At 41.0% G+C, this 216,279-nt stretch overlaps 5 protein-coding genes and 1 long non-coding RNA gene across 15 annotated transcripts; 3 read left to right on the forward strand and 3 right to left on the reverse strand.

Annotated features, from left to right (window-relative positions):
• Window positions 1-16,754: 16,754 nt before the first annotated feature.
• Window positions 16,755-164,234, reverse strand: vti1a (vesicle transport through interaction with t-SNAREs 1A). Of its 4 annotated transcripts, none has more exons than XM_049563073.1 (9): window positions 164,036-164,234; window positions 157,830-157,888; window positions 156,818-156,928; window positions 138,494-138,571; window positions 133,042-133,062; window positions 124,079-124,163; window positions 75,741-75,811; window positions 70,672-70,744; window positions 16,755-18,452 (listed from the first exon to the last, which is right to left on the reverse strand). In XM_049563073.1, exons 1-8 carry the CDS (start codon window positions 164,127-164,129, stop codon window positions 70,679-70,681), a joined length of 585 nt encoding a protein of 194 aa, XP_049419030.1. In that variant the 5' UTR covers window positions 164,130-164,234; the 3' UTR covers window positions 16,755-18,452; window positions 70,672-70,678. The 4 variants fall into 4 exon arrangements, with proteins under 4 accessions (XP_049419030.1, XP_049419028.1, XP_049419031.1 ...); XM_049563071.1 differs by having other exon boundaries at window positions 70,683-70,744; window positions 164,036-164,233; XM_049563074.1 differs by lacking the exon at window positions 133,042-133,062 and having other exon boundaries at window positions 164,036-164,233.
• A 57-nt stretch (window positions 164,235-164,291) lies between these two features.
• On the forward strand, window positions 164,292-171,573 carry zdhhc6 (zinc finger DHHC-type palmitoyltransferase 6). Of its 3 annotated transcripts, none has more exons than XM_049563070.1 (11): window positions 164,292-164,491; window positions 166,160-166,709; window positions 166,883-166,974; window positions 167,528-167,687; window positions 167,805-167,963; window positions 168,402-168,455; window positions 168,778-168,945; window positions 169,171-169,212; window positions 170,491-170,636; window positions 170,769-170,815; window positions 170,910-171,573. In XM_049563070.1, exons 2-11 carry the CDS (start codon window positions 166,443-166,445, stop codon window positions 171,008-171,010), a joined length of 1,236 nt encoding a protein of 411 aa, XP_049419027.1. In that variant the 5' UTR covers window positions 164,292-164,491; window positions 166,160-166,442; the 3' UTR covers window positions 171,011-171,573. The 3 variants fall into 3 exon arrangements, with proteins under 3 accessions (XP_049419027.1, XP_049419024.1, XP_049419025.1); XM_049563067.1 differs by having other exon boundaries at window positions 164,293-164,491; window positions 170,488-170,636; XM_049563068.1 differs by lacking the exon at window positions 164,292-164,491 and adding an exon at window positions 164,500-164,938 and having other exon boundaries at window positions 170,488-170,636.
• Window positions 169,659-174,534, reverse strand: LOC125880519 (uncharacterized). The gene is made up of 3 exons (XR_007448077.1): window positions 174,463-174,534; window positions 172,671-172,738; window positions 169,659-169,668 (listed from the first exon to the last, which is right to left on the reverse strand). It is a non-coding gene; the product is annotated as an uncharacterized LOC125880519 (long non-coding RNA).
• Window positions 174,535-174,647: 113 nt separating this feature from the next.
• coasy (CoA synthase) lies at window positions 174,648-183,996 on the forward strand. Its single transcript, XM_049563592.1, has 10 exons — window positions 174,648-174,828; window positions 176,765-177,523; window positions 177,647-177,861; window positions 179,024-179,155; window positions 180,098-180,287; window positions 180,888-180,952; window positions 181,055-181,139; window positions 181,389-181,486; window positions 182,530-182,676; window positions 182,769-183,996. Exons 2-10 carry the CDS (start codon window positions 176,839-176,841, stop codon window positions 182,853-182,855), a joined length of 1,704 nt encoding a protein of 567 aa, XP_049419549.1. The 5' UTR covers window positions 174,648-174,828; window positions 176,765-176,838; the 3' UTR covers window positions 182,856-183,996.
• Window positions 183,997-184,899: 903 nt separating this feature from the next.
• On the reverse strand, window positions 184,900-204,008 carry LOC125881046 (myosin light chain kinase, smooth muscle-like). Of its 4 annotated transcripts, XM_049563957.1 has the most exons (19): window positions 203,875-203,976; window positions 199,580-199,665; window positions 198,996-199,163; window positions 195,807-195,953; window positions 195,513-195,665; window positions 195,273-195,416; window positions 194,807-194,860; window positions 194,591-194,721; window positions 194,342-194,498; window positions 193,916-194,227; window positions 193,724-193,823; window positions 193,419-193,622; window positions 192,204-192,421; window positions 191,411-191,534; window positions 190,325-190,477; window positions 189,163-189,292; window positions 188,908-188,989; window positions 188,591-188,731; window positions 184,900-185,551 (listed from the first exon to the last, which is right to left on the reverse strand). In XM_049563957.1, the coding sequence occupies exons 3-19, from the start codon at window positions 199,159-199,161 to the stop codon at window positions 185,346-185,348; spliced, it is 2,622 nt and encodes an 873-aa protein (XP_049419914.1). In that variant the 5' UTR covers window positions 199,162-199,163; window positions 199,580-199,665; window positions 203,875-203,976; the 3' UTR covers window positions 184,900-185,345. The 4 variants fall into 4 exon arrangements, with proteins under 4 accessions (XP_049419914.1, XP_049419916.1, XP_049419913.1 ...); XM_049563959.1 differs by lacking the exon at window positions 199,580-199,665 and having other exon boundaries at window positions 203,875-204,008; XM_049563956.1 differs by lacking the exon at window positions 203,875-203,976 and having other exon boundaries at window positions 199,580-199,720.
• A 5,042-nt stretch (window positions 204,009-209,050) lies between these two features.
• LOC125880577 (CD63 antigen-like) lies at window positions 209,051-212,678 on the forward strand. 2 transcript variants are annotated; one of them, XM_049563161.1, is made up of 7 exons: window positions 209,055-209,236; window positions 210,397-210,585; window positions 210,820-210,894; window positions 211,316-211,426; window positions 211,676-211,813; window positions 211,906-211,989; window positions 212,275-212,678. In XM_049563161.1, the coding sequence occupies exons 1-7, from the start codon at window positions 209,180-209,182 to the stop codon at window positions 212,344-212,346; spliced, it is 726 nt and encodes a 241-aa protein (XP_049419118.1). In that variant the 5' UTR covers window positions 209,055-209,179; the 3' UTR covers window positions 212,347-212,678. The 2 variants fall into 2 exon arrangements, with proteins under 2 accessions (XP_049419119.1, XP_049419118.1); XM_049563162.1 differs by lacking the exon at window positions 210,820-210,894 and having other exon boundaries at window positions 209,051-209,236.
• Window positions 212,679-216,279: the final 3,601 nt, after the last annotated feature.

Raw genomic sequence — 216,279 nt, forward strand, 5'->3', positions numbered from 1 at the left:
TTTTGTCTAGATTTTCTTCAAGCCGAGTGTCATTGGAGAGTAAACTATGTGTATGCTTTCAGTCCTTTGTATTTTTTTCCCCTCCGCCTCCCTTTTCTCTCTTGCCGGATGTGTGCGAGAGCCAGTGCGCACTTTGTGTGTGTGTGTGTGTGTGTGTGTGTGTGTGTGTGTGTGTGTGTTTGCAAACGAACGTGTGCAGGCTTTGTTTTTCTTTTGAACATCCCTTTGATGTTGCTGTTTATTTATTTATTTCTCTTCCTGCGAAGGCCCTTTCTCGGCGGTTAGGGCTACAGCGGATTGGGCGCGCGTTGCTCTGAGTGCCATCCATCAGCGAGGAGCCTCTCTGACGGATGAACCAGTGACCTCGGCTGCCTATAGCACATCAGCTTGAAGCTGGAGCTGCGCTGGGGGATTTTTTGTTTTTAAGGAGACGTAGTGTAACCAGGAGGGCCTCTGCTTCATCACCACCCTGTCTGGCAGGGTATCAGTGTGCGTCACATGTAAAACAACTATTTCATCTCTGGCCAGGAGGTATTGCTTTACTTTGGTCTCCCAATGATAATGGAGCTCTTGTAGTTGTGGGTGTACTTTTTGTGGCTGATTTGATACCTGTGCCTTCTCTGCTTAGTTTGTGGGCTTTAATATGGCAGTGTTATGGCTGAGGCCAGTCTGATGAATGTTTGTACTCATTCTTAAAGCCAAGTGGGGGAGTGACCATAACGCTTCATCATAAAGTTCAAAGGTCCACCAGACAGGTGGAATTAGAGCAGAAGGGGCCTTTTGGACATAAAGAAAGTTTCTTCTCCAGTTCCCCTCTATGAATGTTGCTGAATCTGTCCATGGTGCTGAAACAACCTGGGTAGTGTCAAATGGGGCTACATATCCCAAAATCCAATGGATGGATAGGCAGACAACTGCGCCATAATTAAATACAGAGTCTTTTATTAAACTGACCTGCCTATTTTTGCCATTCTACCATCTAATGGTACTTAACACAAGATTTACTTATTTATTTTTAAAGGACTGTTCAATTTTTGATTTAAAGGGACAGGTTACCCCAAAATCAAATAAATATATATTTCCTCTTACCTGTAGCGCTGTTCATCACTCTAGATTGTTTTGGTGTGAGTTGCTGAGTGTTGGAGATATCAGCTGTCGAGATGTCTGCCTTCTCTCGAATATGGATTTATATGGTACTCGGCTTTTGGTGCTCAAAACGCAAAAAACAAAAAAAAATACACAACAGTAATGTCTCTTCAGAAATCATGACCTGGTTACTCAAGATAATCCACACAGTTTATACTGAGCAGTTTCATGGAGAAAACAATGGACACGTTTCTATCAAACTACACCTGCCCACTGTATCTCCATGCAGAAGGAAGAGTGCATCTACTCATGGATGAATGGACTTTGGCTCATGACAAAACAATGGGTTTGAACTGTACCTTTAAGGGACTTTAATTGTTGTGCTGATGACTTTATTATCTTGTATAAATCTGATTTATCCAGCCAGTAAGATGAATCATGGCATAAGCTCAAGCTATTTTTTAATTTGCACATTCATACATTAACTACAAGTCAGCTATACTACAACTACACTTCAAGGACTTTTATAAAGTATATGTATCAAAAGTTGACCTTATTTCTCCTCCAAGTTCAGATCCGTCTTTCCCTCTATGTTGATTCCTTGTTCCTTGAAGCAAATCTCTCAGACCATGGCTTCCAGGTTCATGTTCTGCTTGTCTTTGACCATGTGTCTGGCATTCCTTGGATGGTGTCTTCTCTGGTGGATAGCCATCATCCATCAGTCTGTATGTCTTAACCTGTAGAGTTAAACCTCTGACAGACATCTACTGAGACACCCTGACAGCTGAAATAAACCGGGGCCCTTGTGTCCTTTTGTCTCTGCTTACTCACAGAAGTGTGTCGACTGCGGTGCATCAGTCATTATTTAAGAACACTCTACCTGTACATCTCCATTTTCATTTAGCTCTACCTTTACTTCTCAGCTTATTTATTATCCTGCTAATGTAAGAGTATTTTAAAACTATCTGAGTGTACGAGTAGCTATCAAGGCAATAAATGCACACTTGAAAAGTCCTTCACAGGCACAGCTCTGTCTACTCAGTCCTGGAATTTAAAGCCATTCAGCGCTATACTCAACAGGTAAGGATACATACATAGCAAGCTACTTATCATTAGATCCCTGAAACTTGAACTCACTTGAATTCCTGCTTGTGCATTATCAGTGGCTGCTACCATTTCGATGCTGTCTAAGCTTTCCCTTCTCTGAATTCCAGTGGCCCCTCGTAGCTGGCAGACGGAGGACAGACCTATGATTCTGTATGTTTCCTTAGTGCTGCTGCCTTCAGATGCTGTTAGAATAAAACATCATGTTGAGTTCACACACGTTTCGGAAAAAAGGTTAATTTTCTATGATACCTAAGTCAGTTCTTTTGGTAAATTTTGAGGGAACATACACAGTATTGTTTTATAGCTCGGCTACAGCAGGAAGGAATGGCAGCTGATTAGATGTTAAAGACCCTATAAATGAAAACTTGAACTTCCTGAGCAGTGAATCATTCATGACATCATCAACAGTTCATCTCCTTAAAGGGTAACTTTGGTATTTTTCAACCTGGACCTGGCCATTTTCAAAAAATGTTGTTCCCATTAGTCACTTAGTCATAAAAACATGGTATAATAGGGTCCAGGTTGAAAAAAAGTTACCGTTTACCCTTAGAACCACACTGAAAAGCATTTCTTCACTGTCCTCTGATTAAAAGTTCAAATCTTGTTTAACTTCAGGAGCAATCGAGTTCTTGTTCAAGGACATTTAGATGTGAGCAGGAGGAGCTGGGAGTCAAATCACCTGCTATGCTATGAGCGGATGAGCAGCTCTATCTGCTGAGCCACAGCTGCCCTTGAACCTCTCTGATAGGAGACATGTTTGAAACAAAGAAGAAGAAGAAAAATTACACAAGCTGTACATAGATGTACATAGAACAGCAGACACCTTCGAGTGTACCCGTGTACTTTCAACTATGCTCAGCCTAGAGAAACATGATTCACAAAGTTAATTAGTGACATTTTGGAACACACAAAAAAAGTTAGATAATCAAACAATTTTAACAAAATCACAGTTTAGACAAACTTGGAATGGAAAAGAAATCAAAGGCAAGAAAATAAAATCATTACCAAAACTGTCCTTAGTAAAGATCCATCACTTTTTACAGGCCAAACCAACAGGTCTGTGTTAACCTTTTGTACTATGTTGTAAGTGGTTTAGATAATCTGACCAAACTTCTGCTTGTTAACCTGTCTGACTGCCATGTTTCTGTCTGACTTTGTTTTGGTGATGTTGCCTTGTTCGCAGATTTCAGCAAATTTGTGCAAATACAGTGGAAATAAGAATAATAACCAAAGTTACAAAAGTAAGACCCACGTTGTTATAAACTGGAGCAAAGGCCAACTGTTAAGTCGCCTCCTGTCACTTGTGCCTCAGTCAAAAAGTTGCACCTGAACACACCCCAAAGACCACAGCCAACTGGGACGCAAGTTCTACACCTGTGTAAGAAGAATTAACTCTCCATAGCAGCAGGTAACAGTAGTCTGTATTCGTCATTTAGAAAGAGAAACCAGAACACCTACAGGATGGATTCAAGATGCTAGTGAGCTAGTTAGCACATTAACAACACAACCTGATGCTGAAAGAACAATTTACCATGTGCTAGCAAGCAATAACACAAACAATTGCAAAACATTTCTGTTTAAGACCTCAGTAACTTAAAAAAAAAAATCTTACCTAATATAACAAGTTTGTTTCGGTCTCATGCCCTCTTGACTTTAGCCATTTGTTTACTTTCCTCACTTTTGTTTCTCTGCTGAATGAGCTAAAAAAAAAAAAAATCCAACAAGGACGAACTAGTGCGAACATTGTGGAACACATCGCAAAAACTAGGGCAACAGGTGCTCACCGACAGCACAACATTGACAAACTGCCGACTATGGACTTGGTGTGTCAGGGTCCTTAGATTTTTATTTTGTGATACAGCTCCAAATGGTTACATCTAATATCAACAAAACGTCTTTCAACTGCAACCTTTGTGAGAAATAGCCAGATGGCATCACAATGATGTCTGGATCGACTAAATAATCTCTTCAATGACAACAGCAAAGCAACTTCATAACACAACTTCATCTTCACCAAGAAAAAGCGGGTTCCTGCTTGAATCTCAGTTGCAGACATATTGTTATGTGCAAATAAAAGTTATCCTCGTGACAATGCCTCAACTCCACTAAATGACAACATCCATCATTGTTGGAGGTTTCACTTTGTTAAACTCCGCTGACAACAAAGGCTGATGCTTACCTGACAGACTGTAGAGAGAAATACGGAGTGAGGTTGACCTGATCGTAGGTTCAACATAATAAACACAATGATGCAGATGTCCACTTTACACCAATAGGAACCCAAGGCCACAATCACACAGCACTACACGCCAACAGAGAGGAGTGCTCCAGTTACTGACCTCCCTGCATTCTTTATGGAGTGACAGGTACTCACAATAAAAACTTCTTAGTTACACCGCTTTTACTTACTCTTCCATCCCATTGTCCCATATCGTAGAAAGACCACCAAATGAGAACATGTCTTCATTTCAATGAGCACTATCAGTGTCCATTGAAAGGGAGTGTGTGCAACTGTAAGATCATTGACTCTCTGAAAGAGCTGTCCTTCAACCACTGCCATCAGCTCAGCATACAAGATCATATTTGATTTCAATGGGTGAAAACAGTTGCTTGGTTGAATAAGCAGCTTGAGTTATAAAACTCATGAAAGAGATTTTTTGTCCATTGACATCATTTCAATGGGCTGTGCATTTCAAAAACACTGGAGAACTTTTGCATTGACCTGTTGGGTCCACATAAGGGCAAATACCCTCTGTCACCTGTGTCTCCTTCCTCAGTCATTGATAAAACCTCCAGCCTGATTCAAGGCTAAAGATTTATAAGCTATAAAGAATGCAAACAGTTGTTATTTGTATGGACTTGGAAATGGGGACAGAAACAGTACATTTTCCTGCAGCAACTCAACCAAATTAGAAATCAACAGGCAAAAACAGTCAGCTATTCAGCCACAATGTATACATGAAAAAATCTTTTGCTCAAGAGACAAAGAAAAGGGTGTTTTTGTCTGCTGTTTAACTTGGTTTGAATTGCTTTTGTTCTCGTGGTGGTGCCGTCTGATTTCACAATATCATTATACAAACAAAGAAACAAAAGGCAAATCCTAAATAAATCCATGTGGTTTTAAAGTCTGGTTAAATATTTGATCGAGCTTTCATTCTTAAAAGGAATGTATGACAAACAAGGACGTCTACCACCAATAGTCATCACTTAAAATAACTTGATGATGTTGTTATTTTTTTATGCAGGTCACTCATCTGAACATGTAGGAGATGCACATCTATTTATTTCACTGCACCTGGCTTTGAAACCAATTTTCTTAGTAGCCAAACAGTGGAATTACAGCTTCCAAGTCCGTCACATACAGCCATGTAGCTCCATAAGACTTTTCCCATAGAGTTAAATTGTGTAAGAGACGTCTGTAAATCATTGTACACAGTTTTTGAGCATTACATTCCCAACAAAATGAGTCATTTTGCTCAGGGGATTTGATGCATTCAGTCTGATAACATCTTAAAAGTCTGGAGGGGCCACACAGTTAAATCAGTTTATCGCCATTAGAGTGCTAAACAGGAAGTTAGCCACTTGGCTTGCCAAAGTCTGTAGTGTGCCAGGTAAGATCTGGGTAACTTCATACTCAGGAATTTCAGGTCTTTGGCACCATGTGCCACTGAGTAACTTTTCATTGGAATGAACAGGGCACCACCTTGAACGCTGTATCCAGTTCTGACTGATGCTCAAACTCATATGGCTGAATATTTTTGATGTTTTGTCTACAGCTAACACTAGCCATCTTGAGGCACACTACTCTTTTGCCGGTTGACCTAGTGCAAGCAGTGGTGGGTGGGGTGGAGGCCTGATCTCATGGATTTTTTTTACTATTCATATAGGAAACTATGTTACACAAAATATTAATCATAGCAGAGCATTTCTACTTTAAAACATGTCTACTGTAAATAAGTCAGTGGCTTAACACAATGCGATAGAAAGTAAGAGAGTTTAAGGTGTTGAACAGGAAAATACATTGTGGTTTAAACATAAGTGCCCTGGCCTCATGCTAGAAAGCTCTTGCCCAAGTCTCAGATTTTGAAAAATCCTGACTAAAACCCTCCTGAATGTGTTACATCACTTTTTTAAGGTGACATATATTTATATCAGCGCTGTGCACAGAACTTGTACTTGCATACCAGTCTGTGAAGGTGTAACTGCAGAAAGCTGACTGCTGTCAATCTTTTGTACCTCCAAATGTCCATAAAAAAAGGCAGTTTGATCAGTTTAGTTGTGTTTACCTTAAATTACCTCACTATGCTTCATTGGGAAGTAGTCGGTTCTCTCCCACACAAACAAGGAAGTGTTCACATTCTACCTTTATCTCTGTAAACACACTTCACTATGGTTTCAGGAAGGTAAATGCTCATTTACATTTGTTTCAGCTACAATGAACAAGTCTAGCATGCTTTGCTGTTGTTTTGTACCAACTCAGACACAACAGAATGAAGGTGATTGCATTATTTGGTTGCCAAAGACAAAGCACAAAGTCCCGAGGACCAGACTGCTGGGTGGTGTGCAGAATCTGCCCGGCAAAGGTCTTTGGACATTTTTTTCTCTCCCCCTCTCTCTCTGGAGGGGAGTGTGTGAATTCAGCATTTTGATCCCAGAGTGTAATCGAGCGTCTCCTTGTCTGGAGAACCGCTGAGGGATTGAAGCGCGATCAATCACCCCTCTCTGGACTGTCCGGCCGTTTTACATGTGGCTGAGTCCAAGCTGCTCGCTGGTGGGAACAATGAAGAAAGAAGGCGTGAAAAGTTTTCAGAACCCTTGTGACAATGCTTGTGTATGAGCCAAGTTGATGGTTTTCTGATCACACCAATGTAGCATGACGTTCCCTTTCACTTAAAGGAATATTTATTTTGTGTACCTTCAATAAAAGAAAAAAAAAGTATTGTATATATTAAAGGAGCTGTTTTTGTTGGCTTTGCACCGGCAGTTTATGCTAGAAATAACACTATAATAAAAAATGACCTAAAATCTGATAATCTAAAGCAGTATTGTCCCATGAAAGGTCGTCCATTGGGTCAATCCTTGTGTTTCACTTTAACAAGCATGCCAACAGAATAATTAATGTGTTTTGACCCCCTCCTACGTCGGTCAAAGGAAGGCCTATAGGCCAAAAGTGTTGTTGGCCTGTTTAGCATAAAATGAGTGCATTAATACCTGGAGACTCAATTATTTTGCAAATAGTTTGGTTGACACTACAGGTTACGAGAAGCTGCCAACTTTGAAGACCTCTAGCAAGACACATGCTGGCATTGGCACTAATTATAGATAACAGTAGGGATGAATTACTTGAAATTATGTGTATAATTCAAAATATCTGTGTGATAATATAAAGAACATAAAACGTATGGTGTATGCAAATTTATTAAACATGTATTTTGTGTCTGGATATTTTTAATATGATGATAAGTAATTCTAAGTCTTGTTGTAAGTGGATTTTGTGTGTCTGGGGGATTGTGTTGTATTGCCTTGATTTAGCTTGTTTGCAATCACATGATTATTATGAAAAACAAAGTTCAGATGGAGGGCGGGAAGTGATAAATCCATACACTGCGTGAATTGGAAATGGAGGCATGTTATTGCATAAAAGGGTTGGATGAATCTGCAGGCAGCAGGTACCATGAAAAAAATGAAACTCATGTTGGATGTGTTCCATACAAAACAAAGAAAAGTGATTTTTCCCACAATTTGAATGGTTTGCCCAGTGTGAACATGATCATAGTTACAAATCACCTCGTCTTCCAGACCTTTTAACAATACTAACGTTACACTACGAGCCGATAAAAACATAGAACAAGAGTCTGGTGTACTATGACTTTTTTCTGTGCAGTTGAAGTCACAGTTGAAACGACTACTGTCTTGTTTTTTGTCAGGAAAGTAAATGTGCTTGAGTAAAACTGTGTTTTACATTTCAACTCTGTAGCTACCATTTTCTGCCTACTACTGAACAGTTAATGTCACATGGATTTACTGCTGTCAGGCTAACATTACTGGCTAACGATAGGTACTATTATTTTCCTACTAGTGTAACATTACATGGATTTACTGCTGTCAGGCTAACGTTACAAGTTAACGTTAGACACTATTATTTACACTAGTATAACAATAACTGTTACACGGATTTACTGCTGTCAGGCTAACATTAGGTACCAATATTTACCTATAGTATAAGGTTACATGGATTTACTGCTGTCTGGCTAATGTTACAAGTCAACGTTAGACACTATTATTTACACTAGTATAACAGTACACGGATTTACTGCTGTCAGGCTAACATTACTGGCTAACATTAGGTACCAATATTTACATATAGTATAAGGTTACATGCTGTCTGGCTAATGTTACAAGCTAACGTTAGACACTATTATTTACACTAGTATAACATTACACCGATTTACTGCTGTCAGGCTAATACTAGCTATCATTAGGTACTGGTATTTAGCTACTAGTATAAGATTACAAGGATTTACTGCTGTCAGTCTAACCTTATAAGCTAACGTTAGACACTATTATTTACACTAGTATAACGTTAACTTACATGATTTACTGCTGTCAGGCTAATGTTACTAGCTAATGTTAGGTACTATTTTCTAACTACTACCGTACAGTTAATGTTCCATGGATTTACTGCTGTTGGGCTAACATTACTAGCTAATGTTAAGTACTTTTTTCTACCTACTACTGTACAGATAATTTTACACTGATGTACTGCTGTCATGCTAACATTACTAGCTAACATTAGATAATTATTTACCTACTAGTATAAGGTTACATGGATTTACTGCTGTCAGGCTAACGTTACAAGCTAACGTTAGACTATTATTTACACTAGTATAACATTACATGGATTTACTGCTGTCAGGCTAATGTTACTAGCTAATGTTAGGTACTATTTTACCGTACAGTTAATGTTACATGGATTTACTGTCAGGCTAATGTTACTGGCTAACATTAGGTACTGTTACTTACCTCCTAGTGTATGGTTACATGGATTTTCTCATGTCAGACTGATATTAGCTAACCTTAGCTATTATTTTCTAACTACTGCTGTACAGTTTATGTAAAATGGATTTACTGCTGACAGGTTAACATTACCAGCTAATGGTAGGTTCTATTATTTACCTAACGTTACCAGTGTAACATTGCATGGATTTACTCCTGTCAGGCTACAGGCAACATTACTGGCTAACGTTAGGTACTACTATTTACCTACAAGTATAACATTACCTGGATTTACTGCCATCAGGCTAACATTACTAGCTAACGATAAGTACTTTTTTCTTCCTACTACTGTACAGATAATGTTACATGGATTTACTTGTGTCAGGGTAACATTTCTAGCTAATGTTAGGTACTATTTTTTACCTACTAGGTGAACCGTTCCCAGAGATCTGGTGAAACGTTCTTCAAAATCTCATGGCTAAAAACACAGAGGACAGCACATTGTAATGGCATCCAACTTGAAGCATGTTACGTAAACATTTTTAACATTTGACATTAGTTGACTCTGCTCCTCCAGACTGAAGACAGAGGTTTTTGATCCACATCTGCAGCTGTTTCTCAGTGAATTTTTATTTTACTAATTTTTTTGGACTTAGTAGCCTTTGTTTTTCTCCAATGTGATTGTTTTGAACAGCCATAAACAGTGCAAATCATAGCCATTTGTGCAGTGTTGGTAGTCTATGCCTGCAGTTGCCTGCCCTCCATCTTGACAGCACACCAATGTATGATGTCATATGCAAAGACGCTGTTGAAGTTTTAAAGTTAAAGTGAAATTAGAGTCATAATACAGCTCACATGTCTCAAAAACTTTCCATCCTACTACTGTGATATGATTGCTATGATACGGGCTCAATCCCACCTCTATGTCAGCTCATCACTCTTGGCCGGTAGATCCAGACGATTCTCTTTACCCATAATCCCCCTGCTGACTCCTTCCCCTTTCTCTCACCTGATTAGAATTTCTGCCGTGGCCTCTGGGATTGGACGATTTCAACATATTTTATTTAACTGCTTTTGTAAGCCCTAATATTCAGCAGCTGTGATCTATGGCTGAATTACAATTTTCAGGGTCAAGGAGGGACTTGGCTGTGGAAAAGGGGTGGCTACAATGCTGTGCTGGTGGGGGAGTGTGTGTGTGTGTTGGGGGTTGTGGTGGTGGTGTTGGTGGAGAGGTGATGGAAAAAGGAAAAAACAGAGAGAAAAAGGGAAGGAAGAATCTCACGAGTTGTCTTTAAAAATGAATGAGAAAATGGGTAATCCCAGAGTCACAGCATGAAAAGAGGGAAAATCAATATGGCCTCTCAGTTCACTGGGGCCCTCACAAGTCCTTGAGATGAACAAAAAGTTGTGCATTTTGTTGCCACATCCATATGTCTCAATAGAGAGGTGTGTGTTTAGTGTGTGTAAGCCTAAGTGAGTGTGTGTGTACAGTAAACCTCTCTGTTTTAGGAGGCATGTGTGCAAGGCTATGTGCAGGGAAGAGGCTGCGTGCAAGGTATTCCAGGGAAAGTTTGGTTCATAATTTGGAGCTTGAGTGAATTATGTGAGTAAATGGGACTCGTGTAGACTAAACCGAGCTTGTTCCAACTTCTTAACTGGTCAAAAGGTTCTGAGAAAACATCCACCTTATAATGTGAAACAGACAGATAAGAACAAACCAGGATTCTTTCATGCGTCACTATTTTTCCGAGAGGCGGAGGGATATGAGAGGACATCATACAGGTTCCGTAACCTTTGGACTCCCGAGTCAATTGACCCCATGCACCAGGCTGAAACAGACCCCCTCATAAGAATCCAATTCCACTTCCTGGCCTACGTGGAGAAAACTGGCCGCCAAGCTCTGGGATTGGACGCCCTCACATGAATAATTAATTGCCACCAACCATCTGAGGCGGAGGTTTCGTAGAGGGGGGGAGTAGGTAACAGGCTGCTGGGGGTACTGGAGGGGTGCCCTTTTTTTCCCAGACAGTGCAAACACACATTCCTGTCTCCCTCTTCTCCAGCCACCCTTCCATCCACCTCAAAGTCTCAGAGCGAACAAGCACACCTCCATCCATCCATCTGTCCATCCATCCATCCCCCAACCCTTCTCCTCTGTGCTGTCATGCTAAGCGATGCCCCCACCTCCCTCCCCTCCCCAGTTGATTAGCGAGCTCTTCAGTAGCCTGTCATGGCGGATGTGCTCCATCAAAGCTGATCGACTCCCCGTTTTTCCAGAAAGATGTCGTGGGTTATCAGCGCGCGCTCAGATCTCCGGCTACGGGAGGAGCGTGACTGGCAGGCCGTCTTTTGAAGACAGTGATTCCTCCACTGATGCCTCCCAGTTGGAAATTTAGAATCGTGTCTGCTAAGACACCATATGCAAAGTAAATTACTGTACAGGGGCGAGCCCGACTAAACCCTCCTCTCTCTGAACGTCCAGGCCACTGAGTGCCTCCCAGGCAACCTCACCTCCTTTGCGCTCACCCTTACTTTTTCTTCTCACTTGTCTCCAACTATCATTTGTCCACTATTACAGCAACACAGGAAAAACTACACTGGTTTGAAATTAGCATTGCCAACGAAGGTGAAAGCCAACTCCAAATTCACGTTCCTTTGCTGTATTTGCCATTTTTCGGCGCTGCCTATGATTTTCATAGCTTTCTCTTGAATGTTTATGGTAAGACACCTGAGGCCTGCGCTACAAAGCCAGTTTAACTTACCCAGGATTTATCTGGTTATCTGGTTTGACTAACCCTAACATTGGCCGTCTGGATAACCAGTACTACAAAGCTGGTTATCAACCAGTTCAGTCAACTCTGGGGTTTCCTGTCCAGCTATGAGTGCATTCATGTGATAGAGGCGGGGGTGTTAATTACGATTGACATCATCAGAACCATGAATGAAGTAGACAACTTTATGTGAGATGAAACAGTACCATAAGTGTTTGCCTCAACGAGATGAGAAAATGTTGATGGTGTGGGATGTTAACGATACTCTGTAATCTTATAACGTAAATGTAGAAATATTGAAAATACTGTCTAAAAAGTAAAAGTCAGCTGAGTCTGTCCGTAGGCTATGGGCCTACGTGACTTTAATATAGAGTGTTTTTTTTGTTATTTAGTTGGAAGATGATGAAACTACTCTGAAAATGTGACATAAAACACGAATTTAATGCTCAACTGTTTCTGCTACTGAAGTAAAGGGTAGAAGAGTAGCCTCATTAATGACTGATGACATCTATATAACCACAATGTTTCATTTATAACAATGGGAACCAATTATTTGACTGATAAAATATTAGCTTTTTTCTTAGTTCTCACGACACAGGTGTCTCACGTTATTTTGAGCTGCAGCGGTGGAATCAGAGTGTAAAAGTAGCATCACTGTCAGAAATCAATGCTGACTAAAATAAACTTAGCATGAGTTAAAATTCTGCTAAAATCATGTGTTTAGTAGTTTTTAGTAGTTTAGAAGCTCTGTTTTAAAACAGTAGAAATAGAGCCCTGAAACAATGAAATGATTCTGCTGACCTGTAACAATATATAGGTTACTCTTTTTTACCTGAGTCGCCAGACTTTCGTCCATGGATACGTTTTTCTGCAGTGATCTGATTGGTCAGAGGTCGTGTCATGTTGACAGGCTGTGATCCCATATCCTGTAGTCAACTGCTCAAGAGCAGGTTAGCTGTTCAGCATAAGTTGCCACAGTGAATTCCCGATAATGTCCCGACCACAAAGAGACCAAAGAAGAAGAAAATAAGAAAATACAGGCAGAGAGCAGAGTCTCTGTAAATAAATACACCACCACACACCTCTAGTGGGTTGTAAGAGATGCCTGAGAGGGATCACTTCTGTAGGAGGCTATGGATTTTTTTGGGATCATTCTGCATAGTATGCCCTTAACATCTACTTGGCTGCATTGTGCATTAATTTACACACAGTAAGAATTTAATTCAAAGGGCAAAGGGCACACAAATACTTAAATAAATAAATACATGGAAGCAAAAGCTCCTGCCAATGTAAAACAGCTCCATTTTCTCCAACTCCCCATTATCATGCAAATGACATTGCTGGTTACAACTGTATGTCTTTGTAGTGGTAAAGTGTTAATTTCAGTTCAAAGGCTGTGGCAGTATTCTACAGGGAGAGAGATGGAGGGTAAGATGGAGATGGAGGGGGAGAGGAGGGGAGAGGAGAGGAGAGGAGGGGATACTGAGTGGTTTAGCCTGGCTCAGCCTAGCTCTGACCCGGCTCTTTGTGTTTCTATTGTCTCCCTGGCAAAACAGAATTAGAGAGTCGTCTTGCACAAGGCTAGGTGTGCCCTTAAAATCAAAAAGCAGGCTGACAGTGCTGCTATAGGTTTGAAAATGTCAGCTCCTGGCTTTACCTCCTTACTTGTTCCTGAGGAGTCAGTCGAGTGTTTTTTTTTTTTTTTTTTGTCTGTTCAGTGACAGCACACGGCGGCTAGAGGAAGGAAGTGTGAGTTATGACACAGCGTCTTGGTTACTGAGATTCAGAACTGCTTTAATGACAAGATGTTAAACAACACCGACACTGACAAAAATCACCAAAGTCATCTTTATAGTTTTAGGAGCAGCTCTGAGAGTCGGAGGGGAACAAGATAAACTCAAGATCCTGGTCAACGGGAGAAATGAGTCACACGGACATTTACAGACAGACACAAACAGATATTCGTGCGGACGGACACTTCAACATAACCTTTTTCACACCAAGCCCTCCAGCTCTGTCTCAACCACAGGGGGACACATCCTGCACGACACATGCACACGAACACATCCGTGTATGTATGGCTGCAGCCCCTGTGACTTCCACAAATAAAGGGGGGCATTGTCATTTCTTTGTGAGCACAAACACCATTAAAACGGTCGACAGCACTGATGGGGGCGAAAGAAAAAGCAGATAAAGAGCCGAGGAGAGAAAGAAAGCCATTCTGCTAGGACTGGTGCCGTGTACAAACGGAGAACATGGCTCCTCTTCTAACAGCCGTACACTGGAGCGTGTGTGTGTCTTTTTATCGAGGGGGGCGTCCACCATACGTGCAGCAGCGCGCTTTTTCTGTGTGCGCTGAATCAAACAGTAGAAGATTCATTGTAGTTCTCAAACAGTGCCATTGTGGGTTTTTCTTGGGTAGCTGTTGTTGCAGAGGCCTCCTTTAATACGTGTGTGTTTGTGTGTGGTGGGGGTGGGGGTGGGGGGGGAGCATCACGGACACTCCTGGAGATGAAGCGCCCACCCTCCCGTCGTGATCCCACCGCTGGAGCTGTTTATCCCGTTTAAGGCCCGCCCTTCGCCAGGGGACAGACAGCTCAAACGACGCTTGTCACAATCCCTTGTCGTCTTAAATGGCTGACAAACATCAGGCTTTTTGTAATGGTGGTGCTTCACAGAGGTTCCTTGTTGAGGAACCTGCTTTTTTTTTTTTTACTTTTATGTAAAGCTACTAGAAAGGACCAGGGGAGGAATGGGGTATAAGGGACGTTAGCGAGACAGACTGATGCAACATGGAGGTGTAAAAGATAATTCCTCTGGAAAATCATTTCCGCTGATGAAATAAGAGACCATTGCTATATGATCATTCGTGTTATCATTACCGTATCAAGCGAGGCACAGCAGAGCGAAGATCTGAATGTGATTTGAGTGGTAATGTTTGAGCTCTCGCAGGACGGCCATGCCGAGGACGTGGTTGGTGTAGAGAATGATTAGGGACACCCAAAGACTCGATCCTCTCCCTGGCAAACAGGAGAAGGCAGGGAGAGCTTCAAAATCACTTTTCAGACATCAAATAATTAATTTCTCTCCCCTCCCGCTCCCCCCCAACCTCGTTTCTCTCCTGGTGTCTGTATGGAAGACACAGCTCCAGTCACTTAAGGAGGGTTAACACCCGTCTAAATTAAATATTAAAAGGTGTCTGTACCTGCTGCTATTGTTGCCCCTTGGAATAAGATATAACCTATTTTTGACAAGTTTTCATCCTCAGCCTTCTGCGGTGAGACGCTTGTCGAAAACCAAATCAGCGGACAGGGGGGAGTGGTAGCGGGGCGTGGGGGGCATTGATGAATAATCTAGTTCATATTCCAACGACACCCGCCGCTCAGAGGGAGAGAAAGAAAGGGATGAAGAGAGGGAGAGAGAGAGAGACGGGCAGGTGGAGAAAGAGATAGATGGATGGACGGAGGAGGGGAAGATAAAAGCTGAGGGGGGAAAGCGAGGGATGAGCAGAGAGGAAAAAAGGAGGAAAAGAGGGGAAAAAAGGGAGGAGTGGCAGATGATAGCCGACGTCTGCCAAGGTATCACATGACAGTGCTCCTGTTTAAATAATAAAACAGGACGGGGGCTCTAAACAAATCGTTATCTTCCCACCTCCATACATCCTGCCTTCCCTCTGCCCCTCCCTCCATTTCCCCGCTTTTAAAAACTTGTTTTAATGCCATTTCTTAATGAACATAATAGCTCGGCGCTAATAATGAAAAGAAAATAAAAACATCTAAAAACGCGGAGGGGCCCCCGAGTTGTCGCCGGCGCTCAATTATTTCCTTGTCAAGTGGGTCTGTTTTTAATGAGGCCCTGTGGGACTGACGTCTGTCAGTCAGCCCTGACTTTTTGACACCATTACAACTTCAAATAGAAGCCGCCGCCACGCTGCCTTCCACCGCTCACTCGCTAGCTACTGCTCCGCTCATCTGACAGGCTGGGAGGGAGGGAGGGAGAGAGGGGAGGGAGGGGAGGACAGGGGGGAGGAGAAAAGGTGGCAGGAGAGGTAGAGAGAAGTGGGGGGAGCAGGAGGGATGAGGAGGGAGAGAGAGACAGAGATAGAAGGAGAGAGGAGGAGAAGAGAGCACATCGGCACGTAGGTAGGCTGCACACACACACACACACGCACGCACACACACACACACACACACTGAGCACTGGGTGAAAAAACAATCACTGAGGGTCATTACCAGATGAGGTTTGTCAAACTGCTAGGGATTCCACCCCCACCCTCACCCCCTACCTCCATGCTTCCTTGTTCACTTCCTTCCTTCTCCCTCCTCTCTGCCTCCTTCCTTTTTTCATTATTCCTTCACTTTAATGATAAGTCTTGGTGGGTCGGCCCCGCATGGGACGGTCAGAGGCACACTATTTTGTTGGCCATTAATTTGAGGCTTTGAAGCAGACGGCGGCGCTGCAGCTAGTGAGGGCCTGTGAAATGGTGGCTGGTAGGAGGGGGCGTTGGGGGGGCTCAGCACCCCGACACCCCCGCATCGTCGAAAATGAAGACCGTGGCCCTGAAACAGAATAGCAAATGTCCTCGCCAGGAACCACCACACCGACCACAGGAGACACAAGCACACTGCAACACTCCCGTGTGTGTGTATGTGTGTGTGTTTGTGGCTTGCACAGCGTTACCTTCATGCATCTCAACTTCTGAAAATTCTCCAAATGTGCTCTTAAATTTAGATTTCTCCGAGACCCCCTGAAGAATGGCTTTCCCCTGAAGAATTAAACAGCAGTAAACTCACGCACATGTTTCTCTTTTTCTTTTTTTCAAACACCTGCAAATGTATCACAACATAAGTCAGCGTACAGATAAACACAGAAACAAGGACTGTGTCACAGTCTTCAGAACTTGACAAGAAAAAAAATATAGAACAAAAAAGTGCCAGTTCTAAAACAACTTAGATCCATTTATAAGAACAGAAGAAGAAGAAAAAACATTTTTAAGACACGAAACTTGAAATCCACACATTTCAGTTGGTCCTGGTGTGCACTCTGCGTTTTATAGACTAATCACCGAACACTCAAAAAATCAAGATAAGATGCTGTTAATGTTAATTCTGAATACTTTTTTATAAAATATACAGTCCTAACACGGTTAATTGAAAACTCATCTGCATTTATAAATAAATAGTAATAACAGAATCACTTGTATTGAGAGCAAAACACTATACATGATGTAGATTTAAATGTTAGTACATACAGTATGACGCCTAGAAGTTCCCACAATGACAGATGCATTAAAAAGTCTGCGGAAATGAGTTGTGAAAACTGTGTTTGGGAGGTGCGGGGGGGATTGTACCACTATTAAAGCTGGGGATAATGCGTGAAGAACCCTTTCTCTGCAGTGTAGTTATGTATTGTATGCTCAAAGGTTGGGGCCAGCTCCCTTTTTGGAGTAAAACATATTAAAATAGTTGCTTTAATTCATTTTTAGAATCTCAAACTTTCTTGAAATGTACATGTATACTTTACGGATTGCTGTAATTGAAAACAAACAAACCTTTTCACCTTGATTGACTGAACTGAAGCTGAACTGACCTCAACCTGTTTTTTTTTTGTGATGTGCATCCTCTCTTTTCAAGGCAGCGCCACTTGTCTATTTTTGGGTTCTGCTGAGCTTTTTAAAGGAGGAGTGTGAACAGCATATCTTATCTGAAGGCACTGTCCTCTGTGCTTTGTCGGGGCTACATGAAGAACAGCTGAATCATTTAGTTACAGAAGCTCATACATACTACAGCGTGTGTGTGTCTACGGTTGGTGTTAATAACAAACACAGTTGTTCCCCCAAATCCATGACTGTCACTCATGCACATGCGAACATACCTATGTGTGCACTCTTTTTACTTTCTCTCCGTCTCTCATGCACACACATCCTGGATAACACTTGACCCCACCTCCGTCACAAGGAAAAAAAAAAAATCTACATATCTGAATCTGCTTTGAGTTACAAAAAAAACTCCCAGGCCTTGTTCACCTGGGGACAGGATGGGCTGCAGAACCACGCCGACGACGACACCATGAAAAATATTAACTATCATAAAAACATCTCCCCCCCTTGCTCTTGTCCCTGGAGATGTATGAGAGAGCCTGACAGCGAGAGGAGAAAAGAAAGAAGAAGAAAGGGAAGAGCAAAGAAGGTAGAGAGGGACAGAAAAGAGGAAAAGGAGAAAGAGATGGAAAAAAAAAGCTCCCTGTCAGGCTTTGGAAACAGTGATTCATGGGGACCATTTGTCCTAATTACAGCAGAACAACGCTTTTGTCGCTATTAATCACGCGTGTGTGTGTTTGTATTTGTGTCAGGGGAGGAGTGAGGGTTCGTGTGCGCGTGTATGTGTGCAGAGGGGAGATCAGTGGCCCCTCAGATTGAAATAGATGGCCAGGATGATGGTGAGAAGGATGATGGCTCCAAGGATGAAGACCAGGACGCGATTCTGGATGATCCTGCAGAGAGAGAGGTGGAGAAAGACACAGAGGGAGAAAGGGATCAGGCAGAGTTCACAGAAGTCATATTGTGTCTACAGAGAACACGTAAAACAGTCACATGTTTATGTGCAAACTAAATGACCGGCCATCAACTGGAGGCTTATCATGTTTAATAGCTACCATGAGGTCTGCATACAGGGTATTTACTGGTATACAAGCACTGGCATGGGAGTGTAACACACACACACACACACACACACACACACACACACACACACACACACACACACACACACACACGTTATGCTTCCAAAACTGCAACACTTTTGTGTCTAAAACGTCTGACAAATTATTTCTGACTGGCACACACACTCGTAGCCTCTTTAAAAATCTCACGCTGACGTGTGTACACACTCGTGCGAACATACAAAAACACTCACAAACAAGCACGACACACAAACACACACACAGGCCCTAAAACTTTATTTGCACAATAAAGTGGAAAAAGTGGCTCAGTAGTCTCCTGGAGGTAATAAAATCACTGAATTACTGATGGAATTCGCCATAAAACGACTCACTCTTTTACACATTTAAATTCTCCCACTGTGACCTAAGTAAACTTGACAAGAGGGGGCTTTGAACCAAAAAAACACAAAGCTGGGAAAAGAAGGTCTGCAGAGAGAGAGGGAAAGAGACGGAGGAGTGGGTGCTGGTGTGCAGGGATCAACTCGTCTCACGTGCATGTTCCCCAAAAATTCTCCAGAGTTTGCATCACCACACATGCACGGACAAACACACACACAAAGTCCGAACCCTCCGCTGCTCCTGACAAATGAGAGAATTATCACATTTGCTGACATGTGGAGGGGGTGGAGGAGAGGCTGAGGAGGTGTGTGTGTGGGGGGGCACTGTCCACTTCTCTAAGCAGGAGATGAATAGCCCATGCTGTGGCCATTTATCACCGGGAAGGGAGGGGGGGCTGGCTGGGTTGCTCAGTCACCCTGCTACCCTCTAAAGCCCAAGTCTGAGCTCAGCACACCGGTCGAGCTCACACAGCCTCCCCTCGGCCCACCGGCTCGGACCTGCAGCAGCCTCTACACTTAGTTTCAAACCCACAGCTGTGGAAGAAAGCACGACAAAAAATGTATCACAGCGGTGCTTTTATGCTTAAGTCTTTCCTTTGTGTGCGCCCTTAGCAGAGAAGTGTCCACTCCTCTGCACAAAGGACTCTCCAGCCACATCCAAAAATCCTATCACCAATCACTTGTAACACACCATGAGCGTCTTTTCAGGGGCAAGACACTATGCCTTCTCGCGCTCTCACTGGATAACACCAGAGAGCTCGTTGCAACTACTGTTTGTAAGTAGCACTGCTTTATAAGTAGACAGTTTATCCTTGAATAAATGCATACATTATCATGAAAGTGTCACGCTGTATACAGTAAAGCATGTCTTTGTGCACCACAAGTAACAGTTATGGTATATTTTTATATCACGCTCCTGTCTTAAATCACACTGAGCTTGCACACGACACAAAAAACAAGGAAATAGTACTAAAACATCAAACTGCATATGTCATGTGCCCACATGTCTATGTTGTGTTAAGAGTTGGGGATGCTATTATGAAGTGGAGATGATTGGCTGAAGCCAGCTGGGGAGGAGATCCCACTGAAACCCTAATCAGAGCATGCTTAGCAAGGCCACGTCTCCCCCTATTAATTGACATTCATTATTTACAATGATTATTTATCCAAGCCAAATACCCAGAGGAGGTGCTTGTGTGTGAGTGTGTGCGAGTGTGTTGGGAGAATCCAGATCGCTCTGTGTTGTTTGTTACTTTTTCAGCTGGGGAAAAGAGGGGAGGGTGACTCGAGGCCTGGGGGTGGAAAAATGAACAGGAAGTTGGTTTTAGCCTCGTGGATGAGGAGAGAAAGGGGGGGTTCAATTATGTAAAAAGAAAGAAAGAAAGAAATTGCATTCATTAAAAGGAGTCTGATTTGGTGGCAAACAACGCTGAAGAACTTCAAACACTCAGGCGTTCAAAGCGGTGAGAAATATGACAGAGCTGTGATTTAAGAACTTTTTCTCAGGGGACAGATATTCTAAAAAATACTTTGTTTGACCTAAACTGATTCTCTGTACAGCAATCTAACAAAACGCGTCTTGAAGTCTAATGTAAAGTAGCTGATCTTATTTGCAGCGACTCAAACCCTTAAACAGAAGCTTGATGCAAATGTAGCGCTGCCCAATCAAAAAACTTTTAAGGTTAAATTCAAGTATGGCTTTCACTTTTCTAGCTGTGCGTTTGAATCCGCTGTGAGCGACGAAACGCCAAGGCTAAAGCAGTAATCATATCCTCACACATCGCTCCTCTAATGTTTGTAATCAATCAAGTGAAACTACAAGATCTTGTGAAGGTTATTAGGGCGGCCCTGAGAGCTCAACGCACTTCAGACTAATGAAACACATGCAAATAGACACGAGCAAATTAAGAGACGACTTCAACAACTTGACGACACATGAAAATGTCAATTTGACTATACATGCACAGAATTTAGAAAAACTCCTGCAAGAAGCTCACAACACCTTGGAAACTGTTTCCAGCGGACAGTTAAACATGTCCTGCCATACTGTTCTGTGACTGGCCTGTGCTAGGGTCAGTTTTTGATAGCCAAACATCCATTAACAGTACAATACAAGAGGCCTTTCCTTTTAGTCTGGCTCTCTATGACTCAGTATTTTGAAGCGCTATCCATTTAGAGGCCTTGATATTTTAACTTTTCATGAGGTAAATGTCCTGCTTTATATTTTATCTTATGTTTGCTTTGCTTTGACAGCTGGCTAGTGGAGTTAACGTGCCAAAACATGGAGCCCACACTCCGAACCACTGGTTAACTAGCCTCCGTCGCTGTTCTGCACCACGCACCACCTGGGACAGACAGAAGCTAGCTAAGGGCAGTAGCTAGCTAATAACACTGCTTATTTGGCCAGTATCATTTGTAGCGCTGTCCTGACCCACGGTGGCAGGATGGCACTGCTGCAGAAACATGGTGCCCGTCCCCTGGTTTATGCTGGTTTTCGCCATTAGTGAGTAACTTAATTTTGAGCTGCAAAAATACCTTCAGCATTGTTAGCTATGTTAACACCCTCACCGTGCTGACACCGCTAATGGTGCTAACAAGCTAACACTGCATAACCTGTCAAAAATATTCTCGCAGGTTAAATGATTAACGGTTAACAGTTGACATACCTAACAAGTACCAGTGTTGGGCTTGTTACTCAAAAAATGGAATATATTACTCATTATTCGTTACTCAAAAGTAATGACGTTACTTTTCTTACTACTCCCTGCCAACAATACTTAGTTACCCTACTCGTTATATTACTTTTCTGTTACACCACATAAAATTGGTATTTGCGTATCTCCCAAAAGTTCAGATGTGTGCCTCTATGTGAGTGTCAGGGTAATCACCGTTAAGTGTAGCTAATGTCAGTTAGCTTCTATTTACCTGGTGGTTTCTGTAGTCTGTGACCAGTTTTCCCAGGGCTCTGACTAAAGGACGGAGAGTCACTTAACTTAACAACATATCATCACATCTTTGTAGCCTGCGGCGGGACACGAGTAAATCCAGTTTTGGTTGCTTAGCCAGTGTAGCTCTACAGCTGACCTTCGCGGCAGAGGAGGGCTCACCTTTGGTGGGGTGTATTTCCTGGAGCTTCACATTTTTGTGCTATTGGTTGCAGTAGCTCAGGTGTTTCAGACCGGAGGTTTGTGGACGTGTTCTTCGCAGTGGGAAAACTTTTAGTCCGACTACCTGCAGCAACAGTGTTCTTGTCATCTTTCCTCCCGACAAAATCAAAGAGATGGGAATATTTCCAGCCGCTAAGGTTAGCGTTTCCAAATATTTTTGTGGCATGCCTGTGCAGCGCAACGAATACTAAAACAAGTCAGCTGATTTGATTGTCGTATATCAAGTCAGTAATGACGTGATAGTCAAAGTAACGTTGTAACAAGTTGTTTGGTTTTGGAGTAACTGTAAAAATATTACTGAAATTTTATGAGCAATTAGTTACACTACTCATTACTGAAAAGTAATATTATTACTGTAACACTGGCTAGTACTAATCCTAACCATGACCTCTTTGCCCCAACACTAACCGCATTCACCCTCATGGTGTTGAAGTGAGGCAAAACACACTCAGGAAAAAAAAACTGTGTGGCTCATGCGGTTCTTGTTGTTGTTTGTAGATTATGAAGTTAGTGAAGTCAGCTCCAGCCCGACAGACTGGGAGGAGTCACATGAAGCAGGGGAGGGCCCATATCATAATTCACCTGAAAATCTATCTAAGAAATAGTGTGTGTGACACTGCAGTCTTTTCCTCTGACAGCCTGTGGAGCGAGGATATTAATGTCATCACTCTTCTTTAACCACCTGTGTGGTGGTGAGAACACTGGAAAGTCACTACTTATGTTACATTTCTACCAGGGCAGGAAATTGCTCTTTTTCTATTAAAATCACACAAAGTGAATCAATACTTGGTGTACGACAGAAAAACAAAGTTATGTCGCTCGTCGCACATTTAATCTTTTTCCATTTGGTCACTCGTAACAACTGGTGTCTATGAAAAGAAGAAAGGAATTCCCAGGGGACAGATCATTTTCCTAATCCTCTGGACAACTCATCTGCATGCTGTCACTTGTAGATCTAATCTACAGATTTATGTTCTGTATCCAGCAAAGCACTTTACGATGAGCTCACTCATCAAATGAGCTTCTATGGTAAGACTACTCATTTATATTTCCGTTTCACTTCTTCAAGCAACAGAAGCAGTTCGAGTAAAACATACACCACAAATACAAAAAAAATAAAAACCTGCCCCCCCCCCTTCAAAACGCCCCAAAAATGAAATAAAATCCCCAAAAATTGGGAGGTAGGAGAGTGAAGAACATGGTTTTCCTCTGCTGTATGGTTGATCCCATTCTGACACGTGGCCAGACAGAACAGAACTTATCAAACCGGATCCATCCTCCAGCTTTGACACTTGACATAGAGGTGTGGGGGGGGTGAAGTGTGTGTGTGGAGGGGGAAGGTTTGGGGATGTGTGAGCGATGCACACAGCGTACAATGGTGCATGCTGAAACACACATATACACACTCCTACACACCCAACTTTGAGATGGCTTACCTTTACCCCGCTCCCTACTATGATACTATGATCCCAGAGTATTTTCTCTGTCTCTGCCGCCCCCTCCCCCTCCCCTCCACCCACCCAACTCATATGTAGACAGACCAACAGTAACTGTAACTGAGACACCAGCCAATAACAGCACATGATACTGGTCCTTCTATTGGCTCTGGATGTTCCTTCATCGCAGGCAGCCAGTCAGCGCACACCTTATTCGGGAAACACACAGATATACGGCACTAATGTTGGAGAGAGGGAGAGAGTCGAGATGATGAGTGCAAAGAAGAGCAAAAAATAAAGCAAGCAGGAAGGACGGAAATGGACAATAAAGCAGCTGAGAGTGAAAAACAAGAGAGGGAAAGAGTGGAGAGACAGAAATAGAGAGGTGGAGTGAGGAGAAGAAGACAGAGAGAGAGAGAGAGAGAGAGAGAGAGAGAGAGAGAGAGAGAGAGAGAGAGAGAGAGAGAAGTCCGTTTACCCGGGGAGGCAGAGCTAGAGGAGAGGCTCCTCGGAGACAGATGAAAATAATGAGGACTTTTCTGTCAGGAAAGATTTACAAAATCGTACCAGTGTTATTAAAATTTAAAATCTCCCGTTTTTTTTTTCTTTTTCTCCCTTCCCACCCTCTTCCTCCCTCCCTCTCTTCCTTTCCCTGTTTTTTTCCCTCCTCTTCCAGCAGCACAGCCTTATTACCAGCTCTAATGAGCACCGGGATACACCTCAGCTGTGTGTGTGTATGGGGGTACGGGTGTGTGTGTGTGTGTGTGTGTGTGTGTTGGGGTCCAGGTCCCTTGTGCCAACTCCATCAGCGCCCCAGATTCCCCAGTCCCTTCAATGACACACACATGTGCGCCCAAACAAAACACACAAAGGTGGGCACACAGATACACGCCGAGACACATGCGCACACACACACAGAGCTTTTGATGGCTCTCAGAGGTGGCTGGACATGCACACACATATACACACCTCTCAGACAGACAAACAGACAGACAGACAGACAGACAGACAGACAGACAGACAGATAACACCCCCCACCCCCACCCCCACCCCAAAACAAAAACAGTCAGACAGACATAAGCAGATAGGCCCAGCCCACCGTTAAACACACACACATAAACACACACCGTCTCCACTAAGAAGAAACTTAGCTGTGGAGTTGCATCTCTCAGGCCCTCCCCTATCCCTCCTCTTTCCACTAGTAGACCAATAAAATAAAAATCAATGGCTGTCTGAGCCATTCTGGCTCTCCTCCCTCCAAACCCTGGGAATATACAGCATGGGAGAGGAGAGGGGGGAGGAGGGGAGGTGAAGGGAGGGAGGAGGGAGGGAAGGATCAATGTGTTCACAAATGGTTTGAGTGATGGACATGGAGGTGGAACACTGGTGGGGGTAAGTCCTAACTAATGCATCGCCTTGTTATCACAAACTAATACAAATAAATGTTTCATTGTCAGAGCACACGTGCGCACACATACACAGAAACCTGCCACATGACAAAAAAAAAAAAACACAAAAGGTAGGCCCTCTATCTTTCCAGTTTGAGTGAAGAAAGGTGAGAAACGTGCGACGCTTCGATCAAGTGAATGAAACAAGGAGGCAGAACGATCCAGAACAATCAGATGGGGTTCATGTTGCTCTGTGCAGATAATGACTTGACCTGTTTGTTGGAGAGATCTGATCCCCGCCACGTATGTTCTGCCTATTGTCCCCAAGGGGGTGTTCAAGATAAATGATGATTTTCAACACACACACACACACACACACACACACACACACACACACACACACACACACACGCGTGCACACAGCTGGAGTAGGTCTTTAATTAAAAGCTGTTTAGTGTAATTATTTAGAGTCCCCAACATCATGTAATTCCCTGAAGACAAACAGTATTTAAGAAGAGGCCCACACCTTCACACTCACACGCTCACACTGTACAGTGAAGACACATAGTCCCTTAGTTACCATATACAGTGATGTAATACTGTATAGATAATAACAAAATGACACTATTCAGGTTTTCCCTTCATGTCAAGGACACAGGCTGTGATGTGGATGTTCGGGAAAAAGGTCAACCTATGGCTGGAGAGCAAAACACGAGACTGGAACCTTCCGTCACTTCAGCAACTGACTGACAGACACAAAAAACCCACTGTAATTATAGCGTTATTGATGTTTTTTATTGTTATTGGGTTTGTTTACATCAGTTATGTTTGTAACACTGTAATGTCTGATGTGATTTGTGCCATTGTATTTATGTGTTGCTTTGTATTTTTGTATTTATATGAAACAGATGACGTCCTGGAACGCAAGACAAATTTTTTTTCTTTTTCTTTCTGACAACAAATTGAAATCTTCTCTTCATCACATTAATGATTTGTGGACTGCAACTAATTATTTTCATTATCGATTAATATGCTCATGAATCGTCTGGTCAACAAAATATCAAAGAACAGTGTGAAATGCCCATCGCAGGTTGCTACAGCAGCAGGAGATGTCTTCAAATATCTTGTTTTACCCGACCAACCATCCAAAACTGAAAGATATTTAGTTTAAAATGATATAAAACACAGAAAAGCTGCAAATTCTCATATTTGCAAACTTCAAACAGTCAAATATCTGTCAATTTTTTACTGCAAAAATAACTTCCTTGACTTATTTTTGCAGCTCTAGTGCACACAATTAAATGTTTTTATTAAAATCATTCATTTATTTTGTGTAAATTAAACTCAAATCTATTTATTTTGTTTCATTTTACTATGAAATGTGCTGTATTCTATATCAGGGGTTTCATGATATACTGGTATTGATGATAACTATGAGACTTAAAAATGAAATACTGATATCATATTAAAACACGTTACAAGCGTTAATATCTGTAAATACCGTAATGTAGTGTAATCCTTTGGCTCCCTCCGCCAACTCTACCTGGTTGCCTTTTCATTATCCGTTAAGTGTAACTGCTCTTTCTGTACGATTTTATGTTTACAGACTCTACACTCTTATTTGAGAGTAATTAATTCACCCAAAAATGACACAAAGCAAACAATAAACAAAGTTAAAGATGATTTTCACTACTATTATTTTCAAATTTTATATGAACAGAGCAATAATATTGTTATTATGAACTCTTTTGACCACGTTAATCGTGTAGTGAGAATCCGATATCTATTTTCCAACAAATAAAACAAGAAAAAGAGAAACTGTTTCACAAACATTTGAAAAAAAAATCAAAATTAAAAGATTTTTATTTATTTATTTAGTAATCTAACCATTTCTAAAATATTTTTGTTGGGATTATTGATCCCTAAATAAGCCATGGACCTTTTTCTGACCTTTATTGACAAAAAATATTTTTTCACAACTAAAAAAAAACCCGACATAAAAGATGGACAGGTTTTTATTTGGAGGACGCGGTCTGAGCACGGTATTTCATGTCAGCCTGATTCTCTCCCTCTCTGTCTCCCACTTTACTCCCCCTCTTTCCACCAACTTGATGCAGGAGAACAGCACCGGGGCTCTACAAGTTCATCCATTTTTTATTTGGCAGCTAACAATCCTGGCCAGCAGCAGCAGCCTAGACTGGGACCCAGTTCTCTCCCAGAAAAGTGTTGTGAGGAGGAAGAGGGGGAGGGCAGGAGAAGTAGACTGAAGGAAAGAGGAGGGATGGAGGGAGAGGGAGAGAGAGAGAGGGGGAGGTAAAAAAGAAGGAGGAAATTCAGCGTGGGAGGAGAGCGTGTATATGCAAGAGTATGTGAGAGATGAAAACAGAGAGAGAGAGAGAGAGAGAGAAAAGGAGATGGAGAGGGAAACAGAAAAGAGACAGAGTGGGTGAAGGAGAAAGAGAGAATACATTGCAACTGTGTCTGGAATTTTTAAGAACTTTTTTTGCCGGCAGCAATTTCTGTAGCTGCTGCAGCTTCTCCACATCCCGGTGTGATGTACAGGTGGCTTTCTGAGCTCCATACATACACAGATCATTCCCCTGCCTGGTTACCTGCCTGAACCCTCGCCCTCCTCTGTCTTACCCATCTATCTCTATCCTCATCTGTGTCCTCTTTTCGTCCCCTATCTCGGACATTCGGTCCATCCATTCTGATGAGTGATATTGCTTATTTTCCTCTCACCTTTTCTACCTTTTCTCGACTCTTGTTTCTACTTCTCTCGCTCTTGCTGGAGGGGTGTAGTGATAGGAAGCGGTGTTTTTTTTTTTACTATGTTTACCCTATGTCCTCATCACGTCACTGGTTTATAGTCTACAGGAGCACGTCAGCAGCCCATATTTACTGTATAAGGTGTCAACTGATATACATTTACTTGTCCAGGTTTTAATGCTTTGGAGCTCACAATGACAAAAAGACGGTCCAGAAAATTTGATATCATTTTAAATATTTGGAGGGAATAAGGAAGAATAAGGAATAATAGCACTAATTATTAGCTGGTTGTGACTGTAATATGTTAGCAAACTTGGTAACTGTACCAAGTCCAAAAACAAGAGTGGATTTTGGCTTTTATATTGTGCTAAAAATGCAAGGTGATTGAGCATGGGACAAATAATTACCAAAAGTTGGGGATGGGGCGATACGATTTTATCACAGATCTGTATAAAAAACACTCAAGATAAGTAGGTATTGGTGAATTTACATTTTTCAGCAGCACCCAAAGAGACTGCTGAGCAACCAACAATAAAAGAGACTAAGCAAAAAAGGCTACATCTGTACCAACCTCAAAAAAACAACAACAAAAAAAACAATCTGATTGTGGGGTGGTTTAATCATTGGTATATTTTATATCAAAAGATATGATGGCATTTAAAATAGTTGAAAAAACTGGCTTTTTAAAATGATTTGTTTTTAACTTTACAGGATATTTGCTTGAAGAAAAGATGTGTGCGCCCTATCTGTGATGCAATAACAATGTTTGTTTCATAACTAAATGTAAGATAAAGTGATTCTAGTATGTGTTAGTGCCATTTTAAAAGGTTTAAGCAAATTTTTATGATCATTTCATTTCACATTTTCATATTATTCCATGACTACCAATAATGCTACTGGCTGGATAATATTGTAGTTCTAAAGGTGCAGTGATATTAGACAGTGGTGTATCTTCCTAAAGGGGACGTTGGCAACCCAGAGGGGGCACCAAAATGCACCCCCTACTTTTTTTTACTTTTACAAGAATCAAACATAACCGAAAATGATCCAAAGACCTAATGCTAGCGTTCGGTTTGTAGTAGGGGTACCACCTCTAGTCCTGGCAACACAGTTCACCTTAATGCAAGGGTGTCAAACATATGGCCCTGGGGGCCAGTACCAGCCTGCCAAAGGGTCTAATCCAGCCAAATGGATGACCTTGCACCTTACAGTGATGCACTTGTAGAGGCTAAGAGGTGCCAGGTTTCAGGAGCAAGTTAAACATTAGGCGGGTTTCCATCCACCTATTTTTATTCGCATTTTCAACAATTGTGAAAAAAAAAACTTGAATGGAAACGCCAGAAATTTGAAAAAAGGCCGAAATATCGCAAAAAAGTTTTTACGCTTGGAGGGGGTGGAAAAGTCAGCGTATCGATATTAGGAAAATGCAACTTTTGGCAATGGAAACAGATTTAGTGAATAAACAATGACTTAAGCTACCGAATCCTACTTCTACTTCACACACAAACCTGTGTGAACTTAGAGAGAGTAGGCTTAGGCTTAGGCTAATCACTCCAGTGTCAGGTGAGTGTATTTCACAACTTACCTGAATAGACGTGTTGAATACCGCCACCTTCAGCTCGACCTGTTGACTCACATTACTCGCAAAACAATAATGAATGGAAACAAAATTCGCTTAAAATTTGCGATACATTTGGATGGAAACCCAGCTATTGAGTAGCTTTCTTTATGTAAAATGCTACTCCAGAGCCTTTTCCACCCCAACCAGAATACAGTTCTTTTCTTTAATTTTAGTTTGGCGTGGTGATGTCAGGATTACTACACAGTAATGAAAATTTATAGAAAAATGCACATAATGACAGTGAGTAGTAGGCTGTGGACAAACTGAGAAATGTTGTTGAAACTGCATTTATTCTTCTGGAGACATCAGAGGCTATTTATCATCTGTTTTGTAAATGGATTAGCATTTTATATGTGTTCATTTCTCACCACTTCACCACTTATTTTTTTGTTTGTAATATCTGATTTGATTTATTTATTTCAAACATTTAAAAAAATAAAAATAAAATAGAATATATTGTAGGAAAAAAAAACCTACAAAACAGAGACAAACGATAAATCATGCAGACTTAATATGAGAAACATAAATTAACATTTCATGTCCGAAAAGGAGCAGGAAGAAGCAACCCCCATTCCCAAACTACAGTAATCCATCACTCATCAGCCAGACATTTACACCACTGCACTTCTGAATACCTGATAACCAATATTACCCCGTTTATAAAACAAAAAATAAATACAATAAATATAATGATGACTATAAGGAAATATTTTAGGGGGTGGAGGCACCACAGGAAGCCTGCCCAGGGTACCACATGTGCTAGGTCTGCCACTGATAGTAGAATAAATATTCTGCTCATCAGGGAGGAAAGCCTTGCACTTAATGTTATATGAGCCAAACTATAGTGGAAGTTCCTGTCGCAACTCCATCATAGTCACTGTCAAGTTTGCCTGGGATGGAAAGGAAATCCAGATCCATTACTTGTGTGAACAAACCAATTTGTGCTCAGTGTTTGCTGCTTGGTTTGCTGACTCCTCACAGTATACGTCCAGACTCTAATTGTAAAGAAATAAACCTATAACTGACGCTTTCTTTATTCAACTCAACTTGGGGATTACAGAACACGTAGATTCAATATTCCTAAACCCTGATAACATGACATTCCTCACCATTTCTCCTCGCGGCTGAGAATTCCCAAAACACAAAATCCCCCTTGTATACATTCTGCAAAGGCCGAGGGCCAGCTGCAGATCCGATTACTGGCCCCGCTGAAAAAGGGCGTAACATTAGCCATTAGAGCTGTAGGCCTCCAAAACTATGATGTCCATAAATTTTTATTGTTTGTTCAGTATTGAAATCTCATTAAAGCACATAAATCATCCGTGTGCAGTGCTGCTCACTTTCAGTAAAGAAAGAAAAGGAAACGAGGGAGGAAAAAAAAGACAGGCGAAGCAGAGTTGGGATGCTCAGGGAGTGTAGGACACCTGAGGCAATGGTTAATGGCATCTGCATTGTTTGTTACTGGTACAACATAGTGACACAGATTGGGAGGAAAGAGACTGCTTATGCATCACACGGTGTTTTTTAATCTAATTATTGCACAGCTTTTTCCTTCACATAACTTTTCAAAGTGAATGTTTTTGTTGTTTCTACTTTTGACTGAAAGATACTAAGATGTTTTTTTTTCTGTTAGCGTTCGTGTCGGGGAAGCAGGGAGTAACACATCCACAGTCTGACACCCAACACCAGCTCTATTGTTGTGAAATTTGACCTGACTTCTTCAAGAAAACTGATGAAATGTTTGGACTCACGACGTAAAAAAAAAAAAAAAAAAAAGCTTGCATGAAGTTTTGGTTGTGTGTTTAAACATAATTTAAAGATGTGATAATTGGGGGAAAGACGGGACATCTATTTCCTTATCGTGCCTCGTCCCTCAGTTTTAAACAAGTTGAATCAAAGCACTTATCTTCACAAGGACTTGTCACGACAGTTTCATTTCGTGAGGTGCCTCAAACTGGTTTCCGCTCATAACAAAACCATTCATCAGATAAATGCTTTAAACTCTTTGGGCCTAAAGAGACGTCTGTTTAGGATTCCACGACAAAGAAGCGACAAGGATATTAGTGTTTATGTCTGAGTCCTTTTTATGAACTGGTAAGGAAGCTCCTCCGCGTGGTGTTTGTTTGCCATTTTAAATCAACCCTCCAAATATTTGCTTCAAGTCCCGTGTGGTTTTTAGCTCTGCATCCTGTGTGTCTCCAGATACAGATGATGTTGCAATATTGCCCACCAGCATGCACACAAACACATCCACGTACAAAGAACACACAAGTACACACACACACACCCACACACGCTGACCCTCTTCTTATACAAATGTACAAAGAGCTTGCACTGGCCAAGTCAAAAACCATGTTTTGCCTGCAAACATTCCTTCACATGAGTTAAAAAAAAAAAAAAACTAAAGAAAAAAAAAAAAAAACACCAAAAAAATTTTCTATGACAAAGTTTGTTCACATCACGAGTCTTTCTCGAAAGTGTGCATCTCTGCCTGCATCAGTTTTCAATGCAAGAAGGAAAAAATATGGGTTTACAGATCCCTAACACATGAGCAGACTGTTTATATGCTTATACACAAAACTCTGCATTAGTGGCCTCCATAAAGTGACTTTAAAAGACTGTAGTAAACTGTATGTATTGTAAGATGCTTTTTTCTTGGACGTTAAATCCTTCCATGAAGAAGAAACATAATGCCTGCCTTTGTTTTTTAATAGGAACATGCATGCTGATGCATTTGACAAACAACTCAATGCTCTGTTGGGTCAGAATGAGGTCACTTAAAGGGGACCTATTGTGCTCAAGTTCAGGTTCCTAACTTGTATTTTGGGTTTCAACGAGAACATTTAATGTCCAAAAAACACTTGATTTGCCTCATACTGTCTGAGTTGGAGCATCTGTAATCACCATCTGTCTGAAACATTGCATTTTAGCACTCTGTCTCTTTAAACCCCCCTCCAGAAAAATCTTAGTCTGCTCTGATTGGTCAATGTTTCCGGGTCTTCTGCAACTTGGTGTCTCTGCACCATCATTGCAGCCAGAGAATGACTGCATAGCAGCATTTCATACCGTTTAAAAACACTACGAAAAGTTTCTTAACCACAGATGTTAGTGATTAACTTTTTAACTCTTATCAAACGATAAGGACTGTGACTGATAAACACTTCCACTTAAACAGCTAAGTGGCAGAGAAGATGAAACAGCAGAGTCTGCTGCTACCCAGACTAGAGTCGTACTCTGCTGCCGAGGCAATGCCATGATGTTGCCAAGGGAGATGAGCACATTTTAACAAGCAGAGGCAGAGGGGGCACCTATATCAGAGTGGTCAATGCAACATCTGCCCAGTTAGCACAAGCTAACACAGCAGCAGCGGCTAACATCTAACACCAAGCCGTAAAATGATCCAAACAAACTCATATCGACAACAGCGCGACTGTTGTTAAAGCTGTTGGGTAACGTTAGTTGTGTGATAACAGTAAGCACAGTCACTGTGTGCGTGGGGGGCGGTCAGACTCTCAATATCTATAATAGGTGCAGAGCTCATACAGTTTTAGCATCATGATAGACAGAGAGCGCGAGAGTGGGGCAAAGACGGTACTGGGCAAAGCAATACACTAAGTGCAGCTCAACAATAAAATCATCTCACGTTAATTAGGGAAAAAAAGACTTCATGTTCAACCCCTGCTGAATTAGCATCCCTATTCTAAACACAGCCAGACACATTCCAGCAGGAATATGATCCACAGTCAGGGAGAAATTAACAACATCAACAACCAAGATTACACGTTTACCTGATGTTAGCATGTAGCTACATGTAGCAGTGTAGGCTACGTAATGTAAACACTTGCTGTAGCGTGCCTGGAGCAAACAACCATATTAGGGACCATACACATGCCGCATCTTTAACCACCTGGAAAACACGAGGTCAGGCGCTGGGTGCTACTTTTGTGCCTTTTTTGAGCCAGCTTTCAAGAACAGGGCGTCAGTTTGCGTCTTAGGTTGCTAAGCAACCTTAACAAGCATCATATAGCCTATTTACCTGAAATCCTGAGTGCAGAGCTGATCTTCTTCCAGGCACTGTTTCTAAGCGTGAAAAGCTCTGGCAGCCCTCTATCACAGACTGATATTCATGGAAGAAGGGAAAGATATCTGTCGGCTGTGATTGGTTGTTCCTCGTCACATGACATGCAGTGTGCGCTGCTACGTTCCAAAAGTTGAGCTCCGTTTATCTCAGGGCACAGCTGTCTTGCCCTGAAAAATAGGCGCTTGGGAATGCGTGTGCACCGCGTTGGCATCACTCTGGCGTTTGAGCACGCCTGCCGTGCCTATTCACTGAAAACAATGAAGGTGAGTAAGGCCCTTAATTTGTTATGAGCTGATGTCAGCTTATCGCAAAAGTTGAAATAACATTGGAAACAAGAGTATTCAGAACGGTAGGAAACCTGAGGTTTTTGCTCAAAGGGATTACTTTCACATATGTTCACCTCATTATTTGAAGTTTGGCCATGTTTATTGGGAACATCCGACACTGTGACATTATATGTGACAAAAAACAAGGAAAAGCAACAGGTCACCTTTAAAACACTTTTGAGAACACATAAAAATGACCATATAGTCCATATAGTGCAGGTGCCTCTCTGTCTTTATAACAGACATTTTCTTTGAGGGTATAGTGAAGGGACTACATTAATCTAATAACTAGGTATTGCCATGACAGCAAATGACCAAAATAAGTGAAATTCTAAATAAAATAGAGGGCTGACCTCTCTTCATGTTAAGTTGGTAATTTGATTTCAGTCTGCAAGAGATCAGAAACAGGATAGCACAAAAACCTGCCAGTGAAGAAAGCCACTAAGTCAGTTTCCTCTGCTGGTACTCAGAGGTCAAAGGTCACGTTTGTGTGTCAGTGTGGACAGAATGCCGACTAACCAAGCTAGGATTTCACAGCAGGGCCACGAGCGAGCAAGAGAGGCCATTCCTTGAACTTGACCCCGAGACCGTCGCGCCACTTTTGCCACTTGCTCTGTCCTGCAGGTATGAAAGGACCGAGCCAGCCAAAGGTCACAGTGTCAGACTCTATACATGCATGTGTGCGAGAGTAATTTTGCACGTGTGTGTCTGCATCGAGAGGGTATTGAGTGAAATGTGTGAAAACTACAGGAGCACGTCTGGCAATGGGGTGTGAAATAAAACAGTACAATTAAGGATTATGTGAACCATCAGGTTGGTCTTGTTTGGACATGCAGGAACAGATCGGTTTATCCAGCAGGTAAGCAGAGCAGAAACAGAGACGGAGGAGGAGGAGACTGGGAGAGACAGAGAGAGAATGTAGGGGTATAATGTCATCCCACAACCCCCCATTTGACACTACAAGGGAGGCTTTAGTCAGTCTAAATAATCCATGCTGTTCCATTAAATTTGCAGACTAGCTTCCCTAGTCCCTGTGTCTAAGCTGAGAGAGCCTGAGAGAGGGGAAAGAGGGGAGGGGTCGAGCTGGGGGAGATGAGAAGGGGAAGTTGGATAATGGTTCAGAATAAACTCAAGCAAGAGTTTTGTACATGGAGGAAATCACCAGTTAACCAACGCTAAAGCCAGAATTAGACGTCCAGAATGGAAAGAAAGAGGTTTATAAGACAGATAGGAAGACAAAAAGAGTACCAGGCCCTTTGAGTGACACTGATTTGCTCATGATTGCCTCCCTCACAGCTAAATCTCTCCATGAACAATAAGCAGTTGGAGTGTGTGTGTGGGGGGAAGCCACCAGTGTGACGGGGATTGTTGCAGTAACGGCATTATTGACTTGTTGCTCCAGCTACATTTGCTTAGTGCTCTGGAGGCCCGATCAATAGGCTCTGCGCTCTGAAGCCCTGCTAATCAGGGCCCGCAGCCATGCAAGGTCAGCCTTCTGCAAAAAAGTCAGAAAAAGAAGAGGGGAGTTGAAAAAAAAGAAAAAGACTAAGTGAAGAAGCAAGGAAATGGGAAAAGATAGGGGGCAACAGAAGGAGACGGAGAAGAACTTTGAGGGCCGGCGATGACAGCCTGTGTTAATCGACCAAGAATTCTGCTTCAGTTCATTTTCTTTCCTTCCACCACTGGAGGTAAACTCATGTGGCATTTTCGCTCTCTTTCTCAGCAGCAGTGTGGGCGTGAGGCACCACGAGAGATGCAGATTGCTGCTTCACCTCTGCTTTCCTGTGAACTGTGGTTCAAAAGTCAAAGGGGCAGTTGGGCTGCTTTGGGACTTTTGGAAAATGCAAGAGCCAATCCATATTTGCAGAATCCAGTTGTGAGATCTCCAGAGGACTGCATCGTGCTTAACATAGATATAGAGGCAGAGAGTTAACCTAAAGCGTGTTAACATAATTATTCAGGAGGGAATCTGAATGCAGGCCTTTTTAGAAAACCGTGTCAAAAGCATATACGCTTAATGACACTACGAGATGCCGAACATCGAAAGACGAGATCTGACTTTGTGACATTTGCAAGGCCTACAAACAAACAAACACGGCACATGTGGACACAAATCATCTCCATCTGTAGCCCCGTGTTCTGCACATCACAGGCCCACTATGGAATGCTATGGGAAATTCATGGGGGAACTGTCCATCAAATATTAATGATCGAGTCGAGCGAAGTGGGTTTTCTTGGTGTGTTTTTCCCCTGGTATCTATGGTCACTGCCGTTCTCAGAGACTTCCCACAAGAAACGAACCAAAGAGAAAAAGAGAGGATAGAGAGAGAAAAAAGGGCAAAGAAGGGTAAAGAAAAAGGCGAGAAGGGTGTATGGGTGTTCAATATTTTTCTTTTGAGGGGGCCAGAGCCTGGTTAGCTTCAGCGCAAGCAGGGTCTTGATACACAGGTCCCAAGGTGTAAACACAAACTTGTACACTGTTTGTGTCATTGTTTATTTTTTTTTTGTTTTGTTTTCCTCAACACTTCTTTCTGTTGTGTTGTCAGCTGGCGACGTGGGATTCTTGTGCCCGGTGACACAGATGTAAAGGCAAGGTGGTTTTCACTGACACTGAGCTTTTCGGTTAACTTCTTCCAGGCTTTGTGACAAACTCTAAGGCCAAGAACTTCACTGTAGGATTGAATTAGAGTAACACTGTGTAAGATTAAGGGGGATTAGTTGCATCTAGTGATGAGGACTGCAGACTGCCCCAGCTGAAACTTGTCCCCATTAGATTTCCTTCAGTGTCTCCTCCTCTCCAAAACAAATGGACCAGGTTATTAAACCCGGGAAAAACCCTGAACAAAGTTTCTCTGATGCTGTTTGGCATGTTGCAGGAGGTCCGCTAGCCCAGCACCTGCAATTGTGACCTCACCTCACCTTTTTTCTGATCCAGACTTTCAGGAGGTTTCTAACGTGAGCTGAATTATCCACAGAGGTCTCCTCCAGGTTATTAAAAACCCTGAATAGAGCAGTTTCAAATCAGTGTTTCTCTGATGCTGGTTAGCATGCCGGAGACCAGCCGCTAGCCCAGCACCTGCTAATGTGTGCTCAACTTTTTTTTCTAATGACTTATGATCCAGATGTTCAGGAGGTTTTTACCAGGAGTTTTATTATGCACAGAGGTCTCTTCCTGTCCAAAACAAACAGACCAAGTGATTTAAACCAGTATAAACACAAAATAATGCAGTTTTACGTTAAAAAAAATCCATGTTTTTCAAATGCTCTTGTCGCAGATGGCCTTCTAACTACAGTGGTCAACGCAAAAAATACAGCTAGTGTTCAGTTTGTCCATGCAAGGCTACTGTAGAAACATGGCGGGGCAACATGGTGACCTCTGTAGATGAGAACCCGTTCCCTATGTAGATATCAATGGCTCATTCTAAGGTAATAAAAACACAAAGAATCTTATTTTAAGGTGATTAAACACCAAAGAATACTACATTTCAGATTATATATCATATATTTCTGCCAATATATCCCCCTAAATCCAACACACTGAACATTTAATGGCTAAATGTCAAAGAAAATAGCTAATTTTTCGTGCAAAATATTAACAAAACTTTTCTCTGGTTATAAAAAAGCCCTTGTGGCTAATGGCTGTGGTGAGAGGTTCATTTCAGAGGATGCAAATCAGATAGCAGGACAAACAATGAAAAAGGGAAACCACAGAACAAGGACTGAAACAGACTTTCATGCAAATATTCAAACAATCATAAAAAGAAAATACACTGTGATGGAAATATTGAAACTGCTCATCAATGGAGCCCTGTTCTCTGTCTTTGCCACAACCCTCGCAACACCCCCCTGGAATACCAACACCCACCATCCCAGCATAAGTGGAAGTGCAGGGTCAGCAGCGTCCCCTCTGGCCTTGCTGACCAACAGATATTCTAATAATCACCTTCCTTCTGTACTGTCAGGCCTGCAACCAATGGATCCCTCGTCCTGCCTTCGCCCTCCATCTCCACTTATACTGGGGGCTTTACGGAGCGGCGCTGCTTCGATACATTAAAACTGCTGCCCCATGATCAAACGAGCAAATACCTCCCGGGTCAGCAAAGGGCTACCCCACGTCAGTTAACAATGCAGCATTTAAACATCAGTCGTATGCAAAGCGGCTGGTACACAGGGGAGGAGATGGGCGGCAGGAGAAAGCACAGAAGCAAGGCCTGGACTGGAGAGATAATGAGCGCAGGAGCACACAGGAGAACATCAGCAGCTATTTAGCGCGCTACCGTGTCAGCTCCTACACAGCTTTATGATGAAAATATAAGATGTGAGGCTCCATCAGCATCATAACAAGGATGAGCTAACGGCTGAGCGCATATTTATCTCGGTCAAAATGCAGACTCAATATTATTAGATGGCGAGTTACACTCAAACATTTCCATTTGCTCGGTAAATCACAACATCCACCAATTCTGACAAAAATACTTCAGAAAGTTTGCAATAAATGCTGCCACAGGATATAAACATTTTACCTTCATCACAGACACTGAGGCTGTTTAAATAAAGCAGCCTCTATTATCTAATTATTTCAGGCAGGCAGCTGAGCTCAAAGTTCAGTTCACACAGATTATATTTAACTAGTTCACTTGTATAGTTCACAATTTAAATGTTATACTAAGTAAAATCTCATGATCATCATTCACTCACTAGTCGGATGCTTCAACTCGATGTGTTGTTTCAGGACCCATCAACACGTGTATAGATAGTTTTGAAAACGTATATTATCCTCTACGTTTTGACCTCATGTCCATACGCAAACAGAGTTTAGGTCATTCAAATGGAGATTTTTTTTTAAAACACCTCTCAAGGTGCAGATTTTTCAAAACTCTGGACATATAAAACAGTGTGTGTGTGAAACAATAACATCATCTCCTCAATTTGCTCATGTCAGTTGCTGCTTTCGTAATGAGCATGCGACAGAAACAATAACAGCAGCAGACTAACAGTTTATTTATTGGTGGTCTAATGACTACACTTAAACTTCATATTGCTGCACCACTCAGGCCTGTTTGAACCAGCACATGATGGGACAATGTCTCCAGTGGGATTGTTGTCAGTGAGGAGCAGAAGAAAACCTTTGCATGAGCAGAGCATAGCTTGTGACTTGGAGTGAGCTCCTTCATTCTTATATCAAATGAGAATCAATGGTAATGTGCACACAACATCCATCGCACGTCTGTCTGTCCTGGAAGAGGGATCCCCCCTCAGTTGCTATTCCTGAGGTTTCTACCTTTTTTTTTCCCCGTTAAAGGTTTTTTTGGGGGAGCTTTTCCTTATCCGCTGTGAGGTTTCAAAGGACAGAGGGATATCGTAAACTGTAAAGCCCTCTGAGGCAACTGAATTGATGAAATCACCAGTTGTCGTTTTAAAAATAGTTAATGGTAGCTTGTTTACTTTACTGTCAACGACAGGAGACTGCAGAAGACCGGAGATATTTGCAAACTGATGGTGGACTGAATTGTTTTTTTTAAAACAGAGGAGGACAATATCTGCTTTTAAAAATATCTGTATACATGTAGACGGGGCCACAATTTCGTTGTTGATGTGGCAGACTTCTTTTTTTCAGACCCAGTGGGCACAACTTACATATAAATTATCGAATTTTTAATTTGGAATCCGTAACTTACTAATTTGTTAATAAAAGTCCTGAATAATCATAATAATAAGAATATCCATATGAAGTGGCTTCAGCAGTATCAGTATCAGTAGCTGCTTTGTCTGTTGCGTTGGCATGTCGGGTGCCAAAATATGAGCATTGTTAATTGTCGCAACGCTCTGATGTGTTCAGTTCACGCTTCGTCAAAAATATGAGCACATTCATTGAAATGCTCTTTTATTTTAAAACTGTAGGTAAGAACACTGAGAATATTATCCGTCATAGCAGATGATTAGTTTACATATTTAAGACATGCATTTGTCAGCACCGGATGTCCTAGCAGATGTAGGCAAACACATAAAACATACACACAAGCATAGATCATATTTACTAATGTATTCTGTGCACACACTGAGACTATGACTGTGTTTGTGCAGCCAGCATACAGTCGTCCCAAAGAGAGCCAATGATGTAACGTGTTCTATAAAAAAAACAACCAACTGAAACTGTGTATTTTTAATTTTTTAACAAACAGGAGTGTGCATCTTTTTTTAGCGCAAAAAACCCTTTAATGAAGCTTAAGGGTGAAGAGGCGAAGAGGAGTTTTTTTCTGGCTTATCCCTCTCTCCCTCTGCCTACTGCTTGGTTAACCGACTGACCTGCTGTCAAAGGAGCCTTTGTGAGTGCGCTTTGGCGGAAGGCCAATCAGATCCTCGGGCTTGTCTGTCTCAGAGAGGAAAATGGCGCCCCTGGTATGCCATCAGCGGCAGAAATGTGCAGACAGTCTGACTGCTGAGGCAGGCTTGGCTTGCTGTGGCCCTTCGAAAACTATGCCGGAGGAATTACCTGTTTGGCCCGTGGCCAGAGGGACTCCTTCTACAAGGGCTGGTGGTTATTTATCTGTTTATTCACTTAAACCTCATGCACGCGGGCACTTTAAAAAACATTTCAACTCCTTCACATCCACTTCCACGGGTTCTGACAACAGTCTCCTTTGAACTACACAGGTAGTTTCAAGGGGTTTGAGTTAGGAACAAACAGTTAAGTGTCAAAGGGTTTCTATTCCAAAACAAAGCTGCATGAAAACGTACTGGAAGAATGACTACTGGGTTAAATCATATTACTCACTCTGTCTTTTATTTGCTATAGTATAGAAAGCTTTACCTCCACACCCATATTCATCTCCCAGTGTTGCTTCACCTGACAACACTTCCTGTATGTCTGTATTTTGGCAACAATGTGAATGACACTGCCAGATGACTCATTTAAATGTCCTTTATTATAAAAAGTCAGATTCCCATTGCGTTTTTAAAATAAAGGTGCTAAATGAATACTGTGAAAATATCAAAACACTCAGTCCACAGGGAAATGCACAGAAGCTGTGCCTTTAAACGAGCTGTCAGCAATCCATGAAGGTGTGATGTCACAACTACACAGACTGTTTCATACAGTGCCATTACAAGTCATTCCCCCGGCTGTAATGACGGTGCAGAGAGAGCGTGGATGTGGAAGGCCCGGAAACTCTGGCCAATCAAAGCAAACTGGCCTTAAAGAAACAGGCACTAAAACGTAGACAGTATGAGAAAAATGTGTTTTTTAAAGGTTAAAGCAGGTTACACGTTATAGTCGAATCCCAAAAGACAAGTATAAACCTGAAAATGGGCAGAATAACAAACTTTTTTTGTGCTTCTGAATTAACTAAAATGACTGCGATGACTACTAAGGTGCATTTGGATCAATATATGTTTATAAAAATTACAAATATGCAGAAGATTCCTGGTCATGGTACACATGACCTGAAACTAAATAATAGGTAATATTACATGCCAGTGGTATAGTGTCTGGGTGCGACTGTGGGAACTCCCAAACCCAAAAACAAATCAAACACTGAAACGAACACAAACACTACACAACGTGAAAACAAGTTCTGACAAAGCCCTGGTTTACACTAAACAGAGATCACAACTTGCTCACTGCACAACCCCGTTCATTTCCGCCATGTAAAAACCTGCCAGAGACGAATACAACTGCTCAACAAAGTGCCACTTGTGACACATCATCCGAGGAAGCAAGTGTTTAGGCTCCTGCTTCAGAAACAAACTTCTGACAGCAGGAGATGATGAAAAGGAGCGGATCCAAAATTATTCTCGCGCTCCTCAGAACCTGCTAAACCTGCTGCAGCCTGGAGCGTGCCCCCCACCCTCCCCCAGAGAGACAGAGAGAACGAAAGTAAGGAAAGGGCCAGAGCAACTAGTTAAAGAAGCTATAAAAGGATTGCAGGGTGATGTGGGAATGCTACTTTAATATTAATTAGAATTGTAAATTTCCACAGAGCAAACGCGAGGCCCTTAGATTGTTTACCCGTGGATGTAAATGCAGTGCCAGCAGTACAGTACGAACGCACAAACAAGAAGTTGATCTTTGTTGTTTGTGCTTAAGAAAAATCATAAACACATGCTTGAATGTACACACACAAACATTTGACACACTGTATGACCGCGTTCCCAATGACACACTCAGCAGATCATAAACCTCCACATGTTTAGACCCAAACAGAAACACCATTCTTGGCTGCGCTCACGTGTGCCTGCGAGCTCCCGGGGTGGGGTGAGGAGGATAGTCGAGACTTGCTCATTTCACACTGCGAGGTGAGCCAGGGAGCAGTAACAGAATCTAGCCATAAAACATGGTGGAAAAACAGTGGAGGGAGGGAGGGTGACTATGGCCCATGGTATAGTACATGTCCAACTGCCACCTCTTCCAGACACTGTCCCTCCAAGCTTTTCTCACAGTTATCCATTATCATAACCCCTGTCTCTGTGGGCACGTCTCACACACAGGCACCCTATTTGCGTGGTGGCTCTCACCTCGACGGCCTCTTGATGACGTAAACAAAGCAGGTGGGAATGTGGTTCGATTTGGAAATGCTGAAAAACCATTACAGAATTCTTTGTGATATTAAGCCTCTTGTGGTGAATAAATACTGTGATTTTTTCCAATAATAAAAAATTGGAAAAATAATATTCTTTAAGTTATTCTGCTGCAGTCATACACAAAGATAATTAATATTTAAAGGAGACCTATTATACTTTAACTTATTTTCTTTCATATATATATAATATTTCAGTGTCGAAAGTTCATAAAAACATGGCCGAAGTCTCAAATACTGACGTAAATGTATATAAAAATAATCCATGTGAGCACAAACCTCAGGCTTCAGGCTGTTCTAAAGACAGATTATGTAAGAATATGAATTATGTATTATGGTTTTATGGTTTTTATGTCTTCCTTCTGTTTCGACAATGCCCTTTTATTTATATATTTTTCTCAAGGCATATATATCCTTTGCTTTTATTTTCGTTCTATGTATTTATTACGTCTGTGGCGTACCACTCCACTCTACTGTTTCAAGTTGACTGCAGCAGGGTATAGCACTATTGCCCAAGCAAAATGCATCTTTATCTTATTTTACTCTGATTCCAAGTTTTCTACTTTTGCGACAAGCGCTACGAGCTTTGTAAGGTCTGTTCCAGGCACGCAAATGTTTACATTATGCACACTGTCTACTCCATGTAGCTACATGCTAACGTCCGGGAAACATGTCATTTAGTTTCCCTTTGATTACAGATCATATTCCTGTTGGAAAATGTCCGGTTGTGAAGATTTTGGCTTTTATTGACGATTTTTCACAGTAGAAAGTGCCGCTATACTCCATTAGTGTCATTCCTCGACTACAATGATGGGTCTTTTTTGGGAGGGCGGTTTAAAGGCCAGTTCAGACCAGAGATTTGTGACAAGACGAGTTTACACATGCAACTACTTGCAACATTCTAAAAACCTGCCGGTTCACGCCAATGCAACTAGATGAGATGGTGTATCATCGCTATGCAACAACTCTCTGTACTTCTGTTCTGATTTCCAGCTCTTCAGGCTTATTTTGTGGCTGAATACAATTTGTAGCTTCTTAAAATCTGAATGAGAATAGTGATAGTGAGATACTGACTACAGGTGCATTTGTTGTAGTGATGAAACAGAGAAAAAAATAAAATGAGCATCACATGGACTGTATTCATAAGAAATACACCTTAATAATATAAGTAAGCAGCACCTACTAGTTAGTCAGTGAGAATGTCTGTGTGTGTGAGAGGACATTAGCACATACAGCGACCAGTGGACTTCACTTCAAGCCGATTGGCTGTAGAAACAAGTGATGAGCTTTACGTTCTAAAACCAGCCGCGGGCAATTTGACCCACTGAGTTGCAGGTGACACTGTCGGCCAACAGCCAATTCACACCACTGCAACTTTTCTCTGTAACGTTCTAAAATGGTTTCGTCTCGTCGCAAATCACTGGTCTCATCTGTGCTTGAAGAGACAGGCACTAAAATGGAGCTTTCAGATAGAGGGTGAACACGTTCTAGCAGAAACCCAAAATACAAGACTGAACCTGAAAATAAACCAACACTGTTACAGTCACTTCAATAAATCATTAGATGATTTTTCTTGGTCAGCTGGTCAAAGGCTACTTGCAACTTGGAAGTAGAAAATAAAACTAAAACTGAAAATGCTCACATTTACTAGAAATGGCTTGTTGGTTTAAACCTGGCAGCATAGATCTCTTCATATTTCTCTTTTAGGAGTCGAGACTTTTTCTGAATTTAACCATTTCAGCTCTGCAGCATTATCAAAGTCTCAGGTTCTCTGGAGGGGGTCCACACCTCAAACAGTGCCACTGTCGACAGAAATAACTCTTATCTGCCATCTTCTCCTTCATTTGGGTTAAGTGCATCAGCTCACATAGGCCTACGCAAGGAGAGGCAATTCGACAGAGGGGAAAAATAGAGGAGAGTGGGAGGGAAGAGAGGTGGATTTGACATGTAAGTTCAAGAGCGAGAGGACGGGGTAAAAGTTTTTAATAGCTGGACAAAATCTACATAAGTTAGGCAGTTTCACAACACATCTAAGGTAAGGTACAATATGTAAAACTTTCAGATCTTTTTTTCTGACGGAGATGGGGTCATCAGATAGATCCAAAGGGCAGTCAGTTGTCAAGTGTTCCAGTGACTGTGCCATTCTGAATCTGAAGCGGATTTCACGGGTTATTCTATTCTCGTCTGCAGGCCACAGTGGTGTGTAAAATGAGAGGGAATGCAATGTTTTGGGAAATCTAATTTGAGGCCCGTGTTTGTTTTCCTGGCCTTATTTTGCAACCAGGAGGCTGGCTCCAAAGCAGAGCGAGTCTCTTTTTTTTCCCCCTAGTTTCACAACAACAATGTCCAACACCAACATCCAACCAAAAAACCCCTCATATTCAATTGAGACGAGGACATTAAGCCGCGCCGCTCCTCTCCTGGGTGTCTCGCAGTTACACCACCGAATTAAGCAGACAGTTAATTGGGAGGTTATCCACCATGTCACAGGAACATATGCACACTTACGTACATATAGAGGTATTAAAAAAGCACAAATATTAGCAGCCATCTTTTGGCAGCTAATTGCGACGTGCTCCCTGTGGGAGGAGAGAGGGGTCCTCGGTCGATAATTAATCTGCGTTTGGAAAAGTAAATGACATTCATTAGCGGGGAATCGAGCCAAGTGCCATTATTTACATGGCAATAATCTGGAGCGTGCTGGTGGCACTCTTTTAATGTTACAGAAATAACTCTGGGACAGGGGACGAGTACAGTTGCTTTCCTCCCTTTTTTTCCCGTTTCTTCGCACCCAGGAACAATTAGGCCCAGGCGAACAGATGGGGACGCCTCTGAGTGAGAAAGCTCCTCTGAACGACTCTTCATCTCCTTCTTATCTCACTCCCTCATTCACATGCACACGGGCATGTGCGCACACACAGCACAAATAAAGACAAATACACAAATCCGGGCACGCACACGCAAACACGCTTCAGAAATACACACGCACACATTCGGGCACACAAGAGAGCATACCAAGTATCGAGCGAGCTAACTTTTAACATTAACTGTAGAAAGACGAGAGTCTTACAAGAGGCTAAACAAGAACTTTGAAAATGTGGGCACACTGAAAACACTGAGCTGTGATGGTGAAACACAAAAGCTGCAGATATTCATGGAGGAGAAAAACACTTGCTTTCACTATTGATGAAAAGCAAGGTACTACATGGCAAAAGTCAGCTCCTTTCTACTGAGATATCTATGTTTATCTTAGCATATTTATTTATGAGTGAAATGGATATTTTGTAGTTATAATTGCGAAAACTTCCAAGTCTTTGGTTACCACTGTAAGTTCATAGACAGTGCATGCTTTGTACACACTCGCCGCACCAAACACAATAGATACATATATGTGTTAACACTGCTGAGGCTGGTATAATGATAAAAAATGTTACACAATGGGGCCAATTGTTGCACAACCCTGAGGTTCTCCACAATGGTGCTAGCCTCTGCACAATGTACTGTTAGGATGTACACATGAATGGAAAGCAATGAATGTAAAGACAAAGCAGACCTGTCGTCAATACCGCTCACAAAAGCGCAACAACTGTATGGTTGTGTTTTAAAATGAGAAAAGAAGTAATGAAAAGATGCACAGAGGAGAAAAGTGGCAGTCAGCGAAACTATTTTACTCTATATATTACATAATCAGCTTTTGCTAATGTATTAATTACTATGTTTTCATTAGTTTATAATCACCTGAAAATACTGTAGGAACTGTTCAGACCAAAGATTTGCAGTGACACAAGTTGAAACAGGCGGCTACTTGCAATGTGCCGTTCTGCAACGTTCCTTAAGGGACCCCTTTACTCCCATTGAGTAATCTGACAACCTAGTGACATATTTTATGGATATTTTATATTAGATTCAAAGCATAACAATCACAGCTTGAAACAACTGATAAACTGTTCAAAGAAGGAAGGAAACAAGTAATTTGGATTAACTTTTAGACGATTCTCTGTCTGTATTATTATTCTTTTATAATAATCTAAACTTTAAAAATAACAATTTAATTTAGTTTTCTTACCAGATATCAGAATGCTTAGATATAGGGCATCTGTATATATATATTTTTTAAAACATTTTCTTACACCTCTTAAAATCAAGAAAGCCTTGGGATCCCCTGAAAAGCTTTGGCGACCCATGAAGAGTCCCCAGGTTGGGAACCAGTGCGCTAGACCTTGAAGGAATTTTTGACATTTTCTTCTTTTTTTTTAAATTATCAAAAATGCAGCTCTCCAGTACACACAGTATTATTTACTGCATGTAGTGCAACATAACTTTTTTTTTCATTTTTGCTGTTGCCTTTTTCAATTGTTCCAAATGAGGAGAGAGCATATGTGGCAGCATGCGGCTGCCTTGAGAAAAGTGCTCTGAGCGCTTTTATTTGAAAAATTCTGAACTTTTCAGAAAGGCGCCGGTGTCGATACTGCCGCTACTTTACCTCAGCTATTGTCCAGCTGTCACAACAAAAACATAAAATTGTTTCTATGGTAGCAGAATGGCTGGCGGACACTGCATGTTGCTGGTGAGCGTTCTGCTTTTATCACTGTATGCCTTGTGTAGTCATCCCTCTGTTAACATAGCAGTATCGTTAGCTACCTAGCTAACAGTAATGTCAAGATACTGTTGTCATAGAACAAAACACAGCTTCTCATTTATCAAAGAGCTGGGAGCAATTTTTTTTTATCAAGCGACCTGCTACCGCTTGTCCGCCAAAGATAATGTTGGACACAGAGTCTTAAGATGTAATTACAGAGTTTACAGTATAATTAGAGAGTATACTTTTAATACAAACCCCAGGAAGAGTAGTTGTTGCCAACAGTGCTTGTTGACAAGGCAACTAATAGGGGTCCAAATAAACAATAAAGAGTGCTCTAATTTCATACAGTCAAATCCAAAATGTGATTAAAATACACTCTTTCAAACACAATGGTTCAAACTGTAATAAAATATGTTTTTGTGTAATTACTGATATGCACTGGATGAACATGCTTTGTTGCTCTCTTTCATGTCCTCACCTGAAATTGTCTGTGTTTGTAACTGTAAATCACTTTGAGCTACATTTCTTGTACAAAAGATGCTACATAGAGAAATATTTGTTTGAATACTTGAGTGGTGGACTCTGAGGAAAATTTGGGTGTCAGAGTTGAGTCTGTGTCACCTTACAGCACATCACCCCCTCACTTAATCTCTTTTCAGGATCGTTGTCCCTGCTGAACTGAATCCTGCTGGGTTTCTCATTCTGTCCGATATCAGGCAGCAGGTCACAGCCATGAAAACTAACACACCTGTTATTGTGCGACCTGTTACCAATCTTTGTCCCGCTAAGTACAATGATTAAGGTATCAGTCCCTGGGGAACCAGATGACAAAAACAGAGGAGACAGAACTGAGCGTATACATCACACAACCTCACAGTCTCAGCGTGCCCTTAGCCTCTGCGGACATGGGGGGCAGTCCCGGCCCCCTCTAGTCACGCTGCGAGACAGGGAGTGTTCCATCAGACAGTCTCACCCCCTCCTTTTACCCAGAAGATTAGGTAACATCGTCTTGTGTTTGCTGACACCAAGGAAGCAGCCCCGAGCCCCGTAGGGCCTCTTTCTCCATCATATTTTGTTACGTCTCCCAAACAATGGGCCCTGTCAAAGAGACAAACACTAAATATCTTTTCATCCCTCCTTTCTCACTGCTATATCTAAATCCATCCCTAAACTAGAAAACTAACATGTGAGGTTACAAAAACACCCAAACAAGGCCATTGGGCATGGGCATTTTGGAACTTTTTTTGCTCTTTCAGCAACTATTGAATTAATGAATGCATAATGATGTCCATTCTGTAAATGTAATGGTTGCCTCCAATTTGTGACCAAACTTAAAATTAAACCTACTTGCCCTCACTCGCCCGGATGCCAGACTGTAATTTTAGCTATGGGGAGGACTGAGGCCTGGCGTGACCTTTCCTGAGCCGAAGGGAAACTTCCTCGAGAAATCCGATAAAATCCAGGGTGCGGGCCTCGCTAATTCGTCCGTCCGGCTCGCCACACTTCCGCGACCTCTTTTCCTTCAGCCACCCCCCACCAACCCCCAATCGATCTGCTTATCTCCCGAGATCAAAGGCTCGCACCGCCGTTGTACATTTAGCCCGGGCTGGTTCCTCCCACATCATGTCTAAATATTAATGATAATAAAGTCTCACACCCATCCCTGTGTCAGGCAATTACAGCCAACATTGATCCTCAGCTCTCTGCTCCAATTAGAACTCACCGCTCGTAATGCGTCCTAGCACATCAAAGGATAACAGCCATTGATCCACTCCTGGATCTTAACGTTTACCGTTAGGAGAGAGGGAGGGGGATGTGGCGTGGCGGTGAAGGGAAGCAATATTCTGACTGGAGAAGAAGAGGGGAGAAAAGAAATCATTTTATCCAGCCAGTCAGGTAAAGGAAGTGCTGAAACTCAGAGGGTAAGGCATGGCAGAGAGGGCTCAATAATAACGGACATTCTGACAGTTCAGAAGGCAACCAGCAATCCGGAAAGACTCCTTCACAACAGCATGAGCACACTGAACACTGAGAGCACTTCTTTTATTTTAACATAGCTCGTATTGCTTGAAACCATGAAGTGCACGTGAAAAAAAGCCACGTTTAGTAAGCAAAAGTTTCCACAGATGCTTTGTGTCTGCCCGTCATAACTGCAGACACGAGATCACTGAGAAGCAATTGAAAAGACCATTTGTAAGTTCAGCTCAGGGACAATAAATCCTACACTCCCACTGCCTGACTTTCAGGATTATGCCTACTTCTAAATATCGATGACTGAACTACGACCAAACTTAATAAACAAGGAGCAAAAAAACTCTGGGAATTTCTTATCAGGCTCATACAATACAGGTCTCAGTGGGAGGCAAGAAACGCTTCAGTGAGACATGAGTTATCATGTCACCTCCCACATCTATGTCTTTAGGCCAACTATCCTTGACAACTGACCTTTCTGACATCTTAAAGTTTGAGGAAAGGGAAATATTTCAAATCACCGTACAGCATACACTACAATATACCATTCGACAGCAAAACACGCTCAGAGAAAGACATGGAATCAACAACGGGGTAAAATCCGACCCATTGAGTCAATAGACAGCGACATGTCACCATTAAACCAGGGACATTCCTTGCACAAATGAAGCTAAACAATCCCAGTGTTGACACCATTATTTGACAGGGCTTGTTGTTATGCTCTTTCTCTGCCGGACTGATAGCTCTGATAGTCCTGGCCTCGGGCACGACCTCACAGCCGCCTTTGTCACAGAGCTGGAGGAAGGCTTAACCATCGCTCTGGGCTACAATGATACTCTTCATGGCACCATAATACACTGAAACACTGTGCAACTGGAATGCAACCCAATGGTTTGTATACCTTCAATTAATTGACTGGCCATGGCTGGCCTCTTGACACTGAGCTGAAATATGTTGAGCAATGAGGTAACAGTGAAAAAGAAATGAAAGACGGGCACAAAATAACTACACTGCTTTAATAAGTAACAATGCTGTAACAGTGCTGGCATCAGTGGTGAATCCTGCCATACAAACTGAATGACAATTAATACCTGATTAGGAAATGCGGACTGTTGCCACGACGTGGTGAGGTTCATTCAAAGGTCATGGCAGAGGATATGTGTTATACTTCCATGTTTATAGTAATATGTAGTTTCTTATGCACAGTTAAGTGAATGAACAGTAACTTAAGATCACAGAAACAGAACGAGAGTGGAACGGACACTTCTATAAACTTATGTATAAACAAACCAACTTGTGAAAAGTCTTGAACTCGCCAAGGTGAGTTTTTGCAGTAAAGATCAAATGAACAGTGGAGGAGTACCTTTTTAAAGCTCTAGTGTGTAGGATTTGGGGGGATATCTTGGCAGAAATTGAATGTAATATAAAAGGTATGATTTCTTTGGTGTGTAACAACCTGAGAATAGGAATCGTTGTGTTTTCATTAGCTTACAAGGAGCCAATTATATATACATAAGGAGCTGGTCCTTATCGTAGGAGACTGCCATGTTGAACTGCCATGTTGTTGCAATGGAGGCAAACCAAACACTGGCTCTAGACAAGGCCATTTATGTTTTCGCATCCGCAACCGTAGTTTGCAGCCTTTCTGAGAGGAAAGCGTCAGAAAAAAATTGATGTTTAATTTTCATTTTTTGTTACGTAAAACTGTTGTTTTTCACTGCTTTACTGGTTTAAATCACAAGGTCTGTTTGTTTCGGACAGGAGGAGACCTCTGCAGATAATTCGGCTGAAACACTGATTTGTAACATTTAACTGCTTTATGCTGTATTTTTACCGGTTTAATTTACTGGGTCTGTTTGTTCTGGAGTGGAGGAGACCTTTACACACAATTCAGCTCACGGTAAAAACCTCCTGAACGTCTAGATGAGGAATAAGGTGAGCACACATCAAGTTATCAGAGAAAATAGCACATATTAGCAGGTGGTGTGATAGTGGCCTGCCAGACAGCCTGGGAGAAACACTTGAAACTTGAACGTGAAACTGCTCTATTAAGTGTTTCTACCAGTTTTAATCACCTGGTCCATTTATTTTTGAATAATTTGGCTCCTGGTAAAAACCTGAACAATGAACACTGAAGGAATTCTAACTGGGAGAAGCTTCAACTGGTTGCAATCTGCAATCTTCACCACTTGATGCCACCAAATCCCTCTATGTCTTACACTGTGTTCCTTTAAAAAGCACCATTTAATTTTCACTTTTACCGTTACTTTTAAAATATTACTGTGACTGTCTTTTTTTGCCATTAATTGCATGTTTATTGAAACACGGTGTACAGTAGCTGCCTCCAAAGAACGAGTGAGGGCTGCTGCTCAGTGGACAGCTGGGAGGCAAAAAGAGAGACAGCGGGGATAAACAGCCTGCAGATCAGCATATTTTCACATCTAACTCTGTGAATTAAGGATAAATTTCCACCAAACAAGAGCTGGTGATTGGTAGAACAGTGGACTAACTAAGTACATGACTAACAAGACTAACTAAGACAGCTCTGATGAATATCAGTTTGTGGTTTCTGTTGAGTTTGAATAGAGCAAGATTTACAATGAGGCAATTAAGCTCATGTTAGTCTTAGTTTGATGAAAGAAAGCAACTTGGGTTTGTGTATGGTTGTATTTTTCTGTTTAATAAGGAAAATAGGTGTAAGAAAAGGACAAAATGGAGTTCTCAAACTAGTGAGCGACACGTTATGACTTGTCACCACAACAACAACAATCCCTATTTTCTTTTGTACCAGTCAGACGACCTTGGCAAACAGTTCAATGTATTTTTTATTCATTTTATTTCTATGCTTAAGATAATCTTAAAATGACGACAGATTTCTCAGTTACTAACTTTCCACTACTATCATCACAAACCTGACGCTCACAAATCAGTTATAAAATGTTAAAAGTCAACCCAGCCATCTTTCAGGCCACAAGCAATTCATCAAAATCATTTTAAAAAGTCTGTGAACCTTTAACACCTTAAGCTTTCTCTCAGCATTTGTTTGTGTACGATATTTTTCTCTCTTCTCGACCCACTGTCCTCTGGCTGTGGTATCCCTCACTATTATACGCTTTGCTAACATGGTGCTTTGCTTTAACCCTGTACCTCGGCCTCTACCAAACGATGTAATTAAAGATTGGTGAAATGAAACCAGTGTTTAGAAATGGTTTATGTCAAGTCTGCTCTGAAATGCTATACCACAGGGAAACTTTTAGATGGGATGGGTGTGCGTCGACGTCTTGTTAAATAAAATAGAGTCTTGGCCTGAGGAGTCAGGCGAAAACATCTAACCGACAGAGCCCCAGTGTGAGCCAGGTCAAAAAGACTAGGGCTGCGTACAACAGTAGTGCAATGGTAACGGTAGGAAAACATTTGTTGTTGGCTGAGATATCAGGCTCCTAACATGTGTGTGATACTCAGTGATGCATTCAGGTCAGCTGAGGAGAATGAGGAGATTGGCGGGCTCCACAAACAGGCTGGGAAAGTGACACTGGGATGCTAGGCCAAGACATCAATGTCCTCACAACTTCCCTTTAACACTGAAGCAATGTTAGCCCTGGCGCCATCAGAATATGGGTTGGGGTTTAAAGTTTACACGATGGCTGACAGGATGTCCATGTGACCTAGCAAACACTCCAAAAATAAACAAAGTGGCTCTAAATTTTGAGAGGCATTGGTTTTCAGTGCTTTAAGTGATGGTTTAGAAAGAACTGGATATTTGTGTAAGGGTTATCTTTGTGGCCTCCAGGCTAAGATATGGGCCATGTACAGTAGTTGTGATGCTTGCTGCTCAAATCAGATGTATGTTGTACTAAACTAGGGTAACTTACAGTATCTCGCATAATGAAAGTTACCTCTGGTGAGAGTTCATGGCCTTTTGTTGAACCCAACTGCATACATAATCAAATAAAATAATCATCACAAGATTTTTTCATGACTTTGAGCTAATTTTATTTAGATAAATGTAGTTGGTGTTTATGGATTTTGTAAATTATGATAAGCATTTATTTTTTGCTGTTGCCAGCAGCATAGGAGCTAATCCTGAAAATAACACTCAAAAGAGTGAAGGGAATGACTTGATAGGTCAGCATTTTTCATTTTCACATCCCTGCAAGAACTTTGGCAAATGCAATATGGGCAACTGAACTTTTGGACTGTGGAAAAGTGTATGTACGTGTGTGCAAAAAACAATATTTGTGTTGCAATACACTACAGGGGGAGAAAAAAAATCAAAATATATATTTGCAAAGTTTTCAGTGCTGTTCTCTGAGCAAGGTTGTTCAAGCTGAGACAGATCACGATGGGATGATGTTGACCCTTGAGGTGCAAACTAAGATCCCTGTCGCCACAGAGACGTGAAGATCGTGGTGTGAGCAGGGAAGTCTTCTCTCTAGTTGGCAGCAGGCCTGGCCTAGCACCAGGGTGCTCAGCCAACAGCTCCTCTCCTCTGTCAGACCCCCCCCAACCCCACCATCCCTCCACCTCTTCCTCCATAGCCTCCTGGATGCCAGTCTGCCTGGCTGGTGTGGGCCAAACAAGCCCCAGCCATCGGGCCAAAGGGGCAACGGAACTGATGCCAGCTGGGCCAGCACTTCACGGCCGAGCACCACTCTCCAAACAAACAGTGCAGTGGGCCACAAGCCACGGGCAACATGGAACCTGTCATTACCAGCCGTGCATGGCTGGTTCACTCCCCAAAACCCAAGCCAGGCCAAGGGCTTGAACGTGTACTGCACTTGACTCGAATTTCTCAGCCAGGGTATGTCATGAGAGAATCCCTTCTCAGAATTATACGAGATTATCAGCATATTAAGATATATGTGTCTATATACTGTCCAAAAATAATGTTGACTGTAACTGTCAAAACGTTTCTGAAGCAATAAGAAGAATACATTTGAAGCCATGGCTGACAAGTTCAAGACGACTACATACAAGTAAAAAACTTAAGAGTGGAAAGACAGCGTCTGCCAAACAGTCCCTTAGGATTAACTGCATACCGTCTAATTATACAACATCTACAAAACTTCCTATGGTCCCTGGGCTAAAAATGGACTCTATGGGCATTGGTCCTCACTGGGGTTTTCTCCACTGATCACGGTTCTACAGGCTTTTGTGGCATAACTCTGCTTTGTCCTTACGATCTTGGCTACAACAGATGATGGTTTGAGGCATCCATCACGGAAAAAGGCCTTTTCAACATCACTAAATATGAATCAGTCAGAGGGAGGACCGTTATGATTCGATGTCCAACCGTGCTTTCACTGGAATGCACCACTGGGACAAAAGCATCTGGGCAGTGACTTGGAGTAACAAACAAAACAACCTGTGTCTCAAATTAACTCAGAGGAATAGTGTTTCAGTGAGTTCAGTGATAATTCAATCGTCTGCATCCACACAAAAGCATTTAACACATCTCAGCGGTCATGCCCGAGTCATTGTCAGAGCCTGCTAATTCAAATAACTATGGATGTGGCTCTGTCTGTTTTATTTGTCACATGCAGTATCTCAAACATCCCTGACATTCTGGTGCAGCACTTCATGTTTCCAATAACACTGATGCCAGACAACAAAGACAGGTAGCAGCCAGCATAAGATAAATGTTAGTACAGCCTAAGCAGGTTGAACACTGGGCCCTAAAACCTCTCCAGGTGACGTCATATTTGGCCCACAGCAACCTACAAAGCAAGCTCTGACTAGAATTCCCTCCTTGAGATTATACGCCTCTGCCAACCAGTGAAATTGCAGTTCAAATCCATGTCTGCCCAGACTAATGTAGCTGTGACAGTAGACAATGATTCAAATACGAATGTTGCTGGACAGAAGCTACAAATTCTAAAACACGGACCCTTCACACATATCTTCAACCCTGCAAGCTCAGAAGATTTATACAGTCTGCACAGTTTAAAGATTAGTGTCACCAATTCAGTATTTGACCAAATGTCTCCCCTTCGGTTACTGAGTTATGACGTGAAGTAATTGCCAGAAAATTGTTTTGGCAGAATATAAATATAAAATGTTATCACCGTACCATCCAAACAGGCCCCTCAGGTCTGCTAATCTGGGCCTTCGAACTGTTCCAGATTCCAGGTTGAAGACAAAGTGTGATCGAGCATTTTCAGTTCTTGCTCCTTGGCTTTGGAACAGCCTCCCCCTGAGCATCAGACCAGCTGACTCTGTTCACATCTTTAGATCTCGTCTGAAAACTTACTACAGATCGGTCTTTCCTGACAGTTGATAGACTTATTGTGTGTATGGGAGTGTACGTATTTGCAGCCATGTGTCTATGTATGCACGCTTATAGGTATATACATGTTTAAGTGTCTTATGTTTTATTAGTATCACTTTTGTTTTGTATTGTCTTCACCCTGGAAAACACTTTGTGCTTTCAGCTCGAAAAGTTCTCTACAAATAAAAGTTATTATTATTATTAATAATATTATTATTATTATCTTATTCTATTACAAATGTGTGTGAAATTTTGTCATAATTAGTGAATGAATTCTTCAGTTATGGCCAAAAACATGTTTGGTGAGGTCATAGTGACCTCGACATCTAAACCCCAAATTCTTATCAGTTCACCCCTCAAGGCATTCTTGAGATATCATGTTCATGAGAATGGGATGGATGGACTAAAAACCTGAAAACATAATCTGGCCACAGCTGTCACCAGTACTGAGGCATCAAAACCCCCACAAGTAGTGGTCTTAGAGTGCCAATAACATTTGTTTTTAGTTTTTACATGTTTGATTAGTGTAAACTGTTCTAATTATATTTTATGACATTACATATGGAGGATTATCCTGCAGAAATAGCATAAATCCTAATGAGTGTTGTTGTTGCTTAATGTCAGAATTATTATCTTACACATATGTTATAACCCAACACTAACCAGCTCTCCTGAATCTAGTTACAGGAAATACGTAAGTGAGGCTATGGATAACAAACAGCAGCACTTTTACTCCAATTTAAAGGCCTCTGATGGCTAGCGTTGCAAGGCTAGACATTAAGTCTATAGGCTGCAGCAGTGGCAGTTTAAAATGATGGTCTCTTTGTATGAACATCAGTCATTTTCTAAAGGGTCAATGACCAAGCTGAATTGGGTCAACAATGCCCAACAACAGTTTGAAGTGATTTACTTCGGTTATACTACCATGACGAAACTGATGATACTGGACCACTTAAAGATTCTTTGAGACGAAGAGTCTAAATCTCATCCGTGGTATTATTAACTGACAAAACACTACAGAATTATGAGGGATTATTGGGTATTTTGGCAGTACAATGCATTGAAGTATAAAGCTTCAAAAATGAAGTTTATTATTAATGCTATTGGTTGATGAATCTATTGAACTGTATTTCAATTACTAAAATATTTTTACTTTGCACTCTGTCATCTGTCCTTTTGTTGTATTCCGTCTTGTCTGAGATGCGTATATCCAAGAACTTTGATATGACAATAGAAGGAATTCAAAAATGATTGAGATTTCAATTTTGTGTAATAGTAAACTGCATTGTGAGATTAGATTTGGCAAATAAAATATTTTCAAAGCCCTGTTTTCTTCAGTTCTTGTCAAAACTCTTGTGTGTTACACATCATGGAATGCCCTTCACAGCAAAACCAAAGTAAAGGATGGGTGGGGTGGCGGGGTCTGTCCTTTTGCCTTCCAGCCTTTGGAATAGAAAACAAATTCTATTTTTGTGTTTAGTATGAAAGCACTCAAGGTTAGGCATTTGCTTAGACAACAGACCAATGTGCTGTTTAAGTATTTTGACAGGAGTTCCCGTTGAATCCTGATGTCAATAAACGCCTTGCCTTACAACCTTCTCACTTCCTTGGGGAAAAAAAAAACAAAAAAACGTAGTCCTCTTTTTATTGTTTTGCCCATTGTGATAAAGGGGATCTTTTATGCCATCAACAACATGGCAACAATGTTCTGCCTTTGTTTCATTGCACCATCCTGGGGGTCTGTTAGGATGAGATACAGACATACAGAGGCGCAGTAAATGATTGATGGGTTAGAAGAAAATATTAAAAAGAAAAAAGAAAACAAGTCAAAATTTCAGCATTTGTAAATATTTCAAGCTCTTGCACCCTGCCAAAGAGAGATCTGAGGGGCAACAACAATAACAGCAAAACTATACTTAACCATCCATCTTGATGCAAACACAACTTAGACAGCTGACTTATTTTGTTGAGACTATCACTGCTCTCAAAAACTACTTAGATATCTTTGCTGGGAATAAAACTACCCACAGTAGCAGTCTAGAACCTTGAGTCCCATTGAACATGCTTTTCTATCAACTATAATAATCTAAATTAATGTAGTTCAAGCGCACATAGGGCTGTGGTCCTCCCTGTACGCCACTGTATGTCTTCAGCCAACAAAATGGACTATGCAAAGATGGTGAGAGAAAGAATTAAATGAGAACTGACTGAAAGTGCAGGGAAGGTATGTACAGTGCAAGTGTTTGGGCAGGAGCCACTTGATCCTGGCAAGCAAAGCAGCCCAAGAGCAACTTATCACGGCAAAGGGATCCCATGTCCTGGCATGGCTCAAGATGGAATAGTGCCTGACATGCGCATATGGGTGTAGAGTCTATTGCAAAGATATAGATAAAATAGCCCGTTTTTCGCCTTGACACAAATACTGGCATCCAGTAATGCTGTGGCATTCCACAATATCTCAGGCAGCTGTTGCATGGTATGCCTAGAAGTATGCACAATGGCTTGCTGGGAGGGAACAACAGTCAAATAAGAGACAATGTGATAGGTTCTAATTGCTTCAAAATGTCCCGAAGAAGGCCCCCTATTATCTATTTAAATCGGCTGATAATGGGAGGCTAGGAGGAGGAGGAGATGGAGAAGGGGAGGAGGAGTAGGAGGGGGCGACCTAGGCAGAGGGAGAAAGCTATCCTCTGCGCTGCTGTCGCCTCATTATTTTCCGTCTTGACGGACGCCCGCGCTCAACCCCTGGATGAATGGCCCTGTGCTGAATAAGTTATCGCCAGACACACAAAGGGAAGAGTGCCACAAACAACACAGCAGTACTGCAAAGCATGAATCTCTTTTTCCTCTCCTTCTCAGTCTTTCCTCCCCCCCTCAAACCTCCTCCCCACCCCACCCTTCCCCCTGCTCCCTCTAGACGAAAGGCAGGCCCTGCCACAGACTGAGATCTCACCTGTAATTTCTACAGAAGCTCACAGTAGGTGGGAGAAAAAAAATGTAACGGATATAAGAAAATGAAAGGGAGGAAGGATACAGGCATCTATGTTTGCTGAAAAGATATATACCTCCAATCCTCCATTTTGTTTCATCTGCCCCTTTTGTTTGTGCAGCTCCTCAGTGAAGACAGGGACCTCCTTTGGACAGCATCTGAAGATGTTTGAGAGGATGTTTTTTTGTTCTTCTTAAGACAAGGCCCACAGCATGATCAGTGAAAATGGTTTGGTTTCATCTGATGTTTATTTTGTTTCCTTCTCTGTTGTTTGGACCACTGGGGCCTGGCATATCAAATCAAGATCACCTCTATACAATGCTCCCATGAGGGTGTGTGTAAGAGGGTTCCCTATAGCTGCTAAATGGGAGCTAGGAAATAATGACAGCAGGAAACGGTCCATTCCCAAACGGTTACGGCTGCAGCTTTGCTCCACAGCCGCCAATCCCTCTCCCTCGCTGTCACTCAAAAGTAGCGGTGGAACTTTTGGACAGGAGAGCCTCTTTCCCCTCTGACCGGGAAATCAGAGGGTGCCGTGGCCCGACAGGCGCTCGACGGCAGATCAAACGGGGCGGGTACCCTTGGAGTGACACCTGGAGCCACTTCAAGGGATGAGAGCGCCACTGATCTCCAGTCATCTCGTCAGAACGACAGTCTGTCAGGGTTAAAGGAGGGGGAAAAAAGAAGCTCTATCAGCTAGGATGGTACGAGCGAGGTCGAACGAAGTATTGCCTCAATGTCGTGAATAGCTGACCCTCGAGCATTTGGAGAAGTGATGGTGCAAAGGGTGTTTTTTTGTTGTTGTTGGGATGCTTAAGTTCAGTCTTGATGCACAGTTCAGGGACTAGCTGATTGCTAATTGTGCTGATAAAGCAATTTCACTCAAGATATGATTGACTGTTTCACTTTGATCACAAATACCTCCTGCCTTATTAGAAAGCATTCAGTATTTACCATCTTTAAAGCTAACTGTCTCCAACTCCTTTTGATGATTTTAGTTTTAAAAAAGAATTTCTTCACCACCACATTTGGAATAATTGCAATTCAACTTTGTCCTGACCTATCAAAAAACAGAAGCCAGCTATGGGCTAGATAATAGAGAGAGGGAGATATGTAGGGAGAAAAAGGGGGCTTTGGCAGCCAGTTAAGCGAGTCAATCCTCAACAGACAAATGCATCCCTTATATAAAACAACAACACGTCTTTGCCCTTGTCAACAATCCCTTCTTCTACAGCCCAGCCTTGTGTGTGTGTGTGTGTATCTTTTCCTTTCTGCAAAAAACGTCCCATCAGCACTCTCTAATGGGCGAGGTGGAGGAAGAGAGAAAAAGACAGATATAAAGCAGGAGGGAGAGCGGCAGAGAAGGGGAGAGAGAGGTGGCAGTGGTGCTTGTTTGGCTCAGGAGCAGTGAGTAATGAGGCTGAGGCGCACCCTGTCATTGTCCCAGCAGCAGCCTGTAGCCACAGACACACACACACAGACACACGGAAACATTAAAAAGTAGCTCCTATCTCAAAACAAGACACTTATCTGACATTCAAAACCAAAAAGTAAAGTAACTTGATAAAAATAAAACAGCAGTTTAATATCACAACATATTTATCATTACTTTCTCTATAAAGAGTCCTGTCAGTATAAGATAACCTGTTGGATGCATTCATAGGCGTTACGTACACCTTAAAACTCCAATACTCAACACGGTGTGAAATCTCATATGTCAAATAGTCATCTGATCTCTGTCTCTGTATGATTCTGAATGGTGTGGTATCCCTTCTACAAAGCATTGATAGAGAGTGAAAGCTGGAAATATAATTGCTTTTAACTCCACGGTTACACACGCATGATGGCTGCCTCACATATCCTGTATCCATTTAGTTTGTTATTTGCACACATTCTCAGAAATTGACACGGAGACATATGTAAGATGCAATATGCACATTAACGTTAGAGGCAGTGTAACATATTTACCCGCCACTATCGCGACAAGCTTGCTTTAGGGACCCTTAATATTACCTTAACATTTGCGATTGAGCTGCTGTCGCTCTTTCTGCCCTGATCTCAGAATAAGCAATGTAGGAACTTCTTTGAGTATCACCACGTTTTTTACGCAAGTTCTATATGGCCTGATTTCCTAGGTGTGCTCTCTAGTGGAATCCTCCAGTAACACGACTAGTACACAAGCAAGTATGTGAACCTTTACGTTCATGACGCAGCCCGTTGTCTACGCGAATAGGTGTTCAGAAAGCAAGTATATCTGTGGCCTAATGCGTGGTTTATACTCGTTTTAGTGTCCCTGGCATGAGCTTTGGGTGCAAGCAAATGATGTAATCACTTCCTGTGTGTAGAGCATGAAGGCTCTTTGTCACGCACCTCTCAGTGTTTGTAATTAGGTGCCTACTGCGTGTGTTGCACTTTTTTGTTCAACTGGGACGCCTTCGAGGGAAGACTGGCCAAGCAGGTTCACCATTTTAGGCATCTTTAATGATCTGTAATAAGGACTGTTTATTTAGCGACCACAGGGAGAGTCAAATGGCCTTAAATTATTGGAAAGATATAGCCCACTACACTGGAGAAAGAAGAGGCTTTGCTGCAGGGCCGGGAAGAACATGAGAGATCACTGCAAACGGGGGGAGACATAGCGGTGGGATATAATTTCGACTATGAGGTAAGCAACAGTACAAAAATGCAATGTTTGGCGGTACACTGGCTCTTACTACTGTTGATAGGCAGTCAACTTTTCCGATACTGTTTTTCCAGTAGCACTCAAGGACTTCTTGCTTATCTACAGAATATTTTGTTTGTACGCGCTCTGGCATTTCGGAGCATATTGTAAAGGACAATGCTAAAATTGCCTGACATGTTCCATCATGTCCACGTCCACAGACAAAAGATGTGCATATGGTTCTGTCCGAGTCAGTGGTCAGCGCTTGTGACGGCATCTGCGTGGTCAGAATTTGAGTGGTTAGCCCGCACAGATGTCTGTGTGGACACGAGCAGCTGACGAAATTTGTTTGATCACATGGACCCTCACGGCTACATGGATGTGCAAAGTATATGTTCGCCTTTATAAATCTCTTTTTTTTTTGCCTTCTTTCCTAAAGCAAATGGGCCTCAAAGACCAGCAAGGACCTCCAGCGCTACTTACTTGTCTGCCAACAGTAACAACCACCGCTATCAACACCAAATACCTTAACAGGCTAACATGCTGTCCTTAATCCACTGAATATAGCCATAATGTGCATACATGCACATACACACAACAGCTGCGCTCATCTTGACACGTATAAAGTTTAGCTAGGGGTTGCAGTGAGGCCAGATACGATTCATGCTTTGGCACTTTGCTCCTATGCCAGAATAAAAACAGACTGGACATAAAAAGCACAGAATGCTTCCCTGGAGGGGGCAGAAAAGGCCAGGGATAGGACTGACCCAGAGGGATGCAGCAATATGAGGGTAGGGGGCGGGGGGGTTGAGCGGGGTGGTAATGATGCCAGGCTGAACAAATTGCAAAGCAAAGGGAATGTGTTTAAATGTAGTACATGGAATTATCGTGGCAGCAACATGGAGAGGAGATCAGAGAGAGTAGGATCCACTGGGAGCGATCTGCCACTCTCGGGACAGAAAACACGAAGCTCGGCTATGGCTACTGTGATGAGTTCAGCTGTAATACAAAGTAAAATAGAATACAAAATAGGGCAAGCTTGTCTTACACAGTGCCACAGACATCACGTATGGTCCAATATTTTGATAAAACACAGGCTAAGAGGAAATCTAGAAGTGTGTAGGATTGTAAATGCATGTGATGCCTTCCACTGGCTGACTCTCTTTTGACCCCTCCACACTGCAGTGACGTGTTCACCCTAAAACAGGGCAACACAAATAAATAAATGGAAAGAAAACAGTTAAAGGGGAGGAAGAAAAACATCTGAACTGCAATCTGCCCCATCTTTCAGCTTCAATTAAAAAAAATCTAATCTTTTTGTTCAACTTCATAACAAGACTTCAAGAGGGCCCCAAGACTCCGATCCCACCACAGCTCACTGATAGAGTTGAATTCTATTAATTATGTGACCTACATATCCCAGTAGTTAATATTCCAGACAGACGGATAAAGAGGGAGAGAGTTTACATTTGCCAATAATACAGGGAAGAGGCAAAATTTACAGATCTTAGGGAATCAAAAGTTCCCTTCTCCAGATGCTTTTCTGGGACCATGCACTTTGGTCTCTTGGCTCACGACATTGTTCGCATGCGGGGTTACTGGGCCAACAACACAAGGAAAAAAATCCTGGTTTCCTGTAATTAACATGAGCAGGAAACTTTTGATTTTCATATGGCAAAAATGAGTTCTTCTTCTGCCAATTAGTCATATGAAAAGGTCTATTTCCATTTCTGTAAATGATATATAAACAGTATAACAGGACTCAGAGGGTTGTTCTTAGTTAGATGAACTATATTTGTCACATGTAACTACTGTGTTAAATCAGAGAGATGAACTTGGACACGCATTAAGACAGCTTGTCAAGACACGTCTCAAGAAAGGAAGTTGGTGTCTTGGTAACAGTGGGGCCGCATCAGCCTGTGAGCCACTGCATCTTCCTCACCCCGGCTCATGGGCTGATCTCTTAATCAGTGTCCAGAGTGTGCATGAGTCCTCTTCTGAAGGCTGAGGCTCTGTCCGTCCAGCCTGCCCGTCGCTACTGCCAGTCCGAGCCATGAATATGGAGCTGTTCTGTGGCTGGGAGCTTGCTTATGTTTTCTGTCTGATATCTAGGCCCCATTCCCATTTCAAAGGGAGGTCCACCCGGGGCCTTGACTTTTTGATCTGCCTGGCGACTGAGTCGACCACCTGCATGTGGGATCAGCTGCCAGCGAGAGCAGACAACCCCTCTGCTTCAAAATATACATCCCCTCCCTCCTCCCCCCCCACCTCCCTTCGTCCTCCCAGCTTCATCGCCCTTCACTGTGCCCCCTCCTTCCGTGAAGCTGCCAGGAGCCCCAGTGGTCCTAACTGGGTCTGGAGCCGCATCCCATTCCCAACTGATCTGACCGTGGAGGGTGAGATACTTGAGATGCTACAGTCACAGGGCCATTTTGTATTTACAAGAAGCCATAGTGTCAATTTGCCATGGAAACAACAGACGCCTTATCAAAAGGTCGCTGGTTTCTCTAATCAGGGATAGTGATCCACACTGGGAGTTGTAACCCTTCCCAATGCAAACTGTACCAGACCCATGCATCTATCAAACTTGATCAACTTGGTGCGTAATGAAGTCCAATTAGTTAAAAGGAAAATCCACTAAACTAAGTTTACATATACAAATCCTTTGACATGACTTCAGATGATATCTGTGAGCCTGATCAAATCTCTAAAAAAAAAAGTAATTTAGCCTGTGGGGATTAAAGTTTGTGGTCTTAGATGTTCTTTATTTTAGAGAACTAGCTACTTAAAGCCTTGAATGATAAAAGACATCTGTGCCCCTTGTCTTATTTTACAATTTGGGTAAATTCAAAACAAAACAAATTTGTGTTTTGTTTACTGTCAGAGGAGAAATCTTAAGCTGTTTTCTTGTATGAAACTGGGACAAGATCTGGGGAATCTGGTGCGGACATTGTTCGGAGTTTCCTTTTCACACATGTAGAACACAACAGGAGATTGTCTGTGTCAGAAGCATTCTCACCTACTGGAACATTTGGTTTAAGCATGGGGTGGTGCCCCAGTAGTGTTCAGAAGGCAGGGTATGACATGGATTAAGCCATGGTCCTGTAACTGTCTCGTAATTTGGTCATAAGCAACAGGGTCTCTTGCTGTTCCTTGAATTTGTCTGATGATTTTGTTGTCAGCCTTTTCCAACAGAAGTTCCTGAATCCTGTCGTCTCTCCAATTAGACTTTTTTGTTGTTGTCTTTGTGTAAACAATCCTTCTCCTTCACTCGCAAACTTCTGTTTCCTTTCAGTTTTCCGTGACCCACACAAAAGAATCAACATGCCCGTTCACTTGCGATGAATTCAATCGGACTTTGCATTAGGGAGCTGGCAGAGTAAAGTCTCTTTAATGTCCGATTCAACTATTTCGGACATTTGAGTTCTCACATGCAGCTCCTCCGGGGAATGTCTTGATCAGTGGTTCCCAACTGTTATGTCACGGTCCAAAAGTGGGTCGGGGTCCATTCTGAATGGACCGCAAGCGACTCACGAATGTGTCAAGTTTGTAAAAAATAACTTTATTTTCAAGTACAGTGAATTTCTGGCACAGAGCTTTCATTTTGAAGTGCTGTTTCCTGCTGTAGTGTAAGTGAATAAAGGACAGCTACTTAAAAGAGACAGCAAACTAGCTCGCTGACATGGCCAAACACAGGTATGATGCTGTTAACTGTGTGGACCTTGAACTAATGACTAAGGAGAAATCTGGACCTGTGGCTAGACCAGTTGGGAACCACTGGTCTAGATAATATCAGGATTGCAGAGCATACTTTTGATTGACGAGTTTCTATTTTAACATGCTGATGAGTACCTTCTTCTGGGATTAAGGTGCTGTTAGGTTAGAGGTAAATATTTTACATTACATTTATGTATTCTATAATATTAAGACATCTACACTTAAAATCTACATCTTTTACGAAGGAATGCAACCACCAATCAATGCTGCCAATAAGGCAATGCTGTGGCCAAAACATTTACTATGTGGTACAAAGGGACTGTGGTGGTGCTAAACAGGAACTAAATGAGATTATAATAGATCATTTGATGATCACAGATATTAATATAATATCAGGATTGCCTTTCTGCCTCACTGGGATCACCGTGCCTGTCACGATATAATTAAAACCCAGAGGATTTCAGAAAATTGAATTAAAAATTAACTAAGAGTGGATGCCCTGGATGCCCATCACTAGACCACTGACATCCACTGAGTAAATGAGGACAGCTGACATGAGACACAGGCTATGTTTGTGAGACTAGTTATCATCCTGGCACAGCCAATCGACAGCACCTATACATAGTGTTTACGACTAATTACCCTCATTGGCAGTGATGAGTTTCACAGTCAGAAATTTGCAAAGATTCATTTTCAAACAAAGCAACAGCTATTTGAGATGTGTGTGTCTCTGAATGTTTCTAACAATAAGTGATATTCGCAGAGTCTTTAAGTTAATTGGCTTTCTTGAACTCTGACAGCTGTCTTAATGAGTGTCTAATTGTTTCTCAGCTGGGGTGAAACCCCGGACCATAAAGACACTTCAAGAAGAGGTGTGAATTTAAAAGAAATTACACCAACAATGGAAAAAGGACACCATTTGTCCTGCAGATCACAATAAATCCCTTCATTTACACACTGGAGTCTACTTATCTGAGCACGTTAACGTTTCACAATCAACTTGAAGTTGCTGTAGTATTTATGTATCTGCTCACGACCACAGCTCAATATCCTACACTGCATCTCTGTATTTAGTCTCTTTCACACATCATTTTAGGTAAATTACTGGGATAGCCTTTCAGGCACAGCTAGAGATTTCCACCATTCACACATACACTACATTAAGGAACATTTTCGTCTTGTGCCTTTTCACACATGTCATGGCAATGCCAGAATAGACTGGGCAAGGGACAGTCCAGCAAATTGCAGTAATGAAACACTTACAAATGCCATCCACCATAAAGCTAAATAGAACAAACAGATGGGAGCAAGTCCTAATGTACGTGTACAGGGTGGAAGACTCTCTAGATCTCTCATTACTTTCAGGAACATGGTGGGTGAGGAGCTGTTTTTGTTCAGTGCCAATGTTCTTGTAATGTAATTGTAAGTATAATGTGTTTAAAGGTGTATTATGCAAGATTATCAGTTACTGTTTTAAAGAGAGTGTAAGGAAAAGCCAACCCCAGACTAACTCTCGATTAGCATTTTGCCATGCTACATTTGTGTTTTTTCAGCACAGTGTCTCTTGAATGGCTGGATTACATGTGAAAAAATGTCCTGAACACAGAAAATCTAAAGAAAATAAGACAATACAGGTAAAGGACAGAGTCTGTGCAGAAAATTACACTGCCATGCACGTCTAGTGGGTAATAAGTGATGTGTGAGAGGGATAAATTCTGTATGAGTCTACACATTGTTTTATGGGAAAATCCTGCATAGTATATCTTTAATATTCAACAAGTTTGCGAGACAAGTAATGTTGGCATAAATGCTATACTGCAAAAAAGTTGCGAATTCAAATATTTCATCTATTAAGCAGCATTTTGAGTTTGGTTTGCTCGCTCCATGTGAAAGTGTCTTTCATCAGACGGACGTAACTCTTTATGTGCTTGTCCCTGCAGTGTCAGGGCTGTGTTGTCTATCACAGTAGAACAGATACCATAAAGTTCAATCACCGTTTTCAACCATTTTCCCTAGATAAGATCTTATAAAAATCCAGGGTCCATCACCACCATGGTCATATTCAAAAAGAGTTGAAGCTGCCCGTTCCATTGATAATAGATTCAGAAAGTCTTTTAACCAATTATCTATGTTGAAGCAATTTGGTTTGTGTGATTTCCAATTCATCAGAATTATACGCTTAACTGACATAAAAGCTAGAGCAATAATATGGTGTGTAAGCTTTGATTGTCAGCCCTATTGTTATTTTTATTTTGAAATTTTACTTTGGTCCGTAAAGATACCCCTGAATATTGATCCCTGCTGCCATTTACACATGACCCCATGCGGGAATGTTCCTTAACAGTTCAGGGATAGACTGCATGTGTGAAAGAGGCTGTATTAATATAAAACTATTGCTCAAATCAAACAAAAATGCGATATTGGCTGTAGTGGACATTTCAATATACCAGTCCCTTGGCCACTTAGTTTGTGAGGTGTCTCGGTTTTGACTCGTGTTTCTGTTCCTTTTCTGGAGATCCATAGTACTCACGTGAGGCAGGGAAAAGTTGAACAAGGTTTATTGAGAATACCAAACAAGACAGGACAAGTTTTTCCTTTCTTGTACGATCCACTACCGAGTCAATGTCCTATTTCTGTATATTCTCATCGTATTCCTGTTATTATACTTAAACACTGCATGACACGGTCAAAAACTTGTTGCAGTCCAAATCAAGATAAATTTCACGGCGTCTTTTATGCACCACGTTGTCCACCCTCTCCTACTGTCATGCGCACCTAACTGCCTTATGGCACCATACCTGGTGTAAATAACTTGTGCCTGTAATCTAACACATAAATAAAATGAATATATACATATAAAATTAGTATAGTCCACGACCATACACTATTCAAAATATACAGAAACTGTTGCGTAAACCTAAATATCGTTAGAAACTATCTGTTATGTCATATCAACACAGAAATTCTTACCAAAGATTAATACATGCTTAAGTGGCTTTTACATTGGCTTTCAAATTTAGATAATTACTGCATTACAAAAAAAGGAAATCTAAAAATGATTAAACAAACAATCAGGTTAGTGTCGTAAGAGCACAGGTTATAATAACACCAAAGAAGTCCCTTGCATACTCCTGGTAGACCTAAAGCATACACTACTTCCACAGCTGAGACAAACAAGTGGAGAATGACAAAGCAACCACCCCCCCAACCCCAACAACAGTGTAAAGAAACTACAATTGCTTTGACATCGCACACAAATACACAATTAATCAAAAAGGCAGAAACCGCAGGAGCAAATAATGAAATGAATGGGGAAATGAGGACGAATTGCCTAAAAGGGGGTGGGGGGTGATATATCATTGAACCATCCTGAACTTACTTTTCGCTCTCAGTTCTCTATCTCTGGTTATAAATGACTTCAGATTTGACGTTTCCAGCCCGCAACCTTACAACAAAACACACTCTCTTTTATTCAAACAGCGAAGAAACGAAAAGAGAAAAAAAAAAGACTTTTTGTTAAGGAATGACGGGGGGTTGTATGTTGTGCTGCTCCCATCAAGCAGAAAGGCGGGCGGTAGTCGAAGGGGCTCGCAGCCGGGCCCCACTTTGGAAGGCCCTCATAAATCCTGATTTGAGCGGGGCGCTAACCAGAGGAGGAAAGGCACGTCAAGAGAGGAGGCTGGAGAGTGGGAAAGGGGGGGATGGTGGCAGCTTGCCTCTTAAAATGCTACGTCTGATTAAGTCTTCCCATTAGGTGACAGCTGAACTTTAACATTAATATGATAATATTGAAATAAGTGTGTTATTTACTTCAGCACCGGAGGGGGGTGGAGGGAAGAAAAGAGGGAAGGAGGAGGGAATGATGAATGATTTCTGGACAGCTTTGGGTGACATGCCAGGCGAGCTGACCCCCCCGCGATCCTCCTCCTCTTCCCATAATCAGACTTGACAAAATGGAGACATATGCAGAAATATTGGTTACAGTCGGCGTCACAGCCCTTCTCAGGCCTTCCCTCTCTAGTAACTGCCGGCCGCCCTGTGAGCCGCCCTCCAAATTGTCTACGGGCACTGAAGCATCTATTTCAATTGGCACTTCCTTCCTGGCCCCAGGATTTTACATTTAGTCGGTGTCATTTACATATTACTCTTAATCAAAATCCACAGTGGGCGACAGGGAGAAAAAAAAAACAAGAAAGAGAGAGCGAGAAACAAAACCGTGGCGTCACGGTTCAGGGGTAGGCACACAGGCACTTTATAAAATGGAGATGTGACAAGACATTACGGTGTGTGTGTGTGTATGTGCATGTGTGTGTGTATGTGTCTGTGTGAGACTGTGCGCATGTGTGAGTGTGTTAGGTGGCGGGTGCATAAGATAATGCAAGGACTATTGAAATATTTGCGTGTGAATGCTTGTGTTTGTGTGATTGTTGGGGGCTGCCTTGTGCATGAACTAGCAGGCGAGAGAGACAAAGACAGCGAGTTGGATACGGGTTGTAAGTGCATTTTCTGAAAAACAAAGGCAAAGGGAAGAAAAGAATGGAGACGTGTACAGTGCGCACTTGTCTTTTCCAGCCTTTTTCTGCAAGATGCTATGCTGGGCTACTGTTTCTCTTAGTCTACCCAGCCACTTAACAACAATACCTTCGTATAAAACAGTACGGGCATTCACACTGTTTGTTAGTTTAGTTCGTTCAGACATACAGTAAGTGTCATATTGATGGAATATACAACTAATCAGGACCTTTAGAAATCAGTCAAAACTCAGTACTCATTTTTTTGCAGTATCGTAGGTACTTGGGATACAATTCTTCCACACCTGATGGAGCAGCATATTGTCTGTGGTAGTGCTAATCTGCTGTTAAATGCCAAAGGAAGAAGAATGTCTACTGGCCTACCTGAAGCCACCTTATTTTGCTAATTCTTTGCAACAGGAGCACCACATATTTACTCTGTGCTACAGACACCAGCAACTTGACAAAACGATAAGTGTTCTGCACTGAGCGCTGCACATTTAGCTTTTTCTGGTAGCTAAAAGCTGAAAATTGTTCAATTTTTTGTAAAGCTGCACTCATCACTGTCACTTTTTACCCTGTCATCCAATCACAGTGGAGGAGGGGCAGTACAAATAGCCTACCACAAAGGCCAACTGTCACATCATACATATGCAAGTGCTGAACAGCAACAACGATAGAGGGGAAACATGTTAATATACTGTAGACCAGTGGTTCCCAAACGGTGGGTGCTGGTCCAAAAGTGGTTCGCGAGTCCATTCTGAATGGGAACATGTCAAGTTCGTAAAAAACATGATTTATATTGAAGTACAGTAAATTTCCAGCACAGAGCTTTAATTTTGAAGTATTGTTTCTTGCTGCAGAGTGAGTGACCAACTGACAGCTGTTTAACAGAGGCAGCAAACTAGCTCAACGACATTGCCAAACACAAGTATGATGCTGAATATATTAAACTGTGTGGACCTTGAACTAATGACTGAGGAGAACTCTGGACCACCACTCGCCCACAAAGTCGAACCGACATAGACGAGTACTTTGCTTTTGAGGCCCTGATCATCAGGGATTAATAACATTTAAATTACATTAAATTTAAATGCTTTTATAAAGGCATTACTACATGCGATTTATTTTTTGTTTTTGTTTTTACCATATTGAGAATTGTGCAAATTTATCAGTATTGTTATCAACTACTAAATGCCTAATAATAATTATATGTCACAGCTGCACCTTGTTGAGAAGTTATTTGATAAATTTCATCCAAATAAAATTCCACTTCAGTGGACAAAATCACAACCTAACTAGTAACTACTATTGATAGATAGACATTATCAATTGGGATATTTGCCTTAACATGTAAATGTTCTGGACACATTCATCCATCTATGTGTATTTGCTTGTTTATCCATCCCTACCAGAGTTCTCTGGAAAACCACTTCAATGCAAAAAAGGTGGCCAACAGTGACACAGACTTATCACAAATGGAAAGATGGAGCATTTTGATCTAATTATAAACATAATTAGATGGTGATGACTTGTAGCAAGCTCACAGAACAGGTACATACAGAGAGGTGCAGAAACAAGGTCCGTACCTGCCTCTTACCTTCTCAGCATGCCGGTGAGGATTCGAGAACTCTTGCCCAGGTTGGCGTCCGTTTCTCTCAGCTGAGGGGGACAGAAGTGATGACAAGTTTTAGTTTGCATTCTGATCCAGAAAGAAACTACAAGAGTAAAAATTAAAGAAAATAAAAATGTCTCCAGCTATTAAAACCTTTCAACAACTGACCATCTCATTGTGCAATTAAAAACAGAGGAAGAACAAAGGTTATTTCTTGTAATGTAACTGAGAAAACTGCCAATGAGCACACTATATCTTATGTCAGCAACAGCTTGATGGATTAAAGTGAGAGGACCTTAAATATACACACACACACACATTTCTTTCCAAAACCCTTTAATTGCTGTAAAAGGGTTAAAGTCCTCACAGTTACTACAGTAGTGCTGTAAGCTTGTGCAGGGCTACACAGCTGCACAGCCTTGTACTACTGGCCTGAAGGCAAAGTACCTTGCTCAAGGGCAATTTGAGAAGGCACCTCTAAAGTTTGACACTTTATTCTTCCACCTAAAGTTGTTGGTTGCAAGCTAGAGAGATGAATCAGACACCCTTTGATAAGAAGATTGCTTTTTTTTACCTTTAGGTTACTGGTTCACCTGTCTGGAGACAACCCCCCTTTAAAGATACTTTTAGATCCTGTTTAAAAAGCTGCAAAATTTACCCAAACATAATCATAAGTCTAGAAGCATGAGCCTTTGTTAGCGCTTTTGTATAAGTAAAATCTCTGTAACTTTAAACAAGTGCTCAACAGCAGATTCCCACTTTGGAGGACATGTCATTCTGATAGCCTCCTGCTCATCTTGCTGCAAAGCAAACATGAGAATGGTGTAGGTAAATGAGTGAGAAGGGCCCTACTGTTGATGTACATGGCAAGCACAGGGAGTCCTTGAAGGCACACTTCAAATAATGAACATGGCTATTCAGGGCTAATTGCCTTGGATATTTTCCTTTCTCTCGCTCCATCTTCTCTCTTTTCTTTCTCTCTGCCTTTTTTCCCTTGTGGGTCACAGAGATGTTTTCATTCTATCCTCTTTATCAGGTGTAGGGACTTTCACTGGGAAAAGGAACTGGCAGAGATGTTGCCAACAAGGTGCGAGTGTGACAAAAAAAAAAAAAAAAAAGTGCTGACACCGCACTGAGTGAGCTGCCACCAACGTCTACCTGTAGTCGCATTTCTAGAGGATGATGAGGGAGTGTGGGGAAGAATTTTTGCAGAGAGGTTCTCTCTGGAGTCAGCAGGGAGTCATTCATCTTCATCTCTCTCTCTCTGAGATAATAACTGCTTTCCCAATAAAGCCGCTCTCACTCAGTGTGTTTTCATCAGTGTATTATACTGGATTCTATTCTATTTTTAATTCCTCACTTTCACATCTCTCCTTCCAACCATCTTCTTCTCTACAGTGGTTCCAGCATCACTCTTTTTCCCGTTTGTTCTGGCTCATCTTGCAGTCATCTCTCTCGCCTGCAATTCGCCCTCTCTTCCCACCCCTTCTTTACTGCTACTTTTTTCCTTTTCTTCCATCCATCCTTCCTACCCTCTGGCAGCCTGGGTTGGTGCGATGCAGGTTGCGAGAGCCAAGGATACATGTGGTACAGGGTAGGAGGTGGGGGACCTGGGGTATGGGCCCTCTGGCAAAGACAACAAGTCCTGCAGTTGCCTGATGTCTGACTCTACCCACAGATCTGTCCCCTAGATACTTCACACTTTCTCCCAAAATACATCTCTCTCTGAATCATTCCTTCTTTCCATTCCTCTCTCCCTCTCTCTTTCTCCACAGCCTCTCACCAAATCTCATGCTTTCCTCTTTAACCTGAAATGGAAACCGACTGAAATTTTAGTGCAGTTTGAGTGTCTAAAATTAACTATATGGAAACAAGGAGAGGATGGTGTTTTCATTTTTAATGAACAGCTCCGCAACAGAACATTCTCAAAAGACACCCTGGGTCCAGGATTGAAATATATACATATCCTTTACTATTATTATTATAAAATACAGCAAGCTTGTGCATAAAATTTAAAAGTAGTCTCTGATCCATATCGTTTCAATCTATAGTGACAAAAGAGGGCTTTTGTAAAAAAAACAGGGTAAAAATTCCACCATTGATATAATGGTGTTGTTATAAAATGTATGATGTGTTTGTATAAAAAGTGTAGTCGTATACATACAGAGACATGCTGTCAGTGGTGCGATCAGGTCTTGTTGGGATTGTAATGAATGCAGGAGGGTGGACGTGGCGATGGCGCCGCAGGAGGAAGGAAACATTTACACTTTTTTGACACCTGTTATGGACTGTGAATGGACACTTAACTTGTATGGCTGGACCCTGACAAGATGACTCACATGTCATGTTAATACTTGACTTACTTCAGTTAATTGTTTCATCTATATTCTAACTATTAGTATAAGTCAATCCGTACCTAATTAATTTTGTTTTTTTCCATCTGTGTGGGTGTTTCTGTTGCGGTGGTTGGTGTTGTTAAATTTTGTTTCTTAAGTCATAAAAAATAATATGAGCTCTCAAATGACTAATCCTTCCCTAAAAATACATATTTCATTCCCTTGAATTGTTATCTCAGTTATTCTAACTATTGACACTACAGTTATAGCTCATTGCGGCCAATCTGGACATTCAGGGAAAGAGGCTAAGTGGCTATTAGAAAGGCTTTATTGCTGAGAAGGGTTTTACATACAAGGAATTCGACTTGGTAATCTGATGCAACAATACACAGAGTGCAAAGTATAAAGGCATACTATAAAATAATAAAATGTACAACAGAGTATGGACAAATATTAGAAAAAGTAAAAATATATCTGTTACTTAAGTGTCTTTTTTAAGGTGTACAGTTGTGGAGAAATGTGCAAACTGTTGTCCAGGAGATGTAAAAATTCATAGTCTAAGTACAAAAATATGTGCAAGAGGGGAGATAGTAGGGATGGGTGTTAATGCACAACGCCAGGAGTGGATCAGGACAAGAGTCCATGCCAGTGGGGTCCTGGGCCTTGTTGATGAGGCCAGCTGCAGTTGTGTAAAAACTGTTTTTGTGCAGTAGACTTTGTTCCTGATGGACTGTAGCCTTCTGCAGGAAGTGGTTAAAGTAGTGTCGAAGTGCCCTGAAATTATTTAATTTATGGTGCCTAATTTGTAGCTACAGATAGATGCACAAACAAAGCAAAGATTACAGGCTATGGGGGGAAGATGTGTGATCACCAGGGAAGGGAGAGGACAAATGCAGTAACCTGACAGTATGAGTTTGTAATTTTAAGGCAAGAATTATTCATTTGAGGGAACAAATGAATGATTTGTCCACACAAATTGCTCATTTTGTTCCCTAAATTTAGTCATTCATTATTGATTTAAGGATATTAATAATAATCTAAGGGAATTAATATTGAAACAGCCTTTCCCTGCTACCTGTTGGCCTCTGTATGAGCTCACCTGGAGAATTGTTAGATCACATTCTTCAATCCACTGAGTACTGCTTTGCCCCAGTGTTGAAACCCTCCATTGACTTCTATTTGTACCATAAAAGCAAAACAAAAGGCCACACCCCCCGCTGAGCATAGGGCTTTGTGCATGTGTGTGTGCGCTTGTATGTGTACATTTGTGTGTGTCTGTTTGATTGTTCATATGTTGTTGTTTGGGGTAAAACTATAGTGCCTTCACCTTCTTTTTAATGCAAAAGAGCTGTTAACCAGCCCTTCCATCCTGTGTCTTTACATCTTGATTTCCTTTTACTTTACTTTTGCCCCACAAACTACCTTTAAAGCCCTCTGAATGCGTGCATGTGTGTGTACATATGGTTGGGGGGGTTGAGCAAAGAAGACTCATGGGATGGACGAAGAGAGAAAGCAAAAGACAGAGAGAGCAGGTACTCTCAGTAGACACCATGGACTGTTTTTGAAAGGAGATGTTTGATTTCCTTTGAAATCGCCTGTGCAAGGCCCGCTGCCATGTTGTGGTCTTTAAGCATTCTGTGTTGAGGGTGCCGTCAGGGCTGGGCCCCCTTCCTGTGTTTGGTCTTTTCTGTCTCTGCCTACCTGTCTGTTTAGCCGGCTGGATGCAAGGAGGGGCAGTGGTAAGGATTGAGGAGAGGGGGGCTCTCTGAGGGAAAGGGGAATAGGGGGAAATTGCAGAAAGGTGCTGAGAGGTAAAGGAGGGGAAGTGAGGAAGGATGGCAGCTGGCAAAGTTAAGCCCGTTCAGGTGAGAGGAAGAAGAGCAGGAAAAGCCTGCAATATATCGCCACAAGTATTGCCTACATGTGATTTGGATTCTGAATGTTATCCTCAACAATTTACCTCTAATTAAACTAAAGAAAAACAAATCCTACTTGAATGCAATACAGTGATATCAAAAAATAAGCACATTAACTAACTTGTCAATACAATTCTGCTGTGTAAGCATCCCATAACCCAATTGCCAGAATAAATCTTGTCGTTGTACATTTCTGCAAACTACAGATATGTAACATTTGTACATTATTATGTTGCATTTTATTGAAACTTTACATTTCTTAACAGTTCAACAGCACTGCGGTGAACTTGTGGTTATATTTAAGCACAAAAACATTTGGTTATGATGAGGAAAAGATCCTGATTTGGCTTAATATACCTGCTTGTGGTCAGTCGTCGCTGGACATGCCACCGTTGTCTCACTTAAAAAACATTTGTTTGTCTCAAATAGTGGTCTGCAGCTTGACAGCCATCTCACCTAGGTGTCACGCCATCCACCATCCCCTCCACCTACCCATGACAAAGTCAGCTCACATACCATGTCAACTTCAGAAACCTTGGTATGATAAGTACGAAACAAACAAATGCAACATATCTGTGGTGTGCAGAAATGTATTGCACCAGCATCTTCTCCTGGCTACTGGGTTGATACCCGAGACAGTTTGTCTTCCATGGTTGTGTGTGTTTACTTGTCAAACCGTGCAGAGCGTGGTGAGTGTTGTCAATGTTGCTAACCAGCTGTAACACAGCCTCACAAACACTTGTTAGAATAGACAGATGAGTGTGTGTGCAGGTGGGCATGTGCGTACTCACCCTTTCTCTGGCTCTTTGGATCTTCTCACGGTCACTGTGCAGGTTGGAAAGAATCTCCTGACCCACTTGTTCTGTAAGGGAAGCAGGAAAATGGCTTCATAAAAATGTTGTATCCATATTCTTGGACTACCTGAAATATTAGGAATGGTCTTCAATGATCTGTACTCCCCTTTGGAGTGTAAAACACTTTCTTCTGTCTTTCAACTATGTCTCAAGATCATGAATAAAGTGGGAATAATGTGATATGATTATGGGATAAGATCAGCATGCAATCATTGTGCAAAATTGTGAGTGTACAGAGACAATGCTGTCTAGAGGGAGTGTCAGGCGGGCAGGTAGTAGAACATTGTAGCAATAGGAAGTGTTTTTTAAACCTTCTTAAAATGCTGAAGTAAATAGACAACAAGTTCTAGACAACAATACCCCAGCATCCAGCCTGCCAGTGGGGTCCACTCAGCCAATGCAATATTCATTAAGCCACTCTTTTTTAAATGCCTCTTTGTCAGTTGCAGATGTAAACACATTAACGCACAGTTATAAAACATCCCCGACAAGGCACCTGACAAGCTTGTCAGTGGTCACTGTCATTTTCCTGTCCCTTGGGTTGAGGACGAGAAAAGAAAAGCAAAAAAAAAAAGATAAACCAAATAAGCTGCCCCCCCCACCCCACCAACAAAAAAAACCCCACCGCTGCCATCAATGTAACCATACTGCTACAGCATTAGCGTTTAAAAATGAGGGAGGCTGAGGATGAATCAGGAAAAAAAAGGAAAAGAAGTGAAGAATCTTTGCATGGATCAAAGACAGGCTTTCAAGCGCACCAAACAAATCCGGAATAAACAACGCAGTTGCTGACTGTATTACACTACACAGGTGCCGCACACCAAAGGGCCCACGTGCTGAGCGCCTGTTTGGGGGGGAGCAGTGCAAAAATGGGCTACATCTGGCAGCTAAACAAGAGAAGAGAGAGAGAGAGAGAGGGAAATAGAGGGAGAGATAGAGAGAGGGGATCAGGGAAAAGTAGAAAAAAGAAAGAGCACTGTCAAATGAACGACGCTCGTCTCCCATTCATCCCGTCCCTTTTACCCCCCCTACACTGTAAGTGACTCAAATGTGTCTCTTCCTGCCTTCATTAATTTCTAATCTGGGACGAGACAGATTGAAGGATACACAGATTAAACAGTGCAGTCAGACAGTCACATGTGACAAATAGGGCAGATTAAAAGCCTGAGTGCAGGTATTAATAACCATAAAAATACAAGCCCTCCCCCGTCCCCATTGCAGAAGAACAAGGGATAAACAGGAAAGGAGCTGTTGCAGAAATCTTCTGTTAAAGAGACAAATAAGCACATCTATCCATCTCTGTCACGGCTGTGGCTTTTTTTTTTTTTTTTTTAATAAATGAGTGTGACAAGGACTGCAGCAGCGGAGTTTTTTTGTTTTTGATGGCAAGTGCATTATTGGAGAGGTTTGTAAAAAGATGGATGAGGTGGCAGGAGAAAAGGCCTCCGATGATAGCTTAGCCTGAGCACTGAGCGATCATTACTCTCATTCTGCTAAGGGATGTTTTAAAAGAGAATTGTGGCTAAGTGAACATTTCGGTAACAAAAAAAAAAATTATATTAAAACAAAAAAAAGGAAGGGAAATGACAAACAGCCTTGATGAAAAGATACTTTCAGTGGACAGAGATGTAACCACTGTGGATTCAGGTTTCTGTGTATTGAGAGCAGAGTGCTGGTGCTATCTAAAGAACGATATGAAGCCAGGATTTTCAGTAGTGCTGTACACTGTTAAGCTGTACAGACCATCCTCACGTGAATGGCTGCCCTTGACAAATGTAACAGCTGCTACAGAAAAGTTAGGACACTATAGTGTAATAATTTCTCAACACTAACAGTAGGTTTTTTGTTAAGATCCAATCGTTTTTTTTAGCCTTGCTACAGCAACACTAGTGTCAGTGAATTATAGGTAATTAAAATTACATGTTAATGGGAGGAAAAGCTAATTGTATGACATTGGAAACACCACATCTGCTCAAGAGTGGCACTTTCAATAGAGTTCCAGAGTAAAGGTTGTGTGAAATCAAAAAAGTTTCATCATAGCTTGTTAAGATAAACATTTTTCTTGGCTGTGCGGCCATTAAGGTCTCTCCCAATTCCTCCAAAAATCTCTCATCATTCCCAGAATGCAATGATGAGAGATCCCCCACACTCCCACACCCACCACCACACTGAGCCATTAGGGGTATACGCCACACCTCCCGAGAGACTGTGTGGTGTTTACTGTCTTTATCATGTATCTTCTCTTGCATTACTCACGCTCTGGCATGTATCTACATTTCCATTCATCTTATTTAAGCCATGCTGTGCAGTGGTCTGTGTAAAACTTCATTAGTTACTGGTAAGAAGAAGTTGTAGGGCAATGACGAAGAATAATCGAAGAAAGAGACTATTCGCATAGAGTGATGTATCATTTCATCATCATCATCATCATCATCATCATACACTAGATGTAGACAAGGCCTCCACCCCAAAACTGTCAACACCTGTGCAAAAAATACAGTTAAATGGTCTCTCCAGTAATAATATCTTAGCTCATGTTGATGTGGGAATTTTTTTGGTAGTCGCTGACCTTAAAATAATACTTCAACCGCAAAATGACCATTTGATTATCAATTACTCACGAAAACGCTTGTCTCTCTCATGCCTCTACAGTGAACGAAGAATCCAAAAAAGGCGTATGCTCAGTATTTCTCAAACACATGCATGTTCACTAAAACATTACAATTCAAAACACGTCAATACAATTACATTTTCAGAGTTTGAAAACAGATGTTTTGATATAGTTTTGCTGTTGTTAAATGCGGCCGCCCCCTTTACTTAAATATGTGAAGAATGTTCAGTCTTTTTGCATTCTTCGTTCACTGTGGAGACATGCAAGAAAAACAACAGTTAAACTCACAAATTCAAGGTTATACACTGAGTAATTGACATACAAAAGGTCATATGAAGGATTTCCTAAAGCTGCATTTTGCAAATGTTAACATATATAGAAAACACATATAGAAGTTTATACACTACATTAAATTGCACAAAATCAAAATAAACATAGAATTCACAACGACAAAAATGTGGGGTATTAAAAAAAATGTACAGTTCATAAAAACAAAGCAGGAGAAGAGAAATAATTTAGTGTTAATGCCCCTGACTTGTTGCTCGTTAGTGTTTAAAATATTCCCCTCCTGTTTAAACGTCTATTAACAATTTAAATAACCCTGGCCCAGAGGCCTTGCTCTGACTCACTTGTTAGAGATCCCCATCCCCAAAGGTCCATTTAACAAGCCCATTATTCCATTACATTACATTCACACCAGGACCAGTGAGCCTTAATTCAACTCATTCCTCTAATGTAACTGTAGGAAAAAATTAGTATAGAAAAAGTTGAAGGCACAAATTAGATTGAGGGGGATGTAAAGGCTGGATCAGGAATCAGACACACTGCATTGAACAGTCCAGCTCTGTTTTATCTCGGCTCAAAACCTCACCGTTTTGTTAATAATGATATGGTAGAAAGAAAATATATTTACCAGGCAATTAATTTTACTAGTGCAGAGCAAGCACCATAAAATGGGCTAAACACAGTTGGAGAGAATTACTTCTGTCTTCTCTGACTCCTCGATAAAGCTAAACCAAAAAATAATAAGCAATTCTTTGATAATTGTTTATTGCAAAACTTTCCCCAGTCCCAGCTCACCTACAGTAACGGTGTGCTGCTTTTCTTAGTCTTACGTGATAAACTGTATATCTTTGGATTGTGGAACGTTGTTGAGACAACATAAGCAATATGATGACATCATCTTAATCTAGCTGATTGTCGCTGGCTCTATGGTTGGCGCTCAAACTACAGAATGCATTTCAGCATTTTGTATACCCACCACCATGAATACAAAGAGTAGAAGCAGAATGAGGGCGAGACCCACACTCTCTCAATTCAATTTAATTCAATTCAGTTCAATTCAAATCAATGAGCTTTATTGGCATGACATTGCTCTCTCTCAAATGTAGACCAAACTCAGATCAAATGCACTAGGCAGTGTTTATCAAATACAAACCAATTTCTGTTTCTGTATTGCTCTCCTCACCTAAAAGGTCATCAGAGACATATTTTAGTGGACAGTTTGGCTGTAATAAGAGAAGCTATGAACAGGAAGTGGGCGCCATACTGTTTCTTGTAGTGTAAAAACAGAGGCTAAGCAGTGCCGAACAAATATAAACCAAGATTCTGTTACTGAGTTGCCTATTTCCTCGCATCAAATGTTTTCATAAACATGTTTTAGCTCACTGTTTAACTGTGACACGACATTGTTTGTTACTAGCCAGCCGCCATATTGTTTCCTGTGGAAAAACGGCCGAGCTTGCATCAACAGAAGCATTTATTGGTCCTGTTAGTTGTAGGGTTTCCACCTCTTGAGCAAAAGTGAATGCCATAGCCTTTTTCCTGTTTTAAATTTCCAAGGTATTTATGTGCTTCTATCGCATAAACAGCCCAGTTGTATGAGAAAAAAAAAATCATTCCAGCAGTGAAATACTTTTTTAAACTTCAGGAAACTGTGTCAGGAATTTTTTACTACTTTCTGACATTTTACTGGCCAAAACTTTCAGCAGATTAATCAATAAAGACACCAATCATTAACGGCAGCCTTATTCCGACATACTTCCAAAGACATAAAGGTTCGCATATTTTCGCTTGTTGTCAGATGCTGTAAAGAAAAGGCTCAACTAACCATTTATAATTCTGTGTAAAAGGTAAATATCATAAACTCCCCACGTCCCAGGTGAGGCTGGCTCAGGACGACACAGCTGAGAAAGCCAACAACTGGGGTACCATCCAAACCTCCACAGCCTTCAACTTTCTCCAGTCTGTGGGCACATTTAATTGGAGGCATCATCTATTTTACAGGAGCTGTTTCAGAGCAGTTACACACTGTCTAAGGGCTCTGTCTCTCTTTCTGTGTTGCCTTTTTTAACTTGCTCCCCTCCGTCCCCAGAGCTGAAAGGGTACAAGACCTGACAGTGGTGTGCTCTGAGGCTCAGCACAGCTCCTTTTCATTAAGCAGTTGAGACCACTTTTTGAAGGTTACCACACACACTTGTATCCGGACACAAGCCACACACTCCAACAAACGGGGTATGGAAACCCACGGGAGGGTTGAGGGGAAGTGAGGAGGAGCCTGATAAATGTTAGACCATACATTTTTTCCCTCCCTCGCTCAAGCTCGCTCTATCACTCGCACACACAGATACATCCACACACACAGTGCAGCAGTCAACTTATATGCCTGTGACTCCCAGGTGAATAAAGTTACCTGTCTTTGTACACTTCCAGAGAAGCTTTTTTTTAAGGACTTCTCAAGTCTACAACTGCCTGGTGACATACTTTCATCACCTCCATCAAAGTTGTACCCACACTGGGATGTATTTGTAATGCTGAGCCCACAGGCCATGAGGCTAGCGCCTTCGCACTAAGCTATAGCTCAAAATAAAGAGGTGCCAAGTCCTAGGTCACAGGGGGGGCATGTAGCATCTGGGGGCTCAGCAATGTTATGACAGGGTTCTTATAATAATAACAAACTCTATCGCATGTTCATCGGGAACTGTTACTTCGCAGGACAGGTGATAAAGCATTTAATGAGAGTCAAATAGACTCCTAAAATAGGTCATCTCTTATTTTTACCCCTGCCCTCATTTTCAAGTGTCCCTTTGCCCCTTGGACCAGAGTTAGAAGAGGTAAAGGTTGAAATCTTCCCCTATGAAATGGGATGGCAATTGTGATATCATCACAATGACATTTGCCATTTATCCGGTGCAGAATGATAAGCATGGACACTCGCGTTTAGTTCAACCTAAGTTTAACGCTATCAATCGATCAAGCAAGTCATCAAATAAAAAAGAACACTGCTTCATTACCAGGCCACTAGCAGTGCTCTGTCGGCTAACATTCGCAACCCATGCTCCTACCATGTCAATCTGCACTGATATTAGAGCAGCAGTGTGAAGTGCAGCAACTTTGCAATTCCAGGCATCATCAATGGGGACTAATTCCACATGGAAATATGTGAGAATGTGGAACTGTAACTTAGCTAACTAGCTAGTTAGCTACCAAGGCTACAGTATACTACTAGCGATATTTGCTGTTAAGCTTGTTGTAAAGCAAATGACCATAATACATTAAAATGCCAATAAACTAAGACAGTGCTATGGTGATCATAATTTTCAAATCTTTATTGAGACAGAAAATACATTTTTTTTGGTTTCTTCTGTTGTTTTTTTAGCCATCTTGCCAATGATTTCTCATCACACTTGGTTTGGAGTGCTCCTCTGAAAACCTTCTGTTTAGAAGGCCATGTAGCCCAAACACTTTGCCCAACCTCTCTAGAGGCTTCCCACACATTTTTACCAATTAACTTTCAAAACTTTTCTGTAACTTTTCCATAACATGTCACCCCATTTCTATGATTTTATGTAAGTAGTTTAAAATGGGTAGACCTATGAGCATGCACTCCCCTTGCATTTGCGGCTAAGAAAGCTGCTAGCTCTTGCTAACTTTACTTGCTCAGCAGATATTCCAGCCACCAACTAGGTGCATATGGCCGGCACATACAGAAACTTCACAAAACATCAAGGCCCCGCCCCTTTTTGGGGATAGAAAACCAAAGATCCTGTAGCTGTCAATGCAAATTGATGCACGTTTGGATCATAATTTTGACAGGTTTGTATGCAAGGACTTTTAACAAACAATTGTTTCCCAGTCAAGCTAATGTTAGCAATCTATCAGTATTAACTGTCATCAGCATCATGAAGCGATCTACAAAACTGATAATGAATATACACATATCATATGTGCTTCAAATTTCAGTATCAAAGCCTTGGTTAACCTGCCACACAACAACTTGTCACCATTTTCATGTTTCTCTCCTGATGAGCGTAATATTTCCCCCAAAAGGGGGCATGGCCGAACCCTGTCTCTATCCCAACAAGAATCGGGACACCCTATCCTTATACGTACATGAATGCCCAAAACAGAGGGGTATGGGCTAAATGGTAGGGGCAAGAGGTGTAATGAGATTGAGCCTTGTGATTTATGAGAAGAAGTGCATTATCCTTAATTTTTTTTCCACCCTGTGTGTTTGACATGCATTCCTCTTAAACACCACACTGTTGGGGAACTTTTATGAAGGTGAGGCACTGGCTTGTTCTTGCAAGAGTCTACGCACTTAAAAGGCCCAAAACAAGTAATATTCTGGGCAGGGAGAAGCAGAGCCAGTCCATCCTGACTTAGCCCATGCATTGGCCCTTCCCCTTGCATGTGCATGAGTGGTGGTGGGCAGTCAGGGTGGATTTCTGGGGTCTTTCTTCACTCCGCCAGGCTCTGTTTTATTCATCGCCTGCGCCCTGACCCCGCAGAGCTCCTGTTCTGACAAATCACTTCTGATTAAGACAGATCTCAGTTAGTCAGCCACTCAACTTGGCCTATTCATCATTCCATAGAAAATATCCCTCTCTCCTCCCCCGTCCCTCCTCCTCCTCCCAGCTCGTTTGCCTGTCCGTCAGACCGGAGCAAGGTGCAAAAGAAATTTCCGCTGCTGTTTTAAATGGCTGATTATAGACAATTGGTGGATGGAGAGACGTAAGAGCGTCTTATGGGTGATAAGACGTAGGTTTAATGGGTATAAATGACCAGGCCTGTAGGAGAGCAGCTGGTAATAGAACCATTTGTTTAAAGCTGAACTGGGGTGGAGAGAACTGAAAGCTGTATTTTGCCTTCTATTTGAGCTCCCCCTCCTCTTTTCCCTTCACCTCAGCCTCAAATTCTCAGATCACTGGATTTACATTTTTTTTTTTTAAACAGCAAAGTCCCCTTCACCGTCTTCAATGAGAATTGATGAGGCTTGGAAAGGAATAGCTTGTTTCACATTTATGAAATCACCTACATGTCCCTGTGGACACTACTACAGATACTCTGACACATGGGTTAGTAACAATGTAAACAGAATATTTATTGTTAGTGTAAATACCAATACAGTCAGATGTCCAAGAGCATTTATATGCAAAGATATGCCATAATAAACTACATCAAACTCCTTACGCCACGCCGAGGCATCTAGACAGCCGCAAAGCTATTGTGTTAAAATTTCTAACAAACCAGATTAAATTAACCTGAACGACAACCCTGCTGGTGGCAGCGGGCTGAGAAGCAGGCGGGGTGAGTGCAGAACGAGGGTTCCTACAAGCAAATTGCCTGGACTTAATCAACCAGTCTTACTGAACCATCCAAATGAAAACTAATGGACTTGGGTGCTTGCTGTGATTGCCCCACATGCAACAATGTGCGGGCAGGAGCGTTGCTTTCTGAGGTCTTCAATTAAAAAAAAACAGGGAATTTCTACAGACGGCTGGTCAGCCCTGTACACCTATTCTCCGTGTATCCCGATTGGTCAATTGTGAAGCTCAAACAGAGCAGACTTATTAATTCTATTTCCAGTGCTGGGAAAATGATTTTTTTATGTGTTGATTAAACTTGGTCAAAATTGTAAAAAATGTATGAAGTGTAGAATTAAAAGTCATTTCCGAATGAGCTAATTTGTGTATGCATTATTCATAGTGGTGACATTTGTGTCACACAATTGCGCCGGACACATTGCAACTGAAATATAAAAAAATAAATAGTACATGAATTAAAAAAACAGCAAAAAAAACATGAGTACGTCAAACTTTATTCAACCACAGTCAGCCTTCATAATAAAAAAACAGACTTTAAGTGCTTTGGTCTGCAACTTAAATAATGTTATTATCAGCTGAGTGGCTATATAAAGGATGGTGCCACAGCATATATTGTAATAACATAATGACCATATCTAAGCTGAAGGTCAAAGTTATGTAAGAATACAAAAGACCTTAGCAAATGAGAAATTAAGAAGAAGAAGAAGAAGAAGAAGAAGAAGAAGAAGCACATACTGTTGGATTTGTGCTCCAAGAGCTCCAAGACTAGAGACTAAAATGTAGGAGAAAACAACATGTCAGTTGGTCCTAATCAAACACAACATCTGATTTAGCAACCGTTGGTGGAACTGACGGAGGAGAAAAGTTTGCCAGTTTGTCGGAAACGGACTCTGGGAGAGATATACAGAGGAGGAGGGAAGAAGAAAGAGAAAACTTGACGTTCCTCCGGTTCATTTTCAACAGTTTAGGAGCGTTAATCATCGCATTACTGTTGATTAAAGGCTTTTACGTCTCTAATCAGGAAGTTGACAGGCAGATCAAAGAGCGAAACACAAATTTCTTGCCTTTTAATTATCTGTACAACACCACACCTCGGGCAGCTCTTCCCTGCCTATCTCCTCAAACTCAGCGAAAGACTGCGAAAGGAGATCTAACACTCTACAACAGTTCATTATCCAATAAAATGGGAGATGGGGGAGAGAAAAAACACACACACACACGCACACAATTACACACACCCACACACAAAGCTTTAAGGCTTTATGATTAGTGAAGACCTGGGGGAGGCCTGCAGTCTTCTTTATTAACATGTCCCGAATTGGAACACCTTAATTATGTTTGTCAAAATCGGACTTGGCGTCAAGCTCATTTGCATGTTTTGACAAGGCCTGTTGGGAGCCTCCTTCTATTTTCCTTCAGAGTGCTACGAGTGCTAGGAGTATTTAGCACTTTTCAACACCTACTGACAATAGATTCTTGTTGCTAAATGAATGAAATAACTTGTTAAATGTGCTTTGTTGGACTGGCCCACCCAGCGCCACAGTTTGAGTTGAAAGTTAGAACTGACGCAAACGCCGAGTGAAGTACACACAAAGGAGCCTCTAGACTGTCTTGATCAATGCTTGATCGCCACTCCTGTTCAAACTGACGAGGATGTGACTGTTCCTGCCCAGCTGTTCCCTGTCAAGTGGTTTGGACATGAAAAATCGGTGCTACTTTTAGAAAAGATTTGGCATCACTTTGGAGGTTCTCAAAAGTCCTGCGTGTTCCTTAGCACATTCAGCATTACAACAGATTGCTACCTGACTCACGATCACATCCTATTTGAATATAAGAAAGCAACGGACCACTCCCTCCCCTCCCCCCCATTAACAGCTCACTAAATGAATCCTCGTTACGTCGATGATATGTAAAACAAGCATGGTCGAAAACAAACAAACAATCTGTGGGGACACATGGACTGTCGGCAGCAATTTAGCAAAGGAGAAAAAGGAGGGCATGAAAGCGAGACATCAAACATTAGCCTGAATGGAAGGCGCGGGCCATTAGAAGTGGTTGCACTGACAGGATCTGACAGTTGGAAACACTTAAAGATTATTTTCCTCAAACTTTGAATTCATTAATACTCATGAGCTGAGGAAGAGCTCCCAAAACACGGAGGAAAAAAATGAGAGAGCTGGGCTAAGTGTTGAAGCTGGATGTAGAGTGATAGGTTGCACCACCGACACCAGTTAACCACTGTGAATGGACTAAGGTTGGGCGAATGAATGGATTGTCTATCATCTATTGACAGAGTACGTCTCCAGATGTTTTTTTTGTTTTTGTTTTGTCATCTTATTTTGCGAATTAAATTATCTGTCTCCGAAGAACAAGAGAGAGACGCTGCACAGAGGGCAGCTGGCACAGTGTAAAAACAAAGCGTGCAGGTCTGGCTATGCAAGACTATTCAGTGAGAAACTCTTGTCAGAAAGCTAACACTTAGCACAAAGAGGCCAGTGACAGCAGAAAGAGACAGAAGGAAAACAGCATGTAGAGCCAATATATTTTAACATCTAACTGTGAATTACGGGCTTATTTTGACCAAACAGGAGTTGGTGATTTTTGGAACAATGGAGAGATTTTCTGATATTCTTAGTACAAACAAATTTATTGGTTATATGTGCTTCATCTATTCTCGATGAAATTTGATTATGGAGTACAAAACCTAGTGTCTTAACATTGTTCAGGGCTCAAAATACTAGCTCACATCTCAACCTTGGTCTGATGATTCCAATGAGTATTTTGTAGAGTCTTGAGAATGGTGGTTTTCCCAGTAGGAGAACTGATCAGAGATTCTGATGGGACCAAATTTGGTGATATTACACATCAGAGTCAAGGACTAATGACAGCTAACAACATATTTATCTTTTCTAGTTGGCTTTAAATACATGTTAAAATAAGTGTTTCAAAGAATAACGTGTGTAAAACTTTTCCGATCACTCAGCTTACATTGTTTCTGCATCCTCAGATGTCAGGAATTAAGTTGTTAAGTAACCACAACTGTTAGGAATGACGGCCAAAACTACACATTAAAGACCAATATTGTAAAAACCATCACTCTCCTAAAGGAAGAAAAGCTTGTTCAACTTTCTTGGTGACAAGGGTATGAAAATAAAATACTCGTCCTCTATTTGTCGTGTATGAGAGCGCTGAATATAAAATGCTCCTTTCTTGTATTACAGCATCACTTCAACTTTTTATGTGTGTGGCATGCATTAAATTCTTTTAACAATTCACTGCCACAGGCATAGTTGCCCTCTTATGCGCAGATGATACATCAAATTCTCTTTGGCAAATCTAAGGTGCTCTGACAATTTCGTTTGAGCGAACAACAGTGGAGCCTGTTATCAGAACACTGCGTCATTGTGTCTGCTGTGACAGACGGCACAAACAGAAGTTTGTATTTTACTTTAGGGTAATACCATCGCACTTCCCTGGTCTGGTAAAGGGAAAATAATACTGCCATTATAGGGGGAACACGAAGCACAGAGGGAACTCACAAAAGAGAGACACATCATGCGCCTCATTTAACAATGACCGGGGCCACAGAGTTGAAGGCAGATTATTGTCAGCTTGCACTGTGAATACACACAACATGGCACGACATGTGAGGGCACGTCAAAGCTCTTGGGTACAGTGTACATTGTTTGTGCTTACTTAACATTGTTCCTTTAGAACATGCAGTCATTTTCGAAGAAATTTGACGGTTTACGCATTCTCATTGAAAGCCTAATATTGGAAAGTTGGACATTCTGTAAAGTACAAGGTTTTACATACAATATATGAATCACATACAATAAATATGACTTCAGTGACTCCCAGTGAGGATGACATTGTGACACCGTGAAGTGCTAAAAAGAACGATCTGTCACTATAACGTACCCTTTAGTCGTGGTACCTAGACCCTAACGTTTCAACTGCAAACCGTATGTAGCCCTGAGCGACCGTTCTCTATTGACCAATCAATGAACTGCAGTGTTCACAGCTCCACCTTTTAGCACAAGATCTATGTGCTAGGTACCCAAACCTAAGGGATACCAAAAATGGGAATGGTACAGAACAGGTCCATCCACAACTTTTCGCAATGGAAACGGAAAAATAGTGTACTGAACTGAACTGAACCATACCATACTGCTAGGTGGAAATGGGGCTTTAGGGTGACAAGGCCATTATCAGGCCATGTATCGGTTTGAGTCCCATGGGAAACCAATAATTATCCCCAACCATGATCTATTGCTAAACCTAACCAAGTGGTTTTGGCACCTAAACCTAAGAGAAGTAAAAGTGAAACGTAACAAACTGGTATTGGCCATTGAATCCACTGATAACAGCCTTCTGAAACCTACCAGCAGATTTAGCAGGCCCCTACTAACCCATATCTATGAGGCTAATAACCACAGATAACGACCATTTAATGGGCTGATAACATCTCAATCAGAGTTCTTTGACAGTTTCGGCTAAAGGCAGCTTTCAGCAGTCAAACTGATATACGACAAAAACATAGGCCAGCATATTGTGTTACTTGAATTCCAGAAACTTAAACACGAAAAGGACTACAGTTCATCCAGAATATCCTGAGCAACAACAAATTCCTGAGTTTGTCTGTTCACACAAACGTAATATAACACTGTGCATCACTGCTGGGGTGATAAGGTGTCTCCTGTTCCTCATCATTAGCTAAAACAGGCTTAAGTGAATACTCAACACGTCTGCCACCATCTTCCACACTAATGAAGCATATCTAAGTTTTAAGACATGGCAGAACTAATTTAATCTACCTTCTGAGGGGCCTTAGCGCCATCAAATTAATTATTCATAAAGGACATGATATTATAACTCAATTGTCAACTCAGTAGCTGGCCCTTTTTTTTAACCTCCCCCTGCCTGTCGCTTTTGTCTACGGCTCTCTTTTTTTTTAAAGCAAGTCCTTTGCTTTTAATCTATAACTGAGCAATACACATTGTCATCGTAGCTGCAGAGCAAAATTATTTCCTTTTTTTGTTTTTTGAAGTTTTCAGATGAAGGTGACAATAGGGTAAGGTAGGAGAGTTTCTACGATTGGTGTGGCTCCCTGTGGGTTTTGCAGTATGCTGATGGGGCCAGCTTCACTATAGAGAAAAAAGAAAGACGCACAGAGAGAGTCATCAAGTCTGTAATAACACAACCTTAGATACATTTATTTTCCCCTTATGAATAATGTATGCCATCTGGCAAAGCTAATCTTGCCATAATGTTGCTTAGACAGGTTGGCCACGAGGAGGTGGGACCGGATTTCTTTTACACACTGTGGTTCTTTTAGCTAGGTGTCATTTTCTCTTCAGGGGTAGCATGATGGCATGCAACCCTGTCATGACTGACAGGAACAGCAGCAGCCAGGCACGACTACAACACCCTATAGTGAGAAACTAATACTAATATGCTGATTCCTCATATAAGTATGTGGGTCCTCTGTGTAAACCAGCATGTGGTCCACACAGCCAGGCAGCCAAAACAAAAAAATAACCACTAACAACTCTAATGCTTTCAATATTTCTACTGTGACAAAGTATCCATGTGCAAACTCTGCACACAAGATCAATTCATGCCACAAAACACTTGTATATACATACTGTATTTGCACCCCATAAATAAACATTCAAACACATGTACACACCACATGAGTGTATAACAGCTCTGCAGCTGGTCAGAAGAAAAGACATTTTTTAAGAATATTAGGCTGGAGGGGCTACAACCAAGCAGTCTCACAAACACAGCCATAGAGGAGCCATCGTAGGCTGCTGACATTGATGGCAACATTTTTGGATCCAGCAGGTGGCTGTAAACATACTTAGCAACAACCCAAACAGTTTTTCTGTCTCTTGACTCCGTAAGTATTTATTGTTAGAAAGGTACAACTGACAGCCAAGGCCTATGATACCTGTTGGCATGACTCGTACACATACGTGAACTTGTGTCATATGAGAGCACTTTAAAAATGCAGACTGATAGAATTTCCATTGACTTTCAACACTACTTCGGTTGCTGTTGTAAACACGTCCTCAACATCATGAAACAGTCACTGTTCAACTCCAAAACTACCTCACTGGTTTAGTCACGAAGACTACATGGTTAGGTTTAGAAACACTTAATGCATTGGCATTAAATAAAATAAAATAAATCAGGAGCACTTAAGTCAAAGACAACTTAATTTCCATTTGCAGTATTATGTTTGGCAGTATGTTTTTTGGGGCCTCTCTGCCTTTCCTCAGGCCTGCACAGAAAGCCTCTTCCATGTGAGTACAACTCTCTGCCCTTCCACGTGCAAAGGAAAACCTTAGGCAGAGAGAGCAAACCTCCCTGCCCTTCCATGGGCCTACACAGAAAACCTTAGGCAGAGAGAGCAAACCTCCCTGCCCTTCCATGGGCCTACACAGAAAGCCTTAGGCAGAGAGAGCACACCTCCCCGCCCTTCCATGCGCCTACATGGAAAGCAGGGATGCACTGAATATTTGGTAACCGAATATATTCGGCCGAATATTGCAAAAAAACACACATTCAGTATTCGGTGGAATGAGTGAAAAGCAAGGCCGAATAATAGCGGCGTAGTGTTTTGATAACGCAATCAAACAGCGTGCAGTGACGGACGGAGTAAAATGTCGACAGTGTGGCGATATTTTACTCCGTCCGTCACCGCACTTGCGACTAAAAATAGTTTTGTGCGGGCAAAATAAATAATTCAGCATGCTGTTAGTACAGATTTCAACCAGCAGCAGAAACGAAACGACGAATCCTGCCGGTTGTGGGTTGAACGGGGGTCACAGACACGGACAGGAATACGTATTCCTGTCAAATATGGCGGCGCATGATAACGGCTTACCAGCGACGGAGAAGTCCGGCTCTAGGTGAATAACTTGTTGTCATGACTGCCCACAAGTACCTGAACAGCCGAGCCATGGAGGCATACAGTATGTGGTGTATCAGAGGAGAAACGAGCCGTTCACATTTCTCTCTTTGTGGCAGGTAACGGCCCACAAACCTCACCGCACTTTAGGGACTGTTGTTTACTTATGAAGGGACTTGTCAGGGGAGGAGGGTGGCTGGTTGATTTTTATTTTATTTATTTATTTTATTTTGATCCCCCCTATGTTAATCACTTACTGATGCTGTTTCTGAAGTATGAATAAGTCAATAAGTAATTTATTTCATTGAAATATTATTGATGTATTATAGAAAAGTGATTTATCTTTTTATAAATGACAAAAGGCACATCTGCCTAATTCTTCCTGTGGTATCGTGATACTACTCAGAACCGTGATACTTTCACTGGTATCGTACCGTGGGTCCCAATTTTGGTACCGTGACAACACTAATCTGGAGTGGGTTCATCTGCAAAAACTAATGAAAAAAAAAACAAAACAGGATTTGGCATTCGGTACTCGGTATTCGGCCAAGCATTTAATATTATTCCGCTTCGGCCACAAATTTTCATTTCGGTGCATCCCTAATGGAAAGCCTAAGGCAGAGAGAGCACACCTCCCTGCCTTTCCATTCACATACATGGAAAGCCTAAGGCAGAAAGAGCAGCAGCAAAGACCCCCCAGGAACAGAACAGAGCAGCATCAATGACAAAAAAATGACATTAATAAGTCAGACACAGCATAAAAAGGAGGAGCTGGGGTGGAGACAAGTTGTAAAGCGGCTTGCAGAGGAAGGGCACCCCTATTGAAATTCACCGACTGGTATACAACACGTCACACATGTCACTAGTGTAGCAGCAACAATGAGGTAAATACAAGCTAAGAGCAAACCCTTCCACACACAGTCATCGGATTTAATGTTAATGAAAAAGTATCATTGATTGCAGGCTTAAGGCCCAAACATCCTCGGGTGGAACGTACGCGGAACGGACTCCGCGAGGAATGTCCGCAGTCATTCGGGCTTTCATAGTCGAGCGCACTTCCACGTTGTAGTTTCCTGTAAAAATGTTTGTGAAAAATCCCCACGATGTGAAAAATAGATGCTGAGCAGTCACTGGTATGCGGAGCAGAGTCCGCGCGGTCGTAAAATCTGAGTTTTGCGTGCACAGAGCTTGCAGACGTCCGCTTTGAATCCGCACGGACCTCCGCGGAGTCCGTTCCGCGTATGTTCCGCCCGAGTATGTTTGGGCCTTTAGAGAGACCTTTAACCTGAGGAGTTTTCGACCCCTAACAACACTATGTAGTGATGTTTTTATGAGGTTTTAGACGGCCCTAATTAAAGTTTCATCTCAAGGTTTCCTGCGGAAGTAGACATCATCTAACAAAAGAACTCTTCTTTAACTTGAGCAAGAGCAAACTAATTTATAAAATTAAACAGGATATGACAATTCAAGTAAATTAAATGTGCGCCATTTGACTGAATAAATATTTTCCAAGGTTCCAAAGTGTTGTCAATGACCAGCAGTCGTAAGGTTAAGTGAAAAAGAAATACTGTAGTTATGAAAAGCAATGCGGAACACAAACTGGGTATGTTAAAAGTGAGCAGCATTTTTGAAATAAGTAGCTTTTCTCAGGGTTTCTACAGCATGTGGCAAGTTAGATTTGAGACTTTTAAACTGCAATCAATACACAGAGCCTTATATGTATTGCCTTGTACCAGTTTCAGCCATGCCACAATGAACATTTTCATTTTGGGTAATCTAGGGCACAGGGACAGCTCGCTAACATGTCTTGGCATTTTTAAGACTCTTGAAATATTTATTTCAAAACATTTTAATAACCATTCAGGTCTTATTTCTAAATTAATGAATTCAATGTCCTAGTTCCAGTTCTAGCCATTGCTGTATTTTGCACAATAAAACACCATAGCAACATGTCCACAGATAGAAGCTGTATGTGTGACTGTTTTAAGAAGACCCAAATAAGACAGAAGTGCTAATAAAAAGCATATTACCACAGCTGTCACTTCTGTTGATGTGTGGAGCAGCCATTTTGGATTTTGAGGTCGGGGTTGGTGAGGTTCCTCCAACTTTCTGAGTTGGAAATTTAATCTTAGGGGGTCTTCTCCTTAAAATCTGTGACTAGGAATGCTGAAATTCTTGCCAGTGCAAATGGAACGCACCATTAGATGCATATATAAGGTTGTATAGGTTTGTCAATGTTGGAATATCTGCAAAAGAGAAATTCCACTGGCAGTACATCTCCAGCAAACATCATCTGCATGGGAGGTAGGATATGATTCAGCACAGCTATTACATCTGCAATATGAGCCGTGACAGTGGGCAGCCTTAGCATGCTCCATCCCCTGATTGTAATTGAGGCCGACGCGTGACAGCCCCCTGTGTGCCCTCACTGCAGTGGCCTGGGGCATAGGGCGTGCTGACAGAGGAGGCACCGGAGACAGTGGCACAGGGTCCTGGCCTGGCACGGCCATGGCACGATACCCTTAGGGGCGCTGACCCTCCCCCTCTCAACCCACCGCAACTTTCGCTGCCTCACCTTTGTCACCAGGCATCTCGGAGGCTAACGAGAGGGCAGCCGAGACTGCTTAACAATTCCACCACATCCGTTGGCTAGATATGCAAGCAGCTCTTTTTTTTTCCTCTCTTCCCTCAGTGTTCCTCCCCCCTCCCCGCTCTGAGACCTTTGGTGAAATAAGTGTCAGCCTGAGGAGACAGGCACTCATCAACACTTTATACCTGGGAGGTATATTAATGCTGTGATGGTTTCCTGGAAGAGGGAAGAGAGAAAAAAAAGCTTTGTCCTCGTAGAGAGAGATAAAGGACAAAGCCTTGGACAACTTTTGAGGATGTTAACTTTGGCAGTGTTTATGTGGATATAATGTGAAAGGTATAACAGCACAAGGAGGAAGCAGAGGGTGAAAATGATCCTATACGTATAGAAGTATCTCCAAAAACACTGGGAAGACTAATACTTTGTCATGTGTTTTTAAGAAGACGCGATATTTATATAAAGTTTCTCTTGATCAATGAGTAACCGAGAACGATAGGAATAACATGATGTCTGGGAGAGAGCAAGGGAGTTTCATGGAGAGAACAAGCATGAACGTTTCTCTGTACAGATCCTCCCCACCAGGATCTGAGTTACAAATGAAACTTCACTTCCACAACAAGTGGAGCTGGAAGCCTACAGGGGCCTTCTGGTATCCAGTCGGAGATACATAATTAAAGGAACACGGAGAGGGAGCATGTTATTACCAATGTTTTCATTAGGCCAAGTTAACACATTGGTCTCCCCTAAGACCCACAGACAACAGGCAAGGAAGTGGATGGAATAGGATGCTGCCTATCGGGGTCTAAAACTCTGTTCAAGAACTGCTCACATTAGTGCTGGTTCTGCATCTTCCCATTCTGGCCGCGGCGCTACAGCTCTATAAAAACATTTAATTTTGACATCAGAAATATAAAAAGCGAGCACGGGCCTACTTTTTTTTCATGATATTTTCACTCTTTTCCCCAACATCCAGGCTTAAATTAGCCAGGATTTTTAAGATCAGGGACTGTTTTTTAGGCTATGAAAAATGGATTAAATGAAGAGGAAGTCTGGCCTAATGAGCTCCCTGGGCTATGGAGCAGCAGGGACCACGAGGGGAAAGAAGGGAGACGAGGCAAGCCTTTGAGGAAGAAGGGGCCGCAGCCATGCCCAAAGTGTGCCAGCTTCTCCTCGCTTTAGCGCCAATGGCACAGACGGCACCTGGGCAAAGCCTGGCCACCCTTGTCCTGTGCCAAAGGAGAAGAGAGGCAGAGCAGCAAGTTTGTGTTGAACCTGAAAAGTTCTTTTGGCCGTCTTGTTTTTCTTTGAGGTACTTTTATATTTGTATTTTTCGTCTCTTTTTTTTTTTTTTTGCTGATGGTTCAGTCCTTCAGTGGGGAAATGAAAAATGTGTTCTTTACTATCTGTCAGCCTATATATTTCCTTTCATTATCAACACTGTAACACAGAAGCAGAACATTTTAAAAAGAAGACATGGGATCTTCAAAATAAAAAATATCTCCTATAGCACTCACTTAAAAAATGGCTAAACAGAGTGAGAAGTCAAATGGGTCAAACACAAGATGAACCCATTTATAATAAAGCAGTACAGAGGACAGACCCTCACAGTGCAGAATCAAGCTGTACCTTAAGTTACTTTTACAAGTTTTCACCATTATCTTTTTGTTAGATTTTTCAAATATTCTCTTTCAAGTCTGATTTTTAGTGAACTGATGTCTCGTCTCTGATTAGCCACACGACATGGAATTTAGGTTACACTCCAGCTGTAAGTCATCCACCGCCTGGACACAGCACTGCTGGAATTTTATAAATTAACTGCAGCCAAAATATGTCTTGAGATGAGGTATATTTTAAAACAATCACCACACTGAAGCACCCATTAATGGTAATAGCAACTAGAGTGACTTAATTTGCATTGTTTGAATGCAACCCTGGCTTTGGTTCCCTTGTTTCACTCTATGATAGCATACCATATACAGAGAATAATTTGGGGTACTTACTTTGCTTACACTGATGCTATATTGATGAGTAGTAGGATTAACATAGACTGCAGTGTTTCATTGTTTTAATTTTTCTACACTTTCCTCAGTTTTTATTTTCAGTTTAACTTTTGACAGTTTCTCATTTGGTCTTTTTAAACAATGTTCTACAAGTTAGGCATTATTTTTTTGTTAATATAATGCACTCCAATAAAATATCCCAAACTACAATGTCAAAGATTACCATGGAGTTAAATCTGAAAAGATTCCAAATAGATTTGAGAAAAATTTCGTATGTATTGTAGAGCTGTACTGATTGCATTGTTTTGCGCAGCACTATCTGTTTTCAGATACTTTATATGTATGCAACATCTATTGGTAAATAAAAAAAAAAACGTTGTTTCTTGAAATTAATTGACATATTACATTATATCATCGTGTCATTATAGTGACGCTACACAAAAGCAGTAGGCAACAATAGATGACTATATAACTTAACACTAATCTAAACTGAGAACATTTTCCTCAAAGTTATGTACTTGTGACCAGTGTTGTGGAGTAGTGAACTACATACAATTCAATTAATAGTTAACAGCGTTTTGCAGTAGCCTACTGGTACTGTAAAACTTAAATGAAAAGCCTAGTCCCAGTTAAATGTCCAGTGCCTTTTTACTAGCCCGCTGTGGCTACACATTTTGACAAAAAAGGCCTGTCTCGATAAGAGGCCTGGTCTGGTTGCCAAGCAGTTCATTTTTCTATAGGAGTTCTTCGAATGTATAAAGCTGGGTTATTGGCTACCTCAAATTATGTGTCCATTCCTCGATTACCCTCCAAGTTATTCATATTCCTTTAGTCTGTAAGGGTCCTCAGATCATCATCATTTTTGGTGTTATGTGTGACCTGTAAAGTAGTGGGCACTTCTCTAATAAACTACACTGAGTGGCACTATTTCAAATTGCATGTACAATTTTAATTTGATCATTTTTTTCCAAAGTGGTTTAAATTTATTTTTCTAAGTAGCGTTAGTTAGCTCCTGAGGGTACTCTGCTAGAGATCACCTTCTTCCGGTGTGAAGTACTTGGTAGTTTGCAAAGCCATGCTTTTAATTTAGCTTCCCCCACACTGCTTGTGACATAATCTTGCATGCTATAGAGTGTGCTATGCTGGGACTTTCATTTTGAGCAATAGTGATCATGAGGACCGCAGCAAATCTTTGTTGGAGTCTTTTTCTTTCTTTGGCATTATAGGACCACATGACAAGTCTGCCATGGGAATTGTGTCAACAATCAAAATCAAGACAAAAAGATATATAGCTTCCTCAGTCAAATATTCATGTTTCATTTATCACATATCACCCAACTTGGCAAAGACACTAAACCAGGCAGGTTGCCAATGACCACGGGACACACCAGGACATGCCGAGTCTTTATGCCCAAGGAATGTCAACAACTGTCCGCAGCAGTGGAAAAGAGGAGGTGGGGTCGATGGGGGGGACAGAGAGGAAGGGGGAGGAAAGAGGAAGGAATTACACTGGCAGGTAGTGGCTCCTGGATGCCAGCCAAAGTAAAGAAAGAGGGAATTAGAAAACAAAATAGAGGGAGACAAAGATCCTTCATTCACCTTTAAGAGGTACAAGTTGAAAGAAACAGAAAGAGAGAGACAGCAGAGAACAACAGCTATGGGAGAGGACAGGAAGGGGAGGGGGTGTAGCTGGCACATTCTTCAGCTACTTTTCCTGACAGCGATTAGAACCTGTCAGAGCCTCTCAACCTGCCACTCCTCTGCGCTCATAGGAGGCCTGTCATTACAAATAGCCCAGATTAAAATACCACAGTCCTGGGGCACAGGCCTTGACCTCCACCTACCCTGCATTGCCACATGTCTACCCACATGGTCACCCACCCTGTCAAGAGGGAGGGAGGGGAGAAAGAGTGGGGAAGGCTGGCAGGGGAGAGATGTTAAAAGACAGCAATGGATAAAGACTAATGGGACTTTTGGTGAGGAATACATAAGATGATCTAAAGAGGACATAAGGAGGAAGGGCAAAAACAAACCAGAGAAAACAGCGATAAAATAAATACTACCAGCTGAAGTATGACACGAACTCTAGGTCTGAAAACCTGGGATCAAATTCTACATATGCTTCCTCTTCTGGGACCCTCTGTGCATTTATCCTTTCCACTCGTCTCCCACACTGCCTGTAACAAACAGTGTTGTGTGCAGGGTATACATTTTTGGATTTCTGTCAAATTTCTGCGTTAGTTAGACTCCATAAAACAGCAGCACGGAAGAAAAAAAATCAAGAACATAATGATTTGTGTGAAGTGCTGGATAGTTCTGTCACACTTGGACCACACTTGAGATGCACGGCAATGCAGTTTGATTAGGCTAATGGCAACAAAGCACTGAGAAGTGCTATAGGTTTTCAGCTCAAGCCTCCTGTACACGTCGACTTGTATTTCTGTGCGAAGCAGACATATGCAAACACAGAATAATGAGTCAGACGTGTCCCGGATCTATCTGGTGCCAACGTGAATCGTCTGTCCTGACACTGAAAAATGACCTATCTCAGCAAGATTTGGAGTGGGGGGGGCGGGGGTGGGGGTTTGTGTGACAGTCACCAGCACCGTGCTGACAGCCCAATAGAGGAGAGGAGGAAAGGCATCATTAGGATCACACACACAAATGTACAAAAACACACAACATCAACGCACAAATATTCATGTACAGAATACCCGCATACACTCCATCAGACATGGGGAAAATGTGTGCATGCCTGCTTGCACAGAAAGAAAACATCTCGACTGATATTTTTCTACCTCAAACAGAGCATGAAGTTGTGGCCGCTGTCATGTCACAGTGGCAAAGCACACTGTGGCAGAGCCAGACGAGGCTAAACACAACCAAAACAGACAGGAAACCGATTATGTGACATCTTAGTTATACACAGCCTTAATATAAACACATGACTGAGCGCAACTCCACGGGGCGTGACATAATATAATACACACATCACTGCCAGAACATTTTATTAAAATAGATTAGCCTGAAATTACCTGACAGTCTTGCAAGCTAACATATCAATGTCCATATGGTGTCACAAAGAGAAGCACCTGCAGCGGGTTAGAAACCAATTCAAATCAGTGTGAATGCCTTTGGTGGCTCTAACAAAAGAGAGAAATGAAAAATTAACCCACAGGGAGTGATGCCAAATACATCAAATCAGATCTTGGCCTAAAACTCATCTTTTTATTTTTTTCCCTACTCTAAATAGCAGAAAATAATCTTTGATACATGGACAGCATGTGAGAGAGACTGGCCTGACAACAGCATTAGCTCACCATGATGAATTTAAATGAGCAAACTTGGGGAGTTGACAGACGAGTTTTGCTCACGAGAGCCCGTCTCCTGAGAGGAGATGACAACTGAATGATGAGCAATTAGGCCCATCACTGGTTTAATTGTCCAAACAAGGGCTGAAGGAGACAAACAACAGGGATAAAAGCGAAACTACAAGGAAAGTTTTTACATAAATGCTTCTACAAAGTCAGTGCTAAGCAAAAATTTACTGCAAGACCGACCAGGAAATCTACAGGATGGCTTAAAGCTCAAGAGCCAAACCTTTTCTGAGCCACACTGACCTGACAAGCACCAGGAATATTCTAATGTCTAAAATTAATTTTTGTGAGGCTACAGTCTATGTTTTTGCCAGAAACTGTGAGAAACTTGGATTTGTGTATATGCTTTTTTTGAGAGATAACTTGGGTTCCCTATCCGGTTGGCGTGTTCTGCATTCCTCATTACAGAACAGGAAGCAAGGGGGCGAAGGAGGGATACAAGGAGGTGACAGGAAAAGACAGAGATCTCCTGTGACATGTTGAGACATAAACAGCTGATAGTTATCTGTGCACCAAGCCCAGGTTATGTTGCTGCGAGTTAGGCTTACAGCAATGATGTCTGAGATGGGAAAAACAAAATCCGAAGACATTTTATGACAGACAACCGTCACTCTGCTGCAGAGTTGTCAAGTGGCCACAGCCAAGGAATGGGTCGTTTTGATTGCTGACTTTGAGCTACATTAGGCAGAAAACTTAAAGTGGAAAAAGAAAAGTTTTTTGCTTTAACTTTTTACTATGAAGTAAATGTTGACGGCACAATGCAATGACTACATAATTATGACACCATTGATGTTTAGATTGGTTTCCTATAAGCCTCACTTTTACTATGCAATTCTGTCTGCCACCGGATAGTGCTTTTGTTTTCCATGGTAGCTCTTGGTAGCTATCCAAGTCGCCCAAGAGCATCAGCGTAAGTTCTTCGGAGTTACTATGTCCAGGAGCGGAAATGGTGGATGCTGGAACAACCAGTGTCTGTGGAAACTACCTGGGAAAAGAAAAAGAGCCTCCTTGCTAGGCTATGGGGAAAACAGTAAGCGATACGGTAATCTTTGCAACAGTGGCTGGAGTTGGGACCAATCTGACCAAAAATCGATGTCCAATACTACCGTAATTCACTCATCAGATATCGGGGGGACATCACGGATCCACGTACCAGCCCAGATTTCATACACATAGAACGCCTGGCCTTCATTCGCAGAGCGCTTGTCTGCCTGACCAGTCACATGAGGAGCACAGTGAATCCCCACGGATCCAAGTGGGTATGCAGGCTGAGTGTTGCCTAGTGTCTGAGAACACCTTTATGACATCTCACCCAACTCAAATGGACAATGGCTCATCTATTCCTATCTAAACGCAATTTAAACATGTGTGGAGAATGTCCATCCGAATATGTTGGGACAGCCGCAAAGACACTAGTTAGCTAAATTAGCACCTTTAGCATGGAGGACAAGTGGTTGCTCCCAGCCAAGAACACATTGGGTCAAGGAGAGTCTGACTTTAGAGCCCATAAACAACACATTACTACCTTTCATCGTGACAGTGACAGGAAGATGTGGCCTGCTGTTTGTTTTATCACAGTGACAGTCTTTTGGCTCTACAAACAGACAGCGAGAGTCACTTGTCAATGCCGATTCAACCATAGCAACTGGTCAACACTTGTTTTTAACTTATTTGATAGGGTTTTCTAAGTGGATATATCAATTTCTCTACAAGAGGAAAATTCAATAAAGTAGTTGTCAATTTGCCATTGCACTCTTTAAAATTATTTTCTTACTTTTGAACACAGGTATAGAAATCTAAAACCCAGATTCTAAAAAAGTTGGGTAAAAAAACAGAAACAGTATGCGATGGTTTGCATATCCTTTCCCTATCAAATGTTTCAACTAGTAAGCCTCATAGTTTTTTGTGAATGTGCACTCATTCTGAATTTGATGCCTGTAGCATGTTCCAAAAAAATAAGGAAAGGGGCATATTTACCAATGTCTTATCTCACCTTTTTTTAAACGACACTTAGAAAGCGTTTAGAAGCTGAGGACACTAGTTGTTGAAGTTTTAAAAGTGACATTTCTGTACAAGGACTCACAAGTAGGGCCCCCAAAATCTTCTTTTGTTTCAGTTTCTTCATACAGGAAACATATTTTTTATGGATTGAAATGTTATAATTTCTTTATCAGTGTAGTTTTAATATGTTTATACCAGTGTCTGGTCTAAATTTTATATAGTATACGAGATATGTTTAATGCAAAAAATTTTGAATGTTAAATATTCATTTCCCCCACTGACTGTCATGAAGGATTTGCAAATCATTGAATTCTGTTTTTATGTATGTTTAACAACTTTTTGGGAATGGTGTTGTACTTACTATCAATCAATCAATTTTATTTATAAAGCCCAATATCACAAATCACAATTTGCCTCACAGGGCTTTACAGTATACGACATCCCTCTGTCCTTAGGACCCTCACAGCGGATAAGGAAAAACTCCCCCAAAAAAAACCCTTGAACTAGTAGTTAATCAAGCATTCCTGTGCATTTGACCTGTTTGAGTTTAAAGGGTTTGCCATAGAAATTTTTACTTCTACACCTGTTCGTTTGTTTGTTAAGCCAACTTTGCCTACAGTTCAAATGAATTGCTTTGGAATACATTTAAATTCAATGCAAAAAGAGCTCTGATACTGGTATCAGTATCAGCGGATTTAAAATTTCTGGTATCATAATCGGATTGTAACTCAGCAAAAGTGGATCCCGGATCTCTAACAGCAGCACGAACAATGTTACAACTTGCTAGGGGGGAGTTAAAAAGTTGACTGTTTCCACTTAAATTCTACGGATATGTTACATAGAGCGAATATTGAGTGATGCTTATGCCTTGACAAGACTGCCTAAATTGCTCAAAGCATTTGTTGAGAGTTGTTTTACCACTGTGAAACTGACACTGTTCCAAAAATACCAAAATACTGGAGTTTCTAAATCCAGAAGTGGCATGACCTGAACAGAGGCGTGTCTCCGTTTGCAAGTCAGATTACCTCAAGACAGCAAATTGAATTTCCACCTAGAGGTAGGAACACCGCAACACATCCTACACCCTCTTTTCTCCACTCAGGTCGTGCTCTCCAAAAAAAAAAAAAAGTACTGAAAAAGCCCCTCACCTAATTAAAATAACAAACAAAACCCCCTGACTGCCAGCTGCACAGTATTCATACAGTATATCATACCTAGACTGTACAAGCATATAATGTATAATGTATAGCCCACTCGCCCACCACACGTGAAAAATATGTACATATTCCAAAACAATGAGGCGGTACACAAGTGCAAGTGGCAAGAGGGAGAGGGAAGGAGTGTGTATGCGTGTGTTTGTGTGTGTGTGTGAGTGTGTGTGCAGACAAACTCCTGATAGTGACCCCGTACCTCATCTCCAGGGCATAAATAAACATGTGTGTGTGAGCGCGCCTGTGGATTATAATCAGAGAGAAAAGGGAATCAAATTTATTCTGCAGCTGTCATTAATATTTCAGGGCTGTTACTGTAGCCCATGTGAAAGAGCATGAATGATTAATTTAGACATCACCTCTGTCACAATCCCTTACCAGGCCTGGCCCATGATCCACCTTTGAGAATAGTAAACAAAAGGTGGGTTCTCCCTCGTTTTTGTTGTGGTCTGGTTTGGGCTGTTCCTGTCTGGCGAGTAGGAGGGGAGGCAAGGTGCTGTGTTGTGCTGTTGGACAAGTTGGCTGTCTTTGTGGTTTGCCTGTGACATTCAGGTGTTACGTGAACAGTTGTTGCTGGGTATGGGGGGACAGATCCACAACTGGAAGCTAAAGTTATTGTAGGATCATGAGTGAGTAAGGAATTTATGTACATAGTGGTGAATGTGTGTGTCTGGTTGCAGAGGATGGTTTTAGCCACTGATCCAAACAAGTTCAACTGAGTTAAAAAATAGCACCCACTAAAGGTAGAGTTGTTGTCAAGTTATCGTGTTTTTTGTCCGACAGGATGTTTTACAAACTATCTTTATCAGCAAAAACTTGCTTCCGATAGTGGTCGATGGCTACGCAGCGTTCACAAGTCACGCAGGGACAATCATCACAGGATGATTGGAGGAGAGTCAAATGGAGCAAAAACGAGCTTATCAGCGGTTACAGCTCCAGAGAAAGCAGGTCCCTTCTGTTGTTTGACTTAGTCGAAGTGTATTATTCAACACTTGAACATGTATTTTTGCTGGACACCAAACACAGGTTCAGCACTATAGCGCTGAGAGGACCACTTCCTGTTTCAAATTTAAAGCCCTCTAGCTCTTCTTACAAGATTTAGACTTACACTAGATTCTGACCTACTTTTTTATGTTTTTTGAATTATTAAAAAAATATTAAGAGGTTTTTAAATATACAAAAGTACTCCATTCTCAAGTACCTAATTTCAAATTACATTACTTTTCAGCCCCGTCAAATATCAATTATAAAGTACTCAAAATTAATTAAAACACAAATTTTGAGTACAAGTAAAAGAAATACTGCCCATTTCTAATCACAGTTTCGAATGGAAGCTCCTTACACAAAGTCAAGGTCATATCATGCCCAGCAACATTTTTTATGCTCAGTTCCAGATTTATCTATTAATTACTTTGAGTTTGATGTTCAGTTTCAGATTTATATAATTAATTATTAATTACTTTGATTGAAATGGTATTCAAGTTTCTAGTAAAGTCAAATATTGTTCATTTACAACACTGTTGATTTTTTTCTCCACAGGGGCAGGGGGGGGTGTAATAACAGACGATTAAACTTTTTCCTGTTCCAAACTACCGCTCAAATAATTGCTATTATATCAGCCTTTAATCTCACGTAGCATACTGGGACAGATGCTACAGAAGTCCAGCCATTCCAAAACCACTATTAACGCTCCGTCTGTGTTTCTCACTGACAACAAAGCTCAAGATAAACCAAACACAACCGCTCAACCCATTAGTCTGCAAACCAGATACATCAATAGCCCAAACACTCTGACAGGCACCCTCATTCCAAGTCAATGGGTGAGCATCTTAGCTGTTGATGGATGGGGAGGCATCCGCGAGGTCCTATCAAACTGACATGTGCCCCATACCTGTGTTTTTGATTTGTGTTTGGGCTTTGTGTGACACTTGTCTGACAAGTGGAGATCACAAGGAGACAGGATCCATCTATCAGACCGCTGATGCCACTGCTGCCGTCTCCAGGGCCTGAGGGCGTGGTGCATACGTCTGTGTGTGCGTGTGTGTGTGTGTGTGTATGAGTAAGTAAGTTTGCGTAGAGTCTATATTTGTCTATCAGAAAACTATTGACTCTGTATTTTTCAGTGTGTCTCTGCAAAAAAGCAAATTTATAAGGTTTATGTATGTTTTATAATATGATATCCGTAAGTGTTAATGTGTGTGTGTGTGTGTGTGTGTGTGTGTGTGTGTGTGTGTGTGCATGTGTGGCTACCTGCTGAGCAGCGAGCCCACAGGGGCAAAGCGAGGAAGGATGACACTGATGCGATGTGTTGGCATGTGCCCTCGGGTGGTTTTGGTGTGGTTGTCATTTTGTTGTTTCCGTACAGCTCCCCCTTCGTCATACCCCGCATTATTCAAATAACGCGCTTTAAAGTTCCATAAATAAATAATGATTTCACAACTAGATGGATTGATGAACAGTGATGGAGAAGTATTTGTGTGTTGTTGGTTTTTTTTTTTGTTTTTCCACAGATTTCTCATTGTTTGGACAAAGTCTTTGACAGGCATTCGTCTCTTGGGAGATTGAGCTTATCGGAAAAAGAAGTGCTGGGTTAGAAGGATGCTGTCTCGCTGAGCTGTGTATGTGTGTGCGCGCACGCGCGTGTGTGTGTGTGTGTGTGTCTATTCTAATTCAAACCATGGCTTAGCTTTTTTAAAAATAAAGAAGTTCCACTCTCTAAAATAGTTATCTGGATAAACTGGCTGTGTCGGTCAATAACTTGAAAGAAACAACCAAGTGTGTCAAGAGGTCAAACTCAACAACAGGAGCAGAGAGATATATTATACATAACACACAATACGATGGAGCATAAAAACACACACTTTCTCTGTCTTTCTCTCAAACACACACTCACAAAAATACACAGACACACAGCGGAAATTAACATGATAGAAGATAACATATGGGATCATACACTCCTGAACTTTTTTCTCACACATATACATGTTACAACACCCCACCCCTTTCTCTAAACAAATCTCCATAGCTTATGGGACCTAAGGAGGTCAATATGCGTCTGAAACTTCCTTGTCTTTCCCCAGAAAAAAAATGTGTGGGACTTGAAAGCAGCGGCAACTCGCTGACTCTCTTCTCTATAGTTCCTAAAGCCAATGCAGATCAATACGCAGCCATACATACCACAACTGGAACAACTCCTGTCAAAGGTTACTCCTTTTTCTCTGTGTTTTCCCTCTTCATTTTAGCAGGGCGGAGGAGGATGAGGAGACAGGAGAAGGAAGGAATGAGAGGGGGAGAGAGAGGAGATGGCTGCGGAGCAGTAAGAGGAGAGCAAGAAAGATAAACCTAAAATGATCCCTCTCTATAGTTGCGGAACTCTGTGCTAATGGGTTTTGACACATCGCCAGCAGGCCAAAGAGAGCGGGGGCTGGGGGTGAGTCGATAGTGGTGCACGGCGGTGGCCAGAGGCTAGCAGCAGCGGCTAGGCCAAACCCCTGGTACTAGCATGGGCTGGGGGCCTGACCACTAATCATTAGAAAGTCAATGAGTCCTCTAGCGCTTGCAGCTACGCTAGCCTTCCCAGGGAGCCACACCACCTAGTGAGGGCCCTATTGTGAACATTCATGTACACACAGACACACACTATAGTACTTTATATGCTGCGTGTATGCCAGTCATTGATATAAAGGTGTTTTGCACACGTAACTACTGTAGGTATAAACTGGACACACATGCATGGAGAGAAAAAACAACTCAATGGAAACTTGCATAGAAACACAGAGCACTTATCAAAAAAAAAAAAAAAAAAACTTGACACACACACACACTTAAAAAACACATACACGCACAGGTTTCATGATGTACGCCATGTCAGCCAGCAGCAGTCTACAGCCCCTTTGATGCCGTGGCTCTATTATTAAGCACGGTCCCTTCTCCTGCCCTACACTGGACACAGCCTCTCCTGAGACGCCACACAAACTGCTCCCAGGTCACACGGGGGCTCGGGCACCTCACCTGGACCCCATGCATTTTTAAATGCCTCAAACTGATCCTGACATGCAGCTTCAGACTAGACTACTAAATGAGGCAGAGTTTCTCTAATTGGCAATGACTTAATTTAAAGAAAAGTTATGTGAACGTTAACAAAAAAAAAAGATGTCAAAGGTGTTTATGAAATGATATCTGAGATTGCATGTGTGTATTTGTGTTTTAATGTATATATAATTACGTGTGTGTAGGGTTACACTTAATGAAATTCTGTTCTTGAGGGAAACGATGTTTAAGTAAGTGACAAAAACCTCTGTGTCTGCATCTGTGTGCATACAACCACATTCTATCCAAACATGTAGACAAATGAAATGAGCTAAAACTGTGCAAATCTCAGCAACAACAAAAAAAAAAATCAATAGCCTTACAGCTTCTTAGCCTCTCTCTGATCAATATGCATACAATCAAACTTTTTGCCAGCATTACCTCCACCACTACGCCCATCGATTTAGTCCATTGATCTTGACGCTCAACCTCCTTTTAGGAGCGGAAGGTATGGATATTTAGCATTAGACACCCCATCTGGCCATCTCTGTCAACTCTGACCTCTGTGTTAATCCCAAAACAAAAGGTAGAACTTATTGGAACCTATACAGTCTGACCTGGATATCGTCTCAGGGGGTCAGACTCAAGCAGCGGGGTGCCAAAACACACTCTACAGCTCAAAACAATGCCTCCGTCTGGGGTTTGGGCTCAAAAATCGAGGCTATTTGTGTGATTTAGAAACAAGGAGATTGTGTTTAACATGTAACTTTGGTGTAAGTTTGCCTCGACAGAGTCAATTGAAACACTGGTTGAACGTGACAGTTAAGATCAAGAGCAAAAGACATGAAGACAGAGCAGGACGGGGAGAAAGGGAGAGTGACGGAGGGTCAATGAGGGTGGGGCAGCCAGAATCAGGGTCTAGCGGGGGGATTGGCGTTCACTGAGGCTTCTCACTGATGTGCCGCCAGGCCCTTTGAAGGGATTATTAACACATTTTGATTACTCTGGTCCAGTTGTCACAGAAAATATAACCTCCATCAGGACTATAAAATGGACGGCCCTTTTCTTCTCTAGCCTCCCTCGTGTTGTTGCTCCCTTCGCTTCCCGCAGTCCCTCCCCTCGCCCTGGGCTGGCCCAACTCAAAGCAATCCACTAATTACAGTCTCAGACATCTTGAAGAATGGACTAACACACTATTAGTCTGATAGAGAGAAGACAGCCTCTTCAACACACACATATTAGTGGACTCACACTGCCCTGTATTGGCACTGTGCCCGGCATTTTAGAACACAGAGTGGGTTTTGAAAAACTTTCTTCATCTCTGTTATCTGTACCAACATCTATTACAGGTAACATTAATATGACAGTAACTGATCGATGACCTCTACGTACCTTTACCAATACAGTCAAATAATTTTTAACATTTGGATCCAGGTTTCAACCTCTACGACTGTAAGAGCCAAAAACAGACCGGTGGCTCAATTACTGCGATGCTGCAGTGTGAAGGGGCAACTTTCCATTGACACCACTAAATCTGAGACATCCACCGTGTCCCATTAATTGCCAGGTTTCCCATGCCACTAGTTACAATGGTGAGCCACATCCTGCTTCGCCTATTAAGACCAGTTTGGATCAATTAGGTGTTAGTGTTGACCACTGACGACACCAAGCCGGTTTTAACCTTCCAGTAGGAAACCAAGGCAACAAGTGCTTTAAACTTGAGGTGACTTCATCGAGGGTGTGTTCCCCTCACAGTGTGACGATGGTGGTGATGCATAGCCTTGGTGGGTACAGACGGCCAAAAGTAAAAGGTTTCGCACATGGGAAATGCTTAAATGAGTGCAGCCATAGCTAAAAACTGAGTAGTATTATTTCAACACCTCACCCCAAGAGAATAAAAACAACAACAAAAAAATGTATCCAAGTTTCATTAAAGCCTGGTATCACTTATGCCTTCATGCCACAGAACTGCATTTTACAAAACTATTACACAAGATAATCATTCCTTTAGATTACATACTGAATTATTATGGTCAATAAAGGATAAGCGTGGCTTTTATTCAATTTATGCTCACCTGTATTTGTAATAAAAACCTCCCAAACAGGAAGTATATTCCAAAAAGCAAAATATGATTCAGATGAAACAATCAAGCCAATAACTTTCGCGGTTCAAGACTACATTTCACAAGATATAAAGTACCATCTATTCATCTTTTTGGATCAAAGTACTGACATGCACACACTCACAGCACTCACTCCATCTGAACCAACGTGGACTCTGACCGCTTCTCTGTGGCTAATCTCTGAGATCCTGTGAAATCTGCTACGATACATTCATATCATGTGGCAACACTCTCTGATACAAAGCCAAACTGACCAGAGAAATAAGAATCCTGTTGATTTTGAGTTGATTTTACCTTCAGAAATAAAGCAGCCAACTTGGTGTCTTGTTAGTGTTTGTGCTTTTGACTTCTGAGATGCACACGCCTACCCAGCTTCACACCCTGTCACTTCAAGACTAAATGAAAAAGATGCTAACAGACAAGCAAACACACATTTCCTCCCTGAATAAAGCCTCTTTTCCAGGAACTGAGTTGGGAGATTCGTAGGGGAAAAAAACATCAACAACAAAGGGAAACAAACTCAGCAGTGACTCAAAAAGAAATGAGAGAATCAAGTAAACGGAAGAGTGGGTTTCACTGCGAACCTTAGCATCATTTACTGTGATAAGCACAGCTAATACATAAGAGAGAACGCTTCTCTTTGTAGACCATTAACTACATATCCTGTTTGTGAAATGTATATTCATAAACAGACTGAGGATTGAGCAAAGGGGCCATTTCCAAACATACACATGATCTGTGGAAAGGGCCAACATAGTCGACATCAAAGGGTCCAGAGTGGGAGAGGTAAAAGTAGGCCAGGCCATGGCCTGGGAGAGAAGTGGAGAGGATACAGAGGGTAGTGAAAGAAAGAGAGAGGAGAGGCAGTATGGATGGAGAGAGTGATAGAGAGAGCGGTTGGTCCCAGGCTGGGAGGAGCTCAGGTGTGAGTTGTGAGGAGGCACCTTCTGTTCGTGGCTCTGAGGCCCCATTGCCCAGACAGACACGGGCCCCTCTTGTTTGGCCCAAATAAATCCAGGTGGCTCAAGACGCATGCCCTTGTCACTCAACACGACTTCACCCCCCACCCCACACACACACACACACACACACGAGGGCATGTGTGATGGCATGTACACACTAAAAGACGCTCGTGCACGTGCAGTTCACTGAAATGTGATCATTTTAAAGGGTGTCAGGAGCGTGACTGAAAGGGAAACAATATCTGTTTCGCTGGAGATTAAAAGCCTGTCAGAGAATTTAAGATGAATCAGCTTTCATTTAATCAAACAATATTCATTAATTCAACTGATTTGTTTTTTCAGTTAACGCCACTTAAAAATAGCAGATTTTCAGCCTAAACTATTATCTGACTGTTGTTATTTTTTCCACTATAAACCAGTTCAAAGGGACATTTCACCCCAAAATCAAGATCACATAATTTTCGTCTTAACTGTAGTGCTGTTTATCAATCTAGGATGTTTTGGTGTGAGTTGCAGAGTGTTGGAGATAACAGCCATAGAGATGTCACGAGCCTCTTGTTCATGAGTAGATGCACTCTTCCTTCTCTTCTGCACATTGATTCAGTTGGTGGGTGTAGTTTGGGAGAAAGAAAGTAGTTCCTACATGAAACTGCTCACAACAAGGTCTGTGAATTATTTTGAGCAACCAGGTCATGATTTCTGGAAAGAGACATTGTTGCTGAAATTCTAAAATGTATTTTTTTGTCATGTTGAGCAACACAAACCAAGTGCCATGTAGTTCTATTATATTGGAGAGAAGGCAGACATCTCTATGGCCGATCACTCCAACTCTCTGCAACTCACGCAAAAACAATCTATGTTGATAAATAGCACTATAGGTAAAAGGAAATACATGTATTTTTGACTTGAGGTGAACTGTCGCTTTAATGCACTTCTATTGTTTTTGTATATTGCACTGATGTGCTCATTTCCTGCTGTGAAGTTTTTCCTCACGTTTCTTTTTTCAAATATATAAAACAGATGCAACATCCAAGCTTAAGGTGTTGCAGAGGCAGGAAAAGCATCAAAGACAAGAACAAACAATAGATACGTTGTACACTTGAATCTCATCAACAAAAATGGCCTCATTTACGCTAAAGCCCAGCCCACGAAAGGTCCAACATATACGTGAAATGCAAGACATGCTTGTACAGCGAGTACCTTCCGAACAGTTTTATATCAGAGGGCTCTTTGATTTCTTCTCTGCTGTTGACATTTATGATCACTGTACAAGCAGGCTTGGGCAGATGGATTGTGCTACTGTGCTGCTGCTCTGCTCCAGTTTAGAGACCTGAGCACACTGTGTCCACACATGCCCATCCTGATGAGCTTTCTGAAGGGGCCATACTGTCGCTGACACACAGAGGCAGAGGAAGCATGTTTTTCCTGATGGACATTCAAGCACACACAACACATTGCAGATTATGTGAAATATGATAAAAGATAATGACTTTTTTTTTAGTTTAAAATGTGACAGAAATGACCTGCATCCCTCTGAAGATCATCTTGACACATCTACCAAAAAATTTCAACTTCTCTGCAAGAACGTTGCTCAAACCACTCAAATCAGTTACATCAAAGATGGAGCTCACATATCGAGACTTGTTAAGTTAACTGTAGTCGTATTGCAAAGGTAGGGTGCCGGAGCCATTGCTGTCACTTGACGACGCTTGCGTCTAAATTGGGAGTGAAGGCCTCCCCAGGAGAGATGGGTGAACCTGTCACAGAAGACTGAGGGAGCAGGAGCGTTAAAAAAAAAAACGCAGCAGCCGCACACACATACACACAAACACTAAACCAACACAGTATCTCCATATGCTTAAGATCTTAATCATCATCACCATCATCTGTTCTGTCCTTTCAGTGTGTGTGGTTGTGTGTGTATGTGCACGCGTCTGTGCGTGAGGCTCACATAAAAGAAGGACATCTGGAATACAATTATTCCAAGACACCCTCACACACCCTCACACACACACACACACACACACACACACACACTTTCCCTTTGCTCTGAATTTGCATGAATTCCATACATCTGGCCTTTAAGAGGCAATAACAATTATTCACTGAGCTGGTTGTTACAGCCCAAATGCAACCGGCCACTAGTCTAAACAGCTCATTAAAATAACACAATAGCTCACTTCAAGCACGCAGGAAAATTGGCATGCGAGTCTATCGCTGCAATATCGTATAGTTCTGAATGTCCATTCCGGATAATATAATGAATTCTGAGTAGCTTTGTGGAGAAAGTGAATGCACGGTATGTTTCTTTTTGATTCTCTGGCACTGTTTTCTTGCACTGCTCTCTTTGTCTGCTCCCTCCTTCTATAGTGTCTGAAATTTAGGCTTTGGATTTTGCAAGTTAGCTTTGTTCGGTATGAGGTAAATTTGGCAGAAACATTCGGTCAAGGCATTGTTGGCCTAAGATTTTGCATGTTTGTTTTCCTAAACAGACAACTAGCTTTTGTTATGGTGCTGAAGAAAAGTGTGTGACTGTTATGAGGTAACAAAAAGTGGAATATGTCATACTTGCATCTAGAGCTGCAACGATTAATTGATTAAGCAATATTTTAGATTGATAAGACAGTAACTTGATAATGAGTGATTTTTTTAAAGAAAGAAATGTCAAAATTCTCAGATTCCAGCTTCTCAAATGTGAATATTTACCATTGCTTTACATCTCTATGGCTTTGACTGAACATCTTTGAGTTGTGGACAAAACAAGACATTTGAGGAAGTCATCTTGGGCTTTTGGAAACAATAAACGACATTTTTCACTGTTTTTTGACATCTTATAGACCAAACAACTAATCAATTAATCGAATAAATAATTGATAGGTTAATCAGCAGTTAGTTGCAGTCCTACTTGTATCTAATGCTGCTTTTGATAGACATTTATTTAAATTATTCACTATGTAGCAAGAAAATAAAACATCTAAATGTGAATGTCAGACATTGTGGTTTTTTATTTTCTCTTCCTTTTTATTTTCTAAATGTCTCACTGAAATTAAATTTTGTTTTTCAGGAGTGACCTGGCCAAGAGGGCAGTGCCAAAACTGTTACACAATAAATAAAAACAGACACTTACAACTGCTACACTCTACAAACGTCTGAACACAATATCCAGTTAATACACAAGGTCAAGGACAAAAAAAATTAGGCAGTTGAAGGTTGAAAAGGACCAGAATTAAAGGAGGAAAAGGTCACGCAAATTACTGAAAAATGTTTGCCAAAAATACTGAAAAATTCTAATAAAAAAATACTAATAAAAATCACAGTCTTACTATCAGGTGGCCTTCACCAAACATTAAAAAAAAAGTCTACATCAATGCGTCGACTCTGCTCTGTGTGTAGTCATAACTACGCACATATTCACATCAAACCTGAGACGGGCCAGACCAAGGAAAGTGTCCCTTAGGCCATCTTAGCCAGTCCTTCACAACTGAACTTTAAAAGATGGGCGACAGTACAGTACGCTGCAGTTGGCCTTGATTGATGATTGAGTAACCCAAGATCATAGATGTGCTCAGGGAGGACTTGCCGGTGCAGAGCTGTGCATACATCAGCCCTTCAGGACTACCACCACTACAGTACATACATCATGCGGTGAGACTGACTGATGTGAGCGCGGGGACTATGTAGACCACTTAAGGGAAGCTTTCTACATGGCAGTCAACAGTCAAAGTTGACTAAAAATGATTACAGCACAGGAAAGGGATGACTTTGTTGTTATGAATCGCATTTTTATCGGAGCCTGAAACAACTGAGGTGCAAAGCACGTGCAACATCCACATATTACTAGGAGACACACACACATCCAGATGCACACACACAAAAGCACACATATTAACTTGTGCTGATATCCTTGACAGGCACAACTACAAAAGCATAACTCAGTGGTAAATAAATAAGTTCATGCTGTCTGCGTGCATTTTCTTTTTAGGAACTCTTGGGCTCACATAGACCCGTCCAAAGGATTATGTGCGTGCATTCGTGCATGCACAGAGGCCCCCTTTCAGCACCTTCTTACAGAGCAAGAACAAGCGGCTCCTCCCTCCTAAAGCAGCTCAAGGGCGCGGCCTATCTACCGAACGATAGAATGCACGAGTGGAGCTGTGCTTCGTTTCAACCAGCCGGCCAGCCTCCATCCACTCAGTGCCTTGGTTCATTTATATGGAAGTCAAACTGTTTGTACTGTCAAGGTTATGTTATTTAACAGGGGAACGGGGAAAAGGATAGAGACAAGTTCCATGCCATTTAAAATTCTGATGAGTGCTCCACCAACTGTGTATCCATAAGAAGCGAGCAGATCTGAAATGAGACCAATTAACTTCAATCCAGCCGAGGACAATTCTTTGAGACCTACACATTTTTATTCCCTTGAAATCTCTGCCATTCAAAACTGTTTGTGATAAACACAGCAGTTATTTCACCCTGATCTGACAACAGAGAGCCCAAATTTAAATTTTGGTCATTTTGGCCCAAATGTGACAGTCCTGTAAGTGCACACAAGTTGCACATAAATTAAAAGGACGATGTCAGCATGTTGTTTGTGGCTGGCTTTGCTCGAAAAACTGTGATGCGGAGTCTCCTGTCCCAAAGCAACACGCACACTATGCGCGCGCACAAACACAGAGCACTCCTAAGGTTACCCCCCAGGACAAAAGCTTTACCATCCCACTGACTGGCAGATGGGGCAACCAGCTGACATCTCGGCCCGGCTCTGTTTCATGTTCCCTGGGTGTCTTAAACGGGCGGGCACCCTGTCTGATGGGCACAGGACAGCCAAGGAGGAAGCTCCTTTGACAGGGGAGGGGGGGTGTGCTCCTTGGGGCTACCATTGAGGAAAAGAGGAGCAAGGACAGACGGAGATGGCTAATGTGCTTCAGTGTGTTTGTACAGTATAATTGTGTGTCTTGCAGGGTGGGAGGCTTGGGGAACGTCTACAGAAGATGCAGATTAATATAGAGCTAATGACCGCATTTAGCCCTATATGCTTTTCTAACACAGGATCAAATATTTTTCCTCAAGGCTAGAGCCAACACTTACTGTCGCAGAGATCATGAGCAGTTCTACTTTTCTTTTTCTTTGCTGTTTTTTTTAAGATTTAGACCAAGTAATTTAAATCTAAGAGTACAAGCCTTGCTTATTGTAACACAAAAGGTGCCACAGAGCAGTTTGCAGACGTAAGGCTACAGGGTCTCTATCTGTGCTGCTGAAAAACATCTGTGTTACTATACGAGAACTGACACGCGGTGCAGCCACTAAAAGACTCTGACAACAAAGCAACAGCTACACCATCTTAAGCTAAAAAGGAGTCATTGTTGTTGTTGGGTTGTTCCCTCGCAGACCTTTGGATGCGGTCCCCAGCTGGGAAAGTTACATTCAATATAATCTACTAATAACTTGCTTAAAACTATAATAAGCATTTAAACGCTCCAGATTACTCAAGAGCAGAAATCATATCACCTAACACATACTGGCACTTCTATCAAAAACATATTAACAGATGTGATGTGACTATTGTTACTGCTATCATCTAGTGCAGTAACCAACCATATGTCCACAGGTGTAAAACTTTTATCTGCAATTCAAACAAAATGCATCATGTCAAAGTGGTATAAGTATTAAAAATAGTTTTCCGGGAATCTTTTATAATAAATTATTTTATTACAATATATCATTCATATCTCTCCAGTGTGCATTTCAAATACTGGTTTGAGTGATGGGAACATGAGAGACACAAAGTGAGGGCACATACCTTTTCCTAAAATAAATAAATAATACTTTGTTAACACTGGTACAACAATGAATATTGTTTTCTGTGTAATTGTTGCAAATGCAAAAGCCTGTGATTACTTTTTAAGAGCATAAAATAAACATAAAAGCAAAATTTGAAGACGGTGTATAAACTAGAAGTTAGGAACATGAACAGAAAGATTATTTAAGATTGTGAATTTACAGTGAGGGAAATGGTACAGGGCAAAAGAGGATGGCTATTTAAAAACTATTTATTCTACATTTTGGTGAACACAGTATTTAAATTTAGATTTTTTTTCTGTTTTAAATTTTCACGTATTTAGCTTTTTTAATTTTATAGTTACAGTAAAGCACAGGCCTAAAAATACACTTTGCAAACTCTAACATTTATGAATGATGGCAAACTACTTACATTAAAATGGCATCAGCAGTCAGCTCAATGGCAAGCTGCTATTAATGACTTTGTCTGCTTACTACTGCTACATCTGACACACTATTTCATCTGTACTGTCAATGTGATTAAGTTTTGTTTGTTTGTTTGTTTGCAATGTATATAATGTTTGAAAACTAGACTTCATTAAAGTCAGTATAAAGTTATAGTTATAGGTTATTCCTTTATGAAAAAGTTCACATTGGCTGACAGTTATAGATGAATTACAATCTGTGGTAAATTAATTTTCATTTGTAATTAGGTAATTTAAAAAAAAGTCAATAATTACACATAATTAACAGAGGTATAATATTTAAAATATACGCACAGATAAAAATGCATTACTATTGATGCCACGACGCATCACAGGTACGTGGCAATAATTTGTAGTTGTTAAATTACTGTTTTACATAACTGGGAGCAAAGCTGTGATAGTGCTTCTTTCCTCTTACCAATTTTCTTCCTTAAAACTCTGAATCTGCATTAAAAAATTGCCCATTTATGTCTGCCAGCCTGACAGAAGACTCACTGTGAAGACACACTGTTAATGGTGGTTTGACTCAGTTGTCATTACTCGAGTGCTTTGTAGTAGCTTGCCTCCCTTTTTTTAAATAAAGACGCTTGTCACTTTACTACAGTGTAAATGAGAACACATGTAAGGGAGGTCGCTGGTCAAATAAAAGCCAGGGGATTTTTTTTTCTAAATTGTAAATAAGAACAAAAATGTCATTTCATGTGAATATAGTCATCTCCTTCAATAACTTCATCTCTTGCCCCTATACGGCAGCATACTCACACTCACTCTGATAAATGTCTCCTCATTTTATTGCTCCTTTTAGGGTTTTTAACTGACATCAATCCTCTTGTCATCCAGTGCGTCATTCTCATCACCGAATTAATATTTCTGATACGCGTCCTCGGGTGACAAGGTGGCACAATTCTCTCTCACTGCCACTCCTTTACTTTATTTCACTATTTCAATTTTTTTTTTTTTTGGTTCTCCCTTTCCGTTTTTAATATTTCAGCGCTTCAGATGTAGCGGCTCTTTAAAGCGCCCACGGGGGCTCCAAGTCCTCGCTTTTGTCTCCCATTTCCTTCTGAAACAGTTTTTCTTTAACCCTATGCGGCTCTTCACAGTTGTTGTCTTAGCTCTCTCCTCTCTGTCGCGCTTTCTGCTGCTTTCCCCCCCTCCCTCCCTCAGCTCTCTCTGTGTCAGCCAGAGGTCAACGCTACACTTTTTTCTCCTGCATGCAAGAAGGCAGGGGGTATCTTTTTTAGTTATTGTAGCCTAAAAATAGAAAAAAAAAAATCAGATTGAAGGTTGGGACGAAGGTGTCTTTTAAGATATAGTGGCATACCGCTATCGAGCAATTGGAGGGTGTTTCGTATGTCGAGATAAGGATTAGATTATATCAATAAATGATTTGGATGAGGTTTGATCGAGAATATAGACCAATTGACAAAGTGTTATGAAATGACTTAATTTTCAAGTTTATTACTGAGTGACACTGTGCATTACTTTAAGGTGAAATTAGATTTTTTCTTCATTACTTAATATATTATTATTATATTTATTTGTAAAGTGGTAGAGGGTGATGAAGCACGAAAAAGCTGCATGTACCATAGTTGGGGACGTTCTTTATGGTCCGCTATTGGGAAATACTGATCACGTTTTTGGGTTGCCTGTGCTCAATATTTCAGTGAATAATATATTTAGGTTAATGTTATATTTTCTCCAAGGGCGTAAGTTTCATTTTATCATCTGGGGGGAGACACATAAGAAACGAGGGGTTTGGGGGTCCTAACACTTAAGCTGCTGCATTCTGGTGATTTTTCTATATTTTTTTTTTTGGTGTAAATTATGGTGTAAATGTCTGTAATTTTGTCATAATAAAAGTCTTCTGCTACTTTAATTTTTATCTGAGTGTATTCTAGATATTGAGAGGGACGTGTTCCCTGCGTCCCCCCCAAATCTACACCTTTGGATCACTGCATACCACTCACAATGATGTTTAAATATCTAAATGTTTTATTAATTATTCTAGGTTCTTGCTGGAATTTAAAATCAACATCACAAAGTTTAAATTTTAACAATGTAAGCATAATTTTAAAATTGGAAACCAAAGTTTCTCTCAGCAATGTTGCTTCATGTTTCACTGAGCCTGAAAGCCTCCAATGAGCTCTCTAGTCAGATCATTACTTCCAAGAGTCTCATTATGTTGAGAGCCTTGTTGAAGCTAATAACTGACTAAAGGTCTAATTATTAGATTTCCTCCTAATTTTATTAATGCTAGCTAACACTTTGTGCTGACCCAACAGAGGGACACAGGGAGGTAAGTAGGTGCTTTTATAGTTGGTGGACCCAATGGAAGCCTTATTATTTAGTCAGGGAATTTTAATAGACGTCAGTCTTTGCTGTGAGGTTCATTTAATTTTCCACAAACATGCTAGTTATTGTTGTCTTCCTAGCGCCACTTATCTTAAGCTAATATTTGGATGTTTGTGACAACACCTGTCGATGCAGAGGGAAATCCAGACTGGCCCACTCACACACAGGCAAAACAGGCACACACACACACTTGAGTCTGTTGGTTCAGCTCTTCCATTGAGGGTACGTATGCTAGCTGGCCATTGTGCGCGTCAGGCCTTTTGTCTGTGCAGCCTGAAACTGGTGATTGCACCTTAGCTACCGCAGTTCAAGCGTAAACAGTGTTTTCATGCCCTACGATATACACTGTTGCCAGTGGACCCCTAAATCCCTGGAACAGCTGAGTCCTAGGGTGTCAAAGATAATGGCGATTTATTGCAGCGCGAGGCTTTCTCATTGCCCCTCCCGCCCCCCTTTCCAATCGTCCCCCCCACCCCACCCCACCCCTCCCCCTTCCTCAAACAGATTAAAATTAAGCCTTAAACATGTGAGGATGGAATTAACACATTTAGCGAGTCTCCTCTTCCCACATCCCATTTTCGCTCCAGAGCGGCTGATCCCCGCTGCCGAACGCGGGTGCAATTTTAATGACTCGCAACGTTTTTGAAGTCCACATGAAAAAAGCGTCGCTCGCCGTTTGTGGCGGCGCTAGATATGGCTGGGCCACGGCCGGCCATGATTGGGGGGGACACACGCCGCCGACTCGGACTCCAGGCTCTTCGATAGGATCGGTGTCATTTTCCTCTCCACGATAAGACGCCTTGCTGACAAGGTCCGATTAGGAGAGAAAAAATCATTATTGCTATGCCTTTCATCCACCGGGGGTTTACCGATAAACAGCTCACCCGCGGCTAGATTTTGTGAGAGCGAGATGTTATGCGTTGAAGCATATATATTTAGGAAATATGGTTTCAAGCGAAATTTTGGGGGTCTTTTTTAAGAATTATTTTCTTCTTTTAAATAACTATAGAAAAACATACTTCTCCTTTAAAACAGATTTTACAAAAGGCCTCCTTTTCTCCTCAGCTGAAAAGTCAAGCTGTGAAATATTTAAGTCATAGCTCTCGGCTGTGTTAATCAAACAATTATCAAATAACTTCATATTCTTTTTGAACACAATGCAACATGCTGATTGTATCAGCCAGCAAAAAAAGTGATTTATTATGCTATACCTAAAGGAAATCCACTTTAGCAAACTGATCCTTCAAATATTCAAACTACATCGTAGAACAGAGAGAATAAACTAAAAATAGAAGCGAGGGAAGATTCAGCTACATGTGGAAAGGAAAAAGATTTACATTGCATATATACTGGGTGTAATCCCACAAATCAGTCATGTAGTGAATAAAGAAAAAAAGTGTCAAATTGTTGTGTTAAAACTTCAAATTAAAAATATAAACTTAATTTAAAATTGATCTGTTTATCAAAAGTGTGTGAATTAACAAAAAGAATCAGCACTTTGCTTTAAAAACAAATAAATAATAGCAATTATATTTATTATTTCCAAAAATGCACATTTCTAAATTAAAAAACACTTTTTATTAAGTAGGATTTTAATTTGTAAAATTATATTTAATTGATAAATATGTTTGATTAAGTCATAAATAAGGGTTTTATATTGTTCTATATTAACCAAATATTGTAAATATCAAAAGAATGAAATAAAAACTACTAAGCAGAAGCTAATAATAGCCTCTGCTTAAAATATCACCAGCGCTTCATAAATGTAACTGATTATGTCATTTGCTAAGTGTTTGCTTATGGATTTGAGAAGCGAGCACCACTTTGGTGGCCCAGCACCAAAAGAATCATCCAGTCTGATCTTTAGAGGGAACAGGGAGAAATAAAGCGAGTGGGAGAGAAACAGAGAACGAGACGAAGATGGAGGGGGAGAGATAGAGAGTCGGGACAAACGTGCGCTGTGTTACTGGGCCACTCCAGCGCCCGTGGACTCTCAGCAAGACTCAAAGCCGCACTCTGCTTCAAAAGGGAGCCATGAAGATTTTTTTTTTTTATGTTTACAAAAACATATTTATTTATTTCCCGTCACTCTGTCATTTATCTATTTATTTCTTGCTGTCCCGGCACCCCTTGCTCTGCCACTGGAATCATGTTGGATGACGCCGACACGCTCGCCCTCCCCTCTTTCCCCCCCCCTCTCTTTTAATACCACTGCAGTTGAAAATCAAACTGCTCTAAAACAAATTGATGTACTCTTTAATATAGTCGTCACATCATCACAGGGTCCCCACGCGTCTGCCTTGGTGACAACTGCAGGGCTGCTTAGCTTAGCCCAGCGATGGCTGCCACTTTGTTGGTCGCTTCAATGATTTATCACAAAAAAGAGAGGGAGATTGTGAGAGTGGGAAGAGAGAGAAAAGGGGAGAGACAGAAAGAAAAGACCCCTGGATCATGATTGAGTCACTGGCACCTTTGATTGACAAGGTCTAATCAGCTTATCTCCATCCTAATAAAGTTGATAGCCTGCGGTGCTGCTCTCTACCTGGCATGGCGTGAACTTTGGGCTCGGCTGGGGCCCCTGGGGGCCGGGCCCTGGCCCTCTCTGCTTATCTAAACGGGACTGAAATCAATCCCTAATGAGCTGTTTTCATTTTGCAGGATTGATTACAGGCCCCTAAACACCAAGAACACTCGCCTAAGAAGTGTTCTCAGCCTCTTGCTGGCCACCTTTAAAATGCAGAGTAGCAACGCTTTTGTCTGCATCTGTCTTTGTTTCGGCGGCTCATTTTGCTGGCATTGCTAAGTTATTTGTGTCAACTGAGCAAGTATAAAGGGGGATAATTTTTCAAAGTGAATCCACATTTGCTGGTTGATTTATTGAGTCATAGGATTTCTAAATGTTGCCTCCGAGATGCATTCATTCCTTCATAATTGTAAAAATTAAAAGCCTTTACATGTGATGTTAAAATCAAATTCAGAAATTTAGAATTGGATTAAACCTGCATAAGTCATGACAAAAGCTTCAAGCACACGTAACACCACTGCTGCTACAAAGCTGAAAGTTTACCTTTGTTTACAGTCACTATTAACGTCCTAAAACGACTGCACATTTACAGCACCATCAGCAAAGGCTGCCCCAATTCAGTTACTACACTACCAGTAAACAAAGCGGTGGATTTTTATTACCATAAGCAGAGTTTTTTTCCGCCATGTCTTGTATGAACTGTCGATCAGTATGTAACTCTCTCCCCTTCAATGAATAATAATCAAAAAGGTGGAACAGCTAATCATTGCAACTTAGATGTCTTATCTGACATGCTATCTATTTCTAAACAAGCAATCATAAATCATTCAAACTCTTTTCAACTGTGGAGGGAAGGACTAAAAATCTGGCATGTCTTTGATTTAACATCAGTCAAGCCTCCACATTTGGGCATTTCAAATGCCCCTGACTCAAATGTCTTTAAATTGGCTAACTGCATGCCCTCCCTCTTTATTTAGGGCCCTCTTTAACTGGGCTAGCCCCCATGTCTGCTTGTTGCTATGCCTGGGCTTTTAAGTCAGTGCTCTTCACTAATGAAGTTCTATACTTTATTTATGAGACAAACAGAGGACCGTGGTTCTTGAGGGTGCGTGTGGTAAATAGCTCTGCATGTCCAAAGAGTCTCCTCTATATCCCTCTGAGGACTCTCACTGCTTTTGGCAGGCCTTTGTTTTCGCTAAATACACTGGAGACATTGAGAATGGTAGGGGAAAAAAAATGCTGAAATCTGATAAAATGGTACTGTGTGAAGATTTATCTTTTCTTAGAACTAAGAGTCCTCTTTTTTCCCTTAAATGTGACCTAGAAGCATCCTGGCTTTTTTGTTCCTGGTCATTAAGAGATATATTGTCGACGCTGAAGAGAGAAAAGGGGGCAAAGCTGAGTTTCTACGCCATTTCTTTGTTCAGGATCTATCTCTTTGAAATAAAATGTCTTTTAGTTCCACTTCCCCCATTGGTCAATTACAGTTCTTAAGGGCTACTGTGTCATTGTGGATGGAGAATGCAACTTTGAATTACTGCAAAATAACGATGCTAAACTGCTCTTCTTTGAGGGGAAAAAAGAGTGCGGCTTAGATGTCTGAGGAGAGTTTGTGGCAAGAAAAGTATTTACAATGACTGTCTGATTGGAGAAACACTTAACGCTCTAATTATTTGTGTTTAACGTCTATGGATGCCACACCTCTGTGTTTTAAAACTCAAAGCTTATTCCTCAACAACTGCAAATGCCATTTTCATAAGGTGCATGAATAAAGCCTGGTGCACTTTTATTTTATTATTTTGTGTTTGTTGATGTGAAAGAGAAGGAACTACAATAAATGGAGCTTTTGTTGGACTATAAAAATAAGCAGTTTGCAAAGAGACAAATCCCAGTGCTTAATGTACTGTGTCTCAAGAACTGTGGCAGGACTGTGATCTAAATAGTGCAGGATTTCATGAAGATGTCTGGGAAGTGTTGTGACTTGCCGCACAAGAGTTACCACAAGAGTAAATATATAGTTTGAGATGGGTGAACAACACCAAATTAAAGAGCAAACTGAATTCGGGATCAGATGGCCAGCCCTGTCAAATCTTATAAACCAGTGGATAAATATGGCTACCTGATGTTTGTGCCCAGTGGTGTTTGTTGAATTTGAGAGCTTGGCACATATAGTAATTAGTCTGGTGGCGGAGTGCATATTCCCTGTGTATCTCTACTCTTTGTGCAGATGTATTCCCTGTTTGACCCAGAGACATCGCCATTTCAGGTTGTGCATCTGAGCGGAGGGTTGGTATCGACAGCGGAGTAAAGGAAGGGGTCATGGATTAAAGACGCAGGGGCGAAGCTTCCCCACCAAACCACAAACACACCCCCAGCTGGTGTGGACCAAGCCAAGTGTGTGGGACCAAGGCGGAATAAACGAGCATTGTTCTTAGCTAGCCGCACACACGGTGGATGAGAGAGCCACTGGTGACTCAGGGTCAAGGGGCAGGTGGCCGACTACGGCAGGAGAAAACCGCCGGGCCTAGGAGGTACTGAACACTGTTAAGCCATGGCCCACTTCTTTGACACCAACCAAGCTGAGAGGCTCAAAAAAAAAAAACAAAAAAAAAAAAACACAACACAACACAACACAAAAAAACAATAGCCACTTTAGTGAAAGACACAACTGGGTAGAATTAAGAATCTGTCGGCTGTCGCAGAATTTAACACAGTCAAGAAACTCACATCATCTGAGGCGTTTGAATCAACATTTTTAAGCAGAGAATGCAGATTGTATTTGTGAATTTGTGAATGCAAGTTACAGAGAAGATCAAAAGCCGGTGGTCTGCGTGCGAATCTTCCTTGACTTGAATTATTAAATCTGTCGATGTCGCACACGCCAGCCACCCCGCGATTATAGTGTAAATTGACAAACTTTTTCAAAACTACAACGGAAGCCACAGAAAGCCGGTTGATACTTCAAGAATGAGCTTTGATACATCTCTGAGGAATACACTGTGCCTCAATAATGTGGTGACTGTCAGGAAGGAAGACAGGAAGAAAGAAAATATGCTAACTGGTTAAATCTATTTAAGATCCCAATGAGCTTTTTTCCTATTTTAAGATAAAAACCATCCTTGATAATGAGGAAAAAAAGGAGTTTGTGTTGTTTTGTTTTTTTAGGATGGTTTATTTAGAAAGTGATATTATGTTTTTTTTTCCTCCCTTCTGCACTGCTGAATTAAGAACTTCAGGAGGAACGCTGACGTTGTTTATTTTCATAGACCCCCTGTCTGTTTGTGTAAAAAAAAAAAAAAAAAAAAAAAACATCATCCAACCAACACACACGCATGCACACAACACACACAGACACACACAGCCGTAGCGATGCACGAATTTTCTTCGGGAGCAGAGCAAGGAGAAGCGGCGCTCGATCTGTTGCCTGTACACCTCTCTCTCCCTCCCTGGCTCGCCTTTGATGTGCTCCCGAAAATGTCATCAGGCGTCAAGGAAAGAGGTTTTTTTCCCCGACCCCCCCCCCCCCACACACACACACACACCCCACCAAACACACACACAAACACACATATCCACCCACCTCGCATATGAGCAAGACAATTTGCTGTCGCTCACTCATCCTCACCACTATCTTGAACGCCCCCCCTCCACCCTCCCGACACCACCCCACTCCTTCCTAACCCAATCCAAAACAGAATGCGTACCAGTTTCTACTGCTATCTGGTAGCCGGCCTCCAGTCTCCGTGATGACCTTTCCAGCTTCTCTGTGTTGTCCAACAGATGCGCTCTCTGCAACAAATAGGGAGAGAGGGAGAGAGAGAAAAAAATAAAGCCAGAGAAACAAACACACACACACACAAAATTGATTGAGAGGGCTGGGACCCATTTCAAAGAAACACATCAACACTGTCACCTAAACAGACAGACCACATCCACAGCGACAACATAATACAGCCAGGTTGGCAATAACCTTCATGGATGACAATGTGTTATATGCTGATGGAATATCAAGCATATGCATGTTGAGGCTGACAATGTAAGAGGTGCTGCTGCCTCATCTTGGACATAAAAACAAGAACTACTTTGAGGTTTGTTGCCTCCTGGTATTGTTTCACAGCGCAGCCTTCTGCTGCACATGCGGGAAAGTTAAGGCAGGGAGGTGGAGCGAATTAAGATACAATAAAAATCTAATTTGAAGCCGTCTAGGTGACAGCTTCAAACTGATGGAGAAATTTAAGACAGTCAACATTTACATCTTCAATTGTAGAGACTGATACAACATATACAGTGTAAGATTTCTTGAACAATAACAATAATACTCCACTAGTGTCAGTAACATAAATAAAAAGATCAATATACAGGTGTGAGATTTAATATCAATCCTAAACAAAACAATTAAATGTCTTTTCTGCTTCTTGTTTATCTACATTAGTGGACCAAAACAGTAATCCATGATGTATGAGTTACTGCATCCCCCCCCCCGGTTTACGCACAGCTATCAACAATTGACAAGGCTGCCCATTGAAGGTATGGAGCTAAGAGAGCATATCAAGAGAGAGAAAAAAAAAAACGTGTTCCATCAATAATTAAATAAGCAATTTGATCATTTTTTTCAAAGTGGATGCTTGTGAGCATTAAGGTGTGCAGCTCGGGCTCTAATATTGTGTGTAAACATATCAATTGATAGCAGTTCCTTAGATACCAGGAGAACCAGTGGTTTTGGTTTCTTCTCCACAGCTGAACAATTCATGTCTGACAAGCAAGGCGAGAAAAGATCTGATCTGCCGACAGATGGCCTTGAGTTCCAGCTTACAGTAGGGGCTCTCGAACGTAGGAATCTACCATTATGTTGACATTTCATTATGTTCACGTATCCAATCCCTACACCATGTATTAATGGATGTAAAAGGAACATGCAGTTCTATGGAAATGGGGAAAGGCTAATGATTTTTTATTTGATCAGGTTTTTCAACGTTTTGAATCAGTCGGTTCTTATATTCAGATAAAAGGAGTCAATGCTACATTTACGTATATCGATCTACACCTGACAGTTATTAACATTCCGTACAGTGTGTGTTTTATTTTCCTGAATTGTGTCAATTCTGAATGTTGCCTGTACAAAGAGCTTCCAGGATGGACTGTAGTGAGTGATTAGTTGAGGTTAATAACGTCTTGAATGCTTTCATATTTGGTTTAAACATAATTCCCTCCACTACCACCATCTAAACTGACAGCTACAGTTAGTCAACTTGTCCTTGAGTGCTGGAAGCCATTTTTTAAAAAAGTAAAAAATCTCTAGTTGGGAATGCCTCATAGGGCTGCATGATATGAAGAAAATAAATGATATGCGATAACGATAAATATTGCGATAATGATATTACATGCAATATATTAGGATATATAAATGCCATTCACCTTCTTTCAGTATACGATGGATAAATTAAATTGATAGATGTTGATGTCTTAGTCCTTTATTAGCTCATCATGTACCTTGCGGCAATCATTAGGATAGGACAACTATAATACCACTGGCAACAGCACCAAAAGCAAGCATTAACAGAGCACCTTGCCATACACTGCTAGAGTTCGATGAATTGTTTGTTGAATTAAAAAAAGAATGAAAGGAAATTATTTCTAACATTCTTTTATTGAACAGTGAACTGAAAACAAAAGGCACTAACTTAAAAAAAAGAATGACAGTTGCATCTAAAAGCGCAGTTTTCTATTGATACTCTCTTCTATGTCATAAAATCCTAATATGATGCAATATCGCAGTTATTTGCAGTGCGCTTATTGCACAAGTTGACATCGCAATGACGATTAAAAAAAGACGATATACGCCCGGCAATAGCTACATTGATCTTTTCAACATTACATTGTTTAAAGCCATACAATGCAAGGTTTTCTTAAAAAAAACAATGTATAGACTCATACAAAAGTAATCCCCCTCAATCATCACTTACTGCCAGTAAGTAAAGTCGGGACTTTATATAAACATAGCAACCAGATGCCAGACCATAAGTGGTAGACATTCCAAGAGGAAGCTACGAACACCACAGAAACAGCGCTTCAAAATGGACGTATAGCGAACAAGAGTGAATCTAGAATCATTTTGCTGGCGATACTGTTTACAAACAGTCACCAAAAATTCCTGCACAGTATACCTTTAATTTATTGTACAAAAGAGGCTCCCTTACTATGACTGCTGCTTCAGTTGTGGTTGCAATAAACTATTTAAAAATGCCAAAATTCCACTTCACACACTTGTGTCTACGTTTTGGATGGTCATGTAAGGTGTTCTCCAAAAAGGATGGTGTTTAAGGTTGTTGCCAAAATGTTCGCATTAAGTTTGAGTCTGTGCTTCTGACCTTTTTATGTTTTAAACACGATTCCAAAGATCTAATAAACTACGTCTCCCATTAAAAGATTCTGGTGTACTGTATCACAAGGGGGTTAATCATGAAAGCATCTGTTTGATCTTTCTTTGTTTCAGATAATGCCCGGATATTATATTGAAGTCGTTCTTTCAATGCAATTATTCTATTTCATCGTCGTGGTTGCTTCAAGGAGATTTTAAATAGTGACCAAATTGTTATTCTGCTGATTACAGCTAAGTTCCATTTGCCTATCACTTAGGTGGATTTAGACTACGTAGAGTTCCACATGTTGTATAAAACACTTATAAGACAGTCAATACCATCATGCAATCTATTTATTAGGTAGAGGTGTGGTGTAATCTCAGTAAGGTCTGTTGTTAATCTGTGGTTGTTCAGAGCAAAGTTTCAACCCCCTGTATAACATACAAACACAGCTTCATACAACATATACAGCTTCATATTGTCCAGTGTAGCGCCCTAGCTTTCATTAAATCCAAACTGAATTCAGAAGAGAGGATCTTAAAGAGCACACACACAGAAGGCTTAAATGTTTACTCGAATGTTGTTGGTTTTGATGGCCTTTCTAATATGCTATGTTAAGAAACTGATCAGATGCAACATATCTGACACTCAAAAACAACCCGACGAATGACATCCGCCTCTCTGACAAGGGTTTATGCCCATCACATGAGCGAAGGGGACGGGGGGGAGAGAGTGAAATCTCTAGTTTTGGTTAGGCTGTCAAAATGTGTACCAGCTAATCACTCAGAGGAAATGAAAAACGTGGAAGAGAAAAAAAAAAAAAAAGTCAACGACACACTTTTCAAAGTTTGACAATAAGAGGGATGGGAAAAGAGCAGGGAGGAGAAAACTCCCTCTGAACTCTTTTCTTTCCCTCGCTTCCTTTTTCTTCGCGCCGCTGACAGATGTCATTTAAAATTGCAGAGATACTTTTCAATAGTTAAAGGGAGGGCAGGGGGAGGATGGAGGGATAGGAGAACGGGTGGGTGGATGGGTGGTAAAATGGGCTGACGGTGGGAGGAAAGCGACAAAGAGACGGTGTGTGGGACGGGATGCAAGGTGTGGTGTGCTTTTTGGTGAAGGGTGTGGTAGATGGGGGTGGGGGGTGGGGGGGGTGGGGGGTTCGGGGAGGGGTTACATGGGTGTGGAAGTGGAAGTGGTAGTGGCACCAGCGGAGATGGTGGCAGTGTGCTCGTGGGAGAAAATGGATACCAAGCTTGGGCTATAATGAGCCCCTATGGATCAGAGGGGACGTATTGACATGCAATGCTTAAGCTTATACACCTAGACCATGGCTGCAGTGCCTGTGTGTGCCTGGGAGCATGAGGCAGCCAGGGATACTGACAGAGTAGCGCACTCCCCGGGTTCTTCAAAGAGCTCAAGTGATTAGTATGTTATCATTACCATTCGAAACGTGATTTTCCTATTCCCTCTCGGCAAAGGTGACACGTCTCGGGGAGACGGCCGGCAGACTCACTGCGATGGAAAGCCACTTCAAAGCTTTCTCCTCCTGAATTTCTCTCTCTCTCTCTCTCTTCTCTCCCTCATTCTGTCTTCTTTTAGGGCCGGGGGGAGGGGAGGGGAGGGTGAGTGTGGGTGGGTGTGAGAGGTGGGGGGGTGCTGGGGGGGGTGTAGTGGTGGCAGTGGCGGTGTATATGTGTGTGTGATCATTAGAATAATGCGCCCCGAGTTTGACGGTGACAGAACCTGAAGGAAAGGGTGAGAGTTCAGCCACTAAGAATCCAGTAATGGCACACAGTGATGGCCCTAATAATGAAACAGCCCAGCGATGGACGCAAGATGATACTGCGGAAAATAATGAAAAGGAACGTGTACAATGAAAACTAAACATCCTACACGAGTACGTAGTCACAGTCGAGGCTGATATAGAGATTACGTCTACAAACTTCATCGAAAATGAGGTGACTATTGCTCTCCAGAAAAGCAATTTTGTTCCAATATACAAATATCACACCACAAAAATGTGAATCGCAGTGCTCGACTGTGTTTTTATTCTGCAGTTAGCAAGCAAAAGCCAAGACATCCTTGTCAGCATTTTTGTCGAAGGAAATGCAAAGTGGCTGCCAGCCCCTACTGTGCTACAACGTCATGTATCAAGGCTTGACCCCTGTGGTTCTGATATAACCATCATGATATACTCAGAATGAGACACACATACACTAACACCTACTCCAGCTCATATACAGGCTCGCAATTAAAATTTGCTGTTAATCAACTTAAGAAAAGGAGTTCGTCAAATCATATCTGATCATCTCATGGAGCCTTCAAGCAAAGGATTTAAATGCAATATATGGTGATAAACATTGTGCATCTTTGAGTGCACAGGTGCACCCCACCACCACCACCACCATTTCTGCCTATGCATGTATGCCTTTTCATCTGACACCTACATTTTGAACAAAGATCTTCTTAGGAACCACGAAAAATGGTGTTTTTTTGTTGTGCTTTTTTGCGTCAAGAAACACTCTTCAGTTGTAAGTTATTAACAGGGAGCCCCAGAACAATGCAGCTGTAGCTCAAAAGAAATCTCTCCCCTCTTCTTTCGCTCTCCTGCCTTTTTTCAATATCAAACACAGGCGGTTACTATCACCATTTTCCAAAGTTCAGATGATTTCCTTATTATTTCAATAAGGGTGGGGGAGAGTCAAAGTGAATAATGATGACAGCTGTGATTCAGACTGACTGTGTGATCTTCTGTGCCGTTTGTTTGGGACTTGTAAGACGAGGAATTACAAGTGTCAAACAGCTGTGAATATGGGTGCTAAATATTTAAACATGTTTTTCAGCTGAAGAAAAAAAAAAGTATAGTTTTTTTTAAAAGCAAGGCTTAAGTGTGTATAAGCTGTGCCAGCCTTTGATTCAAATGCAGGAGGAGCAGAAGGGTAAAAGACTGCGATGGAGGAGTGCAATGGCGAAGAGGGCGCAGAATCAAGCCCGATTACACAGATCGGGCCATTCCAGGAGGGGTAGACAGGTGAGGTAACTCGAGGTGTCTTCTGACCCTCAGGCTAGGAGGAAATGCACAAAAAGGTGGGAAGAAGATGGGGAAACAAAAGTAGAGCTAAATAAAAGAAAAAAGTGTGATAACATGGCATCTGGGCCAGGTTGGCGCTCTAAATTATGGATAGGTGTGAATGGTGAGCCTTTGATAGGAACTGAATTACTCTGCCTCAGCAGAGACCCTTTTGAACACAGTCTCACTCAAAGGCACATTTAACAACATACTGTAAGTACACCTGTAAATACAAGTCCAGTCATGCTTCAAAGGACAAGCAATATAGTGTAACCTATAGAAACGGCAAACAACTAAATCGACTTATTGGAAATACACCTCCTCTAAAACATGATCTTTATGAGTATCTATTGAAATATGTATAGTGTGTAAACTCTAAATATTAAGACTGTAAAGAGCATATATGCTACATTGGACAAATATGACTAATATTGCTGGACAGCGCAGGAACAAAAACTTTAAAATCTAAAAGGCTGCACTTCTGCAATGTTACAGTTTACATGCTTTTAAACACCACCATCTAACTTAATAAACCACCTATTCTGACAACTAAATCAACACTCAGGCCTTTTCCCACTGCTTATTTGAATTATCATGCTTGCCACATCACTTATCTGAATGATGTCTGGTGTAGAAGTTTTAAAAGAAGCACAACAAATAGACGAGTTGTCAGAGCAGTCCGATATTACATTTGTTACTATTAGCTTTTCTAACTGAAAGATTAAGTCAATTTAAAGTTAATCTGTATTTAATTATGAGCGAGGAAGCTCAATTAGAGGCTCTGTAGTAGACTTACAGCTAATACAGATACTGCAATGACATAAAAGTTCAAGGAACCATGATTTTATTCCAACATCAGTGCCTTTGGTTTAATACCTCAAAGAGAGAAAACTGCCAACTGTTGCTAAGGGAACTGGATACAGGAAACTTTATCAAAAAGTTATATGAATAGTAGAATAATTGTTAATGCAAATCAGGTTTCCCCTGATAGGTGAGTAGGTTCCCTTTTGGAGCTTGTTTTTAGTTGGTGGTCCTTGTTTGCATATTTTTCGTTGTAAATAAACCTCCTTTTACCCGGCTATTTGTTTGGCTGCCTTTTCCCTCTTTAACTTACAAAACCTTGCGATTTGATCTGCTCAGCTACACAACAAGCTAACTAACTACTTGTTTCTGCTGGCTGGGATTTGTCGCTAACTTTATCTGCTAAACCAAAATAATATTTTAGGTGTTGCATGTCCATATGATGAGAATGTTAGCGATTTAAAGTCTCTAGACATAGAAATAGAGTGAAAGTAAAATAGACACTCCCATTCAAATCAATGTAGCAGTATGGTCAAGCGGCTTTCATTCTTATATGTACTGTTACCTTCGCAACCCTAATAGGTTTTGCGGTAATGATGAAGCAAGCAGTGGAGGGATACCTTTTCAAATAAGTAGTCTGACATTTTTAAAATGATACTGTCACTCTTATTTCCAGGTTTCTTTTGCTGCCTTTAATTGCATGTCAGTTGAAACATGTTGCTGCTTTGGAAGAACAAGTGAGAGCTGCTGCTCAATTGACGTCTGAGAGGCAGAAATCGCATGAATAAACAGCGTTCAGATCAGCATCTTTTCACATCTAACTCTGAGAATTAAGGTTTTATTTCGACCAAAACAGAGTTGGTAATTGTTGGGACAGTGGACTCACTAACTAGATGACAACCCTTACTAATATGGTACTGGTACGTTTCATTTTGTTCCTGTAAAGTCTGAATGAAGTGTGTTTCTCAATGAGTTAACAAGGCAGTTAAGCTAACGTTAGTCTTATGATGTGTCTCAAATCACATACTTCCGTTAGTACACTTCTAGTATACTATGTGCACTATGTACTCACTAGGGTAGTACGCGAATTTGAAAAGGGTAATCGTGTTGTCTCAAACCAAACACGGCCGTTGTGCACTCACTGGAAATGATGACCACAAATTAGCTAGTTAGCAAACTAGCATTAGCATTTGCGTTATCATTCGCGGTAGCAAATCATTACAGACTGCTAAATTAAGCCAGTAAACATACTGCTGGCTTATACCCGACAACATTATAGTGGAGCTGAGTGCAAAAAACATGTATTTGTACAATGCAGCGATGTTCACGGTCGCACAGTCCTTGGCCGCAATTTCCAGTTTGAAAAGTGGCTTCCACTACGTAGCCAAGATGGTGACCATTGAGGGCGAGAAGTGTCCATAGTTCCACACTCAACTTCTTGACTGTTTTGAGAGCACCATCCGGGTATTCATAGTGCAGTGCATTTTTCCCATACTTCTCAGTGTGAACGCATTTATGCACTCAAAAGTGTTAGTACAGAAGTATGCAATTTGAGACATAGCATAAGTTCATGAAAGAGAGAAACTTGGATCAGTGTGCAGTGTATTTTTCTGTTTAACAGGTAAAATAAGTGAAGGAAAAGGCCAACACAGAGTTCTCAAACTAGAGTGTAACACACTTTATAGCTCCACTGGCTTGTTTTGTCACCATAATAGCTAACAACAGTTTTCTTTTGTACGAGTCAAAAGACGACAACAAACAGTTCAATGTCCTTTATAGTCATTCTCTTTGTATGGTTGCTGAGCACCAACACTTGAGTTAAAGACTTAAACATTTTCATTACATTGCACACTGTGTATGGTCCCTTACATTTCACATTATGGAATATGAACAATGAAAAACATGTAACGAATAAATAGGCATGCATGGAGTTCGGTAACCTTTGGTGATGGTGGTGTTGGTAATGCAGTGGTGAATGACAAAACAACGACAAGTCTTTTAACACATATCATATCATTAATGGTAACCTCAATCCAATTTATCACCAAAGGCAGAGAGCAACTGATGTGGCCCAACCCAGGAAAGTTGAGGGACATTAAAACAAGCTGTAAATCCCTTTAGGAACTGAGATGTTGAACAGTGTTTGGCCCAATAATCTACTCGAAGCCTTTACTGCCTAATGTTTGTCTTCAAAAAGGAGTATGAGAAATAATATTGTTTCTTTATGATATTTAAGGTAACTGGAGAGACTGGCTTTTGGTGAATTCATTATCTTGGCTTGGCTTGCAAGCTGTTTAACAAGACATGCAAAAAAAAAAAAAAAAAAAAAAGTGTCCAAATGAGCTGATTTTAATTTTCTACAGGAGAGAGGAGGGCAAATTGAAATTTCAATGGGAAAGCGGAATTGAAACTGTTGGAGCAGAGAAGCACTTACCTCTTCACGTAACTTTATCAACTGCATCGTGAGAGCAAAAAAGGGAGAAGAGAGAAAAGATAGAGAGAGTGAAGGAGAGATAAAAAAGCAAGCAGAAAACATGGCAGGAGGAAGATCAGTCATGTAGCTCGGTACAGAATTAACCTTGACGATTTATCTGCGTGCATGTTTAGCATTTGGAAATCACGAGACAAACACATTAAACGGAGCTAAACACGCCGCTCTGGCTGACTTTTTTTGAACAAACAAAGATCAAGTCCTGGCGCTGTCACATTAAACAAAGAGAGGGAATGGATCGCTCCACTCGCAATATCAACTAACATTATCAAGGAAGTCACATCACAGAAGTCGATATAGCAAGAGAAAAGGGGAAAAATGTGAGTAAAATATAGTCTGTGGTTTAAAATGTGGAGGAAACATATTTTGTATCTGTCATTTTGCTGAATTATCCAGAAAAGGATAAAAAGAGATGTGTGCCCTTTGGAGCCGAGTCGGAGAAATGCTGAGCCACGCCATTTGTAGCGCTGTTTATCAATGCTGATATGCTGTCAATATTTCATGTATCTTATGAATCTCTAGTAAAAGGTGCATGCTGTTTAGATTATGTAGGGGGGAAAGCCATGTGAGGCTACCAGCGCATATACATACAGTGCAGCTTATTATTGGGACAGCCACAGATCATGAAAAATGAATCTTAGCATAGCTATACATTTTTGATGAAAGAGAATGGCAAAGTTATAGTGAAGTAAATAAGAAATGCTATTCCTATTCCCTGTCCTGGAAAACCTTGCATCTCTGATAATGAATCAGACATTTGAGGGAGGGAAATAATCCCATTTGCCATTAATTATGCCTAATCACAATTTAAAAGGTTGCTTCCCTGGTCTGTTCTTAAGTGAGGGGCTGTGGAGAAGGAAAGAGAAGGCTGGGGCTTATCGTGGGAATGCAACACGGTTGGCAGGAAAAAAAGGCGGGGGGGAGGAGGACAAATTTCTAGATTTGCAAACCTTTTAGAGGTGATTTTTTTTTTCTTTTTAAATTCACATTTCTTGGCCAACATTAAAGGTTACTAGATCTAACGGGGAGGCTCAGGGCCACTTTTACTTGTGCTGCTTATTCTGAATTTTGTGAGCCTGGAATAATTTTGCACCATATAAAAGCAGAGTTTTTAGATCCTGAATTACAAACTTGATTGCTAACTTTAAGGTGAAAAGAAAAAGCAAAGTAGAAGGTCAGAAAACTGCACCTTTTGTTGAAGTAATTCAAAACAAAGTGAAGCATCAGCTCACTGTACCAGCTCCTATGACCAGAATAAATCAAAGAAAATACGCTTAACATTTGCACCTATTATACTGAAATCCTAAAATACTGTACTGCACACATCTGTCTCCTCTATTTTTATTACACCACTAGTAAACACACTCGAAGAAATGCGTTGTGTGGTAACGTATACTATATAAAACACAAACAAAAATATCAACCACTTCACACATTACAATCTTTGTCACAGCACTCCCCCTGTAATTTTAGAAGCACCTCAAAAATAGTCCTTGCATCATTTTTGTTTTTTCCACCAATCAAAAAATACCTTTCACTACAATATTATAACTATAAAAAAATATTGTCGATATGTGTAATGTGGGAGGTAAACAAGTATAATTGCATGTTTTTCTAAAGAGCTCCTTCCCTTGAAAACGTCGGCGGCAACAAGACGCACTTAAGAGTGGAAACTGTCTTTTCTAACTCGAGCAACAACTCCCCACTAAGAATGCATTATTGAAGAGGCCAAAGTTTAAAACTACACTGTGGATGTGCTTATTTGGGGGCTTGAAAAAACCCCAGCAGATCCTGCGATCCCTCACCCCAGCTCAGCCATCAGTCAATGGGTACCAAACAAAACTTGTTCTAGCTCATTTGTGCTGCCTGACTGATTGCAAGTCCTCGTGGAGGATTTGTTAAAACTATACGAGGGGCATGTTGAGCTATGTTTCTTCCTGTTTAGCTTTATTTTTCTTTGGCATCCGTTCTTTAGTACGGCCAACGACGCTCACGTTGCTCAAGAGATATAGAGCAGTAAATACGGAATATTGTAAATGTTATAATTACTCCTGCATGAGCGCCTTGCCTTGTGTTTTTGTGATGCCAGCCAGTATTCAAAATTGCACTGCTGCAATTTTTCTGTTATGATAATCAGCAATTTTTTTTTTTTTTTCAAACAAAAGATTTTTTTTTATCCAATACGGAATTCGATACAAGTGGTAATCTGCTTCCTTTGTAGCCTGTAAAATCTGGTCCATGCCGGCTCAAACCAGCACAATCTCTTGTGGCCAAGCCTTCTGCTGTGACTGAAATCGAAACTATTCCGTATAGTGTTCGTGTGTGAAAAATGTGTGTGCATTTGCTGCTTTGTGTGTGGCGTCTCTGCGTGTGTGTGTGGTGTCGGTGTGTGTGTGTGTGTGTGTGTGTGTGTGTGTGTGTATGTGTGTGTGTGTGCGCGTGTGTGTGTGTGTGCGCGCACCAACATTTGTGCGTGTGTTGCATGCAGAGGAAACAGAAAGAAGAAATGTGCAATGGTAGCCTACCACATTATTAAAAAAAAAAAAAAAAACGAGTGATAGTGCCAATTCAGTCTCTGTCCGCATACAGATAACGAATAAATGCCGAACTCTATTAAATCGTCCTTTAGCCATTATCGCAGGGCCAATACGCCATTTTCAGAACTTATGACGGTTCCCTATTTACTTAGCTATAAATCCTTGCCATGTTACCAACAGATTTGTGACTGGTAATGATCTGCTCAGCCAGGGCTATATGAAATGATCCTGACCTCTTTCAGATCGTCAGGAATTAAATTGACCGACTTGCCCCGGCCCCCACCATCTTTTCCCCTCTCCTATCGCCGCCGTCTCGTTAGATAAAAAACCCTGAAGTTCCGAGTACTCCACTCACAGCAAGACCAAGACAAGTATTATCTCCACAAGTTTTAAAATGAAAATGAGGTAAATACGGCACCTGGGAGGAAAAAGGGAAAATGTATATCATGTATTTACTTTGCTTTTGCCCCCAGTCTGAACTCTCTCTGAGGCATTGTGTGTGTGTGTTTTACATATACTGTATAATTACAATTATTAAAGTTTCACTTCAGACATTATTATTGCTAATAATTACTGTGTTTTTTCCTATTTAATAATTGATGGTGTATGTTTTAAACATATTAAGGTTTTGAGTCCTTGATATCTTTTTGCACAAAAAAATAAACTGGGAAATCAAAATAAAAGGAAGACAATAGCTTACAATAGCTTATATTTTAAGGGCATTATGTTTGGCCTAAATTCCCCAAAATGATTATGTTTCAGTGTTGATATATGTTAAACATTTTCACATTCATTTCATTTAATTATTATTATTTTGCATTTAACAATTTGCATTATTATATTGATGTGTGAAGTGAGGATCGTAAGAATGAAGCTGTGGACATGTCCATAGATTTAAATGTCACATTCTGCTTCCTCTAAATTTCCTGACAAGTCTGCATGCATGGATCACAAAAACATTTTATATTTCTTATTTATATTGAAATTTTTATAATTTAGCAATACAGTAATTTGATATAAAACAATATACAATTAATTTGATAATTATTATCAAGAATTATAATGTTTTCAATAAAACAGTGATTCCCCAAATTTTAAGTATAGATTCAACATCATTTTTACATACTATTGATTCTATACTGATATATTTTTTTCAATAATTTTCTACAAATTCTACATTAATAAATATTTCTTTTAAATATTTTCGGATACATTTTTAATGAAAGGGAAATAAGATTTGATGTGAAATGTGATTTTTTTTCCCTCTCCAGCTTTTCCTTGACACGATTTTGATAGAACTCCTCAGTGTCTCAAATGTGACATTTCTGACAGCAAATCTCCTTCCAACTTCTGCAGAAAATGTCAGAGTCACTTTTGTGTCTCGCTAATTTGCCGAGAATATGCATTTCAATTACACATCTTGGTTCTTGATACATATGTTTCTAAGATGTGTGGTTCATGGGTCATCATTGAAATGGTAATAGGGAAACGTTCAAAAAAAAAAAAAAAAAAAAAAAAGCAGACAACTTTATTTAGCTTTGCTTAGCTGTGAATCGTCTAAATATACTCATATAAAGCACTGAGGGACTAAATGTGCAAATATGCATTTGAGTATTCATCTTTGTCTTTTTTGTCTTTTTTTTTTTTATTGTGCAAATGCAAAGTATTTATTTGCATGCGAGCGAGCGTGTGTAATTGTGTGTGCCTTGAGACGCAGTAACCCCTGCAAGTTGACAGCCGATTGTAAAGGTAATATATAATTAGTCAAAAGACGTTTGGTCATAGTTGAGAGTTGCTGCGCATGAGTGGCAGCTGTGCAGGTGAGCAATAGGTAAGTGCGTCTTAAATGTTAAAACGCTGCTCGCTGAATCCGTTGATGTATCACTGTTTTTGATGCAGCTCTACATTTATTCAAAACAACTTAAGTTTAAAAGAACATGTGGCATATTTTGGGCAATTAAGATCACAATTCAAGATAATTGTTTTTCTTCTACGTTGCCACTTTCACAACTGCTGTGAATGGATCTTTTGTAGACATTGCAGACAATGAATGAGAATTGCTCATGTGGTCTTTATGTGTTGTTTATATCCCCCGAATTCAACAGGCTGAACTGATATTCAAACAAAACGTCAGTCATCATCCTTTAATAAACAATAAACCAATTGTGAATATGTTGATAGATAATAGATCAAAACCATAAAGAAGTCAAATAGAATTTGAGAGTTTTGATTAAGAGCTGATATTAAATTATAAATAAAAACATTTAAAGGGCTAAAGGATAATTTGTATTGAGTGCTGCACCAAAATATTTCAATGATTTTTTCTAATATCAGTTGTCAACAAAATGAGAAGCTGCTTTCATATTAATTTTGAGTATCTGCATTGTGCAGGTTCACCACCCTTAGAGTTTAAAGAAAGACCACAAACCAAGATTTGGCAGTTCTGCGTGTGCATGTATGTCTGCGTATGTGTGCGGACCTCAGTGGAGGATGGAGGATCTATTATTGGCCTAAGTCCACACCCGGCTGGAGAACAGCTGTGGGACGGTTGGAGTGGGGAGGCCGGGTTTTTGGATTGAAATGTGTGTTGGGTTGTGTGTCTGTGTTTAGGTGCGTGTGTGTGTGTGTGTGTGTGTTGTGTCGATCACAATCTGGCTTTGGCCAGACACTGGTCCCATGCCCTGAGCCCACTCACTGGCAGCCCAGCTTTGCATTAAACAGTGTTCCTTCCGCATGACTTGGTGACAATACCGCGGTTTCAGCTCTCGATGGCCCCTACGAGGGGCCCACCTCCTCACCCTTGGGGCCAGTCAGCCACCCACACTGGTGTCGCTCGGGCCCCCTGATTAGCACCTCACCTGGTTCTCCGAGGAGCTGGCGTCATCCCCCAGGAGCTCGTTGCGCACCTCATCACTGTAGGCAATACGTGACCTTTTCTGCAGGGGGAGGAGGATGAGGAAGAAGGACAAAAAGAAGAAGAGAAGGGGGAAACAGGGGAGAGCAAAAAGAGAAAACAAGTGGGGAAATATGGCTTAGTACTGTTGTTGATGCAAAAACACAACAGGCATTCCTTAAGCACGAGAGCCCCCTAATGGAACTTGGTGACAAACTGAGTCATACACATGCAGGTTGTGTGAACAAGTGTGAGTCTGAGTGTGTACCCCCTACAACACATGTACTGAAAACAAGCACGTCTGGGTTTGTGCCCATGCCTCTCTTCCAAGGTGATCTACTGTACCTAGTGCACTTGTGCCAAAGAAATGATGGCAAAGAGCCCCCCACCTTGCCCACTTAAACAAATATAAGTTGAGGGATAAAAAACCTCATCTTGTGTGCATGGAGAGATTGTGGAACAGGGGGACAGGGGAGAGGGCCAGGGAGATGTATTATGAGGAAGTATCACTTGTCAGCGCTAAATCTTTTCTGGGGGCTGTCACCGCTGTCATCCCAGTGCAGTGGCAGGCTCTGTGATAACACCAATGCTGAGACTCAGACAGGGAATAATTCATCACCCATTGGCGGCCCATCGGATTTGGGGTTGCCTCTCTCTAACACGCACACACACACAAACCCTCTCTCACTCTCTCTCTTTCTCTGTCTCCAGATAGAGCTAGAATAAGAGGGAATGCCATGTCCAAAAAAAAAAAAAAAAAAGAAAGAAACCCAAAAAGACAAACACTCAGACACACACATTTCATACACACTTCAGAGTGTGCCACCTCCGATTGTCGAGGAGTGGGCTGCCGTTGTACCGCTTGTTTACAGACGCCCGACCCATGGAAAAACAGCCTCTTGGCATGCCCTCTAAACTAAATACACACCAGCAGCAGACACAGAAAGTGTTTACTAAGCCTCCTTCGCTTTCTCTCCCTGCCTTGACAGGGTTTCTAGGTGGGCTGCAGGAGGTGGGCAAAATCAAAGACAAACACCAGCATAGGAATGAAAATATCACTTTTTCTCAACACGAATTCTTTCTATTGTCTATATTTACTTAGTTCTCAGCTCTAAATAAATAAAACAAAGTAAGGGAATCAGTGAGGGAACACCAATTACCTGGTGGGGACATTTTTTGTTCCTCAAATACAGTATCCTTTCCCCACTATCTTTCTATTATCAGTAAAAGTTTGAAGAAGCTATTGCACAAAGTACTTTGATGCTACCCTCCGTAAGAGAAGCACAAATCAAACTTGAAAAAGCCAATTCTAACCTCATGAGTGATGATATCAAGTTCCTTGATTGAAATAACTTTGGAACCAATCACAATCCAGCTAGTTTATTTTTTTTTTTGTTATTTGTCTCTCCTCATAATCTGGAGCACTGAGTGGAAAGTCATGGCTGATGTGATTTGGCTGTTATTATCGTGATGGTGAGGGCCACGGTTCTCTGGAGTAATTACTGACTAGACTGAGGGCCTGATTGACCCGGACCACAAAACCCATTAGATAAAGAGCGCACCCAAACAATACTCAACCACGGGGACCTAAGCTAACCACAGAACGCCCACTGTGGGGAAAAGAGAAGATCGGCAGCACGGACTCAAATAAAACACAACATTGCCCCCACCTACCCTTCCAAACACACATTACACAGGAGCACTGTGTCAAAATGTGTTTTAAGATGTTTTGCTATGGCTTTGCGATTGTGCCATAAAACACTTAAAGTTCAATTATTAACTCTTAAGTTTGGGATAATTGTTGCAACACTCAATCACGGCAAATTTCAAAAGATCTAGAAAAAGTAGGCCAATTAACAGACATGCAATCCATGAATTTATCATACTTGATTTTTTTTTAATCAAGTCAATTTGCTTCCTCAACACTTTTGACTTAAATCAATAACATGAATATGACACTTTGGCAAATAAAGATGACGTAAACATGTGTATTGTTTCTCCTGAAACATCCTCTTTGTTCAAATGTCTGTAGAAAATGTATATTTACATATAAAGTGGTCATATTTTGTCTCTTTAAAATTAGATAATCTAAAAATGTGTGTCTACAGGTATCAGAAACTTTAATGCCTTTTACGGGCTTTTGTAAGATAATTTTTACACCAAATTTATTTAAGCACTTATTTAAGCACTGCAGGTGAGTATAAAGGTAAGAAGTACATATGTAGTCTCATGCAGAGGCAGGTTTTATGTAAGGATATGGTTATTAGAGTGACGCAGGTTAATCTAAATTTTGCCAACAACTAAGTGCAAGTGTACAGTAAAAAGACAGTGTTAGCTTCAGTGGTGGGTGTAAAGATTTGAACATCAGAAATGTGAACTTTCACCAGAAAAGCTGGACTCATGTTGACAAAAAAAAAAAACATTAAACTATGGATAAATCAAATTAGATATGATAATTAAGACTATTTAATGACTATTAAGGCTGAATTTAAGACTTTTTATAACCCTCAGACGCCCTAAATGTAACTTACTTTTATGCTTATATTAATTTCAAGTCTACTGTCAGTATTTTTAAGCCCCATCCTCCATGCAGGGATAAATAAGTGGTCACTGTGTTGCTGTCAGGGCATGAGAAAGACTCAGATTTGAGTGAAACCAGAAAGACAATAAGCATCAATTTGAAAACAGCAATGTACACTCATACACAAGGCACACACACACACATATTTGTTGCCAGGAAAAAACACCCACATATTCCATTTAAGTCGAGTTTCATCTTAAAGAGCTGCAGTGCAACTTAGGGGGAAAGACGACTTCACCAGTAATTGAGACGAGGAAGCCTGGGAGAAGCATTGATTTGAATGTTAAGGCTTACGTTGCCTTCAAACCATATGCAGGGATTTTTTGGTATTTCTAAATAGCTGTCTGTTACAGATGAATGTATGAAGCGTTTCTGCAATGAGAACAGTGTAGATAACAAAGGGAAGTATAAAGAATGGAAAATGTCATTGAAATGAAAGTGTGCCGCTACTTCCCCTGTACCTACAGTATACACTCCGGTTTTTGGATTCCCCCTCAGGAAAACAACAGATTCCTGAGTGATTACTGCCTTCCCATTTGATGTGAAACAGCTGTGCAATATTGACTGCTTAATACAGGAGCAGATTTTGATTATAAGTTGGGGGTGTTAAGGAAAAAAAAAATTGCTAAGTGACAACAGGATGACTCTGAGGTCAGGAAAGCAGATATCAGATACCTGGCATAAAGAATCTTCTATTCTATAAGGAAAATGCATTGAAACTCTCTCATTCTAGCTACAGTATGTAAAGACTGAGCTCCACATCTTAAGACGAAACCAGCTAATCAGGCTTTGTAATCTAAAAAAGAATGAGCGCTTTTAGAAGATACCTTATTGCTCAGAAAAGAGAAAAAAAGGAGCTTTTTTTAATCCTTTTGAAAGGTCTGTCTTTTGTCACTTTTTTAATCTTGGGTGAGAATTTGCTTCTATTCCCGGAAGCACACAAGAAAAGTACAAAGGTACATCTTAACTTTATGCAAAGTGGCCTGCCTTTAAAACTCTACACATCCCGTCAAATGCAGCGATGGAGGTGCTGGTGTCCTGTCAAAAACACACGTTTTACCTCTGTTGACATGGACAGCAGACGGAGGAAAAAAACACTACTCTTCTTTACCCATCAAAATGTAATTACATATGCATGCATAACAATTCATATCAGATATGCTAATCAGTTTGGCATAATCCTCTGAGCAGCAAATGATATTTATTTAATTATAGCAAATATATGGATCCCTCCTTTGTGTGCGATTTCTTTCTAGTATATGGGCATGCATGGAGGATATATTGCCTAAATTAACATGATGATTTTTAAGTTCCCCCATCGACCAGAAAGAAGAAAGCAAATCTTGAAAAACATCTGTTTACAGAAAACGTATTGATGATTGCAAAACAATGACCTTTTCTAATTTCAAGCAGTCAACAATCTTTGTAATGTAAGAGAAAAGTTCGCTATCTGCAGAAAAAAAAAAAATCCAATAATTAAAATCAAATACAACGAGATTTATATACACATTTCAGTGCCCTCCAACTCTCCTCCTTGCTTTTTGCCCAGTGCAACGAGTGACACAAGGACAAGCGCAAATAATTGTGGTGCCTGGAAAGCTGAAAAATGTAAACAGTTCATTAGATGGGAAATAAAAGGCGTAAAAATACCCAGGGGCAGAGTGTAATGAGGGGCCCTGAAGTTCCTCTGCAGACGCTTTTTCCCTCTACTTTCTCGAGCTTTTCCTTTTCGCCCTGCACACACGGCTGGTGGCATAGCATGAAGAGTAATTAACCATATTCAATTTACGATACTATGTTCCATTACAGGCTTTTTCACCAGTAGGAGAGCGGCTGGGCATTTCCAAATTTAGACCCAATAACACTTATGTCCAGCTCCACGTGCTGGTCTGAAACTGGTATTCAACCTTTTATTTTCCTCACAGTTAGAGCTGCTCTTTGAATGTGGAAACGTATCAAAACCACCATTTTAAAAATAACTTTCAGGTGGGCATAAAATGCGCACAAATACGCGACTTAACTTTTTTTTTCCCATGAGTTTAATATCCTTAACTGTCTTGTAAAACCTGACAAACACAAAATAAAGTGAGCTAATAAAATGTATTTATGTTGATAAGAATGTGTGCTAAACTCAAAGGTTATTCTTATCACTTCCTTTCCTCCCCCTGCTGTGATATTTTCCCAGGTGATGTGTGGACCAGTACCAGCAGGTCCCACTCTGGTTCCCCTCCCCCAAGTGGGGGCAGAGGTGGACCGATGCGGCATGGCGTTAAAAGGAAGCTGAGACCTTTAAGCAGGCACAAGTATCACAACAGCATCTTAAATAATGCATCTCTGCTTGGCAGGGGTTTAACACACACACACACACACACACACACGGCACAAAGGAAAACACACACACGCACACACAAACTGTTGTCTAGTGTCTTTCCTTACTCCTTTAACACAAACAAATTGGGAGAGGTTGTTCAATTAAGTAAGTGCTCCTTTTTAATGCATTTGATATATTATCAGACAAAGGCGAGTAGCTGCAATTGGGATTGTCACAGGAGGGTGTCATTTGTGCCTTTGTTTTATTGCGGTCTTTGGTGCCATCGAATCCTCCACTTCTGACTGCGCGCGCGTGTGTGTGTGTGTTTGTGTGAGTGTGCACACACGTGCACTACAGCCACTGTATGAACGACGGAGGCTTCTGCGAGCCTTTGCATCCCGGGGAAACCTCCTTTAGAGAACGTATGCGCGCGACATATGTGAACGGTAGCCCGGTGTGTGTTCTTTCCCCTAATAGAAGTGCAGCAGTGGTAGAGAAGCCGGAGCCTTAGATAACAGCATGGGGCCTCTCATTAGCTCACAGGTTGGTGCTTTGGTGGCTTCCACGCACACGGCATTGTGTTCCACTTCCATGGAGAACCTGAAGGAGTCTCAGGGAAGCTGTTGTCGAAAACACAAATAAAGGTGAATGATCAACCGAGGCGAGGTAATAAATGAGCCTGCGACATATCTAAACAGGTATGAGGTGAGGAGACGGTTTTGAGGGTGATGGAGAGTGTCGGCTTCAAAAAGATCACTAAAAACGGTCAGAGGCAACTGTGAAAAAAACTTATTAGTTCAGTTCAATAAAAAATGCAAATTCCTACTTTCACATTTCATCACTGAACCTATGAAATTCTTTTATATTACACTGCAAGTAAACAGGATTTTATCTCTGGGGGGAAATACCTCGCCGTTCGCTGGTGAAAGAGTACACTATTCTGATAGAGGCCTTTCATGCTTGTACCTCTGTGATACCGGTGGTGTATTTCCCTGTCAAAGTCATTTCTATTGCTAAGTACAGCCGAGATCAGTCAATAAGCCTAACGACTGTACCCACAAAGCGAGAGGCCGAGAGGCGGCAAGAGAAGAGAGGAGGGTTGCAAGTGAACTCCAAACAAAAGAGCAAATTCGAGGAGGGCTTTGATTGAAGAAGCGCCATATACTTTTTGAAGGCCGAGGGATCATCTCTCAATGGTTATTTCTTTAAGGCATGAGGGCCCGATTAAACCCAATATTAAAATATGGAGGCGCTTCTAATGAAAAATCAAAGGCCCCGTTTCCCCTCCCACACCCCCGTCCTTCCATCTCCCTTTCCCTCCTTCTCTCGTCTTCTGTCAGGTTTTCTCCCTTAGCCCAAGGAGGGCACAGAAAGAAAGACGGAAAGAAAGTGTGAAAAGAAAGAAGGGAGCAAGAGAGGGAAAGAGAGAAAAATGGGGAAAGAGGGAGGGTTATAGAGATGAGGGACTGAGGTGCTGGTGGTGCAAAACAGAGACAGACAGCATTGGTTGGAGGAGTAAATCAATAGAGCAGAGCCGTCGGGGAGGCGGGCAGCCAGGGCAAGGAGAGAGGAGAGGAGAGGGGGAACCAGCACAGGGGCTCGGGCTCCGATCACAACGCTGGCTTCTGGCGTGCAGTGGGGAATAAAGTGGGCCTCCCCGGGTCAGCACCAGAGAAAAAGGTGAGATTAGAGGAAAGTGGAGGAGGGATTTTCACAGAGTGAAGGTGGGAGGGGTGGGAGAGGTGGGTGTTGGAGGATGACGAGGAGAGAGAAAGTGTGTGTGGAGGAGGAGGGGGGGTGTTAGGAGATGTGCAATGCAGGATACCTGGCAAGCCAGGGACCAACCGGCCCATTAGCCTGTGGCTACCTACATATGGTTCACTGAACCCTCTGCTGAGAAGAGCTCCTCTCCTATCAGTCTTCCCATCTTTTTTAAAGAAAGAAATACCTTCACTTTTAACCCTTTCTCTGCTTTGGAAAGAGGTTCACTCCTGACCTCGATTTATGATTCATTTTTGTTTGATGTCTATTCTTGGAGTGTTATCTAAAATTGAAAAATGTAATAAAAAAAAAAAAAAAACCTAGACACAAAGGGAGAGGAGTCGGGCCTGCTGAGCATGTGCGTGTGCACGTCCGTCAGTGGACACGCACAGAAGACTATCTCCTTCACTGCTTTGCCTTTTCTTGTAATGTGACCATTGTTGGTGCTGAATAGCTTGCTCATTAGCATAAGAATACAGCAGCACATATAGGGACTTAGCCAGATCATTATCTCTATATATTTATGTATACTTTGTTATTTCAGTAGCCAGAGCACATTCAAATGCTGATGAGGCCAGTAAGGCCCCCTTCCAAAGCCCTTCCAACATGTGCCCTCCTGAACTTCCCAATACACTTACCAGTTTCCTGGGAGTCTGCAGGTTTTGTACTGGAATTTACAACAGCAGTTCAAAAAAAATTATGAGAAATAGCCGAGTGAGGGCTACAGAGGAGACATGCTTACACCTCTTAAGCAGATTTAATAAACTAAAGTATACAGAGAAGAACATGTTTAACCCAGGAATAAATAGTCGAGTTGAATAATTCACTAAAACAATCATCTGCGGTTCATTCTTCAAAGGAAAAAAAGTGGCAGAAAATATAAAAAGGACCACTGCAAAGCAAAACTACATAAATAACATTAATTTAATGAGCTATGTTATAATTTGATTGTTTTTTTTTTTTAATGGGCAACAGATTTTTTTTCCTCCTACTGGGAATTTTTGGCCATTTGATACGAGCACTTAAAGCAGAGAATGTGTCGTGTGAAACAGATCATTTCTGAAATAAAGATGTACAAAGGCAGAAACGTACAAAAAGTTTGACAACGCAGAACAAACAAGAGCCCTATGGTAATGATGGGAACAAAACTAAAGAGTTTAGTCTCACTGCAGGAGCAGGCTGATGCTCTAATGGTGGCCAACCTCTGGGATAATTGAAAAAGAAACCCTAATTCATCTTCCACAATGTAATTCTGATCAAGGCCACAGCCAGATTCCACTGCAGGCTTCAAAAAACACCAGAGAAAAGGCAAAATTGTTGGTCGCTGAGAGCAAAAAAAACACTTTCCCTTTCTTTCTGGCACGCTCCCTCATTAGAAACACTTAGGATGAGAGGAAGAAACTAAGTTTAATTGTGTGTCTGCATGTGTGTGTGTGAAGGGGGTGCAAGCAGGGGTTAAAACATTTGTAAACATGGAGCTTTAACTATAAAGAAAATGCCAGGAAAGATGCAATGTAAAGAGTTCTTCCTCTATTTACCCCATTCCTCACTCTTGCCTGCTCTGAGGCTTACTTATTAAAAAGCAAATGCCACTGCCTAAAATACAGAGGAAAAACACAGACCCAATGATTCATAATATATTTCATAAATACTTCATGAATCCCTTCACCATACTTAAGCCAGTCTGGCAAAAAAAGAAAAACAGTGTCACCTATTCTAGTACCCGCTTGTCAGCACATCACTGGGGAGTGGGTGTCACATGTCACTTCTGGTTTACACTACTGCGTGGGACAGGCTCGGTGCAAGGAAATCGGGGGTAGGACAGAAAGAAGAACAGAAGGAAAAGTGAAGGGGAGGTGGAAAGGGGAGTAAAAAAAAGAGGGATCGGGGGGGTGGGGGGGGGGTGTTATCATATCATCGCCCCATGTCTTTATATTTTCCCCCTTATTATCTTTGGCCCCCACTCACTCCAGTCACTCAATCACACAAGCCCCGAGGACAGCGAGGGGACCTGGGAGGGCCTTCGCTTCATGGCAGACTCAGCCAGACAAGCGTCTGAAAGCTATACTGATCGCTGTCAGTGTGTGTGGAACTACGGCGACTTTGGAGGGGCCAGGAGAGATAAGCGAGAGAGGAAACGATCGCGTGGAAGGATAACGGCCGAATTTGCACACTGCCAAACAAAAAACCTGTGCTCCAGGCATAATGCAGATACACCCGTCCATACAGACAAGTGTTAACATAAAGAGATGGAGAGGGAGTTGGGGGTGATCTGCTTACAAATTACAGGCTATGGGATTTCTGCGAGTCGACTCCTGACAAGAACTCATCTTGTTAATGACCACAAAACTCATAATAAGGATGACAGTAAAGCAAATGTCCCCAAAATGTATTCCCACTTCTCTGCCTGTCACACTTATCTCAACACTTGTGATATTCATAAGAAATGGTTGGCAAACATTTTTTTATTTGTGATATTTTTGCACTTGCACTGCCTTTAACTTCAATATCAGGCCTGGTCAAAATAAGGCACCAGTGTGAAGACTTGCTCCTTTTCCATCATGGTTTTAGTTTTGTCTCTACAATTCTGCTAGTGGCCATTAACAGCGCTAGTAAGTACTGTCGGGATGCCTGATATTGGAGTTTTGCTAATATCTGATTTGCCGATATTTTGGCCAACTGCCAGTACCGATAAATGCACATATTAATATCAAGTCCTTCCTGTAATGGACTTTACATCTTATTATGCCCACTCTTATTGTGATGGCCCACTGGCAGATGCAAACATAAAATACGATGCTTTTCAAAATGTGGACATTTAATGCGCAAAATAAGAAAACTACTTCAACTTAAATTGTGTGTAAAACATGCTGTATGTATCAAATGTAATATTTTAAAACAAAACTGTAAAATTCATGATACTTTAACAGGCTTGAATGATACTCTCCCTGAGATAAACCTGACAATAGCCACAACCAGGGCAAATCTGACCTATTGTGACTAATTAAAGTCGCCTAATATGAGTGTCATGTTACCCTCCTGCCATATGGACAGAAATGTTCAATTCAGGCTGATGCCAACATTGATCCATGAAGCCTTTATCTGCCGATAATGATGATGTGCCGATATTATCATGCATTCCTACTAACTTGTCGACTTTAGAATACACTAAATACACTATTAAGCCTCTACCCCTGGATGAAAAACCCACAAACACCCATTAACACCTGGTTTTTGTCTTCAGTGGGAAAGGTTACAATCAGCTTTCTTTCCTGGGACAAAAAACTCTGCAGCAGTCACAGGTATTTATCAGCTCCAGCACCGACTGGCAGCAATGGAAACATGTCACTCAGGTGGACACTTCAATTTTCCCCTTCTCAGGTGCGATCCAATGACGCGCCACCACAAATTCAAAAATAGTCTGCACAGTTGGAGTTTGAAAAAGAGACGGAATAAATAACAGATATGTAAAAGAAGTAACATTTTCACTGGCCTAAACGCAGCTTTTTACTATTTACTACCCCTGTTTTCCAATAGTAATATTGAACGTGACACAATAAAAAAAAAAACAACAACAAAAAACAGGATGTTACACGTGTCTGTTGCAGAACAACTGGCAATGGGGAAGGAGTAAATCACCTACTTTTAGTAAGTTTTCCTGCGTTTAAATAACGTGCAAATATGCGCTAATTTTGTGAATAAGGGTTATTATAGTAGCAGTGGAAAACTGAGTTGTAGTCAAATTCCCTATGGATGCTTAACTGCCATCAAATGTGATTAACAGCACTGTCATGCTATTCAAGTCATGGAGTGACCATCCATACCTTGTCCAAAGGGGCATTTTCAACTTTAAAACATATCAATCAATCATCAGTAAAACTTCCATATGGGGCCAGAATGATTACTACTTACTTATTAATGATTAGTAAGGAATGAACCAGCCCATTTTAGTGTGGCTGCTAGGTATCAATGTCATGTCAATACACAAATAAGACATGATGCCTACATTTTAAATCAAACTATTGCAAATGGTGATATTTTGTGTCTTCTTCACAGTTATTTCGGAAAATCGAATGTGAATATGGCACTTCTGGACAACACATCCTTTTGTCCTTATTGTGACACTGTCCTTCAACCCAGATTTGACCCACTGTTGCCATTACACCATCAAACCCATAAAAAATGGATTCAACATGAGTGACAAAAAGGCTAATCCGCAAATGAATCCCATCTTCGTGTCCACAAAGAGGACATGGAAAAGCCTCCAACACCACAAATCCACAAAGGGCTCGAGGAAGACATACTGTGCACAACAACTTCCGAATGAAAGACGTAATTCATAAGTAGAGAAGAAGATCTATTTGTTTACATCTTAAATCTGCACTCAGAGAAAATATACGGGAAAAATCCCTGTCAGTTGGGGGAGTCCTTTTAAAACTGGTTATGAGTGATTAGACTTTGGTGTCATTGATGGGTTGTTAAGCAACAAACCATGAAAAGAGTCAATCTGCCTTCACTCCTCTGTGTTTAATAAGAACAAGTAAGCCGAGGCAACCTAAGGCGATTTAAAGTGTCTAACATCCAACTAATGTTGGTCTGTCATGTTGTCTGCATGCAGGAGTCACCATAACGAGGACAGGGGGCAAACAACAAGAACCCTTCAAGATGGATTACAACAATGCTAATTTATTTATCACTACTAGTGTGGTTTGAATGTGGGAAGTACAGCAGTTCTAAAATCTCCCATCAAAACCTAAATCTCAACGTAATTATCAGCATCTGGTTTGAAAAAAATGACATTTATGATTTCAGAGCTTCTTAAGACGAATACACTACTTTCTGATGAACGACTTTGCAAACTCTTCTTCGTCCATTCGGGGTGCTAATTGTGCCAAACATAATGAGTTTATGGCCGCAATCTGCTAAAGTTGGACAGTCTCCATAACCTTGAATTGTCCGTGATGACTTATTTTAAAAAATGAACATAACACACATAGAGCACCGAAATGAAGAGCAGCCTCATCTTCATCTAATTGGTTATATTATAGCATTCAAAGCATGCCATACCAAGCTATACCATGCTATACCAAGGTATTAGCATGCTTTGAATGCTCTGAATGTAGAGCTGCAACATTTCATCGATTCGTTGTGTTTTATTAAATTGATCCCCAACTACTTTGATAATCGATTAATTGGTTTTGAGTAACTTTTAATTAAAAAAAAAAAAAAAAAAAAAAATCAAAATTCTCTGATTCCAGCTTGTTAGATGTAAATATTTTCTCGTTTCTTCACTCCTCGATGACAGTAAACTGAGTATCTTTAAGCTGTGGACAAAAAAAAGACATTTGAAGATGTCATCTTGGGCTATGGGAAGTACTGATCGACATTTTCTCGCCATTTTCTGACATCTTATAGACCAAACGACTAATCGATTAATCAAGAAAATAACTGACAATGAAAATAATCTTGAGTAGCAGCCCTATTCAAGTAAATAACAGTTCACACACTAAACTCCAACCTCGAACAGAAAGCCTGCACATAGAGACAATACCGTATACTTCATATGGCATTTCAAAAAACCCTGGAAAATGTTAATTCATTGCCAGTGATAAACGGATCGTGGATGACCTTCAGATGCAGAGGCACTAAATAGCTCTGGGGTTTGGAAACAGGAAAAGAGGCTTATGGAAAACTTGTGATAGCATTCTTACTGGCAACTGCCGCCTGAGCTGTGTGTGGTGAAGTCAAGAGTCATTCATTAGCTCTTCTACAACAAGTCAATTCATTCTGATAAGAGGGGACAAAATAAAAATCACGGGTTACAGCAGTTTGCCTTGGCCTCATCTGAGATATGTTCAAGTTTGATACGCATCCGATTGAATCGTTAACTGATCTTATTTGTATTTTCACATTTCAATCAACCCTTTTCCTCCTCATTTACAAGTTGTTCTTAAGAAGATCCAATGTGTCAATTCATTGAATACAGCACTCATTGTTTGCTCCAATTGAAAGCAACATTTCAAGTTATCTGGAAGATCACTTCTAACCACTTTTGAAACTCATATATCCAAGTATGAAAAAAAAATAAATAAAAAAAATCAAGAGAAAAAAAAATGGAATCAGCACCAACAGCTTATTCATTCTATTCACCTCTGTGTAGCTGGCAAATAAACTGTTCAATATTTCAAGGTTGACTTTTTCTTTGGAAACGCATTAATTGTCTCCCTAGGCGAACACTAGGAGGCAATCCATCTAAAAGGTTTTTATTAAAGGAAAAAGTCAGTCCAGACGTCGCACTTGACCGTGACTGTAACTCAAAACAATACCCCAACGGACAATCAGAAATTAGGAAAGGATAGTTGTATCCCTGTGACAGTTGGCAATAACACAAACATCAACTATTGCAATATCTATAATGGAATGAATGAAGCTAGGAACGACTGATAAAGAAGAAATTCACTCCAATTTCAAACCTTACTTTTAAAAAGGGGAGTATTGTACTTCAGGTGACTCGAATGTTGACCACATTTTCCACATCTCGTAATTACTTGCATTGTGTGTAATCTCATATAAAGACTGGGTAATGATATGTATTTCAAAAGGAACAGTGGTGCCTGGTAGTGAATGACATCTTCATGGCACTTGATGAAAAAGTATACAGCATATTATGAAAAACCAACAATAGCTTTCTATTGGGGAACTAAATTAATCAGTGAAGCCATCAACAAAACTGCCTTGACCATTACGTGCACTCATACCCACTTAATGACGGAAAGAAAGTAAAGTCTTCAGCAATAAAAGTTGTCAGAGGTGGATATTTCATGACTACCAATTAACCTTTATCGGGATTCAAGGATCCTTCAACACAAAGCCTCTCACGTTTGAACCCTTTGCTATATTGAAAAGACATCAAAAGAAAATAAAAAAAATTAAACTCACCACTTTAAACACAACGTAAGGAGCGGAAATATTTGCAGCAACACCTAATGTCACAAAGATTAATATGGAGACGAGATGGGAAAAAGTAAAAAATGTTTACATTTTTAAAAAGACATTCCACTTTCCTATGGAGGCACTATTTCATTCATATTTTGTTTTCTTCCCATATTTGACTTTCAGAGCTTGACTGGGCAGAGACAAACTAAAGAAAACACATAAAGTTGGAAGCCAGACTACTATGAGACACTTTGTATTAAATGGGCTTTTTTTTACCACAAGGACATTTTTTGGTAACGTTATTTTCAATCTCTATTACAAAGCATAAAGGCTGGGGTCAGGCATTGTAATAAGTGGAAGGATTTATCATAGCAAGTCCACTCATACATCAGAAAGGCAAAAGTAATTGGCAAACGTGCCCAATATTGTCCTTGTCCTGGACCTTAGCTGGGAGAAAATTCTTAGAGCAATACCGCCATCTGCTGCGAGAAGAGATAAACAACCACAGCAGCAAGAAAAAGTGGGAGGTATAGCGATGCCTCAAAGTAAAAGCAACACATTTTATGGAGGGAGCCTTTTAAACACCGCACTGAAAATATGTACAGAAAAAAATATGATGCTGATTTAATGATTAACTTTAAGAAGTATTTAAGAAAGAATACAAAAGTTGCTCGTAACTAGTGTCAAGTGTTAACAGTATAGGAGATGCACTTTTTTTTTTGTCAAAATGTAACTTATCTGAAACAAGCTGGAAGGCTGGACACAGTTGTTTCAAAGACATAATGATATCTAAAATCAGTTAAAACTAGGTTTGCAATTTTTTTGGTCAATTAATCTGTTGATTACTTTCTTGATCAATTGGTTAGTTGTTTGGTCTAGAAAATGTCAGAAAGTAGTTGATCAGAGTTTCTCTAAGTCCAAGATGAAGTCCTCACATGTCTTGCTTTGTCCACAACCCACATATGTTCAGTTTACTGTCATAGAGGTGTAAAGAAACCAGAAAATATTCACACTCAAGGAGCTGGAATTGAATCAGAATTGAAATTACTAACACCGATTAATCGATTATCAAAGGAGCTGACGATTGACTTAGTATTAGTCAACCACTCAATTAATAAAAAACATATAACCGATAAGATGAAGATGAAGTTCATTTAGGTGCTCTGTGAATGTTATGTTCATTTTTTAAATAAGTAATCAAGAACAAATCAAGGTACCTGAGACAATCCAACTTTAGCAGATTGCTACCATGAACTCATGTTTTCCTCAACCAGACTAATCCATTACCAACGGAGATGCCGAATAATTTAATGGTTTTTATTTGCTATTTACTAAACATACTCAAACACAGACCTAACAACACAACATGGAACACCTCTGAAAGGGCTTTGATATCAGAAATACATACTGACAACAGTGTTTCCAGGAGCGACAAAAATTATCTGAGCCAATGTTGCTTTATGACAGCTTATTGCTGACACCTCATTAAGCCCCATGTCAGAGGCATCACACATTTACAATTAGCAATGCCACATCATTTGAGTCACATCCTCAAAAGTGGATTGTGTTTTGTGAGACACAGCAGACGTCTGCAGACCCCCGCCTTCCCTGCTGGGACGGACCAAGCGCGGCCCTTTGAGGATGGTGGCTCTGTTTACCCGATAGATTTCATTAAATTAAGCTTACGTTGGGCCTCTTCTTTGCTTGATCAAAGCCGCTGCTAAGAGCCATGCCATCCCTGCTTCCCCTGACCAGGACAAGACGACTCCATCAAATAGGATTTTCATTGTTCTTTTTATTTTTTTTTTTTCCACGCTCTGACTTTTTTTTCGGTCAAGCTGGCATCCCCTTTAGGTGCTGCAATGCCTGTTTGTCACGACCCAGCACCTTTAAGACCCCCACTGTCCCCTCTATTATCGCAATGAAGCTGCCAGCCGGGCCAACAAAGCTACATCTCATATATACACCTTTGGGATGCCCGTTTGATAAGTTGTCTTCCTGGATGAAATGGCTGGGTTACTGAGGTCGACTCAGGCCCTGTCTGGAAAGGAGCAGGAATGAGGTCTCAAGCTGGCACACCGGTGGTAGGAAGACTTCAAACCATGGGTGAATGGGAGGATGAGAGAGCAGGTTAAGGGGGGAGACACCCGTGGGAGGCCGGTAGGGGGTGGGGTTGAGGGGGGAGATCGGGTAGTGAGGGAGTGGAAAGGCCTTGATATCCACGGAAAGCACAACAAAGCCGGAGCTTTTTACATTAAAAAGAAAGGAGATTGCCTTTTTTCCACTAGACGCCTTTCGAGCCGAGTGTCATGTCCTCCCCGGGCCTGCAGGAAGTGAGAGGCTGAGCTCGGCTATAGCATTTGGCACATCTGAGGCACATCTGAGGGGGCTGAAGTTCTTGCCTTCTGAACACTTTACCAGATTTACAGGAGACCAGATGTACTAGATGTTACCGTGTGAGGTGGGCGATCCTGGTTTAAATGCATGCTGATCTGACCACGCCACACACAGAGGTGTAAAAATGAAAATTACTGTTCAACTGGGGAGTCACAGTTACAAGCAGGGCAATGTTCTTTCACTCAATCCACTAGGACTATCCTACTGCTACCTTCTGCTTTGCATGTCAGGACTGTGGGCCTGGACACATAACTGTGCAGTAAAAATTTTTGAATGCAGTTTGTTTTATACAGTGGACAGACTGATTTAAACTTTTTCCAGGTAAAAAAAACAAAAAACCAAACAATCTTCCCACACGTGCCCCCAAAAACAGGGACACAAATGCAAGTGATGGAAATTTTGCACTAATACCAGCCACAGCAGGCGTTAACTGCTTGATGATTAAGCACGGTAAGTGTGGGGAGAAGAAAAGTTAAAGATTAATCGTCAGCCAATTAAATGCCCATGGCGAGGAAAGTAAACTGTCTTGGCTCGGAGATCTCCTCCTGTGATCTCAGTCAGCACATCGCCGTGGTGTTCTCACAGATCACTAGCACATGATATCTCCATCTAAATGGGTTGTTTATGCATGTTTACTTGTTTGCTCTGCAATTGGAACAGTGATGGCTGTTATATTCACATATTTAATTCAATTCAGATTAAAAATGTTTGCAGTGAATGATATTAGGCATGAAGCAGATGTTTGAGGTACTGATGAGGGTGAAATATGAGCAGGTTTTTGTTTGTCTGTGGTAGGTTCATGCATGGTCTATGTAGTATTATACAAAATTAAGATACAAACACTGCATTACAACGTCTGTCAGAAAATTCTAAATATCAAAATAATATCTTATTCAAATGTGATTCTAACAAACTTCTGTCTTTACTTTGAAAACAAGGACTCTAAAATTGTTCATTTTCAATGGTAAGTTTTCGATTCAATTCAATTCGATTCGATTCAATTCGAAATTCAATAGAACTTTATTTATCCCAAACGAAATTCCTGTGCCAGAGAATGCTTCAAATTACAGTAACACCAAGAACAGTAACCACAATTTTAAGGATTCACAACCACTAACAACCAGACAAACAGTGGGTTCCCTGGTCAGGGTCACTCACTGGGACCAGGTGTATAACACTAGAATATTAAATATCTGACAGAATATACAAATTTCTCTCAGTCTCAGTGGTAAAAGAGATTGTTGATCTCAGCAGGACTTCCCTGGTTGAATATGGGTTAAATACAACATAAATTTAATTGAGTTACAGGTTTTGATAAAAGTTTGTTGATTATTTTGCCAAAATCTGAAAGGTAACAAAACTTCACAGAAACCATATTCACAACCAGGTTAAATGCTGCACCTATCCAGCCTTTTGTGAATTAATCTAAAAGTTCTTAAACATCCAATTCAGTATTTACTTTTCCAGCTCATTCTGAGGCTGTGGATTTATTTCACATTGCATTTGACTCATGGAAGGACTCTCGAGCTCTCCAGCTCAAGGTCAGCTACATTTACACCACGGGTTTATTATCCTGTTGTGAGCACTAGCACCACAAAACTGACAACAGAAAACAAATACAAACAACAGAAACAAATAAAGATATTATTAAAGATACATATTTTTTGCAAGGAAAAGATTTGAATACAAACAATTAAGTAAATACACCTTTTCCAATTTGGGGTAATAAAAAAAGCTACAAACGCAACATCAAATAAAATCAAGCAAGCGCTAGAATTACGTTAAATAATTTCACATTTCTATCACACTATTGATTACGTGAAATACCTTGAGCCATATTGGTAGCCAACAATGTGGACTAAGAGCAAAGGACCCACAAGACTGGGCTGTTCATTAAGCTTTGATAGAGTTTGGAGATCAAGTCGAGACATACAGTGATTTATGAATTACTAAACAAGGCCAGGTTCTGCAGCAACAACACAAACACACACACAACCTGTTCTCAATAGGCATCACTTGCAAGTTCAAATACCAACTCTGAATTAACCTCGGTGGATGCACCACTGAGCTTCAGTGTAGGACTGTTTGTGTGTGTGTGAGATAGTCCGTGTGTTAGGGAGAGAGGGAGTTTGGTTGAGGGGGCAAACAATGGATAGGTGTGTGAACCATGGAGGATTTGAGAAGGTGACATGTAACGACACTATGTCATATGCACTATTCAAGAAGCTTTTCTAAATGTCGATGATGTACATTGTATTTGTAATATTTGAGCTACCATTAAGGAAGATGTAACTGGTACTTACGAAGTCTTTCTCGAGCTTCTCTACCTCCTGCTTGTAGCTCTTCAGTCTGCTGTTGTACATGGCTCGGCTCTGGATGGGGATCTCCCGCACCTCCAGGTCCATCTGCTCCAACTAAAACCCAAAACCCAAAGGTAAACCAGTTAATTTAACAAACTTAACATAACTTGGGATGCAAAACTGACGGGTTCAGAGTTCATTTTGATCCAAATTTACATCATAATAGTAAGGTACCAACGTGGTGAGATGCGCACACTTGAACAGATGCTAATAAATCTAGGCCTCCCTATCCAATAATGATCACTCTGTAACCATCTAGGCATTTCTGTACATGTATTGCTAACTCTTACACAAAGCCGCTCAAGACAGACATTGTGACAACTCTGAAAATATTAAACTTCCTGAAAATGACTAACTTCAGCGGCATTAACTTTAATATGTTCCAATGCTGATTGTAAAAAGAAAAAGCCTCCCGCTCACGTCACTCAGCCGTGATAAAAGTCGCGATGGAGGAAGGCTGTTCTGTAAATAAATACACAATCAAATATGAGCACCCCTTCACTGCAGCGACATGCACAGGCCCAACGATGTCACGGCGAATGAAGTAAAAGTACATTTGATGCATGGCGAGACAGGTCTCTCTGTGGCGGGTTTGGAGGAAACTAATCACTGTGACATAACAAGACAACTGCAACAACAATTTGTCTCTGTCAGGTGACTTTGCTCATTTTTAAACAGCAACATGAAGACTCCCACCTCAAGATAATGGCTTGAAATGTGTCATAGGGGTGTCACTTAAAAGCAGATTACTGGAAAGTAATCATGTGAGGAGGAAGCCTCCTTTCTGCCATGTGAAGTGTGTGTGTGTGTGTGTGTGTGTGTCTGCATGTCATGTCACCACCAGGATAATACAGGTGCTGTTGTCTGGTGCCAGTGAAAATTGTCCCCTCCCTCTTTCCACAAATTCATTATTTAGGAAATGGGAAGAGGAGAAAATTACTGATCAAAGACATACCAACTCTCTGACTTCTTCAAGCTGTTTGTCGACATTTAGAACCAGCTGTGTCTTCTCCTCTGAAAGAGAAAAAAAACAGCAACATATTGATCAGCCGACAGAGGAACAGCGCTTCATGACAACAACCTAACTCCCCCGCAACGGGGGAAGAGAGGGGGAGAGAGAAAGAAAGACTGGGAGAAAACAACACACGAGGACACATTTGAAGATATATTTACACATTCTCTCTACACGACGAGCCAACATTTGATGTCTCTTAGTTATTGGCGTCTATGAGGCCTTTGTTGGTTTCTGTTGAGGAGCAGTGAGACACCTCGTGCCAACTCAAAGGGAAGGGAGGTGTCAGCTTTGCTCACTTGCCAGAAGTATGAGTCCCACTCAGAATGACTAACGCGCCGTTCTGCTCCTCACCCCGTGGCTGCTCTTCCACATTACCCATTGAAACTCATTACGACTTGCGAGAGTTCCAAAGACGCATGTAAAGCACAGTACATCCCATCGTTATTTAAGGCAGCAACACTACCACTTAATTTCTGCACATATAAGAACTGGTCTTTGTTCTGACATTAGCTCTTTGCCATGAAATCCAAGCACATGAAATGTAGAAGTCTGGTGTAGTAGTTTAGCAATCGAGCATCATTAAATGTTTTAAGGAAGCACAAACATATTTTAATGGAGATAAATTAAGGGAGGAAGTTTGAGCAAAACATCGAAATACATGACATTAGTCTGAGTGCCTCAATTTAAGGCATAGTTACAGATTAATAACCAGGTCACTGTTTTAAGATATATATCAAGAAAAATAAAATGTACTGGCTACTAGAGTTGCAATAATTAGTCAATTAAATCTATTAGTCAATCAACGGATAATTAACTGGCAACTATTTTGATTTGATCGAATAATCGTCTAATTAATTTTTTTAACAAAGAAGAATGAACAGCTTTTAGATTTTTAGTTAGATATAACATCCCATTTAAAGATTTCAAATGAGTTATCGGAAATAACACAAGGCATGTTTCACTGTTTTCTGACATTTTATTGACACACAATTAATCAAAAAAATCATAGGTGATTAAGTGATGATGAAAATAATCGTTAGCTCCAGCGCTACTGGTAACAAGCTCTTAAAATATCTAAATTTCCTGGCTTTGAATCATATTCTTGTGAATAAATTTTGTTGTAAATATCCAAAATCCACTCAAATATCAGATATTGAAACCATGGATAGGCCTTTTTCACAGCAGACATTTTAACTCATAGCAGGAAAAGTACAAGTGCTACTAATAACCAGTGTTGTCGTACTCAAGATCAGTCTCAGGACCACTTTTTCAAGGTCTTGGTCTCATCTCTAACTTCACTGCATACTCTGTCTTGTCTCGGTCTCAGAAAAAGAGGACTTAGGATTTTATCTTAAGACCAGTCAAGACCAAAACTGCAGGGTCTGTGTAAAAAAGGAGTGTCGAATAATGATGGTTCAGTTGATTTCAACACTTAATGTTTAATTTTGTTTGCTCAGGTAAAACAAAGTAAAATTCCCCACACATAAAATTCAACTCTGCAATGCCTTTTGAAAATTTAATCAAATTATTCCGATGGTACACTGATAAATAAACACATATGTGGAGTGCCTACTGTTTGCATGTTCCACATTTTATTTTAAGTGTATCATGCAGTGTGGTACTCACACAGGTCTGGTTTTGGTTTTGACTTGGTCTCAAAGTCCCAGTCTTGTCTTGATATCAGTACACTTGTCTTGTTCATGACATGGTCTCTGTTTAGGTGGTCCTGACTCCTGACTACAACACTGCTAGTGACATGAGCGATGACTCAGTTCCCAGTGTCTCAGTAAGACATGACTGTCGACGTATGTCCCAAATTCATACTATATAATGACTGTATACATACAAATCCGTATGTTAAACTGATATAGTTGTATACCAAATCAATATACATACCATTTTATTCTAACAGAAAATTTATGCAACACATCAGCATTGGATGTCAATCAAGGTCCCTCAAACCAAAGCAGCAAAGTGGAATTCAGCTGTAATTCAGCTAATCAGTCACACCTGTGCTTTTCATTGTGATGTGTCAAAATGTCTTTATAAAGAGGCTTATTGGGCCACTGAGTCCTAATGCCAAGACTCCCAAAACGTTGCATTATTTGTGCCGACATTTTACTCAGGAGTGTATGAGTATTAGTCACCATCTAAAGTTCAAACTAGTCACTACTTTCAGGCCAAATCATCACAACTTAGATCACATGAAAACGTGTAATCAGTCATGCACAAAAATAGATATAGACAGAGGCATCCACTTCTCCTCTAAGCCTTTTTTTTGCAAGAGTCCTTGAAGTGTAAACCTGAACCAAACATTGTTCTAAGCACACCTGAAGCTACAAATCTTAGACTTTAACAAACACAGAGAAGATAGTACTGTCTGCTAAAAACAAACAATGAAATTTAAGCAGATTTAGATAATGATGTTTGGCAGGGGAAAAAAGAAACTATAGAAAGCACTTAACATCTTTGAAAATCTATACTTAGTAAATCAGTTTTGTCATCTTTTTGAGTATCAGCATCAGTATTCCATGATAAAAGCCAACAAAAAGAAAAGTAGAGTAGGACCAATCTCAATTTTCTCTCTCAAAATCAAAGTCAGTCAGAAAATATAAATTCAACTCAAATATTTATTTTACATCTACTCCATTTTAGAAACATTCTTAAAAGATCATTAAAAATATTTTCGTCATCAAATAAATCAAGAATCGTGAGTAGAACCTTTAAACTGTTAAATATTTGACATCATTTTAAATAATTGAAATAGAAAGTCAACAAAACTCCAAGCTTCAAAGCAAATCACAAGGCCATCAGTTGTGGGACTGTGATATCATAAAGAATCCAGGCCAAGATCTTCATTTCTCAGGCACCATGGGCCAACATTACCTTTTGCCTGTCCTCAAATTCATTTTTAAAACCTGTGTTCAACTCACAACCTACACAGTAAACAGCCAGAGGCGATTCACTGAAAGGTGAGATGGTGCTTTCTTGCTCGAACTCGGGGCCCAAGCTGGAGGGCTGTGAAATATGTATGGATATTTACCAGGACTACAACCTGCTGACGGACGGATGAGGAGTTTTGTGCACAGAAGTAAGACAAACAAAAAATGAGGTAAGGCTTGGCAAACATTTTTTTAACTAAAAAATGTTCTGTATTTGGTTTGCAATGATTGACAGGCAATCTCTTGCCATAAACACTCAAAGGTGAAACAAAAATGACATTCATGTTTCATGGAACAAGGCCTAACATTTCATTGTATTCTTATTCAAATGTTCCTTGAACCTCAGGTTTCGGGGGATGGTAACAAATAAATATATAAACACACATTCACTTGATTGTTACATGAATGAAGACAGTCAAGGACATTTTTTCCACACGCCCTGGCCATTATCAGCAATTGTGCACATGTGAAATGGAGAGATACAACAACAGCAATGACAAAAGCCCTTTGTCTGGAGCTATATTAATGTATTAAATAGAGGGCTGTCAAACCACGGGAAATATTCAGCCACTTCAGGAATAAGAGCCAGAAGGACTTAAGAAAAGGAAAGAAGAAAAACCTTAATGAGGAGGAAGGGAATTGAAATTCAACTGTAAACTATTCTGTTGGTAGCAGAAGACATTGAACGACTACTTATGGTTGTAATGTGTTTCCTGGCTTTGTGCATATTCATATGGGCTTACTCTGACACAGTCAACAGATGGCGAGAGGAAGCAATGTGGAATTACACTGTGGAATGGGCTGCCATGAAGCTTCAAAGATGCCAATTCCAAACCAGAAATATTCCGTCAGGCGAGGTTTTGTGAGAGGCAGTGTCCTTTGAAAAGCCAATGAGCAAGTTTGAGATAAATGTTCCAAGTCGGGGCTGGAAGCATTTTTTTAGCATTCAAAACTGACAAAACAAACTAGCAGTTGTCAGTTGTGGACAATGTAATTTTGCCAGCGCCACTGCATTTACAGTAGTCCATCATAGAATATGTATGCCTGATATTCATCATATCTTTTTGGTTTGGTGCAGACGATGTTAACTCAAAAACATGCAGTTTATTTACAGCAAAATACTGCTGAATTTAAAATCCGGCTGTTAAATTAAGATATATTGTGCAGAATGGCTCTTTTCTGTGATTTTATTTTTACATATTTAGAAAAATGCACACTCAATGACTATTCTGCCTCCAATTCTATGTATCAAGGTTATAAGGCAGTACATGCATTGCAAAAACAATGCTTTATCTGTGTAAATAAGGTCTTCATAATCACAAGAACAAAAAGGCTATTGTGCACAATTGCGTGATATTGCCTCAGTAATAATGTCTGTGTTTCACGGCAATTTTGATGCATTAGGGTTAAAGAATGTAAGAATATAGTGTCTGGGTAAAAGTATGCCAGGGCAGCATGCTGACTGAACAACACTAGAAGCTAATTAATAATAAAGTTTGGGTAGGTGAAAAAGGTGTATCAGCTCCACACTGAGGGACACACTTTAAATGGTGAATGCTAGTATGTGCAGTCTGTATTATGTAATTACTACACTACAATCAACTGCTTGTCTCTTATTTCTGATAAGGAAATACATAAAGATGGACAGAAATTATGCTTTATATAAAAAAAGGAAACTCTTCTCAGCCCTTAGCCTTTTTTTTCTCTGTGACAGGTTGACGCTTGTGCCCATAGGGTCCTACCTGTGAGTACAGCAGCATCTTTACCCTATTAAAAAAGGACTGTGCCTGTTGCCACCCATTTATAAATCTGCTTAAAATTGTGGACATGGATACACCATTGAGCCCATCTATTAAATCACACACTGAACCTCAAAGTGTGTGCTTTGGTCAAATTATCGCATTTACTATTTGACAAACAGCCTAAAGGAACTCTGAGTGGGACTCTACATGTGTCACAAGGTTGCAAGTTCAAATCAGACTGAACATCTCTGCTGCACTAGATATGTAATGACAGTCATTATACAAGAAATTGATTGCAGAGTAGTTTGGTAATGAGCATGTATCTGTCCAATCACACAACCCAAAACACTTGTTAATCTCCTGTACTTGACATCCACTAGGAAAATTAATTTACAGTGTGAGCATACTGTTTTCCAGCCTTTGCAAAGTATGCCAGCATGCTGTGCATGAGGTCCAGCCATGTGACTACAGAACCTAAATTGGCCTTGTGAGTGTTATCCATGTGAATCAAATAAAATCTAATAAAAAGGAAACAACAAATATAGACTGGAACTGCGTTTGAACACTTGAATGACCATTTGGCTGACACAGAATGTTTGATAATGTCATTTGCACATCTGTTTTTCTATCCATTTTCCATACACACTTATTAAATTTTGGTCATGTGACCTAGTCTAGCATCTTCTGGGCAGATGGCAGTCCTTTGCAAAAGTTACACAGGAACTCTATCACACCTATGGACAATTAATTGCGACAAATTCACCTGACCTGTACGTCTCTGGAGTGTTGAAAGAAACAAATACACACACATCTGACAATCAAATCCAGGTCTAACCTCTTGTTGTAAGATGACAGCACTGCTACCCTTTGTTTGATAATGTTGTCATGGTAGTTAGCTTTATTTTGGTGCATAAAACGGGGACAGCTGCTGTCATGTTGATTTAAAAATTAAATCTCCATGGAAAGAGGCTGTGTTGAGTGTGCCACATGAAATCACTGTCACCATTGAAAACTCACTTCCTATCCAATCATATCTATGATCTAAAACAATATTCAGAAACTATAGTAAAAGCGGTTAAATGCGTCTGTCCTCCTCTTAACCAGCTGCCATTTATAGAGGCAGTGTTCTAGAGAAACACTAATACCACACATACCGGAAAACATACCATGTTATTTTGCCAGTGAGCTCAGTGATGCACATCATCACACTGGCTAAGTTCATTAGAGCCAGCAACACGTGATTCGTCCTTTTTACATAAGAGTAAAGAAAATACTCGAGTAGCGTGTCACCTTCTAGTCCTCTCACACCTTTTACCAGACGAGAATATCGTAAAATGGTGAAATAACGCCACACTCCTGTAGGCTACACCTGTTACCGTTAGCTATCCGTCTCAGCTGGGAAATACCTGCTAGCTGTTAGCTAGCTTCAGCTCAGCGGTTCCAACTAATACATTTAACATACCTCCGCTTAGTTTGGGAATTCTTCCAATTTTGTTCGTTACATCGGCTGTAATGGTCCCAAAGTCCTGCTCGTAGGATTCAAAGTCTGAAGACATTTCGCCGTTTAGGTTTAAAACAGGTAGCTTTCTGGTTGACAGTTAGCTCAGGATAATAACAACAAGTATCGAATGGAGTCTCTTCCGTGAGTCGCGGTGTAATGTGTCCGGTACGGAACATTACTTTATTTTTATTTCTTCCCACACTCGAAATGGTTCAGCCAGTGGATAAAAAATAGAAGTCATGTTTATTTTTGCCAAATATGAATAAATAAATTATTTTACAAGTTTTGTGATGGTTGAGTGATAAACTGCTTAAGTTTAAAAGTGTCTACGTAGGGTTGAGGGTAATAGTTTCTGAGACACCGTGAGGAAGGTTCCCCTCAGAAGAAATTGAAGAAAAAAACCAAGGAAGTGGCCAGGTTGGTAATTTAAAGTGACAGTTTTTTTCTCCATCCATACAAAATGTGCTTATACGTACACCAGTAAGCATTCGTTATGTCTTTAAGATGCGATATTAACCGTGTTTCCTTCGTGGACCTTGTGGCTGTAATTCAGCCGGATACGTTTGTCTTGTCAAGCTGGCTAACATGCTAGCTAACTAGCTAATTGCTGTTACGTTAGCCCCGGTGCTAAACCCAATCAAAATGTTTGCCAAATACATAATCTCTTGCGTAGTTTATGTGTTTGTTTCATTTTTACTGTAGCGGCATCACTTGTCTGGCTTGTGAATACGATGGATAAGGCTTACGCTTGCGTATAATGCTGCAATGCTTTGTTTTTGTATGGATGCGAATTAGCTAGCTTAGTGACATAAGCTTATTAGTTTGGTCGCTGTTGGGAAAATGGTATGGCTGTGGACCCACCCAGTGAGTAATCTGTCTAGAAATACACCATTGCCCACTTTGGTGTGTTGTGTGTTTGCGTTTGGAGTGTTTGCTTTAAAGCTATGGGATAATAAGCTACTTGTTGAAGTTAGTTATATCCAAAAGTTCCGGATGTTAGTATTGTGATATGGCAGACACCTAAGAGTGAATGCTAAAAAAGAGTTAAGTGTCAGTAATCAGCGTACTATTAAAATGTTACTGTTAAAATAAGAGATGGAAAAAATATAGCATAAATCCTTCATCTCATTTATGTCATGTACATATTATAAACATGCAGTTTAACAACACCACCAAGTACTGCACAGTCTCTAAAGTGACCACAGAGTTCAATCAACACCTGTCTTAAACACAAAATTGAACATTTTAAGCTTCATGGAGGTAGAATTTATTATAAGGCTGTTATATTTGACTGCATTAGCTTTAGGTGGGTGTGCTTAATAAACTTACAGCTGGATATTTACACCTATCAGCCAAAACATTAAAACCATTGGCTGGTGAAGTGAATAACATTTATCATTTCATTACAAGGGTTAGGGTTGCAGTGCTCTGCTGGGAAACCTTGGGTACTAGCATTCATGTGGATGCCACTTGTACCACCCACCCAAACTCTGTTGCAAACCCGATACCTCCGAATGCACCATGCTATATCATAAAAACTGTCGTGGAATGGCCCGAGGAACGTGACAAAGAGCTCAAGGCATCAACCTGCCTCCAAATTCTCGAGATCCCAATCTGATCAAGCATCTGTGGGACGTGCTGTACCTAAGAGGTACCCCCAATCCACGGTGGGGCCTCCTTAGATCGGACTTGGCTCTGACCTGTCAAGGCATAGACACAGGACCTCTGACATCCTGCACCAGGCCGCTGGTGGTGGATCCTTCGAGTCCTGTGGGTTGTGAGGTGGAGCACCAGCACGTCCCACAGATGCCCAATCAGATTGGGATCTGGGGAATTTGGAGGCCAGGTGGACGCCTTGTGAGGGGGGCTTGGCACTGCCATCAGGTAGTGCTGTTGCCATGAGGGGGTGTACTTGCTCTGCAATGATGTTTGGTTGGTTGGTGCGTGTCAAGTGGCATCACTATTCACTTCACCAGCGAGTGGTTTTAATGTTTTGGCTGATGGGTTTATAGTTTGAAACAAACTTGGTCACTAGATGTAGATTACTGATGTTTTAAAATGTCTCTCTCGCTCTCTTTGTCTTAGATGGGGAATTTGACTCTGTCACAAGGATAGTGTGCACTGAAGATTGGCAGGAGAGGATGCTGCTCTTTGCCAGGGCAAGGAACAGTGGGACACAGAGAGCCCCAGTGACTCAAGACCAGGCCAGTTGCTGGGTACTCAGAAGACGAGGAAAAATATGTGCATCATCTGCACGGCGTATTTTGCAAGATAGCAGACGAAAAAAGTAACACATTGAAGCTGTAAAATACATACTTCTTAGAAACTTAACCAAACTACTAGTACTAACCTTGTGGGGGGAAAAAAGATGAATTTCCTGTCAACTTTTGTGACATTTCAGAACCTCCATGAGGTTCGAAGATTGTGCCACTGGGGTCCGGTCATAGCCCTGTCTGTCATTGCTATATGCTCCACCATGGCAATTCTGGACTCCATTATCTGGTACTGGCCGTTAGACACTACGGGAGGCAGCATTAACTTCATCATGCTCCTCAACTGGACTGTTCTCATCCTCTACAACTACTTCAATGCTATGTTTGTTGGACCTGGATACATCCCTCTCGGCTGGAAACCAGTAAGGATCCACTATAAAGATGGCTTATGACACATAGGTGTTTGTTTATGCAGATAGTGTACAGCTGGGGCTATGTCTGCAAAATTACCACATAAAGATGTAAGGTTAAGTGAAGTAATTTAATCATAGGAAAGATGTTACGTCACACATTTAACTTGTTTATCCCCAAACAGGAGACTCCACAGGATACACAGTACCTACAGTACTGCAGAGTGTGCCAAGGGTACAAGGCCCCCAGATCCCACCATTGTCGCAAGTGTAACAGGTAGCTACATTTATTACCACAGTAGGAGAAGGTTTTCTCTCACCTGTGTGAGATGGAGTTAAGGGGTAACGTCTGTACTTCAACCTGGGCCCTATTTGCCTATGTTTATGTGTCTATGTAACTAACGGAAACAGCACTTTTTGAAGTTGGTCAAGTTTTGAGTGAGTCCCCCATTAGCGTGGAAGATAGGGTCCAGGTTGAATAACACTGATGCTATCTTTTACAGAAACTAAGTCAGAACAGAGATGATGCTACTTTAGGTGGAAAATCACTAAGCTATTTGAAGCTGTTGTGCGTACACGTGGCTGGTCCATATTATTTCTGCACAGTCTCTGTTCAGCACTTTAAAGGCTTCACAGAGACACATCACATAATTGATTGTCATATACAGTATGTGATGTTAAATAGATCAACATCATACACCTATGATGTAAATCTATTTTTTTTTTTAAGATTCAGTGTGACTTGCTGATGAACTTGTCACTCTGTGTCCTCCCAAACAACCAGTCAACTCCCCCAGCACTCCTCTCCTCCTCTGCCTCCCCACCCACAGGTGCGTGATGAAGATGGACCACCACTGCCCCTGGATCAACAACTGCTGCGGCCACCTGAACCACGCCTACTTCACCAGCTTCTTGCTGCTGGCTCCACTGGGCTGCTCGCACGCTGCCATCATCTTCATTATGACCATGTACACGCAGCTCTATGAAAGGGTCAGTTGTCTCCTTACCCCATTACATCATGCTTTTGCTGGCCTGTTACCTTATTCATTTTATCATGTGATACTGATTTTACCATACATGTCAAGCTGTTTTTTTTCCTCACTGCAGATATCATTTGGCTGGAGCACTGTAAAGATCGACATGAGTGCTGTGCGTCAATTCCAGCCCCTCATGCCATTCAGTGTGCCCGCCTTTGCTGCCACACTCTTTGCCTTAGGTTTGGCACTGGGCACCACTATTGCAGTCGGCATGCTTTTCTTCATACAGGTAAGTTTGTCAATGGGGTTTACAATTAACACATGCTCTTGGCTATGGAATGTGATACTTAACATGGTTATTTCAGCATTAACCTTGCAGGCTAAACTTATTAAAGATACACTAAGCAGGATTTTCCATAGAAGTTACGTAAAGTTATGACCCACTGGGAGTGTGTGATAGTGTATTTTTCTGCAGAGACTCTGCCTTCTGCCTGTATTTTCTTATTTTCTTCTTATTTTTGCTACTTGAGGCATTTGTGGGCATGTACCCCCAAACTGCTATGGTGAGGTTGGGGCTAAACGCCAAACCAGAGTGATTTTGGGGTTGGCTTTAACTTTCGCTTTTGCTGGCGAGCTTGTTTACGAACAGTAGCCAACAATCCTGCATAGTATATCTTTAAGGAAAATATAAGTTGACTCCGACATTGAAATAGTCTGTCCTTTTCAGATGAAAGTCATCCTTAGAAATAAGACCTCGATCGAGTCCTGGATCGAGGAAAAGGTCAGCATGTCTCTTTGATTTCCAGTGTTTGTTTTGTGGTGACATTTTGTGATGCAAGTGTAATTTAAGTAGCATGACTTTGTGTATTTCTCATTGTTTGATCTACAAACAATAATGTAGGATGTCAAAATAACTAACATGTTTTCAACACTTAACTGTCAAAGTTGTTTAAATTAAAAGTGTCTTTTTTATGACTAATGCACACATGTTCCAGGATCATCTGTTCGTACAATACAGCACGCCCTTTATCGAAACTTGACACCACCCCACCCACACAATCCCACTGACACACGCAACCATTCTCTGTGTGTTTTTCCACCAGGCCAAAGACAGAATACAGCACTACCAAACAGGGGAGGACTTCATCTTCCCCTATGACCTCGGCACCCGCTGGCTGAACTTCAAGCAAGTCTTTACATGGTCAGGGATGCCCAAGGGTGACGGCATTGTATGGCCAGTCCATCCCAAGTGTCACCAGCACACCTTAACTGTAGGTTCAGTGTTTTGTCGAGTTATGTGTGTAATGCTGTTCTAGAGTTCTCTGTTCAGACAATTTATCTTCAAGTTATGTTTAACTTGTAGAGTTTATAAAATGAGTTCAGGCAGTTGTTATTGTAGTACGTCCTACTCTTGATACGTTTCCTGTTTAATGGTGAGATAGAAGTTATTTTGTCGTAATATAGTGACATTAATTGTCTTGGTCCTCTTTAAATAGATTGAGCAACTGAAGCAGAAAGCTGACAAACGAGTGAGAAGTGTAAGTACCTGTCATATCCGTTTTGTGACATCAGTGTGGAGTCGATTTACATGTAGCACAGACACAAGAGTAGGCTTTAGAATGGACTGAAACAATTGTACTTCATATATTAAACATGCCAACAATAGCTATTGGTTGTACTATCAATACAAACACTATTATGCATTGCGGATTTACGTCAAATGTTATAAAGCAGGGAAAGTGAAAGTGACTAAGTGACTAATGGAGACAACAATTACTTGAAATTGGTCCAGTATTGAGAGAGAGTGCAACGGCTCAGGGGCGAAACAGGCTGCAATGTAATCCCTACAGGCAATTGTGCCCTGACATCAGTATGGAAAAGACCCTACAGAGAAATGAAACGTTTTCCCTTACCTTTCACTGATCAGTTTTTTATTGTATCCAAATCTCGCTCAAGGAGAAGTCTTGTTTTGAAATCTCAGGAGAGGTGACTTCCTACAGGAGAAACAACTTTGGAAGCATTAGTGAGAGTTGGAAGAAGGAGTGGTAGGGAGAGTTTGTTGTGTTGGAGTACAGAAAGCGTAATTTAGGGTGCTTTAAGACCTAGAGTTGGCCTGCTTTGGTCCACTACAAATGAACCGCACCTGAGTTCATTTGTATCCAGACCGAGACCACCTCTTCAAGAAGGTCCCGGTCTGGTTGTTCTGGTGCGCACCTAAGTGTGATTGCTGTGTTCATACCTGCTCAAACGAACCGCACTTAAGGAGCGATCACACCGAGATGAAACGCTAGAAACACGATGCCAGTAAAACCATTGTTTTCCTATGATATGGCGCATCTGACTGGCATTCAAGCGTCTTTTTAGACGGGCGTTTTTCCAGCGTCTTTTTTTCTAGATGCTTCTTTTTAGATGCGCAGTTTTAGACGCGCATAGGTGCTGAAAAGTTAAAATATTTTCAGCTTTTTGAGTGATCACCTGATCTGTGTGATCACCCCCTTAGGGGGCAAACAAACATTAGTTCGATTGAACTGAAACAAACAGGGCAGGTGTTAAAGCACCCCTAGTGTTGCCCAAAAGATTTTTAAGGTCATGGCTGACTTAGACGATGAGATTTCAGAATGAGACCTCTCCTTCAAAAATTGTTGTCTTCATTAGTCACGTAAACACAAAAACACAGAGTCCACATTCAAAAATACCTAAGTTGGCCTTGAAGATTAAGAACCATGACTTTACAACACACACATGTAACTTGTCTGAGTTCAGGTTGTGGTCAGAGCAGTAGAATAACCAAATATCTTGCATGCCTCGGCCAGCAGGTCCAGTACCGGGCAGTGGAGGACTATAATGGAGCTTGCTGCCCTCTGAGCAAAGGCCTCCAAACCTTTTTCAGAACCCCCTGCACTGAAGAGCCCAGGATCCCCCTCAATAAGGGGGACACCATCCTGGCCACTCGGGGCACCAAGTGAGTTCATTCAGGCCCAACATTGCGGTTGTTTGTCTAGAAGTCTGGATGTTTAGGGATCTCATTGAGGATTTATTTTGACTGTAATGTTTTTGTCCATTTGAATTCTCCTAATCAATGTGTTCTCTTTAGATGGTGGATGTATGGAGACAAAGTTTTGAACGAGGAGGATACGAGAGGTGAGATGAGATTGGCTACGGTTTGAATTTACTTATTTAAAATTCATTATAACAAATGTATAACAGAGTTCTCCCTTTCTGTTTTGGCTTTCAGCTGGAGAGCGTGTGAGAGGATGGTTTCCCAGGCGATGTGTGGAGAAGTGCCATTATGACACAGCTGCCAGTGATAGCACCAGCGATAAGAAAGTAAATTAATATATTTGAACAGGCTTTATGTAGAGCAGGGGAGTTAAACTGAACGAGAGGTGTCTGTCCGTGTTCATAAACAAACATCCACTGAAGATGTCATGCCTGGTGCTGCAGGCTCACCATCAAGAATTTCGTACTTTGATTACAATTCCTTGCACATTTCAATACCAACTTGAATTTTTTTAAAGGCAACATTGTTCACAAAGTCTTACCGTGCACCTTGCTGTCAAATAATGTCTTAAAAGAGGACTGCAGAGTTGGACTGGTCCCCGCGGGTTCAGTTTGACTCCTCTGACCAAAACCCAGCAAGAGTCTTAATTTCCAAGAATTGCCACCAGGCTTTAACGTGACTTCATTGTGATTACATGACTTTTTACTTGAATCTGTTGTTTTTACTTGTGTTGATGTCCGTTTTTTGCTAATTATGCAATGCCTCTGCCAAGCTAACCCCGGGACTTCGTCATGCAACTCTTTCTACAGTATGGAGATAACACTTAATTTCTTTTTATTATTTTTGTAAAAACAAACTGTTGGCCTCAAACTATAAATTGAAAATTAAAAAATCTTCCGCAACAGTTGTTGTTTGCCTTTGTCTTTGTGATTGCTGAAAATTCTCATGTTTTTTAATACTTATTTTCTTAAGTGCCTTGGGCTTAATTCAAAACAATAATTTTGCATTTGTTTAATAGTTAGTGTCACACACAAGTCTAAGACGCTGCTCTGTTTATCTCAAACACATTGTAATGCATTGCCATGTTCTTACATTTTCAGGTTTACACTGAATACTAGGTATTACCTCAGTATTGCACTATTTAGAAATTGGTTTTCATAAAATGTACAGATCTTGAGACCTCCTATCGAAGTAAACGTCTACCCTTAAATCCTTATACACATTCTCCCTGGTTTAAGTCTACTGATGCAGATTCAGTGAGGCTGGATGTAGACCAGTTAGGTAACTTGGGGTTTTGTGTAAAGGAAAGGTTTTAAGAAGGGATGAGCACTTAAATTCTGAAACCTGTCTAATGTGAGGCTTGTGAACATTTCTTTTATTTGCCTTCTATGTCTCAAAAATCCCGGACCAACACAATTTTAGACACAAGAAGTGTTAAAGGAGCTGTCTACGATATTTAGAGGATGAACCTCCTGAGACCCAGACTTTTGTTTGGCATGCATTTTTAATTCCTCCTACATATTTGGGATCAGTAGGACCTATAAGTATAAAAAAAAAACTAAATGTCATAGTAGCTTCCTTGAGTATATGTGTCAAATACACTGCAGTGCACAACATGGGAATGTCAAAGTGGGGTTTAAGTTACTATGAAACTGGAACAACCTGTGAAGGAGCCCAGTATCATATATCACCTAGCTTCGCAGAAAATTCACGTCTTTATCCACCTTCTCTGATGATGTGACAGTGGCCTCAGTGTGCTCCAGTCAGAGAAACTCTTTGTTCCTACGTTATTGCCAAAAACCTAACACACTTTTTTTGCCTTCTAGTCTTAATACTTTTGATGCTATTACCATAACATTTTCAGGCCCTGTCCTCAATACACAAGAGACGAACTTCCTCAAACCACAGGAAACTTAAGTCAGACATGCTTCATACCAAAAGACCAAAGTGAGAAGTTCATCCTTTATGAGCTAGAGTTTCAGAAGTACAGCATACCTGAGGATTTGATTCCTCCCGGTGGCTTCGCTCTGCTGGCACTGGCCTGTTTCCCACAAGCTCCACATCTGTGTGAGGAAGACCTGGAAAAGTTAGGTACACTCCAAAACCTGTCACCTGTAAAGATGCCAAAACATTCAGATCATTGTTTAGAACTGGACGACTTTCTTCAAACACATGAGCTGACTGTTGAACTGCCTTCATAATCTATTACTAACTAGATGTTAATGCATGTTTTTGTTATAACTACATTTTTACTGAAGTAAAGTTGTTTTTATCTGTCATTAAAAAAAGAAAGGAGCATTAGTTGTTTCATCTTAATAGGTGCCACATCCAAGTGGGGGTCATGTCAATCAAGCACATTTTGCATGTCTTGAAAAGAGGTCCAATCAGGCAAATAAGTGAAAACACCTGTGTGTGGGGGACCTTTAATACACACTTGCATCACGGCTTTATTAAGATAAGAGAAAATAAGAGAAGGGTCCAGACCTTTGAGTCCGCCCACTCCAGTGAGTTCAAGTAGACTGAAATGGAAGCGCATGCATAACGAGTTTACCTTTCTGTCTAATATCAGGCATTTCAACTCCAAATGCACAAAGCTCTGAACCATCTAAATCTGCTCTTACCCAGGTATGCTGGATGATGAACTTGGTCACTTGATCATAAGTAACCTGTTACCAAAGGTAATGCCAGTGGTGTGTTGGTAGTTGGTGAGGTGGGTGTGCTACTGGGTATATGTGTAAGTTACCGAGGAGGAAGTGGGTCTACTCTCCTATACATTCCAATGGCTTTTTTCCTGATAAGTGTGTATACTGTAAACAGCCAGAAAAAGAGACCTGTATACACTGTATACCTGTGTCTACCTTCCACTACACCACCCTAAACACTACATAACGACAGGCACTGTGCCCTGTGCACACACTCTAAAAAAAAGCCCAAAAATTAAACAAAAGGCTGTAAAGAACTCCAGCAGTAGTGAAATCAACGTACTATTAGATACATTTAGTAAAAACAAAATAGACATGATTTTCCAGATTGTCAGTATGTTTCAGGAAAATCGAAAACCTAACAATGGCACAACATTTATGCTGCTGTAAGTGTTTTGTTAGCAGCAGTGGTGGAGGAGGTATTCAGATAATTTGCCTTTGTAAATGTATTACTGCAATACTGTCAAAAAAAAATAGTCCATTACTGTAAAAAGTCCACGTAAGTAAAAGTATGTGAGTAGAATCAGGAAAATGTATTTACATACAAAGAAATTAAGTCAATTTAATAAATCAAAGTAATTCAATTAATTTAAAGGAAATGCAGCATGTCTTCATATCTGCAAAGCTGGAACTAAGAATACAATATGTCCCTCTGAAGTGTAGTGGAGTAGAGGTAGAAGGTTGTGTGAGATTAAAATACTCAAGTTAAATAAAAGTACTTCAAATTTGTACTTGAGTACAGTAAATGTCTGGTGAGCAGAGGGATGCACGGCAACTGAAATTACAGTGATTTAACCATTAATAATTGTATTTCTTTAGCACATGAATTTGATAATTTAACCATTCTAATTACTCTACAACTAAATAGTCTGAAATTGATTATATTATAGTCGTGCTTTTTTATGTTTCTCAAATTTAAAACGGGTTGGACAACAATTAGTGGACTGTGAAAATGAGACGCTTTTCTCTTACCTAAAAAAGCGTTCTCTAAAATTTTCTGTTAGCTAGTTAAAAGACGAACAAAAATAAGACAATAGTAGTGAAAGACGAAGAAGAGAATGGGTACTAACAAAATAAGAACAAACCGTGCAACAAAACACGAGGAAATTCGTCCCTGTGTCGCTTATTTCACGACGCCCACTAACGGTTTAAATCACCGTTGCTCCCTGGTGGCGTTACATGACTACATGTCCCAGACTCCACCGCGTTTCTCCTCAACCAATCAGAATACATACCAAATATCACGTGATAATCCAGCCCAGTTCATGTGTAAGTGACTTCCACTAGTGGGTGCTTAGCTGTTTGGGCTGGAGTGGACTGGATAAGACAGTTCCTCGTTGAAGATTATCCGGAAATCGGTCTCCTCAGTAGATATGTGGACAGTTATACTTAAATAGTTCATGAATCATCCGTTCTTCACATCTACGTCGCTGCAGCTTTACTCCACACAGGTGAGCTCGCGCTACATGGCAAGGTTAACTAACTGCCAGATGTCAGTTTAAACGAAGTGTAATTGCTCTGTGGGCCGCACCAATGTTGTTTGGGACAAGATACAGACTGCTCCGTTATTACAGGGTAATAACTAACATCATCATCGTCATTTTAGGATTCTCATTTTAGTTTTGTAGTGTCAGCTTGCAATGGATTTTAGTGCGTTATTTTACAGGCAGTGTGATGGTAGTACTATAAGCTAGCTAGCTACGACTTTAACTACACTTGAGTTCAATTCGGGTCAGTCAAAGCTAAAACATGCTAGCTAGCTAGCAAGAAGTGGTAGTGGGCTAAACATTAGTTAATTATCATCTCAAATCCCTTCTTATATTTAGTGTATGTTCACACTCATATACTCTTAGGTGATTGGTCAGTGGCTGACAGTGCAGCCAATAGTGTGGCCATGTTCTCTGTTTGCTGGATGAGGAGGAGTAGTGTGACAATCACTTGCACATGTTATCTTATTCACTTATGGTGTGACTCTACTGGAGAATTTCAAGTGTTGTAAAGAGACAGTGTTGGCTTGTTTCAGTGTAACAGATGTAACATCAGCAGAAGATTTTAAAGAGGAAACCTATTGTAAAAGTTGGTCAGTTGATCCATTCTTGCAACTCAATACACCAGGTAAACATAACAGAGGGCCCATAGAGACACTGCAAGAATGCTGATAATATTGCCCCTAATTTAGACAGTGATAAGCTCTGCTGGCTTAATTAGGGATGCAAACAATGCATAGCATGCTGATAGTAATGCATCAGTGATAAACATGGTTAGGGTGTTAGACAGGACAACAACTTGTGTTACTAAAGTGCTGATAATATTCTTAGCAAGTCAGGAGTAATAATTAAAGAGTTGTAATTATCAGCAGAAGAATGACTTATACTATGAATGATATGTAATGTAACTATAGTGTAACTTGATATGTATTATATCCTTTTTGAAAAGTCTATTGAGTCTCATAGTTGATTCAGTTTACTGTGCATTTTCTCTTCGCATGTCATGTCCTGGGCTGCTCTCAGGTGTAGTCCAGTGATACCTACTTTGAAGCACTCGGGCCAAATCTGGCTGGCAATAGGGTGCTGGGTGGTCTCAAAACCATTTTCTAAATCATAATGAAAATGAATTGATTCACATTTGGAATTTTTTTGTACTAAGGTGCCAGAGTGTATGAAAAAATGCATCAACAGAGCTTGTTTAATATTATAGAGCTTGTGCCTTCCATGGTTTTAATGTATTGTGCTTGTATGATGTTTTAAATTGTATTTTTTTAATAACCTTTTAGGTCTACATGTAAAAGCCCAACTAGGGACAAGAGTTGAATATTAGCAATAGCTATAAACTCTCTGTGCAACACATCAGTCCCATACTCTGTATTGGAACTATGTTAAATGGTTAAAAAAAAAAAAAAAAAGATCCTCTGGACCTCCGACAGCGGTTAGGGCTAAGCCTCAAATGTTGTCAAATCTTAAAGACTTCCCTGTGTACACCTGTCCTGTAAGGGGTTGCTGCGTCCCCTGATGTTGTCTGTGTTTTGTTTAAAGAAATGTCTTTGCATGTTAAAGGTATACTAAGCAGGATTTTCAGTTACTGTCTGTAAACTCACTCACCAGTGAAATTAAAGGTAAAAGCCAACCCCAGATTCATTTGCATTTGTGTTTTTTCAGCACTGTGTCTCTTGAATGCCTTGGGCAGAGTTATTGCAGATAAATACACGGCCACACAAAAATCCTGCATATTATACCTTTTACTCTGCAACATTTTAGCAGTGTTGCAAAACCAAATCAGCAAAAGAATGAGCACCACTGCTTGAGAGAGTCTGTAGTTAGCCTTGTAATTTGGTTTGGTTCTAATGTAATCCAAAACTGTAACATGTCTTTGTCTTTCCACCCCTTTCAGTGTTTACCCACCCCCTCACAGTGACTCAGCAGATACTGTGACAGCTGTGATTGACCGTGATATCAGCCAGTAACATGTCCATGTTCAGCACGGGCATCCTTGTGCTGACGTCTCCTCTCCACACCCTCCCCTTGCGCATCGCTCCAGTGCTCACTTCAGCTGCTCAGCTTGTAGAGCGCACACTGTACGTGCACCTCCATCCCGGGCTGAACCTGGGAAGTGGGAGCCAGCCTCGGCCAGTTTTCATTCCACCAGTAGTGGACCTGTCTACGCTCATATCCCGCCTTTACAGCAATGCAGCTGACATATGCGGGCATCTGGATGTTCGTGTTTTGCTGACCAATGTGCGCGCTCAGTCAGCTGCCAGCAGCGGGGCCGCAGCCCCAAACTGCCCCTTCCCCACACCACAGTCTCTGTCTCACTCCCCGGAGGTGGTGCTAACAGACTTTCCTCTGCAGGACCCAGGTCAGTCCCATCAGGTCACACAGTGTCTGCAGAGGTATACAGGCCACTGCTACGTCTGTAGCCCCACCCTCCCCTCAGTGCTGCTTCACCCGCAGCTAGTGAAGCTGCAGGAGCAAGAGGAAGGGCTGAAAGAGCCCAAGGAAAAGGCGAAACCTTTGGAGACCTACAGTGATGTGGTGGTAGGGGGGACATTTGACCGGCTCCATGGGGCCCACAAGACGCTGCTCAACATCTCATGCCTGCTAGCTAACAGAAGGTTCCTTATTGGTGTGTGTGACCAAGCAATGCTGAAAAGTGAGTAGTTCATTTTCAGTATTTCCATTTAGGAATGTGTGTTTAATGTTCTGTATTTTGATGAGCTGTGAAAACAACAATCAGAAGACAGCCACACTGACATCCTTTTGTTCCCGCCTTTAGAAAAAGTGCTGAAGGAGCTGGTCCAGCCCTACTCTCTGCGGGCACAGAAACTACAGGAGTTCCTGCATGATGTCAAACCCTCCCTGCAGGTGGAGATCGTGCCCCTGGACGACCCCTTTGGAGTGTCTGTGGTTGACCCCTTGCTGCAGTGCATTGTGGTTAGTGAGGAGACCAGAAAGGGAGGCGAGGCGGTCAACAAGAAACGGATTGAGAACGTAAGTTAAGAAATAACAGTACAGGTTGTTCCTTTCCTGTTGACTTGTCCCAGTTGGTTGGGCTGCGTCCAAGTACTTTGTGTACCACAATGGACTGGGACAGAGTCCATACAGCTCACTGTAACAATATTTTTTGAATACATAAAAACATATACTGGAAAAGTTTGGTTTTTTTTAAATCAAATTAAATAACATTTTTTAGCTAAAGTTTGCCTCTTTCTTTATAAGGAAATGGGTGCGCACAACATACTGATTTAGGCAATTAATTCATTCATAACTTTTTGTTAGGCCCAGTTGAATATTGCAAAAATAATGTGTGGTTATCACAAACTCCCACGGCACACCAGGATTTTCATCGCAACATTTGAGAACCACTGATCTATAGTCAGTGTATCACACACAATAGATGGAGGTTGGCACACCCCAAGTTTGGAGAAGCAGATAGGAGCACTAACACAAAAGTTAAGCAATATGCTGCTGTGGATTAAAAAATTTAAAAATATTTTCCCTGCTATACCTTGCCGTCAGACAGTCAGTAGAACTTTGATATTCCTATGCATAAATCCACCTGTGCAAGAATGCGTATAAGTGACTGAGAGACATTTGCTGTTCTCAACCATCAGGTAAAATTATGCTAAATACCTGCATATAAATGAAACAAATAAATGAAACTTTCTTCCAAGAACTGCAGAAAGTCTCACCTGAACAGCTGACCTGTGGCAGAATACAGTGTGTGGTATAGTTGTGCTTATGCGTAGGAATACAGACGTTCCAAGGTTGAGAGAAGAATGTAGTGCCAAAGGAACCCCACTCCAATAAATGTGAACTTTCCCTTTAAGTTAACTCTATTAATAGTGTTTTGTCATTGTCTACAGCTGAATCAAATACAGCAATGTTTGTAATATAATAAAGGTTTTGTTGGGCAGAAATCTTTACCACTATATCAGATTATATGCCACAGGTGCTCCTTTAAACACATGGTCATGGGTACATCATGTAGCCCTAGTGTCATTTTTTCCTCTTATTTTGTCTCTTACTTTTAAGGATTGCAGTTCAGGGAAAGCACAGAAAACAGCTCTTGTTGCTACAGATACAGGCGACCCTTGCGTGGGCACACATTAGCACATATTTGATGTTCCGTGTTCTCTGCTGTCTAAATCAGGGCCTTCCAGCTCTCGTCCTCCACGAGATCCAGTTGCTCAAAGACGCCCACCACACTGAGACGGAGGAGGAGAAGATCAGCTCCTCCAGTCTGCGATCTCGTCTGCTGGGCACCCTCCTGAAGCCGCCTAAAGTAGGTCATGGTTAAAAATATTTATATTTTGATAAGGGACTTATTTCACTGCAGGATAAAGGAGAGTAATAGTGGTATATATAATTAAAAAAAATATACAAACTTAATAAAGATAATCAGTTAAAGTCTTTTCATTCCTGTTTACTGAAATTCCTTCTCGAATGTTAAACAGGCTTTGCACAGCCCACAGTCATGAAACAAGTAATTGCCAAGTCATGCCCTGAAGTGCGTTTCATTTTTATTCACTCGCTGCACAACACAGCAAAACATTTAACTTGCCAGCTGTTTTCCCACATTATTTAAGTGGGTGAAGAATAGTCTTTTCATAGGAAAGAAAAGGCAGCTGAGCATTTTGCAACAAGGTCAAACACATGTTGGTCTTTGGAAACTTTAATGTTTAACTTTTATAACAGAAACTGTCTTGTCGAGGTAAAAAAGTAACAGCTTTTCTTTACAGCGTATGCCAAAGTACAATGTGTTTGTCAGGTGTTAATTAACAGCTACTTGATGAAAAGAGGCAGGACTACAGAGTTGTGTGTGTTGTGTATGTTAGAAGTAGACGGGTCAGGTCATTAAGAGTTCCGTTAGTTTGCAGGTTCACTAGAAAGGAAAGTGTGAAACAGACTTTGATTGGGAAGTGAACATGAGTACGTTGAGTTCACTCCGTTGTTTCCATCTGATACAGACTGTTATTTTTATTATCAAAGAGACAGTGAGCTCCCCTGCAGCGAGGGTGGAGACGTATACTGCGCCTGAGCAGGCCTGACTTGTTTTAGGAGCTATTGTTGGCGCCAATGCAAATATACAATTCTGTCACTTCATCGCCTCCATCCATTGCTTCTTAATGCTCTCATGTGTAGTGCTGCAGTATTTGCTTTATTTATTCTTCAACATGGAATTATTAAAAGATTTTCATCATCTCCTGTTTGTTCTGCATTATAGGACACATCCCATCTCGCTCCCCTTCCATACGTGATCGGCCTGACAGGAGGCAGCGGCAGTGGAAAGAGCTCCATCGCCAGGCAGCTGGAGGATTTGGGCGCCGTCCGCATTGACTGTGACAAGCTGGGCCATGAGGTGTACCAGCCGGGCACTGCAGCCTATCACAGAGTGCTGGAAGAATTCGGGTCAGGTGAGGGAACACTAGCGTGCTGAACATATGGCGTTATTGGGAGGGTTGGGCTATGGTTAGAGATGCGTAAATTAATCAAAATCTAATCTCAGTGTGGCTAAGTGCAATGTCCAGAATGGAGGAGCTGCAATTTTTTGATGAAGGTAAAATGTGTCACAACATACCATTATAACTGAAGCATTGTGGTGCTACAGAGATGCCCCAGCTCACAAATCATACTCCAGACATAGGGAACATGCTTATGTGTGAAAGCCAGGCTTATAGGGAACCAATCAAAAGTCGATGGTGTCGTTATTCTATAGCCATTACATTGTGCAATCCACTTTTCCTTCATAATGATAAGTTAAACCTTTTTTCAGATTTAACAGTTAATGCATTTTGACATTATCTTGAAGTTTAAAAAAATACACTCTTTGCCTGATCAGCAGTGTCTGAGACATATGCATGATGGCAAACAAATGCTGAGCAGCATAATTTGCACTGACTACCACAAGAACAGATTGCCCAATAGCTTGATTTTCATAATTTCTTGTTAATGCTATGCTGTATAAAATCTCAGGTGTTGGAGTGTAATAATAATTTTTTTTCTGGAACTTTTAGATCTTCAGAATGAGGATAAAACCATCAACAGACGAGCATTAGGAAGAAAGGTTTTTGGAAACCAGGTAACATAATGAGTATGAATAACATGTCAGCACATCATGATGTTTGAAATGACATCACCTCTGTGTATCGACAATTTACCAAAGATGCTGTTTTTCGTGCAGGACCGGTTAAAAGCCCTGACAGACATTGTTTGGCCTGAGATTGCACTTCTGGTGAAGAACAGGATCAGCCAAGCCAGAGAGGAAGGTACTGTATGGACTTAACATTTATTAATCTTAGTACCGTAGAACTGCATATTGGTAATCATGTCCCTATTTTCTGTACATATACAACAGGGTGTTAAAGTGCTTTCTGTCTTGTGTAGCAGTCTTTTTCCTCTCCTTACATTTTTCCTTTAATGTGGCTAATGTACTGATTCTGTTGACAAAGGAACTGTGCCATCGCTTTGTTTGGAAATAGATTTCCAGTGTTCATGCAATACTTTGCTCTCTGCAGGTAAACAGGTTTGTGTGCTGGATGCAGCAGTTCTCCTGGAGGCCGGCTGGACAGACATGGTCCACGAGGTCTGGGTCACCGTCATCCCCGAGGAGGAGGTAATATCTTTGTGCCTGCAGTCCTCAGTGCCATTCAGAATATGCGTCTCAACTTGGCTTTTTACCGTAGTTTGTGACACAGGCCATGTTGCCAGTTAACGTTCAGCTACTTATGTTGTCATGGATATGTTGAACACATACCAAATGACCAACACTTTTCAAGGCTGGTGAAGAGATGCATGCCCAAAAGAAAAGCCCACATTTCTGGCCAGAAGAAGACACAGACCTACTTAAAAACATTATGAAAGACTTGGATATTAATAGGTGTTTGGATATGAGCGTCAATCGGAGTATGCAGACCGCACATTTCGGGAATATTAGTGGAATATTCGTTTGTCCTGAGCCATGTAAACAGCTCAGTAGGGATATTCCTTTTTTGGAATAAGGGGGGGGGGGGGGGGAACGGAATATTTTGTGCATGTTAACGTAATCAGTGTCTCGCTGCACTAGTGTGCAGCATAAAAGAGTCAAAGTTTCCACATTTTTAAAGAAGTTTTAGTACATATTATTTTCCTTTTTTTTTTGTCTTTGACTGTATTGCAAAAGTTGAAACCACATTTTTTCAAAATGTTCTGATGGCAAAGGTTTGTGATGTTGGCTACACTTCTGGTGGTGAAGGGGTGTGTGGATATCACCACACATTGCTGTCAGCCATAGTTTGTTTAATAGATATCACCACTGGGTGGCGCCAGAGTTGGACATTTTGAAATTCTATACACACTGCCTTTAGAAATGTATGGCTTTTAAAATGATCATATATGCCTTTATCTCATCTCACATTCACTACTGTAATGCACTATTCTCCTCACTGAGTCTGTCTGCTCTTGCTCAACTACAACCAATTCAAAATGCTGCTGCCAGACTTCTAACTGGATCAAATAGACACTCTCATATTACCCCAATATTAAAATCCCTTCATTGGCTCCCTGTTGAGCTTACTCACAGAGCATTACACAGTCAGGCTCCCTCTTATGTAGCTGTATGAATAAATTTTTCTTACTTAAAATAAACACTCACTTTGATAACCTAACCTGTCCTCTCAGGCAGTGTTAAGGATCACAGAGCGAGACGGTGTGTCCACAGAGGACGCCCTGCGCCGGCTGCAGAGCCAGTGGTCCAACAGCAAGCAAGTAGAGCACGCCAATGTGGTGCTCAGCACGCTGTGGGAACCGGAGGTCACACGGAAACAGGTCAGACACTCATGATGCCATCAGTAAAGGGTCTACACATCTGCATGACATGAAGTTCTGTGAAATAAGATCCATTGTCTTTCATTTTAAAGGTACTGAAAGCTTGGAATCTTCTTCAGCAGAGAATCCAACAGCGGCGAGAGGGAAAAGTGTCTGTCACTACATCATCTCAGCTGTGACCTGTGCATGCAGATACAAGCATGTGTCAGGCCCACGGACATGAGTGCACAAATGACTGATCCGCATAAGGAGACGCTGCCTTAGAAAGAAGCGAGGATGATGACTGTGCCATCACAGCAAACCCAACAAGCACTTTCACTTCTTTGACCAACACTCAGTGCCTAGTTGACTTTCCATGGGTTTTTAAAGTCTAGTTTTATTTGAAGATTGTGAGTTAAAAGTTGGATGGATGAGGAAAAAAAAATCATAAATGATCCTTTACAAAATAAATTTGGAATTTGACAGCTGGAATTCATGTTTGGGATTAATAAAATGTTGTATCCTAAGAATTGTAGGTCTGTTTTCATCCAAAGATTTGTTTTATTTATGAATGACATGCCTTTAAATAGGTGCTGTTAAATGATACGCCCAACAGTCAGCGATCTCAGATCATTTTAAGGTCAAACTTTTTAGCAAAGTCCAATATTGTGGACAGTTCTGTGGATTGATATGAATGTAGCTTAGAAAAGCAACTAATAGTAAGGGAAAGGTGAGATACTATATTGAAAGATTGTATAACTGTTAAATCATAGGATTAAATGTTTGTGGTTTCAGGGTTGGGAGAATATGCTAACAAATTCACAATCACTGTGGCGTGAGGAATGACCAAACATGGTAAACTGTATCAGAGAGACATGTGCAATAGGTTAGGATATATTATAACATTATCAGTGTAGCTGTCACGTTGAGACGCACAGGGCGCTGAAAATGATTGACACAATCACAATGACTAATAGGAAATAATAAGGGCAACACATATAGGACACTGAGGTAAATCAAGCTGACATGAGAAAGGTTTTACAGCTTTGAAACATTTATCTGGAAATGAAATCCTTTGGAAAACCTTGACTTGCAGTCAAGAACGAGCTCACCTCAACATTCAGATATTTATGTTTCTGAAAGTACCTGGAAAAGCCAAAATGGACAGCAGGGTAGAAACTAATATGTTTACATTGTGAGAATAAAATACTCCTTCATTGCTTCAGCCATACCATAATGTCATTTGATCATACAGTTGGTAAGAATTGTCTTGCATGTCATCTGGAAACTCAGTGGAATACTTATATAAATTGGCGTAACATTAAATGAAATGTTTTCAAACCATGAGAGATCTCTGTTTTCTGTCATTAATTTAAAGGCATGGGCCAACGGACCAGATTTATTTCTATTTTTGTACATTGTATAGTGTGCCCAGTGTGAACCTGCTCTCATCTATGAGGACAACGGGGTGCCAGTGGTGGACCTGCCAATTCTGATGTTCTCTGGCGAATGCTAGTCAATGCCCTTGTGTCACCCTCATGCAGTCTGTTTCTGACAGTTTGGTGAGAAACATGCACACAGTAGCCTGCTGGAGGTCATTTTTTAGGGCTCTGGCAGTGCTCCTCTTGTTCCTCCTCACACAAAGGAGCAGATACCAGTCCTGCTGCTGGGTTGATGCCCTTCTACGGCCCTGTCCAGCTTTCCTCGAGTAACAGACTGTCTCCTGGTATCTCCTCCATGCTCTTGAGGCTGTGCTGGGAGACACAGCAAACCGTCTTGTGCTAAAGTTCATGCACACAGATCGCTTTCAGTATCTTAATACATCCCTTAAACGGAAACTAATACGTTATCTACGTCTAAAAAAAAAAAAATCAGCCAATGTCAACTAACACTGGACACAAACCCCTGTTTCCTGTGAGGAAGTCCTGTACACACCCACTACATCTTACTGCTTTGATGGTCTCTGTCGCTCTTCATACTACGTCACAACTTTCTGTTGGTACATTTGAGAGTTTTTTTCTTGTAAATGTACCACTTGAATCTCAGAGCATCAGAGATCAGCTTGTACTACCCCTAACCCTCACCCTGCGTCAACCTGTCAAGTACTCACCAATCACAGCACACAGTAGGATCCATAATAACAGGTCGTAAAGATGGGTGTGAGTGCTGAACAGCTGCAGTGTGACTTTTCTCACCTTCACTTCATAATTATTTTTAAACATTAATTTTCAACCAAGTAAGCTGTTATTTTTCTCAAATTCAGCTTTAATGTTAATGCCTTTAAAAACCATTTACATTTGAACGATATTAAAATGTGCAAAATGTACAATTCTCGTGAACGGTGCTGAGCTCAGCCACAGTAGCAAAGATATCACCTTATTTCAGTGCAACAAAACCATGTGCATTAGTAGCTGAACATGCTAACTACGCATTAAAAGAATACAGACTTAAGTGCACTGTGGTAACTGGTGGCGCTGGGTATGCATGTGGTAGAAGAACACAATGCACCCACTTTGCCTTGAAATTGTGTGTGAGCAGCCTTTCGTGTGGCAGTGAGTAACCGTCCATCTGTGTGCTCACATGTGTCAAAGTCCAGGCTTTATCCAACCATTCACATCAGTCTGCTTCTGAAGTCTCCTTCCAAATGAAGATAATCTTAAAATTGTTGCCTCTGCTGGTTTTCTTCATGTTCACATCCTCACTGTCAGTTTGGCAGAGCACATTGCCTCCCCCAGCTTGTTGCTGGCCCGGCACACGTAAACCCCGGAGTCAGAAGGCTTCAGATCTGCCACAACCAGAGAGCAGAGGCCGTCTTCATTTTGCTCAGTGGTCACTCTCTCCGATTCAGACACCCGCTTCTCATTCTGAAGCCACTTCACCTCCGGCTGTGGGTAACCTGGAATTTAGACAGTAAGTGAGTTAGATAAAAAGACGAACACCAAGTTTAGAACAGTAGAGTTGGTTCAGTAATTATGAACCTTCAGCCCGTAAGCTTAGCTCAGCACAAAGAACAGAAATGGGGGAAGTTGTAGATTAGCTCTGTCCAAGTTAACACATTTTTTTCCCTCTTGTTGTTACCGTGAGAACATGGTCAAGAACACAGCAGAGACTCCAGAAAGTTTATGTATATGACAAACAAATAGTTCAGCACTTAACCTCCAATCAAACCACAATGTTTCCATGTTTTGTTGAGAATAAAGAGGGACATATTATGCTCATTTTCAAGTTTCATACTTTCTGCGAGAACATGTTTTCATACACCATTTTCCTCATACTGTCTGAGCTGGAACACCTGTATTCACCATCTCTCTGAAATGTTCCGTTTAAGTGTCTCTTTAAGTCCTCCGCCCAAAAAACAGAGAGACACTTTATACTTTGAAAAAACAAAAAACAAAAAAATATCACAAAAAAGCTTCTAAACCAAAATCTTCAACCAGACATGTTCCAGCAAGAATATGATCTGAAATCAGGGAAAAAATGTACATAATCCTCAACCATGATAACATGTTTCCCTGACGTTAGCATGTAGCTAGATGTAGCATTGTACTTGCAGCCAGGGAATGATTGTAATAGAGTATAGCTGCACTCACTATTTTTGTTATTTACTGTTCGACTTGTCCATGTGTGGAAGGCTCTTTCTACATAGGCTGTACAAAAAGACGCCTAAGGGATCGCCTTGCTGAGCACAAATATACCAGTAGAACAAAAAAACATACCCCATGGATAGACATTTCAGTGAATTTCATAATGCTAATGATACCCTATTACACATAGAGGGCATTCAACCTTTGGTCGGGAGGGTGACAGAATACAGAAACTTAGGGAAGCTTTTTGGATCCATCGACTGGATGCCTTTATGTATCCTGGTCTCAATGAGGATATAGACTTCAAATGTTCAATGTGATTTGTCATTATTCTTTACAAGAGTCATGATTTTTCTCGCAACCTGTGTTAAGACTGGGTATCTTCTGGGTATCTTATCTCATGTCATTCTGTTTTTTATTAACTTGTTATTTTTTCATTATTGTCTATTTGTTTCAGCTGTCATGCCATTATATGGGTCATGTGATGGCCTCTGATTGGTTTCTGCCATTATATAGGTGGGGCCATACCTGCATTGTATGTTTTGAAAGCCCTGACAAAGACCTACAGTCAAAACATGTTGGCTCTGATTTAGCCACTACAATAAAAGGCTTTTTAATTTTTCCTTCCTTGTTTTTCTATATATTTTTTGGGAGCGCCTGGATCACCTTTCTGTCGACACTTCCTACTGTGAGTCATCGTCACCAATAAAAGCTTCTAAACCAAAATATTCTCAACTGTAAATGTTCCAGCAGCATTATGATCCAATGTAACAACATTTGCAACCAAGATTACTTGTTTCCCTGACATTAGCATGTAACTACATGTAGCAGTGTAGGCTACATAATGTAAACACTTGCAGTAGCGTGCCTGGAGCAGAAGACCCTTTAAAAAAATCTGTCACGATCTGATAAAAGCTTGTCGCAAAAGTGGAAAAAACAACAGTTGGATGTGTCCAAATCAGTGTAACAGCACACCTGGCTCAACATTAGAAAAATATTACTCAGCCATTTCCATGGCAAGCCTGTAATTGCCAGAGCAAATATCAGATGGCTACAAAACTGCTACAAAATGGATTTCATAGGCGTCTCTAGCCCATTTTTGGGAGTGCTGAAGCACCCCTAAATTGAATCCCAGCACCCCTAAAATTTGAGAGATTTTTTTTTTTTTTAAACTGTATGTCCCTTTTTAACAAGCTAGAAAAGTGTCAAAACTATACAGTACTTGGTTGGAACGTAATATTTTAAACAAAAATACAGTATTTTACAAAACAAATACAATACAATATACAACATATAATAATAATAATAATAATAATAATAATAATACAATATTTTTGGTACTCACTATAGAGGGCTGGTTTACTCCACAAACATACATACTGTTTATGTGTATGTTGAGGAGCTGCTGTATCAAAATGAGTTGTCTTCCCCCAGAAATTAGGGTTACGATATGTTTCTTTTATGATTCCAATCCATTCCTCTTTTGCTGTGCCTCAGCATTTAAATTACCTTTATCAGATTTGATGGTTTAGTCACAGACTTTCCCAAAAAGTGTTGTGCTTTTCTTTCACAAATGTGGGAATGAAATTGAGTTAAAATGTACAAAACAGTAAAATTTATCTTGCCTGGCCGGGCAGCTCTCTGGGTGCTCAGCACCCCTAAACCTCTAATCCTAGAATCGCCCCTGATGGATTTGTTGTTAATTTGATCTCTACTGCGGACTTAGTTTGATGAATGGTTGGAAGAAAACGAGGCTGTTGCTGCTGTTGCTTTGGTTCATAATGGACATGCTCTATATGCATTTATCGGCTAAAATCTGTAGAAAAACTTTTCACAATCCTAAAAATGTTATAGCTTTATATGTCAATAAACACAGTCAATATTTATTAAACTAAATAAATCTGAAAATTTTTTTTGTCCTTTATTTCAAATGATCTGCAAAGCTAATTAACAAAAAACCACCTAAAGATGGGTCATTCAAAACAGTCTGAAGCATGAGACTCATGCTCAGTGATTGCTTTTACATCCATTTACAAACTTTGGCCATGTTTAATACAAACGTCACACTATGACATTTTATATATGACAGAAAATGAGGACAAGCATAATAGATCCCCTTTAAACAAAGGAAGTATAACATGGACTCTGTGGATTCGTCCTTATGAATAATTCCTTTCAAAATTATATAGTAATTTGATCTCTATATAACATAAAACCATGGCAGCTTTAAGTTGGGCCAGTTAATGACTTGCGGCCATCAGATCTATTCTGACAGCGTTGTCTTTCTTCTTCCCTTATAGAACATGGCAGGGCATTATTTAATGAAGTGCAACACAGTTCTGTCACTGTACCATTGATGAGGCATGTTAGCCGAGCTGTTGCTCCTTTGGGAAGGGTGGTGTCCTTCAGGGCCTGCTGGAAGCGAGGTTCTCTCTGGAGCTGCTTATCCAGCGACTGGATGGCCTCCTCTGCCTCTTGGCTCCAGCCTGGCTCTGCATGAGAGGGAGGATGATGATGAATAAAACGGAAACAAGGCTTTACAGATCACAAAAGGGTAAACTTGAAGTGACAATCGGAAAGTGTGAGTCATCTGCCATATGTATGTGGCTGCAGGACATGGGAGGGCATTGTGTGTGTATGTGTGTGCGTGTCTTTTTATCGGTCTTACCCTCTGAGGAGCTGCCAGGAGAGTCTGGCCTGTTAGAGAGATTAGCCATCCGCTGTAGGGCCAAAACAGCCTTGCCAGTTTTCTAGAAGTTTAAAGGACAAATAGCACTGGATGACAAACTACACTCATAACCAAGCTCAAGGTCTGAACAGGACAATGGACTGAAAGGTCACCACAGGGAAGCACTGATAAGAAAATTGTTCATCTGTCCGAGGCTGGGCTAACGGCATTGTAGTCATTTTTCAGGTTAGTTACCTTCCACTTGCGCCTGGCCAGAAAGCGTCTCATCTTCCCCTTATTGAGGGACTTGGTAGGTCTGCGGTTCAGTGGGGTGAAAGAGACCATCCAGGGGTGGGCGAGGGCCTCAGTACATGACAACCTACATCTAGAGTGCAGGTGGATAGAGAGGGGGAAGCAAAGGCTGTTAAATCTGAGCTCACTGTGATGCAGCCGTGAAATATCTGCTGCTTGAATAAAACCCAGACTCTCCCTGATTCATATTCAGAGGTTGATAAATGTCACAAGGAGTGTGCTGCCCATAATGTTATACTATAAACTGGAGAGAATACTCTTGTAGCTGCTTCTCATAGGAGCTTGAAACTTTCTAATTGTATCACAAAGAGGTTCTTGAAACCAGGCAGTTTGTTAGCATATCTATATGGGTCATTTTCCAACTATGATCCATTTGGTACGGAAACTTTTAAATAATACATCATATTTAGAGAAATGTATGGGTATAATATTTTCAGTAGAATACCACTGGCATTTCCATCACCATGTGTCTTTTCCATCACAATAAACGAAGTGATGAAAGTGACTGTTGTGGAAGTGACAGTTTGTCTCACTGAAAAAAAAAAGTCATGATATGTTAGGCCGCCCTTCTTAAGTGTGCCGCTAACTGCTATTTGCTGCTTTTGAAATCTCCTGGTGATGGGTCGCACACATAACACACTGACAAAATGTGAAACTGTGCCGTCCCAGTGGCTCACACTTTTAAAACAGACGGTGATTCAGCCAAGCTTTTGTCCAGTTTAGCGATGACAATGAATACACATAAAATACACAATATAAAATGTTGTTTTTTATTATTTGGACATTTAAGTGTGATTTATGTGTCATGTGTAGTTGAAGTTGATATAAGATCAAGACGAAATTCAAAATTAAGCAGGTTTGAATGTCCAAAATCTGGCTCAGGGACAAAGGAAATATAGCAAAAGCCACACTTAAAATAATGACTTATCTATATTTTTTCTTTTGTATGTTCCTTTTGGACTTAAGTGTGACCAAATAAAAACATAAAAATGTGTTTCTTTTTCACAACAGTTGAAGAATCACTCATATAGGTAATCATGGCGAGAATTTGCTATGCACCATAATCACCATTTATAAAAGGAGATCTAAAGAAAACCAGACCAACCTCCTGTCTTTCTTCAGCAGGGAGCTGATAAAGTCTTTAGCCTGATCGGAGATGTCCTCAAAACTCTCCTCATCAAACTCAAAGCGGGCAGAAGTCACAAGAGCAAAAGTCTCAGCATCGTTGTTCCCCTGGAAGGGAGACTCTCCACTGAGCCTAGGACACAAAACAATAAATTAACACATACACAGTGTTTCTGCACAGACAGGATTTGTACCCATTAAATAGGGAAATACAGTACTTATAACACTGACCTAAAGGGGTAAATGAACTGTCTTCAGTCTATTATTCCATCGAGCTACTGCTGGATTTGGTTGAAACTTTGCACACTGGTAGCATTTGCACTACTAGTGGCAGAAGCTAGACGATAAGCTTTTTCAATCATTCAGCCATAACTTAACTATTTCAACTGCATATTCATCACTTATATTCAGCCATTTCTAGTGACTTTAGTAACTATTTTACCTGTATACCCATTCATTTTGGCTACTTTTCAGCATTTGCATATAACTTTCACACTAACTGTTTAGACCTCTCTGCTCACTTACTAACTTTCCATACAATCCCCACCGCAACACACTGTTCAAGCTACAGCTGACTCAGTAATTGTATATACTGTATATATTCATTTTCTAATCAAATTGTTATTGAAGTTTTTGCAAATTAAAAGTGAGTGGACTTGCTACACCAGGAACCCCTGGTTGGGAATCAATGCTATAGGGCACTATAGTTATACAATGTCACCAGCAGATGGCGCCAAATCTGCATTTGTTGAATAATTTTGGTTTCATGCGATTAAACTGGCATGAACTAAACTGTTAATGATTTCCTTTAACTTTTAACTATCTTCATATGACTTTGCCATAGTTGACATCTATAGATAAAGGATGAATTAAGAATAAACACCAGGCATTTATATCATTTATATCACTTAAATCCTTTTTCTGTCCCACACTTAATGAAAAATCTAATATGCCCTCTAGGGTTACTGTTTTCATTTTCACAAAGTATCCCCATTGCCATTTTTTTCCTTTTAGAGTATGCTACTGTGGCTTTAGTCTAAACTACTACAGCGTTTGTTTGACTTACAAGATAAAGCAGATGACTCCAATGCTCCACATGTCAGTCTCCAGGCTCACAGGCTCATAATTGATCACCTCAGGGGCCACAAACTCTGGTGTACCATGCATCACCATCAGGGGTTTACCCTCCTCTGAAGAACAGGATAACAGTAAAAAGCAGAAATTCAAAACATCACCCTGACTGTTTTACATTTGTCTGTTTGTATTGGCCTATTTACAGAAAGCTACAGTCAACTCTAAACAGACCACCCAGTCTGGGGGTGCAGCTTCTGGATTGTCACCAAATTTACTGCCTGAATTGGCTCCACAGGCTTTGCGGCATGTATTGAGTTAAGGCAGTTGTCTATTTAAGGACTTGTTATTGTTTAATGGGCATTGCGGATATCTAGGAATTTAGAAACAACACTTCTTGATGTTATCTGTGGTATTTCTGCATTTATAAGAATGTCTGATCCTTTGTAGATATTGCTGTGTTGTTGTCAGCATAAAAAACATGGCCAAATTGAGAGGCTGGCAAAATAGTTAAGTATATTTACTTCAGTTGAACTTGATGCAGACTTTTATGCAGCCAAGATTTTTGTTTATATGTATTCATATGAACCATAACAGGAAATATTTTATTCCCCAGGCTGAGTACACAAAGCTGCACAGCACTGACTGGCACCTTATAAGGACCACTGGATTTCCCTAGATTGTAACTTGTCATGAGAATACACACTGGGTGATTTGTTCACGGTCACTTGTGAGCAGTGGAAAAAGTTATAAAAAAAAACAAAAAAAAAAAAACAAAGCAAACTCACCCAGTTCACTAGCCAAGCCAAAGTCGATGATCTTCAGCTTTGTACCGGCGTTGTCCACGCAGACGATGTTCTCTGGTTTGAGGTCCAGGTGGACGATTTTCTGCTTGTGAACGTACTGCATGCCCTCCAGGATCTGCTGCATGTAGCGAGCGCTGGTGGGCTCCGTGTGCTCAAAGTTTTCATCCACGATGCGTTCAAAGAGTTCCCCGCCTGCAATACTGGGCGACAAGTAACACAGGTTTCAAAAACAATCCTTAAAGCGTGAGTTTGGTATTTTTAACCCAGACCATATTTTTTCCATGTTTTTGTGTCTAAATAATAATAATACATTTTATTTATAGGTGCCTTTCAAGACACTCGACATCACCTTACAGGCAACGATAGAGAAAATAAGAACAGATTAATAAAGTCAACAAGATAAGGAATAAAGTAACATAAAAATAAATCAGAAAAATAATAACATAGCAACAAATGGAAGGGAGTCAATCTGAATAGGCTATTAAAAGAGAGGGGTTTGAAAGTGGAGGGGGGCTTCCAGAGGCGGGGAGCAGAGCAATTGAAGGCTCTAGACCCCATGGTGGTCACCCGGGCTGGCAGGACAGTGAGGTGGATGGAAGAGGAAGACCTGAGAGTGCAGGTGGGGGTGTGGATGTGCAAGAGCTCAGAGAGGTGCAGGGGAGCTAGGTTGGGGATTGCCTTAAAAGGTGAGGAGTGAGATCTTAAAGTCAACACGGTATTTAACAGGAAGCCAGGGAAGCTACAGAAGAACAGGAGTATTGTGGTGAAAATGTAAAATAAAAATGTAAATGACAAATGGGAATAATGATTTTTAAACTGGTCCAGTATTAAGCGAAAGGGCTGCAGCTGGCAGCCACGAAACGGGCTGCAATTAACCTCTCAGGGCAATGGTGCACCATCCAATAAAAGTGCTTGCTTTTGCCACTGTTTGGCTCAGATTAATGTCAGATTAGTATCTTAAGTGTCTAACAACCTTTTTGTTTAACCAGAAACAGCCCCAAGATCGCTACCGCCAAACCCACCAGACTCCATTTAAATAAACTGATTTCATCATTGGTAAACACACTTCATTCACAGTCCACAGAAACAAACAAAAAAAAAAAACCTTAAATCACACATCAGCAGAAGAAACTTCCCACCAACAGATACAAAATAATTTTACTGATCAAATTCAACTTTCACTCCTCAGTTACTTACTACTCCATGATCAAGACCATCTCAGAGCGTGTTTCATAGGCAGCCAAACACTGGACCAGTTTTGGATGGTGGAGTCTGTTCATTAGTTCGATCTCTTTGCGAGCTGCTGCCCTCTCCTTGGAGGTTCGGCCTCTGTAGAACTTTGCCGCAACCACCTGACCCGTCTCTTTGTGGGACATCCGGAACACCTGGCCAAACTTCCCACTGGAAAATGTTCAATCCAAAACAAATAAGAGGCATTAGAACTTTACTTTGTTTGACATGAGAATGTCAAGTTTGTTTTAAATACAAGACTCGATGCTTACACTCCCAGCTTCTCATGCAGATTGTAGTCGTCCTTGGCCTTATGTGTGGTGTCAATGGTCACTGTGATATACGACCCAGGATCTTCCTTCTTTTCTGCCTCTAACATAAAAAAATACACAGCAGGTGACAAATAAGCACACCCCTCCCGACAGATAGCCTCTTCTCAAACATTTTACCAACACATCACATACTTGTGGTCACCATCTTGACAATCTCAGACTCCTGGCTTGGTTCGCTGACCCCTGCTGAGTTGTATGCCCTGACACGGAAGCGGTACTGCCCCAGAGGCTCCAGACCTGAGCGGACGTGATAGGATGTGCTTTTACATCGGCTTGTTAGTTCAGTCCAGCTCTCGGGCTTGTTCGAGCCCTCTGGTCTGACCTCCACTTTGTAGCCCAGCACTGCTGTGCCTCCATCGTAGCTGGGACCCGTCCAGGACAGGACCAGGGACTGAGCGGACAGCTGGGAAATAACAGGCTGGGATGCTGGTGGCTCGGGCCGGTCTGAGGAGAAATATAGGAACAAAATACCTCTACTCATGCTGCTTTGTTGGGCTCATATCTGAGCACTCATTGGAGAACTCTAAATACTAAACTGTTGACCAAAGTAAGTCTCACCTATGACACTGAAGGACACGGTATGCTGTGCAGAGCCTTTTCTGTTTTGTACTATGACAGTGTACAAGCCTGTGTCTTCTGGACAGGCCTGAGAGATCTCCACACTGCTGTGTGTCTCACTGCTGCGGACAGACATCCTCGGCCCTCCTTTCACCACCTGACGAATACATATCAAGACATAAGGTTTTACTGCCATTTCAATGGATCGAACAACCCTAACATCTAACAACTTGGACTGTTTTTTATTACCTTGTCTTTGTTGCAAATCCAGCAGCAGGCCACAGGGACAGAGCTGCTCCTGAACTTACAGTGCAGCTGGGCCTGCTGTCCTACTCGAACCTCCACCTGCTCCGGTGGGTCTACAAACTCCACAGGAGGCCCTGAGGAGAAGTTTGTTCCATCAGTGAAGCATAACTGAAATGCCATCAAAATTTAAGCTTACATGTTGTAGTGTCCTCTATTCACCTTTGCTAGGGGAGACTTTTGTTTGAGGTTTGATATCTCTGCCACCTGTTGAGACTGAAGGAGAAGGTGGACTTCAGGTGTGTGCTGCTATAGGCAGTTTTAAAAAGTATCCAACCAATCACATGTGAGCAGTCATGTTAGGTTGCAGCAGCAGCCAATGCATTGCACTCTTGAATGAAAAGGCAGGCACCATTAACCACAAACATTTGTGTGTACACTGCAACAGGTGAAAGAAGGTTAAAGACAGCCTGTATGTTTTATGAAGTGAACAAAATGCATGTCATACAGTTTTACATGTCACTATGTGTGTTTTTGCTGCTTCTCTGCCCTCATATTTACCATTAATTTGCATTTTTTTCAACAGATTTTTTTTATAAGTACATGTAGTAAGAAGAAAAGCAAAAAGAAAAGGGGGTGTAACATCACAAACTGTTTTTATTAAGCTTAACAAAAGTTTTAAATTTACCTTTCTTTTCTTCCTTTTCTCTCTGTTTGCTTGTCCCCTTAGAAGCTGGAGACATTTGAGTGTTTTTGGGGGGTGAAGCCTTGGACGTGACCTTGCTGTGTGACTCATGGTTGCTTGTTCTGGGAATTTCCTTTGTTGCTTTTTCTTTGAAAACAGAGTGGAAACAGGTTTACCGTACACAGATCAATTCAATATGGTTCATTTAAGGACAAATAAATTCTAACTCGACCCCTGCTTTACCTGTGATGCGCAACGTAGCACTGCTCGACTGTTTCCCAGCTGTATTCTCAGCTATGCAGGTGTACGTCCCGGCATCTCTCCGGGAACACCGAGTCAGAGCCAGGCCGGCAACGTCATTTTTGAAGGAGGTATTACTTGATTTCACCCTCTCACCTAAAAGCATAACAATAGGCAAACATGTTTTTACTGTTGAGGATTGTAAAATTCCTTCTAAATAATGGATATTGTGACTCAATCCTTGCTTATAATGAACAAGAGGTAGACATTTTGAAGGTATGTTAATTAGACATTTACCATTGTGCAGCCAGGAAGTAGTCAGAGGTCGGCTTCCTGTGATAACACCTTGAAAAGTAGCATCACTTCCTTCACAGACCGTGCAGTCCCTGAGTGGTTGTTTGAAGTGAGGCGATTCAAGTGCCTGGATGGTTTTCAGTCTGGACTCTGAGGAGAAGTTCAGGACAATGGAGCTCATTTCCAGATAAACTGCGTACACCAGTGTTTCCTTTACCACTGACCAATCAGGAAAAGTCATTAGCAAATATTTCAGTGGAAGGTTCGGGGCCTTTCCACTCCAGGCATGATTTAACTGATCAAACTTTAAACGCACCATGTGGTACATGCAAATATAGTGAGAAATGAAAATATTGAAACTGTAGAGTGATGTGGGTGTGTGGTGTTCATCTGTGTTGCCTCCAGGCAGAGCAGCATTACGTCTCTGTTAATCAGTTACCTGTTGCTGTTTCTGCTGCAACAATTTCAGTTGCAAGAGTGCAAGCGTGGGGAATTTGACTTGTTGTTTTCAAGGTTTTCCCACCACGTGTGTGTGTGTGTGTGTGTGTGTGTGTAAGCCTGGCAGAGTGCATGTCACTCTGAGTGCCTGAGGACATTTCTGACAACAGTAGTACCTACGAAAACAGCGCATTTAATCCTGTCGTATATAGAGCTGCACCCTAATAAATATTTTGAGAAGTAGCCAATAAGCCTCAAGGGAGCTCACCATATAATTACATGTATGTATACTCTAACAGATACCAGTCCTCCTGTTTTTCCCGAAAGGCCTTTTCACAGGTGTAGATTTAGGGGTGGGGAGACGCATCCCTTTTGTTATTTAGAATATGTTCATTTGTTCCCACCAATAAAAGCATTAAGGATTTAATTCTCCCCACCAAACATGATTGGCATACATGTATGATATGGCATATGTTTATGAATTTAACAAACACTTTCTCCTCCATCTCCTCAGACTGAGCACCCAGAGCTTCTGCTGCTATTGCTCTGAATGACCAAAAGGACAGACTATATACAATCCCACCCCATGTCACAAATGTCTGTTACTACAGTGAAAATAGTTTTGGTGACTTAGCTTGTAAATATTTATTTAACAGTGGAAACTCTGCTTTTCAATCCCATCCAAAACTGCTGTTCTGGATCAGGCTCATGTCGTGCTTGTACAGAAACTATGCATGTTCATGATGAAGGGTCGAGCCTGATTGTTTTTGGGCCTGATCAAAGCTCTACCTTGCAATGCCCACATGTACATGCTATTCTTATGAGCCTGTCATACGTTTATGAAAAGTAATGCACCACAATTCATATATAATCCATGCAACTGAGGACTGCAACCACATGACCAATGTGCTGACAGGAGTACAATAATAAAGTAGTTTAAAGATTGAAACTCCAAGTCCAAGGGTATTGATCATGTTCTGCAATTTTGTCCCTTAGATGTACTCTAGTCAAGCCACTGCAGCAGCTTCCTGCCTCCGGATGCTGCAGTGATGGACAATAATGACATGAAATAAAATAAAATAATGACTAAGATTCTGAATAGCTCATTTCACAAAAAAAACCCAGGCAGCTCAGTGGACATGTCAAAAGTAATATGTACCTTTTGTCTGACAAAATTTAAATATCAACAAAGTACTGTGAGTTTGAGGCTACCACCAACGAGCTGAACATAGGTGCAGCTAATCGACTGCTGTCAGAGGGCAACTGCTGACGTCAGCAAAGCCTGCAAAGCACTATTTGGAGTGTTCGAATAGCCATGGACCCTTGTGCAAAATCTAGGAGGGTTTTCAGTGCTTGCTAAATGGGCAGCAACTGACTGCAGACCATTTATGGTGAGGAATTTTATTTTAGTTAGATGCTTGGGGCATGTCGTAGTACAACAATTACTGATTCATCAGTTTTTCTTTAATCAGTCTCGTGTCCCTCAGTTTTCAACTAACCTCAAAGTTAATCAAGCTATCAAGTATTTTTGTTTCTTATTCATTTTATTGAAATGTGCTGCACGGTTTGTAGGTCTACATGAACTCCTGCATATTTCTCAAATTTTCTGCAATCTTTAAACAAACAAAAATCACTGTATTTCACAGAGTAAGCACTCTGAAATTGTCTCCTACCTCTAAGTCATAGTTTCTAGATAATTTTCTTGTAGCAGTGCAGTAATGATATGAAATAAATTAATCTAAAAGTAATCTAAATGTACCCTAATCAAGACACTCTGCAAATGCAAAATAATGGAATTTTAAACATGGAGTTGAAAGTGCGATTAATCACGATTAACTATTTAAATTCGGCAATTAATCGCAACTTTAAAAATAGTCATTTGACAGCCCAAATATTTATATGAAAGGTTGTATGAGGACACTTTGAATTAAAACATGAAGTGCCTGCAGAAGGCTGAGGCCAGGGGTGCTGCCAAGGGGTGGCCAGAGTGGAGGGGCATGACCACCCTGATACACACATGGGAGAATTTTTTTGTGTAGAAAGCCTTCACTGACAGAACTTATTCATTTTAACTCAAACCACAACTTTTCCCCCTGACCTTAATTAAGAGATTCCTTTCTGGAAGAAAGCCCTCAAGGAAAATGTCTCCCAACTACCCCCGATACAATCACCTGCCCAACCCCCATTCCCCTCTTGCAAGTCACATATGCCTAATATGTGCATAAGTGACTTGCAAGGGCGGATGGGGGTGTGTGGGGGTGTTCTTAGACATGAGATGGCTTGTTCCCAGTAAATGTTTTGCTGCTTGAATTAAAGCTTTATTTGTCTTTGTGAGGAAAAGGATAACTAGCCCATTTGAAGTACAATGAATCACCTCGGACGTGTAGAGTTATATAACACACTGAAAAAGGATTGTTGTGGAAGTCAGAATATTACTGTATTGGCATTAGTCTATGGAGATCATTTGTAAAATTAACTGTAAAATAAGAAATCAACGTGCAATTTCCTTAGTTTTAAACTAGCCTGTATACTTAAGCAGCATAATAATTCTTGAAATTTAGTTGACCCCATCTGACCACCCCTGGGAAGCTTTTGTGGATGCGCTACTGGCTGAGGCTCTGTGTAGGGTGTAACTGTGATAAATGTTATGAATACATTCCAGTCATGTTGCAACAATAAACAATGAGTCTAGTCCATTAGCATTAACACTGACACATTAAAAAGCAACTGTCCTGCTTTTCTCATGGTCTTTACCTGTTGCTGATGAGACACCCAGTTTGTTATTTCCCATTAATGTCCTTTTACTGGAGTCCAGTCCATCCTCCTTCTTCTTCTCCACACAGAAGGTTCTGGCTTGAGGCTTGAGGGCCAACCGGAAAGTAGACACAAAGGTCTTTGGCTTGCCGCCATCCTTATCCATCCCTATGTAGAAATGAGTTTTCAGTCATCAGTCAGGCCTGCTCTTTCTCTTTAGGTTGCACTCAATATATATGTGTGTGTGAAGCTGATGTGTTGAAGAGTCACCCAGTCTCTATTCACACATCCTGTCTGAGATGCTAACAGGAGGAGCCTCTGCTTTCAGTCAGCCCCTGAAATCACCACCCACCCTCGGCCCCACAGTACACAGGAAACAGCTTTTTCATCGGAAGGCCAATTAAAAACACACATATCCAGCCCCCACTGTCCCCCTGCGCTGAGAACAGACGCAGAGAGACACATGTGATAGAAAATAAGCCACAGAGACAGGGTAGGAAATGTGTGGGAGAGACATAACATTCCAGCTGAAGAGAAACAGAGGTGGATACTGATAAAAGAAAAGTATACAGAGCATTTTTTACCTGGTGGCTCTCTTCATAAAATCTGCTTGTCCTCACACAGATTCCCACTGTCAGCTTCTTCTCTCCATTTTACCCGCTGTAAACATCTATTCCCAGGAAACACTCAGTCACAAAGGTTGAGCAACACTGCCAGAGTCGCCGCAGGAATCAAGTAGAACCTGTAGGGCAGCCTTCTTCACGCATTGACACTGCTGTGAGACAGACAGCCTGGGGAGAAATCACTGAAGTGACTCTGTAAAACTGTGGACTTCCAGGGATTTGAGTTTCTTTGAGTGGGACGATGTGACCACAAACAGTAAGATCTACTTGTAAATGAGACACCTTTAATTCTATTTAAATGAGAATAATAGTGACTGCTGGCTGGGTGTGTCTCCAAGGTGTGCTCTCAATTACCTTTTGTTGCCTGATGGTTACTACAGACTGGTTGTCTCTTATCCATATTCAAAGCGGAGAGGAGATAGCTTCTTTATCTCTGTTGCTATTCTGAAAAGCAGTTTTGCTGACTGTCTTTAAAAGCCTCACTGACTGGAATTTGTTTTTCCCACATCCTACAACATGTGAATTTCATGGATTGTTGTTCATTTATTGTTTTCATTTTTTGGATCAATAAAGTACATTTAAATGTATACAACTACTAGATAATATTGAAATAAATAATGTATAATATTGTATATTAAATGAATACATTTGTGAAATTATGGTCAAACTGGACCCAATATGTACGGGAGTTGCTGACAAATTAATGGATCCCTCAAAGAGATAAAGATTATAATAATCCTATAATGAGGAGGATCTTAATATGGAGTGTTCGAATATATATATATTGTATTCGTTTTTCTTGGTAACTGGTTGTCTGCTTGCAATTGACCCTTCTATTTTATTTGTTAGTCAATGTGCTATTCAGTGTAATAAGCCTATGAACCATTATTATTTGTTTAGATACACAACATATGAAATGTTTATATATTGTTTGATGTGTGTTTGTACGTGTATATGTACACACGTATGTACATATTAATGTATTGTCCCTTAAAATACAGGGACTACTGACAGGGGTCCTTTTGGACCCCAGGGAGCAAAATGTTAAATTATTTCTTCTCAAAGCATGATTAGTCAGGTCTATGTAATTAATGTCATTTGACAAAAAAATATATATTTTTATTTAGGAAAGTTACACTTTAGCATATTGCGTAAAACGAAAATTTAGACAATTCTTTAATACAAACTGCAGCTTTGATCCCAAGCACAATCTACATTATTACTTAAAACTTATTTAGCATCCTTTGACCAGGGTTCCAATGGTCTTGAAAACCCTGAAAAAGTCATGGAATTTCATAATCACATTTTCCAGGCCTGGAACAGTCAAAGAATCGGTAAAAAAATATTTAAAGTTTTGGAAAAGTCATGAAAATTTGATGTGTGTAATTAAATTGTCACAATCTTCTGTGAATAATTATAATGGTATATCTAGTTTTTTTGTTGCTGTCAAAATAACATATATCTAATATGCCTGAAGGGTGACAACATTTTGTTAACCATCATGTACATTTCTTCATTTTCTCCCTGCGTCACGTCTCTCTCTTCATCTATGCTAGCTAGCTGAAATTATGTTTGAATAGAGTTTGAATCTGACATGTCTGGAAAAACGCTGGGCAACTGGGGCAAGAAAATATATATATATATATATCATGATATATCATGGGACCTTAAAAAGTTGTGGACAAAGTTTTGAAATTTTGTCTATGAAAATGTGTGGGAATGCTGTTGAATCTCAAGTAAACATGATTACATGTTATATTTATAGAGTGAAACCAACCAGAGTCATTTTGCCCATAAAATAAAATAATTGAAATACACCTACAGTCATTCAAACTTTTTCTGTCTTTCGGTACAAAAGTAGATAGAGACCGTAGTCTCAGTATGAGCCCCTGTCAAAATACACGTTGACTAAATATATTTAAAAATTTTGATTTTTCAATTTACATATTGTGAAATGAACAGTGTTTACATAGAACGATGAAAATTACACACTACAGGCAGGAATAGCATATAGTTTGGCTACTGCTATGCCCAGGGCATCCTGGCATGTGACAGGAGGAGCAAATATTTGCTGCCTTACTGTCTGTGTTTTAAATTAAATTAAATTATATTACAGCAGTGTATGTTTCCATAAAGCTTCTTACTTATTTATATTTGAAAAAAAAAGTTAATAAACGGGCGGCACGGTGGTGTGGTGGTTAGCACTCTCGCCTCACAGCAAGAGGGTTGCCGGTTCGATCCCGGGCGTGGGAGCCCTTCTGTGTGGAGTTTGCATGTTCTCCCCGTGTCAGCGTGGGTTCTCTCCGGGCACTCCGGCTTCCTCCCACAGTCCAAAGACATGCAGATTGGGGACTAGGTTAATTGGAGACTCTAAATTGTCCGTAGGTGTGAATGTGAGCGTGAATGGTTGTTTGTCTCTATGTGTCAGCCCTGCGATAGTCTGGCGACCTGTCCAGGGTGTACCCTGCCTCTCGCCCAATGTAGCTGGGATAGGCTCCAGCCCCTCCGCGACCCCCAAGAGGAAGAAGCAGTTAGAAAATGAATGAATGAATGAATGAAGTTAATAAACATAATATTGATTAAAAAAACAAACACATATTGATATGGGACTGTACAAGTATATCAATATATGGCTTTGGTATACGACACAAATGATTGCTGCTTTTACAGTTTAGCTCAAATATGGAACTAACATCTAATTCATTTGTGGCTGATAGTTATTAAGAAAAACACCAAATAATTATTGTGCAACACACTTCAACATCAACAACAATTACAATGTTTGCATAATACGTTTTCTAAAAGCTGCCCTCAAGCAAATGAGTTGTTATGTTGTGGTTTTAAATGGACACATTCCACCTGATAGTTGTCACTGCAGGAATGTAAGGAAACACTTGCATGGCCTGGTATGCAGTTGTGTAAGTAGTACCATATGGTGGGAGGCACATAATTTACTTTAGAAAACAAACATTTCCCCTGGCACTAAAAGCATGACGACTGATGGACCAGGCATCAGCCAAAGCTATTTTTAAACTGTTCACTGATGGAAAGACTCAAAGACTCACTCTACCCACTTCTAAGCTCTCTATTAAAGTCACAAATGTTGCTTAACACGCACATGAACAGACGCAGTAAGAAAAAAAATAAGGCTAATTATTAATAAAAAAACAGATACTGCACTCCAGTCATGGAGCGAGGGGTGGCTTCAGGGGCTCCAGCCCTGAATGTTTTTTAAAATACCTTCAACTTCAACTCCGGGTTGGGAGAGAGTTACTGCCTCAAGCGAGGGAGTTCAAGTATCTCGGGGTCTTGAGGGGAGAATGGAGCACGAGATGGATCAGCGGTTTGGTGGTGGTGAAGAAGGAGCTGAGCCGGAAGGCAAAGCTTTCAATTTACTGGTCCATACATCCCAACCTTCACCTGTGGTCATGCAATCTCACTGCAAGAGTGAGATTGTGGAAACAAGTGGCCAAAATTAGATTCCTCAGAAGGGTGGCTGGGCTCAGCCTTGGAGATAGGGTAAGGAGCTCGGACATCCGGAGGAGGCTCGGAGTAGAGCCGCTGCTCCTTCGAGTCGAAAGGGGTCATTTGAGGTGGTTTGTGCATCTGATCATACATGTCTCATCTGGCCTTGGAACACCTTGGGGTGCCCCAGGAGGAGCTGGAAAGCGCTGCTGGGGAGAGGGACGTTTGGATTACTTTGCTTAGCCTGCTTCCCCCGCAACCCGCTTGGAGTAAGTGGTTGAAAATGGATGCAGGATGGATGGGCCTTCAACTTTGTCTCAATCAGACATGTTGTTTAACATACTCTTTCATTCCCCAAATAAATCTAATATAACCAAGTTTTAGGTATTCTCCCAAATGGTTTGTTAAATAGAGCTGGCTCGGTATGAGCCCGATTCTAGCCTGACGCAGCGAATGACAATGAGTGCCGTACGTGATAATCCATCGTTTCACGCTACATCAATCGTGTAGCGTGTCATAGTAAACGCTTTGACCAATAGAAAGACAGAGATATATGCTGCCGTAGACAACTGTGCAACAACAACATCCCAGGGTTTCTGATATTTTCTCTAGGGATGTTACCACACAGAGTAAGAAGGGGAAAATGATGGTGTGAAACAACAGAGACACTTTATCAACCCAGAACACCGGTGAGTACTGCCATTAGCATCAAGCTAGCAAACACTGTTACCTCTTCATAGACAGAAATAAGGTAATACAATTTAAAAAATAGTGTCAGGGCTTTTACTTACCACAACTGCAGAGGCTACCAGCTTCATTTGAAACAGACTACATCATAAACGGGCCGTTATTTATTATTCCCTCTGTATTATTTACATTTATAACGTTACTTTCATCCGCTCCCGTTTGCCTTGATAAGGTTAGTGCACCGCGCCGCCATTTCAAACTCTTCACTTCCTGTATCTTTTTCAAATTAAAAGCCCAATCATAACTTCGCTTGAGAGAATCCCTTCAAAGGCTTTTATTGTGAAAAAATTGCAGGAACTTGGTTGTGGACGATTCAGTGACTTGCATGTCTGCGAATGATACTTCAAATATAGCTCCTGCCGCCATCTGGTGGTGCTTTTTTACATTACATTACAACTACATTTCAGCTGGCACATTAACAGACACAGTGACTGAAATAATAGTAATAATAATAAAAATAGTACAAGAATAACCAGATGACATCACACACGTCGTGAAAGACGACCAGGAATCCATCATGTAGTGTGTCATGTATGTTCTGCCTGTTACATGCATTGTCTGTTTTCAAAATACACTTCAATTTTCACAGGAAATTTACTGTTTGCATACAGTCTCTTGTAAAATAAACGCACTTATAAATGGTCGGTACAACATTGTGATGTGGCCTTTTTTGACGTGGTTACGTTTAGTCAACATGTGCACATGGTTGTTTAGGAAAAAAGAACAGGGTTTGGCTTTACAAGGTGGGGGGAAGTGAACACCGGCCTCCAGGGTGAAAGTCCCATCCACCCAACTCAAACTTCCGCTGCCTTGACTTTTGTTGTTGTCCCACTGTGTTTTCCTCAGATGTGGTTAGGGACCATCAAACAATAATGGCAACCAGCTGTGTAACATGCCGAAGTGAAAGGGTGATCTTTACACCAGTGTATGACCCTGGAAGTCACTGACCAAGCTCCGGATTTCGCCAACTTTGGAGTGAGACTGGGTTGACCCATACACAACAGTATTTTATGCTCAGAGCAACTGACAAAGTATAAAAAGTAAGTAAGTTTGTGTAGGGTGAGCGAGTGGTGATGGTGGTGTATGGGTCAAACAAACACAGACTTTAAGCCAGAAGATCACTGATGGTTTCCCATGAGAAACCAAAAGTCAGTGCTGTTTGAACGTAATGTTATCTATCTTAGATCCCTCCATGTCAGGCTTACATCACTCCTGTGACATGTTACGTACTTATTTTAACCCAAAACAAGATGTTTAACCAGGTAGTTTTGTTGCCTAAACCTACCTGTGACCATTTGATAACTTTAACCACCTGTAAACAACAAGTTTCACTCAGACAGCTGTGCATCACATACAGACACTGAAGGGTGCGTCTCATAGAAACGTGAATGTGTGCCTTTGGCGTAGGTATCACACACGAGGGGCGTGAGAACATGTCAGTATTTGATGACCTGGGATGAGAGCTTGTTATTTAGGCTGAGTCCCAAATGTTTACAGTGTTTGGCTCTGCCCCTGCTGCTGTCTATGTTTGGACAATAACAGAAGGAGGGAAAACACAAACTAAATATGTTGTAGTTTCTCATGTAGCTTCTCCACCACTTAATAAGGCAGTTTTATAACTAAAATCACATTAAGGTTACTCAGCCACATCATATCATGTGGATTCGTCTGCAGGGGCTGCAGACAGGACGTGTACTGCTAAGTGCTAAGATAGTTTTTAGCCAAAGTTTACTGGTGTTATTTTATTTAATTTTTTTGTCCATCATGATTTTGTCACTGCCTTATTTATGTTGTGTTACTAACACTAAGATGTTTGTACATCAAAATGGTTTCAATTGCAGCTAAAGCCTCTGTTTTGTGGTTCTTGCAAATGTTATTTATGTTCCAAAATCTAAAATTTAATATTCCTATTACAGATTCTAGTTTTAAAATATAAAGGTACTGCATTTTGGATTTGCTGGGCAATATATAAGTCTCTTCCTCGATCTAAATTCACATTAACTGATGTGTCAGATCTAAAATGTCTAAAGATAATTAAAAAAAAAAGCATTGAAAACACATGACCCCTTGGGGCGTCGGTGGCTTAGTGGGTAGAGCAGGCGCCCCATGTACAAGGCTGTTGCCGCAGAAGCCCGGGTTCGAGTCCAGCCCGTGGCCCTTTGCTGCATGTCACTCCCCCTCTCTCTCCCCCTTTCACACTCATCTGTCCTGTCGATTAAAGGCTAAAATGCCCGGAAAAATATCTTGGGAAAACACATGACCCTCGAAACATGTAGATGTAGACGTACCACTGACTACAGGTCCTCTAAGCTCTGGCACAATTTCTACAAATAGCCATATAAGGTAAAAGATACAACAGAATATGATAGAAGTTTCAGTGCATTATTTGGTACTTTTCCTTTGCTGTATTTGGACCTTTCCACTATAGAAGAATACTATTATGGTACAAAGAGCATACATGTAAATATTCCACAACAGCGCCACAACCCCACCTCCTTCCTAAACAATTATCCTTATCAGACGGAAGTCATACAAGGTTTTGACCAAGTCTTATGGAATTCAAAACAGGAAAAAGAGTGGGAAGGACAATGTTCTCTCTCTGTGACTGAGCACTCCAACTATGGTAATCATTTAACTTCCTGTTCCCATGAAGCCCTTCAAAGACATGCAGGCTCTGTGTAATCCTGTTCCCACAAACTCCGTCAAACACACGCCATCCCTCCATCACTCTATTAAACTGGTGTGATGGCTTCCCAGATGCTGGACACATTTATTTTAAAATAAAAGTGGAATGGAGCCCTCCTGTGGTTGGTTGTCTCACATTGCAGAAATGATCTGTCAATCAGTGTTGGTGGCCAAACAGAGGATGGTCACATCAAGACCACCAAAGTCCATTATTAAACTCAATTAAACTGTGAAAATAACAAAACAGATTGCATTTTGTAAAGCAGTAAGAAAGGATGCCAACTCAGCTGCAGTAATCCAAAATATTTTTTATCTCTTCAGCATGAATTTCTTTGCAGGCAAATAAGAGCAAATAGATAAGGCCTCATGGACAGAGAGTCAGTAATGAGCAGAAGAAAGATAAAACCACACTCGTGTCCACGTAAATGACTTGTCCTCCAACAGATAAACCAGTCTCTGTATGTCAAATAATTACCATTTTTTGTGGGTAAAACCTCATGCTACGGCCTACAACTGAGTCTGTTTTCTCATGATCTGTCTCTCACATACATTCACACAGCCTGCTGTGATTCACTGCTTAATGAGGACAGAGTGAAAAAACAGAGTTTCTGTTGTTACGTGTAAAATTAGAAAGCAGCATGGTCCTTCACAGCCTGATGCACTCTGGCTCCAGCTCTAAGAAAGCAGAAAAACACTGAGGAGATTGACACAGAAAAAGACATGAATGGAAATAGAAGGAGATGTGAGGAACTGAGGACACACTGGCAGTGTGTCACAGGCATCCCGGCAGCTCACTCTACTGTGACGAAGATTACTGTGCCGCAGCCAGAGGCCTCGGTCCTTTTCCAGCCGGTGGAGTTGGGTAAGGCTTCCTGCAGCTGCTCCATATGTTGGTGGTGGAGAAGCTCTGGGGAAGAGCTTGGTCCTCAAAAGGATGGAAGAAGCCCCGAAGCAAGTTCCAGTAGTCAGATGGCTCCAAGTGCTCAGACTCTTTGAGCTGTGACAGAAAGAAACTGCAACTCTGTTTTTCTTTAAGAATAAAGATTTGTGAAATATAGTTGTAACCCATTTATTGAGCATTGGGAAACAGTTCAAGAAGTGCCTGGGTATTCAGAACATTTCTATTCACTCACCTGTAGCCCCCCAAGATCGGAGCTTAAGTTTGGTATACATTTACATTTAGACTGAGCATTGTCTTTGAATAGTAGGCAGTTTTGGGGAAAAACAATGTTTTTATATGGGGACATTGGGTTATTTTTAATAGTCACAAGTTTATAGTAAAGTAAAACAGTTTATATCAATGTCTGAACATTGTTGTGCAAAAACAAAATTACAAACAATGCAACAATCCAAAGGTTTGTAACTCTAAGGGTTAGGGTCACTGTTCAAGTATAAGACTGTTCAGCACTGTTCATTTAATTGCCCGAACATGGCTGTACAAGATAGATAGCGATAGATAGACACGTAGAGGATACTTAATTCATGCCCTCGGGAAAATTCAGGTATCTTATGGATCAAACACAACAATTACAGACAATTAATGAATATAAATAGACATAAATAGGAGAGTTAAACACAAGAGGTGCTTAACAAGTTAAGCAAAATGAAGTGTAAGTAACAGCAAACCCAAAATGTGATGTCCTTAGCTGTAGTTTGAAAACCAGTGAGATAGAGGCTTCCAAATTTGGTATGATGAGGTTATTTGTAGTCTTGGGGACCTGAATATTGATAACACTTGCCAGTTTTGAACAGTTATCCATAAAATTCAAACTGAAAAACATTTTATCTTTTATCCTATTTTTTTTCTCTCTGTTATTTTCAAATCCTACCTCCCTGTTATCTGGACCAGAGGTGTCAAACATACGGCCCGTGTACCAGAACTGCCCTGTTAAAGGGTCCAATCTGGCCCACTAGATGACTAGACTAAGAGGTGCCAGGTCTCAGGAGCAAGTTAAACAATGCCCACTTCATGTAAAGGCTCAGGCTGTTCACCTGTTTTGCAAAGGGATGAACGTCTAAGAATGTACTTATAATTCTTACCCAAAAAAGGGGAAAATATTGGAACTGATATTGCTTAAAAAGGGTATTACTGGTCTGGCCCATCTGAGATCAAATTGGGCTGTATGTGGCCCATGAACTAACATGAGTTTGACACCCCTGATCTAGACCCTCAGTTCTATTTAAATGGGGAGCTGTAACCCCTCCATCACACAGCCAATAGATCAAAGAAGCAATGCAAAACAACAAGCTTGAAAAAAATCTGTAGAAACTTGCAGAAATACAGAGAGGATGCTGATACGTGTAGAGCAACAACAGAAAAAGCTTTTTACAGCTGTCATAGATTACATTACAAATTTTAAAACGTATGACAACACCACATAAAGGCTACTACCCCATACTGAGATCATGTCATAGTTTATGGTCCATTTTGCACTTCATCAGTGTTACTATTCAAATAGTCCAACAAGAAAGTCATGTCTCCACCTGTGTTATCAGCCTGGTCATTTTCATTTGGTCATATGACACACTCACCGCTGAATTACATCCAGGTGTTCAGCCTGTATCTCTTCACACTCAGACTGAGGAAGGGCTGCTGCTTCTCTCTGTCTTCATTTATTGTTTAATTACAACACTAACTTGGATTGCTGTCAACAAGACCTCACAATGTGCATGTTTTGCAGCTTCAAATGTTGCTTCATTTTCTTCAATATGCTCTTTTTGGTAAGTGATGTGGCTAAATCTCTTAATGATTTTAAGTGTTTGGAACGGTAATTGATTACGTCTATTAAAATAATTAATAGGGATTTAAAAAAAGAAGTACGGGAGACCGGGGTTGGTTGGCACACAGCTTTTTTTTCTGCCTTGTGAAGGTCACAAAAACAAAAATGTGACATCAAAATAATTGCTTTCTTCACCTGCACCCATGAACGTTAAAACAACTGAAAGTTACTGACTTTTTTGCTGAGGGAAATGTTTCAGTTTTATAGTATTAAAAGTGAAAAAGTGGTCTGAGGCCTAAATGTTTTATAAAATTATGTTAGATCGAGATATTAGAAATTTGTTAATTGTAATTAATTGACAAAAGAATCAGCTATATTTTCATATGTGAGCGATTTTGGTTTGCTGCTGTAACAGAGTTTTGTCACAAAGTTGGGTCAAATGTCAGTGAGATTAGTTGGCCAACTGATTTTGGCTTAGTTAGCACATGTAGCAACAAACTAAAATTAACCATTGTGACTATGACTGTGTTTTGAGCAACTACAACTATTTTGAAAGGTTAAAAACAATGTTTATATTGTTAATTATTTATAATTACTTTGAACGGTCAATGGCAAAATTAATTCAAATTTCCTACTGATAAATTGATTAAAATATTTGCTTTTAAAACTGGACAAATATTCAATTAAATGTTCATATTTTCTTGTTCTCGTTTAAATTAAATGTTCAAATTGTTTCTATTGGTTGCTTCATTTTTTGTTACTATGCCATTTTAACATTGTGCCAAGCACCCCCGTGATAGGGCTGGTTGGCACAAATGCACAACATAACTTTAATCACAAATAACCTAACTTTAAAAAAGCATTTGTTCACATTAAAACATATTTATTTATAGCTGGAACCTTAACCTTTCATTTGCTGATAGTTTGAATATTCTAACATAAATTATACCAGAATGATACAGCAGAGACTAACAAGTGTGCCAACCAACCCCGGTCTCCCCTACAGAATAAATTAAAAAAATAAATATTTTAGATTTTCAGATTTTCTACTAAACTGCAGGTCATAATGTAAGTTGTACAGACTGGCACTGAATCATTGGGTTTAATGTTTGTATTCACAGTACGCTGCATTAATGTCCAGTTGTTCAATGTCTTTTTCAGGCATCAGGCGTTGCCCTCATCGTTATCGGAGTACAGCAACACTCGACTTACAAACACATGGGCGAGTTTGCAGGGAGCAGCCTGTCCAAAATCTCTATCGTCCTCATTGCAGTTGGTATCACCATAGCCCTCGTCTCGATCTTGGGCCACTTGGGGGCATTTTTTAATAGTTCTTCCATGGTGTCCTGTGTAAGTAACATTATGCTTCACATAGTTAAATGTCTCCTCATAGATGTGATTAAGAAAGTCTCTGTGGGACAATTTTGGGAGGATGGTGTTTTCAATTCTGGATTAAATACTCTGTTCAGACACCAGACATGTTTCAACAAATGTGTCACTGACAGTTTTGCTGTAAGGTGTCTTTAAGGGATATGGGACATGCCTGACCTCTAACACTGCTCACGCTGTTTCTTTATGATCTAGTTCATCTGCATCCTGATCGTCATTATCATTCTGGAGCTACTCACAGGGGGCGCCTTCTACATATTTCGCAGCCGGGTGAGACACTTAAATCCTGAGATCAAGCCAAAACGTTTTGCTTCTCAAGGCATACAAGAGGTGGTTTGTCATCACCATAGACAGATTACTGAACAGGCCTACCAGACACAGACCCAGGGGCCAAGTGTCGGGGGCCCCTTGGCATTCCCCCTTAAAAATGTCACTCAAATGAACACTTACCGACCAGGAAGAGACTCAAAATGACCATGAAGATATGCAAAAAGACTAGGGATGGGCATTTAAAGCAACTTCCAAATTGAAGTAGTCACATTCAACGTAAAGGAGAAATGGTTGGCCCTTTTGAATTTCTGTGCCCAGGTGTCCTGGGGGCCCATTGTCTCATAATCCGGCCATGGTTATTATAAGTAAAGCTCTGGTACTGATCATAGAAAGATTAAAATCTTCTTTCTTATCTCTGTAGACTCTCCTCCTAAAAGTGAAGAATGCTATCGACTACGACAGCAAAGCAAGAAGGGTGATCAATGAATACAGCCCGGAGAAGAGACACACCATCGACAAAATTCAGGAAAAGGTGACACACAGAGATTTACGTTTTGTATGTGCTTGATAGACTGGAAAGGGGCCAGATTAACCCAGGGGCCAGGAAATACTGTAAGCTGTAAGCCTCCATGAGTCCCTCAGCTCTCTGTGCAGTTTATCAGTTAGCAATCAAAAATCAGTTTGTTTTCTCGTATGTAGACTAGACTGGTTTCACAGTGCACCATACAAAGACAGATCTCCAGAGGCAGCCTTAGTGCACTCTTCCTCTATTGTGTTACAGTTCAAATGCTGCGGTGCAGACGGCCCTGACGACTGGTCCAACAGTGTGGGCTGGGAGAACCACGACGCTGTGCCAGATTCCTGCTGCGTGCTGAAGAGTCCGGGCTGTGGTCAGGACAAGGACAAAGTGCGCACAAAGGTCTGCTGGGAAATTTCATTTCAAGTTCACATCCACATCCAATTTCTGTGAACAAACGAGGCAGTGTTTTGTGTCTGTGTGCTCCTCCTCAGGGTTGTATCCGGGCCATCAAGCTCTTTCTGTTGAAGAATCTGCTGTGGGTTGGTGCTGTCTGCATCACTCTGGGAGTCGGAGAGGTAAATAAACACTTCATGAATCGAGTGTATCTTTAAAAAAACAAAAATCACATGTATTTATTAAATCATCTGCAATTTCCAGTATGAGCAAATGTTCGTGGCGATGCTAATGCAGACATTTGAAAAGTAAGTGGAGGATGACGTGAATGATAATAAAGCCTATCTCATGCCCCGGGTGGTGAAATACAGAATTAATTTGATTTTACGGAGAGAGAAAAGAACCTTTTTGACCTGTTGTTGAGTTCATTTGCTCCCAGTAACTCATAACCTTTCTGCCTGTTACAGGTTTTTGGAGTGATAGTCGGGGTGTGCTTGTGTCTGAACATAAAAAGAAAAAACTATGAAACCATGAGCTGATGTGTCATCGTGGTCAAGCACAGCCAACGTCCCACATCAATGATATTTTTTCTCTCTTTTTGCCCAAATTAGATGTATTTTATTTGCTTTTGCATGTTTATTCTTCCTCAAACGTGACATACAGATGAGTTGGTGTGACCCTGACACTGATAGGTTTGACAGTAACTGGTACTTTGTTGCTATGCTTGCAAACTGTGACTGACAAGTTATCCAACAGATGGAAATCTTTTGGTCTATTGCGGTGTATGCCATTGAAAACACCAGCTGTGACAGTCTTATATTAGAATTTCATGCTACAATGAATATTTGCAATAAACGTGTGATACATTCTGGTCGACTGGGTCAATGTGCATTTTTAACATTTGACTTGCATCACATGGTTGCTTCAGTTGACATGTAGATGCTCGCTCTGCTGAGCACAAAATGATTTCTGAGGTGCTCTTAAAGGTCCAGTATGTAGGCTTTAGGTGGATCTACTGGCATCGACATACAGAGTGAGTCTTCTTCCATGGAGTCCACTATGTTGTTTCTACAGTGGCCCAGAACAGACAAGCTAAACACTGGCTCTAGATAGGGCCATTTGCGTTTTTCTCGTCAGCTATTGTAGTACCCTTTTTCCATTGTCACGCTGAGTTGTGTTTCCATTGTCAGTTTAGACACGCCAAGCCATGCCGGAGATGGATCTTCTATGGGGGAGGTTCAAAAGCTTGCCCTCAAGCGAGCAGCAGTGACGTCTTGCTGACTGCAGCCAACTCCCGATGACCCTGCTTCTACCCCCAAAACAAGCGCATATTTCAAGACTCTACTCCCCTCTGTCTGCAGGAGACCAGAGAGAAAGTAGTTCATACTTTTGCATCTTCTAACTGAATCTCTGTGGTGTGGATTTTAGTTTCTCTCCTGCGTCCTGTTTGCATTTCAGATATCTGCTTTATTTTACTGTTTCATGTTCGCTGTTTGCCATACTAGGAGTTGTGTGAAGTTGCTGCTCGAAAACTTCACAATAAAAGTTAAAACATAACAAAACAACAGGGACTTTTGTTGTGAAGTATCTATAGGAAATGAACTGTGTTATTACTGAATTAGCAGAACTTTGTTAGCAGCCTCTTTTCAATAAAGGCAAGTGTAATAATACGGCAGGGAAGAAGAGTAAAATCAGAAACAGCCACAGTGAGATGCTGATGAAGAGCTGCAGGCAACAGGCTCTTACTGCACCTCTGCAAACAGCTCACCTCCAACAGGTGAACTTCTTTTACCTGCCCTGCTGTGACATAACAGGGGACTTCAGCTGTGGCTCAGCACTCTGCTTTTAAATGTCATCACTCAAGACAAACCATCATCAGTTTAAGACACACCTCCAAGAAGGTAGCCCATGACTGTCGAAAAGGGGAATGGTTCTCCTACATGCTTGGTACACGAGAGGTTTCAGTGGTTGCAGTCTGCAACATCACCACTAGATGTCACTTACTCCTACACACTAGACCTTTAAAGATTTGTAAAAGTTTCTTTTCAGCCAGGAAAGTTGACTGCTATGACAGAAGGGCTTGGTCAGGCCTGTGGATCTTTGAACTAAGATGGAGTATGGTTCTTACTCAGCATCCATTGTCTGCAGTCGAGGCTGAGAGCCAGAGGTCATCAGGTTATTGCCATCTTTGACTCTGGTCTGAGTAACTCAGAGGGGGCAACTTACAGCGGCAGAGAAAGACCGTGCTTTCAGTTGTTTTTGTTGATGTCGTTATCTCGAGATCGCAAGTTCATTTTTTTGTAATCTTGAGAAAACAAGCTTTGTTATCTTGAGATAATGAGATTTGACAACAACAAAAAGTTGTTTCCTCTTACTACTTATAATGTTTACCCACTATCAGCAGTGTTGTGCCAGCATGAAGAGATGGCATCTCGACAACTGTAGCAACCGATCACAACACATCAGACTGTACTTCAGTCAAGGTCTAACACAGGCAGAAAATGCATCGCGTCTTTCTACAAGGGAAACATTCAGATCAGTTGTGAATCCTCCCTGACAGTCATGACAGTCATCTTGAAGGCTGAAATCTGCTGTGATCAAATGAAACAGACATTCCTTTTCAAGTTCTCCATAACTATTCCATAAACTCGAGAAAACAAAACCCATTTTCTCGTGAGAAATTATCTCATTATCTCAAGAAATCTGCTTTTCTTTTTCCAAGAATCAACATAAATTAACCCACTATCACGAGAAAACAAGCTTTGTTATCTTAAAATAACAAAACAGCCTGATTAACTTCTGATCTCCAGATAACAGCGTTAAAAATAACTGCAACCACAGCTGTTTTTGGCTTGTGAAGAATCTCACAGTAACTCCAAATAATAAGTAGCAACCACATCATGTAAATGAAATCAATAAACTATGTATAGTGTATTCATATTCACCAACCTATAGTTGCTTCTAAAAGGATAAAAATAGGAACATAGTGACACAATATCAAACACAGGGGAGTTCATTTTACTGAGCATGATGCTCTTCCATGCTGCTGTTTGGCTGCTGATTTATTTGGCTTGTGTCTGAACATGTCCGCTACATACTGTGTATCTCTAGAAGTGTTGAGCAGTCCAGCTTTCTGCATTTTTTTGTAAGCAGAACCAAAGATGAAGGAGCTGGTGGTGGATCTGAGGAGGGCAAAGGCACAGGTGACCCCTGTTTCCACCGATGGCTCAATGTGGACATCATGGAGGACTATAAGTACCTAGGAGTGTGTATTGACGATAAACTGGACTGGTCTAAGAACACTGAAGCTCTCTACAAGAAGGGCCAGAGCCGTCTCTATTTCCCAAGGAGGCTGAGGTCCTTCAGCATCTGTTGGACAATGCTGAGGATGTTTTATAAGTCTGCAGTGGCCAGTGCTACCAGCTGGGGCAGCAGGTTGAGGGTAGCAGACACTAACAGCCTGATTTGCAAGGGCAGTGACGTTGTGAGGGTGGAGCTGGACTCTCTGTTGGCAGTGTCAGAGAGGAGGATGCTGTCTAAGATATGTATCATCTTTTAGTGAAAGTCTCATTCCCCCAAGATGCACCACAGGAAGTTATTCCTGCGTATTGCCATCAACTTGTACAACTCCTCCCTCAGAGTATCAGCTGCTCTATGTCAGTTGACTGGCATTTGGACTTTATTCACTTCCTGCATTTATAATTCATAATTATCTATTGGGTGACGTAATTCGACTGCCACAATATTCTGTGCAACTATTCAACTGTGCAGTTGTTTTTATTCTATGACTTTATGCTCACTGCACCTCTTTAATGTATATATTTATTCAACATACAATGCACATAAGTGTACATACTTCTTATGTTCACTCTTATCTACGTTTTATTCTATTTCTGTATATATTGTAGTTACATTTTCACACTTACAGCCTCAGCACAGTGACAATATATATTTTATTTTTAATATTTTTAATATGTTAAGCGCTAGTGTTAAACACTGTAGCATAACGCACATTTTATCTTTATAATTTTTTTTTTCTTTTTAATGTGTATTTTCATTTCTATTTTATTTTATAATGATGATAAAAATCTTTATCTATAAAGCGCTTTTCAAAACAGAGTTACAAAGTGCTTCACATGTCAATAATTAAAACAGACAAGACATGAAAACAACAACTTTTAAAAGAACTTATGAAACAATCTTTTGTGTATAAAAACTGAGGAAATAAAAGACAGTCTAAATGAACTTAAAAACTGAGTAAAAATTAGCAAACGCTCTGCCCCCTTTAGTTTTGAGGTGGGGGCAGCCAAAAGACAAAAATTGCTTTATATTTACAGACTTCCATTTCATACTCTTATTCTCACTTCTTACAATTCTCTATTCTCTGCACCGACTGCAAAGACTCACAATTTCCCCTCTGGGATCAATAAAGTATTTCTGATCCTGACCCTGATTCTGATTCTTATTTTCTA

This window comes from Epinephelus fuscoguttatus, linkage group LG20, assembly GCF_011397635.1.
Source record: "Epinephelus fuscoguttatus linkage group LG20, E.fuscoguttatus.final_Chr_v1".
Taxonomy (NCBI): Eukaryota; Metazoa; Chordata; class Actinopteri; order Perciformes; family Serranidae; genus Epinephelus; species Epinephelus fuscoguttatus.

Excerpts from the sequence above, each read along its gene's own strand:
- LOC125881046 (XM_049563959.1), bottom strand. The coding sequence starts at position 199,161 with ATGGATAAGGATGGCGGCAAGCCAAAGACCTTTGTGTCTACTTTCCGG. Across the intron at positions 194,722-194,806 it reads AAAAGTCTCCCCTAGCAAAG|GGCCTCCTGTGGAGTTTGTA; the intron begins GTGAATAGAGGA and ends ACTTCTCCTCAG. Across the intron at positions 194,499-194,590 it reads GGATTTGCAACAAAGACAAG|GTGGTGAAAGGAGGGCCGAG; the intron begins GTAATAAAAAAC and ends TGTATTCGTCAG.
- LOC125880577 (XM_049563161.1), top strand. The coding sequence starts at position 209,180 with ATGTGCATGTTTTGCAGCTTCAAATGTTGCTTCATTTTCTTCAATATG. Across the intron at positions 209,237-210,396 it reads TCTTCAATATGCTCTTTTTG|GCATCAGGCGTTGCCCTCAT; the intron begins GTAAGTGATGTG and ends TGTCTTTTTCAG. Across the intron at positions 211,814-211,905 it reads AGGACAAAGTGCGCACAAAG|GGTTGTATCCGGGCCATCAA; the intron begins GTCTGCTGGGAA and ends GCTCCTCCTCAG.
- zdhhc6 (XM_049563067.1), top strand. The coding sequence starts at position 166,443 with ATGAATTTCCTGTCAACTTTTGTGACATTTCAGAACCTCCATGAGGTT. Across the intron at positions 166,710-166,882 it reads TCCCTCTCGGCTGGAAACCA|GAGACTCCACAGGATACACA; the intron begins GTAAGGATCCAC and ends ATCCCCAAACAG. Across the intron at positions 167,964-168,401 it reads GCATGCTTTTCTTCATACAG|ATGAAAGTCATCCTTAGAAA; the intron begins GTAAGTTTGTCA and ends TGTCCTTTTCAG.
- coasy (XM_049563592.1), top strand. The coding sequence starts at position 176,839 with ATGTCCATGTTCAGCACGGGCATCCTTGTGCTGACGTCTCCTCTCCAC. Across the intron at positions 177,862-179,023 it reads ACAAGAAACGGATTGAGAAC|GGCCTTCCAGCTCTCGTCCT; the intron begins GTAAGTTAAGAA and ends TGTCTAAATCAG. Across the intron at positions 179,156-180,097 it reads CCCTCCTGAAGCCGCCTAAA|GACACATCCCATCTCGCTCC; the intron begins GTAGGTCATGGT and ends TCTGCATTATAG.
- vti1a (XM_049563071.1), bottom strand. The coding sequence starts at position 164,129 with ATGTCTTCAGACTTTGAATCCTACGAGCAGGACTTTGGGACCATTACA. Across the intron at positions 156,929-157,829 it reads TTGAAGAAGTCAGAGAGTTG|TTGGAGCAGATGGACCTGGA; the intron begins GTATGTCTTTGA and ends TTTGGGTTTTAG. Across the intron at positions 70,745-75,740 it reads TCCAAAGAGCCAGAGAAAGG|CTGAGAGAAACGGACGCCAA; the intron begins GTGAGTACGCAC and ends TGTCCCCCTCAG.